General features: G+C 36.3%; 5 protein-coding genes and 1 long non-coding RNA gene across 7 annotated transcripts; 3 read left to right on the top strand and 3 right to left on the bottom strand.

The window, feature by feature from the left end:
* Positions 1 to 106,211: 106,211 nt before the first annotated feature.
* Positions 106,212 to 112,228, bottom strand: emx2 (empty spiracles homeobox 2). Its single transcript, XM_006630459.3, has 3 exons — positions 111,505 to 112,228; positions 109,377 to 109,561; positions 106,212 to 107,371 (listed from the first exon to the last, which is right to left on the bottom strand). The coding sequence occupies exons 1-3, from the start codon at positions 111,893 to 111,895 to the stop codon at positions 107,204 to 107,206; spliced, it is 744 nt and encodes a 247-aa protein (XP_006630522.1). The 5' UTR covers positions 111,896 to 112,228; the 3' UTR covers positions 106,212 to 107,203.
* Positions 112,229 to 137,680: 25,452 nt separating this feature from the next.
* On the top strand, positions 137,681 to 197,001 carry pdzd8 (PDZ domain containing 8). Its single transcript, XM_006630458.3, has 5 exons — positions 137,681 to 138,721; positions 155,072 to 155,197; positions 161,394 to 161,496; positions 190,263 to 190,425; positions 191,244 to 197,001. Exons 1-5 carry the CDS (start codon positions 137,850 to 137,852, stop codon positions 193,388 to 193,390), a joined length of 3,411 nt encoding a protein of 1,136 aa, XP_006630521.2. The 5' UTR covers positions 137,681 to 137,849; the 3' UTR covers positions 193,391 to 197,001.
* Positions 197,002 to 198,725: 1,724 nt separating this feature from the next.
* On the bottom strand, positions 198,726 to 228,368 carry slc18a2 (solute carrier family 18 member 2). Of its 2 annotated transcripts, XM_006630593.3 has the most exons (16): positions 228,273 to 228,368; positions 227,637 to 227,799; positions 217,553 to 217,907; positions 215,258 to 215,316; positions 215,060 to 215,143; positions 212,302 to 212,394; positions 211,691 to 211,780; positions 211,563 to 211,606; positions 209,438 to 209,498; positions 208,842 to 208,937; positions 207,975 to 208,053; positions 207,174 to 207,225; positions 206,085 to 206,148; positions 204,831 to 204,950; positions 203,845 to 203,978; positions 198,726 to 202,623 (listed from the first exon to the last, which is right to left on the bottom strand). In XM_006630593.3, exons 2-16 carry the CDS (start codon positions 227,767 to 227,769, stop codon positions 202,513 to 202,515), a joined length of 1,575 nt encoding a protein of 524 aa, XP_006630656.1. In that variant the 5' UTR covers positions 227,770 to 227,799; positions 228,273 to 228,368; the 3' UTR covers positions 198,726 to 202,512. The 2 variants fall into 2 exon arrangements, with proteins under 2 accessions (XP_006630656.1, XP_015202545.1); XM_015347059.2 differs by lacking the exon at positions 227,637 to 227,799 and having other exon boundaries at positions 228,273 to 228,352.
* A 5,011-nt stretch (positions 228,369 to 233,379) lies between these two features.
* On the bottom strand, positions 233,380 to 240,396 carry kcnk18 (potassium channel, subfamily K, member 18). The gene is made up of 3 exons (XM_006630592.3): positions 240,168 to 240,396; positions 239,771 to 239,917; positions 233,380 to 236,256 (listed from the first exon to the last, which is right to left on the bottom strand). The coding sequence occupies exons 1-3, from the start codon at positions 240,394 to 240,396 to the stop codon at positions 235,436 to 235,438; spliced, it is 1,197 nt and encodes a 398-aa protein (XP_006630655.2). The 3' UTR covers positions 233,380 to 235,435.
* A 145-nt stretch (positions 240,397 to 240,541) lies between these two features.
* LOC107077319 (uncharacterized) lies at positions 240,542 to 260,967 on the top strand. The gene is made up of 4 exons (XR_001478368.2): positions 240,542 to 240,632; positions 252,829 to 252,912; positions 253,707 to 253,867; positions 259,600 to 260,967. It is a non-coding gene; the product is annotated as an uncharacterized lncRNA (long non-coding RNA).
* A 10,392-nt stretch (positions 260,968 to 271,359) lies between these two features.
* On the top strand, positions 271,360 to 282,504 carry vax1 (ventral anterior homeobox 1). The gene is made up of 3 exons (XM_006630457.3): positions 271,360 to 272,557; positions 275,712 to 275,899; positions 280,019 to 282,504. Exons 1-3 carry the CDS (start codon positions 272,341 to 272,343, stop codon positions 280,541 to 280,543), a joined length of 930 nt encoding a protein of 309 aa, XP_006630520.1. The 5' UTR covers positions 271,360 to 272,340; the 3' UTR covers positions 280,544 to 282,504.
* The last annotated feature ends 5,854 nt before the right edge of the window (positions 282,505 to 288,358 follow it).

Raw genomic sequence — 288,358 nt, 5'->3', positions numbered from 1 at the left:
TAAATATAGATAGATAACTATTTTTCGCTTATTTTGTGCTGCAGTGTTTTTTTTTTAATCTTAAACCAAACACAGACAAGAAGGCCATTTGAACATGTGTTAGATAAATGTTAATCACATTAACATTTGCCGGAGTTCCGTAAATCTCCATAAATAGCATACTGAAGTTGATCCCTTTTTTTCTATTCAAAGAAAATTATAGTTGATGAATTGCTTTTGCCATGCATGTAGGCTAATGAAAGCTTGGCTCCTGGGCTTTCCTTAACAAAGGCATGCAATTTTGCCACAGTTTCCACTAAAATAGGAACCTGTTCCACTTTTAATTAATAGTTATTCCTTTTTCATTTAGAAGTGTGTGCATACTTTTAAATTGATTTTGTAGGTGAGTGCTGTAATTCATGCTCAAGGAAAAGCCATTGTATTGAGGTGGGAGGTGGGTAATGTGATCATACAGGTTATAAAGGCAGTACTGATGCAATCTGCTGTACACATAATACAGCCAAAAGCTAAACCATCTTCAAACAAAATTTGCAGGAAATAATGATAGAAGTAAAATCAATGTTTTTATTAAATACGCTGTAGACTTTCAGCACTTTTTTTCTGAATATGGTCTTCAAATAAATTTCAAAAGAAAATTCTGCTTCTTTCCTGAAACTGAACCGTGACTATCATGGAAAAGATGAACAGGCGTCACGCTGAGCGACATTTTCTCTTTCAGTGCTGTGGCACTTTTCACTATAATTTCTGTGGCAACAAGAACTCTGCAAACTTTAACGAAATTGAATGATGAGAAGTTGTCCTCTTGTTAGACCTATTATGGCTGGCAGTTTGTCGAAACATGGGGAGGAAAAGCTTTACCTTGTTGGTATAGCTGATTGAACTACTGTAGCTTACTGTATTGTACTATATACCCTTCTGTACAGTGCATCATGTTATATCCTTTGAAGCCATTTGCTGTGGTAACATTGGTTTGATTTTCATATGCTGTATAAGAACATAGGTATAAAGCTGCAGTGGGGTAAAGATGATGTGAAGGTTGCTCAGGGCTAACTGTACATTAAAGAATGAACTTTGTATATTTTCATTATATATAGTATAAAGTATAAAACTTGATATATAATCTAGGAATTGTATAAGCCACCAGATAGCTTGTGCTTCGGGTTGAATTAAAATAGCCACAACAGTCAACTTTATTTTTCTTCCAACGTCTTTTTGACAGGGTATAATTTACAAAATTAAGCCACAGGCTTTGAACTTAGTGGTACCAGTGGTAAGATAGATCATCACTAGAAGAAATTGACATTAGACAGAAAATTGACCTTATGTACCAGGAATTTGTCACATTGATGTGCTGTGAACACTAAAGTAGTTGTAATTGAGATAAAAAGTCCTGTTTGCTTTGATGAGGATATCTTTTGGGGAAACCAGGATATAAGATTTATTCACTTTTTTCAAATTCTGTGTGTTCTATTGTTTGATTTTTTTTTATAGACATGAAAAAGTAAATATTTCCAAATAACCACAATGCATAAACTGGCATTGTCAACATCTTAATGACAAAGGAGTAAAACATTAATTTAGTTAGCTGTCTTTCAGCTGAGTGCAGTATACCATTTATTCCCTTTTAGGCCAGGTCTTAATTTCTTAAAAATGAACACACGAGGATAGCCATGAATGCACATCTGCTCTCGTTGCGAACACACATGCATAATGTAAAACATTTGTATATATAGGCTTAAATGGCTCAGTGCACAAGCAAGCAAACAACAATGTCTTGCCAAATGAGCTGCTGTTTCTGTGCCCTGTCTTACCACACACATGTCTGCATCACCATGATTGTGAACTGTAGTGTAAATCTAAACTGTAATTGCATAGGCACTGTTGTCTCAGTCTTCCTCGCGTACTGCATACTATTCATGCTATAGGTCCTCCTTTTACATGTGAATATTGTTACATTATGTTATTAAGTTGATGTTACATTTTAACACCCTCATATGAAATTGTATATATAATTAGATTTTGTTTAGTTCTTGCCCTCAGGTTCTTTGCACTGAAGGCAAAGTTTGTGTATCACCCTTTAGCATTGAAGGCAGCACTTGGAGCTCTCCTGCTTTGATTCTACCACTACATAAGATCAAAAGTGACAATTTCTCCTAAATTTGTATAGTAAAACACACAGGACTGAAAAAACAATATTTCTTAAAAGAGTAAAACGGTGTAAACATGACTCTTTAGCAGAAGCTTTACAAATCTGCCCCAGGTTGTGAGGTAATTGTACTCTGGGGAGCAATTGTATCTTTGCACCTTTATGTGGATTTGTGTCAGTTCAATCATGCTTGAGTCTGAAGACACTTTGCAGATCCCCCTAACTAGAATTGCTCTCCCCAGAATAAAAGAAATGGACATCATCCTCTTCACAGGAAATGGTGCTCAGGAGCACCAAAGCTTTAATTGGAGCCAGCAGGACCTCAGAGGGCTCTTACTTTAAGATCATCTTTTTAAAAATATATTAATAAGAAAAGTTAATACATAGATCCATTGGTCAGAAAGGTTAATGGGGAAAAAAACACAAAAGCAGAGGGATAATCTACCTAAAATGTTAATTGTTTTACAAATTTGATCAAAATACGTCTAACAAAAGTTCTTATGTAAGACAATAAACTTGAACTTGGAAGAAGAAACAAACGAACAAGTGAGGACAAAGCTGATCAGAGTTCTGACGTTTAGCATTCACACGTGTCTACAGAAGCAATCCTGATTGAGGATTTTGTGTACACTGTCTCCTTCTTTATGAAACTTTATTTTATCTTCAGCCTACACCACAAATCATGCAAAGTGCAAGCCCACTTGTAAAAAAAAAAGGACATTACAACTGTTTTTTACGTAGTTTGAATAATATTTAATACTTAGTATAAAAAATGTATTGTGGAATTAAATATATTTACATTTTTGAGGCACATTTTTAAGATGTTAGAACCTGTAGGTCTTATACGGGTTATATTTTGATGCCATTTCTAGGCTGTTAATTAGAAAAATTATAAAATAGGCCAATTAGTCAAATAGGGTGACGGAGAAAATAATTAAAGAAGTGGAAATGTGCATCCATAAGGGTAACTGTTTAAGAGTGAGATCAAAAGAGCTGAGGCAAAGATTCTTGGCCAGTTCTCATTCCAATTCATTCAAAATGCTTCCTTAAATACCAATTTCTGCATCTTCCCAGAGGCCATGCTTTCCTTTAATATTTAAGGATTATCCAGTTGTTAATGAAGTATGGGGGAACATAAATACCCCAATGTGCCTCTGAGTCTGTCCGGGTGTAATATATGTACAGACTCAGCCACCACACATATGTTGAGTTTCTCAGGGCTTATGCTGTCAGTCCCTGCCATCTCCCCAGCGCACACTGTAAACTCTGGTCTCCATGGAGACAAGTGATTCCAGCTATGTTAGCTTCTTACTGTCTACAGAAGGACTCCTAGCTGCTTCAGAATATTTTAGCTAGCATTTTATAGTAATTTAAGATGCATTCACAGTGTTTATTTATCTTACAATTTACAATGATTTGTCAGTTTGGCAAGTGAAAGGCTGTGCTTCTGGATTAATGGGTGAGCAAGACTGAGTCCTGACGTCCCAGCGATTGACCTATATTCAGTAATGCAGTGCAAAATGTATTGCTATGTGATCACAACTGTCAGGTCAAAGGGGAAAGACTGAGGAGTTCATCAAAGTATCACATCTGGCTTATATTGTGCAAGCTCATTCTTCAAAAGGGAGGGTTATTGATATTTGTTTTTTTATGCATATAAAATAGGAAAATATAATCATATAAACAAAATGCATTTGTGTGAGAAGTTTATTTTAAATGTTTAACCATTCTTTTTTTAATTCCTAAACTTACACTGCATTGATTGGGCTTTTATGCTCATATTTTGGCAGCATAAGACGCAATGGGAACATAAATTATTAAATTGAGAATATTCACTCCAGCAACAGTGCATGATAGACATAAATGTCTATGGATGACTGTGGAAAATCTACAGGAAACATGATTTTCTGGAGTGTTATAAGGTTAAAGTAATTGTAATAATATTAATTACCATTAATAAAACTGCGAAAAGTGTTGTACAGTATTTTATTTCATGATTTGATTTTATATATTTTTCAAAAAACAATTTTAACTTGAAACAAACATTTTTTTAAATGTGTTTCAAGAATGTATGTATGTTGCCTTTACAAAATAAATCTTTAAAGAAAACAAAAAAAATGCACAGTTGTATGCAAAAGTTTGGGCACCCCTGGCCAAATTACATGTTTTGTTGATTTTCTAACACAACCTCTGCAGCGAACAAACTTAAACTTGACATCTTTCTGCAAATTTTAATGCACAGTTACAATTTATTTGCTGAATTTAACAGATTAAAAAAATAAATAAAAATGTGGCATGTGCAAAAATTTGGGCACCCTATCAGTCAGTACTTAGTAACACCCCCTTTGGCAGAAATCACAGCCTCCGAACATTTCTTGTAGCCAGCAAACAGTCTTTCTGTTCAGAAATATTGTTAGGCTGTTTTGCATGCACTGCGTGTTTGAGATCTACCAACAAATTTTCAATAATATTAATAAGTGTGGGGACTGTGAAGGTCATTCCAAAACCTTAATCTTTCATTTCTTGAAGTAGTCCATGGTTGATTTTGAGGTATGTTTTGGATTATTGTCTTGTTGTAATATCCACCCTCTTCTCAGCTTCAGTTTCTTCACTGCCAGAGGGACATCCAGGACTCCAGGATTTGTTGATACTTAGTAGAATCCATTCTTCCCTCTACCTGCACATTTCCTGTGCCACTGGCACACAACCCCAAAGCATAACAGATCCACCCCCATGCTTAACAGTTGGCAAGGTGTTCTTTTCTTCAAATGCTTCATCTTTTTTTCTCCAAATGTACCTTTGGTGATTGTAGCCAGAGTTCAATTTTTACTTCATCAGACCACAGCACTTGGTTCCAAAACGCCTCTGGCTTATCTAAGTCTTGTGTTGCATACTTCAGACGTTGACTTTTGTGAAGAGACCGCAGGTAGGGTTTCCTTCTGATGACTCTTCCATGCAGATCATGTTTGTGCAAGCAGTGCTGCACAGTGGACCGGTACACCACTACTCCTGTGCCAGCTAAACCTCCCTGCAGGTCCTTTGCAGTGATATGGGGGTTTTGCTTTGCATTCCTGACCGGTTTACGAGCAGTTCTATCAGATATTTTTCTTGGTTTTCCAGATCTTGTCTTGACTTCAACAGTTCCCCTTAACTTCCATTTCTTAATGACATTTTGGACAGTGGAAATTGCAGGCAGGAAGCATTTAGACATCTTTTATAGCTATCCCTTGCTTCGGAAGAGTCAGAAAATCTTTATTTTCTGATCCTCAATCAGCTGCTTAGAGGAGCCCATGGCTGTTGAGTGTAAGAACAACACCCTGAGAGATTCGAAGAGTCAGAGAATTTATCAAGCTTTGGAAATGTCATCACCCGACTTAGATTAAGGCCTAACGAGTCCTGAGACCTTACAAAAAATACCAGTAGTGGCTCAACAGGATGGGTGCCCAAACTTTTGCACATGCCACATCTACTGTTTTTTTTTCAATCTGTTAAATTTAGCAAATAAATGGTAACTGTGCATTAATATTTACCGAAATATGCCAAGTTTAAATTTGTTTGCTACAGAGGTTGTGTTAACTTCTTTTCCTTTAGAAAATCAACAATACATGTCATATGGCCAGGGGTGTCCAAACTTTTGCATAAAACTGTATATATGCACACTTATAATACCAGCATGTATAATACCAACACATATAATACCAATGTGTGTATATGATAAATGTATATATGCATTTGTGTGTACAAGTCTGCATACGTCTGAATGACAAGTACTATATATGCATATATCATTTCAGCTTATTGATAAAGGCATACTGTGAGTTTACGTCATTCTGTGAATTCTGAATCGGCATAGAAGCCTCATTTTGCAAAAAATGCCCCCTTTTTTTACGTGCTGTAGTGGAGTACACCCTGCTCTTCTGGCACAAGAACCCTTCAAAAACCCCTCTAGAATTCTGCATCTCGACTTCCTGCCACAGAAAAAATGACAAATAGGTCATCCCAAACAATTGTGGTTATGTATTTTAGGAATAGTATCAAAGAAAATATCCGAGTTCAATCCAGGCTGTTGAGCCTGCACTGTATGCCTATTCCAACTGCAGCCTTATGCCAGGGAGAAAGGAGTGAAAAAAAAAGATTGTGGCATTAAGTAAATAATTTGTATGATAATTCATTACAGTGCAGTCTTTTTCAACTTTAATTGCTCTAAATGAAGAGACATTTCACACCATTTAGATAAAAAAGAAAAAGGAGGCCAGCATAATGAAAAGAGGCCTGCCTATCTGACTTCAGAGGTTTGCTCTAAATGAAAATGTAATTGGAGGCGGAATTGTACAAGAGAAGCAGACTGCATTGCAGATCCAGGGTATCTTCAGAAAGCCGAGCAAAGCTAATGACTGAGCAATTTGGAACATTTACTCACCCCAAAGACTCTCATTAAGTCAATCACAGGCTTAACCAAGACCCACTCGCACTGACAGAGCAGTGAGCATTTATTCCGACATCAATCAGAAGGGCCTGCTTTTAAGCGATGAAATAAGCAGAAGTAATTTATTCGGGATCTTTGAGAGGATAATAGCCAATTATTTGTTTATAACACTGGTTAAATTTTCATTAGGCAGATTAATGGAATATCATGTACTGTCAACATTGGACTGAGGGGTGGTCTGTAAGAGATAAACGGACAAACAGATGATGTCTCTCTGTTGGTAAATTGGTTTCTGCTCTCCTTCCTTTTTCATATGAAAATGTAAAGGTAGACAAGGTGCTGAATTTTAAAGCAGGCCTTCCAATAGACTATGTGAGGAAAATATGAAAATAAGTCCAGGATATTCAATACTTGCAGCAAAATATGAACGAAATAAAATAATAGTAGATTGTATTATAGTTTATATGAATATGGGATTCAAGCATAATAAAAGATACAAAATAGGTTTGATTCAACAAAAATGTGTCAAAAGTAGTCATTTATGTAGGATACATCATATCTTCTTTCATTTAATCTGGTGGTTATAGTAATATGGTATCAGTAACTAAGTATAAATGGGTGGAGCTCAGATGTCAAACCTATTTTTTTGTTGTGCCATTTCTTTCACTCTGTCTTAGAAGTTAACCAGCTTTCTTTAGTTTAATTATATGATTTTCTCATTTGTATATGATTACTCAGTCTGTCTATCCCGATTATATTATGGACATCTGCAATCATAATAGATGCAATAGCAAGTATTCCAGACAATAGACGATCAAATGTGGGGAAAGATGTTGTCAGAATGCTTTTAAATTTGTTAAATTTACCGCATTAATAGCATTAAATATTGAAATCTGTCATTTACATAGCTTTGCTGTAAGTTTAGTTTTGTTCAGGTATATGTGGAGCTATTTCACACTACAAACATCACAGTTACAATGATGTTGACAGTGAATTGAAATTGTGTTCCAATTCAACTGTTTTTGAAGATTTGAACATTGATGAAGATAGCAGTTGAAAACTACTGAATAGGTGAATACAAGTAAGAAGGTAATTTAACATAATAGAATTAAATTGAAGTAATAACTTCATATGTGTGAGAAACACATGAAACAATTCCCAGGCAATGGTATCCCTTTGTCATCATTTCTAAGGTTTATTATGCCTGCACTAGGCAGAGTGACCTACCTAATACAATACTGACCTGTTTGCAGTGAATGGATTCATTCCCAGGTTTTACTATTGTTATAAAGGCATTGTTTAGTCTTCTAAATTTCCTCACACTTGAACTTACACAATCTTTATTGGTGAAAGATAAAAATGAAACCTTTGTAGGGAAATGATTGAGGACCTTACACACAGCCAAATTACCCCTTTTTCATCCAATACTGTGGTGAGTCTAAAGATTATAAAGGATAAGTTAGTTATTCAAATGAAGAGGGCTTTGCTTTACTAAAGCCAGTGTTGTCCTGTAGGTCCCTACCTTTGTGTAGTTTCCAGTTTTGGATCAGCAAAATGAAACAATATTTTTTTTTGCATTAACATCAATTTCTGAAAGTCTAGTGAACGATCGTTCCTAAAGCAAAGATGATTTATGTTTGGTACAAAACAGCAATCATTTTACCTTTACTTACTCTTGTGTTTCATTGTATGTCTAGAGATCTCATTACTTCAGCTTTGGGATTTTCATGACAAATCATGATAAAATGACAGTGATGTACAGTATGTTTTTGACTTCTAGGACACAGCATAATGAGTGCAGCTGTTAGTTGTAAAATCACTTTATACATTACATTTATGTAGAGTAAAATTGGTTAATGTGTTAATAGGTGATGGTTTTATTGTATAATCATGCTAATTACTACATTTTTTAGACAGATGATGAATATGCCATGATTAGTTATTATTACTAATAAGTAGTCATGACATTCCAGCTTAAAAGCAAAACATGATGATTTTATTCAGAAGCAAAATCTCAAAATCTAAATCAAGCATGTCAAATGATTTATGATAATTTGAGGAAAAAAGTTCAGTGTCTAGGTTGTTTTTTTTTGTGAGCATTCTAATATACAAGGCTGACGATACTTAAACTTACTGTTTGAATCTTTTCGAGTAAAAGAAATCTATAGAAGACAATCTATTGTTATTTGCTCAAAAATTGCTCAAAATGTATACCAGAAGAACACTGTATCAAAAGAACATAAAAAGTATGCTAAAAATACAGTGAATTTTAGCATCTAAAAAAATTAGCGTAATTCAACTCAAACAATTTGTACCTGTATGTCTGCCATTGTATCTTCAAAAGGCATACAGTAATGTGTCTTCAGTGCAAACATTCAATGAAAACGAAATGGTTGATTTATGTTCCTTGAATCCTGTCATGTACAAAAGCTAATGTATTTATGCCAATAGTTCTTTGCCACTAAACAAGTTCTTTAGATGAGTTTATGATTTCTGGCCTCAGCACTCAGCAGGGCAAGAGGCTCTCTGGTGCTGATGGATGGATGAATGGATTGCAATGCAGATACGCCTTACTTATTTTAGAGTACACTCAAGGCAAAGCGCTAATCTTTGAGAAGCTGACAGAAAGCCAGAGCCTGCTGCGGGACAACTGGGTGTGAGGTGGGATGGAAAGGGTACAACTGCCCTCTGCCTGGACAGAACACCAGTTCATCTCAGGGTAATGGAGACAGGAGCAATCTTGAGCAAACAGTCATACATAACCTGCAGTGTCTTGTGAAGAAAACTGGAGAACCTGGAGCAAACATAGGGAGACTGTCTCCACAGTTTAATCCAGGACACTGGGGCTATGAGGCAACAGTGACAATCACCTTGCCTCTTTTAAACTTACCAGATGATTTTAAGTCTGATTCACTTTTTCAAAACACCAAATAAAGTACAGTAGGGGTCATGATGGTTAGCGCGGCTATAGCTCTTGGCTCCTAGTGCTGAATGTTTTCTTGTTCTCACTGTGTTAAAGGGGAACTGTCTATTTCTATTTCAGGTTAGAAAGAAACAGCATTAATGAGTGCATTTCATCCACAATGAAAGTAATATGTACTGTCAATAGTAATGTGTAAAACGTTCCATTTATATAACAAAATAGACTAAATGTCCAGGTTTGTGCAGCGCCATGTTCTGCAAATCAGAATGAGGCAACAAAACCTCTGGTGACTTTTTACACTGTAAAGAAGCAAGCTTGTAAATTAAGCTCTTCTAATCCAATAGAAATATTGCTGTTTTGCTGACAGATTTTACTTACTTGTTAACTCTGCATGCAGATCACTTCGGAAACCTTCTGTGGTGAATTTGTCTGCTGCACAACCTGTACGTATTCAATTGAACATCGCATTATATCAGTTATTAGTTACACAAACTAATGAGCAGGAAGGGCTGCATCATGCCGCAGTTCATGGGACCTCTTGCTCTCGCCCGTGGTGAAACCAGTGGTGTGTAACAACGTGGTGACTTACGGTACTTTCACAAGATTTTATGCTATAATTCGATATTTGTGTTTTTGTTTCTATACTGTAAATGAATTTTGTTACCAAGATTTAATAACTGGTCTGAAAAATTGGGACTTCAGTTCCCCTTTAATCCAGGTTTTCTCCAGGTGCTCTAGTTTCCTCTCAGCTTTCAAAGACATGATGGCTGAAGGAGCTTGTGTCTCTAAGGTCTCCCTTTGTACAGGTGTGTGTTCATGTTGCCGTGTACCGGCATCTGTTTCAGGGAGCAGTCCCATCCTGCACCCTGTGCTTCTTGGGTAGGCGTATCCAAGATCATTGCCACAATCTTTTCCGGGAATAACTGGCATCCAGTGATGGATGAATGAAAAAAAAAACTACTGCATATTATCCCAACTCATGTTTTTGCATTCTGTACATGTGGTCTTAGGTTATATTTTCACCTATATAAAAAAATTAAGTGTTTTAATTATGTTCTAAATCACTTGTTAATAAGTGTTTGAGGATCTGAAATGTTTGTTAAACTTTCAGTGCGGCTGTAGTTTTTTGAAGGGGATCAGATACCGAGATCTTAAAATCTTCCAATATTTTTTTTTTAATGCTCAGTATTTGGTTAAAAAATAAGGCTTCCAAAATGTACGATTGTGATTGGAAAGCTTATATGGTTCAACTTTGATCAACCTTCTTGGTCTAGTGCAGTGCATGGCATGTCTGATAACATGCCATTAAGGATTCCTCAGTGATAGTCATCAAGATTGCAAGGAGGTTTAAATTTCGTGGATACTTTTTTTTAAATCTCACTTTCTGTTCTGTATGTGGTAGTGGTGACAAGGTCGGCGTTCTTAACTGTCTCTCCAGCAAGGTTGTTATTCATGGGCAGACTGGCAGATTTCATGGGAAAGCCTAAACTCTAGGAGCAGAGGATTGTCAATATGCAAATGGACTTTTGGTATTTCCAGTTCTTACTCCACATTTGAAACCAAATGAAGATGTGTGTCTATACCATATAGTACATGTATATATTTAATATTTTATTTTGAATACCCAAGAATAACATATGCAAATGAGACATTTTTCTATATATTTATACCATCAGTAACTGGCTTTGTGGTTAAATAAATAAAAAGCAGTCACTCATATCCAGAAAGTGCTAGGTACTTTCTTTGCCTTTACAATTGGCACAGTGTGCTAGCTGAGAGAGGGACGAGATAAAAGGGCCCTTTCACACTCCCTGCTGCAGAGCCGCTGATAAAAACCAGAGAACACTCCATGCGGTGTGCCAATCAGCACACGATGAACACACACTGGCTGACAAGGACGCTAAAAAGGTGATGACAAGGGTCCGGCGCGGGTTCGGACGTATGTGGAGATCCGTGGGCACCCCCCCCCTGCCACCACTGCAGACCGCAGACTTAATTGGATCACAGCAGAGGCAAGCTATTGAAGTGGTTCAACATATTACATCTTGTAGTTCACTGCAGTTTGCCGATCACACTCCTAGCAGAGACAGGGGCCTGTGTGCATATGTGTCAGAAAGCTCAAAGGCCGGACCAGCGTGCTGACTTGGCTCTGAATTTGCCTTCACTTTGTTGTGCCTTGTGTGTGGAAAGGGGGCCTGAGATCCCCCAAGGGACAGAGATATAATGAAGTGAAGGTAAGCAGATACAAGTCTGCTATTCAGCAAACAGGCACAGTAGGACCTGATCTCTCACTTTAAAATAATAATATGAAAGTGGAGAGCAGTAAAATGTAATCCTGATGAACTGCTTTTAAAATTACTGGGCAGCATCATGCCTCATGGTTATGAAAATTTCATTTTTAAACCTTTACAAATTTATTTTAGGGGGTTTAGCATGCTAAAACTCGAGTAATTTGTCTTTTTACCGAAACTGTATCTCAGATGCCTGACCAGATTTTAACCTGGTCTCTGTGACCACTTTAAGTTGTTAATGAATTGCATGGTACACATTGGATACCTACACAGGCACAGTAATGTTATATCAATGACGTGTTGTGTTCCTGAAAATGTCTAGATTTGCTAAAAAGGGACCTACCATAAGTGCATACATATAAAAGAGAGGTTTAGTAAGTGAATTTAAGTTCAAGCTTCAATTACCTGACTGGGAAACCTGTTCTAGTAGCCTTCATCTCTGTGTAAAGCAGCATTTACAGTTCTTTGTCCTAAATAAATTCCCTTTTAGTTTCCATTGGTGACCCTATGTCTTTATTTTGCTACTGAGTCTGAAATAGTCCCTTGAGTTGATCCCCTTTGGATTTTATATACTTGCATTAAATCTCCCAATCTCCTTTGTCCTAGACGTAGAGATTTTGGTCATTTAACATATCCTTATATGACAATCCCCTGAGACCAGGAATAATTTTGCTGAACTCTGTCTAAGTCTATAATATCCTCATTGTGGAAAAGAGACCAAAACTGAAGACAAAAAACCTAGATGATTTGCAGTTTCAAATTTAAAACACTTTGACAGTGTGAGGTCAACTTTTCTGCAATGTGTCGATTCCTTTCCTACAGAGGAAAAAATGTGTGGAAACAATGAAAGTGCTGTATGAGCACTGAATAATCTGTTAGTTAATCCCTCATCCACTGTGATGGAGAGTTCATCCCTCTTTTTTTACTGTACAGTATATGACAAGACAGGTCTTTTTTCTTCTCCAAGTCATTCTTCTTAGGAGACAAATTCATATTCTTTGTCAATAGTTGGTTGAATGCTTCAGTTTAATGACCAGTGATAATTAAACTGAAAGTAAAATGTTACGACTGCGGATAAATGTATGCAAAGCATTATTTAGTGATGGACAAACCATTTAGTTATTATGCCTAACTTCAGATGAATGTTATGTAAAATCTGTTTTTTTGTTGTTTCTTATGGGATTTTTTGCTGTCTGTTCTTTTTATGTACAGTTTAAAGCAAGAATATAATAGTTCCTAAGCATTTTTGAGAATTAAACCCATCTTCTTTTTTAGGGGGTTTAGACATGAATGCTTTTTCAGGTCCACTGTCAGAAAAACAGAATCATTCCAGTCCTTCCTGATTTGTTTACCACTCTTAGGACACAGGAGCCCCTATGTCTGTTAGGGTTGCATCTGGAATTCTTCTCAGAAGTCACACTTGGTACAGTACAATACAGTATTGACAAGTGGATTTCAAAATGCTTATTTGAATAACAGGTGTTTCCGATGAGAAATTTTTGAATTTCAGAAAAAGCATATATTCTTAGTAAGTGGGCTTGTTTGTACTTTGTCATGTTTATACACTGTTGCCCAGAGATGAGCAGTTATGTTTTAAGATTATAGAAAGTGCATTTTGAGTAAAATATTCAGAACTAGAATTGTTGGGTAATATAACATTATAACCTGTTTTTTTGTATTTTAAGGAAAGGTTGATGTAAATGTGACAAACAAGAAGAAGGTTGTTTTATACTAATCCTTTACCAAGTGCACATTTTACAAACAATGAAGGCAATAGATAACACATCTGTTGTTCTGCAGTAACATTAAAATTTTGTAATGCCACTGCAGGAAAGTACAAGTGAATTAACCAGCCATTCTAGCCATAATTGTTAACCAAGTAATAGAATTATAACTTACTTGTCTAGCCCAAAGTATTGGATTTCAACCTACAATATGATTGTTCATTACCTGCTGCATGTTCCATATTAAATCATTTATTTTGTCTATTTTACTTCAGTGCCATCTTACATGTTTTATGCAGAAAAAAATGTGCTTGGATTTTAATTGTCATAATCTACTAACCTCAGGGGCAGTTAAAAAATACAGAAGGCCCTTGAATCAAAACAATCACAGAGAAAGGGGTTATCATTCAGCAAGGTATGTATCACCCGGCCACTGCTAGGCTGCAGGTTACAAGGGCCATTTAATTAGGCCCAGTACTGCTCTCTGGTGTGAAAAGGCTCTCAAAACCTTTGATTCCCCACAGCTTCACAGCAGGAAGTTGTTGGTGATAATTGACATAGGATTTCCTTGTTAACCAGCAGCAGACTTGGTGGATTAAAGTGACAGAGATCTAGAGAAGAAAGTGAAAGGAGATAAGGAGCCAGGAAAATGGTGCTGCTTATTTTGCACTCAAGAATCACAAGGAAATAGCAATAACAAACTGGAGCGTTGCCTGCCGTGAGTGTAGCTTCCACTTATCAGACCCATTTCAGCTTGACTGATCAAAGATTGACTTCCCTTAAAATAACCTGGGTCCTAGGTTTGTACATGTATTAAGCTGTAGGTTTCTGTGAATTATCACTTTTTTTTTTTAAAGTGGGATTGCAGTTTATGTGAAGGAGTTGAAGATAATCTGTTTTTCATTTACACAATTATAAACTATCCCAGAATGAAAGCATATTTGCAAATTATATAATTTAATCCTTTGTGCCAAGTGGGTCATCACAGGCCTTGACAAAAGCATTACCATACAGTCACTGAGCTGCCGAGAACCTTTTACCTGCAATAGAGTCCTTTCCTACTGACTCCCATCATATTCTTACATTTTTCGGTTGTTGTTTTTTTACTCCACATTGGATACATTAGCTCTAGATATGTTTACCTTTGAATTCAAAGCCTCTTTAAAATTGAAGAAAACAGATCATGACATCTTTAACATGGTAGGTAACTTTTACATGTACATTTATTTAATTTTTTGAGTAGCTGTATACAGTTAGAAGGTCCAGATATTAATACTCTTATTAAGAGATTATTAAAATTCACCTGGGTCTATCTGTGAATCCGTACTTCTGCTTCATGTGTGTTTCCGCTATTGATATTTTTACAAGTAGTAATAATAGCCTTGTTAATATCACTAGTAATGAATTATTCTGATACTTATAATACTGTACTGGGATTTAATTTAACCACAGCATTTATTAAAATGGAAAAGGCAGAGAAAAACTTCAAACCAGGTTTGTAATTTCTTAAAACGTTTTCAGCTATATGCTATCTTCTCCAGCCACAATAAATTGTGTGAAATGGATCATATCATACGTGAAAATATTTTGGATTGTTGTTTTATGGGCCATGGAAGTATTTTCCGAGCCTCTGTAGTAGCATGTGTGTTAGAAATCACTGCTGTGTGATTTAAAGTTTTTTTAAAGTACTTTTTAAAGGAAAAATACTTTAATCTTAAATGATCATGGGCAAAATTCTGAATCTGTGTAAATAATAGGATTATTATTATTGATAATAAGTGTTTTTATAAGTGTTTATCTGTAAAATAAGTCTTTGTTAAAAAGAGGTCATACTGGTATTACAGTTTATGCTGGGATTAACTGGTATAGCAAAGAATGTGTTAAACGTGTTAGATATAGTACAGTATGTATTCCTTGAAACAGATTCCTTCAAAAAGCCCCTGTGTGAAGGTGAATAGGTTCCCCTATATGTGAGTTCATAACCTAGGTAAACATGAATTTCCTCAAAGAATTCTAAACTCAAAACCCTAAACACCTATTCTAAACATAGTGTATCTTTGTGTTTAATTGGATTGTCCTCTACACAAATTAAACATAACCAGTATTTAGTATATAGAGCATGGGCTACATTGTATGATTATGTATATATCCAGATGTCTGAGACAAACTTAATGACTTGTGGTACCATCTCCTCACATTTGACAAATATCTATCCACCCTATATCTTCATAACTTCCTAATTATATGCAAAATGATCTTGTTTGGTTTGAGATTTATGTTAGTTTGTTGTAATAGTATCTAAATGGTCAATTTAGTCATATCAGTTCATAAGGATACAGATTCTTGGCATGGCTGTGTGTGTTTTTTAGCTTTGTATTTCAAGATCTGGAACAATTGTAAGTAAATTTAATAGTTTGGGAAAAAAACAATACTGTTAAAGAGCCATAAATCCTTTCTTGAGTCCATTCTCTTTTATTACAAAATCATACAAATTTCACTAATAGCTCTGGGATAGGGAATGCCTATTTTAATGACATTAATATTTATGCTCTCTGTATTAAGTACATTTTCTTACTGAAATCCGTCTGTTTAAAAGAGTGATCTGGAAACTGCAGTAAAATACAGAAATGCAGCAGTGAGCGTGTGACAGATTTACTGACCCACCTGACAAGAGGCACTCCCTGAACAGAAAACCTGCCATTGCAATGAAGCAAACACTATCTGGTCAATTTCAACTGCATACTAATAACTGACATCATGAAGCCATGCATACTATCCCCTAGGTTAAAACCAGGTCCTTCGTATAAATCAGTCAAGGAATTTCTCGGTTTCTCTCCCTAGACAGTGTGCACAGCTGCATTGTGGAGGGGAGGAAAGAAGCAGTATTTCTTTGATCATCATTTGTTTTAGAAGAAAATGGCAAAGAAGAAAAAAACATGGTTTCAAAGATGCCCTCTGCGTATTTCTAAGAATCAAGATGATGTTATCAATCAGTTTTTTTAATATTTTGTTGTAGTATTTTTAACAGTACTGTAGTAGTATTGGTAGGAGGAGCAGGAGTAATACCTTTTTTCAGTATATTTCTAATAAGGTTACTTTATTTTAATTTTTAAAGTTCAATTCAGTGGAGGTGAGAGAGCACATTAGCAGATGCTTTGAGAATGTTTTTGCTTTTCTTGTTTTTGTCAGAGTTTTTACATGTACTGACGATGATGCAATTTGAAAAGACAGAAAATGGGGTCCCTCACCCTGTACCACTGTGATAATAGAGTTGGCCCTACTAGCACAAGTCATTGTATTTTCCTCACAGACACACAGAACGCTCGACTTTGCATTGACCCTGTCAGAATTTCCTGTCTTTTGTTAACAAGGAGATATAACACACCAAATACTTGGCCTGCAGTCATCAGCAATCCATGATGAAACTGAGGTTCTGGAGTCTAGGAGTAGGTTGTCAACTCAGGTTCCTGGATTCTAACACACAGCCACAACTGTTACCAAACGTGCTATCTCTGTCGGGTGTTTGAAGCATTCCTAATCATAAATAAACCCATTCTCACAAGCATACAGTACCACTGTTTAAACAAAAACAATCTAACGCAAACTATCTAATGAGAGCATGTGTGTCAGTCCAATTACTTTGTTTTGTACTGTGCATTTGAGAAAATGGATACAGGATTTGAGCATGCTGTTCAGTCTCAGGGATACCTTTTCAGTGTCTTGGGTTGGTGTTGTGCACCATGATTTGGGTTTAAGCATGAGACCTCTGAGTTAGAGGATTTAACTTTCAAAGGCTCTTATGTGGCCTAGAGAGATAGTGGTATCTTTATACGGTAGGTCACATAGGAGACTAGAATTATTTTTTGGACTCTTAAGTGTAACTCAAAAGTAATTATAAGGGGAAGACCTCTAAATTCCAGAGAACTGAGGGGAAGGATTGCAATTGCTGATGTAGTGCCCATTTAATAGTAGTAAAAGTGCCCATGAAAAGGGTGATGAAACTAAATAATAACTACATAATGTAATAACTTATATTACATGTAAAATTATGTAAATATAAATTCTACACTTTTAACTATATGCTAAGCGTTGTTGAGTTAAATTCCTCTGAAAGTGTGAGGGGTCCAAATATTGCCAAATATTTCTCATCGTAGAATCTACACCAATGCTCGACGCAAAACCTGTGGCTTCATTTATTATCCAAGACTATCCAGGTGTGCAGTTTTATGTAACACATGGGCACACACTGTTCTATACATCCCAAATCAATGCAGTGTTGATAACTAGGTTCGTTTCATTTTCATTACGCACATTCATTTGCTTGTTATTAAAAATTATAAAGGTTCACAATCTCCATTCATTTAAACATACTGTAGATTTCTACTGGTACAGGATGTTTTTTTAAGATTTAGAAATGGAGAATTTCAGAACGATTTCTAAATCACTGCTTACTGAACTTCAAATATTTTTATACCTACTGTAGAGCTGTACATGACTGAGTTAGTGCACAATGACCATTTGTAAAGCAAAAAACATCTAGAATAATTAGAAGCTCCATTACTTAACCTATCCAGTCTTCATTACATATCTTTTTTATCTGAAGAGTCCAGAAAAACAGTTAGGAAAAAGAATAAACATTGTCATACGATGGTACATAATAGAAGGATGACCGTTTAAAGTTCCCTAGTCTCCAAGTCTAGATGCCTAAGACTCACTGTCTCAACTGATGTCCACACTGAAAGGAGCTCAGCTTCTCAGCCAGTGTGGTTACAGTAGGTTATATGAGTGGGCAGAGTAGGAAGGTAGGGACCTGGTCCTAGGCTTTTGGAAAGTGAACAATTATATCACAGTTACGTCATGGGAAAGTAAGAGCAGATGAATTGGATTACTGGTAGTTTGAAGTATTTATTTGTGTCATTATGTACTGTAGTATTGATCCCTTGAGTCTTCTTACAGAGCTAAAAACAAGCGTTCTTTTTTGAGCATAACACTTTTCCACAACATAGGAGAGGCTCAAAACATGTGTTTGGCAAATAGGTTTGAGCTTTTCATCAAGCCATTTTAATGATGTCCATTGGTTTCTCTTTCCTGTCAAGATCTACAGAGGGTGAAAAAGAAGGATGGGGTCCAAGACTGCCACTTCTGTGCCTGATTTTTATGATGAATGAGATATGTTATGTTTAGCCCTTAATAGACCAAAACAAATTGAAGTAATAAGGGATTTTCCCTGCTTTACTTTTGTAGCCCCTGGCCATATTCTCTTTCTTTCCCTGCTCTCTCCCTCACACTTCCTTATAAAGGGACCTCTTGCCAATTTCTTGAAACTTTAAATGCAAACTAGAGATATGCCACTGTCTTTTTCTCAGTGGTTAACTGTGTTGGAACAATGCAGTGCAAGCATTTGTATTCACTAACAGATCTCCGAGTCTGTGGCAGTGAACATGCAAAGCCTGAATTGGAAGGCTTTGTGTCGCTCGTAGTACTCCAGAAAGACAGGGCTTGATTTGTGATATAAAGATTGTGAACAAACAACAAAAACAAAAAAAGTATATAAAACAAAGGATTGAGTCAGTATCTCAAGCTGTTGATGCTTGCTGAATATCACTTGTCTGTAATATAAAATTGAATGAAAATGCAATATCAATAGGATTTAGTTTTGTTACAAAATAGGTATTGGCGCTGTTGGCATTTAGAAAGATATTTAAAATTGGCTAAAAAGAATGGGGAGATGTAGGCTTTTGAAAATGACAATAGTGAAAAAAAACTTGGTTGATCATTGTAAGAAAGAATTACTATACAGGTAAATGCATTGTAAATTGGCTCTTAATTTTGATTTCAAGAGGAAGCATATACAAGTAAATATAACAGGTGTGACAATTAACACAGTGAGTCAGATATATCAGTTTCAGACTGTAACTTTCTTTTCACCTCAGTTTTCCTTCATCTAGGAAACCACATTGTACCGTAGAAGTTTCCAGTCAAAACAAACATTTTCATAAGTGTGACTCTGACCAATTTCTGTAATCAGCTTAATGCACATTCCAGTCCAATTCTGCTTTAGAAAAATACAGCAAACTTTCAAATATAACAAACACAACATCCTTGATGGACATGTCTTCAGGGAAATGGTGCTGACAGGAAATCATGAGCTAGCTGCTTTGGCAGTTTGGCAGCTCTGGCTCGGGCTTTATGGAGGGACTCCAGGTTTTGAGTGCTATGTGTTATTTGGAGTCATATGAGGAGGTTTACCAACTTAAAAGTGGAAAAGCGTGTTTATTATTAAAATATTAATAAAACTTGCTTTTATAAACCAATTTTTCACTACTTTCCCCAATTGTTCTTCTTTATATTCCAACGTCAACCTACTGTAGTTATTTTGAACTTATTCCATTGCATTGTTCAAGCACAATCTGTTCTTATCCTTCCTTGTGTGCTCACTGTACAGCTAGCTGACATTGTGAGGGAGAGGAAATAGGTTCTTGTTGAAATACGCACTTGTGGAAATACTCTTGTTGAGTTCCTGTTAGGACAGGTACCCAATGTTAACCTCAGAAAACATCTGTCCGACAGAAATGTTCAAATTGAAGAAGAGATGAAAAGTGGATTTTACTGTAGTTAAAGTTATAGTATAGAATGTGTTTGCCACTCCATTATTTCCGTAGGCTGCTTTTAGACATGTCGTGGCTGTGGAAAATGGCTGATGGTTTAATTAGGGTGTTATTAGTAATTATTGCTCATGACTGCACTTTTCTGTGCTTCCACCACAGCCTGTGTATGCATGAAAGGTAAGGTGATTTTCCAACTTTTTAGTCAATTAAAATGATAAATGGGCTAAGAGAAAAATCAGTTAACAAAAATGAGTTACATCTAATCTTTTTATAATGCTGTTTTATTTAGTTTCAAATTGTAAGGAATTACTTTATCAAACATATAGGTCAGCAAAATGCAGCTATATTAGAACTGTTAATGTTCTGTGCTTAAAATGTATTTTTTTTGCAAAAACTATCCAGCAATCCAAATTTTAAAAAAAATGTTTTATGAGGGAACAAATAACAGAAAATTTAATATTTGGGCAAAGCAGAACTTATCTGAGGTAACCTATGAAAATTATGTTTTAAAATGTTTAACAAGGTTTAAAATGCACAGGTTTCCAGAAACTGTGTGAAGATATGCCAGTTAATCACCAAGGTATTAATGTAGTGAGAAAGTTTATAACCAGCTGCACATTTGTATAATTTTGTTTAAGCCCAGCATCTGTTTGTGATGTTTAATGGAGTATGTCAAAACTGGGGTATTGACTTTGCGGCCCTAATTTGTGGTGTGGCAATTATTTTTAAAAAATACATGTGTTTTCTTAAATACTTTGTCTGCTTTTAGTATTATTGACACACATTGCAACAAACAGATGTGTCCTGTATATAACTGTCCCTTTAGAACACAAAATCTACAAGGAACCAGTCAAATGAACAGACATCATCTCTAAAAGGACAAGGAACTGAATGTGGATTTCTCAAACACCAGGCCTGGTCAATGTAAGCTATTAGAGGGTGAGGTTGTAAAATGTGAAAATTGATGTCCAGCTTAATGGAGAAGGAGCTTGATGATAAAGTCCTTGGTGCTTCAGCATAGTGGGCTGAGATTTAGAAGTGACCTTCCTCTAGGAGGGCAACCTCCCCACCTATGTGGCCAGGGATCATGAAAACAACAGTTACTGATAAAGAAGCAGGAAATCAGAAACATGTGGTTTTAAGAGGTCTGCAAAATGCTTATTTGTTTTTTGTAAATTAATAGCAGCTAATTGATAATTCACGGGGAGCCGTGCAAGGAATGCTGCAAATCAATGGATATCTGGGCATGTCAAGAGTGTGGCTTCGAGGCAGTGAGAGATAAGATCTCTCTGCTAACCAAGTGCAGACCACCGAACTGCTCGGTGAGAACCTGGAACACACTCCAGTACCACAGCTATCGCCTTCTTCAGCCTGCCATTGGACACTTACCTGTTAAGCAGCAGTTGGCCATAATATGGAAAGATATTAAATAAAATCTAGTGAAAACATCATTTTGAGTTTAGTTTCTCACTTCAGAGTTTTTTTTAATAAAGGAATAAATTAATGTTTTGTATGTAAGCCAGAAGCAAACAAGATACGTTAAAAACCCCAAGAGAGCAGGCTAGTCTTTCACACAATAGGTATAGCAGAGCAGGCAGCAAGCGGTTAAAGAAGTAAAGGCGCACATTGTGCAGTAAAAAAAGAGACTGATATTACTCCTTGGGGAATTGTCAATGAAGACAGTAAAGGAATTAGTTAAACTAGTATCTTCCTTACAAATACCTATTAGGAAAGGCCTGTGGGCTGAAATGCTGCTTAAATTCCTTTTTTTTCTTCTTTCCTTCAAGGGATTGTTTTGTTTTCTTTTTCTTGCTTAACTTTATTTATAACATTACAATTCTTTTTTTTTATTTCAAGCACAACTCTTCATTTTCGTTTTATCGAGGAGCGGGAGGAGGGTGATTAGAAGAGTCTCCGTTCTAGCCTAATTGGATAAAGCTGACTCAGAGCTTATTGAACAAGATGTCGCTTGTGTCTTTGCAGATAGATTACAATTGAATTTGTTTAGCAATTAAGCAGAATATACCTCAAACAGAAAATAAGAAGCATCACTTGAATAAATTGCTATTTTTCCACAGGGAATATCATTAGCAATGAACTCTTAATTATTGCATCCCCAAAGACTTGGCTGTATTTCATATTTTCAAAAAAATAGCTTTAATACATCTTTTTTTCTTCGTCTCCTTGCATGTCATGTGTCATATCTTGAAACACAAGTAATCAATTTCATGGTATTTGGAAGGGAAGTTTAACCTCTTCATTCCCAAAATACAGGCCTAAAAATCTAGTCATGCACCTAAAACAATTAGGAATATCCTTTTTTAAACTATTTTAACACTAAACTGTGCAGCAGTATATTATACTGTAGATGTGTAGCTTTAGTAATAAAGTGTGGATAATATCTACATTATGGTACATTTGTCATAACATGTTTCAGAAAATATCTTTAGGTTTAGGCTAGATAAAATACAGTAACTTACGGTATGTGTATGACCAATCCATGTAGCATAGGTGTTTCTGCGTTAAACTGTTTCCAAATTCTACACACTGTAAGGCAAAAGAAATGCAACATAACACCGTTAAAAGTTAATAGCTTCTAAAGTTAATTTAGTTAACTAAAGTTAATTTAGTTTTCAATTATCCTCAATTATTTGTCACTGATTAATATATAGGACTGAAAATAACTTTTCTAAGGAAAACTCAAAGACATTCTCTTTATCATCTCTTTATTTTAAACTTCAGTTAGTCATTTGCATTCAAAGGTAATTTCACTTTGTATATGGTTTTAAGACAGCCACTGTTTTTGGAATTCAGAACACCCAGTTTTGGTGTTCTGTGATGTTGAGCCTGAAATTATCTGTTTTAACGGGTTTAGTATTCTATTTTTGTGTTGTGAGTGTCTTTGTCTTCTCAGGAGGTCCCAGCGGACCCTGTGATGGTTCGGATGCAATGTTGCTAAAGTGAGACTTCCGGGGAGTCTTTGTAATACTGTTGATTATCTTTTTCTTTTACTTCCATCCACTCCCATGTCATTTCAGTTTTTTTAATAGGGTTGAACAGTAACGTGTTCTTAGAAATCAAATTGCTTTACTTGTTTCTGCAATATAACAAATGAAATTCATATTTTCAGGGGTATATGACGTTAACATGATTAAATATATCTATTTTAGGTAAAAATGCAACATGCTTTTGACCTTTTAATAGTAACTTGCATAGTAATGTAAAGTTCATGTCTTTTCATTACTTAGAAAACACTACTCTTTCCATACAACACAATAAACGCTATTTAATGCTTTATGTAGTGGTACAAACCACACCTGTTGAGTATTAGTAGCCTCCATATTTAAGAAGTGAAATTGTGCATTCCTTGAGTTACTCTTTTACTTTGATTTACAGAGGTCAAGCACTTTGAAGTATCATAAAGCTGTGTACAAAAGGTTATAGAGCATTTCCAAATGATGGGGGAGTATAAATGTGTCTGTATCAAAACAGATTTGCTAACTTTGTCACAGCATTTGGAATGGGTGCACAGGATTTGTCCCCTTGTTGACAATTTGTGAAAATGAAAGTGGTATTTATTGCAATAATAATGTACATATTTAATTTCTACTGCCATGTAAGCCCTTAGATTGCAGAGTTCCATTATGTAATTGGCTCTTCACATTGGTACATGAATCACAATGTCCTGTTGTAGTTTTGGTAGCCAAATAAAGCATAGCAGATCTGCGAAACACAGACATCTCCAAGCTCTGTTGTTACCCTGTCCTTTAATTTAATGAAACCATAAAAAAGTCCACTTGTTTTCCTCCACTTTGGAGCTGCAAGCAATCCTCTACCCGCCTAGATGTGCTGTCACTTTGGAAGGTCTTTTAAGTGCTATTGATTCAAGGTTTGAGAGTAAATCATTTCACATGTAAAATTCTTCTGAAGACCATTTCATAAAGAGCAGCAGGGCTGGAAGTCTAACAGCTGCAGTGTTGGTAATAATTTACTCAAGTCTTACTTGGTCTTAGGCAGGTTCCTTGTATGATTGATAGCTCAATTATACATCTGTTAATCACAGCCTTATCTCCTTGTGAAGAGAAAAGCATATTCTTCAACCTGTTTTAGGTTGTGATGCCACACATCTCAAGTAAAGAAAGATGTAGATGCTATCATAACCGAAAATGAACACGAGGAGCTTTTTCCCCACCCTGACACACACACATACATACATATACACACACTGTCCAAGTAAACCATTCTGAGAAAGGATGCCCTTCCCCCCACCATCAACCTTGCCATAACCCCGGGCTTCTGAACTCACTTGTACATTTTAGGCCCTGATAATAAACCAACATCTGCAGAACTTACAAGTGCTTTACCAGAGTTAATTGAGTAAATTGAAGCAAGCTGCGGTGCAGTGGTGATCTATGATCCCAGGTTGAGGGCCTAGAAGGGAGACAACAGATTTACTGCAAAGACAGTGGGCGGCCTTTTGTTCAGACCCTGGTTCATGGGAAGTTTGAGGTCAGGCAGGATTAAAATATTTTCAGGAACAAATGGAGTAATTTGACTGTAATATAAGGAGTGCTGTGCCAGTTTATGCCAGGGATTCAGGTGTGATTTATTTGATACTATACTCCACCTCCCCCTGCACCCCCCCCCCCCCCCCAACACGTTCCCTTTACTCTATTATTATTATTTTTGGATTTATGGTTAATGTGAATATTGTGCCTTATTAACTGGCCCTTTAGTTCTGGTTGACATAACCAGAAAGAAGGGAGCACTGCTGTGCATTATACCTAATAGGTTCATTATAAATACTAATAAATTAGAAAAAGGAGTTTCTTAACTAAAGTACTACTAGGCTATTTCCTGTTAACTCTGCTTCCTTGGGCTTGAGTGATTAGTATGTGCTCATCAGGAACCAAGTGAAAGGCTGCAGGGCTGTCGGGGGCTGGCTGTAAATGGGAGGGTTGTGGTTTGATCTCCAGTGAGATTTTTTTCTCAAGAATGAGCCAGCTGGCCAAGGTGGTCTGTGTTCTGTGATTGCAATAAATTGAGCATGGAGGGAAATCACTGGGGGCCAGAGTTAAGTGTTAAGAACTTGAGTGAAAAGGGGTGATTGACAATGATAGTGAAAAACCTGCACGCACTGCAGTATGAAAAGAGAAAAAAAAACCTCTCCAGTCAGGCCCATTAGTTTTAACTTTTAAAACTTTTTTTTAAAATTTGCATTTCAATCACTGTTGTTGAAATGGGTAAGGTAATTTTAACAGATTTTCTACCTCTACCTGTCTCCTACATTTATGTAACAGATTCAACACGTTTAAAGTTATGCTTCTTTTTTTGAAGAAAATACATTGAATGTGCCACTGTAATTTAATTGAGATGATGCTGGTTTGAGGGTTCTTGTTCTGATTTAATAGCTCATACTTGGTCAGATAAAATAGGTAGACTTTTATTTTACTGTCAAGGAGCTGAAGACTATTGTCTACTATGTCTACTGCTCAGCAATGATAGTTAAAAACTACAATACAGAATGACTGTTAGTCAAAAGCAGTAAGTATATCTATATTTAAAGCCAGACCCTAAAATCCTGCTATTAATAGACAACTAGTTCTATACCAGTAGCACAGTGTGTTGGCTTTGCAAACAGGAAGTTGTGAATTTCTAGCTCACATGGGAAATATTCAGATACTCACAATCCTTCTTTTTCCTTTAGTGTAAGGTTAAAAAGGTTTAGAAACTTTCATAATCTGAAGTTCTAATTCTTAAATAAGAGAGAGAGAGCTGCTTAATGTCTTATTGATGCCGAAAAAAACACATGAATGAACACATTTCTTATATTATTCATTTTCCAATTTAATATGTGTCTTGTGGAATTTTTTCACTTTTCCAAGATGAATTCTGAATTTTTCCCAATCATGCAGAATGTCATAGTTAAGGAGCTGCGTTGGTAAGATGCCTGGCAAAGTACATTTAAGCCTCTTCTGCTTTGTCTCTTCTCCCCTCATGCTACATCTGGACACGGAAAGTCTGTGTTGTTAGATGGTAAATCACATTCTGTGTATTTTAGAGGTGTGTCTCTAGAAAGGCAGATATTTGCGTAAAGATTTAAGAAATTAGGTTCAGGTTCAGACAGAGAATCACACTAAGGTAATGACATTTTTCAGGGAACTTTTATCTTGTATCTGAGAGAGCCAATATTTTGACAAAATTTGTGGTTATTCCCAAGTGTAGTGATATATGTTGCTATACAAAAAAAATGTTCCAGTACAACTTAACTTTTCGTTTCTCTACCATAACAAAATCATTACATTAGCCATAAGCATTTAAGGAATTTTAAAACCATGTCTGCTTAAAACAGGATCATGAAGTACAGTATCTGAACAGATATAATATTTGAAACAAATGTGTTTATAACAAAACTGTCACATAATTTGGGAGAGAAAAACACCACTATTACTTCTATCTGTGACATCAAGAAAATGTACTTCTATAAAAATAAATCAGTTCATTGTCTCATTCTCCCAACATATCACATAGTTGACAAAATAATCATTCAGATTCTGTGTCCTCAGACTACCAACCAAGAGCTAAATGTGACCAACAGGCCTGTGATCAGTATGCTATCAGTATGTCTCATGATATTGGACACCTGGGTTAAAACTTATCCTTGTAGCTGATATTCTTTGATTTCTTTACTTGCCCTTCATCCTCAAAGGAGTTAGTCTGGCACTGTAGTCCAGCAGGAGGGTGTTTCAGTTAACCTTTTGCACTGAAACATGCGGAGTTTGAAGTACTTCAAGGAGATTATGACCATTACAGTCCATTCCATTGCTACACATTGGCTACGATTACAGTTCTTAATTGAAGGAGTCCCATCTTGTGCTTCAGTTAAAAAAAACCTGACATGTAATGTTCAAATATTTTTACCTTTGTATGTGGGGTGTGGGGTATGGGAATCTGCAAATCTTTTAAGTGAATCATAGAAAAAGAAAATGAACTGCTTTTACCTATAAAGGTAATTAGTGTAGCTGCTTTCTGAAAAGAATAACCTTTTACATATTGAAGATTGCAATCCTATCTGTGAAGACCTCACTACCAACACTTAATCTCCTTTCTCAGTGCTCCCAGATACAGTATATGCAACATTATTACCAGCCTCATGTAGCCCAGAACTCAACTGAGTGCTTAAAAACACACAGTAGGTATCTTTCCCCTCAATTTATGATTTTTTGTTATGTTTTTTCATGATTCATCTTCAGTTTTCTTATCATATATATTGATGCGATTAATTCATACTTTTCTAAGACTCAGTTTATGTGATGCTACTATTCAGGTGGAGCAGGCTTTAATAAAAGAAAACTAGGAAAATTGTACTTGCTAAAATGAGTCATTCTAAAAGTAGTTTAGTGCATGTCAGTTTCAGGGTCCTGTGTTCAGACTTATGTTTGTATGTTCTCCCCCATGTTTCTATAGGTGCTTCAGTAACAGGACCAGGATTGCCATGTGCTTCAACAGGGCCTGGATGGATGAAGTTCCTCAGCACAAATTTAGAGCAGAGTAGTTATTCAGAATTAAGTTTTGTTGTGGCGTGCTCAGTTTACTGCTTGTTACAATGTCAGGATAAAAAACACAAGCTGATTGTGATAAATGTGTCACAAATATGCTGGCAAATGGTGCCTCAGATTTTTATCTCTTGGTGATATTATTAGGGAAAAGGGGAGGAGCCCATTGTATAAAGTAGGAGGTGACATCTGCAGTTCAAAGTCTGTCCAGACAATATACAAGAAACAGGCCTTCAGCTGTCATCTTTGTGGAATCTGATCAAAATTAATTCACCAACAACAAGGGCTTGTATAGTGGTGGGGGATTCACTAGATCCCAAAGATTGACTCGAGTAACAGAGTTCTCAAAAAAACAAAATGTATAAACAAAGGGGACAAAATTGAGGAAAATCATACTAAACCTGGATGTACCTGGAGTGTGTTTTAAAGCTGGTTGCTATGTAGTTAAAAAGGCTTTTAGTCAGTTCCTTTGATATTGCATGTTTTGCACTAGAAAAGCACACAGGCTGTCTGTGGTGAACCGATGCGTTAGGTATACTAATGACCCGCTAGAGTGGCTGTGAAAGATAATTAACACTACTGTGGCAAAGGGATCAATGAGAAAAAGAGATATTGCCTGCTCTTATGTTTGATATCTTCATATAAAGCAAGGTGTTTTTTTATCCCTTGCTCATAAGTTGCCTAATTCACATTTTAAAACACCTTTAATGAACACTGACTCAACATGAGGCACTTAATAAAGAATGGCCTAAACTCGTTTTCTGCTTGACAGACTACCAGCAGAGAATGTGCCCTACAAGTAAATGATTAAGAGGGAGAACCTGTGCTCAGCTGCCATTAAACACTTCAAAGATTTCCAAAGGCAGGTTAAATGAAAAGCAAATGTGTTCCATTGACTCTCAAATACTTCAAATGTTTTAGCAGGTGCAAGCAATGAAACCCTGGGTAGTGACAGAACTCTGGGCTCTGCAGAGCATGTCTGAGTGAATCATAGGAAAGATTTCACTTCCTTCATGAAAAAGAAATTATGTTAGGGAAGGACAGACACCTACATGTATAGCACAGGAGGGAATCTTTTTTTATTCCTTGTTTGATTTGATCCATTAGTTTGTGTCCCTCAAGGTCCTGCTGGATTTAAACTATTGCAGTTTTGTCTTAGGAACCACACATGGTCCAAGAGTGGAAGAAACCAAAACTGCAGTGTAATTATAATACTCATGGATCTGACCACGCCATGTGTGGCTGGATCTGGTTTGTACCTGGAGGAGAGCCCAGCTATGAAAAATAAGGCTGCATGAAATAGAACAAATGTTCCAGTAGTTGGCACTGTTTCTTCCAGAGATCTCCATTTGCCCTGGTGTGGAGACAGGGAGGTATGCCATAGCAGGTGCTATTTTCTGAATGAGACATAAAACAGAACTTTTATCCCTAACTTTAAAGAGCCTTTGGCAAACCTTGAAAAAGAGCACTGTAAACATATCTTGAATATATCTTCAAAATTAGTTTTCTGAAAAACATTCTTTGATTTTGTATCTACTGTAGCACATTGCTCTCCTTCCTTCTTCTACTTTATTATTCCAGGAAATATACACTTCTAATTGCATTTGCTGTCACTACTGGAATCTTTCCACATACAGTATACATTGATATTAGCCAGACCAAAGACCCAAAGTTCACTAACATTCACAACACCAGTGGTCACTGTTTTCCCCCTAGGGCAAGAGGTTAACCTACTTAAAACCTACATCTCCTGTAAGGCCATTTTATTCACATAAGGAAAACAAAACAAGAAATCTGGAAAATTATGTACAAGTCATTTAGTATGTAAATGTAATTGTTATTAAATATGTCTTTTTGATTATGTAATTTTAGGAGTTCTATCCTGTTTTAATAAAAGCTGATAAACTTCACGCATCATTCTTTTTTTCATGAATACAGATCAGGGTCTAATCGCCAGCTAACCCAGTCACACCAGGCAGCACTTGACCAGTATTTCACCTCCATTTGGGACTCCCAATCATAACAGAGAAAGGCCCAGCCTGCATGTGAACCTGTCATCTCCAGGGTAAATGACTTATCCTGCACATCCAGACACAGGCTGTCACTGGATAACTCAGGAGCCCACAGAGCATAAAACTTTAATTGAAGTATTGCTCTTTTACGCTAAACTTTTCCATGCTCACCTAGCTGGGAGTGAAAAGCTAGAAATATATTTCTCACTTGCTGGCGGGATGTCTCTAATTGTAGTCAAGATGTTGTACAGTACAGAATCAGGTGGTTGGACAGGATGGTGTCTGTTAGGTCTTGATCCACTTTGTTGAACAATTTAATCCACGTGATGAAAATTGTGATCGATAAGAAATGTTTGCATTGAATGTATTTGCACAGAATATTTTTCCATGTTTTCATTGGATTTTTGTACATCTCGCCTTAGTACATTTTTATTTTTCTCGCAGTTATTGTAAATCCATATCAGAGGGAAACTGCTGCAACAGAGCAGATGTCGATTAATTCCCAGTTCTCTCATGAGACATTCTTTACTACTGGTGACATTCAATTTTTGCAACCAGGTGTGCTAAGAAATGAAGTGTTGCCCTGATATTTGGGAACCCATACAGAGCAACAAAATGCTTCGCACTGCGCCAGTTATATTACAGCATCTGTAAACCGCAAGGGGCCTTTTCTATTGGTCTAGTAAATGGGAAAAGCCCGCTACTGCTTATGCTCACTGCATGCCAATGAGGTTATTACTTTGCATTCACATTTTCTGAGCTCTAGGCATCTTAAGGCATTTGAGTCCTGATAAAGGGCAGGTGTTTATAGAAAATAGCAATGAGACTCAAAGTCAAGTGGTAGATCATAAAAAGAGTATCAGTCAATTATTGGCCTATCAAAACTATTATATTCTTTACACAGCAGCGGATTTTCTGCTTTGTCAAACATGCAGCACAATACTTTAATGATCTATGTTGTCATGACATCAGTGATGAACAGTATTTGCTACAAGTCAGATGTCAAGGTTGAAAGCTGGTTTGCCACAGTTCTGAAATTATCTTCTATTTTTTAAGCTTCTATAACAACAGATTCTCCTTTTTTAGTACAGCAGCATTGAACCTATTAAGGTATGGCTGAGCATCAAAGGAAACACTACTCTGTGCATATGTTTGTAGAAAAGTACTGTATACAGTGTGTATTATGTGTCATTTTGATGAATTGATCATTCGTAACTGACTGTCATATATTCAAGCATCTCAAACTCTTGCATAAGCACAACCTAATCAGTGAGAGCCTTGATTGGACTCAGTGGATGAGGTCCTTGTTAAAAATCAAGTGAAAATCAAGAAAGACAATCACTGAAAGGAACCAAAATGCCCTATTCAACAAAACAATGCCTTTGTGTCATTAGTATGTTAGAGGCTGGTTCAATGTGAGCCCCCTTTCACACAGGTGCAGATCCTTAGCCACAGAGCCATCGCACCTTGCAGCAGCACAATGCACATCACCCTGCTGCTCTCTTGAGTGATGCCATTGATGCCCTACTTACCAGCCTTGAATCCCATTGAACTTTTTTGGGATGTACTCAGATGACATGGTGGCATCTAGGGCTCAGAGACTAGTCAACAGGCATGTGCTTGTCTGGACAGAATCCCACAAGACAGCATCTGTAGCCTGCTGCAAACCAAACGTTTTACACTTTTTGTCCTCTCGTAATAGCGTCATAAAGCACACTACTAACATCTATCAGTACAATACTGCATTGTACAGTGTATTTAAGTTGCAATTCTATATATCATTACATCCCCTTTCCTTTGAAAACCAAACTGTATATACTGTATTTTAACAAATTTTAACAAACTGAACTTACCTGAAACTACTAGCTTATACATTCATTTGGATTCTTTCATATTAGATTTTTAGTTTGTCTGACTTTTTAATTTTTCTTGTAGATCTTCTCAATACAGGAAAGCTGGTTTTATCAGAAAGGTGTGTATTTTCTCGAGATGGTAATGCAGAGGAGGTCGGGTTACAGTGGTCTTCTTCACCTGGTGGTTCTGTGAATGTCTCTTGTGTTTTAAAGAGGCTGCAGTGATTCCTTCTGAGTAAGCAATCTGGGATGCCGCACACTGTTAACATCTATCAGTACAATACTACAGTGTTTTTAAGTTGTATTGCTATATACCATAACAGCACACCCCACTGGTAACACTAATGTCCTGTGATTGTGACAGCTTACCCCATCGTAATCATCTCTGCAGATGACAGATTTTAATCAAAATAATAAATGTACTTATTTTATTTCTGTTCAATTCAATGTCATTACACCTGTTACAGTATATGGGGTGGCCAGTATACTGGCCAGTGACCAGTACACATGAAAATGTGAAGTTTACAACTACTGTATATGTAAATAGACACATCCTATTTAAATTTGTGAATAAGGCTACTAACTAAGCACCACGCTGTATCAGTTTCCTTCAGTTTTAAAGAAGCCATTTCACCTTTCATTATTTGATACCGAGAGTCCTGTATTTGGAGTAGTCATCAAATGAAAAGCAGCTATTTTATCAAAGTAAATTAATTACTAGAAATCTTTCTCTATTGTGTTTCCATTATTGGTGATGGGCAGGTTAAAAGTTACGTTACTGGCTTTAATTAATAATCTCAACAGTGAAGAGCAGTCAGCTATCTTGTGTATATTAACAAATGGGTTTTACTTGTGTTGATTTTACATGTGACAATGCTGGATAAACACACTCTGCACTGAAAAAGCTTGATTTCATATTGTAAGGCAAGGAGCAGAAAATGTGAACCCAAATTTCTGAGCAGTGAGCCACGCTAAGGACAGCTATTTCTCATTGAAATCTCATATTTCTCTACTGCAGTTATTAATGGAAATGTGTATCAGATTTCTGACTAATTTTTGATGGGTTTTCAGTTTTGTATGGCTCTGTAGAGGAAGCGACATACATTTCAGCTTAGCTCTACATTCAATAAAAATAAATGAAAGAATAATGCAGCTCTTTAAACAATTTTATCTTCTTCATGTTTGCAAAACCTATTCATAAGTTGATCTGAGTCTTATGCAGCTCTGAACTATACATATACTGTAGATCTTGAAAGTCAATTATACAATTGCTCAACAGAATTTTTTCAATTGTATTATTAATGATGGTGCCAGAAAGTAAATACATTTAGCTGAATTTGTTAAAGGTTATATTCTGAAAATACATTTGCAGTTTATTTAGCCTAAATTTTCACTTTACATGGTCTTGTTTGGCTCTAACTGTGTCCTCTTAACTGTTACAATTGGGAACTGAATAAGCTCTTCCTTTACTGTCCTGGGGTCAGCTGCTTTGGTTGCTCTTCTCCACTTGTCTCTGTCGAGCACATCTTCCTCACTCACTTCACATACCTCCATATCTTTTCTCACACAATCTATCCATCTCTTTCTAGGCCTGCCTCTTCCCCTGTTACCTTCTACCTCAAATTCCATTACCCTCTTTGTTACTTCCTCAACGTCCCTCCTCATGATATGTCCATACCACCGTAACCTCGCCTCTCGCATCTTCCCAACTACATCCACCACCCTACATTGTCTACGGATTTCTTCATTTCTGATCTTATCCTTCATTGAAATCTGCAGAATCCATCTCAACAACCTCATTTCAGTTCTTCTCATCAAGTTCTCTTCCCTCTTTCCAACTGCAAAGCATTCAGCTCCATATAGTAGTACAGGTCTAATCACAGTCTTGTACATTTTGCACTTTTAACTTTAATGTGCATTGAAGTCTCCTCCAATTACCACCATTTCATTTCCTGGGATTCTGCTAACCACTTCTTCGAGATCTTCCAAGAAGCTATCCTTTTCTTCCTGTGGTCTTCCTACCTGTGGTGTATATACAGAGATGATATTCCACAACCTGCTCTCAAAAGCCACCTGTACATTGATAATCCTGTCTGAGTGTCTAACCACCCTCACTATCTTGTCTGCTAGGTCTTTGCACACTATCACACCCACTCCATTCATTTTTGTACTCTTTCCAGCGTATATAATCTTGTATCCCTCTCCTAGGTGTCTTGAGCTGTTTCCTTTCCACTTGGTTTCTTGCACACACAAGATCTCCACTTTTCTCCTTGCCATAGTTTCAACTAATTCTCTCCCTCTCCCTGCCATGGTACCAACATTCCAACTCCCCACTCTCATTGACTTAACATTCCTTCCAGGACCCTTCACCTTGTTTCTTTTCTGTAGCCCCCACTCTACAGTTTTCCCCACAGTAGCATAATTTCCATTAGTACCCTGTTGGGACACAGCACTAATGGCGGCCGTTGTTAACCCGGGCCCCGACCGATCTGGTATGTGCTTTGTGTTCTTTGTAACCATGGTCTTGGCAAGATGGTTTGACGTCGGATGCCCTTCCTGACACAACCCTTTTAGTCGCCTCTTACGACAGGCAGGGATACCCAGGAGGTATTCTGATCCCCCTCCCGAGAGAGATTCCTTTACATTTCCTATAACTACAATATTGAACAAATCTATATGTTATGTTATATTAATATATATTTATGCCTATTCATAATATTTGAATATGGGTAGTGTTTTGTCATTTAAATAGTTATTTATGCAGTGATGGTTCAATTTTCTACATCAGCCGCCCTTTATGTGTACGCCTTTACCAAATGAAATCATCAGAATGAAATGCCTTGTATCCTCAGGCAACTAGGCCTGTGTTTACTTTAAATAATACTGGATGTAGTATTTATAATAAGAAGATGAATCTGTTTTTGATGATTATGGGATCCCAGATCCCTTTCAACCTAACTTTCCTTCATCTACCCAAGAGAGGTTTTCTAGATGAATGTCCCTGTTATGCCGTGATGTTTTCGATTCTTCATAATGTCAAGACCATCATGGGTGCTTTGCAAAGCTTTTTATAGTGGGCTGCCAGGCACCATGTACAGCTTTCAAAGTATCATTTTTAGGGGGTTGGCAGTTTCTGTAGGGTGGTAATTGTTGAATTTTACAGCCCAGCACTGACAGTATATTTTATAGCAAGCAGACAAGTAAACTATGCAGTTCTCTCCAGGAAGCAAAATAAAGGTTCATACAGTATACAATGCACAGAATGTTGTTGCAGCTGAAAAGAAAACTAGTTAAGATAAATATTTTGTACTATGGAGAGAGTGTTATCCCTTGAGTATAAGAGACATATTATAGGGTTTTTAGATATTTTAAGATTTATTAACAAATAGATACTTTGCATAATCTGACTGTTTCTTATGCATAGTCTTTTTGTGGCTATCTCTTCACTGTCCATGTGAATTCTGGAATTATTTGGAAAGGCAATGCAAACCTTTGTTCATGACAGTAAGAAAATTGTTTTAGGGAAAGATTAAAATAATGTATTTTAATCTTATATAACTGCATCCAAGAGTCTTTCTGTGGAGGATAAAGCAAACAATGAAACTGATTGCAAAGTAAAGTTGAAGCACTCTGTATTTGTCATAGCTTGGAAAGCTTCAGTGACCTTCTGTAAACTGACAGGCTGCTGTTACCTTTTATATTGACAATTGTCATTTCAGTTTCCAGAACTAGAAGTTTAGAGGTGCAGTGCATTTCAAAGGTATAAGAGCCTTCTTATGGTGTCCTATATCGTGGAATTACAAGGTGGTACTTACATTTTTTTAACTTAATATTTTATTTACAGTATACAGGTATGTCAGCACAGCCAAGCTAAAAAAACTATAAAACTGAAATATGTTGACTGCGTAAGTATTTCGTTTGATGCACCTTTGGCAGTAATCACAGCTGTGAGACTTTTTTTATGTAAGTCTCTTGTACGCTGGCTTGATGCAACTCGTGCCAGTTCATTTTGGCATATTTGTTCAAGTTCTCTCAAGTTGCTAGTTTTTTTTGGAATTGCTAATGGACAGTGGTTTTCAAGCCTTTCCACAGATCACAAATAGGATTCAAGTCAGGACTTAATTTCAGCTCAGGGATCTTTATCTGTACTTTACTCTGTCCAGTTTGACTTCAGTCTTGTCAAGCCTTGATGTCCCTGCTGAGGAGAAACATGATGCATTCTGTGTTTTGTTGACTGCTGCACATTTTCTCCCATCTCAGCCATTGAATTTATTTAACTCTTCCAAAGTTGTCGTTGGCCTCACAGTCATATTCCTCACCCATTTCCTCCTTGTCCAGCTTAGTTTGGAGTGATACACCATGCATCTTCTATTTCATGATGATTGAATTGGATTATCAGAGACTTTATGTTTGCACCTTTTTCTTATCTGTGCCTTTTGTTGACTTTATCACTGACTTGTTTTGAAAGCTTCCTACCCTTCATGGTCATGAAATCACATCATTAGAACCACTAATATTGCACGCAAACAGAGGCAACTCAACTAATTGTATGGCTCATTAAAGTAAATAATTGTGCCTACGTTATTTTTGGTTTTCCACAGTAAAGAGCTTGAATACTTGATTACTTAATGTAATCATGACTTTTCCATTTTTTGTTTTTTGCTTTGAACATGTGGAGCTGGTTGTGTACATAACAAATATTAATTTCTACTTCAAAGTGTCATGTCTGCATGTTTTAAAACAACAAAATGAGAAAACCATCCAAGGATCTGAATACTTTTGCTAGAAACTATAGCTGATTGTATAACATCTTCAGTAATTTAATGCAGTTTTGTATGTTCCTGTGATATTGTTTTTAGTATTTGATATTTAGCTTTTGGTCAATGTCATCACACTATGTCAGAAGTCCTTAATGTGTCTGAACTTTCGGGTATAGAGTTTTCTCAGTAATTCATCATTCACAAACAACTATGTATTTACTATGCTTTAGTTCACATATCCAAAGTGGTGATGATTTCAGGATGAATTAAAGCACTATCAATTGAAAAGAGAGTGTAGTGTGCAAACTATTTTTTTCAATGACAGTAGTGTTAAATATTTCAGTTCTTTAGATTGGTTGGGGATCAAAGGCAAATACCACACAGTCCTTGGTGTTTTTGCATGTAAAGGAGAGAGTGACTTCGACAATCTTACCTTTGCAGACAACCCACATTCCTTCTTGTTTTGAAAGCTTCACAACAGCTTATTAAACAAAATTGAGGGTAAGACTTTCAGTATCATAAAAAGCTTTGATAAATAAAGACAAATTGACTTTCTGAAGTATTAGCTGATAAGCAAATTTAAGCAAGTCCTAGCAGATAGTGCTAGATTTACCATGCCAGACAGGCCATAAGCACGTGAAGGAAGCAAAGGAGCATCAAGGAGAACACAACAAAGCAAAGGTAGTATTTTCTGCATTTATAGCAAACCCAGTGTGTAACGTTTTGCTGTCTTTATTGATGCTGATAAGCTACAGTTGAGTAACATTTCTTTTTGGAACCTTAAAGCAGAGCAGGCCATTTTTACAATTACAGCACTCTTATGCATTGAGATTTTTATGTAGAACATCTGTGTTTCTATAAAGCATTTGAAGGGCTGGTTTTACTCTTGAAAGACAAAAAAAAACATATATGGCCAGAAATCCCTGAGAAAATTAGACACAGTTGGTCACAATTTTCAGACTATGCTCCATAGAAGCCTAGGGCTAAATATTATGCAAAAGAGCAGTTCCACTGTAAAAGGTTGTCCTCTTCTTGGTCAGATTACGGACAAGCTGATAGAGTAAAGTGGAGAATCTGTGTCTTTTTTCCCTGCATGGGAGAAAGGGGCTTTGCTTTCTAGATTTCTGCATCTCTTCTCTATCTCTGGCACTAAATTTATCAAAGCAGTTTTGAAAGAGATAATTTGTGGCTCTTGCTCAACAAAAGTTTGTATTTAAATTTCAATCTGTCTATGAGAGAAATTTTCATTTTGCCAGGAGTGCAAAAAAAAACTTGAGACAAGATACGGAGATGAATATGACTAGTAAGTGTGAATTATGTTAATGTTAGGATTGGTGAAGTTCAGTTAAATGGAAAAGCTTTTGTGAAATGATATAAGTACAACCAAACTTAAATGCAGGAATAATAATGGTATAGTAATGGTGAGACTGCACAAGTGTTGCCAGTAACTACTGCATTACGCAAGAGAGTAAATTGAATGACCATTTCACACTTTTTAATTGGTATTTTTTTAAATGTATTATATTTTAAAATTTACAAATATAGCTATTACTTCAACTATAAGTCAGCCAAAAAGTTTTGAAAATCCTGAAAAAAATAATTAAAACTGCTCTAGGTGCATACATGTCAATCTTTGGCTAAACAGTCTTAAGGGGCCGTCTCAGAATCAGGGTATGGATCAGTGTTGCGCATCTGCAATTAACAATGAGTTCCCTGGGTCATTGTCTGCCTGTGCCAGTTGAGTCAATCTACCATACTATACTGAGTCCATCTCTGGCACTGAAGCTCCTGGCATGACAGATAAGAGGGAATCTTGCACCCTCATTACAAACACGGTGCTCTAATTACAACTTCTCAAGTGATGTTATTCTACACCTGCGAGTGACAAAGACAGCAGCTCTTCTTTAAATGTTTTAGAGTCGTGGCAGTCAGTCTGCAACATGGTACTACAGCAACATAATACCTGTGTAAATAAATTAGGCCATTTCTGTGGAGTGAGAGTTGAAAGGAACTTCCTAAAGGCTGTTGCTACTCCAGTTTGGCGAATAAACAGGCAAATAACCAATGACTAAAGAAGGAATTTAAATTTTGACTTCAACCTGCTGTTACTTTTAACTACAGCTAAAAAATCCATGTTTAAGAAGCTTCAGTGTGCTAAAATAACAATGACACAAAAACGTTTGAGAATATGTTCCAGTATTCAATTATGCTTAATATAAATAAATCAAGCAATTTCTTTTTTATGCAACTTATTTTTAAGATAAACATCATTTAAGTAAATTTCACTTTGAATATTAGCAAAATACTGCAATATTTTGATTTACATTATTTCCAGGATGTACTGTAAATTTACTAGTAAGCTTGATAAGTCAAACTCTATTGTCTACGTCTGTCAGCCAACCCAGTGTTAACTTATTTTCCTTTTGGTGAGGTCACATTTTGAAATCCCTTATTAACATCCGATTTGTTTTTTTAAAGTAACAAAGTTCCTTAGGTTTGTGCTGCTTAAAGTTCATGGACCGACAGGGTGAAATGTTTATTGATTTCTGGGATGTGAAGGGATGTTAGATAAATCCCTACGATATGAATCATGTCATTGAGGCCTGTAGTGGGAGATGTTACTCTTGATGCAAGAGAGCTGTCACATTGAAAGGCAAGGAAACACAATCAGTTAAGAGCTCTGATGATATAAATTAAACAGTAATACACTTTGGTACAAGTGACTCTTTCCCTTCACTCTATACATGAATGGAGGGGTATTTGACTAAGGATACTGTTGTTGTTCTTTCCTAATTAAACATAAGAATTAGTTTGCTTTTTAATACATGAATTCGTGGAATTCTGTCTTTGGGTCTGCATTGCTTCTATCCTGTAATTTATTCTGTTTAGAGAGGTGTACCATAACTGAAAGTTTTCAGATTAAGAGGGCAAGGTTACCTTTTTGAACTTAACTCTTTATCTGACAATGGATAATTTGTTTATGAGCAATGTGTGTTTGCCCCAATACCTTCCTACAATAATAATAAAACCAGTTTTGTGAGGCACCTTTGGATTTCATTTCAATCTGCCTTTGAATTACTTAATCTAATTATAATTTTGGGACCTGTATAATTTTTGTTTTACCCTTGAGCTATGAAATGAGTCCAAGAAAGGGGACAGAAGAAAGCAGAAAGGAATTTCAGGGATGTAAATGAATCTGCTGTCCAGCCAGCCTGTTCCACTATGAATAGCTATATTAGAGTTACTGGATGGGTAAGACCTGACACGGGTTTGCAGTGTGGTTTTCCCAGGGGTCCTGTATCTGAAACCTTTGTCTCTGTCCCATCAGATGTAAAATGAATGATGTAAAATTATCGAATAACGTACATTATTCTGAAGAATCCTCCTGTGGCTCTCCTCTCCTAAGTACCCTTTATTACAGGGATATTCTGCTTTTTTTCAAGGGCCTCTCAGATTCTATTCTCCATTCTAAAGACAATGGTTTTTAACCATGCCGATTATGATTATTCATAAATTGGAGTTCTTGAAGATAATCTGAAGGTTTCATTACTTGTTGAGTACATTTTTGTTTGTTTTAATATAAGATTAAACAATACAAATGTACATCAACTGTAATTTAATATTCATATCCTGTTGAAATCTCTGTTGTTATTACTAATTTGTTATACATTAGTAATTGTCTTTTATTAATTAACTATTATAATTAATATACAGGTATAAAATATTAACCATATTGTTGGTTTAATTGAATTAAATTATAATCGATTGTAATTTCCTTATTATTTAAGAGGAGTAGGGGTTGCTTTCTTTATCTTTCACTGTAGGTTATCTTGAATTTCAATATTACTTTTTCAGTTGATCACAGATGTACTAAAATGATCTCTGATCTCTTTATGGAAACATTATTTTTTGCTGTTTACTGTTTCGACTTGCTGTGGTACTACAGTATATTCATGTTCTTGTTCAAATCTCTAGGGCTCATACACCGCAAAAATAACAAAACAAGATGGTGTAAGCCTAGTGTATGTTTTTATTTTCATAAATTGTGAAACATCTCAAAGTTTTTTTGTACTTCGTTTGCTTTAGCAAAACATGCATCACAATGTAACATACTTATGATTTTTTATTCGCTCAGCATATTCCCTTATCCATGGAACCTCACAAAGCATACAAATATGGCATTAAGTGTTGGTGCAAAGGAAAGAATAAATATTATAAAATAAAAAAGTTTACGACTTGCACAATAAAGTGCCACACACATGCCATGCAAAACAAGAACAGCAAAGCATGTCTTACATTTGTATTGTGAATATGCACAATTCATAGATTAGTGTAATACAGTGCAAGAATTATTATGGATTCTAAGACTTTAAGTACAGTTTGGAATTAAATATACTTTAGAATTTATGTCAAAATACAGACAATGTGCATTACCGACCTTTGCAATTGTACTGATTTTATGTGATTGACAAATTCTTGAGATGAGGTGTGCTAGTTTTAGTGAGGTAGGCTGAGAGGGAGTTTATTCAGAAGGCATGTTATAAGTATGTTATCCGAAGTTATAATGCAATTTGTCTCAACTAAGAATGTACATTTATATTATGAATAGAAATTGGCGAACTAAATAATTACCAGCTCCATGTATCTCTCTGCATCAGCTATGCATAATAAACAGTGTGTTAAAGAGATGAGTAATCTTGATTCTGTGCACAGTTCTGTTCCCCCATTCCCTTCCCAATCATCAGATGGTAGGCAGCTTAGTGAACCTCTCGCTATAGGGCTGGATAATAATTGCTGTATTAATTGGTGTTGTCCAGGCTAGACAGAATATAAAAGATCCCACTGGGTCTAATAATTAATGTTTTTCTCTCACTGTAGTATCATTAATAAGGGGTTTCTTCACGAAACAAGTAGTTAGATGTTTCAGTCTCATTAGGGTATTTTTAGATAAGGTATGGGGCAACAAGAGTATTGAGAAGCTTATTATGTTTATTTAGATTCTGTAATCTGTGGTTCAAAACGATATGTCTGTATCATATTCCTCCATAGTTCTCTGCTGTCTGGGGGGATACCAACGATAAGGGCTGTTGTAAAATTGTGGATAAATTAAATTATGTCTGGTCTGATGTGGAGGAAGCTTTCACTTTTAAGGACGACTATGTGTGTTGCAGAGAAGCAGATTTGCAGATGCTGCTCTTTCCAGGGAAGGGCCTAGCAATCACATTCTGGTGCTGCAAATTTGCAGTGAACCCTTGGTTCCTTATTATTTTTGTACATTACTTGCCAAAAATGAGATTTCGGGATTAAAAACACTTTTAGAACAGTCTCAAGCTGTAAGTTGTCATAATATGTACAGGTAATTATAGACATTATATAAAACTATGTAATATACAATGTCTCCCTACATTATTACAGCTGTGTTGGACTATATTTCTGTTTGAGTAACAAAAAATTAATGTTATTTGCATAAAATATTCAGGAAGGGCCCTGTTCATTTTCTGGAATGTTTTATGTAGAATTTGAATGCTGCAGGTAAAAGCTATATATCTGTACTTTCTATGTCTTCAGACAGCCTCTTAAATAATCAGACTTGTTATCTGTTGTAGTATTTTTAAAGAAAGATGTGTTAAAGCTAAGTAATAAGAGGAAACATGGTCAAACAGTTCTTTTACTGGAACATCATGGATTGGGAATTAATACCATAAGTTGCTCTAAGTAGGTAAGCAGAGTTCTTTGAAAATGGGCAGGTAATTATGAGTAATTTCTACTCACTTTGTTAACTACCGTGAAACGGCCTTGACAGGGTTATTTGGCCATCTGGTTTAATTACAGGTGCTGCCACACTTTAGAGCTCATGTGAAGGTGTCACATATGTATGGGTGCAAATTACAGCTATCCCTTCTGAAGAAATAAGGTGGACCGTTGAAGAAGCTAAAAATGCAAATTGCTATTTTAAAGCTATTTGCAATCCACCCTAATGACATTGCCAGGCAGACTATAGTATTCGTATATGCAAGTTTTAATTTAAATAAAAGGTGTATATATGTGTCAAATTATCAATGGAAAATTAACAGCACACCATTTCTTCATAGACCATAAAAGGGGTTTGAAAAACAAATACTTTTTTGTCACATAAGTATTTGCTGTTTTTTGCAGCTTTAATGATGTGCAGTAGTTTTTGATAGCTTTTCATTTTAACATTTCTTTGAAGGGTGTTATTGAATTTTTGTGGGAAGCCAGTACACAGATACATGTCAGGAACCTATTTAAAAACAATACATACTGTAGACCACAGTTTCTTTTGCAAGAGAGTTAGTAATGCAAGAGAAGCAAAGTAGAATTTCAGTGTAAAGTTTCTCTAAAAGAACAAAGATAAATTATTTAACACACATGTTCCACTTTCCATGAAAATAGTTCTGCATATCTGGTCAAAAATGTATTTTTACATACAATGCAGTTTGTAGGAATGATGTGGACTTATCCTTCATAAAACAATTTATGTTTTTAATTTAATCCAATTTGGCAATTAACAAACATTTCAAAACTGACAAAAGCCTTTGCTATTTCTGTTCTTTCCTTCCTCCATAGGCTCTGTCTGAGTCTCTCAAGCAGAAGCAAAGATTTCTGATGCCCAGGAGGCAAATCGAACTACTGTGCTCCCAGCATGCTTTCTGCTGTGAGATACTGGCAATTAACTTAATAGGGCCCTTGAATTATAGTGGATCCGTGATTTGTGGCATGTGTTGACACACTCCTGCTGGTCTAAACAACCTTTGGCTGCTATGTAACAGGAAATATTAGTTATTTAAATTGTAAAAGTGCCACTTCACAGTGATCAGGCTACCATTATTTTATGGTTGTGTACAATTTGTAGGACAATGAACACCAATGAACCCACCAATGTAATTCAAATTCTGTTTTTTAAATAACTGCAGAATTATCAAAAAAAAATTATTGTTTGCTAAAAATAAAATATAGAAATATAGAATTGAAATCAGGGTTGTATTTTATATAATGTTTTTGTTTTAAAATAACCATTTGTGTATGTTATTCCATTTATTTTCTCTTTTTGCATTTGTTTTCTCTCTAGTTTTACTTGGAGTTCCATAGGGTACAAAACCCCTTTTTTTAATTATTATATTGATTCTAGACCTCAAATTCAACTTGTAATGTTTAGCTATGGTCCTTAAAAAGAGAACCATCTCTAAAATGCTCTATGAAATCTTATTCCTAATGCTAATGGTGGAGGTATGTGGTTTTATTTTGTTTAATTTTACCTTTTCCAATTGAAGGCAAAAGCTTTAGTTTTGTTTTTAATAACTGTATTCTTATTTCTGTTTTGTTGCTTGGGAAAAAATACAATTTGTTTCGGAGGCACTACTGAATGGTGAAGATAAGGCTACTTGATTTTCTTAAAACAAAACCTAAGGCATTAAATCAGGCAAAATACTACAGTTCCCTTGTTGTAGAAATTGAGCATGCCTGAAAATAATGGATATGCCCCTTCCTCATGCTGCCCAGAGTAGGGAAGACTGTATACTGTAAAAAACATGTTGTGGTCTTGTCATAGGTCAATTTCACTGAGGTGAGAACAAGAGAGAGACATTACTCCTACTTCACATCTTGAAGAGGGCTAGGGGACAGTAGTCTTCTCCCATGAATGCTCATTTCAGCCATTTTTCTCCAGCAGGCGCTTGTGTGAAGAAAGGCAGGCGACAAAATCCAGCCACGCTTTTTTGCATTATGGTGCCTTTTGCCATATAGCCATGATACACAAAACAATACAGAAACTAAAAAAGCATTACATATACTTGGATTCCGAATATCCCTGTTATGAGCCCCATACAACATTTGTGAGATCATCTAGACAGGGAATGAAGATACAATAATATGGTCACTGCCCACGAATTTAGACAAGCTGAAGAATGCACTTGTCTATATGCACTTCTCTCTTTGTTAGAATCCCAACCAAGGTGTTGTTCAGAAACTGATTAAAACATATCACTTTTGTTTCAAGAATTGTACAATGCAAAGCGTTATGCAACAAAATACTAGTACAAATGTTAACCAGTAAATCATAATCCACATATGTTGTATTCTATCTTAAAAAGAATATGCCTTCTTTTGGTTTTGTGAGATGCTAGAAACGTGGATGTAAGAGTCTGAATTAGGTTGTAGCATGCTGTGCATCTTAATTTAAGGATTGATCAGGAGATCCTTCTCATGCTGCAAGCAATGCTTTATGCTGCAAGTAATTCAGAACATTGAAGACAAAGTGCAGGAAATGGCTGCAACAAGAATAGGACAACCTACAACTTTCAGGCCTCAGACTTGGAATTAAAAAACAGCTTTACCGTTGTTTTTTTAACACATTTGTAACATTGTCACTTTATATTCACCTCAAACCATACAATAATAAAACACTTTTTTGCATTTATAGTATATAATACGTAGTATATAGTATATAGTATTTATATAGCCTTCCCACTGTTCAGGAAGGTATTATATATACTGTAGCAAGCATATGAAGTGTTCTGTGCTGTGAAGTCAATAGTGAATTCTTCCAGTGAAGAGATGCCTGTGTTCACTTCAACATTAAGTATATTTTGCACATTTTTTTATCCATATTAATTGCTCAGCTTTTCAATAATGCATATTTTGCTTTCTATTGCTATTTGCTTAATACCAAGGAAAATAGTTATTGTGCTATTACTGCTACTAATGGGAATGTACTGTATATGTAAAAGCATGGTGGATAAATTTCCTTAGTACAAATTTACGCTCTAAAACCAATGGGATTTTCTCATTTGAAGGGTGACATTTAAATGATCTTTAGTTTTTTTGTTAAATCTTGGTGACAGTATTGGTTGAACAATATGTTGGACAGTTCTTCCTTTCAGAAACTTTTTTTTAAATTTAAATCTAAAAACATGTCTTCTTGTTAAAAACAGTTTTATAATGAATGCTGCATTTGTGTAAAATGAAATTTGCATTTACTCGTGCAGTTAACAGACTTAGCAAGGAAATAATTGTCTTTAATTGGCCTGATAAATTACGTCCGAAACAATGACATGTTGAAACAGTCCAATTTCGTTCAAACCCTAAGCCAGATATTACATCAAAAGCCATCACTTTTTCTCTTTTACCCATTTGGAAATGCACAAGCCTTCCTGAAAGCTTTTTAAAGGTTATGATTTCCTTAGCCCGATAAAGCAGCACCTTTTAATGAAATTCTAATTAGTAATTTCATGGACTTTGTTATTAGTCATATCAGATTAGTGCACATTTTCACAGCCTCACTTTAATTAAGTACACTTACACCAAGTTTCAAATACTTTCATTTCAGAGATGAAAAATGTGTTGAAACCTTATTTAGTAAACAACAAAAGTGTTAACTTTTCATTTTTAATTAAAGAAAAACAAGAAATAGTGCCTAAATGCAAATTTAGATATCCATGTTTGGAGAAGTTTTTCAAAATCCTTTTTTTTTCTCTAAATATGGGTGAATTGTTGTTTAAGTTTTGTTTACATACACATATTTAATTAAAATGAAAAGTTGCCATATGTACATCACAGCACCAAAAGCATTTTCTATGTACAGTAAGTACCATTGTTATGACTTTTTCATAAATATGGAATTATTGTATTTGAGGGTAGGAAATGGTTATTTTGGTTAATATAGTAGTGTTTATGTCTTAAGTAAAGATTTATTTTATTTATTAACTATTAATGGACTGAAGGTTGTTACCAATAACTCATTACATTTCTATCTTCAAAATAAAAATGCTGTCCACAGTTGAAAGGTGCTGAAATAAAATCAACCAATTTACAGTTCTTTGGAAATACTTGTAAAACCTGTAAAACAATTTTGTTAAATTTAGAAACAAAGGTTCAATGTTAAAACTGCATTGCTTACCATCTTGCTTGCTTTAAATATGATATTGTTTTACGAATAATTTAGATATATTGAGTTAATTTGACTAATTGCTTATCTTAATAGGTTTAGCAGATTGCTGTATCTAAAATAGTGTCTCACATTCCAGATCCTTCCAGACATATTTTTACAAAACCATTGTTCTTTTTTCAAAGTCCATTTTGTGCCCTGTTTGATATATCGTGATATCATCAGAACAATTATACTTTAATGTAAATTAGTCATTATCCACATCACCTTCTATGCAAATGAAAACTGGTTTGACTAGTCTATAAGGGACAAGTTTTATTTCAGCCATTAGGTGTCTTTGATCTGTGAGAGGAGTTTGGATATTATTTTGGGTCAAACAAATAAATGTTTATGTTCAACATATGAAGCCCAGAACATCTAAAATATTTACATGAAGCGCTCAAAGAGAATTGTATACATTGCTAACACTCTTGGATCATTGGCACTATGCTTCTAGACTTACATCAGAGCAGTGCTATTTGTTTGATAGCAGGGGAGAGGAAAAACAAGGAGGGGAGAAACCTCCATTAATTTTTCCAGTGGTGAATGCAACAGGCAGAAGGTAGGCAGTGATTTCTTTCTGCATGTCTGGTGCATGATGGGACTGAAGCTTTGAAGGAACCACTCATCCAGAAGCTGTCCTCAGATTTAGTGATAAAAGAAATCTGTCAGCCTTGTGGATGCCTGTCAAACACGACCTCAGTTTTTCTGCAAGTTATGCAAAATAAAGAATTCCTACCCGAGCGAGGGGTGCAGAGCTCAACCGCCCTTAATTAATCGCCTGCGTTTTAATATGTCCTGTTGTTGATGTCATTCATTTGCACTGTAACATTTCTGACATTTGCAGAGAGCCTCCAGGGACCCATAGGTCTCTTAACAATGCTGTTTCTGCAGGGTTATTTGTTTTATAGTTTTTGACTGACATTCCAATAACATGGAACATATTGTAAAGTGCACAAGCCTAGCAAACAGACCCTTCTTTTTCCCCAAAAAACATGGAATCCACCTTGTCAAGTCACATGTGAACCACAATTTGGACTAATAATTACCAGACATCACCACAATGAAACATCAGTGTCTGAACTTTTTTGGGGCAAGCTGAATTTTAATGCATTTGGAAAAGGTTGGCCCAAGGCAACACTGCGGACACTGAGAGAAGGAAGGGAACATGTGGAAGTATTTTAGAAGTGATAAATGATTTGGAATCTGCTCTGTCCTCCAGAACAAAAATTAGGAGTAACAGGTGTTAAATAGGACCTGCTGGTGCATTTTAATAGAAACATCCAAATCTTGGTACCAGATGCTGACAGCTGCAGTGATGTAGTCAAATAAGCTGTTTTAAAGATGCCATGCTTCAATGCCAGGGCCTTTACTCATATTTAAAGAAATAAAAGTGCCTGGCCCCACTCAAACACCTGACTTTAACATCTTATCGTGAATTTACTTCTCTCTTTAGTTTCCCATCCAAGGTGTGCCTGCATATTTTAAAGAGCCATTGCTTGTCCAGTCTGAACTACCTTGGACTAACAGTTCCCATCTGAGTGCTGGCTATGCCCTGCAGTCCCTTGGATGTTACCTCCTGCCCAGTGCCATGACCTCCCCTCCTTTCCTCAATTTCTTTTTAAAATTGATTAGCCATCTTCAAGCTGCTGGCCCTTTGGCAGAGCTCATTAACTCAACCCCAGCCTGAAAACAGAGTCCTTGATCATGTTATAAGACACACCAGGCTAAGTCACCCAGGTTTTAATTAATGTTTCACTAAAGTCCAGATATAAATGAGAAAATTCCAAATGTGCGCAATCATAACATGTCTGTTCTGAAAAATTGTTTTAGCTTCAGATTTTGAAAATGCATTTCCCCCCAATTTATTGTGTAGGCTTTCAATTGCTAACGTTGTGATTTCAAAATCAAATATTCATACTTAGATGTGAATCAATTATATTATTCTGTGATGTGAAATGTACAGTTGGTGGGCTTCAATTTATATTTTCACTTTACTAATTTTAGTAGGCACTGGTACTTAATAGTTTTAAACATTCATTTATTGGAAGGCTTATGAATTTGACATGTTCTACTGATCCTTTTTTTAATATGTTTTTTTTATTTGCACATGTAATTAGAATGTGTAATGATTAAATATGTAAAACAATGTAAATAGATTACGCCTTTAATGTGAATTGAAAAAAAAAAACATCCAGGAGAACAAATTGTATTACGCATAAGAACACATAGAACATTCTTGATCATTTCAGGAATTGGTGCGCCTTTTGTTTTGTAGACTGTGGACCAGCTTTTTGCCACAAACATTGCAGCACTGAAATCTCATAACTAAGGAGCACTGTCACTCTGTGATGATGTGTGGATAGTAGGGTCTTTGGTTTTCAGCAATGAAATTTGAATACTGTACCTTTTAACAGACTTTGTGCAGATACCGTTTTATAGATTTAAATGAGTATTAGCAGTGGCAGACTTTGTTTTTGCCTGATTAATACAAATACACTATGCTAAGGGCAGGCATTACTCATGACCGTGTTCATTCCCATATTCATTAGTGTTGCATAACAATGACCATATTTATGGAAGCAACAATAAGAGTATCCAACATGCCTGTTTGGTGGTATCACTAGAGTTTTTCAGGTAGGCAGCTGTAATTTCCTCTAAAGAATCATGCTTTTTTTAAGGGAAATAAATGCCAAATTCTAAAAAAAACAGCTGAGCCATGCATTTGAGTTCTTTCATTGCAGCTGTCCAAATAGTTATGGGAGGGTTCTGTAGCTGTTGAGAAAGAACTAGTTAAATTACAGTACATTAATTTGTTTTCAGTTAATACATACGTGTATACATACTGTAAATAGTAGTGCTGTATTGCATTATCAGTACTTCTGGTCTATGTAATATTTTGTTGAATTAGAATAGATAAGGTAATCTGAGTAAAGTGACATCATCCTGAAACATGGCAAGGTGCCCAGAAAAATCCTAACCCCATTTCCACTTAGAGATAGGTTTACTGTTGAATTAGCATTGCCAGAAAAGATTGCAAACTGTTATTCTGATGAGGCTCCACTGATGTTAAAAGAGCAGTTTTTTATTTTTGTAAAAGGATATTGAAGTATAAAAAATAATGTTTATGCTCTGCAAAGTTCCAGGTTCCATAACTGTATTGTTTCGCCCTTCGTGCTTTATGGGAGTTTAATTGGCTATTCCATTAATAACATGGACAAACTAATTTACCAGAACCTGTCTTCTTTAAACTATGGGAACAAAGAGTAGGAGTATGGAAATCAATCTTTGCTTTGTACTGGAACTGCTGACCCGTTAATGCTTTGAAGATCGTTTCTTTCAGAAATTGTGAGGAGTTATTTAACTACAAACAGCAGCTACCTTCCCATTCCAGCTGCATAATCAAGCATAATAAGAACCTGCAAAGGTCCACTTAATGTATTTATAACACTGGAGACCACTAATCCTGTCATGACAAATGAAATCTAGGAAGAATGTGTAAGCCTGTGCATGGAGTGAGCATTTAACTCTATAACCACAGTGGCAAATACTGCCACTTCAGAAAAAAATCACATGTGCTTCATATTTCTGCTTTAACTGCAGATTCACTGCTCCATTAAAAGCTATTTGGGAATGCTGGAAATAACTAAAATGGGCTGCATTTTCTGTTGCACTTTAGGAGTTCTATGCAAAACCTGAGATTTTCATTTTTTGAGTTTTAGGCATGGTGGTTAACACAACTCACAAGGTCAGGGTCCTATATTCGAATCCCTTCTCAGATATTTGTCTGTGTGGAGTTTGTGTTCAGAATGGTCTTCACTGGGTGTTCTGTTTCCTTCCAGGGACAGCATTGACAGGCAACTCCAAATCGCCTGTTTTACCTTGGCGGTATGATAGACTGCAGTCCCATACGGGGAAAGCTCTCTAGCTCTCCTTGTTCCTGGTGATTCTGGGAGGTACTCCAGCTTATGTGACCCTCACTAAGATAAGTGGCTTTCTGATGATGGATACACATCTTAAGAATATGAACCAGAAGAGAGAGGTGCAACATCTTAAATAAATGTACATTTTCAGAATGATCATTTATGTGATATGGTTTCATTAATTTATATTTTACAGGAAGATCCTGGGATTTTGCATAGTCTAAAAGCAAATTTAATTTTGATTGAAAACATTAAGTCTGCTAGCTGGGTATACACATGGAAATAAAAACACTGACCATAATATCACCACTAGCAATCATCCCTTGTGTGTAGAAGTGTACAGTAGAATGCCTGTGATTCCAAAGGTCATTAAATTGCCTTTTCAGTTGGTAAGAATAAACAGTCAAACTAAAAACTTCCTCATTTCCACAAGTGCATTGATTTTGGAAATAGTAGACATTTTTGTTTCATATTCTAGGAAGGGCGATGTGTTTCAGTGTAATTTAAAGGTTAAAACATAAAATGCCACTGCTTATATTTATTAAAATGGTGTAAAGACAAATGCACATATCAAAATGCAATATTTCAGTGGTACTGGTAAAGAAACTTGTAAATGTTTGTCTTATTCTCATCTACTTCAAGTGCTCCTTCTCCTGTATAGATTCCTGCAGCACATCCAGAGAAACAGACTGTGAACTTATGGTAAATAGTGGCATATCAGACAGGCAATCACGCATTCATATTAAGCTTAACAATAAACATGCTTATTCTTTCATTTTTCCAACTATTGTTACATTAAGTGTACGTTATTTATTAAACTATTGGATTATATTCTGGTAATTGCATCAATGAATCTGAACAGTGATGGAAAACTGCAATTGTTTCTGTGAATGTGACAAACTTATTTTTTTATTTGTTTATAGAGTCGTGAGTGCCTTGCAAGTGTGCCTTCTCCTTTATGCCATGATCCCCTGCAATAACTTTAAAGTCTTTAAAAAATGCATTTGTGTGGGGAAAAAAGAAAGGGAGGGGTTAAAATCTTTTCATGTTTTTATTTTACTTTGTTTTGTCAAAACACATTTTTTTCCAGTTAAAGCATTAGAGCCCATTTAACAGTTCAAGCATATAATCAAATTTCAGTAATGAGTTATTAATTAAGCAGGGGCATCCATTTCTGTGCTAACAGCCTCATAAACAATTGACAGGAGATTTGTGAATTTTGACTTCCTGACACTATTAAAGAAATCAATATTAGGTTTTAGATGCATCAATTCAGCTGGTTTCCCCTATTCCTTGCCAATCAGCTGTGTGGAATACTAATGAAGGAATTAAGAACTACATATTCTGCATGTGTGCCATCAAACAGATCTTTATCTGTAGGGAGCTGCAGTCTCATTTGCATGGCAGAAGACTGTGCTTTGTAGGTACAGATTTCACAATATGTCACTCATTATGTTTTTCTCTCTCTTTACCCAGCACCCCTTAGCCCCCCTCCAAAACTATGGAATACAATAACCCAGATTTTGCCGTCCTTTTATGTAGCTTTGTTGTAGCAATAAGACTTAAAAGGTGTTTAAAATGCTAGCTTTTGTGTCAGTCATTTTAACGCTTTCCCCATCTCTTCTTAGCACTATCCTGTACCTCGTGAGATTGTTCTACCAGTCCCATCTATTCCATTTTATCTGATTTTCAAGTGCTTTTCCCCTGTTTGATAAGTATTGTATTTTACAACATAAAATAGTTTCCATTTGCTTACTCAATGTTATTGTGATTCAGTAGTGCAGTCAGTATTGCTCTAGTTTTGATGAGGCCTTGTACAAACATCTGTCCTGTGTAAGAGCAGTGGACTAAAGTCACCTCACATTCAGGGAATATGGAACATTTTTTCCTCGGATATTGAAGCTTTTTGTACACTTGTTAAGCAATCTCGCTTTGCATGAGCTCATAAACATTTATCTGACAGAAGATAGGTATCAGTAATAATTACTGGTATACCTACTATGTATTTCTATTTAGAAATACAGGTTTGCCTTGAGAGTATGCTGGGAACCAGTTTCGGCCAGACTGTTGGGTAGTTACGAAAAACCAAGAGTCAAATCAGTCAAATGATTGCTGGTTACATAAGGAAATACACTTGCCGAAGATGTTTTGAAGAAACAAGGTGGCTTATAAGCTTTGTTGCAAAGTTCTACTATAAGAAGCATTACTCCAGTTAAACCTATAATCCAGTTTGGGATGAAGTTGACTCCCTGAATAATTTTGGAGAAGCATACATGTGGATTCTTTAGGCACTGTGATTCTACACTAATTCCAAAAGAAAAACATCAGAGTCTGATGTGTCAGTTAGAGGACAGATACAGTACACCTCTTTCCTGTAAATACCTGCCCAGCAACAGAGGTCACTGTTGTACCAACATCAGGGTCCCCAAGCCAGCTCTGTCCCACCCAGTCACCAAGACGCTTAGCCAGTTTGGTTGTACCCTTGAGGCCCCATGGCCACAGATTTCGCCACAGGCAAGAATCCAATCAGTGATCTTCAGGCTGCAAGATTCATACCTCAGGCAGGAGGCATCCAGTGGCCACCAGAAAATTTACATAGCCCTGCACAATGGTAGGTATTATCAGCCTGACCATGCGTCCGTGATGAAACAGGACAATGTGTGAAATAATCCAGCTGTTTAGAGTGCAGTTTATTAATAAATACAGCCCACCACCTCATACATTGTGTTTTGCTTAGAAAGGTGTAATGAAGGCTTTCGTAATCTTAGCTGAGCAAAATTTGTCTTTTCAGAATCACAGTACAGTATCTGCTTGTAACAAAAGACCCTAACTATACTGGTCATTGTATCACTTGGTATGTATACCAAAATCTGCACTTTAATAACAAAAATGTTTTAGAATTTGTTGCCACTTTTTAGGTGCGGCTTGCTTCACATGCTCTCATTCTAAAGAATTTCTGTTCTGCAGGAGTCTGTTGTATAGGGCAGCCTGGCAAACCCTATATTATTGGTGTTTTGGCTATTTAATAATTCTCTCTTCCCCACAGACTCCATTCCCCTTTCCATATCTATAAAATTAGTAACATAAATTTCTGGCCAGGATTATGGTTCATCCTGAATGTGATCTTCAGGTCGTTCTGACAAACTGAACTGAATTTTATTACAATTAACTGGACTCAGTGCCAGGCCTGTTTTATTTGCTCAATGTTTTAGTCAACATGTATATACACAATATATTGATCTTCGCTTGATACAGAAAATGTCAGAGGTTTATTTCTTTAATTTGATCTTTTTATATACATGACACACCTGGTTATTGCTAAAGCCATCGTACTGAAATAACAGAAACTTTGAAAAAATGTCAGTTGAAGCAGAATTGGTACTTTTCTGTGCTTTCAGTTCATTCTCTAATGCTCATTCTGATGAAAAGGGCAGTTATAGTATCTCTTTTCAATAACATCATGTCTGCGCAGATCAAAGAGCAGTTTTACTGTGGGCTCTTGTTGAGAGAGAATATTCTAATACAGATCATCTCAGGAAAGCCAGAGGAAAAAATGTAACACAGGATCAAGCTTCATTAGATCTGAGGACTGACTGATCGTGGTGTGTGCATGGTGACTTGCCTCAAGGGTAAAATATAGGAAGTATGTAGGCTGGTGCTTTTTTAAAGGTAGCAGTTTAAGTCTTATTAATATATTATAAGTGACTAATTACTACAAACCTACCTATGAGAGCACCCACTCTTTGGGGAAAGAGTAATTCCTTTTGGCTATAGAACCTTCTTTCCTCTTTCTCGCAGGCTGTTTGTTGAGAGGCCTAAATGTACAGGACTGTGATTTTTCTTTTGTATTAAAGTTGAGGTCACCAAACTCATTTCACTTATGACCTTCTCTAGACATGAAGCCAGGCATCCAGAGGTGAGAAGATTGAATTAACCTGCTTTACTCCCTAGACAGGTTTTTAGTTATAGAGGCACATTGAATTTCTTAAGTGAACTGCAGGGAATGTGCTGTGTGCCATGTTACACAAAAATAATGATGAACAGAAAGTCTGAGTATTTGCTTTGGGAAGACAGACAAATGAACTTCTCTCCATAATCCACAGTAATCATACCTTTCTTTTGTTTAATGTTAATGTAGTGTAACATAATTGAACACAGTGTGTGTCATAAATATTACCCAACATTGCCTGAATCATACAGTTGCTTCAAAATGAATTTCAGTCTGAATTTCTGTTGTGTTTTTTTAAATTATCATGAATACAGGGGTTGCTTCCCATCCTTTCCACCTTCATCACAACCCCTGTGCCCTTCCTGTCCACATATTCTTTTCTGTCCTCCTTGGAAAAACTTGTATAAATAGTATTTTGCATCACATAAATAGTTAATTACCTTTAGTGACAGATTGGAGTTTTTGATAGTTTGCCGTGAAGTCATAACACAATAAAATGTAACCATTTTAATCCATAAATACAGTAATCTTTGTGTCAGACTGAGTTCCTTTGGTTCCAAACATTTTTTAGCAGTGGAAGTGAAGGTATAATAAAGGTTTCTTTATCTTTTGTTGTTTTTTTCTATAAAAATCTATTATTTTTAATATATTTTATATAGATATAAATATTTTAATATTTTAATATTTTCAAAGTTGTCTTCAAAGTGAGTTTCCTTAGAAAGGAATATATTACAAACACTAAGGTTGTCACAAATATAATGTGTAGTTCATTTTGCTTAAGTTATAATGTTTACAAAAAATTAACACTTTATTTTGATTTGAAAATATGGTCATTAAAGTGACTTATTTAGGAAACAAAAAGAGATCACAGCTCAACAACTTTCAGTGGCAAACCACACAACTATCTTTCTGGGCATGCATGCAAAACCATCTAAATATATGACTCCAGGTGGTTTTTAAGTAAAGCATTAGATAATTTAAATCCTTGGTTTTAAGTATTCTCTCAAACAAGAACCACTGCCAGTGGTTTACTTTTCCTGCTCATCAGTGCCAGAAAATGTCCATGCGCCAACAAAATATTTCCTCACATATCACAATATACAATTTGCTGTTTTAATAATATTACCAGGAATATACCTGGCTTTTCTTATATTTATTTTATTTGCTTCTTTGCAAATTTTTTGTTTAGGAGCTAGAGGGTATTCCTTTCAGTCTTATCTGGTAACACTTTATGCAGCCTACCACCTTAAGACAACGGGTTAGCTATAATGGTATCAACAAGGCCACTTTCACCTTTAGTGCAAGTAAGGGCCATGTCTGTAATAAATTGAAAAGATCTGTTCACTCCCTGAACTCTGAGTGGGTCATTTATATGCCCAGTGCTTTCTATGTAGTTCATCAATTCCCCAGTCCCTTTCTATGGATTTGATTTAATATACTCTTGGTCCCAGAGATAGGTGTACAAGCCATATTGGTAGCAGCCCTCTGTGATAAACAGCCTCTGGCATTGCAGGGATTAAGAACTGAGTCCACTGGGCTTGGTGCCACACTGGTTTATTATTCTTTCAATGACAACTTTTCTCTCAGTGTCTGGGGCTTCCTTTAAAATTGGAGTCAAAGAACATCTCACAAATATGTATAAACATAAGAGTTTATGTTCTGTCACTATACACTATGTTTTATATTCAATTTTTCAGGAATCTTCAAATGCAAATTAAGGAACAAATTGACTTGTGTTTCACCAGATTAGGAATCTTTTTGGAAAAAAGGCCCTCCTGGGTGATTTTGTTTTTTACTGGGATACTTCAGTCAGCTCTGGAACAGTCAGATTAGAGTTGCCCAACCATCCGTTGTATTAATGTTGTGCCATATTGCTAGTCATCAGGTTATTTAATTTATTGTGCTTGAATAGGTTTTCTTTATTAAAGTAAACAGCCTCTCCCATTGCTTCAGCTCTGCAGACGGTGGTGACAACTGCTGTCTAAGAATATCTTATGTCACTGTTCAGATTGAAGTGATGTAGGTGGCTGAATTGCAGTCTGTACCAAGACATTATTGGATTATAGTCATTTGTTTTTATAGTGGTAACAAAGAGCCAGTTCGGTAACAATGTGACCATTTACTCTCAACAATTTACTTAGCTTTAAATACGTATTAAACTGTTTGAAGTCATTTCAAGGTTACTTAAACAAGAAGGAATCTGCAGCGTAATAAGTCAAAATCACATTCTTATATTACTGTGTTTTTTTAAGATGTATTGCAGAAACTGATACAATACATAGATTAAATTATTCACACAATTACAAGGCCTGCCTTCTTATAGTTATACAGCTAACAATTGACACAAGTGGTGGCTGTATTAAACATTTTTTTCAGAAAGTTATATACTGCCACAGAGTTTATATCCCTGGTAAGACAATCCTGTGTACAAGACTCTCAGAGGGAAGTGTATTTCTTGTATTCCTATAAACAAGGATTTTATTTCAGCAACTCAAAGCATTCTGTAACCCAAGCATGCCAGTTGGAACATTTTTTTGGATTCTGCTGATCAAAACAAGCACATCAACACAACAGGAAAAAAGAGGTAGCATGAACTGTCTACACAAAGTGAAAAGGCCAAAATAATCTACAGAGTGATAAACAACGTAATAACAGTTTAGACTGATAGAGAATACTAAGGAAAACAGATAATTAACATGCATTTAAAAAAAATAGCACTCCATTAAATGATTTCAATTAACAACATGCATGCATTTTGACTGCTCTGAGGATTTAAGCATCTAAATTTTAGCTGCAGATATCCTGCTGTACTCACACAGTCCAAGATTAGATGAACAGTTGCCATTGCATGAATTCTTAACTTTATCTTTCTTAAAGATCAGTAACTTGCAGTCACTGAACTGCAACATTGGAAAAAGTTGAGCATCAGTAAAAGTTTGTTTCCGAAATACATTTTTCAGTGTCCTTCATGTAATTAGTTGCACATTACCATTCTGTGCCTTGAGGTCAGGATTAACACTATTTCAGAGAGTATGTCATACTGACCCAATGTTGCTAGAGATAATGTTTACCTTCACCTTGAGGAGGAATTGTCAAGAGCGCAGTACTGGTATAGTAATAGCATTTAATAATTCTTTTTCAAAATGTAAGGTATGGTGAACTAAATTTAATATATTTATGAGTGGTCATTTTACTAAATACCTCAATTAATTGATTACATTAGAATTGTAATTGTGCATGCACAATTAGTCAGTCTTTGAGCACTGAAACACCATACAGTCATTGTGTTTCTATATTATATATATATGTTAGAGAGCCTGAAGGGTTTATCTATGCCACTTTAGTCACTAGCATTATTAAAATATTATTTTTAGACATATAATTCATGCATTTATAACAATCTGTGCTTTAGAAATCCAACCCTGTCTGGTTTGATAAAAGTAAAACTGTGCTGGGAAAAGAAATCCTTACAAATTCCAGCATGATAATTCATCGTGCTATCCTGCCATGTCTTTGAGTGCAGGAGTCATTCACACACAGGTATTCTGAAATTCTGTAGTGATCAGCTTCACAGAAAGACTTGAAAATTACATATTTATAAAAGAGAAACTGTGGAACAGTACTATAAAGAAGAAGAAAACAGACAAGGGGGTTGAATCAAAGCAGAATTCAAGGTGTGGCACATCCCTCAAAAATATATTTTGTGATTGCGTGTAGCTTTCTTTGTATTCCTATTTAAAGCTTGTTTTGTATTTAATTATTGTGAAAAAGACTTTTTTCTCTTTTTTCAACCTTAGAATACATCTTACAGAATAGACCTACGGTGCGTACAAAATAACTACTTAAGTAAATTAAGATTTCTTTAAAGAATGTTTATTCTGATTAGATTCCCCCATTTGAATTGTCAATTACTTATTTGTGAAGATCCCTAAACCCTGGATATTGTTTTTCCTGGCAGTGTAGCACACCATAGCCACCAATTTTTTCTATGATCGTATCAAACAGCAGTGTCTTATTAATTGAACTTAAGCTGGTGGCATTTAGAGTTACAGGTGAAGAGTTCAATAAGAACTCAGTAAGAATAGCTCTGTAAGGCACAAAGGGTGATTATAATTGTGATTAAAATTATATCTTATACAGTAAATTCAGTGATATTCATTATTTGTTTTGTCTCTGTTAAATTAGATTTTCAGCTTTTATTCCTTAATAAGAAAACTTCATGCCTGTACTTATTCCTCCCCCTTAGAGTGCCATTTGACAAAGACAAACATAATAGCATTACAAAGCAATTTCATTGCACAAAAAAGCCTGTTCACTCAAAATGCTGCCTGCGGGTGACATTTCACCTTATAGCATTATTAAACCTGCTCGTCATGTCTCTGAGCTCTTCTTCCCATTGAACAAAACACATCTTTGATTAACAACCTTGTCACTTACAAGCTGTCGTGTTTGGACAGCATTGTGAGACTTAACACTTTTATACGTGTCTGAATGCATAAAAAAGAGAGAGAAACAAGACTATCCATTCTGTTTTAAGGCATTGCAGTATGTGCATCTACTACCCTGGCTAACCCTCCCATGACATGAACAGAACTGCAGCATAATCAACTGCTTAGCCTTTGAAATGTTTCTGAAAATCAATCACGTGTGTGGGTAGCTTGCAACAAATGTGGGAAAGCTCATCAAGGCATGTCAGTAGTGTTGCTTCAAAAGTCTGGAGGAGTCAGGAAAAGCTTTAGAAGCGTATGGCCATTGACACTGTGACCCCCTGTTAGAAACCATTTTTTGCTATTCATTACCCATTTGATTATGAGCTCCTTGGACTTGCTAAGCAAATATGAGCTTCCTGTTCAGCATCTCTGTCCTCAGATAAATGGGCATCAGTGTGAGATTACATGCAGTTTTAAGGGGAACATTTTAGCCCTTCTGTTGCATCACCTAGGAGAAAAAAACATCTGAGCATTCACAGCAGCGTCCATTAGAATAATGACTTTAAAACAGTGCATTGGTTGCTAGCTCAATTATCTTATCTATAGACCTGGCAGAAAGTGATTCAGTGCAATCCTGTTCAAAATTGAAAGTAATGTTTTGAACTGTTTTAACTCTTTGGGAATTGCAAAATAAATGTGTGACTGAAAAAACGTGAACACGCTCAGGCACTAGATCTGATTGCTATTAAAAATTAACCTTGTATTTGAAAGAAGACGATCAGGAAATGGGTACACTGAGTCTTCTGCATTGAATAATGGAAAGATATTTTCTTTCAGGGGGGCAGCAAATCCAGTGCTCCAAAAAAAAAATCATTTCCATGCTATATTACATGAATATCTTCCCAACCATGATATTCGTTTTTTCCATGCATTCTTTAGTAAATAAATTTCACTTGTATTTGTCTCAAACTATTTTAATAAGGTTTTAGAGATAAATGGGATTTTGATCTTTGATACACTGCATATCACTTTTAATTTAAGCAACAAGGATAATGCTCTTTGATTGCACTGTTTGTATAAACAAATTCCAGTTAGCACAAATCTTGGGCTAACTAATTCTATTTTAGTCTAGGAGTAAGCACTAATCCTGCACTGTGAAACCAGCTGTAATAGTAGTTGCAAATAATGCAATTTACACTATGGCTTTTCTTTTAAAATCTTATCTTTACAGTTCTCTCTCAATAGGTTTTTTTTTTTTTTAGAAAAAGGTAAGAGAGGACACCTTTCCTTCAAAATATAATATGCGTTCATTTGTAATATATTCACTAATCTAAAATTGGACAGTCATGGTAATTCCATTTCCAGCATTACACATTAGTCCCTAGGTTTCCTTCCAGGCTCACTTATTTAGTGGATTAAGCTAATTGTTCTAAAATAAAGATTGTTAATTTCTTCAGTTTTTCATGTTTAATATGTTATCTGTCATGTTGCCAGAACCTGATATAATTGTACAGTTCTATAACCTTAATGGTTCGGTGCTTGTCATAACATGGCCATGATGACCTGCTGGTGGTTTCTGGCCTGCTTCCCAAGATAGTGGTTTCAACAACAACAATTTTTCTTGTAGCCTAGCCAAGCTCCATGGATTTTCCAAATGACGGGATCCTCTTGAAATAGGATATTGGCAAAATTTGTGAGATTCTTTCCAAGGCTTGCTGTTTACCAGTGGTCATATTTTGCAGTTCTGCTCCACAACATGTTTCCTCAGTCAAGGTACTGCAGGAAATGCTCAGCGTTCTTGCCTTAAGGTCACTGCAGTGGGAAAACAAGCACAGCAGGGGGCAATTAAACCAAACACTGATATTGTGCTCAGATTGATTGTGGAGGATGAAAGGTGTGGGAGTGTAGGGTGGGATTTTGGCATGCGTCAGTGGCTGCATACACATACTGTACAGTCCCAGGTAAAGTGCAAACAGATACTCCCATACACTGGTATTTTGTTGGCTACTTAGTCAAGTAAACATTTGCACTGTTTCTTACAAATATATTCACAGAAAAGGTCTACCATTATGCTTTGTCACTTTATTGCATGTTGAAGATTGGTATATTTATAGTTGTATTATACTGTACATGCTGTAGAATGGCTGTTTGTGCAACACTATGAATGTGGCTCATAATCACCATGTGAATAACTTTTTTGAAACCTGGGTAAAAATTGGGTTGAACTGCTTCAGTTTTTCAACTGCAGTTATGAATGAAAAGGACAAGTAAGCATATATTATCTACACTGCTGCCTTTTTTCTGTCCATCAGCAAAAATGATCAGTCCTCTTTACAAGCTATTAATGTGTCTGCAGCTGCACGTTTTGGGGGAATTTCAGAAAATGATATTTCATTCAATGGTTTTCGGCCTATATAGTATTGAATATTTAGCCATGTTTCCTGCATAAATCGAATTAGTGTTTGTGTGTTTATGCTATAGGTTGGCTTACATTTTTCATTGTTTTTTTGTAGTGCAAAACACTAAATGTTTTTCTTGAATATAAAGTTTTATGATCTTGTTTTGGCTACAGGATGTATTTTACTTGTGTATAAAATATTTTGTATTGAAAGCAAATATAGCCACAAAAATTCCACACTTTAAAGATCTTGATAAAAAAATATGTTTCAGGGTCTGGCACAGGTCAAAACAGAGTAATAAGAATATGAGAGGGATTCAACAAAAATTAAATATCTTCTTTGTGAAATGTTTCAGAGGTAATATTGCTATACGTACAGTTCACGGTAGCCAGTTTGCTAATTTAAGGCTGAGAGCAGTCTCACCCAGGAAGTTCTCACACTGTCCATCTCCAGCAAGGTTTGAGAGATGGCATTATATCAGGGGAGTCTTCAACCTCTGTACTTACATCATAGGAACCATAGGGGCCAACATTACAAAAGCGTTGGGAGTGTTAGTTTAAAATGCAATTTTATTAACAAATCATTTCCCCCTCACACCATACATAAAAATAAAGCATTTATTGGCTTTTGGAACCTTTCTATTACATGGTGAAACCCCTCAGGTGCATTCACAATAAATGCCAATTCAAAAATTCAAACTTTTTTCATTTTTCAAATTAAATTTGTTTTTGCCCTTGCATTGTTTCCGCTTGACTTTCGGAAAAAGACGTTCGCTTCTCATTAAGATGAGCCACGTGAATGTCGGCCGAAGAGTCTGGCTTTACTTTAGTTCTGCTCCAGTGCTTCCTCCCCACCCACTAAGCTCATTAGAAGATTGCTTTCTGTTACTATCAGATCAGAAGCCAAATTAAGTCCAGATACTGGAGTTTGTGAGGCCTTTGTTGGGCTTGTTTTCCACATTACAAATGTAGCCATTTTGGAAATGTTTGGCTCCTGTTAGGTTACTCACTTGTTGGGAGCCGCCATCCTGCAGTTTTCAGATCAAACATCAGTTGCTTATCGTCCATTGATAAATCGTTAACAAGTTTGGGCCATGCCATGCAGAGAAGCTGCAAACTCATTATAACCCAAGTCTCTGTAGGACCTCCAACAGGCCTTTTTAAAAAGTTACCATGCCTCACATCAAAATGCAGATTGGAAATCAGAAATGTCAGAGTTTGCAATGTATACTTATTGCCTATGCTTTTAGCATTCTATGTTTTGTATAATATATTAAACATTTTTTAGGCAACAGTTACCTCTGTAGATCTATAAAAAGAATTGAGGTGCCATCAGAATTAGATCAGGCTATTCTCAGATGCTATCAATAGATTTCCTTGTTCCATGGTATATGGGTGTCACCACCGTGAGAGTGTCTGTAATCTGTAGCTTGCAGCAAGCCTAGATGATGGGTATAGTAAGGGAGTTCTTTTTTTCAGTAATTAAGCAGTCTCCCAAGGCTTGAAGCAGTGTTTTTTATAATTTTTTAAAAGTGAGTTTTTCTCAGAGTTCTTTTTATCACATTTATTAATAGAAAGTAGACACAGTTAATGGTAATTAAATTTTAATTAAACTGTTAGTAAGGTAAGTACTGAAAAGTGTACAGTCCTTTTTAGGTAGGCCTTTCAAAAACTATATCAAAAGGTTATTGAATTGCAAGGCTATTTTTCTTACCTGCCAGGATGCCTAATTGCAAATATAGTATATTTAAACAATATGATCGTTGTTGTGAATTTGACAGGATAAACTTGAAATGTCAAAAGTATGTTCTGAAATCTCAAAAGTATGTTTTTGAACTGGGTTAAGAAGTAGCATCGTTCTTTGTAATAATAAATTAAAGGAAGGTTTAGATGAATAACAGTTGATGTGTATTAGAACCTGTGATACTGGCCACTTGGAAAAACAATAAAATTGTGAGGGTGCATATTCTTGAGAAGAACTTGTCTTTTGACCATAACCATTGTAATTAACTTACAGCAGCACATACTGTACTGTACTATTGAAATTGGCACCACAAAGCACACGGCACTAAGTGACTCTGTGGTAGGCCTCAAGGTTAAATGTTAACCTAGAAAACACTGGTTCAGTACATCAGTGTCTCTAACAAGATAACTTGAGCCAAATGAACTGCTGTTATTGCCTTTTTAAACTGCAAACAACATTTCCAGTTTAATTTTAATGGTTTCGTAGGTTATTGGTTTTTACTTTAAGCAATGGCAATTATAGGTAATGCTACTTGGTATGTCAACTGTCAAAACTATCAACAGATCTTCTTTCTTCACTGGCTCCCACTGCTTCTTCTTCCTGTTGAGCCCATATAAATGCACTGAGGTTCAATCCTTGGAGTAAGCCTCCCAAATTAAGTACAAAGTCTCTCTAGCAACTCAGTAAAGTTTATTTTTGCTCTTATATTTCTGTACCTCACCACTGTCATAAGCTATTTTCTGCCTCAGTGCAAATCCTAATTGATCACACTCAATCTCAGCTTTACTTTACATGGGAAGATGACATCATTTGATACTGGTATTTTGAGCAGTTTTGCAAGCTAATGTTTTGCTGCCCATCCAAAAAAACACTGTCTAGACAAAGCATGTGTACACAGAAACACGCAGTGTATAAATGTTTAGACAGTCATTATTTTAATTAAAAAATTCTAAGGTTGACTTACCTTTAGAAAAGTGTGCTTGTCATTGTTAAATTGTGCATCTATAACTCTAAGGCCTTTGCTTTCAGCATTCCAAGTCTTGCACAAAGAGCTGTTTCTAACTTGATTCCAACTTATTGCTCACATACTTCACTGGAGGAAGTAAAAGGTACCTAGACAATAGTGTAATTCATTTCATAGAAGCAACAAAATAAGCTCTGCTGTCATTCTACCCAGTTATACACTTATGTTTAGTGAGACCTGGCAGATTACTGTTTATTTGTTTTAGGTGATTTAGACCATACTTCTTTTGGGAATAATTATAGGAATTTTGGAAGACATCTAAAAAGTATTTTGGCAAGGGTCCCCAGTGGTCCATCTTGCTAAAGCATTTTGTATTGGTCAATCATACATGCGTTGAATTATGCTTATGAAACGTTATTATGAGCACTGAATTGAAGCTGTTTATTTGCCTCTTTGTGGTGTAGTATGTCCTATTTTCAAGATGCTATGTGAAGTATTGTGTTTTTTCTGGTTCAGCTAGTTGTATTAGATGATAGTAATACTTTTGCAATTTCTAGAGTTTTAGAAGTGGTCATTGTTGATTTCACAATTTATCATTGCATATTACACTTTCATTGAGGTATTGTGTTGCCACATTGCTGTTTATAAAATATCACATATAATGCAATTAAAAAAAACAGCTTTCAGTCCTTCTCTGATCTTCGTTGTTTTGGTGAGATGTCAGCAGCAAGGCCGCAAACTGACACCAAAGTTGAATGACACCCAGCTTGTTGTGAGGTACTGAACTAGAACCAAGGTGTCCAAGAATAATTATCCAAGATCTCATTTTTATAATAGCCCAAAGAGGCCAAAATTATACACTCCCCTTTGCCTCTGTGATGATATACTCCTCTTTCAAAAGATTTTAAAGTAAAAGCTTTAAAGAAAAGGTTATTTTGAAGCTTTTAACAAATCTTGTCTGTATCTCTATGTTGGATTTAAGTAATCACAAAAACACACCAAGCAGGATGTTGTCCAAGACCTAACGAGAACAGAATTATTGAGTAACAGGAAATTAAAAAATTCTTGCAATACCAGTCCACTACTCAAACTCATTCTGTGGTATCCCAGAATGCCCCCTCTCTGAACTCAAGCCATAGGGGTTTGGTTTTTTCAACACTAATTTGGATCTTTTTTACTAAGGGTCAAGATGATTGTATGAAAGTCATATTCTTGATATTGCTTTACTCACTTTGTCCTTTTTTACACTAGTCCCCATGTTTGATTAGTTTTGTTCACTATTTTCTCTCCATTCCCCATGTCAGATTATTAATAATAGAATTTGAGATCAAACCCCTTTGAGAAAATAACGCAGTATGTTCTATATTAAATCAATATGTGTGATCGCACTGAGGAATGGACCATTAAGTTAACAGCGTAGTTATGGATTTAAACAATCTGTGTAATATTTTGTGAATACTTGGTTTACATAATAGAAATGCTGTTGTAGATTTATGTAGTCTTTTTCATGAAAATAAGTTTTAAGCACACTTTAACATAAATGCAATATAGAGTATTGTATACTTCTGAGTTCCATACCTCTGTTAAGGTGCCTTTGATAATTTAGTCATAGCAGGTTGCAGTGCTCTCTTTAGGCATTATGATTGGGATAGTTATATGTGCTTTTTGTGAGAATGAGGTTCTTCACATACTGTACATAAACACACACTCATACAAATTAATTCAAAACTAGAAGAAAAGCAAGGCCAGTTCCTTCAAAGGACATTCAAACTGTGCCAGCCCTTATACAAAATGGACATTTCTGTAGACAAGCACATTAAGAAAAACTGTATCACAACGCAGATCAGTATTAAATTGTCTTTTTGCTGCAATATATGCATTTTAGCTCGTAACGTGTTCTCCTGCCCTTTAACAGACCATAACTATTGTTATTCTAAATCTTCATTTCTCCCTCCAAAGAGGGAGACAAACACTTAATATGTTTTGTAGCCTGTTTTTAAATTTAGATTTTTCTCTGAAAAGAGTGAGACAGCCCTTTTTTTTTCTTTTCCACCACAAGGCAAGGTGAATGTGTACAAAGGGCATGAGACCCTCCCATTCTGTGTGCTGAGTCTGACACGGAGACCCCCTGCTCCTTAACTCCAAAAACCCACATTTCACAGCTCACCTTTAAAAGACTAGATTCCAGATAAACATTTTCAAATGATATTGTTGTTGCAAGCACACATGAGAAAGAGGGTGTTTAGCAAAATAAAAGAATAAACTTGTAACTGAAAATGTAACTGAATAGAGAAGCAGCATTTCTGTTCAGGGTCCATAAACAAATACTACTTATTTAAAATAATTCAGCATATGTTTATCATGTACTGTATGATAATGACGATGATAAGCCAAATGAAGTGTTTTAATGAAAATCTAAGGCTAATCAGTGCCAAGTGCCTAGCAGAAATACATTTGTGTTTTGGGTGATCGTGCTTTCTTAAATTAAATGTATATCTGTGTGTATTTAAAAAATGAAGCTGGCAGCTGAGAAAGAAAGGGAGCTTCTGTGAACGCCAGGCTCAGCAGCTGGCACTCCTGAAAGAGGCTGGCATTAGGGAGAAAGGAGATGATGCCAATCCCTGGGGAGAAAGAGGTGTTAACTTCTAATAGCTTTCTCTGCAATAGCCAAGCATCTGCAGCCCCACAAAAAGGGGGTTTTAAAAAATTAATAGAGCTGAATGTGCTTCACACTGAGGAGAAGGGCGGATTAATAAGCACATTAAGGGCAGCTTTGGATTGGAAATAATTATGGAAGCTGACAAGGAGCAGAGGTGGCATTGGTGGCTCTTTCAGGAATGCATTTTAAAAGCAGTTTAAAGAGCCTTCAGATGTTGGCATTATCTTGCGTGACCAAATTAGGGGCAAATGAGAAAAGTTTATCTGGCATTTTGGATTATTGAAAGAGCTTAGTGTTATAAATTATACAGTGTGTGGGGGGGATATGCAAAGAGAATTGTGGGTAAATCCTGTTAAAAAGAAACTTTTTGAAGGTCTTGGAAGATTAAATGGCAATTGCATTTTTTTTAAAAAAGGACAGTGAAAAACTTTGGCCTGGAGATTACAGAAGTAAGTGCTTAAAACTATCATTTGAATTTTGTTAATGAAAATAAGAGTCTTGGTTGGCAAGGCATATTCTTAAACTGCTCACTATTTTGGGGCCATTAAAGAGGAAAAGAAGGAATAATTTAATCTATGATTTTTTTCAGGTCTTAATAGCAGAGAGAGTTTTCTTAATGCACTTAATCTTTTTTTAAGTAAACTGGCAGTATTTGTTTCTGTGAGAAAAATAAACTGATGAAGCCAAAAATGTCATCTATACTTCTGTGCCGTTGAGTTTCTTTGTAGAAATTGCATGATGAGTCATAGGAAAGAAGTGCAGAAACAATGTGAAGAATGGCCATCATATGACAGGAGCTCAGTAAACGTACTGCTGATCAATCAAGAAAGACAAGCCAATGCACTGTAGTGTGTTTGAGAGAAGTTGTAAAAGGTACAGGCTGGAAGAGCTAATGCCTATTTTATAAAATGTGCTAGGGTAGTTTTGGTTTAATGCTGTGGAGTTATGGGCGTGCATAATTTTGCTCTTTGAGTTTAAAATAAAATCTTGACATTATGCGAAAAACCTGCAACCCTTTGTAGATAAAAGACTAAAAATAATTTTAGCTTGACTTTAAACGGTAAACTAACTTTGGTCCCAATAGTTAAATGCAACTCCTACTACCAGCCCACAAAATGACTGAACCCTAACATATTGTAGTTACAGCAGTTGTTGCTTAATAGCGGAAACATGTGTTACCTAAGCTTTGTAAAAAATCTAAGGTTTATTATTCCTTTTTGTAAAGACCTTGTGGAAGGGATAAGCTTCCTTTGTGACTGAGAATACACCTCAAAGATTCCAGTCTTTATGAGAGCATACTGTTTGTGTTTTACCTCTCCACCCATATAACTACATAGCCTCAAGTCCACAATACTCAAAACCAGACAGGATATTTAACACATGTACAGTAAATACTTAAATATACCTGGATTTCCAGGTTCCCTCAATCAGAAGTATTTGTCACATTTTTCATTTTGTATACCATACTATTTATCTGTGTTCTAGAACTTGGGTAGTTCTAGTGCTGCTCTTTGTAATTTTTATCATAGGCAGCAAAAAACAGTTCCTATTAATGCACTGTGCCAGATGCAGTCATTTGGAGAAGGTACTGTATGCATGGTTTATTATTTTGGAGGCTGAATTCAAAGCCAACTGTTCACTGTGACTTCCAGCAAGCACAATTGCTACATCAAGTGTGGGGGGCATAAAGTGAAATATGAGAGAAAGATACAAAAGTGCTCTTCATGTGCCATAGGATTGCCATTGCTTTTAAACTTACCATGTCTCCTAGCTGATCAAGTGAGAGAGGACGGAGTGCAGACCGGGTTTCTCTGGCAGGACTTTCCCAAGTGTCAAAGGGACACCACAGTGTCTCCTGCGACCCCTCTTCCTCGGGGTCATCTCCCCTGCCCACTCCCGCTGCCTGCAGGACTTGCCCAGAGTCAAGCCATGTGTGTGTTTGTGTACACCTATCAGATTCTCTCTTCTGCTCATACAAAGAGTGATACAGATAGAAGATAAGTTCTAAAATACGAGTGGTGGGACTTTTATTGACCTGCTCCCCACCACCTCCTCGCCCAGAGGTAAGAGGAAACTGACTGGGGCAATTCAGAACAAATTGCTGTCACCTTTTGACTTCTAGTGATTTCCCCCTTGTGTGTGTTTCTGCCTTTGTATTACTGTATTATATTTGATAAAATAACAAAAATCAAACTGCACTTAGACTGAATATTGGGAACTTCAAAACTGCTTGACAAACATTCTCATACTATACGTTTTATGATCTCATCTTCAGGTTAATGTGGAATATGTTAGTGTACTTCAATATGTTATCTCTAGAACATAACTGCAATGTTGTTATTGGTAAGAGTTTTTGTGAAAGTGACTTTCTGTGACAGATCATAGGTAGAGTGCATTGTTCATCAGATTATGGCTGGCTATTGACTGTAAACTACAGAATGGATATTAGAGTGTAGAATATTAGAGCCTAAAACTATGGGTACATTGAACTGTTGTATGAAATAAATTTATCAATCTCAATTATCTCATCTTCTGATATAAGATATAAGACATTTTTAGAAAGAACTGTTAACTCAGTATATATATAAAAAATATATATTTATATTTTGATTGACTAAAATCATGTATTATGTATTACAGATCTGAGTCACTTAACATTTTCTGACCATAATGTATTTATAATGCTTAGTATATAGTATCTATACTAAATAAATCTATACCATTACCTATAAATGTGATATGACTTTTTGTGTTCTGTGTTGTTGCATTTTCTACAACTTTGCATACTATAGAAGAGTATTTATCCATACATTATTCCAGGAGAGGAGATGAAGTTGCAGTCTTCTCTGAATTGTGCCTGTTACCCTTAATGAGCAGCCTGCTGAGATCTAACTTTAAATATGATGTACCTATGAATACAAAAACACTTATTATATGGTTATAAACCGAATAATTTATGGGAAAATAATCTCAACTTTGCTTAATGTTCTTTGGAAAGCATAATTAGTAAAAATATGTTATTAGTATTCTTAAATAAATTCTTTTTCAACAAATTGAACAAGATATTTGTCTTTATTAGCAGAGCAGAAATGTGCTGTTATTGCTTTTAGCTTCAGTAAATTAACTTAGATTGGGGAAGCAGGCCAGTGCCTTGTGTTTAAGGCATTAAGCTCAGTATCAAATATCCTAAGACACTTTCTTAAGAGTTTAGCTGGAAAACTTTTAAGCAATTTTAAAATAAACATAAAGAAGCAATCCTTCTTGTGATTAGTCTGCCTCTGAGACTCACACAAATTGTTTAATTTCTATTATCAAAGTAAACAAATGAGGGCTGAGATAAATTGAAAGAAAATTATCGCTAACTTAGTTTATGAATTATAAATGTTTTATGTGAAAGTTACATGGAGAGAGGGGTAAGGGTTTCTCAGTTTCATTGGAGAGCTTTTTGAATTGATGGGGTTTTGTGCACACCTATCATAACTCATCCGTTCGTTATTAGGGACGTCACTGCGATCTTACAGGAGGAATGAGGCAACCTAATCATGGTTGACAGGGCATGTCAGCATGAGGTTGTGATCTTAGTGTGTGCCCATTAACCAATTGGATTTTAATGAGCTATAGCTGTGAAAAAGGCATGCTGGCTTCAGGTTTTTAATGAGGTGATGGTGATTCTCTATGACACACGTTGTAATGGCGATTTTCAGTTGCCTAATGATGCTGCTAATCCCTACAGCGACAGCACTGTTGAAGCAATTTGCACGTACTTACAGAGTGTGGTGAAATATCCCGGAAACACCTCTTGTTAACTAGAGCTGCCTCACGTGCCAGTTCGTCCAGACCGTTCTTGGACTCTACAGGATGATCTGAAACTGAAATAATCCAATTTCTGGATGAACACAAACTGAAGGTTTAATTATTCCATTTTTCAATAACAGGTCTACTGTGGTTAAAATATAAGGTTCAGCCAGAGAGCTAATTTAACAAAGAGATCTCGTTATGTCACGATCGCAGTTTCTTCTGATCAGAGTTTCAATCTTACTTTCACTGCTGAAATCAACTCTGTTATAATACAATTGTAATAATGCATTGAACAATTCTAACAGGAGCACCTATCTTTCAAAATGCATTTATTGGTTCTACAATTTCAGTCGTGTTATTCTCTGCTACACGTTAAATGCAGAGTATAGACCATGAACTGATTCACGTCTTGATTTTGCCCCTAGCAGATCACTGAAATACTTTACCCACACCCTTTTTTGCTTGTCCGCCAGCATGCTTGTTTAATATAACATTGTGTTCAGTCTCCCAGTTTGAAATATACAGTAATTGTTTAAATCTGCCATGATAAAGATGCTTGTTGATGTCTTATCTTAATCCTTATTTCCCATCCTGCTTCTTTTTGTTCATTCACTACCTCCATTGTGTTATTTAATGCACTTAGTCTACCCTTTATTCCTGTGTGTAGCCCTAGTATTCATCTTAACAATCCCATCCACTTAACACGTAAAACAGTTGCTTCCTTCTTGTTGCTTTTTCATTTATTTTGAATCTGTGTTTAGTGACGTAACCTTCTTATCCTCCATTCACTGTTGTCTGAGTTCAGCTGCATGGTTTGTGCTCTTATTCACTGGCCAAACCTCACCTCTATATTTTATACCTCACACCTAGGTTCCTAAATCTCTGTTGTTTCCTATAGCAGTTTAGATAGTTCTTTGAATTTAGAGACCTGTGTGTTCAGTAGACCTTATGAGCTGGAATGCCAAAAGGAAAATGGTGTTTCTTACCTACCAAGCCATGACACATCTCTTATGACTTTCAGCAGCTTCACAGCTATAAAACATATGTCAAAACCAATTTCACTGCACTCCATAACTGTTATTTAACTCTACTTTTCATGGCACTGCTATACATTAACCTCATTACGTGCCATCTTGAAGACACAAAGTTAAATAAAACAGTATATGAGGTTTGAAGTGTACAATATTATCAAGCTGAATCCCTGTGTTTAACAAGTCATGTGTCTTATATTTTGTTGATAATATTTACATAGCTGCTGTAACTACTAGAGTAAACTACTAGAAACATTTTTAATATCCTTTAAGATTACTTACTAAATTAGGATTTCCTGGTTCTGTAGCACACATATGGAAAAGGATTTTGAAACAGAAATAAATGTAGGCATGTGAATCTTAACCACTCTCCACAAAATGTTCCATGGTTTGATTTAGTTGAACCCAGTAGAATGTCATCACATCTCAGGCAGTCCACTTAACATACTCTGAATATTTACCTTACTGGATGTTTTTCTTACAATTGAGACGAACTGTGGATGGGAAAATTAGTAACATTAATGAAATGCAGTGCTACAGTATCTCTTTATATAGTTTACAATTATGAAATTTCTTAACTTGCTTTTGTATACTAAATGATCAAATGATAAACATGGAATATCTATTCAGATTAAATGAAAATTTGTTTTCTGTACTTCCCCTATAATTTCTGGGATGGGAGTTAACCTAGTTAGGGTGTCTTTGAAGGGTTGGGGGAAATTCTAGCACTCAGCTAAAACCCTGCAAATGAGAATCAAAGTCTAGAATCACACCCAATACCCAGACGCTTTAAGGCAGTATGTCACTGTGGACACAATACCTACCTTTAAATAAAAAAATAGCTCATGATAACTCTTTGTTCCTGTACAGTAGTACATTTTCCTATGTTAAAAACCTTTTTTATCAAAAAAGAATCATGTTATGCATTCTTGCTAGAGTTGTAAAATGTAGAAACTAGTATTTGTGATAAGGTCTTCTCACCAAAGGCAGTGTGTTCGCATTGCATTTAAAAACAAATGCAGAGCAAAATGTTCCAAGTTTTTCTGAGCAGAACTGTCACTGTTTAAAATTGACAAAATCTATTTCTTGTGACCAGTAAACACAAACGTTTCTATTTTCAGGTTGTTAAAATAATTCAGTCAGCATATGTTTAATATGAACACTAATGTTTTTTTTTTTTCGTAAGACCACCAACCATTACAATGCCCTGTTGTTATGATCTTAGAGGTAACTGATTAATAAGTCACTTAAATAATCGACTGTAATACTGGCTAAATTTGAACACAGAATTCGGCTGGATTTTATCCCTACTGGATAGCATGGAAAATTGTACTCATTTGCAGACCTGGGGGGAAAAACTTTGTACTGTATCATGAAGCCTACGCTGCCAATCAGTCTGATACAGCTTCTCCTGCACTACTGTGCTCAGGAGATAGGCAGTGTCATATATAAATGACGTGTGCTTCAGAAAGAAGTGTTGTATCACCTGACTGTATACTTTCTGAATTGGAGATCTGCAAGCTGTGGGGACAAGTTAATTTAATGCAGAATGTTTATCTGCTGCCTTTTTAAAATAAAAAACCTCATAATGACACTTCTATTTTGTTTTCATGACAGCAGGCACTTAAATATTGCATGCATATTGGGAGGTAACAAATCAGACACCATGAACCAAAAAGGAGAGTGAAATGTAATGAAGTTTTCATTAGTAGCTAATTCTTGCCATCCACAAGTTTCTTTCAACCCAAGTTTTTAATCCCTCTCTCCAGGACCCAGAAACAGATGTGCTGTGTTTCAAGAGTGGTCTATACTGCCAGCTGCAGCAGGATTTGCGCACAAACCAGTGTAGCTGGGGTGAGATGAAAGCAAAAAACAGACAGATCCTGTTCACCCTGACATCTTTATTGGGAATTTGCAAGCTTAGACTGAAGTCAGCTATGGAAGCTCTTCATCATCTGTCTGTGAAGGGTGACCTTTGACAGCATTAAGCTGTTAAACAATTGTTCCCTCTCTCTGTTATTAGAGCAAGTGTGCACATTGTCTTTGTAAGGTTCTTAGGAATGCTTTTCTGGGGTTTGATCTATAAAAATAAAAATGCATTGCTGTTCCCAGTGGACTAAATCTTCATCGATATTTAGAGCTGTATTAAGGCACTGACTTTGCTGGCCTAGAGAGTCAACTGCTCTCTCTGTCTCTTAGGCTGTTTCAGGACAGATAACATCTAAAACTTTTTTGTAAGTAAAAATACATTTTCTTAGCCATAAGGCAGTGAAACTTGCTTAGATAAACAGACTGAAGATAGATGGGTGCGTGGATTTGGGTGGAAGCTGTCATTTTTTGCTTATTTTATTTGTATTTATTTTTCTACTTGTTTGGGGATGGAATGTAAAAAAACATATCAAATAAACATTTGTTTGTTACCAAAATTGGAAATACATTTGAAAATGTAGATTAGAAAAGTAGTAGTTTTAAAACTAGATGAATTCATGTTTGTTTTTCAGGAATGCACTGACTTATGGTCCTCTGTGTACTACATTTCAGCATGTGACTAGAATACACTTAATTGTGTGAAATGCTTTTCTGCTCATTTTACACTCTGACATACCTTCACGTGATACTTTTTTATATATTTTCCTGTGTGTAGTTAGAAAAGGGCTTCTTCTTTATTTCGCTGCTCTTTTCAAGTCACATGCTGTGCAGCACTTTGGCTGCTGTTACTAACACCTTTTAGCTTCAAGGTCAGTTTTGAGGTGTCAAGGTTTACACCTTGCAAACTTTCAGGGATCAGGAAATTTGTTCTATTTTACTTTCATGCATCTCGTGACTTAAGACCTTTATGATTGGCTCTTCATGCCTAGGTGAAAATGAGTTATTAAAAATGGAAAAGGGGCCTTTCTCACAGGGTGCAATTTCCATTAAGTCAAAATACTGTTTGTGATTGGTGTACCTGACACTCTGCTCGAGCTTTTCTTGATCAGTTCTCTTTAAAGTTAAAATGGATTTTTCTTGTGAGTCTTCATCAGGGACGCACTGGTTAAAAGATTTATTTATAATAGATTTATAAAAAGGTCATTTACTTTGTAATGACCAAAGAGATGTTTACAAATAGCCCATATATGAAATGCATTTACTATCTTGGCTAATAACTGTTCATGGTTAAACATTGAAAGAACAATTCAAGCAATACAGAGATTGCAGATGCAAAAAATTAAAATGTGACATTTTCCAATTTTACAACATTCATAGAAATATCATATTACTTTGCACTGCTTTGACAACACTGTCAAAAAAATCATATGCAGGCTCTATAAATGACAGAGGTTTGTGAATCCTTATTCAATTGCAGTCTTTTGTGGCTGGCATAACATCTTAGTAGAAGCTGCAAACAGCATTATAAAATTCATATATGTCTCCAAGTATTATTCCAAAAGACAAAGCAGGTACATAGATGTTCATAAAAGTAGACCTACATAATATTTTGATGTACATAATGTAAATTTAGAGTTGTGGCTAGTGTGACATTTTGGATTAGGGTTAGATAATGGGTTAAGATTAGAGTTTAGGTTAACATCATATGAATATTTTTATGGCTTTTATGTCTTTTGAGGAAAATAATTGTTAAGTATTCTGAATCTTATTATGGTGTCATACTGCATGTAACCTAATATGCTGGCTGCATAAGACCAAAATCAAATAAAGCATTATTGGTTTGAGCTCATCCACGGAGTGCTTTAAAAACTGTGCTTGAACACTCTCGTGACACATACCTTATAATGCTGAATTTATATATCGAATAGGGTATCAAGGCAGCACAGAGGCACAGTGGTTAGTATTGCTGCCTCTCAGCGCTAAATCTCTGGGTTCAATTCCAGACCTGGGGTGCTTTCTGTGTTCAGTTTGTATGTTCTCCTCATGTTTGTGTGAGTTTCCTCCTGCAGTCCAAAAACATACTGGTAGGTTATTGGCTTCTAGAAAAATTAGCCCTAGTGCGAGTGTGTGTGTGTATATCTGTGTTTGTGTCCATTGCGCTGCGAAGCACTGGCGTCCCTTCTAGTTGTGCATCGCTGTCCTTGTGCCCGTTGCTTGCTGGGAAAGGCTCCGGCTCCCCCACAACCCTGTAATGGAAGAAGCAGTGAGGAAATGGATGGTTGGAAATATGATATCAATAAGATAATAAGTAGGAACTAAGTAAGACATTAAACTGGGAATAAGTTAGGCATATATAATTTGTACAAGATTTTCAACTCTCATAACTTTAAAAAAGAAAAAAATAGAAATGCATTTAGAAAGGAGGTTCACATAATATCTACAGTATATACTGATGCACAAACAATTGCAGCACTTGGATATAATGGATTTCATTAAATAGTTTGTACATAATATTCATCTCCTCATAAGCCTAATAAGGACCCCGTAGGGCTGAAACATGCTGCCTCATTTCCTATGTGCAATTTCTTTTTTGGAACTTTTACTCCAAAAGGGATTACCGGTCAAGCAAGTAATATTCATTTTAAAAAGCTTGTTGTATTGTGACCTGTTGGATGGATTTTCTGATGTTTGAAAGAAGTATGTCAAACAGAATCATAACAAAAATGCAAAAAATCAGACAGCAGTTTTCAGTTTGAAAGATAACACACTGTCGAAAAGAAAATATTATTAGTTATGCATTTGACTTCTCTGGGCATTAACACACTCCAGGAAGCATTAAGGCACAGACCTCTGATTAAACTGCGGTGTCATGTTCCTGTGAAGCAATAGACAGCTGATTGATCACAGTAGCAAATTTGTCACACAACTATTTTATTGGAGTTTGATCAGTAGAAAAACCAGGGAACAGCAGAATCTTGGCATGGTGTTCCTGCACATGTTGGAGTAGTGTGATTCTATCAGTTGCACAGTCCTACTAGAAGATCAAACATGATTAGCATGAACAATGCAAGAGTCGGCATATCTGATGTCTCCAGATAGCTAGTCTTATGTCGAGTCTGTCAAGGGCACTGCTGTATATATTTGTGAGTAAAGCCACTCTCTCTGCAGTTACCTTAGATGGCCTCTGGCCCACAGAAAATGGTAGTTGAACGTTGCAGTCATTGTACACACGCACCAGTTATTTCTTGTTATTTCTGGAATTTCTCATGCTGTAGCCACCACATTCAGAGAAATATATACAATGATTCTGATGGATGTGATGGACCTGGACTAGTGTGGTGAATCTCTGCCTACTAGATGTTCTTCCAGACCAGACCAATCTTCTTTGCTGGTTTCTGTGGACAAGCCTGCTGATTGTTAAACCAGGATGTCTCATTCTCAGCCAGCTTCTCTCACAGGCAAGTCACCTGGAGTGACCCTGTGGTATCTTTCACTGTTTATTTGTAAATTAAAATTTTTTCATTGGAATGAAAGCTCTTTTCCCTTTTTTTTCCGTTTGTTCAGTGTTGCAGTTTTAACAACACTGAAATACTATATAACTTAAAAATTATGAAATTATACCATTTGATGTGGTCTTTATATTTTCTTGTCCCGTGGAAGAATACTATGCACACAACCAACAAACCTTTCTGTTTATAATTTAATATCTCAAAAACATTGCAATAATAAGCTTATTGTGTTGTCAGTTTATTACACTTACCAGCTTATATTGTGAAATGGTCAGGATACTGAATGTAAAAACAAATATCTCAGATTGGCTGAGTGTACCATGTTGTCCCTCTTATCAATGAGAGATGGGCTCGAGAGGATACTCACTCTTAAGAAAGTTTAACTTTCATCACCAACACACAGGTGTGAGTGATCTTTCATTCCTCTCCAGTGCCTTTCACTGCTATCTCGGAGTTTGATCAAGCGTGAATGTTCAGCCTCAGGTTGAGATTAACTCCCATTTGACAGACCAAAGGCGTCCCCTAACCCCTCCTTATCCCAACACACTCACACTTTCCACCCCATCTCACTGATCTACAACAGCAAGGAAAATCAGGGCAGGTTAGAAGATCTTAAGTCACTACTAAACATCACTGAGGATGACAGATCAGTATGTGTGGCCATTGTCCTTTCTCCTCTATGTGCCTCTGGCCAAGATAGGAAACTCTCCTAACATGTTAGAAAAAACATTCCAGTGATTGCTTGATGAATTTGTGTTAATGGACTGTATTAACAGTCATTGATTTCGTGTAAGCGAGAAACCTAGTACTAAGAAAGAAATGTGGTGGTTATATTATTTTCTGAAAGTCATTTCTTCCAATATGAGAGAGTTTTGCCCAAAGCTAGACAGAAAGGCATGCACTTTCCAGAGCGAGAACTGCTCTTTGTTGTCTTATGTTTGTAAAATGATTATTCATGTAATCCTTATAAGCCATTGCTAAATGAATTGGAATAATTATATGTTGTAACCCTTGCCTCAAAGATGGACTTGCAGATGACCTAGACAGTAGTCACATTTCTGCTTTTTTTTAACAATTCCTCAAGTAAAAAATGTCTGTACAAAATTGGTGTGGGTTAGGTATACCAGGTAAGCTCTATCTGAATCTTCAACATTTTACAGTGTAAGGCCTATTCTTTATACTATGTTTTTAGTTTAATTGTCTCATGATATATATTTATATCTATATTTGACAATATCTTAAAATCCTAAGACCTTTTCATATTTCACATTCATATTTCATATACAATCATTTGTATAATTTAACTGCTGTAGTTTTCTATTGGTCATTCTGTTCACTATCCAAATTCCCTACATTGTGGCTTTGTGCTTCTGGCAATCAAAGTTGGAAAAATAACTCTGTTTCCAATTTCTGGAAAGTGCACCACAAGGAGAGATACAAGTAGTTTGCTTCACAGGGAAGTTTTCGAAATAATCATTTCAGTGACTTATTTGGTGATGCAAAATGGTGGTCCTATGGAAAAACAAACTGCTGAAATAGTGATGGCTTCCCTTTTTTCTGTAAATATACATTTTACCTACAGTAATATATCTGTAACTTTACCAGCAGACAGCATTTCTGCACATACTGTATATCTTCTGTTAGAAGATAATTACAATTCATCAACTTTAACTTCTATAAAGATGAATATAAAAATAACACAGGTTTATTGTATGCATTTGTTTGTCATGACATAAAAAAGACTTCCTTTCCTGGAGGAGTAATTTATAAAATACCATCATCTTTGAAGAAGCTTTGTTTACACAGTAATTCCAATCAGCACTTAATGGCTTAAATTGCCTTGTTACGTGAAAACCAGATGCATTTTGAATTGCACAGGTGAATTGTCATGTAGATTGAACTTTTATTACTGCCCATAGGCATTCTTTTGCTTCAGATATGATCCTTGGGCTTAAAGCCGTAGGTTTTAAAATTCCACAGGGTCAGTCTAGTACTGAGTTATTACACAGTGCATGCTCATTTTAAACAAGACCATCCTGCCTGTTGTTAAAAGGTTTTGTGGATGCTGTAAACAAAGACACTAATGTTGGATAACCGTTCATTTTCAGTGAGGAGCTTGGAGCCACAATGACCATTCTCAATTGCTTAATTATCTCTCTAATATGTATTAGCGCAGACTATTCTCTCAGGGATAATTATGTATCTTGTGTATGTACGCTTAATGAGGTTAAACTTAGTCTTTACACATAATAATGGAGTCTTGGTTCACTTGGTTGTTAAAAAAGGTGTCCACCTGAGGTATACTTCAGCTTAGCACTTACGAAATACCCTGAGGTAAAGCAACTGTTTTTTTTTTCTTTTCATATTATACATCTCTGTAACAAACAAAAAACATTAAGCCTTATATTCCCATAATTTTAGAAGTAATAACTGTTTACTAGAAAGGAAAACAGTTTTATTTTTATGTGTGAAGTCTTGCATAAATATAAGATACAGTATTTTACATGGTACTAAATATTAGTGTTTACAGAGTACCATAAATTCATTTTGTTCAAGAATATTTGAATCCTTTTCTACACATCTTAATGCCACACTGCTAGTCCCCATGTTAGGCCTGTTGCCTATAGCAGAATTTTAGACTTAATTTCCTAAATAAAGTAACTTTAACAGTTCTACTGAAGGGCTTCAAGATGTGTACGGTTTATGGTGTACTGCTTTGTGTAGTTATGCATCATGTTAACAAAAGGTGTCACTTCTTTTTATTAAATTTACTGTATAATATATTTTTTATCTTGAGTATTATTTTCATTAATTATGACAACAAAAGGTTGGACCATTACAAAATAATGATCACAGATCCTTGTTGAATTTTCACATACTTTAAAAATGTATCATTCCTCACTCATCATTACACATAAACCAGAAATATCACATAAATGCCCTTCCTCAGAGATCTGCTGCTTTTGAGACCCAGCTCTACTATACTGTCTCAGCTCAGAGGTAGGTGTTTATCTTGTGATGTTCAGTCTGTTCCAAATAAGTATGCAGTCACTGTTTAAGTACAATATTTGTGAAACCATTTATTACCAGAAGAGCAGGTAAAGGAGTGCATGCTTGGCACTGTGTTAATCTATTTCCACTATAATGCCAGTGTATTTGATTTTAGACATTTATGTAGGATGTATTGTTCTTCAGCATTACAACTGAAATAGTTGTGCTACTGTAATATAATACAGCTGCAGGTATTGACTATTCACTACCAAATGCCTTGCTGTTCCTGGTATAATTCATAAAACCATTGATTATGAAATATCAACAAAATGTTATTTTGGGAAATATGAAATGAATAGTACTTCCCAGGAATACAAAACACTATGAAGCCACAGCCTACATTTTGCACTATCAGGAGAGTGAAATGAGAGAGGAACATTTTTATAAAACACATAAATGTTACCTGAGCTCTGACTCTTTTTTTTTACTGACACTTACCAGTGAGCATTCACAGAAGAAGGGTTTAATGAGGGCTATTGAGAAAAGCTGCAATTTATTCTGAAAAGTTACAGTGTTGTATCTAATGATCATATAGCCCAGCCCTCCACCCCCCTACCACCTTATCCCCAAGCCCACTTCTGAAGTTTTACGTGAGGGCTGGGAATGGAAGCCTCCTTATCTGTGACTGAAGGGATTTATTAGTGAGAAAAAGATAATTGCTACCCGTAGGCCACAAAGGACTGATTTACAACCACTAATATTTAGGATTCCATGAGCTGCTCTTCAGCCTCATTATTTTCAACCCCGCCTGCAGCAATAGAGCAAACCAAGTGGTCATTGTGGACATTAAGGAAAGAGGGTTCTGTAGATGTCAGCTGTTGCATTTTACATGCTTCCTATTAGCAATGAGCTGACTGAAAGTAATTCATGTTTAGCTATTCTCATTTTAAGCCTGTTACAATGTTAACCCACGTCTGAAAGCTTAAAGTTATCACCCAAAGTACTGTCTGCCATGCACATGTGTAGCAGTTTATAAACAAAGGAGATTATATTGGCAGATAAAAAAAGTGATCCATATAGCATTATAAGACTAATACAAACTGTTCAACAAGTCTTGGTATTGCAAAGGGTAGGGTAGTGTAAAGTGTCTCAGGGTAAATGATAATATGGGACATATTTTTTTATTAGAAATTAAAGAAAATGGTTTTTAAATTAATATTTCACTCAAATGTTTACCAAGTAGGAAATTGATAACATGCCACAGAGTGAGGAAAAAACACATATCTGCAGTATAGTTAATAATATTAGCATAGAAGAGGCAGAAGTGTTACAGGTACTAGAAACACTGAAGATAATTCTGACAGGGACTGATGGAATTGTACCAGTTGAACAAGGAAGAGATTTTAATATCCAGAGGCCACTAACAAAACTCTTCTAACAGTCTCTCAAGATAGGGATAGTACCCACTGTCTGTAAAATAGCTCATGTTCAATGCTTTCTTGTGTAAAAAAAGGACAAAACCTCATCAAGAAATTATAGACCAGTAAGTCTTACTTCACTTACTCACACAGATATGGAAATTGTAATTAGAACTAAACTACTGGAAAATCTGTATTAAGATTCTAGGAGGTAGTCATCTTAGATTTAGGAAAGGAGCAGTAGGTCTTGCTTTACTAACTCGGTCAAATTGATTTGAACAAGCAACAGCAGTAATGGAGTGAAAGACGTTCCTCATAAAAATGAATACAATTGAATTGATCTCTTTATCCAAGTGTTTAAAATCCTCAAAAGCATTGACAAAATTAATTTAAATTCTTAAATTCAATTCTTCGGGATATCGTCATTGGTAAACATTCTTATGTTCTTTTAAACACTGCGTGACTTTCAGTTTGTATTCTCATGAAACTTTGTCTCTTACAGGACTTAATGCATTTAAACTTCTGAAATATGGGAAGAGGTCCTTGTGAGACTAATATATAACTGTTTAATAAAAGAATAATGTGTTGAATTTGGGACATCTAGTTATGTCCATTCAAAACATTGTTCACAAATTGTGACCTAAAACTCCCAAGATAAAAATCCCTGGATTTATCATTTATTTTTCTGGCATGATTTATTTGGACACTTTGTTCCTCATTCACATGACCATCTTTAAAAAAAAATTTGGGCTTTCAGAGTAATATTAGTGAGGGATAATCTGAGATAAATATGTTTAATTGAGGGCAACTGAACTTCCCTTATCTGTTATAAAAGGAAGGAATCTTAGGTAAAATGTGATAATTAGGATGAATAAACCTTCATTATTAACCCTGAATTGCACAATATCCGTGCCTCAGTTCATTATACCGAGTGCAGAAATAATAAGAGACTACCCTCTCTTGCATGGACACAGTACCAACATTATACTAGTCTGGACTGTGTTTAATAATTTACATTTTACATGCATCTGTTCAGTATTTCATATTTATCATATATATCATAGTGCAGCCTTCACAGTTCTCATGTCAGTTATGAAGTATAACTAAAAGTTGATTACGTTTGTAAATCAAGGTGTACTTCAGTATTCTCATTATTTTCTGATACAAATAAGTTATGACTTTTAATATTATATGTATAAATTGAGCATCTGTCAAAACTAGTTATATTTCTATGTGCATGATGTTCATATTTACTCATACACCAGCAATCATGATTTGCTGATCATCATTTTGGCTTTAATAACCTTGAGAAGGCACTTCCTGTAGCCTTTTAAAAGGTTCTTAATTTCCTCACAAGGGATATTCAACCCCTCCCCCATTTGCAACCTGTCCAGCCCCATCTTCCTAAGCTAATCGTAGCGCTAAAAACTTTAATAGTGCTTCATCCAACCACTTCATGTGGTCTCTCTTGAGTTGGTAGTCTGTGAGTTGCTGTTTATCTGATTAAATTATTTTTTATGATGCCATTGAACTTTGACACTAGACACCGGGTTCTTGAGGTTAACATAATATAGGAGTATTAGAAGCGTTATATCCAGATGATGCCAGAAGTTCTCAATTGTTGCACATGAATGTGTGTTAGCCTCTTGCCTTGAACATCTTAGTGATCTCTACCACAGTCAATACTGTGATGCCGTGTGAATTTTTTATAATTGTCATGAGAATTTTTAAGGTTAATACTTCAACCTTGACCTACAATTTAGTTGATTTATTAGTTTTGTGTTTTTTATTTTGTTGTTCTTAAGAACCAGCCTAGACAGTGAAAGATGGGCTTTAGTGACCCTCAAAGTTTAAAATTATTATTTAAGGTTAACTTTAAGGTTCCAGGACACCTTTTGTGCTAGGAAAAAGGTATTCTGTAAAATAATGTATTGGCATTTAAGAGTACTTATCTCATACATATATCAAGAGATCGATATATTACCATAGCCTTCATTCCTCATTCATTAATGTCTCCTTCTGTGGCACAGTGGTTAGCATTGTTGCAACGCTGGGGCCCTGGGTTGATTCCTGGGGTGCTGTCTGCGTGGAGCTTGTATATTCTCCTCATGTTCACTTAGGTTTCATCCAGCTGCTCTAGTTTCTTTCCATAGTCCAAAGGCATGCTGGTAAGTTATTTGACGTCTTTAAAAATTGGCTCTGGTGAGGGTGTGTTTGTGTCTGTGTGTGCCCTGTGATCGACTGGCATCACGTCCAGGGCGCATCTGGTGGCTCTGGCTTCCCCTACAACCCTGTACTCGATAATCAGATTAGAAAGTGAATGGATGGCTTATAAATTAACTTTACCTCCTCATGGAAATAGCAATTAAAGTCCTAAATGGACACATGAGCACAATATGTCGAGCCTCTTTTGGTAAATGATGTTCTGTGTGGTTATCTGGCTTTTTATGTAGGCCTACATGTATAATCAATGTCATTTGTTCAGGACAGTGATCATTAGTCTATTAACCAAAAGTGGATGAACATCTCTAGGAATCATAGAAAGCATTAATCTTTCAGTGAAAGAATGTGCTGAGCATGTCACCAAAATATATAAAGTGAAGTATCTCCTCATCTCTCCCATTAAAGACATACAGGTTGAGAGAGCCTTAAAGTGTCTCTCTGGGGGTAAATAAAGTACTTTGAATTGAATTGAATAATGGTCGAGAAACCAAGAAATACAGTATATTGATCATCATATAAATCACCTTTAGAGTTAGATGTTTACAATGGCAATTATTATTGCATTAGTAATGCTTTCCCTTTGAAATATACAGTGACAATAATAATAATTAAACCAATAAAAAGCATTGTGTACTGATCTGTTTGATGATAATGGCAAGCCTGAGGTATTTGTAGTTATTGGTTGTTTCTAACTCTTGATCATAAAAAAATCTCCTAAGAAGAGACAATATCTAGGGATTAAAACCATGTACATTAAACGACTGTAGGGTGTACATGAACACTCTTTGTTTTTAGCGACCTGTTAAATATGTGTTGTACATCAATAAACTCTTGCACTGTTCAAATGCATCTCAAACATCCAAGTACAGTGCAGGAACTGTAGTAAGAATGATCCCTCAAAACATGTGGAGACATAATAAACAATCTAAACATAATCAAGGGGAGGCTGGAATGCTGAAGAAGCATCATCAATGATACAAATAGCACCATCTATATAAAACAGACCATGGAGCAACTGACAGTGGGCTTAAGGTTCCCCTCCACCAGCTTGTCCACTTCCTTCTTTACCTTCTCTTTGCTTTGCTGCAGTCAATTAGAAAGGGCATGATCTCTGCTGGCATACATGACCTCTAACCTCTCTGGTTTGAAGCCCTTTCAGCATGAGAGGTGCTCTCTACTAATTGCCCATCAGTCTGACAGTATCACCTTAATTATGTTTAATTAGCTTTTGTCTCTTCTTTATGGGAGTAGGAGCTCAGCATGGGAAAATTGGTCACTGCTTTAGAACCCTTTTCCACTTCTGACAAATTATTTTAGACTACAGTCTGCAATCGCATTAAACACTTGGCTGGATTCAGGTATCTTTTAAACAGTTGGCTGCAGGATGTTCTTTATTGGTATGAAGGAAAATTGTGCTCACTCCATGTAGTCTACTACAGTTCTTTGCCAACAAAGGTTATCCTATAATTAACCGATAATTCCATTGTAGTGTGTTTAACAGTGTTGATATGATGGACAACTGGAAATGCTGCTGTATTAATTTGAATGCTTTATATATGTTTCACAAAGTCTTTTGGTCTCTTCATTCTATAGTCTGTGCCTTTTTACAGGCAATGTATATAGGCTGCTATTTTTTATGTGAGTGGATTGAGACAGTTCTTAGAAATAGCAGATTCAAAAATGTAATTCAAAATGTAATTATTTTTTAACTTCATTGGCATTTCTTACTTAACTTATTTTGGTTGTCATTTGCCAAATCACATATGGTTGTACAGTATATTGGCATGTCTTGTATAAACAGAATTTAAAATTTAACACCTCCAAAGAAATGATGGGACTTGGATTCTGTTAATGATTCCCTAACTACTTGCTGCATATAATCAGTTAATAAAAACCACATAATGACCTCTGACTTGCAGTTACAGTTCTTATGGCTAATACCCCTTACATTCATAATAAAAATGTCTCATTTTCTTGTTTTCAGATCAAGTCATTTGCTTACTTTCTCACATCCTTTTCTGAAATGCATACTGTTGTCTAGACACTGGGTGCATACACTTCAGATAATTTCACTTGCCAATCCAGAAGGAACATACTGTACTGTGTCTGCATTAGCAGAAAGTAACAAGGCAAAATGTTTAGATCAAATTCCCGAGTATGACTGTCAAAAAATATACAGGTGACATAGAACCTAGAAATGAGAGAGAGGTATTTTTTTTATTTTTTTTGCTTAGGGGTAGGGGTTGTTAATATGACTTTTCATGTATGAAAGCATATTTTTATAGAAATGGAATTGGCACAAGAGAGTTTTTCCAAGGTATGTTTGCATCTTCAAAATGTGAAACATTAGAACAGTTTCATAAATTATTATGTCTTTTATAATTTAACAAGATTTCTGGCTTTCAGTTGTTCATTGTTTAAGTAGTTAAGTTCAGAACAGGCACAGCATAACCAGTTTCATACAGCAGGAGCCCTGCAACAATCCAGAGCACTCAAAGTCCACTGTCACACTCCATAAATACGAAGTGTACCAAGACATTTTAACCCAACATGATTGTTTTTATTTCAAGTTAATGAGTCAAGCATCCATTAAAAAGAAACTTCTTTTATTCTGAGAACTGAAAGTATATATTTTCTTTGCTTTGTGGATTTTTTTCATTTTCAAAATATCATTCCTGAAAGTAAAATTGACTGTTTTCTGACACTGATTAGGGAAAGTACTTGTTGCAAACAAACACAAGGGCCTAGATTCACGTTTCTCTCTGTGATAAGATCATGTCACACATCTTATTTATTTCCCCAGGAAGATTGAAGTGTTAAAGTTTCAAACCTTTGCTAAAAGAGAAACTATTATCACACACAAGCATTAAAAGGTCACCTATCACTTTCACAACGTTGTCAGCAGTAGTTGTTCTATTATATCTCTGCTCTTTTCAAGAAAAAGAAAAGGACATTATATGGTGGCGTGCAAAAGGGAATATATTATTTGGATTACAATTGCTGAACATTGTGTGGTTAAATTGACAAATTTAAAGGTGAGACACAAGTCAAAAGTCACCACTGGCTTAAGTACTAGATAATATCTGTCTATATGGAGACGTATCTCTTGAAAATTGCCTAGTTCTAAGGAAAGAAAATGCCTACTGAAGCCAGAGTCAAGCAGATGTTTCTCAGCCTTAATGGTTATACCCATCCAAATAAAAGTCAGCTTGAACTTCCCTAAGACTTATACAGTTTCACCCTTCAACACCAGCAGCGAAAAGGGAATTGGAAAAATGAAAAAAGCCAGATCTATCAAAGAGGAATCAAATACTCTGTCAGAGTGCCCTCTAAACACTTCACAACACAAACACTCCCAACAGACTGCAAAGGTCAATAGAGTAGGCTTGGAAAAAACAAGATGTTAAAGAGGTTAATTAATAAATGTGATAAAGAGAATGGAAAATGGAAATAATTTGGTTACATAGGTAGAAGGATGGATCACCGAGGCTATAATGAAACAGATCCTAAGAAGAATGAGAAGACCAACATCAAGGTCTTTGAAAGATGGGAACATGAGAAAGACATTGGCAGGAGCCATTCAGATGTAAAGAGCTATAGGCTCACAAACAATAGGCTCTGGTAAGGCCTTCATTCAGCACTGAGGTCATGATGAAGATGATGTGTCTCTACAAACCCCATTTCCTGGAATTCAGGCATTTTTTTAAGGTAAAGGTTTTCACTTTGGAAAAAATATTTTTAGAATCAACCCTAAGACTTCATTACTTTAATGTACTTACTAAATTACATTGGAAGAGCCACTAAGTTTTTCAATACTAATGTTGTAAGATCTTTTTTCCTTTCCACATTTCTTATACTTTGTTTTGGAGACACATGTTTTAAATATCTTGAAAAATTCAACTTAAAAGGCTCGGAACCCAGAAAAGGGTTCCAAAGAGTAGGCCTGCCACTGCATTCCTTGAGTTAATATTGAAAACGTCAAGAATATTTAGAAATGTTGAATGAATGTATGAATAGCTCTAATAAATAAGAAATGACTGTAAGAGACATATCTTCTCCTCACTTGGCTATAGAGGGATTTGGATTGAATCATTTCTCGTGGAACGTGGGGCTCCATTGTTTTGAGTGTTGTGGTCTCTTACAACTATATTACCCCCACTGACAATGATTTGGCTCATTGGGAATTAAATTCAGAAATAAGAGCATTATTTCAGATAGTTCAAGTTTGTAACAGATTAACTGTAAATCAGTTTATACGCATGCATTTTTAACCAATGGGGTTGGCTTTCTTTTGTATGTAGTCTTTTACTAAAAAAAGAATGAAAGGATAGTATAAATTAGCCTCCACATTGAAACTACCCTTTTTGTCAAGAGGTGTGCAACCAGGCTTGGCATGAGTCTGTGTCATGAATGTACTTTCTGTTTTTGGCTTTCTCAAAACACACTTCATAGTTTTTTCAAACTTTATTTTTGCATAAAAGGATATAAAAAGTAGAAGAATGTTTTTTTTTAAGTACACTGTTAGTAGTTTGTACTGTTGTAGACTGTTTATGTCTACAAAACCTGATCATCAAAAAAAATGTTCTGCTTATACCTGCAACGTATTCAGAAATGTGTTATCAGAAAAAGTATAGATTTTTTTACAGAAGGAGCATTCACAATCTATGTCCTTACAACATTGGGGGGGGTGTTTTCTTGATGTACTGAGTCCGCAGAAGAAGGGCAACAAGTGCTGAAGTGAGGCCCGCAAGACTTGAACAGTACAACAACGTTTGCCGTCAATCACTGCAAGTGGAATTCTGTAACGACGAGACACCCCTTGTCCAAGTCTTGTTCACATCTTGGTATGAATCATGAATGACCAGTTAATCACAAGTATGACAAAAATATTTAAATTATATCCACAACTGACATATGATGAGCTTCTTTTCATACGCAATGTATGAAGCAGAAGAAATGTGGTCCATCTTGCTAATTCAGTCTTCGGTAGGTTTTTCTGGGTAGATCAAAAACATTCCTTGAAAGAGCTCAATGAATAGGATTCAGTAAACGGCTTGGTAGTTTGTTCCACACCTCAACTATGTGAAAGATGTTCGAAAATAATTCTGCTGCCACTTAATTTTATTTGTATCCCATGGTCCTAATTTCTGAGCAGAGCATAGTGTAATGGTTTGGATTAACATATTTAATTCCTGTCACTGTTTTGAATACCTCAATAATATCTTTCCAAGGTCTTAAGAGCATTAAGCTAAAAGCTTTGCGTTCATTTCAGTGTTATGTTTGGGTTCTTTTTAAATATTCAAATATTGTAAGACTGTACAGTAATAAGGTACACTGTTTTTTTTTTAGCTTGGAACCACTGATATTGGCAGTTAAAATGAAAATGTTTTCAGAAAATTGAAAATCACAGAGAGTCACAGTCACTAGGTGGAAGAACCAACAGATTATTTATGAATACAGGATGTCTTTTTAACTCAAGCACAGAAGATCAATCTGAAATTAAAATTGTTACTGATAAGATGTGTCATGGTTGATCTACTGTAGTGGAATTTATTAAAAAACAGATAATATATAAATATGTGGAATTTTCACATGGTGATTTATTATTTTATTGATTTATTTTACTACATAGGTGATCTGAATATTTTGTGTACTTGAAAAGTCATATACAACGTTTTAATTTGAGACTAAATGCCTATTTAAAAAGCAACCATTGCCTATCAGTGACTGTTTCCTTTTTAGAATTCCCTAAACCAAAGCAGCCTGCAGGAACTGCATGCCTGTCTTTACCATGTGTTTACAAATTGATTCATTGTCTTATTAGACTTAATATTGTTAAATAAATCCAGTGTGGCCACAATGAACCAGTACTGTAATATTTTCCTATACTGATGTGCAAAAGAAACAGCACTTAGGACTATTTAATTACATATACCATACATCAACTAAAATCACTCAAAATATGAACAAGGGCACAGATCATAGAATTGTGATAGGTGAGTTAGAATTGTGAATATCTATGAATGACAAACCTACAAAGTTAGCATTAGAAATGAGTTACTGTACCCGAGTATTAACACAGTCCTGGCAGAGTCCTGATCAGGCTCTGGAAACTGATGTTCCACAGTCTTCCTGTGCAGCTGCAGCCCAGTGGAGTTGGTTGAATGGCCATGGTGGTCTTTTCTTCAAGGCATTGGCAAGTTGGTCCCAAGATACTCTATTGAGCTTTGGTCAGGAAAAATGCTGAACACAGCAAGACCTTGGCATCGTCTTCTTGCTATTATAATCCTAGCACTCTGTCATTTTTCATTTTACTGCAGGAAAATGAACAGCTCGGATTGTCTTGCAGAAACAGTTTAACTGTGGGCTCAAGAGCATTGTCAGTGTATTGCAGAGAAACAAGGCTGGCCTCACTTTTCACCAGAGGGATTCTTGGGTTAAAGGAGACATTTCCATTGTCCCACTGGTTCACTATAACAATGCAACAATCAGCATAGCATTGGCCACAAAATCTTCTCATCTGTTTTCTGTTAGGTCTATAAATGGCAAAATGGCATTAACCAATGAAAGTATCACTTCACTACTCTTTTTGCTGCCATCTTAGGTTTACTACGGCCCACAACAATCAATTGAGTTTCACTGATTTCTCAAAAGATTTTATTTTATGTTCTTCTATTAATAATTCAGGATGTTGCCCAATTTGACTTGCTTACATGTTTTGTAATCATTTTGCTTACATTTTGTTATGTAATCATTTTGACATGATTTCATGTTTCATAAAGAAAAATTATGTTTTATTACACTTAATTAATATTTGCTTGATATTTTCATTAGCAAGAATAACTATGAATCAGCAAAAAAAGCCTGCAGCGTGGTTTCAGCAACCCCATGTTCATGTTTTTCTGTGTATGTGCATTTAAAAGTGCACATTTTGGTACTTATATTGTACTGGTAGAGAGATTGGTAATTGAATTGGAACCATTTAAATGTCTAGAATGGGGGGTTTTCAACCTTTTGCATTGGATCTCTCACAATAAGGACCCCACATTTAAATATTAAACCAAACTGAAGCCTATAATTTCTGGTTTCTCTGGAGATCTCCTGGACACTGTCAGTGTCACCGGTCTACTTTTAGTTTGTTTTTAACACCCTTTTTGAAATGTGTATCAGCAGTTTTCCAGTCAGAGTGAAAGTACCTGTGTTGAGGGTATGAGAAGTATTTTTTTTCACATTGTACTGGAAGTAATGAACTTTAATAGCACCTAAAAAGTGCTATTTCTTTTAATTGAAATGCTCTTCACTTAACAATGCTTGATAGTGCTGTATAGCTTTTCACTTATACTCAAAATTGTATTTATTCCTGTAAATTTAAAGTTTGTGGATTGTGCTTACCACAGCATAACAGATTTTTACTCACGTGAGACCCCAGTTACCACAGATGTTAAACCGAGCAGTGAGTACCTCTTAAATTATCATGAGCACATTTTCAGAGCCATGACATGTTGAAGCTTTACACAAGCTCAATGGCAGTGTGTTTTCATTTATCTCTGAGCTAGCTCTTTGCACAAATACCTTTAGCAAAAATTATTTTGTTAAGAGTAAAATACCTACTTTTGAGTGCTGTGTACCGAAAAGGGTCATGCTATGTTTGATTGTATGCCTTGGTCTGTTACATACCATACTTAAAAAACATTTTAATAATAAATAGCTTTTGTGTTTGCATCGAAGTCCCATTTTGGTGTCAAAATTGTGTTTTTTTTTGAGGTTATAATAATATATACTTCCATCTTAGAGTTAAGTGAATGTTTTAATTGACTGATAGTATTTTAATGTACTGAGCATCAGATCAATGTCACTGTCAATGTAAGATTTAGAAGGTTTTGGTGTCATTGTGCTTAATATGTCATTGCTGTCTGCTCTAACCATAATAATAATTATAATTACTTACACTTACAGTACATAGCGCTTTTCTGGAATCTCCACTCAAAGCACTTTACAGGTAATGGGGACTCTCCTCCACCACCACCAATGTGCAGCCCCACATGATACACCTCCTGTGACCTTGACTGTTGCATGACCAACCATTAATGAGAGAGGCGATTGGGCACCGGAGATGAGGTGTATAACCCATTGAATATCAAACCAGGTTAAAAAGAGTCATCAAGGCAACAATGCCCACATACCTTCATTGTTGTTGAGGCTGGGCTTAGTCAGTAATTTCTTACCTGGTATGATGTTATAGCCAAACATAGTCTGTTATTGGATGATAGGCTGTGATGTGGCACACCATAAGTCACAACACGTCACCATGATTGATCAATGGTCAGTACGTATAGTTCTCTCCAGTAGTGTCTCGAACTCCACTCCTCTTGTGGTGGTTGATAGCAACCTAACTGCAGGACACTGCATTGATTCAGTCCTGTGACCCTGCCTTCTGCGGTTCCTACAGGGTTATCCTGACATGACAACATTCCAGCAAGACCAGGAACATCCTCATCCTTCTCATGTACAGTAGTTACTTCCTTGCAAAAAGGTGATAGTGATGTTGTGGGTTCCCTACTCAACAGACATATGCCCTATTGAACATTTCTGGGATGAACTGGGACTATGTCTAACATCTAGGGCTCAGATACCAGTAAACAGAAACGTTCTTGTTCCATCTCAAGTAGAGGAATAGGATAAAATCCTACGAGACAACACCTGCACCCTGATGTAAAGCATGTATCGCATATTGCTGCTTGTATTAATTCACGTAGTGTCCACACACATTACTGTCCTGTGTCTTTCACAGTAGATCCCCTGTGGATGATAAATGTTACGTAGGGTATTTAATTGACCTATTTCATGCTTGTTCAATAATATATAAGTATGCTGGCTAAAAAAAGATCCAGATTAATAACTTTGTGGATTAGTTTCCTTTTTTAAAATTTTTTAACAAGTATTTTTCTTTAAGTTCTTCTAGTCTGGAAATTTTAAAATGGTGCCATTCTCAAAGAATCCTCTAATCTGACATTAGCGGATCATCTGTTGAAATTGTATCATAATGTTCCTATCATAAGCTACTGCATACTCATGCAATACAAAACTTAGTATTTGTAAATGATACATTAACTTTTCCATAACATACTTAGGATGTAATGATGCTAGCCAAAACTAAATACTACAAGAAGTGGGAACTATAACAATCTTATTGAATGGGATATATTTAGTACAGAGGTTGTTTATTTAATTTGGGGAATGAATTAAGGATTTTAAAAATGGTCTTGCCTCTGTGGTATTTTATCAGGTGTACAGCTCAGCCATCTGTTGCACATTAGTGCTTTGAAAGAAATGTCAGTGAAGACGTACTTTGTATGAAGTGTTTCTCTATTTAGTATTGTTTAAATGAAGGGAAGGCCATTTGTTTTGTGGAGGTGGAGGGCACCAGGTGGAGCTGTGCATTATATGAAAAACAGTATTAGAGTTGATGTGGGGCCTCCATGTAAGAGTGTGTGTGAGTGTGTGTATGCCCTGCAGTGGCCTGATGTCTTGTCCAGAATGTAGTCCTGCCTTGCAACTGTGCCAACCAGGTTAGGCACCAGATCACTATGACCCTTTAAAGATTAAGCTGTTACTGAAAATGGATTGATGGATTTAATGTTTTCATGCCCTTGGAAAGCCAAGATAGATTCAGTGTTTTAATAGGTACTATAATCAACCAGATTACATTTCGCTGAAAAGTACTCTTTCATACTTTGCTGCCAAGATGTTAAAGATGCAGTAAACCAGAAAAGTGGTTTTGTGAAACAAACATATTGCACTAAAAACAAATGCAATATGAATGCTTAATGGTAAAACACTGCAGTTTTTTCTTGAGTTTTTCTAGTCTTCCTATTTTGCATTCTTCATCTTCAATTGACATTTGTTAGATAAATGTGTGAAAATGAAATCCCCACCCTTGTCCTTTGCCGTTCGTGTGAATAAAGAACTCTCTGCATCTGAAATAAACACAGCGAACGCTCCTTAAACACAGGAGCACTCCTTAAACACTCCTTAAATGCTTCCAAGCTTAAATGTTTTCAGTGCCTCACACTGAATTCAAATGGTAGCTACAAATATTTGGAATGCAATTAATTTTAAATTGTGATCTGAAAGTGAACAGTTGTGGAGGAAAAAAAAATCCAGCAAGACAGCTAGGAAATAAAACATAAATACACAATCCTACAAATACAAAGACTTACATGCTTTATGTAATTTTCCTTAAGTTGTTAATAAATACATTTTGTCGCAGAAACCATTTGAGGAATAAAATGGTTATTTTTATTTTTCTAAACTTGTGATAGTTGTCAACCTTAATTTATTTTCACAGAATGCTGAAAACACACTTTCAAGAACACTCACACAGATATTAAATTCTTCTACATGTATTAGTCCATTTATAATATCTTGCTTCTATACTTAGAATATTAGAATATTAGTACATTAATATTGTATGTTAACATTTTAAGCCATAAGCTAAAGTTTTGGTTTTATTAAATAGTTGCTGATCTGCTTTACTAATTCTAGTTTGCCATTCACACAGAGACCTTCAGGATTTTAGCCAAATTATATTTGCAACTTAAATTACAAAATTAAGCAGGCTTAAGGTTGTTTGGTTACTGATCACCAAAGAAACTTGTGAAAACAAATAAGCATCCAGGCAGTATATTATTCCTTTTATAATTTTTCACTATTCTTAAGTAACCAGGTTGTGAAATACTGACATTGTCTTTTTTAAAATAAACCTTCCATAACAACATTTTAGTTATAAATGTCATGTTATTTTTTGTACTTTGTGCTTTTACTTGCAGTAAATACTAATACATACTTTGAATTCAGATGTGTCTCCAAAACTAAAACAAGTTGACATACTTTGAAGAAAGGTTTGAAGGAAAGCCTTCTCTGAAAGAACGGTTTGAACAGCTGTACAAAGGTCTTCCACTTCACTTTCGCACAGAAATCTGTGCACTTTTGGTGCCTTTCCATTTCTTGACATACTGCCATTCGCCCCTTAATTCACAACTACGGTCGCTCTAGCTGGATTTGGTATCATAAAAACAAAGCAATAATAACAGAAATGTCCCGTTTTGTGTATTGTAATGAATGTCTGAAATGATTTTGTAATCGTTTTTAATAGGAGCTGCTTATCACCAACATGGTTTTTATAGTGGAATATCTGGAGTACGATATCGCAGTGAACTATGCAAAACTGGAAATCTTTAAAAATATTTTTTTTTTTGTAATTTGTACTGTGCAGGTATTGATCCGATAACTACTAACAAAACTGATACGTGACGTATCTTATTTTGAATATTGATAATAAAAAGATGCATTATTCTTTCTGGAAAGACAATCCCAACACTACTGTAACTCTGCCAATACAAATAAGCTACGCTTCCTTTATGGAAAAACGGCGTAACCTGTATACTGTATATACTTCTGTTTCCCTGGTAAAAGTAACTCCCACAGTGAACGGTAGACCTGCTTCAATACAGATTCATATTTCATTCCAAATCTTGTTGAGGGATATTCAGCCCAAATTAGGAGCCGCATTAAAATTAAATGAAATATTTTCTAATAAAGTTATTATTTATTCAACTAAAGGAATTTTAAAGGAGGAATTTTAAAATTGTAATTTGCCAATCTGCTGTCTCATTATGATATTGTGACCGTTTTGGATGCGTACTGTAGGTATATGCTTTGTCCAAACTGCTTTATTACAGTCTTATAGAGATTAGAATGTAAGATAAATTAGTTGGATATACCTTGTTTTCTACTTCAACATTAAGGTTAAGGATCTGAGCAAGCGTGCGAACATATATGATGTAGTAGGTCAGATAATGTTTTAATTTGGAGATGAGAGCTTTACAGAAAAAGTAGGCAAATGCATATACGAATTGTGTCAATGTCGACATCTTCCTATATACAGTTACTTGTGTGTTGTTTTCTTCTGCTACTTTTACATAATTTGAGTTGTACAGCTGAAATACATAAAGTCTATATCTTATAGTGTTCATTGGTATCTTTCCGTTATAACAGGCTGAATAGCACTCTGTTAAACAGAGTACATAACTGTGGTTGTACAACATTACTTTTTGGTTCATCATTTCTGAAGTGAAAGAATGTTGCTACAAACCACAGGCCACTGAGGCTGGTAAAAGTAAGTCACTTTTCACATTCACAGCTCTCATTAAATATGTGTGTTTACATCGGGATTTCCTGTAATAAACACCTTTGCAGTCCGACCTCCGGGGAAATGTGCTATGACATTCCTCCATATAAAATATTTAGGCAAATGGCCCGCATCACTGGGCAGCGAACTAAGCACTCAACGTTTCAGAGATGTATTCGGATTTTGGCACAGTTATTAATATGTAAAGCATTTACCGAGGCAACAAAGCCGACTAATTTAATACAGATGCGGTGTAATGTCCCTATTGCAGTCCTATAAAAAAATAACATCGGCTGAATGGGCGAAATACAGCACTCTTTGCTCGGTTGTTATTTTATGAGAACGCAGATACATGTCTGTGTACACTGAATAATGAATACATATAACCGATTCTGTAAAGGTAATTAAAGTACTGCCTTGACCTGTCTCTTGATTATTCATTAAAATATAATGACATTTGACCGTTTCTTGTTAAAGAACAATATTATTAAATATTTTTTTCAATGGAGGAAATCTCAACTTGGGGTTTACACATGGTACAAAACCTGTAACCATTTCCTTTTTCTGAGTATATATCCATTCTTCGTAATAGGGAAGATTAACACAAAGAGTTTTGAGTTTTAGCCCTTAAGAGTGATTAAATAAAATGTAGACATGTGATTATAGTCTTGAGTTCATGCTTCAGTTCTAACACAAGAGTGACATAATACATTTATTTTTAAAATTTTAGTTCATAGCCTTATATTCCATGAGGTCTTTTAAAATTTGGATCTGCTATCCGGGTTAAACACAATTTGAACGCTTTATGTGAAAGACTGTTAGAGAACCTCCAGAAGTTATTAAAGTCTTGGCAACTGTCCAATTGAACAACTTCAAAAGATTACTTATTTAAAAACAAAAAAAGATTGAAATTACACAAGCAAAACATCGTTAATCTTTCTGAAATCACCTTAGTCAGGATTTCGTTACATTTAAGTGTTGCTACAATTAAATTATGAAAATGTATTCTTTGTAATCTCTAAAAACATCTCTATTAACCATTATATCGTATATCTTATGTCAAACTATGACAGAGTTGCAATACATTCAGTCATTGAATGGTTTGGGAAGGGATAAATGTAATTTCAGTTAATACTTTACAGCCTATTAAAAACGTTATTTACATATATATGAGTAAAACCAATAACGCGTACTCGTTAATCTGCTAAACATTCCTGACGCTGTATATTTTGATCGTAACTCTGTGCCATACAAGAACTTCATTACAGACAGCATGTTAAGCAGATACAATGCCCTGCTCAGAAGCAGATACTTGCTATTCAGCTGTACCTAATATGAACTATAACCTACGAACAAAAACATCAATACTATTAATAATAGACCTTTCGTGAAATTTAGTGTAGTTGCAAAATGTTTCAAATTGTTAAATAAACCATAATTGTTATTTTAATGCGTTCTTTGAATGAGGTAACGTGAATATGAATTGAAGTGCACATACAGGACTTGCTGAAACTAGACGTACATTAACGTTGTTAGACTTCTGTGCCTTCAAACATCATCATAATGTGCAACAAATCATTTCATTGTTTTATTGTTGTATCTCCTATTGAGCTGCAGGCGCACTCTCCTGAGTACAGCTCTTCCTGTTGTAGTCAAAACAGGCAGAGGTCAATAGACGTGTCAATTTGCAGGTGCTAAAAGCGTTTGTCTTTTACCTGTGCCTGGAGTAGGCGTGAGCGATCCCAACGTCAGAAGCACACTAGCGCTTCTGTCTCCATAATTGGAATACGCCGCACTTATTTATGGTAGTGATTTTAAATGTTCTACCAAAGAATACACAATGATATTCCCTGCTAACGTGAAGTTCTACATTACATTTTGAAAGGAAACAGTTTAAAAAGGATACGGAATTGTTGTTGCCATCCCATATAAATCTAGTTCTCAAGATGTGAAGATATGCATGTGTGTCTAAGACCAGCAATTACACAAAACACTAAGGTCTACTTGTATAGTTATATTGTTTCCTCGCTTTATGGCTGCTGCTGTTTCATATAACCACTTTGTAGAAGAACTTTAAAAGAAGACAGTATTTAGTAAGCCAAGCGTATGCAAGGGTATTTGAAGTACAGTAATTAAACATATGCTAGAAGAAAGATTTTATTGCGAACAAAACTGCCCCCACTACTATAAACCACTGATTTGAAGGGATTCGTTTTAATACAGTAATTAACTAGGTCACGTGTGTTGTTTTAACATGCCACGTCACACACATTAAACAAATATGTAGGATCATGTCTATCCCCTTTTATTTCTCTTGAAATCCATCAAATTGCGCTGTTTCATTTTAAGAAGCTTCTGTCATAAAATCATTAAGCAAAATACTCTAGAAAGGTATCAATGTTCCGTCCTTCAGTTTGCACTGACGCAGTAACCCTGCCGCCCCTTAGCCAAAGTCTGTCCTAGTATGACAATTGTTGCTGTTATAAGCCGAAGCAGTTGGAGTAAACAACTACAAACTGAATTGAAATGCAGGGTTGCCAATCGGTTTGTGACGTGTTTGATTGTATGTCATCCTATTAAGGAAAACTGCGGGGGCGCAAAGGCCTGTTTAAGGTTAGGCAATGTCACGTTCACGTTTCATGCCCGAATGATACTAAAACTACCTGTGTTTCTTTCTGCCCGTGATTTAGGTATTTTTTAGTTTCCTCTTTTTCGCAGAGACTGACTTCTAAACGCTTTCTTTTTTAATTAGGCTTTTCAAATGCTTATTTTAATTAATTCTATTCTCGTCATAAGTCTGATTTACGGCTGTTTTCCATTCCGTTTTCATTTCCTAACAGACACCATCAATCATAAGATTGCAAGGTTTCAGAAATCACACCTTGCACCATTTGATCTGTTTTACATTACTTGACGCTAGTTATCTTACTTCATAAACATAATTATCTTGCTATGTAAAATACTGTACTTCATATGTCAAAAACAGCTGTTAGTTTGGTGGCCTACTGTCCATCTCTTTTCTGAGAGACACCTTAATCTTACACTGACTGAATCATCTTTTTTATAAACCTTAGACATACGGGACGGTTTAACACGAATATACAACAGAAAATTGGCTGCATTAGACCTCTGACCGTATAATGTTTCCTGCCTACTGACCTTTATCAGGTGTCGTCATCAGATGTCTTTATTATATGTAGGTTGCTCACAGTTCTGATTTCGTGAGATTTGTTTTATGATGTTTCGCAAAGAACGTCATGAAAAAAAAACAGTACGTGTCTATAACTTTTCCCATTAACTAAAATATACATTTACAAGCCAACTGTAAAATCTACTGGGCATTTTTCATAAAGCAACGTTGTGAAAAGGTGTAAATATTGTCCACTATCAAACAAACATTTTTGTTACGTTTGTTACAGTACATCTTTTGTCATATTTTAATTAAAAAACGTGAACTGTACAGAGGTGAAAATATCCTAAAATTAAATCTATTTAAACACGGGACGCTTTTATGCTTTAAGTGATGATATTTTCAACTGATTTATCATCATTATTAATAACAAATGTTTTCCAATGACAGTGCTGACCTTAATGGTTCGACTTCAATCAAGATTGCAACTTATTCTGAATGTAAGATTATCAGTTACGGCTGGTCACAGAGAAGTACGTCACTGCTTGTCAGAAAACTCTGTCGAGTGTCCACTTGCAGTTCCGTCATCCGATCCATAATTTACACTCGGGCAAAACCATAAGACCTCTAACCCTTCTTAGGCACTCTCTACATACTGTATGTACCTTTGGCGAGCCTTCATTGATGTTACATAGGGAAGAAGGAAGTAGTCGATTCAATAGAGGGGAAAAAAGTATTTCATATTAAATAAGTACAATCTATTTTATAGACCTATCAGTATAAACTTGAATTCAGAGTTATTATTATAACTTCCACAAAATTCATCGCGGTGTCATTTAATGAGCGTTCGCCTTTTCTCCGCTTAAAGGAGTCACAAGGCGCTGAGTTGAACAAAGCAATTTCAGCCCTGTGTATAATAATTCATCCGTAAAGCTTTGATCCTAGATATTAGGTTAGGGATTCGGAGTTTATAATTAGTGGGAAAATGATATGAATGTTTCATAATTCATTATAGTACGAAATAATTTCGAATTATGACGACGATGATGATGATGTTGATAAAGATTCATGCACTTCCAAGTTATGTCTATTAGCGCTATTCAGTATGCCAAAATATGTCTTAAACTAATAGAAATTAGATTAAACTATTAGTCATGTGTTTATGTATCGATCTCACCAAGGCATATAAAATTAAGATCCACGATTTCCAAGACGCTTTGTCTGTAGCCGCCCGGTAACTAACCTCCAGATTCGGCCTAGTGTTTCAAGGCCGCTTTGAGCGCAGGATTTTTGGATTGGACAGCGGATTAAGTGCGAATCGCAATTACCAAATGATATAATGTATCAAACCTAATTATCTTGAATTTTAGGATTTCTTCAAGACGTAGAAGCAGACATTCAATTTAGGCAGTTTGGACTTCAGATTAATCGTTTATTTTTTTAACTAACATATTTCTTTGACTACGTACGCATAAAATGTGGATTTATTGCTTTCTTAAGAAAGAGTGAATGGAGTATTTTCCTAATAAGTTTTTTTTTCCAGATTGAACTACTAGAAGGCATTGCCTTGTATCTCTGAAGTTTTATGGCCTCGTGTCCTCGTTTAAGCTTGTGCTGAGATAACTACAGTAAGAATGCATGCAATAAAATTAATATTTTCTGTTGCATAACAGTGAAAAATAAAAGAAGCACATTCAGCATGTAACGTAAATGAAACAACATATGGAATATGTTTTAACATTAGACAATGAATATAGTTAACGGTAGACTGTATTACTACCAAGCTGTGAAAAACATACAAAACACATTTTTAGCCATTAAAAAGAACAGTAGTCCTAAAGTAGGTTGTTTTTTTTCTTATTCATTGTATTTAACAATGCTACATGTGATAAATGTGAAGGGAACGGGTAGGTGATTAAATACATTTCCGTTCCCCGGACTCTTTAATATGAAAGACAGAGCCTGTTTTGCCCAGAATTCCAGCGTAATTCATAGTGCTGAAGCCTGTAAAGCAGAGGGCATAACATCACTCGCTTGAAAAATGTCTGCTTGCTAATGCAAAATCTCATAAATAACTAATTAATCCGCATTATTATTATTATTATTATTATTATTATTATTATTATTATTATTATTATTATTATACATCCATTATCACCGCAGGTTTATTACTTTACGCAGTTCAAAGGATATGGTATTTGGTAAATGTCGGTTTAAAAGCAGCCAAACCAATTGTCAGAGGAAAATACAAAGGGTGACTTACAAAAAAAAAGCTCTCAACTACCTTGAGTGCAAGGGTCCAATCATAAAACGAAAGGGGAGGGGGGGGGGGATTTCTGCATTAATTAGTAAAAAAGGTTATGGTCTTTAATTATTCAACTATATGCGCTTATAACCCCCAACAGTCTAGACCAGTAGTCTCCCTGTTTCGCATTTCACATCTTTGAATCGCGCGTATCGTTTACTTCAATAAATTCAGCAACACTGACATGCTTTAATCAAGCGTTTCTTTTAAAATATTGAACATTATATTATATGTATTACTAAGCTGCAGGTCTGAGTACGGTAATAATAAATGTTGCCATTTTACTTCAGACATGCCTATCATTATCAGAGCAATTCTTGCCTCTGCCCGGGCAAAGAATGTACCAAATTAACTGTAGTGTAGGCTATTTGGTGTGAATAAGCTGTCCTGTTTGGAATTCCACATAACACTATAGTTAGATAGTTAACTACCAAAGCAAATTTCAAAGTCATGCTTTTTAAGTATTTTTTTTTAATCTGGTAAAACAATGATAGACTCTGTAGTCCCTTTCTAAAGTAAAGGTTGCAAAGAAAAGCATCAGCAATTTGCCACATTTAATAATAATTTGTTATACTGTATATAAAATACTACCATTAAATATATCTTCATTTTATTGGTCAGCTACCCGTTATGATCTATTTGATTAGAAAAACAAACACATAAATAAGGTCTTCTCGAGAATAACTGTCTCATTGAATATTTTGGGGGGTTTCAAAAAGGCTTCCCCTTCGTAAATAATACACAAAGTGAGAAACTCAATCCAAGATACTAGAATGTTTAATTCATCATTATGCGAGCTAATTGGAGGGTGATTATATGGTAATTGCTCATTAGCGGTGTATATTTATCGCTGTACCTTATGTCAAGGCCATGGGAATTGTGTAGAGTTTGTTCTCTCATTTCAAGGATCAGTTTCAGAAGCAATTGGTGAAACGGGCTAGATCAAGTTTTTTTCTTGACGTCAGGTTCCGCCAGCAGGACCGGAGATCTAAGCTATAAATATTAGCTCAAAAAGCGTGGACTGGGTGGGAGCCGGTAGTCTACGTGCTGTGGGGGTGATGTAGAGGATGCCGTTAGCGCTGTGTATTGGAGAAAGGGAAACGTTTGGGCACGCTCTAAGATCAAAGACTTAAGGAAGCAGTCGTGAAAGACAAGAAAGAAAACTTTCAGGAAGAGGAGAACTAGGAGAAAATGATGTTTTGTTCTCGCTTAGGTTACTGACCCTAATAACATTCTGTAATGGTTATCTAATAAACACGGATATTGTTGTCAGTGGTATGTACAGTATATTTCTCTATCCGCAAGAGGTCTACATCCGAAATATTACATGGCTTTCATTACAGAATATTTGAATCGCAGGATCAATTAATCTTCTTAGATATAATCTTAATATAAGATTATATATATATATTATATGAAGGGGTATTTAACAAAAGACAAAAATATGAAATTAGGGGAAATGTCTTGTTATGCGCTTTCAAATACCATGTTGCTGATTTTTTAAACCGGCGCTAATGTTTTACTTTCAACTTTGTAAAAGTTCGGGTTGTCTTAGTGAATACTTGAAGGGTTTAAACATTGAAATCTCAGATATTAATTTATCCTTCTCAATAAAGATACTAGAGATTTCTCCCACCTGGTCAGATTCGAAATGTTCAAATTAGCTTTTGTTTGTAGTGTTCAGAACGACACGCCTCACTTTTGTGGTTATTTCAAAGAGAACAATTAACGGAGAGGCTAGACGATTAATAGTTTCCCAGTCTGTAAGCGTGACAGAGTTAAACCGTTTTAGCTATTAAGAATGTCCCGCCAGGACAAGGTATCGCGCAGAGCAGGGTTAGATCTCGGGTCACTGGGTTCTCAATACGCCCATTTCCAACGCACAGCGGGATTGTTTGGAGAAGTCAATCAATTGATAGATGAGGTCTAAGTCATTACTAAACTCTGATAAAGTAAGTAAAGGGTATAGGAAATGAGAGGGCACTGGTACATTCAGCTTACCTATCTACAGAAAATCGATCTATGAAAACGATCTGACAGAGACGCTTTACACGGGTCCAGGTTTTCTTCTAATTCCCTGGTCCACGTTTGTGCGGCAGAATTCCGAAGACTTCGCATCAACTTGCTGAACCGTAAATTCATTCCAACTGCTTTCTGTGGATTATAAATACGCTTTCATATTCAGGTACATCATCACGTATTTCAAACAGATTGCAACGAATCCGTTCTCTGTAACTAAAACCTAGTTTCAAACAGCAACCACTCATAAACATTTGTGTTCGTACTGGGAACAGTGGAATCAACAAATATCACAACAATGTGTTTTGTTAACAAATGTCTATTTTGGGACAGAAGTATTAAAAATATGTTGTATCATATTGTTGTTCAAACAATTGTTCTTGTTTGGCAGTATATTGCGTTATTTAAACAACAATGTGCACTGTTGCTTTTTGAATACTGCACGAATGCAGCAACAACAGTTTTACAGAAGAGTAGAAGTTTTGAAAAACGTTGCCTAGGTTTCTACCACGGATAAGCGTATAAGGAACCCCGCAATAAAAGTGCAACTATACACACGATTCTTGTTCGATTTTTTTTTTGGGGGGGTGCGATATGGGTAAACGGATTGTGAATCTTTGCTACTACATTGCCTTATAACAGAGATAACACATGTCAAAATCAATGTGTCAGTTTATCTGAAATATAGTTTTATAGCTTATAATTTAATTTTGAAAGTACCGGAGTACTCTTGGACATGGGTAGCAGACAGGACTCACGCACTGTACACTGCGCAGCGAGCTGTAAGTCCCGTTGTGTTACTTTTAGCATTGAAATATCAAAGGAATTAAAATACAGATTTTTTGTTACTACTACGTGTCAAATAGTCATATCAAACGCAAAATAGATTGAAAGCAATTAATCAGCCCAGAAATATGCTACTAAATGTTTTGCTTTCAAAGTACCCAAGGAGAATTTAGGTAGGCAAATAAAATAAAAACTGTTCAATGGAGGGTGTGGTGTACAGTCACACAGAACATCACACTAGAATATTTCAGTTGAAGACAAAGAAAAATATGCCTTTTATTGTTGTAGCCAATTAAATACATAAGATGCAAAACAGGATATAGACGCATCCAAATGAAGAAGAAAAAAATTAATAAACTAAACGAAACGCTAATGAGGGGGCTGTCCCGTCTATTGAGGAAGAGAGAGGGGAGAAAGTGCGCCAAATTTGTTTGCAGTGGATCAAGGCTCGCCGCCTTTGCTGCACTTTCTTTATCTTAATTCCAACTTGAAAAGATATAATTATCTAGTTTGAACAGAGCCGCTATCAAATCCTTCTTTAGGCAGAGAAGGGAAAAGCTAGAGTGGATTGCAGCGCTCTGAGCTGCTTGGTGTAGCCCGAGATAGGAGTAATGAAGTTGTGGAGTCCTGAGATACAAAGGGCATTAACCTCATTAGCATGAAACCTTTTCTTCTAACTATTGTGGGACCCTTTCAGCCTCCTAATCCCCCTATTTCAAAGCTGGGTTTGTAATAAAGCTTTTAGGGGGTTTTCAAAGCTAATGGTATTCTCTGAAGATTTTTATTGCCGTTATAGCGCACAGACCGCTTTAAAATTTCCCTCATGGTTGTATGTTTAGCTCATGTACGAAAGAAAAACCAAAAGCAAAGAAAAAAGCATCTTAATAAAATTGAAAAACAATACTTTGCTACTGAAAAAATATTTAAGTTGGATTTGATTTGGTATCTTTAGGTAACGTTCAACTGAGGGAATATTATAACCATGGCACTTATTTTTTTACAATAATGTAAATATGTATACACACGTGTACAATTTGCATGTATAGTCTGCACAGAGACTGCCACATGCTTGATAGCTGTTGTACTGTTGACTGTGCTCTAAACGCAAATGCTTAGAGCACTTTGCTCCTTTGCATGCTTTGTCTTTTGCAGGAAAAACGTCAAAAAACAGAAATTGTAGTTTCATCGAATTTCGACGTTAGATAATAGGCTGCTGTAAATACCAGTTGTTAGGTTTCCTTTGTTTCAGTGTTCTTTTGCGTCTGGGGTATAAGTATTATTACGTGGTGCGTGATTTATTCCCTAGTATCTTTTAAGGTATACTTGCAAGATAGAAGTTATATACTTTATAAGAAACGAAATCGTTGTGAAGTTCGTGGCTTGGATCAGTGCAGTCAACGTGGATTGTAAGTATTACAGCAACTTCCCCAAAATAGGGAATGTCCTCCCTATTTTTATTAAGATGAGTACTTTTTGAACCTGTGCACCATGTTGCTAGTGTGTGTGTCTGGATTGCGCATTGTGTTTTCAACTCGTCAGAGACCTCCTCCTGCGCTATGTGTAGGATGCTTTAATAAATTTTAAATAGTTAAATTGTTAACTAGGGGAAGAATGCATGTTTTGTTTATAACGCAACACTTTGCATTTGACAGTGAAATACAAGTATGATGGCGAATTCATTCTGTTCTATGAATCTAATTGATTCGCGATTACATTTTTAAAAAAATCTATTTACAAATAATGTTAAAATGTTAAATTGAAGAACCAGCGCGTGCATGCATATCCCAATCAACGCAGTCAAATACACGACTTCAAACAAAGCTTCTATTTTTGCTGCACATTGTAACCTTCCCTTATCACATCGTAAGGGGTAGTCAGATTGTCCTAAATTATGTCCAACCAAGCCCCCCTGGATCCATGGATTAAGAGATTAAAGCGAACCACTGGGCAATGCATCCCCTTTCCCCCTCATATTACTCGTATGATAATTGCCTAAACTGATTTGCACTTTCACAAAAGCTCGCAGGACTCTTTGTAGCTTGAACAGAGCAGACGTTGCTCCTCTATCAATGGAAATAAAACTGATTAATGCCGTCTATCAGGATAAGAAGCAAATGAAGCATGAAAAAACAACCACTTGCCCCAGAAAACGGAGCTTTTTATACTCGAGAACTGGTAACAGCATTCTTGAAACGTTACATTTTTTACCATTTCTGTTTAACCGCCATTTATTTTCACTCTGATGTATAATCCCTGCGTTGAAAAAAGCACACAAATATCTCAAAATAATCTGATGATAAACTCCATTGCCGCGAGAAAACTACTTTAATCCACATTTACTTATAATTAACTGCACTAATGGCTATTATCAAATAACATGGAGGATAAAAGGGAATAAATGCAGTCGTGTCTGCGCTACCTAAATTGTAGATTCAAAAAATAGAAAGAATCAGTGGATATCTGTTCATTTCTGAAGCTTTCCTCAAATGCCCACAGGAATTATTCCGAATTGCATGTAATATTTGCTTTTCTAAAAGAAATGTTAAACATAAAGCCTTGTCTCTCGATCAACTTCATTCTAAAAAAATAAAAAAATAAACCTCTAATCTGGAATAAAAAATCCATAATCTTACTCTGAGCAGCATATTGATAAAACTTTATTGACAAAATATTGACAATGACATACTTCTTGGAAGTATACTTTGTGTTAAAATTGTAGCAAACTTAACACAAAACACAAAAATATTTACATTCTGGTAAAAGAGGACTTAACAGAAACATCGTTAACTTTTAGTACCTCTATACATGGAATACGCTCAGTGCTTGAGATCTTGCTGCCCGTATGGCCGTCAAAAATTACATTTAGTCCTTCGTGGCAACTTATAGAGGGGCAAATCCTGCCAAGAACAATGTCGCACCAAGGTTACGGAGACATGGTAAAGCTTTAGGTTAAAGGGGAATGTCCTGAATACTTTAATTTATAGGACTCGATTTCTGGTGTATTATAGTAAACTTTCAAAAAGTTTTATTTTAAAAAACACTATAACGCAGCACTGCTACTTCATATTGCTTTCACAATCACTTTGACACGAGAAGTAATTCATAGACTGCACACTGTTGTAAAAAAGGAAGAAGCACACATAACGTCTCTTTTGAACATAAAATTAAATTTTAAAACAACCTCCTTTAAAAAAGAAATTAAAAAAAATCTTTCGGCTACCATGCAATTCAAGTTTAGTTTACAAAAACAGGTGTGAGTTTTGGTTTCTGTGTGAAGCGTTCATCTTTAGTTTAGAATAAAAAAAATCTCAGAAGTGCAAATGTCCGATGTGAACTGGAGTTTTGTAGGTGGTGTTTGGTGGTGGTATGGGGGGCTTGGTGTTTAAGTGGACTGCGTAAAATGTAATACCTGTCAATCATCTCGCCTTGGTGCTTTGAATTTGATTGACAGTTCCATGCCAGGGTTCTGCCAGCAGTGCCACAGTTTGGACCTCTCTCACCCTCAGCTGCCGTTTCCCAAAGAATAGTATTTTTGATGGTAGTCTTTACCCTTTAATTCTGCAACACAGCACTCTTGCTCGTGTTATCCTTCACGCCGCTGTCCCCAGGTTCTGATAACCAGTCTTTAATCGTCCGAAGTGACGTCAATTTCCTCGGGGCTCGACTGCTTGGTCGCAAGCCTCCACCGATTGATGTGATGGGTCCCCTTCTTTTTCTGTTGGGAATCTGAGCCTTCCTCTTCCAATTTCTGTCGTTTAAATTTCGTTCTTCTGTTCTGAAACCACACTTTTACCTGATGAGAGAGGAAAAAAACAACAACACATTGACATTTCAGTGTGAACTGTATCGGTGTTAAGGACATTGAAAAAGGCTAAATTAATCTAAAGTGTTCGGGTGCAACGCTTGTCCACGACTGCAGATTGAGAATGCTATTAGCGTACCGTGAAAAGCACTGCGAATGTTTTGTATTTGTGTTTAATAGCAGGATATTTATTACTTAGCTCCCCTCCCCTAACATACAAAAACACAGACACGTGTGTTGGAGAGGGCGCTGGTTGTGAAACTGCGTGATCGATTTTGTCTCGTTTACTAACATTAGCACATTCGCTTCTGAGCTTTAAAACTATTGTTCACCATTGCTTCCTCTCTCTAGAAGACCGTTTTCCCATTTGAGAAGTCAATGATACTTATCACAAAATGGTGGATTAGTTTTCAGAAAAAAAACACTGGAGTTAAAGCATCTAGAATACGAAAGCAATAAACAGAAACACAAACAGCTCAAACGAAACGTTTGTTTCTGGTTCACCTGTACTAACTCCACAGAGACCACCACGTATAATCTGTCCATTGTAATGTACTCAGCGAGTGCATTAAATACATAACCTTACTTCTGTGTCAGGTAGTGGGCTCACCTGATCTACCTTTAGCAGGTTGAATTCCAAATTAAGGTTGTATCCTTTTGATGATTAAAACCCATTACGTTCCACGTTATATATCAAATGTAAATAGAAACGCACGCGCCAGGGCAATTAAAATCGGCAATATTTTATATTTTGTACCACAAGTAAGAATACTTTAAAGGATGTTAAAATCTTATAGGTTGTCCAAAGAAAGTACAAAATAAAAAGGGTTTGGCATATTTCTTATTGGAATTCGCTTATCTAATTTTAAAACATTATTCATATTATACAAAAGTCTGTGATCTGAGAGGCTGGTCTAGAATAAAGGTACGTTTAATTTGCTTTCACACTCCTAATTGAAGGGGATGCCAGTTCATTTCTCTAGACTGATTTCCAAAAGGACCTCGTTTGTAAAAGAGCTAGGGCTGACACTGGGACAAAAGACCCCGACCGGTCTACAACCAACCAGCACAAAGACCACCTTAAATACAGCTCGCCGGGGGGAAATTAATTCCGACCGCTCCCTGCTTTAAAATATCTCCTAGAAAACCGACACAACCTTTTTTTGCCTCAAAGACCCTTTCAAAAACAATGACATCAAAACCAGGTTTGCCCCAAAAAAGGGGGTTACAACATAATCCCGTGCAAAATAAAATAAAAAACAACAGAAAGATCATACGAGAGAGAAGATTACAGACGGGTCACTCATCAATAGAAACTTCTGTCTCTGACATGTAAAAACTCATAAAAATATGAATCAACTGACCCGGATCTCTCTATCTTTGTCTGATTAGGGACTGACAATTTCACTCAACGAATAACGAAATATTTAATAATACTAATAACAATAATAATAATAATAACGTGATCAAGGACATATTTAATAGGTTGTGTATTAAAGTTTTGTTTTCTAAAATCTAGATTTTATGTTATAGTTACACAAAATATAAATATTTTTTATTTTTCCTTTAAATCGAATCGCAACATTAGCTTTTTAATTAAAATTTAAAAATTATATTTTGTGCATTCTAGATCGGCACTGAAATTTCGAATTTAAACTCGACTGCGCAGAAGAGACGAGGTCTCTTTGCGGCAATTCCGCGGCCTGTCCACAGCTTTTCAATGAAGTAATCTTTCAACAGCCTAAATCTGTAGAGTGCATCATACAAAGAAAACAAACCAAAAACCATCAAGAAATTGGTTGTGTACACTTGCAATATCTACTATTCTAATATTGTGAATCAGGTCTTCTTTAAGGTATTCTGTAAAAGCCGCGAGACAATTTTCTCTTTCGACTTAATCAACATTTGTGTATCAAAAACATTTTAGTATACCGTTAGGGAGGGTATACCTGTATATATACGTTTCGTTTTTGCGCTCCGCGAAATATTTTCTTACCTGAGTTTCTGTGAGACTAAGGCTGTGTGCAAGTTGTTTTCTTTCTGCACCGACAACATAGTGATTTTTTTCAAAAGCGTGCTCCAGCCGCAGTAGCTGAGAAGGAGAGAACGCTGTCCGAATCCGTTTGGGTTTTCTGGCCAGTGCATTATGTAAAAGGAAGCTTTCCGGGCTTGTTTCGTTCCCTGTGTAGCAACAAGAAAGATAGCAATTAGGTTTCCTTTTCTTTCAGACTGACAACATTCAATTCCACTTTTAAGTGATAGCCTGTGATTACACTGTCTTTGACTTACAGCCTCTTTTATTTCCCGATTCACAAAACAAAGACTAAAATCGACTGCATTAAGAAATGCGCGCACACGTATGCACACAAAAGGTTAATTAAAAATAACCAGCTTTTTCCCCTTGGTAAACGTCACCACCGCCGCAGTTCTTATATATATTATTTTCCGCTAATCAACGGTGGTATTTCATATCCAATCGATGAAATGTTGTTTTTGATCGGTAGAACCCTGCATTTGGAAAATGTGAATTTTAATAATTGGACTTAAAACATTTAAAATTAAAATTATCTGTGTACATTTGTTCATTTTTTTTAAGTTGTTAGTCTAAATATACATTTAGCCACTCAACGTGCCAGCGACTTGTGTTCATACATAATATGGCATATATATATATCTTTGGAGTGACAGCTGAGGTGCGCTTACCTTCATTAACAGTGCCAAACTGAACTCAAAAGCGCACAACGAATTTACAAGGTTGGTCTGTACCTTTTACTTTCACCAAGGGAGTTTGCTACAAATACGTATAGAAGTAAAACGAAGGGTTGGTCTCGTTTTGAACACGCATACCCGTTTATAAAAATAATAGAACATTTCAAAGATGTCTGCAAGGGCCGTAGTAAATTTATACAAGTAACACAAGGTTTGCATTATTATTGGTGCTATTATGACAGTGATGGTACTGGTGTAGATGAGTAGGTTCTGAAATATTTTAGACTTAAGCTCAGGTGTGCTTTACAATTCAAGTGTCAGCGTTAACTTAAATAGTTTTGTTACACTTTACTTCAAAGTGTTAAATTGATGTATTTCATAAGATAATATTTGACATCCGATTAGCCTGAACGCATGAACTTCAAAAAAGCAAGAGTAAGCGCAAAGAATGTTATAACTGTGCAGATCTAACGTTTCATTATTAAACTAATTATTATTACTTTTGAATTACAATAAAGACTACAATTTCAGTCGGAAGGGAAAAAAACGCTACCCAAAAAAACTGAAACACTTATAAGAATATTAACATCTAGTTAAAAACACCACTTGTATTAATAATATTTGCATGGATCATTCTGAGCTTTTAATTAAAAGTAAATCGAATCTATTTTAAATGGAACAGAAATGTAAACTTTCGTTTTATAGATTTTCTATTACCATTGTCGTCTTGTAGATGATCTTCAAACGAATAATGTTTCTACTTTACAAACCAAAAACATAGTATATACATCAATACGATTACAGGAAATTCAAAGGGATATTTTCTTTTAAATATTTGAGAATATCTGCGGCCTTTCTGTTCGAGGTTCTTTCATATATAATAAAACCGACTTCAAATAAATTTAAATCCTAAAATAGAGTCTAGATGAAAATGGGAGTTAAACCCACTACTTAATGTATGCGGCCCTACTAACAGTACATGCCACAAGATGTATTTCGCAATAAAGACACAGAACCTTACACTTCCCCACACTAATGAACTTAATAAGTTAAAATGAACTTGGAATCTAAAGTTTAGGACTACCTACAATACAATTTTCCCCAGATCACATTCCTTGTCCTTTCTTAAAAATATAATTAGCACTTAAAATAACCAGAAAAAAACACAATAGTTTTTAGTATTTTTTTTCTCGACTTTCAAAAAAGGCCTGGTGAAAATGTTTTCATGAAATGTTAATTATATATGTACAACGTAAATTAAGACTTCTTTTGGCCTAAAATATAATTTCTTTTAATGTTTGAAGTTTAAATCTTTCATGGCACGCGTTCAAACACAGTCATATCACATTCTTGTCCACATATACTTGATACGTTAAAGCTATATTGAAAAGATAACAGAATAAACACAGTCCTACCTTGAAATCTATGCCCCAGATATCTATATCTATGTATTAGCCACGGATAGAAAGTTGAGGGGTCCCTTTGCTGACTGGCAAAAAGTGGGTGAGGGCTGTGAGAGGAAGAAAGGGGGTGAGCAGCCAGAGCGTGCGGAGGGGGCACGGGATGAACCGGGACTGCGGAGTTTGGAGGATGTGAAACCGCCTCAGCGAACACCAAGTCCGGATTAGAGTAGACGCCCCTGCCGCTGGAATGGAAGCCGTTCAAAAACGGGTTCATCTGGGTTGAATTTGCATAGCTGAGGGCTGCTGGTCTGATGGGCTCCTCGGATCTCGAAGCCGGCAGTGGATTATCCTTCGCTACCAACGATTCTATCGTAAAACACCTCTTCGGTGTTGGTTGAAACATGGTTTACCAGTCTAAAGATCCCCCAGCGCAAGTCTCAAAAACAGGCAATCTCGTTAAAAATACTCCACGCAAGATGAAAGTTTCTGCTGTGATTAAGTAAGGAAAGCAACAGAAAGCAGGTAGAAGGGTAAAAGTCTTCAGAAAGGTGGTCGACTAGTCCACAGACAATCCATGGATGTGATCAGTTCTTCTCCAGTTGTGCAAACGATTTGTTAGTTCATGAGCCTAATTAGTGCTGGAATCACATAAACAGCTTCCTCTGAAGCCTGTAATGGCTTGATGATTGGTCGCTATTACTCGCCTTAAGGTTGAGGGAAGACTCTTGACTAAGTGCGTCAAAAGGAACACTGAGCACGGAGAGGCGGATTCAAGGAAAACGGAATGGATTCGTTCAGAACCAGACCTACAGCAATTTACATACACGGCAGAGCCAGTAGAAAACCAGGAGCGATTTCATCAAGTTTAAGTGCATATACATTAATGAGGGTATGCTATAATCCAGTTTCTATTTTTAATCTTTTAAAGGTAAAGGTTTAAATGAGCGATCATTTAAGAAGAGGATGCTTATATGGATTTAAAAATGTACATGATGCTCCAAAAGGTATTTTATGTCTTATGAAAACAGCTGGTCAAAAGAAAAGGAAGGTAGATTTATATTTACTTAAGGAACTTGTTATGCTTGGCATTTCTTGGGGTTTGTATATCACATAGCACAGCGTGTTATCATTTTTACAGTTGTTTTGCGCGTTGTCTAACTTGTTTCAGCCTTTTTAATTTTTATTTTTATTTTGAGACGAACCCCGGTACCGCTTATTCTGATGTTTTAATACCACTTTGTTTCCAATTTTTTTTCTCTCTCCGCGTTTTCTAGTTCTCCGACCGTTTTGGGATTAATTTGGGGGTGAAGACTCCTGTGTTTCTATTGGCCGGAGCGCTGGGAAGAGGCTGATTAGATCCACACAGTGTTTGCTGCTGTTTGTTTGTTGGTAGTTAAGAATCTATTATCCATTCATCAGTCACTCAATTTTACTAAATAACATTGCGTATACGTGTAGCACTTGAAGGTATTTTCTGCCTTTATAATTCTAAAATAAAGTTTGCCTATTGGCAGAGTAACTGTCTATAACTGTACACAATTCACAGGAGGTGTCGTTGTGTGGGTATGAACATACATGTATATGATGTTTACGTAGAGACGTGAATAATGAAATGCACATTATCACACCCTTTAAGATTATGTTAGCTTTTAAGTTATTGTGTTTCACGACATAACTGTCCACTCAGGGACAGAGTATCAGAGCTCGGAATTTTCTATAAAGGACTTATTGTTCAAAATCTCCCATATTAAAAGCAACACGAAATGATATTGAATCATATACGTAATGTCACCCATAAGGCAAGAGACATGAACGCAATTTAATTTTGTAATTTTGAACACTATTTTGGAAAAATTAGTTTAGGAAATGAAAGGTAATGGACACGGATACGTTTTCAGTACCTATGGTTGAGACATTAGAGCAATGAAGCAGATCTTTTTAAAAGCAAATCCACCGGAATTGAGTTGCTACATAAACCTTGGGATATTGTGAGACGTGCTAAAATGCCCAGTTAATACCATGTGTTTTGAGGAGAGAAAAAGTTAGCGACATGTTAAATTCAATATGTGGTCATTGGACATTAGATATTCTCGACTGAACGTCACTGCGTAATGAAGGTCTGGTGCAATGCTTAGAATTCAGATTCAGTTTTTAAATTATTGGGCCTGTGACTCCAATTATAATGTTTAATTCAAAAACGGTCTCTGCTGAGCCGTCCACACAATACATTACCCGGATACACCTACATAGTAAGTCGTTTGGAGACTAACCCTCGTGCAACTATACCAGTAACTTTACGTTTCAAACATTGTTTTGGAATAAAAAATAAAACAAGTCATTTTCATGAAATATGTCATTTAAAATTCTTAACTTTAGTACAGTCAATTCGGACAATAACCGTGATTAGAAAAAACACATTTGCTTTAGATAGGTTGCGGAAAACGTTTGTTCGAAAACTATTTCCATACCAAAAGCAATGGGTTACTATTAGCCCTATAAAAATCAAAGATTCAAATATTATTTTTCTGATTTGCATGTATTCAGTTTTTAAATGGTAGCTGTAGAAGCAAACGTATTTTTGATACAATACAGTAAATGCGTGTATGTTGATATTTGTTAATCTATCACCACCACAAATACTACTACTACTAATAATATTAATAATTATTACAGCAAACTCCAATATAATATTTAACACGGTTAACACACTGGGAAAGGCTTGTCTACACTCACCTGGAAACTGAGCTGTGTGGTAAATATGCGAATCCGGTACTGTTTCCAATACCAATTTACCCTGGAAACTACACAGTCTCGGAATACTGTACAAACAGGATCGAGACCATGAAAACTAATTAAAATTAGAGGTCTGCAAAGGACAGGAATTAGCAGTTATTGGGGAACAATTAGTCACTTAAATACACAATTCATTGCATTATATTAGCTTTAAATTATCATAAATAGATTTCAGTGTGTTGTGAAAAAATGGTAATTCACGCGTCCTGTTGTAACCTTTGCTAAAGTGCAAAAACTGTCACAGTTTACTGAGCAGGTGGCGTGTTCTTGAATAATGAAAACCGGTTAACTATTTATAAAGCGAGAACATACGTGACTAAAGTTTAACCACCGCTTAAACTAAATCACGCTTTTGCGTAAACGTACTAAGATGTTACCTGAAACAACTCGCCCGCATACAGTTTATTTAAACATTTTATATAACTTTATCAGAAAACTAGGTTTTGCTCTGTATATTTCATTTTAGACTATTTTAATGCATATAGATGATAACACAGAAACTAAACATTTTTATATTCGAAGACGGGAAAAAATAAAACATAAAAACATCAGTCTTTACACACTAAAACTTTGAACGGGTTATGGAGAAATAAGCCTAGTCGCCAAAATGAAATTAATTTAAAAGAACTTCGCTTTTTGGAGTTCTGGGAGTTACTACCCCTACACCAACCTAGCTTTTACGGAATGGCACATAAACCTCAATTTTTATTTACATTTGTCTGCTTGTTTCATTTAACGAGTATTTCTAGGTACAGTAATTAATTGCCAAGGAGAAGAAAGAAATATTTGTAAAATTAGTACCGTTGTGAAATTTGTTGTTGGTGAAGATGATCATGATGAAAATTATGAAACTTTTCATTTTAAACAAAGTAAAAAGAATCGGGTTTGTCATTTTGTTACTCGTGTTACTCGTGTTTGGTTGTTGAAAATGTTTCTATATTTTTAGCAACTAAAATATCTTGTCTTATAAAACTACATCTTTGATGCTTTTAAGATAGATTTATTAGAATAATCATGACCCCTTACTTAACATCGATTATATTGACTAATACTGTATATCTACAGAATTGTAGTGATAGTAGAAGATATATAGACTGTTGCAAAAGGTACAGACAAGTCTTTTTCTGTATTGCTTATTGACTGTGCGTTGTGCTATCTTTTCTGTTAAAAGGGAAATAACACCGCATATGGTTTATTGAAATAAGATTAATGAATCCGTGTATTTAAAAATAACATATCTGAATTATCATAAAAATAATAATAATATGTAAAACGAGCACAGGCCTGAAGGATAGAAACAGTAAGAAGTACTTGCTATTTGGGCAGAATTAAATTTTGACAACTACAGTATACTAGCGCCCTCATGTGGACACCTAACTAAAGTGACGGATTGTGTTTATTATTATTAAGACAAGTGACCACAATTATGCTCTCTCTTTGCAAAATAATAGTGCACTGAAGAGCGGAGACAGCTCTTTTAGAATTTATCATGTCAAAATACTTGCGTTTTACATTCCACTGATGTATAAGTCAATTTAAAATAGTTGTGTGTTTTTAATCTTTGTATACTGTACGTGAATTGATTTAACTTGACTCAAAAACCGCCAAACAAGAAACATAGGCCTAAAATACGTCGCTTACGCTAAAAATGCATATAACACTGGAAAAAAACACGTTTTGAGTTAAATGCACGTAGGAAATGTTGACATAATTCTGGGTTAAACAACGTTAAACCCCCACGTGATGCTTTTGAAAAATAAAGTGCTGTCCTCTTTTGAATGTAATTCAGTAGAAATGTTCTTGTTGAATCATCTGTGAAATGTGGTTGCATATTTAAATTTCTGTTTTAACAACATATCACTTATAATCGATAAAACTAATCGGTGTCTATCTATAATCTACAATCTATATACAGCCTATATATACAGTAGTCCCTATATAGTCTATAGTTAGATTTTTAAAAGCAGTTATTAAAATTATACCAGTATAAAGTTTTGTGAGGGTGTTGCACGTGGTTCATAACTCTATGAGGTGATGAGCGCAATGAAACTTGGGATTCGTAAGGAACCCTTATGTCTGGAGTATAACAGAGATCATCTAATGTTTTAAAAATGTAAGGAAGTTGTGTACCACTTAAAAATAAAGTGCCACAAAAATTAACAGATGTTGCAAATATATACCCGAGTACATTTTTGTAATGCATAATAATTTTATTTAATAATAACAAAGCTTAGCTTTCTTTTTTCTGACTGTACTGTAAGACAACCGATGCTCTGCAGATCCTAAATTTTAACACAGCAAATCTTCTATAGGGCAGCATTTAGAATTTAGCATATATATTTGCATGTAATTGTCCTTAACTTTTCTGTGTAGGTTCTATAAATTAATTTAATAATTTCGGTATTGGAGAGATTATTATGTTTCCAAACTGATGGAACGCAACTCATTCAGTCTTTCTGGTCTGCTGCCTTAGCTGCTACATCGTAGGCTGTTAATTTACAGCAATAAACATAACACAACATAACCCAGAACAAAACTTTTCAGCTGTCCTTCAAGAAGAGTGGCGTTTGTTTCAACAAACATAAATGACCAGTGGGAAAGAAAGATATGTAAGGTCATGTATAATTTATATGCAGCCTTATAATTAGTCAATTACGAAATTTACAAGAGACACGTTTAACTGTTTATTGGTTTTACATATCCTGGGGTAAAACAGCGTTCTCGGCATAAAGTACAGTTTGGTGTACTTCTTGGAAATCTGCGCGCTATCACACAATGAGTATCGTACAAGTGTGAGTTTTTAATTTTTCAGTATAAGAACTGCGTTTTGGTGTGTGTACTGTATATATGTACAGTATATGGATGTTACTATAGCTTCGTGTTTTTAGGTTTTCACGTCGTTTGAGATAGATGGAGATAGACAAGTTGGTTTGAGACGTTTACCCTGTTGGAGTGAGCAGATGAGATAACAGCCAAAATTGAATACATAAAGAAGATGAAGATCTTAAACTGTTGTTTGCGAAACCGTAGTGTTCTACTGCCTTGGAACACACGTCTGTACTACTTAGGCCAGTGTGCGTTTTTGCAGTAGTTATTTCCTTACAGTAGGTATTAGATTCGGGAGCTGCATTAGATTACAAATTGCCAGGAAATAAGTACAATTCAGTTCCACTATGAAAAGTAAAAAACGCACTGTGTTTCACACCTGATAGCTCAGCTGCTAAAACTCTTTTATCTTAACAGTCATCGGGTTGTTAACCTACTTGTTCCTGTTTTAAAATAGGCTACTTTTTTCCATTATCGGACAGCTACTTACTCCTGATGAGAGTGTTATCTGGTAATCCGGAGCCTATCGTAAAGCACAAAACGGGATTACAGTTTGAATAGGATACCAGTCCACCGCTGGGCACAGAAAACCGAAAAGACCACTGAGAGAACATGCAAACACCATGCAGAAGACGCCCCGGACAGTTCAGTCTCAGGATGCATGAGTTGAGAAGAGATCATTTAATCTTGAGAACATTTTTGAAACATATTCACATTTCTAACTTTACTTTTCAGGCTACTTTAAACTCTTTGCTGCGATAATTTCGTATAGAGTTAAAGCAAATTCAGTGTCTTATAAAAACTTCAGGTTTAATATTTTAAGCAAGAGGAAAAGGAAATAAATTCTACATTTGTATGGAATTATATAAGTAACTTAAGCCTTTCTTTTTAAAATGTAAGAACAAAGATGGAGGCAATAAAATCATGTCAAGACTGTAGAGTTTTATTATTACCAAAGAAACACTGTACAGTATAAACATGAAAAAGCTAAAAGCTAAGCACAGCGTTACCCGTTTGGTCTTCTGTGATTGCATCGATCTGATGTAAATGATCGACATTACTTCAATAGATAAAGTAATCAAATGTATATCGTTATCTCCATTACTACAACATAGAGTAAGTGTCTTAAGAATCTTTATAGATCTATTATATCTAAATGTAAACAGAAGGTGAACTGCAGACAGACGCGGCGCTGTTCGCAGATGTTGCTATAATTTTATATGCCTCATATATATGAGAGAAATATAACAAGCAGTAAGGGCTTTCCAACAGATACACATGCCTTCGAATTCATTTTGACAAATGGAAAATTACTTCTATGGCTGTTAAGGATGATTTACTTTATAGCGCAGGATACGTAACAGCTAAAATAAATCTTCAACTGCTAAAATGAACTTGGCGTTTTGTTAACATATTGCGTAGTGCGTAATACGAAAATGTACTGTTTCGCCTTTTTAAAACGAAGACAGTACAATTTTACACAATGGTACAGGTTTAGTTTTATATAGTACCTTATCACGCGAAAGTGTTCTCAGATAACTGTACATGATAAAAAAAAACGTTTATGAAAAAAATAAATTTCGGTTATATGATACACCAAAGCAAAATCGCAAAATGCTTTCAGTTTAAAGTTGTAAGAATCCTACTAAGAATCCTAGCAGACTAAGTTTCAACTGAATCACGTCCAGTAGATACCCTGGATCAACCAACAAATCTGTATTTTATCACACTTTCAAAACAGTCGATAGCACACAAAATATCTCCTGCAAATACGAATAAATTGTAATGATAAAATGCATCAAGGTGTAAATCATGTAACAATATTATGTAAAATAAATAAATGTCACACATTTTAGGAAGATGCTTTGTGGCCAAACCACTGCGGTATTGGTCTATAAATATAACAAATAAACCATAATAATATGCGATAAAATGTGTAATATAAAGATATTGTTTGTCCCGTCTCTTGATCCTTGTCTATTTTTTCTAATCAGTTTAGTATAGTCATGTAACATCAGTCACAGATTCTGTCACAGCTACTGTACCATATCTTTGTGGAATGATTTGTAAAAACCCATCTTCTTTAGTACTGTATTTCAAACACAACGCATGTGTGATGTGCAGTCACAGCCATTAAACTCGGAACAGTACTTGGACCACTCCAGTTCCTTTTGCTCAAGAGTTGCCTTTGAGTGAGAACACCAGCTTGCCTTTCTGCTGTGATCTGATCGATTGAACTTAAAAATTGGTACACATTTGTTTTAAGAGTAACTTCAAACATGTTAGAGTGGATGATTTTGCTTAATTTCGTGTCCCATAACTGGTTTTATTAACTCTGATATTTAGGGCGGACGTTTTGTAGCTCCATGTCATCTTTCAATATGCTAGTAATGTTAGGAATATATTGTTTATTGAGGACATACATATTTTAGAGAATGATAAAAAATATATATTATAGTCATAAGGCCTGTTATCATGTATTCGAGGCACAATAACAGAAATGGAAATCATAAACACTTTTCTTAAAAGTGATTCATGTGCCCTCCTTTTTTTTACCGCCTCTGCTATACTACAGCACTTTAAGAAGATTGTGCATGTTTCTTTAAAAAAAAAAACACAGGAGACTTTTCAGTTGTTCTACAGAAAAGTGTCTGATAATATCGTTACTAAATCTAAAAATGAAACTTACAAATGTTAACGGGAGCACAGGGAGACTCAAAGTAGTTTCTTCAGTTTGGAGCGGTAATGATAGTATACAGTGCTCATTCATAACACCCAATTGTAATAAGAGCAGAAGACCTTGTAGTAACAAGTAGTTAATAGACTTTGTAGCATTTGCCTGGTTCAGACTAGACACATTTTTGACTCCCTTCCTCCCTCTCTCCCTTTGGACACTTGCGAACTGGAGGAGGTAAGAAACCTCTTGTAAGCACAAAACCACCATCAGCACTGAAGATGCATTTGATTTAGTCGCTAGTTCAGTTCTTTTGCATTATAAAAGCAATGCACCAAGTGCTTTCTGTCCTATAGGAATTCAGACAGTTCAGAATTATCTACCGAGGTTGTGTGTACTAAAGTACTAGGCTTTCAAGTTGCTGTCCGCTATACCAAGTCAAGGATTAACCTTGAATGGTCTGAAACAATATTGAATACTTAGAAAAAAAGACAGCCCATTTCACATGCAAGGAGGTAAAATGTGATTACATTTCGAATAAGAACATAAGGTGTCTGTGTATTAAACATGCCAAGTTTAATTTTCATTTTTTGCACGCACATGTCGGCTGAATCTGTGCAAAGCTCGGTGAGCACCTGTTAAAAGAAACCCCTGCTGAGACAATTTATCTCCACCATGAGGAAAATAACTGAATAATATACTAATATTAATACTAATACTAAAAATTGTAATAAGTTGTGTAAAGAATAGCCCTATAACATTACACGGGATTAACTCACAACAGTCACTCGTGGTATTTTAATTGTTTCAATGAAGGAGGAGAGGCACAGTAAACTCTCTCATGTTTTCGTTGTGCGAAACATACTTTATAATTGTTCTCCGAAACTTAAGAATGGGACTCATGTGAAAGGACCAGGAAGATCCAGTTTCTTAGCGATCCTCTGGAGGATTAGGTCGTATTAAAAACATAAAATGTTTTTTTTCCTGAAGTGTTTTATGACAAATAGGTGCCAGTTTGCTAATTTCTGAACGGTGTAACTTTCAAATCATATGTGAAGAACGACTTTAACACGCACAGCATCAATAAATAACAGGTCTATGAACTGTAGCCCAGTGCATTTTAACTTCCATTTATGTTTTTCTCTTAAAAAACTAATTGTTTTACCTTGAACCTCTCAGGAGTATAGGCCATTATCTGAGACTCATAGTATATTGCTCATGTTCATGTTGAGATATAGTGCTATAACAGTTGAGCACTAAAGGGTATCACAAAAAGAACAATATTTCAACTATAAAATACATTCAAAGATTGATTTTCTCCATTTTTAATATTGCCATTTGTATGAAAGGGTAATGCTTGGATTCCATGCAAATTATTACACAATACTTTTGCTATTGCAATGTTAAACTAATGAATTCATTCAATCGTAAAGCGAATGTATCCATGATTATGCTGTTGTATGTCCGTTGTGTTTCTTTGGAGTTCAGAAGAAAGATCGGACGTTTTCATATACCAGACATGGTTTTAAAGCATTCCACTGATAACGACACATAATATGGCAGAAGAATAAGAAGTCTCCTTTTATTAGACCATTTATTTCCATTAAAACGCATTTTTAACAATATAATATTACTTATTTATCAATTGTTATGCGCTCTTTTGTGTCTGATAACCTTCATTCATTCTAAAAGATGTTAGATCTATCGTATAGATCTACCTAACGTTTACGTAGAAACGACCATTGCAATCCCAATGATGGGGTCAGCCCTATAACTGGAATACAGCGCCAATTGGAGGTACAGGTAGACATTTTGAAAAGAATAATGATCCGACTATTTACTAGACTTTTAATCTAAAATATTATATCATATATTATACTATATTATATTATGTTGTGTTCAGTTTCTGAAAAATAATTTGCCAGTTAATCCGCTTCTACATTAGCACAACAGAAACCAATAGTGATGTTGACATTAACGATAACAGCGCAGTATCAGTAGCCTAGTAACAGTCTTTTAATTTGACTATTTCTATCTCAATTATGTTTTCTTTTTTAATAAATCTATATCCTTTGTCACTTCCTTCACAAATTCCGAAATCTTGTTGCTTTACGATATAATGTTATGAATAATCCATACACCACAAATAGAATTAAGGGATAAAGTATTATTGTGATTGTTAATACTAATTTCAACAAAATAATAGATTTCTGATTGAAATAGTCATATTCACGCAGGCATAATATCTGTTACTTTTCAAAGGTTTGAACATATTTTTTCTTTGTAACTGTCTTGAGTATTATTTAATAGGGTATCTCACATCACATATACTGTATTATATAAAATAATTGCATTATAAAATAAAGTTCTTAAACAGTTTAAAGTTTGTTTAATAAGTAAGGTGCTTACGACACGTATTAGCCACAATTGAGGGTTTAATGAGGAATTGAAGTAAAGCAATAAAGTTTGCTAGATAAATTCATCTTTAAAAGTACGTACGGATTCCCGTTGAAACGGCAAAGAAGTATGCCAACTGTACCACTAAGTGGAATCAAAGTTTTGTATTGATTTATCATTCCATGTTTATGATATATGCAGTCTATAAAATCTAGGTAGACGTTAACTGATCTTTAAAATTATATATTGCCTATAATTGTATGGAAAACAGGAGGATTGTATTTTATTCAGCTCTACTTTTCGGACACTCGCAACACACGAATCGTTCCTCTCTGAACTGGTTTCAAAGATTAGCAGTTAGTATAACTCCTAATGTTACTTAAGAAAGAAAGGTAAGAAAGTCTAGGAGTACATTCTACATCTGCTTATCTTAAATGCCATTGGAGTTCAGATCAAATCCCTAACTCTTTTATATAGTCTTATTCTTTTTGATTCACAAAGACACGTTTTCTAACTTTGTGACTAAGTTTTGGTCTCTGATGTCTCGAAATATACTTTCTAATTTCCGAGTTAATTTCAGAGTTTAAGGTACTGTCTTATCTTGCCTATTTGACCTTTATTGCGTCGTGATACTAAGATATACAAATAAATACAATCATTCATTAAGACATACAAGCACACAGATATCCTTATACAACATGCAGCACAAGTCTGACATTTGTTACAATTTAGCAGCTTCGCCTTCCACCTGGTGATATTACAGCAGTTAAAAAGCATGACTGTGTAATAATATATTTAAACACACATGAATGTTTGCACCCCTAAAAGAAACATGTGGTTTCAATAACGAAAGTGTTATGGCAAGCACGTGTTACCTTTTCGGTGACCTCGCTTGTCTTACTCATTTCTTTCAAAGAATGTTTGGGTCGACTAGGAATTTATTACCGTCATAGAAAATGGAAATCAATGAAACGTCGGAGCTTTGGGGTTCACGAAGCGGTGTATTAGTCTGTTTTACAGTAAAATGGAGTACATGTAACAATTTAAGTAACACATTTTGAGTAACACATTTTGAATCCATCTGAGATCTCTAAATATTGGAACCCTGGCGGAGCCGCCGCAGTATGGCTTGCGTTTCTTCTTAATTCAATTGAAGGCACGTGGCAGAATAAAGATGTTACTCTTTGGTTATGGTAGTAAAGAAGCATATGGATCGTTTATCTCAAATTCTTTATAAAATCCCGCCACACAGTATTTTTACAGAATTTCCAATAGTTCCAATCAATAAAGCCTTATCTAGTTGGCGAAGAAATGTTAGAGTGCCTCTGCAAGCCTATTCCAAACCTAGACTTGAATATCAGTTCTACAATGTGTAAATTATATTTTGGATTTAGAATGGCTTTTAAGGTTAACTGTCAATGAACGGTTGGGTATGACTATTTTGTTTCTCCAAAAATGATAATCTATTCTCATTGTACAGCGGGCATCACTACACCTGCTTTATTTCCTTGTCAGCTGTAAATTGGACTTGTGCTCGTGTGACTTTCTTTTGGAACCAAACCGACACAGATGCAGTTGTTTATCGTTCCATGTTAATAAAAAATTGTACATTTCTTGAACTTTCACTCTTCCCTTAAGTACTAAAAACTTAGCCTTCTTAGAGCAACACATCACCCATTGACAACAGCAAATTATTACAAAAGTATACGGTGGCACTTTATACTATATTGTACATACAGTAGTTTAGACAATGAGCTTATAGGCTTAAACAATTTCCAGATAATATCGATCAATATGATAAACGTAATCACAACAGAGAACACGTATTAGTAGTTTATAGCCTAGTTATTTCCATTGGCTGGCTGTACAGTATATAGGAGGTTGAGTGTATGGAGTCGAGAGTAAATACTTATTGTGCCACCAGAGCGGCATTCAGTTTTGCTTTGAGGCTTATAATTCCTATTTTGAGGTTATTTTATAGCAAAAAAAGTTATTTGTTTGCTTTTTACAATCGGAATCAAATTGCAATTTTAGCTTTCCTGTAACTCTATTTCTCAAAACTTTCATCATACAATAACTCGAACCTCACTCTATTGTCGCTATTGTCTGTTGTATCTAAACTTCTATTGAACTCCGGCGTCACCTTCAGTGTTTAAATATTCGTGTTTTTTAGAATGCGGTGCAGAATGTTTTGGGGCTGCAGGGTAGTTGGATCAATAAGGCGAATTGCGCCTCGTCTTATTTCTCTCCTTTGAAAGCAGCGAACACTTCACTCGCTCAAAAGCTTTCCGGCAATACTGATCGGTGCGCTTCAGTTAAGTGCTCACAGTTCCCCTTCAGTTAAATCTTCAGTTAAGTACTTACAGTGGCGCACTGCTTCATGAGAGTACAGCGCGGGTTAAAGGCGCTTACACCTGCCCTTACCCATACACTGGGAGAGACGCTTGTCGTGTTGATTGCACCTCACTGAGAACTTCATGTTCTGTTTAATTGTCCTTTTTTGTTAAGTCATTGATATTTCGAATGATCTATCCGCGCAAGTAAATTAGTTTTCAAACGTTACTGCTAGCAAAATGAAATGGAGAAAAGGTGGCTTGGTCTGTGCCTTCTAACCCTATTAGTACAACGTTATGGCTCAACATACATTTATCCTGCACGTTTTCTCATTCTGCTTTAAGGAAATCTTTACAGGAGCAGTTTCTGACACGTTGTCAAGAATTCAAAGAGGATAAACCAGACGAAAAACACTTCTTTATAATAAAAATGTTGAATATGTATGATAAGCCAATACGGGTTCTATTTTAACCGGTTTATTTTGCTGATAGCTGATGTTCATAGCTACGCATCTTGTTAAACTACATAATGTGCCAAGCCGCCTCTTGACTTCCAATGTGGAAAAGCTGCCCAATGACAACTGCAGCAAAACCACATGCTTCTGAAACAGTTGCATTTGTTTAAAACTCTCTTTCTTTTAAACAGTTTTTTTTCTGTTCAGTTTCAGATATTAACATTTTACTTAGATCGATGGCGCCTGTTTGGCTCTCTTCTACAATTTAAAAGTCTCCATACTTTGGTGAGTTGATATTGTGTCCCTCAAACTCTTGGATGGAGATTCTGAGGTTCATTAATATTCCTGATATCTGTTTTACACAATCATAGATGTTTCGGAACAATTTCTTTTTCGTCACTTGTCTCTGTGCTTCTTTTATGTATAGTAATTATTAACATCTGTTTTCTGTCCCACTGCTTCAAGTTTTTTTCTTTTCCTTTTTCTCCCAAAAAGTCGTTCAGCCCGCAGCCCAAGCAGCACAATGGGGCCAGCTGTTTAATTTCGCCCTGAGCGAGCACTTCCTGCGCTGCGTATTTTATCTTCTCTCCTGTGTCCAATTTAGGGCTGTGTTGGGCCACAGCCATTCAAAGTTCCAGTTAAAAACACTTCTTCGGTGATCGCAAGAATATTTGAATACCCTATTAACTATAACTGCAGTTCTAAGTGTAGTTCTATAATGATGTGTATAAAATTTAACCTGCCGTTAATTGTAGCCTGGATTTAAGATGTTAGATCTGCCCCGTCTCATCCACACAGTATTCGACGAAGAAGTTCTAAGTCTTAGTAGAAGCACCTGGCAAAGTAAATCAGATACGTGTTTATGTTATATATAAACTTATATAATGACTGAATACGTATGTTATTTATGTTATTTGGTGATTTCTATCACGTGTTTATTAGTGAACATGATTTTAAAACGCTTGCAGATTATCAAAAGGATAAACGTTTCTTGAATTATGTTCTTTATATTGCGTGTATTCATAAACAGAATGTGATTAAATATTTCGGAATAACAAAGTTTCTCCTAAACACCCATAGATTAAACTCGATAATTAAAGACGTCCTGATGAGTTTGAATCATTACGTCCACCATCTATCATATAAGACAAATGAGAAGAAGTTTCATGATGTACTTTTATTAATTTAAACGTTTATATTGGGACATTCTCTGCGACATTTTCAAGTAAGCCCGTTGAGTTTTGCAAGGAACTATGTTAGGTTAATTCAGAAAAACACATCTTCCGCGCCTCCCCCAGTAAGATTATCATATTGCGGCGCCTACAACATAACCCTTAGCTGTGTTACTCTCTGACGATCAAACGTTTTAAGCACAGTTTAAGACCTTTCTTATAAAGAACTACAATTGATTAGATGTTGTTTTCAATACGGATGGTTTGTACTTGAGTTTTCCACTGTTACAACGATATGACGAGATAATATTACAAGATAATTTGATTTAATTAATAGTATTTGCATATATTTTGTTTACACAATTTCAGATATATTATTTTTAATATCCACAATTCAAAATGTCACAAATCTTAACGCCAAGTCACCTGTGATTAACAACATATTATTTAGTCGTACCGAAGAGGTGCGCAAAAACTAATCAAACTGATCCGGGTCATTGCCCTCGATTAAATAAATCGATTAGATAGAATCGATTAAATAAAGCAAATCGATCCACAGTGCGTAGAAATTGTACTTTAATTGCAAGTATTGAACTTAATTATGTAAAGATACAATTTGTAAATTACATAACAAATTAGGTAAATACTTTTGAAGTGTTTTGATATTTTTTCTTATGTGAAAGAATAAATAACTTTTTCTTCCAGCCACCAACCCTATTCGTGGTAAGACGGATATCTGCATACTTTCCATTATAACAATATTAGCATTGAGTGGGACCTACCTCAGTCTGGCCAATACATGGGGAACTGATGGGAATTATGAAGTAAATGGTCTACTTTGAAATTCAAAATCCAGAATTCTGATGATCTTAGTGCTGTGTTACACAGTTAATTGCGCACAGACCATCAATGGCTGTAACTATTAATTGGCTTTCATATGCGACGAAACACCTTTGCAGTAGAAGCAAGTGCTCGCAGAATTTCCATTTGTCTTTTGAAAAGGTCAAACAAAGTTTACATTTGATGACCTAAGATGTAAGAGATAGACTTTACAAAGCGAAACGTATTCAGATCGATGGGACTAATCCAGTTTAAGAGTTCATAACCTTCAGCGTGGGAATTGAGAAAGCAAACTATCTGACTTCATGGGAGCCCTACCTCAGGCTATTCAAAAAACCTTTAACCAGTAAACTAAGTGGATTTTCCCTTTTAAACATGGTCGACAATAGCAAGGGCATTCCAAAAGGCTCAAGTGAATTAGACTGTAGGAAGCTGCCGAGAGACCGTTATTTAAATTTACTTTTCATGCGTATCAGAAATGGATTTGAAGTGACAAAAAACTTGAGGCTTATCTTAACATAATTATCACTTTGAGGACTAAGTAAGTGCAGGTATATGAAGTGTCACCAAGCCTTATTTTGACAGACAAGATGCTTTTTTAAAGAGATTAGGCATTTATCTGTAACATAATCTGAGCTGCAAACCTGCACAATACTTCTGTTCCGTTTTTTTTCTGTTGAAAAGAAAAGTAATCCTACCGACGTATATCACTATTTTGGGGGTCTTTGCAGCTCTAAGAGTATAGTGATTTGAAGCAGACGGTTGTATGCAAGATGAGGAAGACCTTAACTTGTTTGTTCTAATATTGTTGTTAATCTGCTTTTAAACACTCTTATTTTAAGAGAATCACCTTGGTTCCAAGAAAATCAGAGGTTCAGTAAAGACTTTCTAGAAACTGGGTCGAAAACAACACTTCAATTTGCCCAGCAAAACTTGACAATTGAAACTTCTAGTCAGCATCTCAGTTTATTTTAAAATAGGCCTGCCGTTGTTGCTACAGAAGATGACTTGATGTGGTGTGTTGACTTTAGGACCAGAGAGGATGGATAAATCATGACCCCTAAGAGCTAAGCGCTAGGAAATGCCCCGACCTTCTAATAGCCCATAGAATAAAGCAAATATTGCATGATTTATATACCTCCATAAAGTATTAATTGAAGTGGGAAAAAAAAACTATTAGTCGTACAATATTTAACTTTTAAATGAAGTCTTCCAACTACGCATATTATGTAAACTTTCTAGTTACCTGAATGTAGCAGTAAGTATATTCGTTTAATAAGACTCGCGTCTCTTTAAGTCTCTGTTGTCCCTTTAAATAACATGCTTTGGTTTCGTAAAAGTGGCGACACGACACGATATCCAGCTCCAAAAAAACACTAAAGTCTGTTGAAAAGAGAAGGTAACTCTCGGTATCGGCTTGCGATAGGATAGTTCGGAATCATAAAAGTTTAGTGTAACTTCTATGCACAATGAAATAGAAAATATATAAATCCGAACGACAGTCAAAACTGTGAGTATCGAAGTTAAAGGCAAGTCAGCAATCCAAGTATTTCTTTTCAACTGTAAATTCAGTAAGTCTTTAATTTAAGATTGTTAATAAAAACATTACATGTCACAAAAATGACAGATCAATTATTCGGAAAAAAATATTGTGTAAGAATTCTCGGGAAGATATCTTTTGAAACATAAGTCTGTTTTTGCAGATCTGTTTTATAATGGGTCCCCTGTGAATATCTAAGGAAGTTACTGTACCTTAATCAGGTTACCTGAGCACTTGGGAGATGCAGAAAGGCGCCGAAAAGATAAGCACCGGGGAGCTCCTTGCAGTATTAATAGGCTTATAAATAATGAAGGGCTTTTTGGTGCTATATGGAAATATGTAATAATTTGTTTATAATTTGTAATAGAAATTGCTTTTAGCAGAACATGAAACCATAAAATACAATATACAAACGTAACCAAATTGTGAATTTTATATTCTTAATCTATTCTGTTTTTTTTAACGAAGCTCGAAGTTGTAAATACAGCATCATTCCAGGAAATCTACAATATTGACATCGCTTTGTACTTCTTTGTAAACAAGCTATTCCTTTTAGGCTTTCTTCTTTCAGCTAGTAGCATCTCTCATTTATTTCTCTTTTATTTTTCATTCAAATTTATAATAGAAATTAGAATTCTGCCTCAAACATAACATGGTGTATATCTCCATCTTGTGGGCACTTGTTGAAATACACTTAACAGAGAAGGTACAATAATAATCTCCTGGACAGTGTAATGTGAGGATCTGTCCAAGAGATAACTATTGTACCTTCTCTGTTAAGTATACTATAGTCCAAGCCAGCTCCAATTTACCGAGCTATAGTTTTGTAAAACCAGTGTACTAAGCTGGCTGTGCATATATGAATATATCATTATCAAATTGTTAATATTCCACAATCAAATGCCACTTTACCACCATGAGGACTGATTGAATTTATGTTAAATGTTATTTCTTGTCTAAAAAGTGTTGTCAGTATTGAAACTCAAAATAGTTTTTAGACAGTGCTAAACTGTAAAATAGGGTTTCAGCTCTTTGGGTTAGAGTTATAAAAAACAAATCTTTGAGTTAAGATAGTGTCACAATTGTGTTATAACTATTTAAATTATCAGATTTGGACCTAATGTGAGTTTCCTGCTTTTACTCGCGATATTAAATCTGCTCTAAATAAAAAGTCCTCAAAAGTATATGCGAATCATTGTTAAAAAATGAATAATACTTTAATGAAATGAGTCTAAAATTGAGCTGAAGTAATCAAAATGTTAATATTGTATAGTTCAAATGTTTTGTGAACCCCTTGATTTTGGATTACATTTTCCAGGTTGTTAAGTAATATTTCTTTAAGAGGTATTTTCTGTTGAGATGGTGTTTGAATTGAGCTAGCGTTAGGGTTAGGAAAACCATAAAACATGAAGTTTAACCAGTATTAAATTTGTGTTTCAGATGCTTAAATTAAGAAGGAGTGATGTTTGTAGCTTGCTTGAAAGTGTGCCTTAGACCCCACTTGAGGTTCTTGCTGTTATTAGATATGATACTAAATTTATTCTAAAATTAAGCCCTCAAAATACTTACAGCGTAAGACGAAATGTAATCTCTGTTAAAGCCTAAATATTTACTTTGATGGAGATCTGACTACTAGTATCTCCAAAATATTCCTAAAACTCTGCAAATGATGTATAAACCCATAACCTTATTACACTTTTACCATTGTGTTTAAACATATTATACTAATTATGCCATATATTTATATATTATAATTAGTTATGCATCACAATAAATGTATACACATAATCGACTTGGAATGATACATCCAAGTCCAATAAAACTTTGTGCTCCATTGAAACTCACTTTAGACCTTTTGGGCTGAGTTCATTTAAAGAAAAATTTGTGTTTGTAAGTAACTGCACAATTAAAAAAATGTACATGTGGTTTTGTTATGACAAGATATGTGCATCCTATGGAATGGAACTGCATTCTTATCCAAACAATTCTTATTTAAAATATGATCCGATGGTAATGATGAATGCTGTATAGATACTGTAGCACAAACTAGAAAAGTAGAAAACCTTGTAAACCTATCAGGCTTACAAGAAAAAGTGTCACTACAGATAACAACCAACCCTGTAGGGTCTGTACTAAGTTGTTAAGATCTGGACAATGTAATATTAATGAGGCAGGGTTCCAAGCACAGCTCACCATTCAAATCTAATCTACTTCTGGTGTCTGCGTTTTGGTGGTGTTTAATTTGTATAAATTAGTTTTAAATTATTGTGTAGTTTAGACAATTGTGTAGTTTAGACAATCAGTGTCCTTTTCAATAGACAAGTGATAGGTCTAGTTAATAACTTTAATAATAATCTTTTAATATTTCATTAATTCATAAATCAGCTCCCCTGCGTATAACATTCTCATTCTGATTTGAACTTTATTCAAGTGCTGCCCCTCTGCCAACATAATAACTACAGAGGAGTTCATTTTAAGCCATGTTTTTTGTAGAACAGCTGACATTTGTCAGGAAATGGTGAGAGATTCTGAAACTCAAGCTCAATTTGCTGATATGAAAGTGCAATTTAATAAAATTTGAGATAACGCCTTTCAGCACTAGAAGTCACACATCATGGACAATAAATCACCTTAACACAGCCTGTGAAAATACTTTTCCTCCCTTTTATATATTATCTTGTGGGCTGCAGGCTTTTGTGCACCATAGCCTCTACATTTCTTCATACACTTGATGAACTGTAACTAAAAGTACATTTAACAAAGAAAAAGCAGGTATACATCATTTTTAAAAACATTTATGAATTAAAAAGTGTTCCTGGACTGAATCCAGAGCAACTACGCTTTTTGTAAAATAGTGATACAAATTTACAGTATTCTAAATGGTGTCATAACAGAACACTGCGCCGGTTTAACAAAATTCCCCTGGATTATATTATTTTCTTAATTACATAACCTAACATTGTGTGTGTCTGTTTATCAGTTGCCTACATTGTTGATATAATGAAATTGATGTGTCAGCATAACCACCTAAGTCTTGTTAAGTGGAAATCCATGTTACAAATGAAGAAGAATGGTGGTTCTAATATAGATCCCTGTTGTACTAATTAATCTTCTCAGTTGGAGCGTCAACCCATTATATAGTAAGTTTTACATTCACATTCATTAACCAGAAATGAGATGCTATTCAAACGCCATTGACAAAACTCTCCTAATGGTAGCTCAAGACAGATTAGGTACCCATGGGCTGGAATCTTGCCAATGTGGGACCTACAATACATTTAAGGTTATGGTAATAATTATTTGAACTAAACTAGAAGATCACATATATGGAAATAAGATCCGAGAGAATAACCAGCTTGAACTTTTAGAAAAGGTATGTCTTGGCTGACCGACCTGTTACAGTTCTTTGAACAAGCAAGAATAGTAATGGATACACACAGAGCATATGATATGATGTGTTTAGATTTTCTGAAAGCTTTTGATAAAATCACTCATAAAAGATTAATTCCGTAATAATTCTAATAAGTTAACACTCTCAATGCAGCTTGTGAAATTCAAAAAGATTAAGATAAAAGTTAAGACTAAGAAAACACCCATCAGACAATGTTTAATGTAGACAAGTGCAGGGTTTTGCAAGCAGGTAGTAAAAATGGGAAATATAAATATAAAAATGGGAAACACTGAGCTAGAAGAGGCTACCTATCGAAATACTTATGAAAATACTTAAGCTGAAACATTATTTACATCTTCTAGACAATGTTGGGGAAGAAATAAAAAAAGAAAATAAAACGTTATATGGTAAAAAAACATAGAATTTAAATCAAAGTATGCTGCATTAAAATTGTATAATACACCAGTAAGGCTCCATTTAGAATATTGTGTGTTCTATGATATTGGTGCTTTGGATTCAGTCCCAAGAACAGGAACCAGACAGGTTGAAACAGCCGAACCCTTTTAGTTATTAACAGTAAAGAGTATGAGGTGACCTGACACAAGTACTCAACATTTTAAGGGATTTGACAAAATCATCCCAGCAGACTTCTTCAAAATGACCAGTGAAACATGAACCAGAGGACAGATGGAAACTATGTGGCCATGCACCTATAACTGAGAACACAGGGGATGTCCTTACACACAATTTTGTGGTAGCACAGTATAAGCTATCCAGCCATGCTGTTGAAGCCGATACCCTGGCTTCCTTCAGAAACAAAGGGCTGAGATCCTTGGATCAATTACTGTAGTGACTAACTAAAAACATGATTCAGATGTGCCAAATGCTCTCTGCTTGTTCATTATCATTATTATATTCTTAGTAACTAGTGTACGAGGATGAGGACATCCTCAGAAATATGTGTTTGTCAGCCAATCTGGTTCTTACTTGCTTTCCAAGCCCAAAGCACTTGCATGAAAACTGGAGCATTGCAGGTAAGACATAAAATTCTTTCACTTGACTTTGCGTACCTGGCAAGCCAAAGGATTCCCTTTTACGTGAGTAACTGTCAAATGCAAGCCCAGCTAACCTATGTTGTACTGAAAAAAAAAAGATATTTCAAATGGGTCCTTGATATAACCACCTGGGAACTCAAGTTTCAAATTTCATTTGATTCGTTGTTATTACTTTACTAATCATTCATTAACATATCATACAGTGGCATATAACTTATATAAAGAGGTCACAAAATCAAACAACTACTTTGTGTCTTCACTGTAGGAAGGATGTATATTTCAGAGCCTCAGCTGGAACATGCACAATTTCCCCCAAGCTGTGTTAATAAAATAGCATATTGGCATCAGTACAACGAGGCAGTTTTGTATGATACAACACTGGAAATGAAAGAGTCCCCAGGAGCTTAATAATTTCTGATAGTCTTTCCACTCCAAGGTACATATACAACTAAAAAGAATATAATAGACGTTTGTAATACTTGTGTTCCCCCCTTCTTATACAGTAAGTGCTATTTATCCCACGCTCCATACATGCCAAGCACATACCTTTCCTTTTCTGCATAGACTTCATTTCAACAGACTGGTGAGACTGAATGAGTATAATCTTTATGTTCTATGATATGTAAATTTACAAATCAACATATGTGTGTCACACCCTGATGCCTGTTCTGTTGTTGTGTCCCTCAGTAGAAATAAGAGATTTTCTGCTTATGAATGGATGGACATTATGTGGGCTTGCCTACCTCACTACATACCATTATGGTAATAGCTAGCCCAATCCATTATGGTATTAGCTATTAGCATTATTAGGTATCGGCATGGTCTGTGTCATCGTATGGGAAATCCAGTCACCTTTGTTACACCACATCAGTGCCTGTTCCTCGGGGAATTATGAATTAATGAGGCATGTGCAATCTTTCCACATTAATCAATTCACCAGGTTGGAAGCATTACCTCCCCACATGTGGCTCTTAAGCAAATGGCTTTCTTGAAACACTGGAGCCTGCTGGTGTTGGACTTTTCCATCGTGTGATCCTAAAGTCTAAGTGTATTTGGCTCTGAAGGAAAAGGCCTTTTCTAAATGCTGTTTTTGAGGTAGGTCCCCATGTTCTTGAAACAAGATTGAAAGGCACCAGGTATTGTGTGAATGGTCCACCAGCCACCTCACATGGAGTGTTTTAATGCCTTGGAAGCTCCGCTGTGTGTATTTCAAGGCAGATAATTGTTTTCTCTGCACTTTCACTGAGATGAACAGAAAAAATGTTCATAACCTTACGTCCTCCAGATGTGGGACCACCATCCTTGAAGCAGACACTGCTCTAGGCATGATGGCATTTATTCATTATGCAATTTCACATACCGGGATTTGCCTGAGCTTTGATATTGGGAACAGCATTGGTAATAGCCATTGCTCCCAGCAGCCTGAGAATTTTGAGTGTCTAACTCTGTGCATTCTGGTATAAGGGTAGGTGTTAACCAGGTTTTCATTATTCCTGGAATGAGGTATACTGTACATTCATTTAACAAGACAAGAACAGAAACAGTATGGTTGGTTGATTTTACATCCCACTGTTAAACAGAATTAAAATTTAAAATACGACTGCTTTTGAGCGATTAAAAGACAGAATTATTGGTGCCTTGTTTGTTTTTTCTTGGAGATCAATGTAAGTCATGTTGGTGAATGCAGAAGTTAAATGGTGAAGTTAAATGTAAGTGAATGCAGGAGAAAGTAAGAGACAGCTTTTGGAGTAAAGTGCACAAGGGTGAAACTAACAGTTCAGAGTAACCTTTTTAGGATTCCTAGGTGTCAGCAGTGATCTGTGTCTGTACCAGCAGTTCTGAAACCCCATGAATGGAACAAGGAGCCTAAGAAAGTTTATTCTGACAGCACCATAGGGAAATCAGCTTGGTTAATTAGATGGATGTGACAGCACAGGAGAGGGAGAAATCCTGGTTCTAGACCTCACGCTGTAATATTGTTACAAAGAAGTACACCTGAAGATTCTGATATGAAATAACTGCTATTGCACAAAGCCTGAGGTTTGTTTTTATATTCGTAGATACGCTTCTGTGGACACCTACTGTATGAGAGGGCTTCTTTAAATACAGAATGAAAAGAATGGCCTGTTTTTCAGCATTATCATCTCAAAGACAGAAATAATCATAGCAGTGTTAAAAGGTGTGGAGACCACTGGGTTCGGTACTGAATGGAGCACGCCGACACAGCTCTAGAGTGCGTTGGTAACACATTTATTGACCACATGCTTGTACAGGGTTACACGCAAGGACATTGCACGGACAGTCTTACACAACGTTCTCACACAAGAGGGAAAAGGGGAAAGCGGCCTCGTCACAGCCCCCGCCCCCTAATATACCGTCCGGTCCCACTGGTCCCACCCCTCAGGCAATGTTCCTAGCCCGCCTTGCGCGCTCATGGGTAAAAAGTCCTGCGTGGGCCCTACAGTATTTTTAAATTATTTGATTTTTCCATCTTTAAAGCAGTTTATTCCTCGTTAGGTCATGATCAGGTACCCAATGAGACTACACCCTGGACAGAACACCATTCCTGTGTAGAATATATTTAACATAATTAAACTGTTTTCTATACTATTTCTCTAGGTTCTCTTCAGCAGATGCTTGAAATGTTGCAGTTGATTCAGTATAAAGTCACCACAGAATGTTTTTTGGACAAAACACATTGCACTTCAATAGAAGTATGGCCCTTTCCTGTCTAACCAAATAATTAACAAATTACATCTTGACAAGTACAATGATAGGCTGAAGAGGACATCTTGTAGGTATAGAAAGGCTTAGCCTACAGTGTGAATGAGAATGTTTGCTGCTTAAGTCACTTAGCAGCCCCTTCAAAACTTTTTAATAATGGAACCCAAGTCTTTTATTACAAATTCTGTATCTGAAGACAGAACTGTACAACATGTAATTATCATTGTGTGATCATTATAGTTATTATTCAAACAGTATGTGGAAACTTTATGAATGTTTTAGTTATTACTTTTATTTCATACAAAGTTTGTGATTTTACTTTATGTACTTGGTTTTGTGATTCGGTAGAGTTAAGGCATCATAAATGAACAAATCTCTAAAGCACCCCTGGAGATATGCATTGGCTTGGTTGACAATCTTTGACACTGCATATTTTAGTTATAGTACAACAGTTTTGTTTAAAAGGATATATCTGCCTGAAGATACAAACAGCAAATAAGTTGAGAATGTCATGTGGTGTTCTGTGTAAAAGAATCCAAAGATACCACCAGAATGTGTGACCAAGCTAAATATTTTTTAAAAGCCTCCTTTAGCCTATACTTTACAAAGAGTATCACTGTTGAAATATAACTGGGTGGTTAGAGCAGCAGATTGTTGACTGCTGAATGCTGTGCAGTGACTCTCCTGGTTTTCGATTTGACTCTACCCACCAGTGAACAAAGACTTGAAAGCTAAAGTTGTTTATATTTTATATAACATAGCTATAGCTAAAATATTACTCTGTTAGAAGAGATCCCTCTAGATCTGTGACCCAAAACTAGACACAGCTTGTTTTCTGCATTAACAGTGAAAGGACTCTGCAGGATAATAAAAATAATTATTCCCTGGACAGTGTACTGGAATGGCAGTTTCAATAGCATTTGGCATTTCTGCTTTATAGTCTTTCATACTATTTCCCTTTGAATCATTTTAAGTGCATTGTAACATTTCGTTTTTGGTCAATAACATGGTAGAGGTGTAGCATGGCAAAGTATGAAATTTGCATACAGCAGGCTCTTCATCCACACATTAACGTCCATTCAGTTTACACAGTGGTGTGACTAAAATGATGTGAGCAGCCTTTATTTTTTTAGTAATGTGTTGTTCTTTACCTAGTAAAAATTCTGCTAATTCCCTCCGTATTATGAATGTCAGAAAAAATAAGATGTTCTTAATTTCACTGATGTGCTGTGATTGTTTTTTTCATAAACCCCAGAAGTGTCTTTGATTGGGGTTAACATTTGTGATAACACCCTTAGAGTGCTGAAACATACTGTAAGTGTACCATAAGCAGTTATGAAGTCAAATATAAGAAAACCTAATTAACATTTTTGCTCCAGTTGGAAGCACTGGTAAATAAAACACAATTGAATGCCACACAACAGCAATGGAAACACAACGTTAGTTGTGAAGCCAAAGCATTTTAACAAATTACCTTTAAAACAAAACCAGATCAGTACAATTAAAGAACAACCTCTGCTTGCACAGATGGAAGGCTTACTTTTATCTTCCCTTAACATGTTATTTCAAACTCTCATGGCAGACAATGCTAAATGATCTACAACAACCAATGTTAGAAAAATGAGATTTTGAAACCGCACACTTAATAAAAACCCTCCCATGGCTCTCTTGCTCATTTTACATTGCTAGCAGCATAACTGTCCAATATTCTTCTCTCTACAGTAGACGTTTTTTTCTGAAAATATTAAACAAAACTTTAGTTTCCTTGCTGCCAAGGTTTTTACAGGAAACTACAAGCAGCCTCCAATTGGAACCCCACACCTCTTGTAAATAACTCGATGTGTCACCCAATACAGTGATAAATAAAATCCTACTGCTGAGGAACAGATTGTGACTGTGCAAATCCGTACTTGACTGAGCTCCACAGCTCGGGGTCATGCACTCTACAGCAGAAATCGTCACTACGCACGGCTCTTTTGTGGTGACGCGAGGCACGTCGGCCCAATCAGTGAAGGAGTCTGCATTCCCAGGAAAGGAGCAGATGATATGGCAGCTTTGTGAGCGTCCAGGTGGAACTTGCTTTCTTTAAACACGGCAGTTCGGGGATCATGGAGGCGTTTTAAATACGAACACAGCAACAAGGCGAGCTAGGTTAAGATGATTTACTTAATATTTATTTCGGCTTTTTTGGGGGCAATTGCTACTTTGCTGTTACAGTTCTTGTTATTGTACCGGAGAAGCCCCGAACCCACAGCTAGGACAGTGCAATATGTCAAAACAGTGCCCGATCCCGCATTGAAGGATTACTTTATTAACAAACATGCCGAATCTGGGCCGCAGCAGCCAGAAAACGCGGCATCCAAACAACAAGACGGCATTGCTCTTTCCAGGCAGCAGGAAGGAGCGCTTCCCAGCAGTAGTCCCAAACAGCCGCCGCGGCAGCAGAACGATTCTGCCCACACTTCCAAACCCGAGACTTGCAATTTCCTCAATGCAATATTTTTATTCCTGTTCAGAGAGCTACGAGACACCCCTTTGGTTAGACACTGGGTCACCAAAAAGATCAAGGTAGAGTTCGAGGAACTGCTCCTGACCAAGACAGCAGGGCGGCTGTTAGAGGGACTCAGTCTTCGGGACATTTCTTTGGGCAATTCGTTGCCCGTCTTCAAGACAGCGAAACTTATGAAGCCCGTGTCTTGCAATGACGATGGCATGCCGGAGGAGCTTAATTTCGAGGTGGATCTGGAATATAACGGCGGGTTCCACCTGGCTATCGACGTAGACCTTGTCTTTGGAAAATCCGCCTACCTGTTCGTCAAGATGACCCGGGTGGTCGGGCGGCTGAGGCTGCAGTTCACCCGCTTGCCCTTCACCCACTGGTCGTTCTCGTTCCTCGAAGACCCGCTGATAGATTTCGAGGTGAAGTCGCAGTTCGAAGGCAGACCGCTGCCCCAGCTCACCTCCATCATTGTGAACCAGCTGAAGCGAGTCATCAAAAAGAAGCACACTTTACCAAATTATAAAATCAGGTAAACGTGCCCCTTTGCTTCCTACCGTAGGGGGGGTTGTCAGCTGTCTCTTTCGTCAGTCCCTTTAGCCTTACTGGGATTTCTTTGGTGTTTTATTTGCCAGCACAGTGACAGTTTTAAGAATTGATGTTGCAGCAAAGATGCTGTCGGTAATGCACGCCAACGGTGTGGTTATTTTGCACTTGGGTGTACAGCTCGGTAAAGAGCGATTAATTGTTTTTTAGAAGCATCGTAAAACGTCTGAATTTCTAATGTAGTGTAACAGATTTTTACTTATGCATATGATTTTATTCGCACCTATATCTATCAATCTCTTAATATAAACAGTGCAGTATTTTATATAGCTATGGAGAATGTTTTAATCTCTACATAGGCGATGACACATACTGCGGCTGTTCATAGCTCAGTAGTATTTGTCACTTTAATGCAGCTAGGCTAAAAATTCGATTCTTTTTTTGTACTGCATCATAATCGTCCGGCCTTTTAAGAAATATATGGGAACAGAACAGAGACAAATCTAAACTTTTAAGGGCCTGAAACTGGAACGGAAAACCTGCCCAGCCCCCAAAACCTCAAGCTGCCAGTCTTTCTTGGTTTAAAAGGGAGTGTAGTTGTCCGAATATTCAATTTAAGAATAAAGCACGCATGCGGTGCGAACTTTCTTTTGTCAGTTCAATGGACAAAACGTGCTTAAGTGGCTCTTGCCGCAGGATTAAAGGAATGGTCGGAATCGGAGCACCTGTTGTCTTTACATGTAAGATTTCAGGTGATTGCTTTGTGGAAACCCCTGAGTGGAGGAACAGAACATGACTTCTTGCCTTTTACTATTTACAGTCTCCTACAAACAAAGGAGTGTCGAAGTAGGTTTGCAAATTCTCAGGGCTTAAGAAAAGAAATCTTTCAGAAAACCTGTTTTCAAGTTTTATTTTTTAAAAGGTACATGGAATTGTAAGAGTGTTGTTCTTTACATCTTGCTCTAGAGGAAGGTAACCAACTTTAGTGTTTTTGCCTTACTGTACTGAAGTAAGATAGCTTCAGTTATCAGAAAGGTGAGGGTTCGTTTTAAAGTTTTGATACTGTTGGCTAGTGGTACTGCCAAATAAACTCTTGTTGCTGCTGAGGTGATTTTGTGCTTACATGCAACTGTAAGAATAACTTGGGAGCATCACAGTCATGAATCATCAGTTAATCAAAATGACACAAACAGCATACGGTATGATTGATATCTAATACCTTACATTTTATTTTTCTAAAAACATACATGCATACATTGATGTTCCTGTGATAAGCAATTTGTATATACTGAATATAATCTAACAGAGATCCATGGAGAGGCAGTAAATCATTTGTGTATGACTGTGATGTGGACAAAATATGTTTTTGAGTAAAACTTTTATTTTCTTTGGACTCCTGTAATGTCTTGGAGGCTAGCCAGACATCCGTTGGCCCCAGAGGGAAAACCCCTGGTTTAAGACAGATTTTAGAACGTTTGTCACCAGACTAGCTTATTTTAGGATTTTTTTAACATTTTTTTTCACACTTACTTAACTGATGCAGATTGTTACTTAGCGGGGAAACAACAATTATGCTTCTGTTGAATGACAGCTTATTCCATTTACTGGTTGCAGACCCTAATACAACTTCTAATGTGAATAATGTAATGTGGAAATTCTAATGTGCGGAATGTAATATATACTGCAAATTTTCCCACATACAGTACATACTGTAGATATTCCAAATGTAACAAGGTTTTCCAACACTCTGGAAACGTTTTGCAGTATGAAGGTATTGATAAATAGTTCAGTATATGAAGTGTCTTGAGTGTGATCTTTTAGTTATTGATAAAAAGGCTTTAGGTTTTCTTATGTTTAAATGTGTATGTAGCTTAAGTATATTTTAAGACGCATATTTCGTATTGTGCCTTTCATCTTTCCTTTTTGGTAGCTGTTGAAAGTTTTGAGAAGTTGCATTTCAGAGATGTCTAGATCCTTCTGATAAGTAGAACCACAGGAAATTCATGACTTTGCACAACATGGTGTTTTAGTAATAGCTTATCTTAGAATACCAATTAAAAATGAAAACATGTAGTTGAATATGTTAGTTATTTGAAACCAGGCCTTTGACATGATGTGTGTATAAAATGAACTAATGTTTAGTTTTCTTTATCTCTGGTAAAGGTCTCTTCTGCTTTTGTCAGATAGTGATATGTCAAACCAGTTTTTTAGAGGCAAACTGCTTAAATGAAGAAAGAGAAACTATCACTATATTACTGAAAACCAGTCCCTTGACCAGATCAATTTGATCAGGGGATATACCAGTAATACAAAGACCATTCCAGCTTCCTTGGGCACATTGGTCAACAAAATATACATTTTAGGTTACTTAACTCCTCTTTGTCTTGTATTTTGAGTTCCTACCCCTCTCCAGTGATATGTTTGTCATAAAGTACTTTGTTTTAGAATGCCTTCTGTAGTGTAATCTGTATAAGAAAAGCAAGATTGGATATATTGTAGGTACTTCTGGGGACTAGACTATATTCTAGAATTAGATTCTGGCATACTGTGCATAGCAGCATTTTTTCCCCAAATGGAAAGTAGTTTATGAATATGATTAGAGCTTCTGGTCTGTCTTGTCTTTTATTTGATCATGGTGGTGAAGTGTGCTCCTCCACATGTCTAGCGTGGTGTCTTGATATTTACCTTCTGCTCTGTAAATGTAACTATCTCTTATTGTCAAACGTGCACGTGGCATCATTTGCTGTACAGCAGCAATTTGATTAAACTTCCTAGAAACCTGCTGTTCATCAAATACCCTGAAGTCAGTCAGAACATTATGGCAGCGTAGGACTTCACAGAAGAGGTAAAGCAGAATGGTTTCCTTGTATGCTGACTAGTACAGTTAGCATAAGAAAAACTTCTTGTGCCCTACATGTAGTACAGAAGAAGTGACACAGGTGTTCCAACTGCACCATTGGCCTGTGCTGTTGACATGTTCAGCAGGAAAAGTTCCCTGGTTGTCAGTCAAACTTTGTCTCGGAGGCATAAGCAAAAAAAAAAAAGTTTGCATTCCACATAAGCAGTGAATGAAATTCTTAGAACTTTTTCCACATTCACTTTGTCAAATTGTGACACTTTAATTACGTTGCTCATGGGAGAGCAGCTGGGATGTATTGAAGTGAAAAGGTTGTTTAGTTATGTGAATCACATTCATGGCATTTCCATACATGGTGGTTAGATGTAATTAATGTGTTGTGTCAATGGGCTGTTGTATCAACCTTGCTGTTAATCACAAGGAGCCATTAATGCAATGAATGCCTTTACATTGCCAGAGGTAAAATTGTGATAAGATGAAGTCAGATAGTTTGGAATGTTGTGAGCTGTCAGCAATGTCCTTGACAAAGGTGCTGTATTGTTGAGAGATTGAGCACAGAACACATAAGTATTTACACGCCTAAGATGTGTGTTCTTAAAACAGACAGGTAAGACTCGATTTGTAATTAAGAGAGCTGGCAGTTACCTGCTGCACTATATGCATTATTTGTACCACTGTGTTTGTTACAATTACAACACATACTGTACATCTGTGGACATAGTGGATACCTTGGTAATTCATTTCTAATTTTAATTTTAATTTAATAACTACTGTAAGTTTGTTAAAGTTTCTGTGAAGTGTGTTTTTCTATTAAGGGATTTATGTACACAATAATTCAAGAATTGTAATTGCTTTGGATCTGAAGAAGGCTACACAGCTGAAATGTGTTTCTTTTCTTCTCTTTTCAGCATGGATTAATTCAGTGACAACTGACACTGCATTCTTACTTGAGTAGGGGAGTGTAATAAAATACAATTCACTTTAACCTTGCTGCACCTGGAAACTGATTGCATGCATGGTCTAAAGTGGTTTGTAGTAGTATTTAGTATTCAAGATAAAGCTACGGTATAGAACTCTATAGAATACTAGTGTTTAATGTGAAGTGTGTTGTCTTTGGATTCTGTTATGAGATTAAAATGTTTTTGGTAGCTTTCTAGTTTTGGCTATAAATGCCTTCAGATTGGTTGAGTCTCTGGACTTTAGATCCCACTGGAATGTTTGTAACCATTTCAGCTCAGGTGTTTATGGTATCACATTTTGCCACTCTTGTTATAACTATATTTAGTGCTGTTACATATATTTTTTTAAACAATTAAAGAAAGTGATTCTTTACTTTTATTTCACTACGTCGGCTACTGTTTATTTTGCAGTTTGTTCAGAATCTTAAGTAGGAGCTATGTTTAACTGGTTTGATACCTAAAATATGGTAGTAATGGGAGTTTTTTGTTTCACTTTTACAGGGTTACTGTAGCATTAGTACAAAAACTATTAGGTAAATCATTAGGTAACAAAAGTGCTCTCTTAAAAAATGTTACCTGTTAATAATGCAAAACAGGCCTTGAATAATGGAAGAGGAGGATTGGAGGTACAGTGGTGCTGTACTGTGTAGTTTGGTGGCATCACAACCTGTACAATGAAACTAGGGAGGCAAGGATTCTTTTCTTTAAAATACAAGATGAATATTACTTTTGAAGTCACTGCAGTTTCAGTGATGAATGTCAGCCCTGAAAGTGCACATGTGGACTGAGGTGGAGAGTTAATGGTTCTTAGTATGGCTCAGAGGTTGTCTGGTCCGAACATAACTGGGCTCCTGCCTGCCATATGTAGAAAACATGAAAAACACAAAGCCTTCTGCATGGACTTTGTGGAAACCACCATTATCTTTGGAACAGTCATACAAAGGTTTAGACAGGGCCAGACAGAATGTTCTTGTGGTCTCAGATCTGCTGACCTTAAAGAACATGTAGAAAAAAAGAATGATGTGCTCTTGGTTGTATCTTGCATGTTTGCCTTTAAGGGCATGATACTGTATGTGGTTAATTTGAGTCGTGAAGCCTTTATGCACAGCATTAAAAAATACATTATTGTTGTTTTACAAGCACAGTACTACCTTTCACATTGCCTGTCAACTCTTAAAGCTTATCTTCAAAAGTCATATTTACTGGAATAGGTTTTATCCTTTATGATAACAACCTTTCTTATGCCAAGCAGAGTAAATATTTTAGATTTGAGTTATCAGTAGTGCAGGCTTCTATTTTCACTCAGCACATTTCAATATTTCCTGGAAGCCCTTCTGAATCTTGCATTTCTTCCACAAGTCCTGCTTGAAAACTGCTGAAATTCCATAATTCTTTGTGAATACTATGGGTTTAACTCATGCAGCCAATAATATTTGAATATTTTTTGTAGTCTACAGAAAGGCTGGGTAGATGGCATAGTCACCTCCATAGCACTTGACAGTTTTCATCCAAAATACAAAGCTGCATCCCATAAACTAGTGTTCCCACATCCAAAGAGATGGTCCATACAGCTGGACTGTACTCACTGGTTAGGCAGTCTGTCATTTTCTTCCATGGGTTCGATGGAGAGATGTTTGGACTGGGCTCATGGCAGGCAAGCAATACTTATCACATTACACAAATCGGAGTTATGTGTATTCAGGTGCTATTTGTACAAAAACTCTGTTGATCTGGGCCTTATAAAGCAAGTGAACTGTTGTTCCCTGGCCTTCAGCTGAACCTTTTGCAGGCCTGTAGATTCTAAAGTGTCATTACAGCGTGATATTTTTTTGTTTCTGAACAGTGAAACCTGATTGATTCTGAAGGATGAAATAAACTGGCTACTAACCTTAACAGAATTAGAAAATCGCTGTCTGTTCTAAAAAAAATTCAAACTTAAAACTGGTCCCTAAATTGGTTTATTATTGTCTGTGTCTGTCTTTCTCAAGCCTTGTATAGAGTTATTTACCTGCTGTTATGGTCAGTGAATGATTATTAGATGCAGTGTGTTTGCCAGAAGCACCAATCTACATTTTGTTTGTTTCCTAAAATAGGTTTTAATCCTGGATGTTTTTTGCAGTAAGCTGTTTCTGGTGTACAAATTGTAGTTGAGAACATAAATACATAGATGAATTATCCCCACAGCTGTTGGTTCTTAAGACCCTTAAGTGGATGAAAAGGTGTTTCAATTATTAACATGCAAATTGTTATACATACTGTATATAGAGTTTCTAGATCTCATCTAAAAGTTATATGTTCAGACAAAAACAAAAATTGAAGGTATTTTATAAAAGCAGCACACCCCAAATCATTTTCAGACAATGATGAATATAACCGTAGCACAGATGGAAGTGTCTCACTAAGTTAGATAATGTAATTTAAATTAGACACATTCATTTTCTGCTTTTTTCCTAATCAAACTATGATCAACGGATGTTTTTACTGAGTTACTTTGGGAACCATTAGCTGTTTTATTGAAGAGTACAGTGCTTTATTTTATTATACAGATTCTTCATTTGCATAGCACAGCCTCACAGTGTGAGCTATGGAGAACTGCAGCCCTCACAGGGGCCTGAACTGTTCTAACAGGCCTGATGTTTCTGTGAGATATTAAAACAAAATCCTGTCCACTCTTTGAACATTTAAAAGTCACATTGTATTTCCTGGCAGATTGCTTGTATTAAATTCAGTATTGTATCTACCTTCCAAAACATGTTATTGAAATGCAGGGAGCTGAAAGTTCTGAACCGAGGGCTGTTTCCTTGCACACAGACACCTCTCCTTCTCTGGTTCGAGGTTATACTGTAGGCATAACATGTCACTGAAATTGTTGCCACACTCCACCTTTAGTGCTGTACTGATACTGGATGATGTTGGGTTTTATAGTGAAGTGCTTTGCAATGCAACTTATCTCCTGGAGTGCTGCCCTCACCCAACCAGTCAAACCTACTTGCTTGCTTTAGTGCAGGAGTTTAATACTTTCAGACACCAGACATCTTCTGTAATGTAGTCAGATGTAACTAACTGCAAATTCTGCCCTGTACTCTTCTAAACTGCTTCTTCCAAGCAGCTTGTGGTAATTTACTGTATGATGTCTATACTGGTGCACTTTGGAAACCACTGAAAGAATGCATTATGAGAAAGCTATCTCAAGAAAATAAACAACTTAGTTTGCTGTAGCTTAGTTTTTGTCCTCACTCATAGGTTTTTGGTCTTCTACAGGCAAAGTGCTTTCCTTCTGAGGTTGCTCATGCTACTGGTTAAGTTTCTTTGAGATATACTGCAAATGGACTTGAGCACATAATATTCTTTTCCTGCCTTGCTGACCAGGCTAGATCGTATCTAGTAGTTCAGGTGGGTAGCTGCGTCAGCATGCATAGGCTGCAAAGGTAGAAGTAATAGGTTTATTCCATGCTAAAAAGAGAAGAAAGTAAACACAACGTTTCGGCTATGGAGTCTTCTTCGGGTGTGAAGAAGGCTCCACAGCCAAAACGTTGTTTACTTTCTTCTCTTTTTAGCATGGAATAAACCTATTACTTGTTTCTTTAGATTGTATCTAGTCTTACACGAGATTGGTGATCCTGTGGGGCAGGGCTATATGCAATCATGTATCATGTCATATTTATCTAACTTCCTCAGGAGCCTGGTATTTATCTCAGTTTTATCTTAAACATCTGGAAGTAGTTCGAGGCAAGATGAAAGGTGTTTGAAGATAGTGACAGTCGGAAAGAAAAATGCACTAGTAATTTGGATTTTGGCGATGTTTTAATGTTTTTTTCCTCAGCACTTGAAGACTACTGAACCTTTGTGAAGTGCATTTATGTGGGCTTACAAGCAACATGAATGTAATTGTAAGACAAACAAATGTGTGTCACAGTTCAATCAAGGAGAAGCTTGTACTTAATGTATTTTTAATGGGAGTCAGTGGATGAAGCCAGCGAATTACTGAAAGCGATAGGCTTCATTTGTGCTTTGTTTTATGGAATGGATGAGTAGGGAGTTTGTCATTGCCTGCATTTTATAGTAGTGGACCACGTTAGTTCTTATTCTTCCTTTCTCTTTAAGGTGCAAGTCCTTTAGAGTTAACTTTGTGCTTTGCTCATCATGTTGACTTATGCTTTATAGTGAAAGGATTTAATTAAAAGTTTTCCAGACGACAAAAGCTGTAGTAGGCTTATAATTATCTCAAGGAACAAGTTTATTCCATGCTGAGAAGAGAAGAAAGAAAACACAATGTTTCGGCCATGGAGCCTTCTTCAGGTGTGAGAAAGACAGGGCAGTAGGCAAAGGTAATGTAGCGGGGGAACAAAAGCTGGTAGAGAGGAGGAGCGAGGGGTGGGAGCAGGGGACAGAAAGAGAGGCCAATCAAGAAGTGTGAAGTCAGGATAAGTGAAGAGAAGTGTGAAATGAAACTGAAAATGAAGAGAGAGAATTTAGAAGAAAAGTAGTCTGTCGTTAAGAGAAGGGGGGAGGTGTGATCCTAGCTGCAGGATAATTTTGGTTTCTGTAGTCTTTCTGATGTATGAGTTCAGCAAACTTTCTCTTTGAGAACACAGATGGAGAGATTGGAGTGGTCGTGGCCGTCAGAGGTGAAATGAGAAACAGTGGGCTTGGAGAGATCTTTAATCTTCACAGCCCTGATGTGTTCTCTGAAGCGATCTCCGAGTCTCCTTCCTGCTTCTCCAATGTAGATGGCTGGGCATTTCCTGCAAGAGATACAGTAAATAAGGTTGCTGGAGGTACAAGATGCCATCTGGGTGATCCGGAATTGTCCTGAGGGGCCTGCCTTGAATGAGTGTGGTGTTAGATGTGTACTTGCAGGTGATACAGCGAGCTCTGTTGCAAGGGAAAGTGCTTGGTGTGGATGGTTGCTGAGGGTGGTCAAGGGAGCTGTGAACAAGAAGGTTGCGCAGATTAGGTGGTCGGCAATATGAGATGATGGGGCGGTCAGAAAAGAGGGCCCCAATGAGGAGGGATCATCCTGTAGGATGGAAAAGTTGTCGTTAATAGTCCTGGGGATATTAATTATAATCCTGGGGATTATAATGATCTCAGACTGCTTGTACACACAGATCAGATATGGCAAGCCACATTCTCCTACATGTGATACTTAAACACTGCCATACTTATACAAAAAGATCTAATTATCTAGTGCCTATACTGAGTTGTATTGTGCAAACGTTAATTTCAGGCAGCCTATATTTGCTGACATTGGATTGGCTAGATAGAGGGCTTTTTGGGTGGATTTCACACTTGGGAATGGTGTGTCTAGAATAACAAGTTTTTGCTATGAGACTATAAAGAAAGAGAACCAACTGAGAACAGGGGGACAAATGGCCTCTTGTTCATGGCTGTTCTAATGTTCATCCGATGATTAACTACTTGAGAAGTGCTCCTCACACATAATATTATAATTGTTGCTAATAATAATTGCATTTTTACAGTGGATTTCATTCAGCAGATCTTAAAGTTCTTTGCAGCTAGTCAGAGACCCAGTTCCTTCACCACTGAATTGCAGCATCCATCTGTGTTACTCACATCCAAATTCCTGCTACAGAAAAGATTGGGCAGAGAAGTGAGAACCTTACATCACCAGCTGAATTAAGGCAGAAATCTCAGTTTAACATGTCACATTTTGTTGCTGCCACACAACATTGTCTCCTGTCACTGTAATGGGGCATTAGTTTGAAAATTGAAGTACTTAGGGAAGAGTACCCCGTAGCGGTCCACCAACACCCCTTATAGCTACAATGTTGTTTTTCTTAGTTTCCTGGTCTTAATGCTGACAAGGCCCAGTTTCGCCTAGCTTCTTCAAGCCAAGATGAAAGGTCTGATCCAAAAACTTGTTCATTTTTCTAGAAATGCTAGAAATGTTTAGAATATCGTTTAAAGTGTCAGGTTGTTGGCTCAATGACGTCTTTGCTTGTGTTTGAGGTCAGCATGGTCTGGTGTCCTGAACCTAAGTGCACATACTGGCAAGCAGCAGCCAACTGTATCCCTTTCAAAGTATATTTTCATTTCCCTCAGTCAGTGCTGACTCTTCGCTCTGGTTTGCTGGAAAAGCCTCAAAGAATTTTTTGCCCTGCAGCGAAAAACACTACCATGAGAAAATGGGCTACAGTAGCCCATTTAGCCCGTGGCATAGTGGGAATGCGTATTCGATGTGACTTAGGATGAGCAGACTTTCATAACTGTTGTGTTCTGAAAACCAAATGGGGAAAGGGCTGCCCTCCAACAATTTAGTTTGAGGCATTTTATTGCCAGACACTGGTGGTGTTGGGGAAAATGCATCTGGGTGTTTGGGGCATACAGACTTAAAAATGGATCGTTTTTCTTTAAGAAAAATCTTTTTCAACCTTTGGCCTGGCAGAGGTCACCGTAAAAGTGAAGTCTGCTGCCTTAACTGCAATAGTTATCTTCTGCAACCTGTACATGTAAAAAGGTTCCGAGTGCAATTTGAATTGTATGAAAATGCGTTTAGAATAGTAAAAGGGCAGGACTTAACCACATGAACCATGTATTAATTTATTGCTATGGCTGTGTTTTGAAAGCTCGGGAGATGGCATCTGAACAGGTTGTTGATTTCCATGTACTCGGAGTGTGCAGAAGAAACAGTGCTCGTTTGGTTCATGATTGTGCACCCCTACTGGCTTGGTGAGATTTAAATAAAATTGTCATAAGAAACAGGACAGCCCACTGTCAAGTCTCTCTAAAATAATGTTATGATAAGGACCTCAAAGAAATTGTGCAGACGCAATATTGCCTAGTGCTATAAGAGAGCAGTTTCAGTCCAAGCATTTCTTTTTTCTCAGTAGTTTTGAAGCTCTCTGGGAGTGCCTGTCTAGAAACTGTGCAGGGTGGCTTTTACTGAGAGAAGAAATGTGCTTTTTGGAAAAATAGAGAAGGAAACAGGAAAAGCCTCATATTGCATAAGACACAAGACACAAGAAATGTATCAACTCCATTATGCTTTTACAACACCAGCTCTCTATGCACCCCAGAATTGAAGATTCTTCTGATTTTATTGAACGAGGAAAACTGTGTGCTTGTTACTGTTCTGAGCAGTAGTGTACCACCTCGAGATGCCTTGAGCTTAAGCCAGTGTGTAAATGACGCAATAGAGTGGGTAAAGTCTCTGTCCTCGGCAGAGCAAGATGAAACATACTGTGAAACCGCACAGTGGAATGTTGTCACAGAACAGCCAGATCATTGTCAGCAGGTGTCCCAGCCACCAATCAGAAAATTCAGCCTCTTGACTCGAAAAGCTCCATTTGCCAGCCCAGTACCAGTTGCTCTGTCATGGACTGGGACTTGGAAGACAAAGGCAAGAAAAACTGTTAATGATCACGTTGATTGCACTTTGAATGTCCAATGAGCTGTTGATGACTTCAGCCAAAGTGGTTAGCTTTTAAGTCATATGGAAAGCAAAACTAATTGAAAGCCAGGTCACTGTGGTCACTTTGTCAGGGGAAGTATGCTGGGAGAGGCAGATGGTTTCAGACCCCAAGAGGTCCAGTAGTGCTGAGATGGCAGAACATCATGCCTCTAGCTTATGCTATAATTCTGTCGTAGTTGTTGTTGAAATGACTTGGAAGCCATGGATCTGGTTATGGACAACTAAGATAAAACGTGAAGCCCCTGGGCATCTGTCGCACAGCAGTGGCATTGAGAATGTTCCACAGCACATCTTTTAGCACCCAGACGACATGACCTGTAATATCTGCCTCAGTGATGTTTAGCAGCCTATGAGAAGCCAGTCCCTCACTGATACTGTATCCTTAGCGCGGAAGAGATGTCTCACTCATTTGCTTCCACTGGAATTAAAGGACATTAGTCATCTAAACTAGGTATTATGAGTACATGCCATATGAGTTAGCAAAGAGAAGCGTAGTTGAGTGGGGCAGCACTCAGTTTCTAACCTTTAAATTTCAGCAGAATACCACACAAGCTTCAAACCGAATCTAAGGCCATCTGTGGTGTCATGACTGTAACGGTGCAATGCAAAGTGGCCCTCCATATCTCCTCTCCCTAGTTGTTGGTAAAGCTACATTTTGTGGATTTTTGTTGGTGTTCATCCAACCCAAGACAACCTAAATATCAGTTTTGGGATTTGCCAACATCAAGCTTTTATACAAATTGCACTAATGCTCAGGAAAAAAAACCATATAAAATATGCTTAGATTTAAAGGCTGCTTATGCAAATGTAGTAAAACCTTAAACTGTCAAGAAACTAGTATGGGCAAATTTAAGAACCAGTAATACCTGAAATGTATTCAACTACTTCTCAATAAGAAACTTATTAAATCCCTGTCATTCCTTGGACATTAATTCAACAGTTAATCAAACACACTTAGTTTTAGTTTCTTCATAGCCATTTCAGTAACACTTCAGGATAGATTTCATATTTAAGTACATGTCAAATGCATCTACGTACTGTAGCTCCATCCATCATTTCGCTTGGTCATGAAGTGACTCGGGAGTTCTGTTTCTGAATAGGTGGTCCGTTAACTTTTTAAACATTTTGTTCTGGAATTAGTGACAGTAGTGCTTTGTAAATTAAACATATTTTGGTTTATTATGCATCATTTCATATAGATTGATAATATTAAGTATGTACGTTAAGTATTAAGTACATTGTAGATTTTTAAAAATTGGTTTAATAAGGCTCTAATGCTGGTTCTTCTGGTACATTGCTTTTCAAAGCTTACAGCAACTGGCTCTTTGAGTTACACCTTCAGTGTCTTTTTACCCAACAGATGTCATTGCTAAATTATGGTATCATGCACCTATTTCTGAAATATAATGCCTGCTGTTTGTTTAAAAAACATTGTAATGATTTTAAGATCAGCTGGTAGATGTTCTGACTGGATTTGGTATTACTAAATACATTTAGTACAGGAATTTACAAATCATGTGTTTCTTTACTTATTATTATTACTTTATTGGCCATAAACAATTTCTTGTATTAGGAATCTGTCTTTTCACATACCCCAGCTTGCTGAGGTACATCCATGAAATGTATGTCGCATTGAGTAAGCTTTCTAGGCAAATAACATTTCTTCTGTTTGGGTAAGGAGAGTTGGTATGCATACCGAATAGGTTGCTTTTCATTTTCTGGGTTCAAATAATTAAATTAGAAATTTCTTTTAAGAGTTTATTAATGTGATTATTTCTAATTTTTAAATATGCCTAGTTTAGAAGTAAATGAGTAGAACCCTGAAGGTAAAGCTATTCATTAAATATGTGGGTGTTTCAGAAAAATAATATAAGGCTCCCTTATTCTTTAAAAAATGTTATTGTGTTTTGCTATTAATAATTAACCCTGCGTATTGCTGTAAAGATGACTGCTTGCCAGAAGATTGATTTCAGTATTTATGCAATGCTAATGTATTCCCAGTGAATCAGACACAAGTCAGGATTTTCCATTCAAACTCGAAGAATTCGATTCTCAGGGGAAACGTAAAGATGCTTCTATCCCCGAGTTTTCTGAGACGTTTTACACAGGGAGAAGATCATTTCATGTATAAGCAGAAGTACTTACCTTACAGCCTAAGCCAGCAGGTATATCACTCTGCAACTCACAACTGGCAACCTACTGTAGCTCCGCAGGTGTGAGGCTGACCAATACCTGACAGACCTCCTGGGATAGCTAAGGTTGCTGCTGGAAGAGGTGTTAGTGGGACAAGTAGGAGCACTCATTCTGCGATCTGTGTGGCTGCTAATGCCTGATTATAGTAATGGGGACAGTATAGTGTAAAAAGATGCCATTCTTTGGATGAGATGTAAAACCGAGGTCCTGACTCTCTGTGGTCATTAAAAATCCCAGGACGTTTCTCAAAAAGAGTAGGGATGTTACTATGGCATCCGGACCAAATTTACCCCTGTCCTTTACCAATCATTGCCCCCTAATAATCCCCATCTATGAATTGGTGTCATCACTTTGTTCTTCTCCCCGCTGATAGCCGTTCTGGCGCACTTTGGCAACAGTCGCATCATCCAGCCAGGTGCTGCACATTGGTGGTGGAGGGGAGTCCACATTATCTGTAAAATGCTTTGAGTGCAGTGTCCAGAAAGTGTTATACTGTATAAGTGGGTTATAAGTGGTAAGGAATTAATAATAGCAATGATGATGATGATTATTATTAGAGCCTAAACACTTAATTTATCAGCTGGCCTTTTGTGACTGTGAAGGTTGCCTCCAACATGCCTTTCAGTTGGGGGGAAAAATCCTGACATGAATTGGATGAAATGCTTAAGCTTGAAATGCCTTTTTCTAGCACTGTTTGTAAAGTTTTTTGTGGTCTGTAAAGTCTTAAGCCATAGTCCATACTCTCTGGACAGTGATTTAATGCAGGGTGAAGTCATGCAGGAAGAGCTCAGAAAATGCAGCACAGCCTGGAATTTCCTCTAAGAGCTTTACAGCTTTACACCAGCATCTCTGTTGTATTTATAGAAGCCTGCTCCTCCTCGTTTGTACTGAAGGACTCGGCAGGTTACAGCAATACTAATGCTGACACGTAAGTGCCTGGGATGTAGATGTAAGATAGCCTAGCAATGCTAGTGTTAGGTATCCCTTCACTGACAGATCTGCAGTGCTTAAGAGAGAGAGATCTGTAGTGTAACCTGCTGTACCGAGGTCTGATGTCTTAATTTCTTAATCCTCACAAGAACAGTTGAGCAATATTGAAGTTTCCCATCTACAGTGAAAATGCAGTCCAGTGTATTTTTTTCTAATGAAGTGTAATCTTGCTGTCTTTTTTGTGTAATTCCTTAATTTATGTGTTCTCTTGTAAAACATCATGTTAGTGAAACCCTCACTGTGATGCCTACTTTTATAAAACATATTTTAAAGGTTTTTGCTATGTAGGCTGAATTGCCCAGCCAGTGTAGAAAGGCCACTTGATACCGTTTTATTAGTCTTTCAAGCTCTTCCTCTTTCTGTCCAGTGTGTTCACAGCTTACTTGTGCTCTTGTGATACAGACCAATGTCCTGTAAGGGAAAAAAAAAACAGGAACCTTTCTTTCCCAATGACCAGAGCTACACTTGAACTGAGGTGAAAAGACACGAAAGGATACTAAATTGTTTTTAGATTGCACTTAAAGTAAATATTTAGGATGATTGTTTCCTTTTTTCTCTTACAATAATTACAGACAGTGATCTGAAGAGATGTATCCATAACATTAGGACACTTGATTTAACATTTGTAGTAAAATGCCACAGAAAGGCAGTAGTGCAGTGGTTCATTTATAGCTAGAAATCACATGAGAAGGAAGTGGCCAGCCATGAAGCTTTCAGCACCATTCTTCTGTCACTTAGACACTCTTTTTAAAGGCTTGCATTATTAATATGTCTGGGTCTAGCTTGCAAGTCTAAGGATTAAAAATAGACACTGAAAATCAACATTGTTATTTACTGTTATATTTTTCAACCAGTAAAATTTCAGAGTGGTCTGATTTTTTATGAATAAAGCATTTAAACTTTATGTGTAAATATCTGTTTTAACCATTTTTCTTATCAACATGAATGGATTTAATTCTTTATTTAGGGTTTAAAGAAGATATTCAAGTGTTTTTAAATGTCATTTTCATTTTATTTGCCTAAAGCAACTGTTCTCTAACCACACCCACACAGGTAAAATATGTCTATATCGATCATAGCAAAAGTTGTCTTTACCCACTGCAGGTCTCAAGTAAATCAGTGTTTTTACCAGTTGTTTTTTTCCAAGGGTTAAACCAGCGCTAAAGAAATGCAATTTATGGCATTTCATGTGCTCTTGTATTTTAATACGTTCTTCATCTGAAAATGTATTTCTAAGGTAAATATGGTAGCTCTTCCACATTCCAACATGTTGTTTTGATCAGCGATGTAGTCACTGTAGAAGATTGCTAATTTAAATGCTAATTGAAAACCTAATAATGAAAACTGGAAAAATTATTGTTCTATGCACTCCTAAATAAAATTGAAGACTGTAAGTTATTTAGTTTTGTAGTTCCCTGGTGTTGTTAATATTATGTCACACTAAAGCATTTAATCCTTTAAGACCTAAAGAATTAGAGATATTGGACAGGATTAATTGCCATGATCTCTAACAGACAAAGGAAGCAAGCAGAGGACAATATCAGTTTGAAGCCCTTACCTTCATTTTTTAATACATTCAGCTGTGAATATACCTGTACTGCTGTAGAATAATACATTCTGAAAGCAGGATGATTTGAAGCTTTCCTTTTCTTAAAGCCACTTGACCCAATGCCAGGCTTCTTAAGTAAGCTAAAGTCTCAGCACTTAGGAATTTTACAATTTTCCTGTGTGCATCTCTCTACAAGGAGCACAGATCACATCATTTACTGTATACCCCCACAGAAGTTGAGGGGTTCTGTAGACTGAACAATATGTGTAGTTAAAAAAACAGCAAAGAAAAATCTTTTTTTTTGTGGTGGGAGACAGCCTCATTAACTGATCATTTTGGTCTTCTCTTCCCAGATACAAACCGTTTTTCCCTTTTCAAGTGCAGCCGTTGCTGGGACAGACCTCTGACCTGGACATTTCTGTTCAGGACTCGCGGCTGGTCGAGGGGAGACTCAGAGTCATGCTGGTTGAATGCGGCAGGTAGGTCAATTGACAAGTGCTTTCATTTGACAAAGATTCAGGTTTGTTCACTCAACTAGGCCCTGTAGTGTAGAAAAGGGAACCGGAAAGGGGTTTCTCTGTGAAAACAGACTAAAACCGTTAGAATTTTTCTATGTATGAAAAAGCTTTCAAACTTACAAAACTATATGTGAAGTGAATTAGAATTATTTCAGTGGTTTATTACAAATAATATGTGGGTAGAAATAATTTGGTTAGTTTCTTCTAGAGTGTTTCAAAGCAGAAAGCACTTTATGTGGGTGTTCAGTTTAGAATAGCACAAACAGTAGTCCTTATAATTCAAGTAAACATTAACACTTGTCTCCCCGAGTTAATTTGTAAGGTTGTGCTGAATATCTGTCCATGTTCGTGTTTTGTGCTATAAGCTTTTTATGTGGCATGTGCTTGCCAAAGATTCCCACATTGTGCTTTCTTACACGATAGCATTCACTGGCTGCATGACATTGCTGTGGCTGTTTGCTGCAAAAAGTGTGGGTTATACGATTAACTGCAGAACATTCAACACAGCAGCAGATCCATTTAACGAAGGCTGCATTAGCAGAGCACTGATAGTGCTTGATACATAAAAGAAATATACAGTATTTTTTGTCAGTGACTGCATTTGAACAGATGAAGGTTCTTCTCCTTTTGTGCAAGATTTGCTTCCTAATTTGTCCAATATGAAGTGCTTGAAGAATAGATGGCCACTACTCAGATGTGGTCTACAGCATTATTGAAACTTGCATAGTGCTTTGACTAAAACAAGTACATTCATTGTTCACGAAACTCAAAACCTGAACTTAGAGCTGTCTTCTGTACTGAGGGACTGCTAAATGACTTCTATCTAATCTTAAATTAGATCTGAATAAACTACTATTCAATAAAAAACAAAATTTCAGGGAAATAGTTTAATCAGAGGCGCTAATGGCTGCTGTTTTTTGTTGTGTTTTTAAATTGATGAATTACTGTCCATTAAACCGTTATATCTCCCAGCAAAACCTTCTTTTGTAGTAAACCGGGCTTATTACTTGTGGTCTTCAGACAGCCAGATAAAATTAAAAGGCTGGAAGCTGCAACTGTATTGATTAGTAGTTAGAGACTTGCACAGTACTAGCCAGATCTGTGTCAGATACCAGACTTTGCTTAACTCCGATTAAACAAATAATTTGTTTTGCGTTTATTTTAATCAACTTCAAAAATCTGCAGAACCTGAACATTCCTCTTTGTTGTGAAACTTGTCATCTTTTCTTCAAGCAGAAATGGCTGAAATCGATAGAATTAATGTTGGATGTCATTTAAAATAACGAGACTGAGGCCTTGTGCTTTTGTTGTCGGAAAACGCTCCATTGGAGCATATCTTAGGCCATAATTGAGTAACAAACAATCGACTTTTTCTTTCTCTTGATTCCTACATGGAGCCACAGGCCATAATTTAGCCATTCAGTTCCTATCAAAACAATCCCAAGTAACCTAATCTAATTGATACAATGCAGGTCACGGTTAGGAGGAGCTCATGAAAAGGGCCATTGTGGCTTTTGTCCGAGCAAAGTATCCTTTTCCCTAAGTATCTCTTCTGCCCTTCACTCAGTTTTATAAAATTTTAAAGACCCCAGCTGTACATCGCCATTGCTTAGCTACCTTTGTATGACAAGTTGAGGGTTTAGCATCACTGTGTTTTCACTAAGGCAAAGGCTATACTTTAGTAAATTCAGCAAGTACCATATATTAATAATAAATTGCACTCGTCTATTATTTCTTAGTGCAGTACAGTGCATATCATGCAAACAGATACTCATATCTTAATCAGAATTGAGAAAGGGGATAGGTGATCACTTCATATTGCTATAATATTCAGCATTTGTAGGGAAACTATAGTAATAATATTGGGCAAAGTAAAGAATTGATCTGTTGGCATGCTTTTAAAGACTGAAAGACCTGTCAAGAGTTTCTTGCACATGGTATTTCAGGTATAATTTACTTCCAGTTGTATATTGGATTCTTTAAACATTTTTAAACACCTGTAATTTTAAACATGAGACTGCAGAATCTAGGTGGATACTGGCTAGAGGCCTTCTCCCAAAGAGCCATCTCAGAGCTACTGTATCAATTCAATAACTCACTGGTAGTCAGTGTACTAGTGTTATATGTGTTAGTTTTATAGTCTTATAAAGAATCCCTAGCTTGAGACTTATTGGAGCTGCATTTTACAAGTTGGAAGGCATCTCATTTTAGCACAGGAAAGGCCAACAAGCAATACATTTTCTCAAATCAAGTTGTGATGTTATAAATTCACCTATCTATATCTTTACATCCCTTAAGACAAGTGCAATGTTTTGTATTTTCTATTCATGTTCTCTAAAGGTAGCATATAGACAAACCTTAAGAGCACCAGTGATGGAACCTCAAGGACCACCAAGCTGCATGGTGCCTTATGAAGAAGTCCAGTCACCCATTGCAACAAATTGGCCCCAATTTCAAAGACAGGAAACAAACCAACTCAAAACTTTAGGAAAACAGCTAATGTTTCAAAACAATATTCCAATGCCTCTATCTGTAAAGACTGTTTATCAGTCTTCCTTGTATTACTATGACAGTTTTGTAATGATACATTGTTTTCTGTTTCTCTCCATTTTACTGTAAGTATCCCTAATTAAGTCAACTAACCACACTTGTAATCTAGACCTTAATATTGTATGTTGGATCTTAGATTGTTTGACCAACAGGACACAAAGAGTGAGGATAAATATATTTTTTTTAAATCAAACCAGTTTGTCCATTCACTGGGTTTAGCCAGGGCTGTTTGCCCTATTCCCCAGCCTGGGCTAAGAAAGAATTAGACAGGAATAAAACAAAAGGTATTAAGGGTATTGGGCGTCAACCAGTTGGTTTGGTTTTCTTTGTGAAATATATGAAAATCTGTAGTTCACGTCTCTACGTGACTTTGAACTGTGTTGGTGCTCCTCTTCATTGAGCTGAGATTAACCTTTCAAGGAACCCAAGCTCTTGTGCTAGGTACACACTCTGATCCGAAATCATCACTTTTGTCTTTTTACCAAAATGAGCTGTACATGCATGCCAGCTGAACTGTGATCTGAATTGTCCTCACAAAATAAACTAGCTGTAGAAGCCCATTAAATAATTGTCCACTTAAGCTGTGCAGAGCTGAGTACTCATTTTTATCTAGCCACGATACCAACATTACCATGAATATGTTGTACCTCAGAGGCCCAAAACTGAAGGTCTCTGTGGAAAGTCCACCTGTCTGAGAGGTCTTCTGTCCCTCTTGCCCTCTTCCCTCAGAAGTGATTTACAGGAGGTGTGTAACACTACAAAAAGATCAACCTGAGAATTTATGCATAATACAGAAAATGCTTAATTGGAATGAATTTTATTAGAAATACTGAAAATAAAATTATAATCAGTAGGAGCTTGTCAATTATAACAATTTTAAGTTCACAATTTTCCCACGGTTCCACCTTTTAACTTTATTTATAGCTGTCTCCACTAGATGGAGACATTGCTTTGAAGGCCTGCGTGTTGTGCAGCACTTTCGGGGTTGTGAAGCACAAGTTGTCCGTTTCTTTCCATTCTAGAGGAAATAATGTTACTGTCTTTGACACCGTCAGGAAAGATATGATGAGAGGGCACAAACTAGAGGAGCAGGTTTATATAATTCACTTGATTGTGTTACGATGTTAGGGCAGACTTTTTCATCCTGACCCACCTGTATCAATTAAAGTGGTATTTACATATCCAAAAGAAGCAAGTGACACTCTTATGTTTCACTCTTTACCTTTCAAAAATATAACAGTATGGATTGTGAAGTACAAATACAAGTCTGCTTTGCTTTACACGACATGGAGACAACTTTTAGATATTTCCTACAGAGGGGAAACGTCATCTGCCTAAAAAAATAAAACCGAAAGAGTTGGTTGTACATATTGAAATGAATAAATACTTCAGATTTAGATAGTTAAATCTCACGGTTCAGTTGCCTGATTGATGCCTTTTAGCTAGCAGCTCCTGTATGTATCCTGGACCTCAAGTGGAAGGGAAACCAGAAAAGCCAGCATGTCCGGGTGTGCTCCTCTGCCACATATTGAAGATGAAGGACAGGACAAATTCTGTTGCATAGCTTCATATGTACTCAATTGTTTAGTCAAAAGCATTGTTTAATAAAATGTATGTCGACGTGAAAATTTGAAAATGAAGTTAAAATCATCAAGGAAATGCATTGCACTTGCCCTTTGATCCAAGTTGATTAATTTCATTTGAATTTCTGTGTATTTTAGTTTGTGTTCCCAAGTAAAGACAGCTTCTTCGTTACTTCCATATATCTTCCAGCAGAGGGTAGCAATGGCACATTAAAGCTGTGAAAAAGCTCCATGCTGGTCTTTTTGTGCACATTATCTTTAATATGTAGCCTGAGAAATATTTACAGCGGGCAGTGTTTAAGAAAGGAATGTCAAATAACACTTCTTTTATGTCGAGGAGTACGTTTTGTAGTTTGCTTTTCAAGATGTAACATAAATTAAGCCTACAAAGAAAAGATCCTAAAAATGTTACACTCCATGTAATCATCAGGAATTCAAGCCAGGGCAGCCAAGTTATGCTCTATACAAAATCTTATGTACTATAAGAAGTACAGTACTTGTGCATGTGTGTCTTTTAAAATGTGGAAAATGACTTAATGTTTTCGAATTTGGTCATCTTAATGTTTGCTTTCCTTTGATTACATATTTCTGTCCCAAATTCAAATACTGTATATAAGATCAGGCTTTGCCACCCTGCTCTTCCTAGTCCCTCAATTGTGCCTCGTCATTGCCCTCGATCGTTCTAATTCACTCTCGGCATTTGCAGTGTTAAGGAGCTGGCTGGAGTGGATGACGAGTGCAGGATGTTTAAGATCATGAAAAAAAAATAGATAATTGATGTACTCCTCACACTGCTTGTGCATGCACTTTCATATTTTATACTTGAACTCTCTTATACAAGTACATTTACAGCTGACATTATTCAAACAAATGTCTACAGCAACCTAAAGCTCATGAGGGGCTTCATACATTTTCATCATATCACTTACATTTGAGGATAGGACTCTTAAAAACCATCACTTGCACAAAATTGTCAATCTTTTCAACACTTCAGCGAGAGTACGACAGCTATTGACCTCCACAGCTTCTGAGCTACAATTCCTTCGTGGTCATTATTCCACTCCATAACAGACGAGATCTATAGTGGTTTTTATCCCTTTAGTAGAGGTTTGTTCCAATGTGCATGCCAACTATACACCGATATGTATTCATGTACATTGTACAAGATCATCTAGATCATTAATATGGGTTTTCAGTCTATTTTTAACTGTTATATTTTTGTACATGCTCCTTATTATTGTAATTGTGCAAATATGAAATGTTTGTTTTGGTGCTACTGTTAGAAATGGGTCTCTCAGGAGCAGTCTGGTTTTAGAAAACATGATGGGGCTTACAAAACATTTTTCCAGTTTTCATAACATAGCATTGTCATTATAACATTATTTATTATTTTTCCATATAAAATTCAAACTGGCAAGAACGTTTTTTCTCATGCCTGCTTAGCAGTACTGGATATAATAACCAAGATTTTTTTCTATGTTAATGCAATAAATAAATATGTGAAATACTATTGCAAACTATCACCTCATGTTCTGCAGTTCTTGCATTGTCCTTGTTTTGCTTCCAGAACAACATTTTATTTTATAATGTATTTTGGTTATTTTATTCTTTTGGAATAAATGCTAAAAAGTATAAAGAAGAAACATTTCAGCTGTCGAACATTATTCAGGTTTGGGAATCTCATCTATGCTCAAGGATATGAAACTTCTGAACTATGTTTTTTCCAGCTGTTTTGAATGATATGTTGTCTTGTCTGAATGTGTCAGTAGCTTTGATAATAGTAATATTTTAATTTGTTGTTTTCCCTTCTATGCCTGTAACTGTTGAAAAGTAGTTCTGTACTTTTCTCACCTTTTCGTATGGGACAAGATACATGTAATCTTGATAGCGATTTGGTAATTGAATGTGCATTTGATCCAATACTAATGAAGCTGTTTGTTTTCATAGTCTGAATGAAGCACACTCTGGACAGTCTTGCTTTCCCTGGCAGACAGTAACGATGTCTCTTTTTTTCCATCTTGAAGGCTGTTCATCTTGGGGTCGTATGATCGAGAGACGTATGTCCACTGTACTTTGGAGCTGAGCAGCAGTGAGTGGAAAGAGAAAGCGCGGAGCTCCATCAAGACAGTAAGTCATTCAAAGCGCTAACATTGGAGAGATTTCATTTTGCCGGGCCTGTTCTGGGAAGCTGTTTCAGAGCTCATTTACAGTACAGAAACAGAGAAGTCTGTCCTTCACAAGGACTTTCACGGTTATGCCTTCCCTGTTGGTTATTTTTCCAACTACTGCACACTAGCACACTTTTTTTATGATAGCCGGGACTTTTTGCTGACAAAACCTTTTTTTATCCTGAGGCCCAAATTAATAATCTTTACGCAGAATAAAAAGGTTATATAAAAACAGATGTTGGAATCTGAGAATTGTGAAGAGTGAGGCTTAGGTGAGTTTTTCTTCGCCCTAAATGAATACTCCTTGAATAATTGCTTGTGTTGCCCAGAAGCCACAAAATCCTGGTTTGAGAATGAAGTGCTTGTATTTTTAACATAAAGATTTAAAAATGAACTTATGTAAAACTACTGTTTTTAGGTTAGAATTGCAGCCTATCCTCACTATTAAGGGAAGAGAAGTGTCTGGTATTGTGTTATGTCCATTAAATTATATTTCGAGCCTCAAAACACACGCTCGCTTAAGAGACAAGATTGTCAGATGTAAACAGAGCTGTTCTGGAATGGCAAGGGACTTGTTCATTATGTCTTTGTTGGACCCTCATTCTCCATGACCCAAAACTACAGGTGTCGATCTGTGTAAGCAGTCAGCAAGTGCACGCAGTAATGCTGAGGTCCTTTCCTTGCTGATTTCACATCCATGCTTGTATGCTTCCTGGGAGGCAATGCCAGAAGAGACCAGTCTTGTTAGCATTGTACAGTGGGTATAATGTGATGCCTTCATCTTGGATTAATGTGTTTGGTTTCTTACAAAACTGTTCTATCTCTTCAGTGGGAGCACTCAAAGCTTCGCAAACCTGTGAAATATTCTATAAATTCTAAAAATTGTATTCACAAGACTGTGACGTTTACAAAATAGCTAAAGCTGTCCATCACTGCATTTCAAATTCACTTTCATGTGTTAGGCCAGTATATTGGCAGCAGATTGCTGTTCAACACCACATGTTTCATTTGTGGACAAAATCCCCCTTTACCAGTTTTTGTCCGTTAAAGTGAGTTAACTGTATTTTGCATTATCACTACAAAGTTTCAAAAGCCAATGAATTTTGACATTAAGTGCAGTTTGTGAATGGGGAGTTGTTTGATTTTTTTTTTGTAATGGTTTATGACCTATTGCATATGTCGCTATTTTTGTAGTAGATTTTGTAGAAGCTTTTCAGGTGCATTTTTTTTACGGAAAATTAGCTTAATAAAATCTGTAGTTTTAATTAGGTGATTCATACAATAATGGTGATTTTGAAAGGATTTAGTTGACACAGGAGTTTAACTTTTAGCATAAATTTAATAGCTTACCAGTTATAGGATACCTGTCCAGTATTAAGTTGCTAGGCTGTCTAGTCTTTGACCATCTATGCTGCATCAGACTTAATGACCTTAAGAAGAATTAGTGACTAGTAACTATTATGTACTAAAATATAAGGTTTAATTACTTTCTGCTTGAGATTTTCGATATTGTGAGATCTTAATGCTCTTCTCTGTCCACTTAAAGCTTGAGCCAGTCAAGTGACATTTGATTGTTTCAGATGCAATGAAGTGCTAATTGCTTCAAAGATAATTCAATACAATGGCAAGATCACCTACAGGAAAAGGATTAGGCTTCTTAAGCCCACAGGGTGGCAGTGTTATGAAGGATATGCCGTGGGTTTGTGTGTGAAAGGGGTTAGAAAGCAAAACGGTGGTAAGTCTCAGATTTAAAGAAAAATAAAGTACTTTTCATGTTATGACTCTTGTTTCCCATCAGTCCTGTACACTAACCACTCTAACCAGTTTTCAAAATTATTATAAATATGGTCATTTATGGCATAGGAATACGGGTTCTCAGAGCTCTCAGACAAAAACAAAAAGGTTAATTATGATAGCCATAAGGAAATAGGAATGCTTTTGACCATTTTATCAGATTTTCTGCACTTTTAAAAAGTAACATAGCCTTTCCTCTTTCCATAAGTACATTTGGTTTCATTCATTTGACAAAATTATCTAAGAGTATCCAGGCCTGAACTAATCCTTGTAAGATTTTTTTTTTCTGCTGTTAAACCCACTAGTGGATGGTATCATACCCAAAGTAGGATAATAGTACCTTTTACATCTGTGATTGAAAAGGAGCAACCACGTGCTCACTGGCACAGACAGTAGTCACATCTAAATGCACATTAGGCACACATGCCTAAAGGTTCTCTGCCACAGGGCACTCCCACAAATGTGCATAGAGAGGTACCAAAATGCACCTTGAAGTGCTCTTCATGTGGAACTGTCAATATGGTCCTGCACACATTTAACATGCAAGTTTAAAATATAATAAATGGTGTATTGAGGTTTTAGAAGCAAGTTTTGTCCCAGCCTACCATCCAGTTTGTGTAGTTTGCAGTATTCCCTGTAAAGGTAACAGGGAAGGGACTGATTTTAGACCAGAAGAGTGGGGGGGAGGAAAAGCTTTTTACTGTGGATCATCAAATACATAAAATACAAATATCCTGTAAAAGATGCAAGGAGCACAGGACTATAGATTAACTTTACAAGAATCCAATTAAAACCTTCTTAAATGTTCTTAATGACTCTGCTCCTGGGGATATTTGATCAAGATCTTCCAAACCAAAGCATGAATAAACACTTATTAATACGCATAATACAAAAAATTGAGCTAGTTGAGGCTTGTATAAGTTAAACTAGTGTCTAAGTAAACCTTTGTCATACAATACTTGAACTTAAAATTGAACAAGACCACGAAAGTTCAAAGTCTTAAAAGAGCCATGTAATTACAATAGTTTTGTAATGATAAAAAGGGTCTTTGGATATAGTATTAGTATTAGCTTGGTATATGTAAAACTCCAGATGTTTATAATTCGCAGTTCACAGTTTTTTTCCAGCAATGTATATGTTTGTTTTTAATATCTTAATATCTTGCTTAAACAAGGATATTTTCTTTTCTATATGTTTGTCCAGATATCAAATTGGATGATGTTATTTGGTTCTGGTTTGACAAAAGAGATTATTTTGCTTTTATTCCAGAGTGGCATTCTCCTCTTAAAGTAGTTTCTTAAAAATGATTATGATGTTGCACGTTTTTTACCTTTTTTATTAAAAAAATAAATGCTCATTTTATTGAAATATGTAAGCAGTACACATATTGTTTATGGGCTATGTGGTAAAATACTTTTTTATGAGGGACTGATTTGGCTCTGGTACATTTATTTTACAGATATGAGAAGCGAACGTGATTTGTTAAATAGAAAAAAACACTGTGATGAATCAGAGAGTGAAAAAGGGCTCACAGACACACATTAGGCAGCATTCTAAATTCAGAACATATGGCTTTTCTTCATTGCTTGCCGGTTAAAGAAATTAATGCCCAAATCTTGCATGTGTCGGGCGCCAACAGACTTAAATATTGATGGATGTGGAAAGTTCCCTCTACGTGTATCATTTGCTTGTTGTCAGTAGGTGAGTGGAAAGTTGAACTGTTAAAAATATAGAAACAGTTTTAAATTTTTTAGTTTTTAGATTAGTTTCTGTATTCTATATTACTGTTAATTTCATGAAGAGAGGTCCTTCTTGTGATATTCTTTAAGTTTATACAGTATAAAACTCCATATTATTAATTGAGTTTAAGCTATACTTGCATACAGTAGGTTATGAGAATATAACAAATATGAGGCCAGGTATTTTTAACATCCAGTAATGTTTTATAAAAGCATTTTTACCAACTTCATATATAAAATCAAATAAAACACACGCGTAAGATGAACAGTCCAGTATGAAACATTTCTTTAAAGTTAAATTGTTTTTCTACTCAGTAATACCTCTTACAAAATAAATCATATTTAATCCGAAACAAGCTTCATTATTCCTTGAAAACTGCTCGTGAGGTGAAAATTTGGATAATGGAAACTAAGTACCCATTACTTCTCATATTATAATATCTTATTGGTTTTAGAACTCAAGTGTTCCCTCGGAAACCCAAACTTCACCTTAACACCGAACAGAACACTAAATATGAAAACAGTAACATTCCATGTTAATTATTCAAGTAACATGTTTAAAGTCATTAACCAATGCATAAACCAAAGGTAGGAAATCTAGAAAACTCCTGCTCATTTATAGTACAGTAGTTACATCCTTAGGGAAAAAAAAACGTTTGGTATTATCCTGTACTATATGCACTGAAGACATGCAAACATTATAAAAAAGTTAAAATGCAATAAAAATGAAAAAGAAAATGAGAAAATGTGAGAAGAGAAGTCTTTCGAGGGTAAAAATGTGTTAGTTAAATATAAAACAGGTAGGAATTACCTCACAGCATGTCTCGTATAAAAGAAAACTTGTACAGTATAGCGAGGGATCAATTTTATATTTGTATGGTGGGATGAAAATTCAATTCTTACACATTACCACCTGTTTGTGATCAAACCTTATCTGGTTATTTGTTGTTGGAGATACTGCTTAAGATAAAGACCAATTTTATCCCATTTGTTATCCCATTTAAGTGCCGGTTACTTTTTATTTTTAATTGTGCGGTTAATTTTCACACATTTCTACTTTTATAGGATTGATCAGAATGTAGTATGCTTTCTGTTGAGATCATTAGGATAATTTATGAGCATCTGTTACACTCATAGGTAATATGAGCATAATTTACTGTGCAAATGACCACTTTTATCAGAAGGCCAAGCATACATTTTTCTATTTGAAATATACTGTATAACTGATAGATTTCATAATTTGCCTGTTTGACTAGTGATCACTGCTCTTCAATTCTGTGGATATAGATTGTAGATATGGACAACTCAAAAAATGTTGCATCAAGGAATTTATTATCTGATTTTTATAATAATAATAAGTGGTGTATAATTCACCCTTTAGAAGTATAACTCTTAAATATTAAGTTGAAGAGAATGCTGAGATGGTAAAGAAAAAAAAAAACTAAGTCAGACAGTAAGAAGTATACTGTGTCACCACAAGCATTGCACAGTATCAGTAAGTGACAGACAGACAAGCCATTTTAGACATAAAAGCCTGGAAGTGAAATGCCAGTATGTAGGGTGTTTGATCCACTCTGAGAAGCTTTCCTACATCTTCAGCTACTGTAAGTAGAACTATAAAATAAAGGGTTAAAATTCCACAGTCTTGCTTATATTAGTATTCAGATGCAGCTTTCATCCAAATGGGTCCCTGCTGGCATTTGGGATCTGTTTTATCAGCAGCCTTTTTAAGCTAAAATCGCAGCAGGAGTCAAGCAGGAGGATTAAAGCAGATACCATTTTGAAAAGGTCACTCTGCTTTTTTTCTCTGCTACACTGAAAGCATGATCTGTTCTCGCAGAAAAAGGATCAATAAGCAGTTTGTTCTCTGAAATCAAGTCTTTATTTATCGCATGTAGTTTTAGCTCTTGCTATGCATTTAAAAAAAATATTTGTCAGTTATACCAGATATATACATTTAAGCAACAGATTTCCATTTACTATGGATATTGGGTTTGAAGAAATCAAATGATTCAATAGCTCTAAGGTTAAGGGTATACTCTTGGCTGACTAATACTGCATGAGATTCCACCACACAAAGCTTTCTTTGCAAAGGCAAATTAGTTTGCTCAGCAAGCAATAATAAACTACCCAGCATATCCTGCAGATGTGCCCACTGCTGTTCTGACCTGAAGAGATCACAGTGTTGGATGTGTAGATGGAGGTCGATGGAGTGAGAGAGCAGAGAGCATTTTGGATAACTCTAAAATACTTTTACAGTTCCTCTGGGACCACCTGAATAATGTGTTGTGTGTACATTGAGATCACCAGGGTTTTGTTTCCTTATTGGTGTTAACAGAAGCCCAAGCGAGTAAGAGCTGAAGCAGTTTGGTTGGCTTTTTGTTTCCCTCGTCAACAAGAAGGCTTTTCAAAGCGCTGTATATCCCAGCATAGAGGTACGGTGCACAGAGCAACAGAAGGCTCACTTTTGTCACTTAAACACATGCACTCACTAAAACCTATAGCACTGAACTATGTACGTAAAAAGCAAATTTCACTCCTCCATCACTGTGTCATTTCAATTGTGTTTTTTTTGTGAAGGCCATTCAGGAAAACTAGATGTCTAACCAGAAACTAGATGTGTAAGTCCACCCTGGACATACAGCATGTAAGGTTTGTTTTGGGGAAAATAAAACAGTGGGATATTTTTAGACCTTTTCCATTACAGCAGTGGAGTGGAGTTCTTTATTACCGGATATTTAGTCTATCATCTGGTTTGTTCTGTGAGGCGTGTTTGCACATCTGCCTGAGTGATTCCACTGTTTGTGGCGAAGTAATTTTTCTTGACAGTGGAAGGGCATTGAGTCAAGTTTCCATGGAGTTTTGGGATAGTATTTGTTGATATAATACATTGTATGATAGCCTATACTTTTCTTATGAGATAAGATTAGTATACTGTGGCAATTCTTCCCTGTTATCTTCCCAAGTGAACAATTCTACAGACATTAGTAAAAAAAAACACAGAATCATTTAGGCAGAGCAGGGTTTCACACAGATACCGGTTTGTTGCAGTGAAGTCGATTGCTGCAAAAGAGCCTTGCTCATCCTCCTGTTTACAGAATAAAATGGTGTCTTTGATTTGTTCCGATGGAATGAACACTTCAGAAATTTGATTATCTATTGTGTGAACCTTAACGTTCCTGCATGTGAAGAAATGTGAAAGCTTGTTTTCAAATGATAAGTCAGAATATTTACCACATGAATATGAAACGTTTTCTCAACACATATATGCACACATCTATGTATTTTATTATTGCATCTGCCTTATATATATATATGTATATGCACTGCGTACATACTGTATGCATTATATATTATATATTAGTGTATATGCATATGTTAGTGGGACCAGTAGGGGGCGCTCACCCCACGATCTGCGTGCGTCCTTCCACCTCAGTATAGTTGTGGGGACACTATACTGTAAAAAAACAACATCCTTCCACTAAAACATAAAGTCTAGGTCCTGACTCTTCTCGGTCATTAAAAATCTCAGGGCGTTTCTCAAAAAGAGTAGGGATGTAACCCTGGTGTTCTGGCCAAGTTTCCCCTTGGCCTTTACCAATCATGGCCTTGTAATAATCCATATCTATGAATTGGCTTCATCACTCTGTTCTCCCCACTAATAGCTGATAGATGATGATCACACTGGTGCACCTTGGCTTCCGTCACATCATCCAGGTGGGGCTACATTCCCCATTACCTGTAAGGCGCTTTGACTGGAGTGTTCAGAAGAATGCTATATAGTGTAAGGATCATTGTCATGTGATGGAGTTTAGGTTCTGTCTAGTCTTAGCTGTCCAGGTGCAGTAATGTTGGAGTAGTGGTTTGCTTATTAATTGGTGAAAATTGTTTCAGAGGAATTAATGTCTTTAAAATGTAGATATTAAAATATACAGGCTTTATATGATAAATTATTAAAATTACTTTATTAAAAGAAACTTTAGTCCATCCTGTAAGCTTTCTGCTGCCTTTTGTGGCCAACTGTGGTTCCTTCGTCAAGCATGTCAAGGGTTAAAACTTTCTTTTTAAATGGGCTCATACTTGTGTATTGAGTATCTCCTTGAGGTAACCTGCATGAGCTGGCATTGCATCACCGCGTGGATGAGGAAGATGCTCTGAGCTATAAGGTACCTGCCAGGAAAGACATCTTTATTCAGCAGGAAGAGGCCACCATTCCGCTGTGTCAAACAGTGTTAGCATTCCCCGCTCACTTTCCACCCTAAACAGTAAAGACTGAAACCTTTCATACGTAATCATGACCATGCTTAGAGATGACTTACTTTTTTGATCTATCTCACAATAGACTTCATTCAGTAAGAAGTCTGTTAAATAACTGATTTTTAAAATCATGTCGTCACTATTAAAAGCTAATAAAGTGCAAATATACACTTTCTTAATCTTAAAGTGGGCTACAGAAAATATTTCTTAATCAAAGATGACTCAAAAAAACAAAACGATTAGACAAAAGAAATACCAATTTGCTGGGCTACAAGAATGTGCCTAATAATTTCTTATGTAGTGCAAACATGTTTACCAAAAATAAGATGAATATGTTATCCGGGAAAACTTTTTTTTATTTAGTCATGGTCAGCTAGCCTTAATTGCCTTTGGTATTGACTTTCAAATGCACTTTAAGTGAATGCTCCCCAGTACTTATGGTCACTTGAAATTATTGGGTTGAACTCAGAGTTTTTTTTCGAATTTGTTCAAACGTATGTGCCGAATCTCCCAAACAAAAGGAACCATTTATTGAGCTTTTATTCATCATGATCTCTTGAAGGCAAAAACCAAAGGCTGGACTGTAAAAGCAGAAATGGACTAAGTTAAATATACAAGTATGAACTCTATGCTTTTCAGTTCAACATTAATAATTAATGTTATTAGCAAAACGGATAAAAACCGCACAAATTCAGAGGGAATGGATGGTGTGCGAGTTGTTTGATGTTCCGAATGTGTTCCAGTGAGTGTTTGCGTACCCGTCCTTTGATTTAATGTGCGCTGTGTAATCAAGCTGCTGCTAAAAGGTCATGAATAGAAAGGCTCTTCTCCCACTCTTCCTGGTCCCAGCGATTTCACCACGCAGCCTCCTTCAGTTGCTCTTTTGTCACTGGGCACTAGGATGTAAGGGTTTCTATCACTCCGAATTGACTCAAAGTGGGGCTCCCCTAAAAATAGATTGGTAAACACTTACAGGGAATCATTTATAGATGTATATCTCCTTAGTCATCATTGCAACAGCAAGTGCTGTATAACAGCATCTAGAAAAGGGCTCTGTTGGAGAAGAAGGAAACATTGTTTAATTACAATTATAATGTGGAGCAATACAACATTTTTTATGTACTTTCAAAGGGCTGTATTAAACACGGATCTAGAAACATTGTTAGCTAGGCTGATGCTTTGTGGTAAAAACTGTTGTAGGAAACGTCACCTTTTCTGTTTAGATGCCTGCAGATGACGCTGTCCACGATGTCCCCGAGTGTAGAATTGAAATGTAAAAAAGTGGAGGCCGTACACACAAAAAAGAATTCTAGAAGATTTAGGTCTATTCTTGTCTTGTCTATTCTCTGTTTAGCCCATACTCTCTGCTAGAAAATAAATATTTGATCAGACACACTGTCTCTTACACCAACTGCACAACTGAAAAGCAAGGAACATTATACTAACATCATGTATTCCCTCTGGATGCACATGAATTACAAATATCCCTTTTAAAATGAATGAATTACAGTTTGTTTTTTGGAGTATCAATATTGGTTCGTTACTAATTCCACCCACCCTTAAAAGTTGAATTACTCCAAGAAGGATGACCTGTAAAACTGCTGGGAAAGATTGCCATTTCCTATTTCAAAACAATTTCTTTGCAGATGAGTCATTTCCAAAGCTGTTGCTTTTGCTTGAGGTGGGGTCAGATAATGGGTCACGTAGATTTTGTTTAGCAGTGACATGAAGCCGACGCATTAAGTATAGAAGGTCCTGTTCATGACGATAATCTTTAAATTTGAAATCAATATTTGGTGAGAACACATAGACAATTCCATTGATTGTCTCGCTGTGCATGACACTGTGTGATGGCTACAATTCCAACATTCTCCCATTTTATAGAAATGCTTTGAAGATGCTGCCACCTGATTACTTATTAAAATTCAGCTACTAGCTTCTTTTTGATTTTATTGGCCAAATTGTTTTGTTCAGTACATATACCAGTAGTGACTAGGAGGCACTGAAATCACAGAAAATGCCCCCAGGGATCCACCTGCTTATTTGTACTTATTAGGCTTCATCCTCCACAGATTCAACATTTTGTGTTTTTATCCAAATCTTAAATACAATAAAAAACAAACAATTTGCACACTTAAAATGTACTTCCCTTGCTTCAGTAGTAAAGTTTTCCTGAGCAGGACCTTGCGTGTTTGATATATCTTTGAGTGTGCAAAGGTTTTTGGTGTACAATAAAATGACGCAGTGTCTTCAGTGTTGGTTTTGGTGTTGATTATGAGGCCTGGGAGTTATACAAAAGGTGCTCAGGGCAAAAATAAAAAAATCTTGCCAAATGTAACTTGGGTAATTCTACTTAATTTGGGAAGAAGAAAACACGCAAAAGAAACAGGTATTTTTTTAACCACCAGTGGAAGCCAGTCTAGATTACTGTGATTTGCTTCAGCTGCTTGCAAATCAGAGGTCCTTAGGCCATGCTATGCATACTGTACTTTCTTAAAGTCATGTTGATGTGGGCAGAGTGGGGATGTCACAGCAATGCTTAATGTCTTAACCTCTGTGGTGACAGGGCACAAAGTTACCAGAATAAGATAACCTGCCTTATCCATTGCTGGCTGTGTTTACGGAAGTGTTTATATGTTTTGGTGAGTAGATTTCACCTTTGGCACTTGTAATTTTGTAGGGGGTGGATAACACGGCTTGATCACTAAAAATAAACTGGTGAGAATCATAACTAACATAAATATGCTTACCAACCTTGTAAGTCTTTTGCATTTGCGACTTTGAGATGTGACTATACACACGGTTTATTCTGTTGGAGAAAATTAGATGTTTGATAAAAAAGGTCAAAAAGAGAGCTGCTGGCTCAGACATCACTGTGTTTGGTATCTGTTTGAGCAGGGTAATTAAAATCTAATACAGAATCTGGAATGTGCCTGGTGATATCTGTGGCAGTCTTCTGCCTCAGTCTTATTGAGGACTTGGCTGTCAGGAAAGCTGGGGATCGAAGTCTGCTTTGAGATGCAGCTCATCTTGGTTAAAGGCATGTCCATTGAGGCTAGGGTGCACCTGAGTCCCAAACAGGCCTGAGCAGGAAAGCTACTTACATCATACTGGAGGACTTTCAGCAGTTCCAGGTGGAATTAGCCTCATGTAGAGTCTAGATGAAATGTCTCTGGTTGGGATTACATTTAAAATGATGACTGATTCAAGCAATAGGAGAAAATGAAAAGGAAAAAAGAAAATAAAAACTGCTTGGTGTGTGGGGGGAAATGTGCCCTTGCAGAGCAATAGTGTAATTTGTAAAAATTGGAAGTACTGCACATGCTGTATAGTTAAACTAAAACCAAAGTACAAGGCACTGTGTTTCAAATAAACATTATAAGTAGCTAGGAGTAAAAAATACACATTTATTACATAAAAAGGAGAACTCAATGGTATTTACTATAGATTAGAAACAAAATAGACTTTTATTGACATTTATTAAAAATTATATTGAAAAGCCTTTTGGGAAAATGACACCTATGGTAAAGGAGCACAAGAAATACAAAGCTCTGCGCTCAAAAGGTTTATGATTGCTTTCTGCTAACTGTGATGGTTTTTTATATGTAAGTGTTATATTGTACACTTGCATAGTGCTAGGACACATGAGGAACAGTGACACAAAGTGCTTTCTAGAGAAGGTATAATTATTTCTGTACTTTACCACAAGCGATTGGGACATTTCATGTTTTATTAGTGTCACACTCGCATTCGTTGGGTTCTCTAGATCTTTTTGCTTTGAGACAGATAAATTGCAAATCACTAGGCCTTTACAGCAGTAGAAATGTGAGCATCTTTGGTTTTAAAGATTTACGAAGTTTAGCACTTTGTTCCAGTTTCAGGGGAGATAAACTAAGGTAGAACATTTGATAGAACCAAATTTCAAGAAACAAAATTATAATGAATTCCATGTCAGATGTTTCTCTCTGGACAATTTTAGAAGTTTGGCATTTTAGTTTATTTTCCATGAAATAATCATTACCATTAACACAGGCTATGTTTTTAAGCTGACTACTAATAAGTGTCAATGTGCTTCAGGGCCTATTAGTTCTAGTTCTCCTCATTACAAGCCAGCTCACCAGCTGACTGTATCCCATGGTTTGCCTTATATTTTTCTGTGTTCAGCCTTGGGTAAAATTGTCATACCATTTCTAGGGTGTACTTAAACTTCTAAAATTAAAAAAAAAAGACCTGACTTGAAAAATATAATTACTGTGTGATTGACAAGGTGGGGGTTTTGGGTTAAGGAAGAAGAGATGGTGGATAACTGGACATGGAATGAAAAATAGAAGAAAACTTTGAGCCGTGTGCTCTTTTATGAATTTAAATACCAACATGATAAGAAAAGATGCTGTTTTTGAGTACTTCCATGTTAAAAAAAAATGGGCATTTGAGGGTTGATAGGAAATGGTTTCTTTCCTTTATGGTGTTTTTTTTCTTTAAAAAAAGCAATACAGAACTGGGCTTAGATGCAAATCAGGGCTAATTCTTGAGGATGAATAACAATGAAAAAGCAATAAAGGGCTGAGTGTTATTTCGGAGGAATAAAGAACTCTGTCTGTGTGCAAGTGCGAATTAGAAAGGACGAGAGCACCTTTTTATTCACCGTGTCTCCATAACAACATCTTTGTCTGCTGTTTTGTACCATTCCATGTCACAAGCAATTGCCAGCACAAAATTTAAATGACTGTAGATGGAGCCTGAAAGCATAAATTTAGACTTCAATTGGATTTCTTTTATTTATTTTAAAGATGAAAAACATGTGCAGCGCAAAGAATATGTCTGTCATTTGAGGTGCAATCAGATCATTACTCTGTCTTCTATCTTAGAATAGTATGAATCTCTGTACGCTGAACAAAATTATTTTAAAAAAATATTGTGTTTACTGAAGCCTCCCCCCAAAAAATATGTAAATAGGTTTAGGGCTTTGCTATTGTGAAATGGAGTAATCGAAATTTAAACAACCCTTGTTTCTTTGTACAGTATGTAATAGTAGCGTTTCTATCAATACTGAAATGTATGACCATATTGCAAGATGATTAAATAGTGATATTTGTATTGTTCAAAGTGTAGGGAATTGAAGATACTGTATCTGGGACAGGCAGCCACCTCTTCAAGTCACAGCTGAAGTGTTTTCAGTTTCATCAGTGAGCAATCACTGCCACAAATGTTTTTACCTTCCTCTGAAACTTAGTTTTATTTGTATCCATTACGGAAATGCAGATGAGATCTTAATATCAAGCCACAATATGCACTGTGACGTGCTGGAGCTGTCCACTGCTTCAGCACTGTCATTTCTTCGCTACGACCTTCATTAAGTCTGAATTCTTAGAGATTTCCTCTGTTGATTGGAATAAAAAATTTTACGTGTTGGTATAACCTGGTATGAATCCCACAGCGGGTGGGGCCAGTGTCTAACTGACAGTTGTGGGATCCCCAACAAGACATTATATGAAACAACTTGGTGCATAGCCATCAGAAAAGCAAATAGATGTTGAATTTGTGGAAAATTGTTTGAATAGGAAAGTAGAACACAGAGCATTTTACCATCAAATGACATAATTGACAATACTATATGCAGTTTTTGAATTAAAGGACACTTTTAGGAAAAGTGTTTGTGAAATACTACTGTATAAATTAACATGAATTTTTGTGTACTAATTTAAATTCATAGTTATTTAAGAAATATTTTAGTATTTGGATCATGCAGTTGTTATTAAAAAGGTTGCTCACATAGGGACAGGACAGAGTATATGGTAGATTGATAGCTGTAAGGAGCCAGAAATCAGTTCCTTACTCTGTTTCTTTGCCCCCTTACAAATCCATTTTTTTCAGCAGGTAAAATGATCTATCAGCTGTTGGCCAAGTAGAAAAATACTGGTATTCGTTTTTTATATTAAGATATATCTAAATAAAATAATAATTTAAATGATTTTTTTAAATATGTATTTAAAAAATGGTTTGGCATGCAAAAGGAATGTGAAATTATTATTAAAAGAATTTTAAACAGCTGGAATGTTTTCAGCTTTTTATTAATATAACATTGGCATATTTTCATTTTCAAACTTTGCTACGTTTCTAAAACTCAGTGTGTAGACAGTTTTAACCAGACCAAAATAAATGAGAAATTATGTTCAGCCTGTTTGCAATGTGACAGAAAGGAAAAGGGTAGGGTGTTTTTATTTTGAATTGTAAAATTGTAAAAGTTTCAAAGGAGTTGCTGATAAGGTAACTGTGCATTTACCAAGATGTGTTTTTCTGCAGCAAAATCCTTGTACACCCAAACTATGCTCTACATGAAAACCAATGGCCTGCTAATTTTTAAAAGGCTATCATTGGGGACTTTATGCCTAGGCAAACCATTTTAATTTGACTAATTATCTTAAAGGCCAGGACATCTCAACTTTATCAAAGAGTTTATCAACCTGGACAGTAACAATATGAAAGCTTTGCCTCTAGCTGGCCATCTCCATGTTCCCAGTAATTGGAAGTGGCAGTGTATTGCTGTCTCATTGCCTTCCAGCGACTTGTACCCTATAACCATACACAAATCGATCTGACATTTGGTATTAGATGAAATTACCAAGCAGCCATTGGCTAGGACACTTTTCACTGTGGAGGAGACGCGTCCACTCGCGTGCGCCATCCATCGTGCAGGTGTTCTGAGACGACGAAGGAAGAGCTGAAGCGACGTCAGGAAAGCCACCTTGGGTGCCGTCAATCCGCAATGACTGCGGTGTTTTGGGGAGTCTCCCTCGTTAGACAGAGGTCTTGGGAAACCGTTTATAATAATAATACTCTTTATTTTTATTTTGTTCATTATGAGAAAAACGTATCAAGCTTCTCTACTTTGGAGTACTAAGCTAAGCTGCCAACTAAGACATACAGTATCTAAATAGCAACGCACTCCATGCTGTAATAATGAGACTGTATGTTCTGAGACTTGGCTTCAGAATTGCAGGCAGGGTTCCAATCATTTACGGTTTTAAATAGAATATTCCACAGTCTTGGAGAAGAGGAGCAAAAGGCACAACACTGAATATTTGAGTTGATGAGCAGCAGTCCAGCAATTGTAGATTGTATGAAAGAGTGTGGATCAGTGGAGCTAAGCTCTTCTGAAGTGAACATCTGACCATCCAATCAAGTCTTGCAGGGTATCCGGCAAACCATAGGCGCCTCTTTTTATCAAAAAGACTGTTAATCTTCCAGCAGAATAGTTAAATTGCTTTTTTTTCTAATGAACTCATGCCGTTTAGTTATGTTTAATACACATCTTGAAAAAGCAGTGTTTATTTTCTTATGAAATTGTATGTACTGCAAATATGTAAGCATGTGTATTTGTATGATGCGTATTTCACGGTGCAGTGGGGTTCTCACAATTGTTATTGTGAATTATTTAGAATACTCTGTCCTTTGTACATGCAGCTGCAGTGTGGACAGCCTTAAGTTAATAGCACTGGACCAGGGACCAGCGAAAACAAAAATCTGAAGATCTGATCTTCTGCTCATGTTTAGGCCAGAATTTCTGAATATTTTTGTAAAGAGAAAGTTCGCACCCCTTCGCACATGGCAGTGTGCTTTTGAAGTAGCAACAGTACTGGGAATGACTTGTTAAATATCTGCCTCGCAGTTCTGTCTGAGGTTAGAGGATCCTCTGGTCCAAGTGTACAGGCTAGCCACATCTTTTGTTAACTCTGTCATCCCATCACAAAGCCATGCACTATAGTATTTATTTATAAGCAGTAATATGGAGAAGTGGTTGGGTCTTTGGACTTCTAACTAGAAGATAGTGGTTTCAAATTATGGGTAGCACTGCTGTTTTACCTTTGAGCAAGGCACTTTCCTCAGACTGCTGCAGTAATAATGCCCAGCTGTGAAAATGGATACAAATGTGGCGCTCACTCTGGAGAAAAACATCAGCCAAATAATATATATTTCTGCATTGGTACCTGTCCTGCGTGTGGTTATTGTTGCACTCCACTTGCAGCTGTTCGCTCTGTGCAGTCGCTGTTTTCAACAGTAGTTAGTGCCGCTTGATTGTGTGACTAACTTGTGGGAGTAGGAGCAGCACAATGGACTATTTGCACTTCTAAAACTTTGGTGGTGTTAAAGCCTACGGTATGCAAATTGTTGTGTTTCTGAGCATTCCCATGTTACTGTAGCAACAGGTATATATATTAGCTGCTTTGCCATCCACACAATGGGCCTGAAGGTGTTCAGTCAACACACTCGGGCCTGAAGCAGGAAACTCAAAGCTCAATCAGCCATGTGTGTCAACCTTTGATGTCACTTGGCATGTTTACTTACTCTCTTAGCATCTGCAGTATGGGTAATTTATTTCTCACAGAGCCAGTCTTGTCAGGCAGCAGTCTTTTCAATTACAGAGCACAATTTGATGTCTCTTTGTGGATCGGTTTCAAAGGCAAAATGTTAGTTTAGTAGAGCATACATGGCAAAAAGAAACAATAAAACAATGTCTTTGTCAGGGAGAAACACTGGCAGCCATTTTCATTTGCAATGTGCTAGTCAGTGTTTGAACATGGTATCTGGGCTTTCTCAGAAGCTACACTACTGATAAAAGGTTCCATATCGCTGTAAGGCAGTTCAGGATGTTGATATTCACAGCCTGTGCCATACTTTTGGAAAATCCGTAAAAAAGGCCTTACATATGAAGGATACATTTTTAACAAGGCAATATTCTCTTTTGCGGATTGATTAAGGCTTTGTACTTTAAATCTTGGCTAACTCTTGCAAAATTATAACATATACACCAGAATCACATCTTTAAATTTTCAAGTTTTTAAAGTTTCATGTCAGGCAATGCAAAAGAATTCTTTATTAAAAATTAAGAAATGCTTGCCTGAGGAAATGGATTTTTAGATACATTTTGAATCAAGAGACAATGTAGCTTGTACAGTTTCAGGCAGTGCTACATGTATCTTTGTATGACATGCATGCTGTCTAGTAATTAAAAATATAACCAATACATGTTGGCATCTTTTATCACTTGTAGTGTCTTTAGCCATGTTGTTTAAGGATGCTCCTTAAATTATTTTTAAACATATTTGGAACTTGCATTAATACTGTAGGTTGGTTTGTGCAAATCAGTAAAAAAAATGTCAACCTTTAAACAAGTCCTCTACCTGATGAGAATTATAAATCTGATAATTGTACTCAACAAAACAATTAAAGTGCTTTCTTGTCATCTATTCTTGGTGAGTAGTATACCTATAGGCAAAACTGTTTGCATGCTAAAAGGATTCACTAACACAGGAGCAGAAATTGTAGAAATGATTAAGATTACCCAGAAGCCAGCCATTTTAGCAATCAACATCATGCCATTGCTACACTAAGATTTTATGGATTGAGAAAGTTATTATTCCGCCTCAGTGGTTAATTACGAATGTCTGATAGTGGGTCAAGCAGTGTAAATGGATGGTTTGACGATTCAGTTCTTTGATGAAGGTCTCTGGACTAAAGGCCAGCTGCCTTGTCTCACTATAATAAAAGTGTTTAATTGTTTCAGCATGTGAATATTATAAATTAGTAACAATCATTGCTTTTTGAATGTATTATAACAAACAATTCTGTCAAACAACATAATCTAATAAAAGTGATATAACTAAGAATAATTGAAAATGAAAATAAGAATAATTATCAATGTGCTTTTCTTTTCTTTATTGTATGATTTGTTTTGGCATATTACTGTCTAATAATGCTCCCACGCATTACATTTTTTGGGAAAAAATCTCATGCAAAGAAAAGTATTCCAATTGAAGTCTAAAGAAAGGTTGATGTGTTTTGTGGTTGGAGGTGCGTACTGTAGCACTTAGACATTCTGAAATTTCATGGATCAGTCTACTGCATTAGTATGCCTAAGATAAAAAAAAATAAGGCTGCTACTGGTAATATCACACATCAGAAACATACTGTATATTGATTTAAGCAAAGCATTTTGCTTTCCCACACCTTGAAGTGGGGAAAAATGGTTAATTAGATTAGTAGTAGAAGCTTCTTAAAGTGTTGCAAATGTTGCATCTGTTGTCTTAAGGAGTGCTGTATACAATCATTGTGTCTCTGAATCCTTGTGTAGCCTGTCTGATGCTGGATATTGTTTGCAGTCTGTGTTTTTCTATGGTTTTTGTCTGGATTGTCAACCTTCATTTGGCCAATATGGGAAACTGGAAATCTCATATAATATGGCATGCATGCTTTAATTCAGTTTAATTCTTCTTGTAGTATTAGTTACTCAAACAGCAGTTGAACCTTATTCATCTTTGTATCATTTGATCATTACCATCCATTTTATAGCCAAAACTGTATGGGGATATTTCAAAATCCTCCAGGCAAGAACTTTTACTTTTATTTTACAGTTCATTTTAATGAATATGTTCCATGACATTTGTAGATTTATATATTTGCATGTTTAATTGGTCCAATACAGTTTTGTGGTACCCAGCAGACAACAGGCACAAGGCGACATACGGTACATACGTACAATATGTGTGAAATGCTCCGTGTCCTTTCTTGGTGACACTTAGAACTGAAAAGCTCTGACACAAACTTGTTATTCCACCACTTTGACAACTTGCTGTGTTTTTGCTTGTGAATTAGGGATGGGAAATGTTGGAAAAACACAGTGGAGGGGAGATAATCCAATCAATACCTTGAATATTCTCCTCCGCTCTGGGGAGCCGAGGCGCAGTGCGCTTTAATGGAGAGGGAGAGGCTGTCTGCGGGTACTGATCTATTGAATGAAAGCGACATGAACGCAGATCATAAATTGTGGTCCTGGGGAGAACCACACGAACTAACAAAGAGCGTCTGTTTACCTGCCCCTGACATTATTGGCTCTCATAAATGCGATGCGCCTGCCACCCTCCACGTCCTCAGCGTCCCTGCTCAGTCTCTGTAATTGCTCTTTAGTCAGTTTTCTCTTAGCAATTCGCCATAATTGCCGCTCAATTTTGCTTTTTGCAGATGTCACAGATAATCCGTCTTCCCCTGCGTCTCACAGACAATAGCCACACGTGTGGCCCCATTAAAGTTTTGTGCAAGATGCAGATTTCCGGAGCTGTTTTCTTGCTCTACTCAGCTGGGGCTTTATAATAAGGTTGGCAGTGGGAAGATTTTTGAACCCACTTGCTAAAATTAAACCCTTTCCCTCCGCACTTATTTTTCCAAGGAAATCTTACTCTTTTTTTTAATGGGAAAGAGGAAGCAGGAGCAAGCTTGTCTTGAGTGGAAACAGAAGAGGTCCGAGATTTGCCCAGCAAGTCGCTGGCCACTTTCTTTCTGTCAGGATGTTTTGGATGACTCTTGTGGGGTTCTGCAGGAATAGCAAATCACTGCAACACGGAGAGGGGAAGTCCAATCTCCAGCAGTTTATCCATTTCCTGTGGGAAGTTTTGTTATGTGGCTTAGCTTTCTGGGTAACTCTTGGGCATTATTTAAGTACAATAATAGTAGAATATCCAGGGATCCTGAGCCTATCCCAGCAAATAGCAGGTGCAAAACAGGGTGCACCCTGGATGGGATGCCAATCCATTGCAGGGCAGACACACAGACACCTAGTGCCACTTCTCCCATAAGCCAGAAAACCGACCAGTATGTGTTTGGATGGTGGGAGGAAACTGGAACACCCAGAGGAAACCCACGTGCAGCAGGGAGAACATGCAACACAGATAGCAGCCCGAGTCTGGAATTGAACCCAAGGCCCCAGCTTTGCGAGGCAACAGTGCTTACCACTGTGCCACTGTGCTGCCCATGTGTAGAATATAATGCCTAAAATCAGATACTAGCTGTGTGCATAGCAGGTGCAAAATATGATTTTATTGCTTATGTACAGTACCTCAACAAATTTTACCGAAAGGACAAAAAAACGTATACACGATGGTTTGATTTAACAGTGCAATTATTTTGTTTTAGGCATTAGTGTATTGTGAAAAGTAAAGTTCAATGGGATTTTTCTTTTATATAACTGGGTATAAAAAATCACAGTTGATGATATTCCACAAGTACAGCTGCATGTTAAAAAGTATTTGTTGAAGGAAAACGGTTCTTTTTCACCTAGTGTAAACATTCCACAAATCTGACATTCTGCCATAATCGCTTCCAACATCCTTTGTGCTCAAGCCATCAGCTTGCTCCCAGTATTGTATATCCGCCGTGACCTGTAAATGCCTTGCACTTTATTTTGTCACTCGTGCGGATGATCCCCAGAGTGTGTGCGACTTCTCTACATTACTGAGATTGCTCCCTGGAATTGAGGTTTGTGGCAGCATAGCCACATCTGAATTCCCACCCAGACCTGGTATCTGATCAAGGGCTCAGGCAAGGAGCTGTGTTACAAAATGCTTGTTAAAAGCAGAAGCCCAGATGAAAGTAATGATTAGATCATGGTGTTTCTGCTTGTCAGCCTGGCACAGAGGATATTGCTTCACATAATTGTGGCCATTTCGAATGGCCCTGTGTTCTTCATCAGAGGTCATAATTGCTGCTTAATTGTCTTGTTATATCCCTATATGTTTGTGCTACTCCTTAAATGGTGTTTATTCTGTGTATATGCTTGTTTCATAAGAGGGGGCTATGAGGTTGGGTTCTCCTGTTAAAATTTTCATTGTGAATTCTTTGCTTACCAAAACAAAATGTCAGGTGTCAACGAACTGGCTCAGTTGTAGGTCTTTTCTGATGAGTTTTCCTCAGATGAAAAGATTTAAAATTAATTTACATACAAGAGGTGGTAAGTTACTGCAGTTACTGCAGTTACATATAATTGGTGCTGTTTAACTTGTATAAAACAAATTCAGTTCGTATGTTGAAAGGGATTTTGATCAAATGAAAAGAAATCTTGTTTAATCATGTACTGCTTTTCAATATAGAGATATTTGTGTACATATTTTGTTGCAACCTGAGATGGACATTATCTGTACTCCTCAGTATCAACTAAAACTGGGAAAAGAAGGCATTCGTTGGCTTCTGCAGTGTGCGATCTTTTAAAAAATGCCAAGAAACTGTATATGTTAGCACCAGTGTACTGGGAAATTAAAAAACCAAAGGATCTGCTATTTACAATAGCAAGCTGTTGCTGACAATTGGTAGGCTGGTTTATTTGTGAAGTTGCAAAATGCATTCCAGCATGTTAACGTATACAGAGTCTACCAGCAGACACTGGATGTAAGGTACACCCTTGATGGGATGCCAGCCCATCATATGGCAGACAGATGTACACACAGGGGCAATTTGGAGACCCTAGCTAACCTAGCTAGCATGACTTTGGAAGACAGGAGGACTTTAAAAAGATGGACACTGCTCTCCTTAATTAAGCACATAACAAATATCACAAATGAGAAGAGACTATTCAGCCCATTAAGCTTATTTGGCAGTGAGTACTTACAGTAATTGATCCAAGAATCACATGCCGCCATTTCTTGAAGGAAGCCAGAGTATAAGCTTGTTACATACTCCCACATCCCTTTTACTCATGACTTTGGAAGACAGGAGGACTTTAAAAAGATGGACACTACTCTCCTTAATTAAGCACATAACAAATATCACAAATGAGAAGAGACTATCCCTTTGAGTAAATAACTGCCTCCTGTTCTCTGTGTTAAAAGCACATCAATGTAGTTTCCACTTGTTTTCTCTGGTTTTTGTTTCACTGTTCATTCATGATTAATCAGCTGGGATGACTTTGTCAGTGCCTTAGAGGATTTTGAATACTTCTTTCGGCTCCCTACATAATTATTCCTGTTTGAGATTAAAAAGTTTCAGTTCCTTCAGCCTGTCAGGGAAGGACATTCCCTTAAGCCCTGGAATGTTTTCTGGACTGATTCCAGACCAGTAATATCTTTTCTAACAAGGGGACCAAAATAGTACGTAATATTCTAAATGAGGTCTTACTAATTCTTACTCAGTCTTTTCCATTAGTAGCCTCTTCTTAAGTGTTTCCCATTTTTGTATTTATAGTTTCTTCCAAAACATCGTCTGCCTGGTCTTTGCCCTGTCTTGAATTTTACTTAAATCTTTTTGGATTTCAGTTAGTTTAGAAGTCAGCTTCTAAACCTGCAAACTTTACCAGAATCTTAATCACGGATATAAATTAAGAAACCGTGATCCCAGTAAAAATTCACCTCATTCTGAGTATTCACCCCATATCTATATTGTTTTCTATTAGTCAGTTCTCAATACACAGAGGTACCAAAATAAGTAGTTCATTGTATCATATATCCTTTGTATATATGCATTAGTGATGTTGCTTGTTTAAAAAAAATCAAATACGTTTCTTGGGCCAGACCTACCTCTTCTAATGTTGAATGTTCCCCAAGCTCTTATTGCCATTTATGATCCTCTAATTTAGTTTTAATAACTTTTTCCATACTCTTGCATGTAATAGAAGTCAGACTTATTGATCTATAATTATCTGGTTCAGTCGTCTCACCCATCTTCTGGATGGGCACTACATTAGTGCATACCTGGACCGTCAGTGTAAATCTATGGCATTAGCCTGTAGAACAGAAAGGATGTTGTCATTTTCCTAAAAATATAGAAGAAAGTCTGGTATGATACCAGCACCCATTTTGCCTCATCCATCCTGTTGGATAAATTTAATTAATTTAGAGACACTTCAATTATTGCAGCATTGCATGAAAAATTATATTTTATGATTTTTAAAAATGAATGCATAAGTGACTAAAATGTGAATTGAATTATTTTTTTCTAAAGCTGAAAACACTAAATGTAGGTGAATAAGCCAATTATAGGCATGCATTTGAGCAAAACCGGAAAGGACGTCCATTCTGTCTTAATCTTCATAATCCATTATACTGTGAAAGTTTTTTTTTCTTTTTTAGAATGCAAGATGACACATCAAAATTGTCATTGCATTTCATGTACAGTAAACCTTCAATTAGTCAGTCAAGCTCATTGAGATTTTTATATAAAAGATTTAGCAGTACAACATGAAACTCCCCCCTCAAAAAAACAAAAATAGATCTATACATATAAATGATAGGTGTCCTGGTATCATATGAAATGAAAATTGTATCTACTTCTATTCCATAACAATACTGACATTCAGGCTTGCTTTCCCAGTTCCATCATTTTGTTTAGATTTAAAAAGAAATGTAACTATCTTTGTAAAACTCGTTTGCTTATTGCCAGGCTCTTTTTAAAATAGTTTAATTTTCTTCTTGGGCAGCCATTTCTCATTTCAGAATGTAGCTCAGTCATTTTAAAAATGTGAATTCAGTCAGTCCATGTTTTCAGATTTGTTCAGTTTGGTCTGACCCTTGTTCTCTTGAGTGGTGACAATTCTAGGTAGTAACATGATGGATATGTAGACTCACTGGCACAGCAAGGTCAGAGTGTAATTCCCCATTGGAGTGACGGCAAATATTTTCTATTTAATAAAGATTTCAGCAACCCTGAGGTTATTCCCCTCTCCAGTGAGACAGGCAAAGGCAGTAGCACAGATTTTAGCCCACGTTTCAGGTGATCCAGTTTTGAATGTGGATTGTACAGTATCATTAGCCAGCTGTGAGCAGGGGGTCTCAAGTTGGGGGCTTGTAATGCCGCGCTCTGCTGGTTTGCTTGCTGCAGCATGATTGTGGGGAGAGCTGCCTTTGCCCTCACTCCGTCTTTCTGCAGGGTGAGGAAGAAGCAGTCGGCTCAGATTGTGCCCTTTTCGCAGCACACTCGCTTATTGATTTCATCCCTCCTGCGCTGCCAACAGGGCTGCACCAGTGAGCTGATTGCAAATGGGTGGGAACTGAGAACTGGTATCTTCATAGTTGTCTGATCGAATGTATTTCATTGTACGAGTAACGTTGGGGTGATGTAGCATAGTGGGTCGTGGTTCTGCACTCTTGACCTACTGGTCATAGGTTCAAGTCCCAGCTACAGCTGTTGCTGTTGTACGCTTGAGAAAGGTATTTTACCCCCATTCCAGTCCACCCAGCTGGAAAAATGGGGACCGTTGTAAACCCCGAGAGGGACCAGTGTCCCATTCAGTGGGGGAGAGTTATGTGAACTCACTCTTAACACTGCATAATCCAGCATAAATTCTGGCCTGATGAGTCACTATTGTAAGATGTTACTTTGTCTTCATCTGAATGGTACTTAACAGTACCAGAATAATATAAACTGATGTGCCAATGGCACAGAGCTATATACCAAAAAGATTGTGAAGGATTTTTGAAGGATGTTGAAGGTATTCTTTTGCTGTTTTTAGACAGCTTATACTTTTTTTTTGCTAGTGTGGTAATTTTATTTTAAAAATCTCACTCACTTGTGCTGGTTTTTATAAAATGTTATTTTCAGAATATTCTTCGGTCGTAGCCATTCTGCCCCTCGCTTCAGTCAGCTGTAATGTTTTTTTTTTGCTTTTGAGTTTTGCAAATAGTGTGGTGCCTTGCTTTCTTGGACCCATAAGAACCAATTAAATATTTCTAGACTCTTGATGCTGTCACCTGGAAATGTGTGAAAAATTAGTCTTGTTTAAAATTATTTATATCCGTATCATTATTATTAATTATGTCTGTATCGAAATAAATGTCATGTCTCTTTTCAATATTTTTCAGTATTCACAATCCAAATGCATTTTCAGCACATACCTATCAATCACAATGACAGCTTGCTCATTAAATGGAATACATTGTACTTTCCGAACTTCCCAGTGTTTGTCCTCCGGGTATATTTTGCTCTCTCGTTTTTCTTTGTGCTTTTTGGACAGATACGTCTGTAGATGATCAGTACAGTATCAGGCCAGTGCTGCATCTGGCCTTCTTAGTGTCCAGGAAGTATTGTGCACAGCTGAGTTTAAGTGCTGCCTACAGCACCAGACAAATCAAGTGAGACAGCTTGCCACTTTGCATAGCTCTGCTACTTTTTCATTTGCCATTTAATAGAATCACAACATTGCCCTCTACAAGAATTTTAGATACAAATGACATTAGCTGTATCATTACAATTATTAATCTCTTTGGTGCCTCACCTTTTGTCCCTAGGCGTCTTCTGTACCAACATCACACTGAAGTACATATAAAATTATACAGTAGCTTTGGTGTCATTTCTTAAGCAACATTAGAAACTAGCTACAGTACATACAGTATCATATTATCCTATTGATCAGTTTACCCAGATTTTGTTTTCAGAAAAGGTCTGTTAGTGGTTATAGTGTTTTAATAGACTTGAATTTTGTTTTTGTGTGTCTGTGGTTTCCATTTTGAAGTATGTTTTCCATTTTGTCGCTTTGTTTTATGTCCTTTGAACTGTAAAATACAGCTGTCAATCCAATCTTTGTTCTTTAAGCTTCTTTCATTGCAAAAGATCAGATTTTTTTCTGATGCTCCATATGTACTGCTTTGTTTTTTTTGCCATTGATAATATAGCAAAGAATACAATATACTACATAAACGTTGTATACTTTTTAACATTAGGAAAAAGGGAGAAAATAAAAAGTGTCTCCAACTCTGTGCTTGTAATCTAAAATTATCCCATTTGATACAGATATTTGTGTGAAAGATAAAACTGAAGTAAGAATGTCTGATTCTGCTGCAGCCATGTTTAAGTGTCATCCCATCCTCAGTTTCCTGAAGTGTATTGGTCTTTCACAATGGATGGCAGATACATTTGTTTTGTTTTGAATATCTTTGGATAATAGACAAAACCACAATCCATAACTACGTCACACCCCAAAGATGTTTAATTTTTTATTTTATGAAAATTTAACTCAAAGTTTACAGACATTTGTTTAAATACAAAATTCACTTTGCTTCTAAATTTCAAGCTGTTTCTTCAGCAGTTAGAAGACTGTTTTTATACCGTTCTTCATTGTTCATAATCATGAAGAAAGCATTGATAGGAAGGCTAGCTTTGCCATCATTACGGCATGCATAGGTATCTCTGTTGGAATTTTAGGTATTTTGACAGAAGATGTATAGCTGACAACAAGGTGAAAAAATGGCTTCTTGGCTTTTATTTTCCAATCCAAGGTATTTTTTTATACACTTGTTTAGTAATTAGTCCCACACAGTCTCCAACACTCAAATGTCATTAATAACTTCAGTGCTTCAATGCAGACACTGATGTTGTATTGTGATAAGCTGTTGAGAAGAGAGGTGACAAATCTGAGGCCAGGTGTACAGTTGGAAATGTCATCCTAATCTTCAGTTCAGTACCCAGGACTGAAACCGTGACTAAGACAGCTGGCAACACAGTGACAGTCACCATGATGGTATCATTACCTCTAATTACAGGCATCTTCTCACTTAGTAATTAACATGCATTTCATTGTCATCCAGACCTTGGATAAGTCATTATTTTTCTCTCCTCTAAAGAGTTCTGCAAATCTCTTTCCCATTGTATTGACAGCTGAAATCATCACTGATACATAGATGGACAGATAATATAAATGCTACAAAACACCGAACACACAGTGGAGTAAATGCAAAAAATCATTTGTGTTTTTTGTCTTTATCTTGTGCATGATTCACAGGCAGTATTTCAAAATGGAACATATACTGTACATGGACGTACTGGGGAAAATAAAATGATGCTATTTTTGGGGAATGTTTGACCGTAATATAATAGGGATCTGTTTGTATTTAATAAATAATTCTTACACTTCTATAGCAATCCACTCAAAGCACTTTATAGGTAATGGGGATTCCCTTCCACCACCGATGTGTGGCCCATACTGGGATGATGCAACAGCAGCCATAGTGTGCCAGTACGCTCACCACACATCAGCTATTAGTGGGGAGAAGAACAAAGCGATGAAGCCAATTCATAAATGAGCATTATTAAGAGGCCACAATTGATAAAGGCCAGGCAGAAATTTGGCCAGGACGCCAGGGTTACACCCCTACCCTTTTCAAGAAATGTTCTGGGATTTTTAATGACCACAGAGAGTCAGGACCTCGGTTTTTCATCTCATCTGAAGTACGGCGCCTGTTTACAGTATAGTGTCCCCGTCACTATACTGGGGCATTAGGACCCACATAGGGTGAGTGCCCCCTGCTGGCCCCACTAACACCTCTTCTAGCAGCAACCTAAGTTTTACCTAGGAGGTCTCCCATCCAGGTACTGGCCAGGCTCGCACCTGCTGGGCTTCAGTGCCAGTTGTGAGTTCCAGGGTGATTTAGCTGTTGGGTAATTATTGTTTACTTAGTATTTTAGTTATTAGTATTACTACAGACAAGATGGAAGGGAGGTGTGTTGTGTTGGCACTGCTTTCTCATAGAGCGGAGATTGATTCCTACCTTGGATGCCTGTCTGTGTGCAGTTTGTGGATCCTCCATTTTCGTCCCACTGTCTGGTCACGGGCAGAGGTGTTTAACTGCTATAAGAAGTCCCAGGTTCCCTGGAAGGGAGCTGGTCACTCCATCTCTGCTCTGGCAAGAGTGGCTTCATTCTCTGTTTCTAGTAGAATGTGAAATCAAGGTCTGTGATGTGAATAGGAGAGCTGGTTTACACCAGCATTAATTAATTTACTGTTGTTTAATGTTAATGTTTCCTAATGCTGTTTAGTCAGTGTTTGTACCCAACTCTTTTCTGTAACATTTCAGAAGGATTTTTTTATAATACTTGTCTGTATGCCCCTGTTACACAGGAAAGGCAACATCTTTGTGCTGAAGGGTTTGAATTATTTTCACTCTCAGGCCTATTGCTATGTTAAATAAAAGAAGTGTTAACATTGGACAAGAAAATGAATAGGAAGTAAACTTTAAAATCTGTACGTTGAAGATAGTGTTGGAGGGGTCAGGGGATGGTATGGTGCTAATGGGAGTTCATTTTATTAAGAAAAATCACATTTATGTTAAAAAGTGCCCTCAAATAGTTTAAATTGTCTGTATCTGGATCTGTCTGTATCCCCACAGGTAACTACGGCCATCTCCATATGGCTAGACTAATACCGACTGGCCCATACCTGCTGCTTTTGTTCCACATGAGAATTTACATATTTTTGTTTACAAATGGAATGTTTTCAGCTACTTAAATCCAAAATCCAAAATGTTTAATAATTGAAAACAAAGACTTCAAATTAATCCAATAATTAGTTCATTAAGGGTCCATCTTTGTAACTCAGACCTTCAAATGGAAGGTAAACGAGTATCACAAGCCTCTATGGTCAGCATTGCAAACAACAGATGTATAGAAGAAACAGTTCTGACTGTACTGATTGTATTGTATTTTATTGTTGTATTATTGTATCATTTCGTTACACTGTTGCTGTGTTGACTGTGTTAAGCTGCTGTTGCTCTTCAATTTCCCTCATGGGATCAATAAAGTATCTATCTCTATCTAAGTGGGAAAAGATTTCCTGGAGTCTTTCTGGAAAGTATACATTGTTTTGGAATGGCTAATGTAAAGAGGGGCAGCACAGTGGTGCACTGTTAACATTGCTGGAGCCCTGGGTTCAGTTCCTGTGGTGCTGTCTGATCTGCATGTTTGTATGTTCTCCCCGTGTTTATGTGCTCCAGTTTCATCCCACAGTCCAATAATGTACTAATTAATTGACCTTGTTTTGAGTGCATACATGCATGTCTGTATCTGTGTTTGTCTGCCCTGTGATGGACTTAGGTCTTAGGTTGTGTCCATGTGCTTCCTGTATATTCCGCTTCGTTTTCCTTCTTGTCCAGCATCTATGGCTGCTCATTGTTGGCAGTAACAGCAGCAAGGGGTGACTGTGATTGAATCCGGGCAGAGGCACGGGGGAAACCTGTTGACGTTCTGAAACACTGCAGTACGGCGTCCAATTGTTTTCTAACACCGCTCTAATTATATAAGGAAGTGTCAAAGAGTTGTGGGAGAAAGGTTGTTTCACCCATCTACAGGAATGAGGGATGGAGACAAAGGAGAACAGCCCCAGTGAGGTCTGTGTTTTGTCTTTCAGGCGGAGCTGGTCAAGGGCAGCTCTCAGAGTGTGGGCCTGACCTTCAGACAGGTTCCGGCCAACGAGGGCGATGCTGTTCACGTCAGTATTGAGACTGTTGTCCCCAGCTCCCCGGCTGCGCTGGCTGACCTGCAGAAAGGAGACCGCCTAATTGCTATCGGAGGTCAGTACGCATCACAATTTGCTGTTCAATCCATCCAAGTATCCGAATCACATTTAGGCTTTGTTGAGACAGGGAGATGAGTTTGGAGTGGGAGTTTTTTTTTTCCCCAGAGAAAAGAACAGAGGGTTCCAAAATCAATGTCTTATGAACACTAAAAGATGCAGAGAAAGTTTTCTATATACCTTAATACATATAAAGGCACACTTCAGTTTTTAATGTAAAGTGTGTTTGACATATTATTGAAATGTGTTGCTTTAAAGTCATTGATTGTTGTTCAAAAGCAGCTGCTGCTTGGAAAAATCTATTTTTTCAGCTGTAATTTGGACAGAAAATATAGGTGATTTTTATTAGTAATCACATCCGATATTTACAGAAGGAACAGTGTGATCTTCCTTCCTGTTCTATTAAGCAAACAGAAGAGAAATTCATTACATTCTTCTCTGACCTTTATAGATTAGGGAAAATGAACTTGTCAGCTTTTGAGGAAGAAATGGAAAATTACAGATTTCCATATCTTGTGCTATTTGGCCATAGGGAAGTGTAAATGCAGTGCAGGAAAAGGGAATGACAGGAACACCCAACCAACATGGACTGGAAAAAAATGTTTTTTTGTTTTTTTGTGTAGGGTGTTAAACCTACAGAAAGCCAAAACACTTTACAAATTAAAAAATACACCTTTAGATCAAATTATTTTGTAAGTATTAATAATGTTTACAAATAATTGAATGCAACTAATATCACATTAAATTAAGGTTCTTGAAGATATACGCTACTGAGCAATGTGTACACTTGCTGACTCCCTCTCTGTTTGCTGACAGGTGTTAAAGTGACTTCTTCAGTTCAAGTGTCGAAGCTCCTGAAGCAGGCAGGAGACAAGGTGATCGTGTTATACGAGAGGCCTCTGCGTCACCAGATGCCACCAGTAGGAGTGCTGCAAGAGGGGTTCAGCCAGTTCGAGGAACCTAGCTATCTGTCCCAGCCTGTGTATGAAGAGGACCCGGCCACTATTACAACTCTGGATCCCGCCGATAGCAAAGATGTGGACTCTGAATTTGAGGAGCTTGTTTGTGATATAAAATCCACAAACACTGAGGCTAAGGAAGAATCTCTGCTCACCGTAAACCAAAGCCCCAAGAGGACAGTGGTCAATCTTGCTACTAAACCACTGGGCACAATATCACCCATCCTTAACCGCAAGCTAAACTTGGCCAGCCTTCAGTCTCCTCTGAAACCACAGCCAAAGGAGGTGAGTAAGCCTCCCCTCTCAAAAAGCTCTGAGGTGTCTGAAGCACCACAACTGCAGAGTAAGCCTCCACAGACAGTCCCAAACAGACCCCCAGTTCCTCCTAGACCTCACATAAAGTTAACCTTAGCTTCAGAAACACAGTGCCTACTGGATTCAGGGGATGCCCCCCAGGAGAAGCCAGAGAGGCCACCACCACCTTTAAGCAATGGGGACAAACCTGCAGAGAAACAGGGAGGCAAACCAGCAGAGCAGAGTGAAGAACTGGGTTTGTCCAATTTAAACAAACAGGACTTGACCAAAGACAAGGTCTGCGAGAGCTCCTGCAGTACAAAGGACAGTGTGGAAGACAACACAGTGTGGGAGTCCTCAGAAGCCACATATCGGAAGCAGATAGCAAGATGGAACAAGGCCTCCTCTGTATTTGAGGTGGAGAGTCACCATAAGTACCTTAACATAGCAGTTTGGTGCAAAGACCCTTTTAAAATTGGCAGCCTCCTTTGCTTAGGACATGTCAGTCTGAAACTTGAACACATTGCTTTGGAATGTCTGTCCACATCGTCTATGGAATTTCAAACCACTTTCAGGTTAAACGCACCGGAACCAAAAGCAAATGTGAGTAGAACTGCTCTCCGAAATCTCAGCACCCATAAGGGATTTAACGAGAAACTGTGCTATGGCGACATCACCTTAAACTTCAGCTACCTGAGTGAAGGAGAATCGGAGCACTCAAGTGGCCTAGTGGAAAGGGAAGGGGAATGCGGTGTTCAGGAGGAGGAGCTCCTGCTTCCTAAGGAGGAAGTCGGCCTCTCTGCTATGCAGAATTCAGAGGTGAAGCACAACTTTCAAGATACACAGTTCCAAAACCCCACATGGTGCGACTACTGCAAGAAAAAAGTATGGACCAAAGCCGCTTCCCAGTGTATGATCTGTACCTATGTGTGCCATAAGAAATGCCAGGAGAAGTGTCTCAGTGAGCATCCCTTCTGTATTCCAGCTGACAGGAGGGTGGACTTGGAGGCAAAATCAACCATGAACAGAGCCACAGGATTAACTAGACATATCATCAACACCAGTTCCCGTTTGCTTAATTTACGACAGGTCCCCAAGGCACGTCTGACTGAGCAGGGAGGAGACATGGTGGAGCCCTCCCCTAAACACACTCCAAACACCTCAGACAATGAGAGCAGCGACACTGAGACCTACATGGGAGGTAGCCCCTCTAAGCGGCCTGTCACCTCGGGGAATAAGCTGGTCCGAAAGGAAGGAGGCCTTGACGACAGTGTCTTCATTGCCGTCAAGGAAATCGGCCGGGACCTATACCGCGGATTGCCTACTGACGAACGCTCCCAGAAGCTGGAATTCATGCTGGATAAGCTCCAGCACGAGATCGACCAGGAGCTGGAGCACAACAACTCCCTGGTGAATGAGGAGAAGGAGACGTCAGATGCTCGAAAAAAGGCGTTGATAGCCACTGCCTTGTCTAAGTCTGGGGAGAGACTACAGGCGCTCACTCTGCTTATGATTCATTACAGAGCAGGCATTGAGGATCTGGAGTCAATTGAAAGCACCTCCCCATCTGAGCAGCAGGTCAAGACCAAAGGTACTGAGGACACAATGGTGAATGCAGAAGTCTTTGAAAATGAGATGTGCAGCCCTGTGGAAGCTCAGATGCTAGATGATATTACAGAAGAACAGATCTGTGCCGAAGCTATGCCCTGAGGACCCTTTCAATAAGCGCTAGAGGCTTGTAACTTACATCTGACTTTCTAATTTAATCCTGTTTCAACCTCTAACAAGATAAGTTGAAGATTTCTCAGTGCAGCTGGTCAATGAACATTTTCTAGGGGGCTGTATAGATCTCCATTCCTTTGTTAATGGAATACTGAAGGATCTTCAGGTTTTGTTAAACACAAAAAAAAAACAGAGAAAAAGGAAAATTTCCGTAATAGACAGTTTTTCTTTATTGTTCAAAGAGGAAAGGTTCAGCACTCTCCAAAAGTCCTGGCACAGCTCAGCAAACCTATCTAATATATAACTTTAGTTTTCATACCTATGGACACCTCATACATACCCATGGAGAATGCTCTGCCCTGCAAGGCATATGACAGAAGCATAAAGCCAGCCGGGAACAACCTGTATTTGGCATCAGGAGAGAAAGGATGTCATTCACGTTGTTCTCTTGGGGATTGATCAAAATGAAATTCCCAAATGCATCTGTTCTGAATAGACTTTGATTTTAACATTCCTCCAGGTGTGATGACTGTACACTTAGACAACAGAGGGGCACAAAGAGTGAATTTTTTATGTTAATTGTTTAGTTTAAAATGTTTTTTTTTTTTAATTCCTGGGAAATGTCAATTTAATGGTCGGAGTAAATCGGTTTGTTGCACTTTATTTATACAAGAGCATAAAGGCTGGAATCCTATCCTTTTAGTAACACAGGGTCTCTTTGATTTTAGCTAAAAACATGACTCAGGGGACAGCAGATTCTCATCTAAAAGGCACTATGGGAAACATACACTCCACACTTACTCAATATGCTCAATTATTCAGCAGTGACAGTAGTTTAAATTCTCCAGAACTCTTAAAAAAGGATGGACTTTTACATCCTGTCTTTCACTGAAATTTCTTCATTAAACTGAAATCAGAATCTTAAATGTGTCACAGGATAATTGGTTTCCCTACTGCAGTCCCCATTTATTTAGCTGGTAAGTTACAAGCCTCGTGTCCCAGACACCAGAAGGCTTAGACCTTTAAAAATAATAAAATGATCATTGTTCTCAATGTACATTCATTCTCTTTGTTTAAGCAGGGTATTTTAAACTCATGCGGTTGCATCTGTAAATGACAGTGAGGTCTTTTTATGGCAATGCTTTTGAATTTAATTCTCTAACTAATCAGGAGGTTGTAAGTTGGTTTTTTTTTTCTGAAATCTGTTTCTGGGCAGTTTGGCAATGACCAATGTTGTACTGTGAGAGCACTGCATAAGCAAAATACTGGAAAGAAACAAAACCTGTTTTGAGACCTGGATTGGAAAGACTATTATGTTTTTGTCTAAATTTTACCAATGAAGCAGAAATACTGGCTTAAATAATTGTCGGTTACTGTTATTTAGTCAAAATATGTATATCTTGTTCTCGCTTTAGTGATTGCTTTTGTTGTAAGAGGATACTTTTTTAACTTTGGGGGCTAAGATGGGAAGCACGAATGCTAGACAGTTTTAATTTTCATTTTAAAGAAATAAAGCAAAAAGCCTTGTATCTGCTGCTTTTCCCCAGTAGGACAGTAGATATACATGCATGTTGTATATTCACCGTTTAAGGGTGACATACTTAAGATAAGATTTGGCATAAATTTGATATTTTTCATTGTTGTTGCACATAAAGTATCTCACCATTTAGTTTGACATGTTCAGTGCTTGTCATTTCCCTGAGCTGATTTATGCTGATTTCTTAGTTCTGTGTCAAGCTTCCCCTCTCTTATCTCACATACTTTGTTGTACCTACAGTAAAAAGTAGAGGTGGTGAAGTGAAGGTTTAGGGTTTTGCTGCTGTGCAAATACTGTATATGCTGCTGTGAAAATAGAAGCTGTTTTTAGATATGTATTTAGACACGGCTCAGTTCTTGACTGAGGCGTATTTTTCACTTGAAGACCATAGCGACACTGGACCCTTTATTATGTAAAAAAGAAAAAAAAGCGCAGATGTACAGCGTTGTTCCATGGTCTTACCTGACATTTAACCATATTTAAATGTTGTACTGAAGGATACTCTTGGCGGGCGCTTGAGAAAGAGTCCAGTCAACATGAATTTGGTCTGGGAGATCATTGCTATTGAACAGACAAAAACAGACACAAAAAAGGTTAGAGAGTATTCGGGATATGCAATCAGAAGCATTGGCACAACTAATCTGAAACTATTTTGAATAAATTGCCAATAATAAGTATAAGTAATCTACTTGTAACTCCACAAATATTTTAATATTTTTCTTCAGTTGTTTCAGCAAACATTTTAAGACATGATGCACAGTGGTGTTGGGGAATGGGGAGCAGCCACAAGTCTGTTCATAAAATGGTACAATATTGAAATGAAATTAAGCTGTACAATAAAGATAATGACACCATTTCAAAATGCCAGGTATAAAAATATAACAAATACAAAGACATCGGTATCTCAGTGAAATTATCAACTAGAAGGTTCGTGTTTATACAACAAGAATGAATGTACTGTGGAAAAATGTTGACCGTTCTACTCTTACTGGGGACTTAGAAATATTTCTGTATATACAATATGTGTATTTACAGTACATGCATATATACTGTATACTGTATATATATACATGCATATTGTATAAATCTGTGTATTAAGTCACTGGTGTACAGTTATTCAGGGTTCTTGGAAAATAGTTTCATTTTGTTTGGGGAAGATGTACAGTAAATAAGGGGCAATTGAGCAGAGGAGTGATCGTTAACACTTATCCTTTGAAAAATGTGCTCATATACCATTGCAATGATTGCCAATGTACAGTATATACACAGTGCAATACAAGAAAACAATATCAGCTACAAAGAAAGCATTGGAGGCACTTCAGATAAAATTGGGGCAGGTGCTGAATTATTGTGAAAGCATACAGTATTACCAGAATTCAGAGAAGCAGAGCTGTTCATAGAAAATTGAGGGATAGTGGAATACATTTCTTTAATGCACTTTGAAAGCCAAAGCCTGTATTTGGAAATCACTGAACTAGAATTATTTTTTACTTCATCAGATTTCTGTTTACAGCTTTGTTGTCTTTTATGTCTGGATTCACTGTAGAAGTAGATAATTTAAGGAAGCCAGGATAAGAGAACACAACGGAAAATAGAAGGAAATTGAAATAAAAGCTGCAGTACATTTCATTTCCTGTAGATACACGGCTACTAATTTACTGTATACAAATGTTATATATTCAGATTTTGTGCAATATTTTTGTAGGAAAGACAGGTAAGGATGATGAAAGAGTGGATCTAGTCTGTGATCCCTCCTCCCACTGACGGCCACCCTTGCTTTCTTTAACTGGCTCTCTGTAATTGTAAAATGGACAAGTGACTTGAACCTGCAAAGAATGATTTATTTCCCTCTTACGCTGCTATGAGATCCCACATACTGTACCCTGCTCAGATCCACTGTTTTTTCGTATTCTTATCTCATTACAATGATATATTAACATTGTCTAGCATTACTGTCTGCAGTTGAGCATTTTGCAAGAAAGATGTTAGGTAATAACATAGATCATGTAATCATGCATTACTGTACATAGCTGAAATAAACATTTATCTCACCTGAAAACAAGCTGAAGTCCTTGATTTGTGTCACATTCTCCATTTCCTCAGTCGGGATTTTGGGCTGACATTTGAAGAGTGAAAAGTATCTTTCTTCATCAGTTTTGATGCTTAACCTTTTCACTTAGTACTACAGAAAAAGCATTGCTATGGTAACATCCCAGATAGGTATTATAGGGCCTCTGTTATTAAATTGCATACATTTGCAGTGTAATTTCTCTATTTTGACAAAAATAAAAGTACTGGTAAGTGATATTTTTCTAAGAAAAAATCTAGCACTAGAAGAAAGCAAAGCTTTTTCATGTTAATTGAACAGCAACTTTTTAGATTATTAATGTGTCAGTATTTTATTTTTTTTATTTTCTTTCAGGAATTGTCAGTTATATCTTGCCAGTGTTACAGTAAGCTCGGAGTATAATACACATCCCTGGTAGGTAACAAAAATGTTACTAGTTGCTACTAGTTATTTTAAAGGGACATCTATTATTTAAACATCTGGCAAGTAATTACAACCTAATACTTAGATGGACATGAAGATTAGTATGTGGCTGTTTTTATTTTCTGTCTCAACATGTTCCTTTCATGTCCCTTAAATTCACACATTTCAGTACCCTTGCTTTCTTGAATTTGAATGGTTCAAATAGAGAGTTAATATTTTTAATATTATGTTCATTTGCCTACTTTCTTATTTCTAAATAAAAAATAAAATTAGAAATCCAGAAGAAACCTAGGTGATACTGTACATCTAAAATCAGTAGTTGAAAATGGATTAAGACCTGTTAAATATTTTTATAAACATATTACAGTACATATCATCAGCTTTAAACTGCAGTGTGTCTTCACAAAATGGCCTACTGCAAACTATGGCTGATTTCTACTACAGATTTATACAGGCAAAAAGCTGCTCATTCCAGGTAACACTTGAGCCTGTCCTGTAGGCACAGAGCACAAAGGGGCCCTGAACTCCAATCCCTTGCAGTCCGCTCACACTCTCAATGTAGAGACGCCAGTTACCCTGGTCAGTATTTTCTAGGAAGCTGGAGGAAACCAGAGTGCTCGCTGAAAACCCAGATGGCCCAAGTCTAGAATCGGACCCAGGACCCAATAGCTGGAAAGCAGCAGTACTAACTGCCTTGCGTCCCCTTTTTTGTAGCATCTGGTACCAGATCATGTTAATTTGAAAGTGCTGGTTACTTAGGGACCTGAATGTTGCAGTGCTTACTTTATTTTGTGCTTGTGTAACTTTGAGGGGACTTTCTGAATGGGAGCTGGGTATTTACTTTTAGGACCAGCTCACTGAAGTGAATTACCAAAACCTATTTAAATTATCCTAGAAGAAATTTGGAAATGGAAAACAAATTGGTATTTTGCATTGGAGTTATTTTCTACTCGTAAATCACCCCCAGTTCTGTAAACTGCTCACAGATCTTGGGTCCTGGGATGGAGTCAGGGGCACCTTCTGTGTGCAGTTTATGTTCTCCCAGTGTTTGTGTGGACTTTCTGCAGGTTCCCCGGATGGTTTGTCCCACCTCCAAATGTAGGTTTGTTCAGTATTCTAGGCTAATCCACACTTTGTGTGCTATGGGCAAGAATGAATTACAGAAACTGAATAGTTTAAAGAAATGTTAAGCCTCTTGCTTCAGTATTTTCTTAAAACAAATGCTATATATTTAAGAACACTTAGTGGTTAAAATAAATTAATAGGGATTTATTTCACACAATGAACTGAGGCAATGACTCGGAAAACATTTATTGGGTTGCCCTATAAAGAACAAACATTTAGTACACAATTACACCTGAAGAACAAGGCCACTGTTTGATTTTTTAAACCTTTACTGATGTGGTTTGTACAGGTTAGTTTTATTTTCAACTACACTAAACACACCATGGGCTGACAAGTTGAGAGAAGGCACATATATATGTTTTTTTTCTTATATACAAAAAATCATTGACTAAAAATATATATATGAACACTTTCCACAAGATATAATCACTCTAAGTAATGTTTTTTTGTTTAAATCCATTGTGTTTAGTGCAAATAAGAACATAACAGCTTCGGCAAGAATAATATAGTTATGCGGCCACAGTGGAACATCTCACATTGTTCTGTGTAAATGTAGTATTACAACTTTAAAAAATGTACGCCTTATTGTACTGTCATTTTCTCATGTCTAAACTGAGCCCGGTCAAGATCATGTCTGAAGAGGAAAGGTAGTACAAGAATACAGTACAGACATCAAAGGGAAAGACTGTTGGCACTGAACTTTTACTTTGAACTATCTAAACACAGAAGTCGTCAAGAATGAAAACAGGTGTGATATTTCCATGCAGACACCCAGGACTCTTGTTCAACGAGTATCAGTACTGAGGTTTAATGGAGCTGCTTTACACATTCCTGTCGTAACAGCCAGAACACCCTCAAGAATCCCTGATACAGCAGAGCTCTTGACGTTTTTCTCATGGACCACTGTGTTCTACAGTATATCAGTGGTTCTCTGTCCACTTAGGGACCCCTGTGTCTACTGGTTTTCATTCCAGCTAGGCCATTAATCTCTGCTCGTCACTGGTGCCTCTGACTGATCGTGCTTGTTTGGTCATTTTTTTCTGCACTCAGACCTTGGTTTCAAAAACACCCTTTAGTACAGTATGTTTGAACAACTGAACTTTACAGAACCTTTATGCAGTTTCTCTTCTACTGTAAATAAAGAATCTGCTCCTTCATTTCTGACTAAAAATACTCCAGTTTTTGGTGGCCAGTTTATGATGAGCAAGTGTGAATATTTTTCCTTGTTTCTGAGTTGTCAACTGTCTTTCCAAAGTCTAAAATTGACCCCAAACTGAAATACTTCCTTAAACTAACAAAGACTTCTATTTAAAATAGTAATCGCATCACTCCTTGTTAAACCAGTATCTGTATATTTGCCAAATTCATTGAATGCTGTTAAATACTATCAAATGTTCAATATCAAATGTTCTATCAAAGCAAATGTTCTTACACAGGTCTGTAATTTTGACTACAGAGATAAGGCGAAGGTGGACTGTAAGAGCTAAGGGTAGATGACACTAAAACTTCAATATAAGGCAAACTTGAGTTTGAGCTAAGACACATGACGTGTTGCAATGAATGCTAAAAAGGTAACATAAAAGTTCACACACTCAAACAAAAAAGATTGTCCATTCACAGCTGTTCTGATAGTGATGTGTCTAACTTGGGTTAAAAATGTCAGTTGTCATATCCACATTCTTTGCATTTAGTAATAAAAGAGTATTTTAATTTAAATGGGTAAAGATATCAGCTTTATGAAAAACAAAATGTCTTTCCTATGTTTGTTGAAAGGATTAGGCAGGTCGTTCATCATTCTGATTTGTACAATAAATGTAACGGGGATCTTTTGTTGATCCTGTATTTCATACAGATTTCCACGTTTCTCATTTAAAAAAAACTTGATTATAAATGTTACAGAATTGCATACTTTTAACAGCTTTGCTTGCATCAATGCTACAAAACTGCTATTGTCTTTCATGTTTTACAAATCAGCAATCAATTACTGGATGAACAGTAAACCCTGGCGGCTTTTAAAGGAATATTTTGATTTAGCAAACATAGTTTACAGCCAGCAAAGCATATTTAAAATGTTCTTTAAATGGTTAAGTTTATTAATGCCAAATATGACTTCCCCAAATAGGAGGGTATTTCTTTAACAGTTTTAACAAGAGTATTCTTAGGTTTATAATGCAGAATTTCTAAGCACTAAAAGAACATGAACAAACAAGTTGTGAAAATTAATTACTGAAGGGTGTGTTAAAAAATGTAACCAGAACTGTTACCATTTCTGGTTTAATCAATCATATATAATACTTTAGCATTTTAACATAGTTTCACTGAAGTTCGACAGAGTTAACAGTTGTGTAGAGTGCATTCCCTGAGCCTATGTAAAAGTTTTTTTTGTGTGAAGTTATTCAAGGTTACAATACTCTTTGAGTCTATGTTTAGTTTAGTGTTAGAGCTTATGACAATTGTGTATGTAGCATTAAAAGAAATGATAGTCCTTCCTCTGTGTAGTGTGCTAGCCAATTGCAGGGTATCCCTACACAACACTTTCACCTGTTTAATACTCTTCCCAAAGATATTACAGTAAACTCCCTCTTTTTTGTATGCAATCCAAGATGACCATAAACACCTTGTTAATGGCCATTTTAAAATCAGATCTTGTCACAAAGGACACTTAAGGACAGAATTTTAAAATTGTCATTAAATTGAAAGATATTACACTAATCCCTCATTAAATGAGCATGTACTCACTTAAACAAGCAATACACATGCATATCTAATTTTCTTACTCGAGTAATACAAGCTCAAAGATTGCATCTCATTCTTACAGTACATTTTTTTTCTTCTCTCAGCTGTTGTTGTTTTCTTGTTGTAACTATATTAAGAGACTTTATGGGTTTTATACTAGCTATTGTGTAGAATATTTTTCTATCGATCTGTTTGAAAAAGTAATCTTCCTTTTCAAACAGATATATCTGGCTTTATATTAGGAAAAGCTACTTACCATTTATATCATTTTTTGTCACTACAAAAAAACTCAACATATTCAAATATTTGCAAAAAAAAAAACATTTCTGAACAATTTATTTCCGATTCTCTGTGGTGAAAATAAGCAGCAACAATTTTACAAGGGTGTAATATTGCGCTTATGCTAATCTTCTTCATAGAAGTCATTTGAAAGAAGCATATTCTATAAATGCCTGAAACATACATCCATGAGTCAAGTCAAGAGGACAAGATACTTTTAAAGCCCCTTTTACTCCACTGTGACTGGTTAATTTATCTTTATATAATCTTTGTATATTTACATGTATGAAGCTTAGCCTTTTTCAAAGAGACAGCCATGACCTACATTTAATATGTGCTTGCCAGGAGCAGGCACAAATGGAAATATCTGGTAGTTTGATCTCTTACAATCATACAAGGCCTGAAGCGGGCATCTGTGCAGAAGGCTGATATTTAAACCACAGGGTGCTGAAATGCAGCAAATCTAGACAAACCCACTTTGTAGTTTATTTAAATAGGAAAGGATCAGTACCTAAATATTAGTTGTAAATGTGAGCATGCAGCACTGGATTTTAAGCCCAAAGACACACCACTCATAGCAGAAACTTTTGTTTATAATTATATAATTATTATTATAAATTTCTAAATAACATGTATAGTATTCAACACAAGCCTGATATTTTTGTATTTAAAACTCTCAACAAATTACAAACTTTGCTTGCAGAAAGTATAACCTCCACTGATCTTTGTTTCCATTTAGGTTGGGCTAAAGGCCAGTTAGATTGTTTTAAAAACCGGGTTGTGATGATGGGGCAACAAGAACAGCTTTGGTTTGCTTCAGTGATGCAATAATGGTACATTTAAAACATACTTTCTTAACAGGATGATTACATGGAAACATTGCTTTTCTTATAAAACAAAATAGATATTCTCAAGGGTCACATACATGTCTGGCATCTGTTGTTACTCATCACTTTCTGACTCTTCCTCTTCACCCATCTGGTAGTGCTGCATGCTGTCCTGGGTCGTGTACATTCGGGTTTTCACAGGACAGTTGTGATCCATCAGAATAGCCTGGGCAAAAAGCATTGAATGCAATTAATTAGGTTATCTGGTACTCTCTTGTAACAAATGGTTCAGAGTTACAAAATACTCCCATTTCTCCTCCCTAGTAGCTCAGTGAATGCACAGAATGGGTCCCAGTGCAGTGATAATAATAATAATTGCTTACACTTTTTTCTTTTTTCTGGACACTTTACTCAAACCTTTACAGGTAATGGGTACTCCCCTCCACCACCACCAATGTGCAGCCCCTCCTGGATGATGTGATGGCAGCCATAGTGCACCAGAACGCTCACCTTGGCCAGGATGCCGGGGTTACACCCCTACTCTTTTCGAGAAACACCCTGGGATTTTTAATGACCACAGAGAGTCAGGACCTCAGTTTTAAGTCTCATCCGAAGGACAGCGCCTGTTTACAGTATAGTGTCCCCGTCACTATACTGCGGCATTAGGACCCACAGAGACCACATGGTGGGCACCCCCTACTGGCCCACTAACACCCCTTCCAGCAGCAACAATAGCTTTCTCCTATCCAGGTCAGACTCACACCTGAGTTTCAGTGGGTTGCCAGTAGTGAGTTGCAGGGTGACATGGATGCTGACAAGGACTATCGACCTGCTGCTGCTCTGGACTAGAAAAAGTCTAGGTGGGGAACATGTACATTATGTAATTTCAACATAAAATGAAACAAACTATTACTTCTGTGTACAAACTAGACTTAAAAGGAATCTTGTAACAAATCTACAATTAGGGTTTGAAAGCTAAAAATCAAGCCAGGGTATCTATCCCCTATTTTTCTGTGTGTTTTACTGTATTTCTGCTTTCCTTCAGCCAAAAATGCAAGATAACATCTAAGACCTGCACTGTTCTTCAATACAACGTCCTTTGCTTCACTTACAATAGCAAAGAAAAACCGGCCACACAGAGCAAAAATAAGCCAGACAACTTTTACTTGTCCCTTTGCAGCCTACGCATGCTGATGCAGCTACCTACTTGAACTTCTAGGATACTCTATCTTGACTAGGCCCATCCAGCACTGGATTGGTGCTTTACATAATTGCGTTTAGCCAGTTGTGTGCCATCAGTTTGCAAAACCTTGTGACAGCTGGGGTTTAACATATGCCAGCAACCGAGTTCTTCACCTTCCTAAAAGCCTGTGGTCTGTGACAGAATCCTACGGTGCCAGCCGTATTAAGGTCCTGCTGATGTCAACCAAACAGACTCAGTTCTTACCATCTTCTCCTCTTTGGCTGGCGGACTCCTCAGAAAGAAGCAGAGGGGTGCAAAGAGAATGTCCACAATGCCTATGATGGTCATCAGCCAAGGAAATCCGATACTTTTAGCAATGGCACCTCCCGCTGAGGGACCTTGACAGCATCAACGGAAACATGAGGAAAAGCCCCTCAAATTAAAGGTCAAGCAAGAAGCCACTGCAAGCAAGGACACTGTGATGTAAGTACATGACATTGATTGTTTGGGGGGTTAAATGGTAGTACGACATTACTTCCTATTTTTAGCACTTAAAATGTACAATATCAATTTACTGTTTTATGTTACAAAGAAAAACCTATAGCATGCCCAGTTAAAGATGATTATTTTGCTCCCTTTCCTCCACAGTTTTGTTGATTATCACAATGACACAATCCATTCCAAGTAAAGCTTTAGCACATTTTGTACATATATGTACATATTGTACATTATCCATTATATTGTATTTATAGAGCATCAGATCCTTTGCATTCACTTCATTCACCGGTTATCACATTTACTCTACCTAAACTTGTCAAAAATATCTGTTCAAATGGCATTATGAATGCAATTGCTAGTGCATTGTTATGAGAAATTGTGGCCTATGAGTTTTGTGTTATTATTGCTATGATGTTTTTTTCCCTTGGAAATTAATTGGGAAAAAATATCATCACAAAATAATACATTACAACAATTGCAAAGTGGCAAGATTTTTTCATACCCTGTAGAGCTGCCAGACTTTTACTGCCATTCCAGTTAGCTTCTCACGAGGGTATAAAGGAACATTTGCCAGCATTTTTTTGGTTTGGTCAAGGTATACCTGTGAAGTGTGGTTATACTCAGTAGTCATGAACTCAAAATTTTCCAAAACATAATATCCTGCAAAAACGTAAGATAAATAGCTTTTCTCTTGACATCAAAGTTAATGAAAAGCTTTTTAAATGTTATCCGAAACCAAAGAATTGACTTACCTAAAGCAAATCCCATGCAGAAGGCCACATCTGCTATTGCGTACACACTCCCATAGACAGAAACATGGCGGAGGTCAACGAGGTAACCCATTATTGGCATCATGGAAGAATCAACCATCCCTGTTGAGAGGCAAAGATACACAGAAATGTATCTCCTTATATTACACAATTGGTGGAGGTCTGTTATTCATTGGTGTGGCAGCAGGAAAGCGTAGTTGCCCAACAGCTCCAGGTTGCTGGGTTCAGTTCTGACATCAGGAGTTTGGCAGGAATTCACATATTCTATTTGGAGCCTTCATGGAGCAGGAAAGATTTTGGCATTCTCTTCTTTTTAGGCAAGTTTGATTTTTCAGTGCAATTCTGTCCACTAACTAGTACATTCGGTGGTAGTGATTGCTTGAGTTACATGGTAGGTTTTCTAAGTTCTTTTCTGCCATCAGACCTTTTGTGCCGATGTCAATGCGTAACATTTACAGTATGTCTTCGTCATGAGTAAATGGGCAGGAGTGCTATACAATGTTTTCCTGTTCTCTAACACTTTATTTAAGGGGTAATCAGGAGGCAAGTATTAATACTTTAATGCCTAAACACAGCTTGTTTAGTGCTAGTTCATGACTAATACATAATGCATGACACTATCTTGAAACGTGTTTATGACTGACAACAGTTAATAAGTACTTAGCTAAGTATTATACAAGGTCTGTCCATCATTTGTTACTGTTATTCATGAAGGCTTGACTTACAAATTACTCCTTAAAAAGATTTTTCATTTGAAAATTTGAGAAACTATTACAAGAAAACATATATCAGAAGCAAATTACCCCTATACCACAGCTGAGTTGTTTCATAGAGGTGCATCAATCTTTATGCGTTTTGAGATACAGGTACAGTATGTGAATACAATTGTTGCAAAACAGCACATTGTACCGATTTTCATTTAGTGAGTATGTGTCAATTTTTAAAAGCCTTGAATGCTAATGATTTTAACATAATTCTTAAGATACTATTATAAAAGCCTATTCCGAAATATGAAAGTGAGTTTAGTAAATATCTTTTGGAACATTAAAGAGAAAATTAGATACAGATGAAGATGCACAATAAGGTACATGGAGCTGTCCTAAAACGAATTGTGAATTTCAAGATGATGTGAGCCTAAGCTGTAACAGATTTTATGATATAGGGAAGCATGCAATTAGTGAGTTTTCATGCCTCTCAACTTTAGAATAATAGAACAGTCAAGGATAGCTTACTCACCAATTGCAAAACCAACTCCAAAATTAGGTACAATCAATCCATAAATGTTTTTGGCAAACGGTACCTGGATAATACAAAAAGGGCCACATATAATTAAGGAACATAAATGATGGAAAACTAACCTTTTTGTCAGCTACATTGTAATCAACTCCTACTGATAGTTTTGAATGAACCTAGTGTAGGCAATATAAGTAATAGTTCAAAAGTCCACAGTTGCGTCCTTAACAACTTTGGAACACAAAACCAAAATTTCTGACTTAACTGAGGGATTTTTGTGTGAAAACAACTCTTTTACATTAAATGTGCATTTACCACGGCAAGTATCTCAAATGAAAAGACTATATCAGGCTACTCAATAATTTAAATGAATTCAAGTATTCAATAATAATGCCAATAGAAACTGCAGTATATTTTTATTTTAATAATTAGAACCTCTAACAATGTCAAGTACTGTACCTTCCACGTTGTATACAGTGTACTGAGTGATTTAGATTTGATTTGACAAATTGTGCATCACTCCTTTGGCATTGCTGTTAACTCAAAGAGGGCAATGTGGAAGAGATGGAAGTGAAACATCACTGAATCCTGTTACAGGGAGTTTGTCCCAGTGCTTGAGCACACTGCTCAAAGAATTAATTAAATCAAAAGCAAATAAGGAGAACATCATTTAGTCTGTGAAGTAGAGCTCCTTCTTGGAGGTGTGTAACTGCACATCATTTACACCTTTACATGATTTGTTTTGAGTTAAATAATGGCTCTAAACTGGTCTGTCATACACAGGACCTTGTTAAGTGTTCTGATATTTCAATAGTTTGGAATTGCTGGACTATATCCTGTCACACAGTTTGTTCAATATTACAGTATGTCATTTGTTATATCATCATGAAGGCACTATTGTTTTTAGCTCTTTAATATACAAAACAAAAAGCAAATATTGTACCCTCTCCAGTCTAGTTACTCCATATATGCATCCTTCCACCTTCCAGATCTGGGTAATCCATAATTCAGGGGCCACAATTCAAACATTCTGAAGTGTTTATCTGAAGGAAGTGCAGGTTTCAGAACAGATACAGTATGCAGAATACTTACACATAAGATACTTATCCCCACAAGTAGCATTCCAATGAGAGAACACAGCCATCTGTGAGGGAGTTAAGAGTTGGTAAGTAACTACCAGAGACAAAGTGATGGACCAGAATTGTTATTGCACTGTTCACTCTTTAGAATATTGCTTTTCAAAGATTAAAACAGACCTGGCTCAAGATGTGGCCAGGGGTCCATTTTTTTAAGGATAATATACTTTATTATTTAGGATGAAGGCACAAAGTAATCACTGTCTGCAAAAATATAGTCAGAAGTACTTGACATAATATTATTGTTTTGCTCTACACTTTTTCACACCTGTTATGCAGTACCTAAATATGCCATCAGAGTAAGTAAAATGCTAACAAGCACTCAGGTGAAGAATATAAAAAATACACAGATTGACAAAATATATAAGGATGGATTGGACAAAATGAAACTCAACAAAAAATGTTTACCACTGTATATTATGAAGTGTCTTAGAATAGGGCAAACGGTGGACACACCATCACTCATTGTTAATTCCTCCAATTATACAAAAAGTGCCATAATTGCTCTTGTCACACCTTAGTTGGTATTGAAAGAGAATTAGAAAGAACCAAGCTGGAGCTTGTGCAGTTTCACAGCACAACAATAAAAATTAGCAAACAGGCCAATGTCCCTGCGAGTCCCCAGGCAGTCAGTGCCTATGACTTCATTACAGAGGTTCTGCAAATTTCCTGACAAAATAAGAGAGAAAGTGTGCTTTGCTGGTACAGAAATTGAAAGGGATGGTGAGGAGATGATAAAAAGTGCAATTTCCCATACCTGCCCATTTTGTGCGCAAGTATACCAAAGATGTTGGTTCCAATAAGATAGGAGATGCTAGCTGGTAGGAAAGCGACGCCTGTCACAAAATAATAGTGAGATAACAGGAAATATGTTATCAGAGTCTCAATCCACAGTCTGTTATGAAAGGAAGCAGTGCTCCCAGAGAAGTATTGATAATGGTTCCTTAGACAATGCGCACCATACTCTGCTAAGAATGGCACTCTCATTTCCTGCTTCTTCTAGATCCACTATCTGCCTCTAATGAGCTGCACACCATCCACCTTTATAATCCATGAATCTCTGTATGTTCATGGAACCCATGGATTCTAGGACTATTACATTAGAAATATATACAGTATATACCATTTACAGTATATTAGAGCATAATTATAAAATGTGATAAAGTATTTAGATTTTTCAAATGATATAGTTTCAAATGACAGTCTTTTAAGTTGCATTTTGGAATTCAGTGTCTATTGTTCATCATTAGCTGAAGTTTCATTATTACTGTATAATCAATTCCTTGGTTTCTAATAAAATCGAGGCCCCGCAAAGGATGAAATCAGAATTTCAACCAACCTTTCAAATTTCAAATGTCAAATGACATTTTCAGTTTAACAGACTCTTTTTGGTCTGAAAATTTGAAGATGGGTGATTTTGAGGCTCTGATTTCTTCCAATCCATAGACATAAATACTGGTTTCTAACAAAGACATCAAAATAAGGTGGATACAGGTATAAGACATTTGTCTAAACATTTTTATTAACCTTGATAGCATTTAAGGAATACTCCACAAAAGCCCCTTGGCAAAGGAACCCTACACCTTCAAGGATTAATCATGCCAAGTGTGATGGAATAAAATACCTAGCTGCCACTTCCTTGAGCACATCGTCTCCATCATCCAAATTGGTAACGCAGGCTCCAGCATAGCAATGGCCATATTTGCAAAACAGATGGACCCTAGGAATAATGTAATTGATAAGTGTTAAGCCTTTTATTTCACCCTCTTTCACCAATCTCCACTGTTGTCTAAAACATGAAACGGCCTTTTTCCGACATAATACCCTCTATTAGCTCAACCTCAACAAACAGGCTGATAATTGATGTGGTGGGAGGACTCACTGGCACAGATGTGTTTCAGCACTTTAATGGTAACAAAATCTATTCTGATGGTGAAAGCCCAATTAAAATCCAGTTTGCTTCTTTTTTTCAAATTTGGGCTATTCCTTTCACGTTGAAGGGCTAGACCTGTTTCTGTGCTTTGTGATGGAGAATTCAGCAAATTAAGATATTTTCTTTGATTTTGTTTTTTTATTTAATTTTTTTTAAATACCATGCCACATTTGAAATAAATTAGAGTCACAATGTGAAGGGTTAGTCATTGTGTCAGAATCTATGACCAGTTTTTTTTTTTGTCCTGCTCATCAGCCCTGCTCCAATGTTGTGGTTGGCAGTCTTACCTGCAGCAATCAGAATGTAGGGATCCTTCAAGAGTTTCAGTAGCGGGGTCCCCTTCTGACTCTGTAAAACAGCAACAAAAAAGAAAAGAAAGGGAAGCGAAAGAAGAACCATATTCACTACAATGAAATATGGTAGCTGAAGGTTCTGTTGCTTACAGATCTAGTTTCATGAAGATGGACAACTAATCCTTGTGATGGAAGGGTGTTCCTTCAAATAAATGTTTGTATTAATAATAATAATAATAATAATAATAATAATAATAATAATAATAATAATTGCTTACACTTATATAGCGCTTTTCTGGGCACTCCACTCAAAGCACTTTACAGGTGATGGGGACTCCCCTCCACCACCACCTATGTGCAGCCCCACCTGGATGATGCGACGGCAGCCATAGTGCGCCAGAACGCCCACCACACATCAGCTATCAGTGGGGAGGAGAGCAGAGTAATGAAGCCAATTCATAGAGGGGGATTATTAGGAGGCCATGATTGGTAAGGGCCAATGGGAATTTTGGCCAGGACAAAGTAGGGGTGTAATTTGGCCATTACACCCCTACTCTTTTCGAGAAACCCTGGGATATTTAATGACCACAGAGAGTCAGGATCTCGGTTTTATGTCTCATCCAAAGGACGGATTAAACTTGAAAAAACTCGATAAGTTTTGAACAATTGGAGAGATGCTCCTGCAAGGAGGCAAGCTGAATTAATAAATGTTCATCAGCATTTTTGAAGAAAATAAAACAATGGGTGGAAAGCAAGTTGCCACAGATTGTTCAGAGCAAAGAGGTAGGCTGTTAGTTGGATGATGATCCATAGCACCTGTTTGACTGGGGTGATGTGCACATACTGTAGATGCTGTGTTTTTTTATTCTTTATGTCAAACAAGGGCTTCAATTTCATCTGGCTGTTAGATGCTTTTGCTCAGACCACAAGCAGAGATGCACAACACAAGCTGACAAAAGGGAACGTATGACTAACAAGATTGCTGCTTTTAATTATAGCCATTATCTTTGGAAGTGTTGATGTTTGGTGTTAAATATCAAGAATGTACATGATAGTTTAGAATTGAAATTCTCCAACAAAAAGACACATTCTATTGGTTTGCATCTAGTGAAGGTGAACACAAAACCGTAAATATCAGAAATTATTATTTTTTTCCAGTACCTCTGATTACTTAACCCTTGCTAGACCTTCTCGCCTGGTGAACTCAGAACATGATTATTAATTACCGCTATCCAATTCTGCACAGATTTTGTTAGCAATTTTCATCTTGCTTCAACAGGCAGAAAAGGTTGGATAGCTACTGAAGAGCTGTGCCTAATTAATGAGGAATTGTTCATGTAGTGTTTCTGCTACAATGCAGCAGCATCTCTGCACTGATTTCTAAATGCAGTCGTGAGATCTGGTATTTGTGTGCTAAAAGATCCTACAGTTTTCTTTCCAATTAAACTCTTCATTGCTCAATTAAATTGACTTAGACTGTTTTTTTTAGAAAAAAACAGTGCATTTTCAATTTAACACTTATTTTCCAGTAGTAGGTAAATCTGACCAAGTATATCAAGTATTTCTCCGGTATATTATGGTCTTTTCACATTTGCATTGTAATTAAAAAGTATTTTTAACATCAGTACAGTTTTATTTCTTATGATTTACCATGGAAATTTCAGAATTTACACTGATATACAATAGAGCACAACAAGTGCAAATAAAAATAAAAATAATTTAAGATTTGTGCAGAATAATGAATGCCGATTTTGGTCATTAGCAGTATTCCGTAGCTTTAAATAAGTAAGAACAAGTGACGGCTCGTTCCAATTAACATTTAAAAAAAAACATCACCTGTGCAGAAGAATATTTATCTCGCAGAGCAGAATAGAGAGGATGAGGCGGCATTGATGTACTGTATAAATCTTTAACCTTTAACTTTATATTGTATAAACTGAAAATGTGACAATGATTGGATGATATTTTGTGTGAAACACAAATGTCTCATTTAGTGACGTTAAAAAAAGGCATTTTAAAAAAAAAAGATAGTTGTACTTTTACATCCAATGAATTTGGGTTGGGTGAATTAAAGAAGGAGGTACGATTTTCTTTCTGATATCATTGAAGTGGCACTTACTTCTGGCTCTGCTTTGGAGGGCTGGAGAACAAAAAGCTGGAGAGCTGTGAAGGGAGGGTGAAAAAAATAAGGTTGACTCAGGGAAAAAAGAGAGCACATCTGTGTATGTGAACTGTTATTAAACTAACCTCCATCTAGCAAAGTCAGTACAGCTAAGATCAGGAAAGGTGCAGTCTTCCCCACAAACTCATACATCACACTGCCAAATGGAGGGCCAACTAAGAGAAAAAACAGAACAGCAATGTTTTTGGTACTCTCCATCAGTATTGAACATTTCTTTGATTTATCTACACAGCCATTTGCAGTTTTGGTTTCATTAGGCAAACTGAACACATACATCAGTAGAAATGTTTAGTTTTATACATCTAATCTCTGTGAGTTGAAGTTAAGCTTTGCCATATCTTTAATAAACCAACTCCCAGTGAGAAAAAGCCTGCAGCTAAACTGACCATTACAGTTGGCCATCATGACCTTCTTGGATATATGGTAATTAAAGTTATTAGCAGAAAAGGGATTCAGATGTGTCCTTTCAAGTGGGTTGTGCCAAGACTTTAGGTCATGTTTGTATCACACAGAAAGTAATATATAGTACAAAGTTATTTTCAGAAGGGAATACTAGGTCTGAAAAAGGATAGTTTTGCTTTTTTATCCTCAGTCTTTTATAATTGATGACATATGCTTCACATTCTCTTTAGTTTCTGAACATGATTGTGAAGGTGTATTAGAGCATTGTACCAACCTAGCACTCCCATGGCCAAACCTCCTAGTGCAATCCCCATGGCATTGCCTCGCTCTTCATCATCAGTGTAGACACTAGCAAGCATCCCCATTCCTCAAAACAAAGAATGCAATTCAACCCATTTTAAATCTGCCATCATTCAGCCAGCATTGCAGCCAGCACCAGAGTGTCAGACACTGAAATTTGGTATGGCTGCAGAGCAAGAAGCGGCGCATGTTGTAATTTAGTGTGCCATATAGATATTTTTAAAATATTCTGCTGCTTAAATGAGCACTGTGCATCATGATTATCATTGTGTGTTTTTTCTCTTTTTGTTTCTGTTCTTCAATTATTTTGATTAGTTCAGTCTAAGCCTTTTATATGACTTTAAAGTGACTGCCAATCAGTATACTGGTGAGTGAAGCTTATCAAGAATAATTTAGTGAACTTGAATACAACTCTTTAGATCACTGGTTCTCAAACTGTGGTCCGCGGGCTGACCTAATCATCTTTCTTAAAGCAAGTCTACGCTGTTTAAGTCAGAGGAAAGAATATTGTAGCGTCCGCTACGAAGGGGCTCCCCCTAGGAGCACTGTTAAAAACTGCAAGCTGTAAATAGTGGGAGGAGTGTGTTGGTTCTAGGTATCGGGGTTTCACCAACTGTTAAGGGGACTGTGCGGGTCAGTCATGGGGCGAGCACCAGCCTAGTTGTAGGCTTGGCTGGCTTGAGGGTCTGCTGAAAGGGCAAAGTTTCCAATCATTCTCCTTGGCTGTACCCTTCTGTTGCCTTTGTGTTTTAATGAAGCTTGAATTACGCCGGATCACCTCACCTCTTCATTCTCCCCATCAGCGCCTATCGCTTCAGTGTTTTAGTTTTATGCACCACGAATGAAATTATGTCACACATTACAAACGAGCCAGTTTGGCGACGACGTCCTTGCCGCCGTGCAGCAGTCTGTTGTCGTTAGTGATGCACGAAAACCCCGCACCCGCCCGACCCGATTTAAAATAATAGTGAATAGTGAAGTACTGACCCGAAGCCGGTCCGAACCCGCTCAATATTTAAAACAAAATTCGAACATACATTTGATCAACATTTATAGAAACAGCATATCCAGATTCCTTGTTTTAAACAGACTTAAGTAGCCTCGTCTTGTGACTGTCATTTTTGTAAAGTGCTTCACAAATGATGCAGATAACGTAACATGTGCTTTTTTCTTCTGTTGTGCTGACTAGCTCGCCAAACTTCTCCCACCTGGCTCTTTTTTCCCCTCCTTCTTCCTTATTTTTATCTCACCGTTCTGGAGTTGTGTCCTGATCTGCTCTAACGAGGTTGCGATTGTTTGTTTTTCTTTGTAATACACTGTTGTCTCTTAGCTTACGTTTTCTACCACTTTGCCTTGTGATACAACCAATTGGGGCTTAAATATGGTACAACGTCAGTTTTAAGAATTAAAATCACTTTAATTTAATATACAAATGATCGGTTTTTGCTTTTGGTCATATATCAACCCACATCCGCCCAACCTGATCTAAATTTCTTTCTGAACCCGAGTCAAACCGCCCATCACTGGTTGTCGTAATTGCGTGGTTACGCTGTTTACGTTTTGATGTTAGTGTGGTTCGACCGTTGCTCTTACTATTGTTCATACCGTTTTGTTCTTACTTTTGAATATCTAGCTTTTAGTTTGAAAGTTTAAAGTGTAATGTAAAGGAGCAGTCAAAGCCGAAGGGTTATTATGGATCACTGGCTCAAATCTGGGACTTTGAAACGCAAATATAGCGAGGATAGTGACAGCGCAAGGGCGAGTAAGCGCAGGACAGAAGTGAAAATGCGGTTGAGGTAATTTGTGAATCATACCAGCCGTGCTGTAATTCTAATTCCAACAGTTTGATAAATGTGATGTGCAAGGAAGCAGAAGGTGTGCTTGATGTGATGTCTTCGTGTGTTTCCGGACATGAAACTCAAGTTGTACAGCTTGGATCCAGATATCAACTTCTCTGATTGCTCAACAAAAGCAGCTCCATTCTTCACATTACAGTTAACATTTTAAGTAATAAAAACATTTGCAAAACATGCAGCTTTGTTTGTAAAAATGTTAGTACTTTTCATAAAATTAAATTCAGTATTAGTTATTTTTAGTACATTAGTAAGTGAAGATTTTTACAGGGTAAGAATTGGATGTAGGCATAGCTGGTCCATCGCATCTATGACGGTGTAAGTGGTCCACGGACCATAGAACTTTGATAATCACTGTTTTAGATTATATAGAATTTTGTTCCCTTAAACTTGCATAATGTGGAGATAACAATGCAAATATAAATGGAAGTGGAAATATAGCATTAGTATATTTAGTATATTAGTATATAGCATTAGTCATTCTGATCCTGGTAGTAATTATTAGCAGTTATACTAGTCTTCACTCCTTTATTTTTTCTTCTGAAGTGAATGTTCGAAGTGGCAACTGTTTTTTTTTTTGTGTATACAGTACCTGCTGTTAAATAATTAGCTATATTGAAGCTCGCCTTTCAGGTCCATTTTCTGTTCCAAGAACTACAAAAACCCAATATGCATTGATAATTCAATTTTATTCTAATAGTTCTTGTGTATTCAAGGTGTTCTGCATTGGTGCTTTAAAGACAGTTTGTATTGTATTGTAGCATTTTATAACAACCTTATGTACCCTTTATTACTTTCTCATAGTTGAACGCCTTCAAAAATTTTATTTTGTTCTATATGGGTGCTTTATAATTGGAGTTGCAGTGAGAAATGACTCACCAGCAACAGAAGAACAAGAAGATCCAATTCCTTGTAGAGATCTTGCCAAAAACAGCAAGGTGTAGCTCTTTGAGAAAGCAAACACTAGATAACAACAATATAAAAAAAGATTGATTATTAATAAAGTGATTATTAAAGCATATCAACCTAGGCAAAATTTGTTAATCATCTAAACAGGAAACGGTAGGGGTAACTTACTGATAGTGGAAATGAACATGATGCAGAACCCAGCAAACATTGGAATCTGATATCCTATTCTGCAAGGAAACCACAAAAGAGATGCCTTCAAATGACATTCAGTTTGAACTTACTAAAAGGACAGAGTACTTCAAATAAACATCTGATTACCCACAGGACGTCAGTAATGCTGAATCTTGCTGCAAATGACATGAAGGTTAGACATACTTTTCCTTAATTTTGTTGAAGTAACTCCTGATGAGCTGTTTGTTTTAGACTACTGTTTTCTCATATGCAGCCAGTTTTGATTCATGAGACTACAGAGTATTCACGTCACTCCAAATCTACAGTAGTTCCTCTAATCTCTAAAGTAATGCAGCGGCGAGTTCTGTTCCCCCCACCTACATGTTTCAAATTAGAGAGTTGGTTATAAACACAAACACAGACGCAATGGAACAAGTAATGCTCCAGTGCATGATGCAATGGCTTTTACCAATAAGGAAAGGCAATTACTTATAGGAAAAGGAAGATCACAACAGACAAACATGCCATTCCATCCTTTACCAAACAGCTTGTTTTTTGCAGGGTTGCAGACTTGGGTCCTTCACTGCAGGGAACAGGATTGGGAGACACCATATAACCTAGCCAGTACACGTTTGGACGGTGGGAACATCCAGTCCAAGCCACTACAGACACAGGGAAGAAAATGCAAACTCCACACCTTACATATCCCAGTCTGGAATCAAACCTGTGGCCTAAGAGCTATAGGACAGCAGCACTCTCTCCTGTACCACATCATGGTGCCTCTGTCATTGTTCAATGCCAGTTAGAGTCAAAATTTAGTCATTAATACAATTCTGCATTTTGAAAAAGCATTTTCATTAAATCCTATGATTTAAAGTGACTTTTTAAAAGCCACATTGTGATTCGTGAATGTTTTTCCATTTTTGTATTTACATGCTAGCATTCCTGTGCAATTTCTGCTGAAACAATGAATTTTCCGAGGTTCTTCAGATCCACTATAACAGAACAGAATGTATTCATCATTATCCAATTCCTTATGTTCTCTTTAGCTTTGAGGAGAGCTATACTTGCTTTATGCAAAGGCTTCAAGAGGTGAATTGCCTGTTCTTTAGTGTGTGAGTATGTGAGGCTGTTGCTGTCACGATCATCATCCCTCTTCTAAAGGGCGCTCCGACCGTTTTGTGTTAAGTTCACTATCCCGCTCACCGCTCCCCTTGTTCCGTTCTTGTTTTAAACCTGGTGCTCCAGAACCTTGGGGCTCTGCGTTGGAAGACAGAGGCCCTCCTACAGTAGCTTCAAGTTGCCCTACGTCTGTGGTCTGAGGGCATTGGCTTCCGATCGGCTTTCCGACCCAGCTGAGTCCGGGTCCTGGCCTCGTCACTCCGTTTTTAATTTCCTTGTTCCTTGTCCCTGTTCCTGTTTTTAATCGTTCTGTCTTGGATGGATTCTCTGGTTTTGGATTTTGGACTGCGCCCCGGATATTCTATATTGGACTGCTTTTGGACTTGTTTGCCTGTGTTCCCCTCCTTGCACCTGGATTCACTGTCGGCACCCCCCCCTGTTCACCATCCCTTCCATTCCTGACTGTCTTTTCCCATTAGCCCTTTTACAGTCACTTCCGGACTATACCGTCTGCACAGGGTCCTAAACTATGCATCCTGACAGTTGCCTTAACTGTACATTCTTTAGGTTCCAAAAAAACGTATTACATTAAAAACATAGTAATTTATAATACATTGAAAACAGCATTACCATAGGATACACACCTTAATACATACTGTTATAACAAACAGAACATGATTCCTGATCATCACATTGTGTTGATGCACTGATGATTTAGAAATATGCAGGTGAGCTTGCAAATACCAAAGAAGGATTTAATATAGCGAACTGTAATGGGAAAAATAATTACTTTTATTGTAGGGTAACAGTTTGCCCTTTAAGCTATATAATAAACACAGATCTTTTTAACAGCATCAAATAGCACACCATTCATATCATACAACATAATGGACATCTCTAGTTATCAGTTCGAGCTCTCCATTGAATTAACAAGCAAAGGTGCCATACTGTACTTTTAAGTGTTAAAATCCCATAGATACTAGTAAAATGTATTGTAATGCAGAAGCTACAATTACCACAATTGTGACAATCCATAATAATCTATTATTGAGCTACATACCTATTGGCAATAGTAGTCATGACACAAAAAAGCATAAAGTTACCCATATCTTTAATCTATACAGTTTTCATATTACAAATAAGGCCAAAGACTGTTTTCAAGTCACCTACCTGTTTGTAAGTGGTCCAATGAAGGGATTAGTCATCAGCTGCACTGTGGCTTTGGAGGCAAAAAGCAAACCAACTTGCACATTTTCATTGAGAAGATCCTTGTCTTTTTTGGGGCAGTCAGACTCTGGCTTTGTGGTGTTGCCACCTAGGCTTTCAGTTGTGGGGTATGTATAAGCCCCTGGCCTTTGTGTGGTTACTTCAGAGCCATTCTCAGTCAACCTTGTGGAGTTGTCATAGTAGGAGAAGATAGTGTGAAAGTTACTTGGGGCTCCTGGGGTCAGAGGAGAAGCAGTCTGGTTCCTTACAGGGGGGGCTTTGTGTTCCGTAGTATAAATGTAGCTTGGAATTATGGGCACTGCCAACAGAGGACAACAAAAGAGGCAATGTCAGTTCAATGCTGGTCAGCATCACCATGTTAAAGTACATTATGACAGAAAATTTGAATAGATATTTTGTAGAAGATTGCAGCTTCATCATATATTTAAGTAACTGGATAATAAATCGCATTAATACGAATAATAACTTTTGAAGTACTGTATACATATAAAGCTAGACATATGTAAAATTTGAATTGTTTAACTTAATACTGCATGTATGAATGTTTAAAGTCATAGTCACTGTGATATAAGTTATTTAAAAATAGGCAAAAAGAGTGCCTAATGCATTGTCTCTGATATACTAGTACAGTATGTATTTCTCCAAAATATTGTTTTCCCTGGTGAGACTACTTTATGTTGTCATTTATTATTCATATGGTTTATATTTCCCATATCAACTATGAAAAAAATAAAAGAGGTTAATTTAATAGGTTTAATAGGTTAATAATAGATAAATTTACACTATTCCAAACACTTAGTCTTGAGTAGTATTTCCGTAAACAAATTTATAGGTGGTAAAATGTTATATTTTCTTGTTTATAAACTTTTCTTGCCTGCTTATTATTATCATCGCTTTGTTTAGCAGTACATTTTAGAGCCCACCTGCACACCTCACGTATAACCCAATCAACCTGCACACCCAAGATATACAGTCATATATCAGACCCACACTCCTGACATATAATACACCAGACCTGCATACCCAATTTATAATGCACAAACCTGTACAACCCATGAATAGTACATCAGACCCGGACACATAACATTTTTAACAACCACTATAAAAATAAATCCCCAATAAAACAGGAAAAGAATAAGGTGGAAAGAATATAAATCACTGGAGAAAAAAACACAGGGTAAGTGAGAATGATTAAGAGCATCCAGATGAAGGGATATTATATTAAAACTTTCCTACTTCTCTCAACGATTGAGTAATTTCTGTTAAGAACATATGATACAGAGCTTTGAGTGAAGTGTCCAGAAATGTGCTATATAAGTGAAAAGAAAGTATTATTATTATTATTATTATTATTATTATTATTATTATTATTATTATTATAATTATTACAGAGAGAGATGAACATGTGTTAAAAGTAAAACAGAGTTTCCTAATAGAACTGCAGTCTCTTTTAAAACATGTTCAAATATTTAGCTAGAATCTGATCTTTATGGTTGGTTTGAACAAGGTCCTCATGCCTGGCATGCTTCTTCTCTTTTCTCCCTGTCTCTTCCATGTGTTTTCTCCTCCCTCTTCTCTCTTTTCTTTGCCTACCTGTCTTTTATTGTGTGTCTCTGGGCTGTTAATGACATACCAAGAACTTAAATAACTAAGGTAAACCAGAAGATGCCGCTTCATCTATTATTATCATAACATTCACACTCCCTACTGATCAGCGAATACCTCCTCTGCCGGCTATCATTTCTGTTCATTTTTGTATTTTATGACTTTTATGACCATTGTAACACCCATAACAGTATTTTAAATTAATCATCACATAATAAATAAAGAGGCTTGCATGCTTTTATGAAGTTCTATACTTGGTTTCTGTTTGGAGTGTGGTGTTGGACAAGCATAGTACATGATATATTTTCTATATTCTCTAGTTTAGTTTCTACTAGATGGAAGATAAGTGAAGTTTTACAACACAGAAAATACAGCTTACTATCTTCATGATTTCATCAAATTGATATTTTTAGCCTGAAGCAGGGTTTACCTATTTCCTTGCTGTGCATCTGCAATAAATTCTTTCTCTTCAATTAAATCCGGCCATATGAAACAAATTGTTCTGTATCCTAGTAACATTTTACATTAGAAAAGAAAAATCAATCATTAACATCTGAAAAAGACTTATTTGAATGGGAATCTTTCTATAATAATTTCAAGTCCATTTGGACCAATCCACGTAATATTTTTATCTTTTGCATTCATTCATCATGTAAGAAAAACCTTTGAGTAATCCACTTCCAACAAATATTTAAATACCAAAATAAAAGCACACATACTACGACTTTATTCTCAATGTATTTATCAGTTTAGGAGTTTAAGTAGGGCTTGTTATTATTGCAGCTGTAGATGTAAAACGTAAGAACAGTTTCAAACAACATGAGGCCATATGTTCCATCCGTTTGGTAGTTATCAGCTAACTGATCCAGTGATCACATTCAGTTGTTTCTTGAAAGAAGCCAGGGTATCTGCTTCAACAACATGGCTGGGTAGTGTGTTCTGTACTCCCACAACCCATTGCATAAAAAGTGCATCCTGGTCTCAGTTTTAAAAGTACTTCATTATAGTTTCTACTGGAAACCTTTTTTTTCACATTTCAATGTTTATTCAAATTCTAATTTAAATTCTGATTAAAGCATATTAGGTGGTATATAAATATACAATACATTTGGCAAATGTATTAGACATATACAGTACTCTATTTGTCTGCATAACCATGCTGACTGTTTTTTAGAGCAAAATAATAGTGATGTGATTGCTGAGCATTCTGTTAATTCTAATCCTAACATAATGTTCCTCATTTAGGTAAGTCTCATACAATTTCAAGGAGCAGTTCAACAATATCTTTTTGTATGATTGTGGCATCATGTGTTGATGATGTTACTGTACATTAATCATATCGGCATTGCAGAGAGAGAAACCAAGGTCAGGCTGCTCATGGTCAGGTTATAATGTGGGGAGACTGACTGCCTTTATTACACCCTGGGTAAACAGTGTTGAGTAGCTAGTCAAAATGAATGTGCATGACTTTGAGAGGAGAGAGGAAACCAGAATGCTGACAAAAAACATGTAAACACAGTTATCACATACAGTATATACTGACACTGAAGATCAGAATCAAACCCAGAACCCTAGAGCTATGAGGCAGCAGCACTAACCACCATGCTATACTTTTACAGTGATGGTATAAAGATATGTGTACTGCCAACTATATTCTGGGGATATATGTGTAACCTGACCAAAACACTTATCACAAAAGTGCCTGATATTGCAGTGTGACACATGCCTTTGGTTTTTGCATTTGTTTTATATTTTGAATCTCGAGATTGGAAAACAAGTTTCCACAACTGCTGCATTTCCAGACAGGAATGTTCTTAATGGAAATATCTTAAATAGATACTACAATTATAATTTGTACAGTTTTATTTAATATTTTATTGAATACCTACTCTTTTCCACAAGACATTGTGAAGTACTTCATTATTTTGAATATAAATCTAATGCTCAAATATAGTATATAATATAGAAATCCTAAGCAAAGTGCTTGTTTCTACATTAAGCATGGATACCATTTAGCAAACCCAAACTACCACTGAGCAGTAAGGTACTTCAAGCTCTTTAGGACACTGTGCTGCAATTATATAAGACATCTAAAGTCTCTGAGTCAGGGGCATGAAAAGGTTTAGTTGTTAATAAAATGATTTTCTCAGTTAATACTTTCCCCTCCTATAACCACTCTTAATCTTATTAGCTGTAGACCAAACTGTAGTTTCAGGCAGTTTCAGTTTGCTCAAGGCTTGAGTTTTTAGCTCTGTTTAGCTTTAGTGTGCCAAAGAAATAACAACATTGATGTTACTTCTATACCTTTGCACTTTTTACCTATTTTTATTGATAAGCAAAATTTAATTTGAAGACTGTAATATCAACCTGCAGCAAGAAATGTACAAAAATGTAAAAAATCCCATTCTGTTTACACCCACGGAGAGAGAACTCTGGGAAGCGAATACTCAAATGTTTATTACTCTCTGTGAAAGTCCAACTGGATATAATCTCTTCAACATGTGACAACTAATCGCTCTACTATTCATTCTTTCTGTGGGCCTAGCCATAGGAAATTTACTGTACTTCTTGGAATTTAAGATGCTTAGAAATATTATTTGCACAACTTTTGCAAGTTTTGTCTTAATGAAAATTACCGTCACTTGAGAGAACTATACTCTTCTTGATCAACACACACCTAATCTGAGGCTCCAGAACAGAGCTTTCTGTTTTTTTAATAATACCACTTGCATGAATTCCTACATCAACATAGTGATAACAACCTAGAGAAAAAGAGAACAGCTTGAAAACCATGCTTCTAAAAACATTTTTATGTGAGTCTGAGGTATTAAGAAAAGATAGTGTGCATGTATTACTTCCCATAATAATGAAAGTTAAACACCGCAGCTAAACTTCCACAATAACACAATCCAAAGTAATAATAATGCGGAAAAAGTCATTAAACTGAAAATATGATGCCTGAAATATTGAAGTAGTTATGATTTTTTAAATGAAAATATTAGATTTTGTCCAGCCTTTGCATTTATCAAAGCTTTCTTAAGCTGGAATTGTAGCTGTTTAAAAATGTAAAAATATGAAATGAAATGGTTAAAAACAAATTTTTATCGGTCCAATGAAAAAAGAATTATGGTCAGAATGAAAACGAAAAAATGCAACAAATGCATATTCTAAGCAACAGAATTTGTTGAACTTTAGTGTTTATTAATTTATTTAACAAAGCACAGAAGTCAAACTTAAGAACTGAAGTTAGAACAACCCATTGTTTCTAAAGGGGATACAGTTTTAAATCCACAAGTTTACAGTTATGAACTTGATCCAGGCTTGTCATTAGCCGTGAACGAACTAGTTAGCCCTGAGGTGATTGAGTTGCCTGTCCGGATCCCAGATAACATCAATGAGGCAGTACAGGAGGAAATGAGAAGTCAATGCTACTTCTGCCGGCCAGGATATATGGGAAAATGAGATAGAGGCTATTGGAAGAACATATTTTTCATACATCATTAAGCTGATGAGAAAAACTAGTATATCTGCTTTGTAACTGGATTTTGTGTAATGTGATTATACTATTACTTAATTTATATTTATATTTCTTTTAACATTCACACTAATAATAATGTTAACTTTCTTGAAAATCATTTAAAAGCATTTTAAAATAAAGGCATTAGCATGATAATTTGTTCTGTTCTGTGTGATAAGGTCGGATTTAAAAAAGACTTCAGCCTATCATGACTGCCTTTACAGTAGAACATACAAAGGGACATCCAAGTTACATTTTGTCAGCTATATACATGCTGTAACCAAAATATTTTACAACATATGAATACTGTACAACATTTCAGTTTGAGGTCATCCTTATCAAAGGTATATCTTTACACACTCAATATAAGAAAAACTAAAGTTTCAAAATCTCACAAGGTTGTACCTACTGTCTGGTTTATAGGCAACATGTACAGTAGTTGAAAATTAAGCTTTCTTTCAGTTTTTGCACCCATTTAATATATTCTAAAAACCAGAGGTTTTGCACCAACAATCATGTTTTTGTTTCACGATTGTTAGGATGGCACCAGTGTTATCGTACTGTCGAAAACAAATCTAATATGCACAAACCATAAGCAGTTTCTGCACTGGCTTGAAGAGCTTTAAATGCTGTGCTTGTCCACGTGAAAACAGACACTCCTCTGACCTGCTCGTCATTGACCACATCACAGGCCATACTGGACGTGCAGTGTCTATTGGAGGAGAGAGCACTGCATGCCTGCAAGCACCCGGGAGACCACAGGGATCACTTTATGGTTGGGAGCTGAGAGTCCTGGCCAACCGGTACCACCCTACCCTACCCTGAGGTGAACAGATCATTTTACTGGCAAGACATACAGTACATGCAAAGATACAGAACCCTGGCACTTTCAATAGTGTCAGCAGGAATCTGCCAGCTGCAGTGCACGTTTCAATCGGGGCCACCTGGAGTTAAATTTGAGATCACTTGCTGTGAGTTTCTCGCCCAGTAAAATGGCAATTTCAAGCTCTTAATCAAAAAACAAAAAATAAAGGTAATAGAAGGAACTGTTCACCTTAAAATTAAAGGTTTTATTTTGTATTATGATGTTTAACCCTTTATATAAAGATAACTTTTAAATCCATGAATTAACATTCAACATAAACTACAAGAATGAATTGAATACTGTAAATAATTTATAAATCCCAAAACAACGGCCCTGTCAAAAGAGAGTTGTTTCTAAACATGAATAATTAAAAACTACACAACCTCCTCATGGGTAAACATGACCAGGTTTATTGGTTGCTTTATTTATCAAAGCTGTAGGCACTATTCACAGCAGCCTGGTAAAATGATGATACTCAAGTGTACACAAGCAGTGGTTTGTAATATTGTCCAACCACTCTAATGTCTCAATGAGCATGTGGCTCCTGCTGTTTTCCTCTAAGATGGGATTTAAATGTAACCAAAAAATACTTTAGAAATTATTGTTGTTGAATAGCAGTGGACTGCAAACCTAATAAGCTCCCTCCCCAAAGGGTGTCAGTTTCACACCGTGCTTATGCCACAGACTACAAGATGATATGCAGGATGACAACAATTAGGCAATAAAAGCTCCAGTGCCAAAAGGTTGGGTCTGGTATCTAAATATTGTCTAAAATGTTGTTTTAACCTTTGACAGTGAGCCTCACCTCATTAAGATGCTCCAGGGGACGTCCTGATAAGCTGACTTGAACTGAAGCAGAAAAAGAACTAGAACACGGAGGTGTACAATATTACTGAGGCTTCAGTTAATTAGAGGAGAAGCAAAATGTAAAAAAGTAATTAATTTGTGGCAAAACCAAGATGGTAACAGAAATGTATAGTACTTAAACCCCCCTTAAAAGATCTGGTTTAATAAGGTTTAAAACATTGCATTATAATTATAATGGACAAACTGCAATGTATTCCAGCTATCAAAAGTACCATAGAAATCATTAGCACGTTTAAAGCATACTGTGTCACCAAGGGATCTCTTGAGGAACTCTTGGGCACACATGACATTGCATAGCTCTCAGTATTCTAAGACTTCTACCCAAGAAATTTTTAACGATGCTCCTGCAGGAGCATTTGGAGTATAAGGTATTTTTCTCAGAACTGTTATGCACCTTAGTTGTTAATGTGGTACTGAGCATACTGCTGTGCATGTTTCCTTAATTATGAAAACTTTCTGGTTGACACAGGTGAGCCTCTTTAAGAAGCCAGTATTGGAAGAATTGATTTCAGGCCTCAGTGTAGTTTAAGAATTGAGAGATCAGATTAGTTGATTTTAATGGAATCCCAAGATGTTACTGGGTTTAGGAATTCAGCTGTGAACTGGCTGCCTATACAAAGGAGTCAAACCACAGTTCTGATGCTGGGAACTTGTTAGGCGCTTCACTTTAGGAGAGATGCAGATCTAGAAATGACAAGGAAATAGACAAGCAAATACCCAAGGCTGTCCATTCCATGTCCACTGGAAATCATCCTCAATCCTTAACAACTGGAAATAACCCAGCAGCTTCTGAACACAAAGACTAACTGAAGATTCCTTGAAAGATTTCACTGCAATTCTCAAATTCATTTTGGTCAATTGCGCCTTTATCATCTACTCTGAGATGTAAGTTTTGCTATTTGATTTTCTATTTAATAAGCTGGAGAATACTGGCACCTTCTCAAAAATTACAACAAAGTTATCAATAATAACTAGTGACCATATTCACTGGATATCGCATACTGTACATGTTCAAACTATTTTATCAGCTTTTTAAGGCTGTTATGTACTGTTCTGAATATGTCTTCAGTGCAATGCCTTTTTTACCAATTATTTCTGTTTTAAAGGTCCAATCATAATTTATACAGTAGTCTGTAATTCTTTTACAGCATATCCTAATATATATATTATATCTAAGTAGAATAAATGATAGTTATTATGCAACTAAAATGCATTGCAATTAATGTGGCATAAAACCAAATCTCACTAAAGAGATAATTAACACTGCTTAATAAAAGTAATCATTCAGTCAATTCATCCTCTACCAGGCAGCCACCATTCCTTGTATAAGGGTCACAGAAATCCAGTGTTTCTCCTGCAAACTCTAAGGTAGAACTATACCATGGAAAGAGCTCCCGTTCATCACCAGGCATGAACACACAACTTTATAGGCACCAATTATCCTAGCTAGCATGTCCTGGAAACTCGACATGAATGAGATCCAAAAGTCATTTAGCACGCCACTGTACTGTCTCTTCCAGATAAGGTGAATATTGTATATACTGTACAATGGGATGTATACTTTTTTTTCATTTAATCAATTAATATTGGGCAAAACAAATAATTTAGACCAGATTCTGTTCCTTATTCAGTGCAATTTAACACAAATACAGAAGTCTGGTCTCTCACACATACTACCAACAGAGTCCTTTATATTCATTTAATATTTATTTCCACTTGTTATACAGAGATGCACAAAGAATCTGCCAGTACATGAAGCTTGCACATGGACAGATCTACGGGTGTTTTCCCCCATAACGGTTAACCCGTGCCTCTCTATAGCCTAAATTAAATGCAAAATAACACGTTTATCTTTATAATTCAGTCTGAAAGTCTTAAATGCAATTCTTCACAATTGACACGACACATTTCCACGTAGGAAACTATTGAAATGCAAAAAGATATAAACAGATATAAACCAAAAATGTATTGGGAACTTATCGTAATACTTGTCAGAAATGCAGGATGCCGTTTAAAAACACAATTAAAGGAATACCATTCAGCGTGAGTAGTGTAAAAGCCACTGGGATCACTGAGCTACCCTGGCGAATGTAGCGGTGTAAACTCAAAGCAGAAACAATAAGAGGACAATAGAACTATAATTAATTCTAAGCGCATAAAATGTATCTAACACTTAACAAATAGACTTTATTGTTTTATCGTTATGTACTGGTTCACGGTTACTTGCAACAGGTGTGGTTTCAATGCAGGGAAAACAAGAAAGCATGTCGTTCGATATTTATTTAACCTTTGTATTGGCTTCTTCAACCCCGAACCGTCTCGGTAACGTTCAAGGAACGGCAAAACTCAAACTTCGTGGTAGATGCAAAGTCATAGGCATACTTCTAGAGCAAACCTGTTAAAATGTTGAAAACTAAGAATGCTTCCACAGAATTGCATAAAAACGCTAAAAGGGATGGCGTTAACTTTCATGCAAACAAAATAGTTACAATGCTATTTCTACTGATCTTTACTTACAGTATTACTGCTTGGAACACAAAGCATGTAAAACTGGTGAATAGAAAGGCTAGGTTACAGGTATCAGAATGCTAGAAAATTCATCTCAGCGCATATGATCTGTTATTGTTATTTTCTCATATTTAATGGAGAAAAAAACACTTCTCCACAATGCTTATTTGTAGTCCTGAGAAATCTGAAAAATCCTTGCTGCTAGATTCAGTTTATTCATTAAACGTTTAAATACAATTTCAAAGAACCCCACTTTTGTAACATTGAATCGCCCGTCACATAGTAAACTATGCACGAAGTAATTAACGCACGTCTACGGCAGTGAAGGATATACACACGGTAGACTTTAATTGTATTCTCTTGAACGTGAGATGTTATGGTGCACAGATCAGATGAAACCGGTACTCAGACCGGGAAGAAAATACTGTTGTAGTAATTCACTTTTACGCCGGTTTTGTAATGGTTTTGTACTCAACGGTTTTCTCCATCCATCCAAAACCTAATTCTTTTATAATCCCCACCTTTTACAGATGGAACTGATTTTTACCATTTAGTCGAAACTCCCCCAGATCATTTTCCCGAATGGCACCATCTGTCAAAGAGGCGTGAAAGTTTATTTTCCCTCAGTAAACTAGGGATAAACAGTTTTGACAAGCCGTACATACCGACTACGGTGAGTAGCATGTTATCCAGAAGCAAAGCAATGAAAACGATCAGAAGAATTAGCTTCCTGGACTGCCTCCCTTCCCTCAAGCATCTAAAAAGACTGAACTCCCGTAGCGTTTCAAATCCACCCATCTTGTACAGTCCGCTAAGGAGATATTCACTCTGCAACCAAAAAGCATTCGTTAGGTTCACTCCGCTCACAGCTCATTCTAAAAGAACCAAGCAAGGCAGCCAGACAGTTTAAGACCATCGTAGGCAACCGAAAGTGATTATTTGCAAAAGGCAGTCTTGTATAATAAAATAGAAATAAAGCAGCAGAACATTCTTAAGATGTGTTTCAAAGGTTACTTTAAAGCTTTATATTTACAGAAATATTACAGATGGAGTTTTGTATAATCGTTTTTCACGATCGTTTCGTTTAATTATGAATGTAAAAGTCATGTAGTTGATTTTTTGTGTCTGTTTGTGCTCCTATTTTTTACGTGATTTTTTTCTTAAGACAAATAAAAAACATGTAGTCCGTAAATGTAAGTAGTTATTTAACAAAGCGATTATACTTCTGGAACAAATAAAAAATCAATATCAGCAAAGCCACTTGGATGCTATTTGTGTAAATGCAATGTAAAGCATCTTACCTTGAATACAATCCGTGAACATTTAAAAGTCACTTTTGGTTCTCATTGCTTCTCCAGAGGCAATAAAAAGAAAGAAATATTGTAACTGGGGAGGTGTAGTTACTTGTCTAGGCTCTGACGTCATAGCACCCTTATCATTCATGACAATGATCAGCATTGCCTGCTACCGCAGGAGCTGCATTGAAGTGTGAAGCGCAGAGATCACAGAGGCGGCTCCAGAAATAATTATTAAGGGGGCTTAGCGTTTGAGGAGTGGAACCAAGGTGAAAATCTGGGGTTAATGTGCTCCGATGTTTGCTTAGGTACTATAACAGTCGTCATCTCTGAAAGGCACTAATGCAGCAGATCCTGTATACAGAGCGCCTAAATGTTTTTTTTTGGATGAGAACGTTAATCAATACATGCTAAATCTGGTCGCACAATATTACTACTAGGACTAAAAAAAACATCTTGAAAAGTGAGTGTATAAATTATTAACCCAAAATTAAAACCAAAACATTTCTTGGTTTTTTTTAGAAACTATTTGGATGTGATTTGGTCATCATTCCATGTAGAAAACGTATAAATTGTGGACATTACGAAAACAACACTAAATAAAGTGGACTGAACAGTAACATATAATTAAGCTCTAGGTAAAACCCTGGGTATTATGCATCAAATACATTGTTTTGATCAGTTTTCAACATATTGAAACCGATAACCTGACTTTTAAAGGCAATATCCTGGCCTATTTCAAGAAATCTTTAAATGATAATAATAATAATAATAATTCCTTACAGTTATATAGCGCTTTTCTGGACACTCCACTCAAAGCACTTTACAGGTAATGGGGACTCTCCTCCACCACCACCAATGTGCAGAATCCACCTGGATGATGTGATGGCAGCCATAGTGCACCAGTATGCTCACCACACATCAGCTATTAGTGGGGAGGAAAGCAGAGTAATGAAGCCAATTTATAGATGGGGACTATTAGGAGACCATGATAGGTAAAGGCCAATGGGAAATGTGGACAGGACGCAGTTCTGTTCTTCAGAAATGCACATTTCTTCAAGTGAAACCCACAGTTTAGTCAGCTTTGAGCATTAAAAAAATCTCATTGTAAAACTGGTCACATAACAACCAACAACACCTGAAACAGGCTGAAATGGTGAAAATATTTTTTTCAAGGAAACCAATAATATCTCATGTAAAACATGAGATAAAAGTTTGTGTGCATGGCAGGATATTATAAAGTCAATATAATTTTCCTCCAGTCTTCCTCCATCCATACACTGACACAATCTGAAGAAAAGATCTGTCTTTGTCCCCTTTCATGCTCTTGCAATGATCCCGTTGATGCTCTGTGAAATGTGCAGTCCTTATTATACAAGCATAAGCATTCAAAGTCAGACATTGTAAGCTGGCTCTAAATCTCTTTGGCATGAGTATACTCCATGGTCAAGTTATACAATAGGTGTGGTGTAATTGTGTCTCCCATATTTCTGTTGTATGCTACAGTACGTTTCCTTGGTCCTAGAATAATGATGTGATTTTACTAAAATCAGGTTGTAGTTCTGTAATAAACAAGGTGGGCTGAACAAACATCATGTCTGTCATATTTTGTTTTATGTAGAAACTGACAGACCACATTTGTGGCCTACTGTGTACCTGCATCATCCTCTGTGCCACATATGAAAGGCTGTTGATCCAATTACTCAAGGCTGGGTTTTTGCAGCAGTGTAGGTCAGTCATTTGTAAAGCTTTGAGCTTTTTGACTAACAACATATCAAGTTCAGTGGCCTATTCTTTAATCCCGTTTTAATCTTTATTAATTAGCATTACAATATGTCACAATACTTTATTTAGCATGAGACCTACTTTAGTTCTGTCTTTCCTTTTCTTATGTTTTGCTACTTACGGTCAGATTGTCATGTGCTTCAGGACTGCACTTGCTGTGGAGCCCTTTCAGTGTAGTTCAGCTGTATAATTAAAGCTGGTTTATCTATTCTATTTACTCCATAAAACTAATAGGTGATGAAATGAGAATTTTATTGTTTTATTAGTGCTCAAGGAAATATTGTGAATTGAAAAAATGAAATATAAGAAAATACTCAGATGTCACACAATAGTTAAAAAAATACAGTTTGATAGCTTTCTTGTGAGGACAGGTCAGTTCAATGACAGACAGATAGATCATTTTTTTCATTTAATGCATTGTAATATCACCACAAGTACTAACAACTAATCCCTTTCATATTTGTTGTGTAGAAATTCGAGCGTCACATCTGAAAATACTAGCAAGAAAATCTAGAAGAATTTTATCGATGCTAATCTTAGTGGTTTTGGCAGATGAGAAGAGATGCTGTGGTAGAAAAGACTGTGGTCTTCTATATGTCTACAGTTTGCAGATGAACAACAAATGTCACAGAAAAATAGTTGACCTTTGATCATTTCAAAGCTCTCACTGCAGACTTACTGTGTACACTTGCTACCTGTGGGCTACACAGTCTGGTAATGGACAAAGAAACTATTGTAACAGAGTGCTGTGATGCAGATTCTGTAATGGGCAAGTCTGATGTACAGTACAGTACTACCGACATGCTGGTCCACAGATATCATGCCTTTCATTGAGAGATGCCTTGTCATAGCCTACGTAGTGAAGGAGGTCAAAGTGTAGAGATTAATTTTCATGGACTGTTAGCATTTATCAGCCAGCTTTCAATATGTGAAACATTTGAATCATTGCAACAGACAAGAACTGTAGGTGACTTTCCATGCCTTCCAGAAACAAGATGGGCTTGTGAGTGGAGAATTGTTTCAGCAGCCAAGCAAAATTTTTAGTGTATGCTAGTGTATGCTTGGACAAAACTGCCGTTCAGAAAATTGAAGGTTTCTAATAGAAGTGTTTATAGCTAATGGTATTGCTAGTTTGTGTGAGTTTGAATTTCTTTTGTGTATCAGTAAAATGCTCAGCAACGTCTTGCAGTATGCTCTGCTTTATCCTGCACATGATACCAAGCAAGAGATTAGTCAAAAAAGATGAGAAGTTTAAATGTTTATGGAAACTTTGGTCAGACATGGCTGATTTGTATGATGACTGCATTTCTTTAGAACTTCCTGCAAAGAAAACAGAAGAGACAAGATCTAGCAGAGTTTGTGTTCTCTGAGTTACAAAAATTCTGAGAGCCACAAACTTTCCAAATCTTTTAAATTCACCTTAGCTAACATTTCCATTACTAAGAGTTTTAGTTTCGAAGCCTACTTTACTGCATTAAAGAAAGTAAAATCATTTAAGAGCTACAGTGTTGCAATGAAGAATTTCAAGCTCGATATCTATTTTGTCCAGTGCAAAATGTTAAACTCAAGAAATGTGTTATTCTTAATTTTTCTTATCATTAATTTCTCTAGCAATTTGAAATTTTGACATTTGATTATTTGAAATTTGTGAAATTCAAATATTAAAACTGACATTTCATGCTCTTTTTTACTCCTGGTGTTGATATAATGTGGTGCAAGTCAGCACACGTTAAGCATATTGAGCTCCTCTCTTCATTATTTATTGAAGCTGCTCCTGGTATTGGTGAATAATTTCTAAATAACTGAGATGAATGAAAAGCAAAAGAGAATTGAATAGGATAAACTAGTTCACTGTTATTTATGGAAATATGCTTATTTTTCCCATCTTGTGGATATACCTCCCTCATGTGGTTGATGTCATAACTACAGTTGCATTGCCACAGCTTTTCAAAATATAACACTACTGTATAGAATCACAGTACATAAGCTTTGTAGTTGCCCTCCCTCCTAACATTTTAAGTTTTTGAAAAGGTGAGAAAGCAAAGTATGAAATAATTGCTATTTTGTTTTCGAGAAATCAGCTGTAACCTACATTAATCAAATATACTGTATGTGCTGTCACTTTAGTGTTTGCCCACAGGAAACACAGCAGGTGAGGTCCCAGAACCTGATCAGCACTGTGCTGCACAGTCAGGATGCCATCAGTCAATACAAGTTGAGTTCTGTAGCATCTAGACACACCTACTTAGACCTCCTCATTGATCACTGACAGTGTATTTACCTTGCCAGGTTACAAATTGCTTGCTGTGAACAAACCAGATAGAGAGTGATGGTCCTCTTACTTACAGTAGTTCTACCTCCAGCATACTGAAGGTACAAGGGCATTGTTTTCTTAATAAGTGGTACATATTGATTCATTTCTGTATTAATCACCAGGCTTGACTTCCAGTGGGTTAAATTACCTCTTCAAATGTGCCCAGTCAGCCATCTCAGTAATGAGCCAATATCTGTTACTCATGTAACAGTCAGTCACAATGAATGATCAAGCAATCAAAATGACATGACAAACTTATCTTAAAAATCAGAATCATAAATAAAAATTCTTAATATAGCCAGATACGTAACAGAGTGCTAGGTTTCTTCTGGTGCTCACTACAGTATACATACCGGCACCCATCAACAATTCTAAAGAATTTCATAGGTGGATCTGAGACTGATGCCATAGTTGGAGGAAGGAGGGTTTTGATTGATGACATGATTGATACATATTTCTTGCATTAAGTATTCTTTTGATTATCATACATCTGTACTTTCCTTTGCATGAAGCCAACTTCATCTTCAGTGAATTGGCAATGTGTGAAGGTTATAATAGTTACATGTAAAAATATATATATTGCTTTTCACCATAAACGATCTCAAAGCTCTTTAGATATAAGAGGAGACCCATTCAATCCATCTCTGAAGTCGAGCACCCATCATCTGGGTAACACACAGTATCCATTATGCACCAGCATTCATACACAGGACAACATACTGTATCTACTACAGAAGTGATAAATATAGAAATTCCCAGCAGGAGATTTCTTAAGCATAATTTATGTATACATTTTGGAATGGCATTATTTCTCTGGGTACCTTGTTTTCTGGTGATGTGCTCTTCAGGTCTTGGTGGCAGCAAATACTACTAAAAATTTAAAATTAACTTTAAATTTGCACAGCTTTGTCCCACACAGTTTGCCCACCTTAACACGTTCACTCATGACGTGAATGAAGTGTTTTAATTGGTGCCCCATGATACAGCAAGAAGAAGCAATGAGACACAACAGAACAGCAGTGAAATGTGCATTTATTCTGCTTTATAAGGACAAGCAAAGAGAACAAAACTGTTATAAGGGTATCACCTTGACGTAATTTCAACTGCAATGCAGACCTGTTCGTGGACATTACAGATCTTCAATCTCTGCATAGAAGGAGAAGAATTCACTTACAGTATGTTGTTTAATTAAAGTGTGAGTTCCACTCCTAAGGGTTTAGTGATAAGATGTAATGTGTAAAACTGGGAATCGTTCTGTGTAACAACTAGAATGCTGTTATATCCGTATTTCTCTAAAGCTCTTCAGTGCCTTATAACCATTGTACTATTTATCATAATTACATGCACTTTATGTTTCTCTAATGATCTCTTTACTTAACATGACAAAAAATATATATAAACACATTTCTGTATCCGGATCTGAACAATCGGAAATTATATAGATTTTGTGTATCTTAGATTTGAAAGTATCTTGACTTGTGTTCTTTACCTTTGGTTAGTCATGTATTTTCCCCTTGATTTTTGTTCAATCAAGTTGATTGCTGTTGTACAGTATATCTAAGTGAATGAAACTGCACCTTAAATATTAATGCAGAATAGATGCCTGCAATTGAAAGTAAACGGGCATCATATTGTAATGAATGAAATCAAACTCCTAGCAATCAGGTGCTTAATATTTTATCTTAGCAAATCTTTCAATAGTTAGGAAATTTAAAAGAGTAATGTTATATGGAATCAACTGTATTTTTATACTGTACACTGTATTTTTAAGCCATCAAAAAGGCCATAAGTTAAAGGTCTTGATTAACCTGTGCTACACTAGACAGCATAAAACTGGAGGTAATTAACAGTAAATAAATGAATAAATCTGGCGCATGGTTTTAACAAGATCAAATACTGTTATTCAACTTTTTTTTTCCTGCTGGATTTTGATTATTTCCACATTATTGATCAACACAGCAGCTTTGTAGAACTTCTTTTCAAACACCTCTCTCATTTTTTCATTGTTTTATCAGAGATCTATTCCCGGATTATAAATATTATATTATATGAGACTATATTATTATATATTCTTGATTCTGACGAACAAACCAGTTTTATTGAAAAACAACTATAATCAATAATGAAACCTCATCAAAACTGAAATGAGAACATCTTTAGCAAAGCATCATTAATCATTTGCTGGAGAGGCAAATGGTTGAAAAGGATACTTTGTGTGTTTGGTAAATATTATACAGCATGGGATTGCTTTCAAGCTGTGACTGGATGCAATCCTCTTGTCATTTATCTACTACCAACCAAATATAATTATGTGTAACCTTTTGGATGTTCTTGAAGATAACTGAGATGATCATGAGCATTGAGATGCTAATCTTGCCAGAAAGATACAGTAGGGCCACTTGAATGAAGTTTTGTTGCACTTAAGGGCCTAGAAGGTTTGAAATACTAAGATGGGCTAACCTCCCTGTGTTATAGTAACCCCAACATAGCAAACCAACACAGCAACCTGTGAATAAGATCTGCTCTCTCCTCAGAGGGGTCAGCATCTACTGGTTAGTTTCATCAAGGGTTAAGAAGATTTGGATTAGCAATCAGATCAGACTCATTGATCTTCGCTGCTCTTTATCTCAAGTCATGGTGAAGTGTGTACTTTTAGAGTCTTTCTGAAAAGAACAATGAAACCCGCCATTTACTTCATTTTCCGAAAAATCCCCACGCCCTCACTTCGGCTTTTGCTAGCCTTCATTTACCAAGATGAATCTGGATTATTGTTTGTTAGAAAGATAGATATATATATATAGAGTATATTTCCCTAGAGGTGAAATAAAGAAAAACTCAAAAACAAACAGGTTTGTTCTTTAACAGACAATACCTTTACAGGTAAAAGCACAGCACTGGTGAACTCCCCTGAGTTATATTACGTTTGTAAGCATTTTGCCAAATTATTCATGCAATGAGGTGATAAATCCACCTGTATTCCTATTGTGGACTCATTTTTAATTACATATTCACGTTTTTTATTGCTACAAAACTAGCAATAGGCCTCCACATGGATTTCCTAGCAACTGTCTCAAACCCTTTCACCTTCCTTCATCTCTTCATACTTCTCCACCATCCCACCACTAATGCACCTAATAAACCTGCGGTGACAGCTGATGATTCGGAACTGGCCTAGCTTGAAGGCCATAGACATGATGGCCATTCCTATGATGATGAAGAGTGATGTAAGAAGGAAAAACTTGGGATGATTGGGCACTATGTCGCCGAAGCCAATGGTGGTCAAGGTGATGAAGCAGAAGTAGAAGGCATCGAATGTATTCCAGTCTGTCTCCCAAAGTGGCAGAGTGAGGGCCCCAAGGAGGATGTAGGCAAAAACTACCACCAAGATGACAGCCATAGGCACATTAAGCTTGTCCAGCTCCTCACCTATCCCAGAGAAATCCCATATGGAGAACCCTTTGGGAGAGGCCATCTGGTTGAGCTCAGGACAGGAACAGCTGCGCTTCAGAGGACCAAAGGAGAATTTTTCTTTGGCTATGATTTTGTCAAAGATCTCAGCATAACGCAGTTGCACAGACTTGCGTGTCACTGAGGACTGTGTACGAAGCACATGCTTTATATCCATGGGTTCCCTGATGACCACATCTTTGCTGAAGTTGTAAGTCCGGGAGGCAGACTCCTCCTTGGACTTCCTGTCACATTTGCCCAAGCTTGTGAGGCAAGAAGGGAACCTGCACATCTTGTGTATGCGGTGGTATGTCTTGGAAAGTAGGATAGCCAGTATGTCACCCACATCTGTGATGACAAGAAGCATGAGGGGAATGCCTATCATGGCATAGAGGATACAGAACACTCTTCCTATCAGGGTGACTGGATAGATTTCCCCATAACCTGGAACAACACAAAACAACAGTTATCCTTTTCAAACATGGTTTAAAGAAATTAATTTAATTAATTAAGCTCTTATCTCTTATAGTGAGGGGCAGTGCTTTATTGTGCATTACGTTTGACAGCAACAGAAAAAGTTTGAAAGATTTAGATCTTTAGTAAATCTCAGAAGTTATAAATGCTTTGTTGCCTCCGGATTTAAAAAAAGAACATTATCTCAAATTATCTGACAGAGTATTTACAAAATGTCAAGATGTAATGCAGAAGTATAACAATGCACAAAAGAAAGAAATGTTCAGGGGAATAGCTGCGTCAGCATGCGTAGGCTGTGTCACGCCCGACATCCCTCCCTAGAGGGCGCTCCACTGCTCTCATTATTGTTCGTGTGATTTAGCTCTCCAGGTGTACCCTTTTAGCGTTATTATTTAAAGACCAGCTCCTCCAGTCCTCGGGGCTCATCACTAGGGAAAGCTGTTGCGAGGCCCGCCTAGCACCAGGAAACCCTACGTCCGTCTCCTGAGGGCATAGGCCTCATCCCTGACACCTCCCGCTTCCTGAGCCCGGGGTCTGGAGGATCTCGACCCGTCACCCTTGGACCTCCATGTTCCGTTTGTCTGTGTGCTCCCCCCTCCCGGGGATTTTAACTTTGTCGCGTTCCAGGATGGATTTCCAGTTTATGGACTTTCGGACCGTGCTTTGACCTGCTCTTGGACCCGTTTGGATTTGGATGCCGTTTTGTCTTCCCCGTACACTGTCTCACGGACTGTCACTATTATTTTGTGCACTATTAAACCCCTGTGTGTTCCTTTTTACCACGCCTCCTGTTTTCTCCAGCTCTTACCGCATCGCATAGGGTCTTCTACAAGATCGGACACGGATTCCAGTCCGTGTCTGTTACAGGCTGCAAAGGAACAAGTAATAGGTTTATTCCGTGCTGAAAAATTTCCGTTCTTCAGGTGTCAAAGAAGAAGGCTCCACAGCCGAAACATTGTTTTCTTTCTTCTTTTTGTCAGCGTGGAATAAACCTATTGTTCCTTTGCAAAGAAAGAAAAAGTACAGTTTGAGAACTCGGATACTTATGTTGCAGGCAACAGTGACACCTACTGGTGATAACTGGTGTTTCTGCCTAGCGTTCAATTATCATCATTTTTATTCACATTATATGAAATATAGACGGAAATTAAGGTAAGATAGATAAAAGTGTAATAATTTGCGGCTTTATTGTAAGCCGACAATGTGTGTGCTAGTTAACTCTCAGTGCGTTGGTCTTGGCAATGCAGCCATAAAGTTGATTTATTCCGCTGGGGGTTACTTTATGAATGCCAAATTGTCAAGGTAAAAGGGAACACTGTGTTGTCTCAGCCGTGAATGGCAGCTAGACTCAGTAAAACAATCACAACTGATTTAGAGCTATGAAAAGAGAAAATGGTTATTGCTGTGTTTTTGCTAAAATATTTACTGTAAAAGATGGGTACTACAATGCTGTGATTTTGGTTTCCTATAAACAGGCAAACATTTTTCCATTACATTTACTTGCAGAGTACTAAAAGTTAATTAAAGGTAAATAAGAATTTTACAACTACTTATTTTCTGATTTGCCAAACTAAACTATTACCAGAGCATTATTCCAAACTCAATAGGCATAATTTTTTTTATTAATTCATCTATTGCAGCAATTAAGAAGAAAGTCATGTTCACTCATTCTCTGTAAAAAAAAAAATAAAAATGGGAAGCCATATTTATGAAGCTCATAATGTATGTCTTGTGGTTAAGAGCAAGGTTTGGATTGAGACTGTTAATCGTCATTACGGAAAGGCAAACTGCATTACCATTTTAAAACGTTGTTGTTTGCCATTTGTGGTTTTCCTGTTTGGGACAAAATGCAATTAGCCTGCTGTTTCTGATCCTGGTATCATATATCAGTTGTGAGCACACTTCCTAATCCATTAGGATACAGCTATCATTACTTCATTTTTCCAGGGAAATAAAACAAAACCTCACATTTAAGGGGCACTTATGGTATGCACAGAAAGACTTTAATACAACACGGAGCATTTTAAATTGTGCAAGCGTAATATACAGACACAAATTGTTTTTCTTCTTACACTTTGTAATTATAGGTGTTTTTATTCTCATAAAGAGAATTGGAAGATCTCCTGAATGGCTCCTCTATTAAATGATTCTATCTGGAATGCAGGATGAGTACTATAGTTTGGAGAGGGCAGGCTTCAATCCAAGACGGGTTTTACACTTTGTGGTGCAGTAGCTCCAGGGGCTACTGCCCAATTGCTTGGGTCATGGCAGGGCAGAGCTGATTTCAGACTGATTGCTTACCACCAGTCGTCCATTCTCTGCTATAAAGACCTTACAAAACTGGGTGTTAGCAAAAAGCATTGCTGCACAGGCAGGGTTAGCACAAAGCCTGAAAAGACTTCACATCATACACTGAGGAATTAAAATAATTCAATCCCCTTAACTGTAAAAAAAGAATCTGTAAGAGCTTTGATTAAGGTATTTAATGGAACTGAAAACATTTACCTAGGCTTCTGCTCTGTCTAAAACACTGCTTTATTTCATTACTTGAATGACAAATGTGTTTTATCATTGTTTTTCCACATCAGTTTTCTACTGTTGTGCATGTTTTGAACAGTCAGGCAGCATCTGTTAATTAGAGCTGTGTCCTAGGAAAAAAAATTCTGATGTGGTTAAATGTGCCACATGTTTTTTTTTTTTCCATCCAGCTACAGTACATGTGGTGCTCCCTAATCCAGTGTTTTGTCCCTATGAAAAGCTTTATTTTTTAATAGGAGCCATAGACAACATTGTTAGTCTTACATAAGGAACGAATGGATTGTATAGCCAGTGATATTGACAAAGGATAATCCATCTATAATACTATAAAATCCACCAGATTGTGGAATCACCTGATCATGTTTGGGTTATTTAAAGGAAATAGATACCATAGTCCCAAATTATTCTACCCATACTGGGAGTTGTTGTAAGACTATACTTAGGTTGCTTTAATCATTGAGTTCTCATATACTGTATACTGTAGTATTGTTCAAGAAATACATTTGTCTATAAGTAATCTATGCCGTTTGAACATCGTTGGATTTCATCGTTTAAAATCTTAAAAACTATAATTAGTAACTTTATTTTTAATTTCTCGTTTGCTCATCCCATAAAATTAAATAATAATAATATAGCTTGTTCTACTAGTTCTACAAACCCGTTACTAGTTACATTCAGACAGGTACTGTACTTAGCCTGCCTAATTATAACGCAAAACTTTACTATATCTTAATTTAAATGACAGTACCAATAAACCCACGCTTTGTTCCATGGGTTTCTATGACAATTGTATGTACTTTGATTCATTCAATGCAGCCCCTTAAACTAATTTAGATTCTAATTTAAATAATGCAGAATATGGTAAAGCAGACATTTAACGAGAATGCAAAATTCAAAAATTACCTTGCATGTTTTTTACTGCCCTCACAAGAATTAAGAGACTTACCTACTGTTGTGAATACTGTACAGCAAAAAAACAAAGCGCCAGAGAAAGTCCATCTGTCCGGCCGCTGAAACCAGACCGCCTTAAAATCTTGTAAAATCGTCTTTCCCAAGTCGGTCACCAAATGTTGCGGAGAATCGGATGCACTTACTAAAAGACAATTTCAAACAATTTTCAATTTCAACAAATCGAAATGACATTTTTCTAACTGTTATAATTGTTAAATCATTACAAAACAAAACCTATGCGTTGTCTGTTGCCGTTACTGCTAGCAGGAATAGTAAGAACTGTTCATTTATAAAACGCGCTCTAAAAACAGAAAATGAGTTAGAATGAGTGACCACTTTAACTGAACATAATGTTTTAGCGCAATAGATCCAGTAAAGAAAGAAATAAGTACCCGTGGAATTCTTAACTTTGTCCACTAGTTTGTACAAAAAACTCTGAAACTCATCGTTAGTTGAATTTGTTACAGTGTTGCCTTCTATGTGTTTAAATAACAAAGCGCCAAAAGCGGCGTATCCCACTAGTGAGAAGATAAGGCACAAGTGCGGAAATACGGTCCATAACATCTGAGAGCATTTGCATGTCACCCTCGAGGTTCGCCCTTCTTCAGGTTCAACAGACATCTTAACAGCGTCCAGCTAAGCTTCTAATGCAAGATGGAGCGCAGTACCCGTCTTGCCATTTCAGCCTGTGAAAGAATTGGATTAAAGGGCTGCAGATCTGCTGGGATGATGGTGGACCACACCATGCTTCCGCTGTAAAAAGCACTGACTTGCGGTTCCCTGAGGAGTAAGAACATTTGACTCACGCCAATCATCTCCTTAGTCTCCGCGCACACACAAACCGTGGAGCGCTAATGGTAAGTTGCTTTTGAAATTGTATTGATTGATTTGATTTAATACGGATGTGTCAGTCATACGAATTTCTGAGGAGAGAGCAATGCTTATCCGAACATTATACATTTGAGTTTTCGTCAGCTGTTTGTGAGCACCAGCAGAAGAGCATAGTTAAAGTTTTAAGATGTATCAGTTTCAACTCCTAAAAAAGTGAGATGTACCCGCTCTTATGATAACCTTTACTCGAAAAAAGAAATACACAGCTGTCGTCGCTTCCCTTTACAACTGCAAATGTATTTGCATTTTTTGCTTTCTAAAATTAGTGCCGAGACAAATGTCATGAGACAAAGGAGATTTTAAGACGAGCACCTGTCCCTCTCAGCAGTGTTGCATTTGAAAACAACAGCTGGTTGATACTCAGTACATTTGTAACCACTACAGTATAAACGAGTATTCTCTAGATAAGAGAATGTCTTTTAAAAATCCGTTACTTAATTTATTCTTTTTTGAGACGTAGTCACTTTTATTTCAAACGGTTTATCTATGTATGTACATTGCAGATTTTAATTTTACACGGATGAAAGTGGAATGGAACCCAAAGACACAAATTCACAGAAATTTCAAGTTTTCATTTGGTTGATTTTCTTCTTAGTTTTTCTATAGTCAGCTGCTAACTGCAAACCTGACTCCATGATTACACTGTAATGTGTAAACACGTCTCCACTGAGATAAGTATTTCACATCACATAACTGTTAGCTGTGTTGCCTTCTAGAATGAAATAATATTAGGAGCACATCCATAAGCAAACAGCGACACTGCGGGAACATGTTATAGTTGAGAGACAGACAGTGTAACCTAATCGCTGTAACCCTGGTACAGCTCCAGAGATTCTATATTATTTTTTATTAATTTGGCTAATGTCTTTATCCAACTTAGTTTACTGTAAATGCAAAAAAAATACATAGCTGCATACTGTTTTACAAAGATGCCCATCCATCCATTTCCCAACTGCATTATCTAATACTCTACATGGTCACGGGGAAGCCAAAGCATATCCCAGCAAGCAACAGGTGCAAGGCAGGATACACTCTGGGTGGGCCAGTCCAATGGTGGACACACACAAACACACTCACAACTTTCCTAGAAGCTAGTTAACCTACCAGTCTTTGTACAGTGAAAAGAAACCTGAGCACCCAAACGAAACCCATGCAGACAAACAAACTCCAAGCAGACAGCATCCCATGAATTGAGCCCAGGGTCCCAGCACTGTGAGGCAGCAATGCTAACCACTGCGCCACTGTGCCATCCCAAAACACAAATATATTTGCTTTATATTTTACGTATAGGTGAAGGGGTAATAACAGGGACCTACAGCTGTACTTTTAAGGAGAACTGAGACTATGAAGGCCTAGTTGTAAACTAGATTGCTTACTTAAGTAAATTGTTGTTGTTTACTTACAATGCAGTGACAACATAGTGTGTACCACATTTTAGCCATTTATTTTGTTTCCCTTTTTCATTCTTACAAAAGGATCAATTTTCTAATACGGCCTTAATGGTGACACTGGTTGTAGATTATCATACAGTAGAACCGTGCTCCTCATTTTCCGGATAGAAGACAAGTTAGTTTTAACCTGGCTTGTTTATGTAGTAGTTTACATATTATTATTGTGACAATTATTTAACCATTGAGGGAGTTGCACATTTATTTACCTCTTTAAAATACTAACAGAATCAATTAACACACACAGAAACCTACCTTTTGCAATTATAGAGGTTTCTAAATAGTTCTGTAATTGCACTATTTATAACAATGTACTGTACATGCTGTAACAGAATGCAGGGCTTTCATCAATTCTTAATGCACTGTATCAGCTTCCAGAAACACAAATCTATGAAAGGCAGGGCATAAAAAGATGTCATTATTAGATCCCATTAAAAAAAAATCAATGTGAGAACAACATCAAGAAAATTAACTTCTCATCGCTAATTCAAGATTCACTTCAAAGCAATTCTTCCCTCACATAAAGAAAGCTGGTAAATTGACCATAAAAGTACAGTCTGCTAAGCAGCATGCTGTTTAAGTATAATACAGAGAATCAAAGGTTAATATGTGTTATAAAGATTTTTTTACATAAAGATTAGTAATTGTGATGCACTGTGTTTGTTTGAATTTGTCTGATCACTTTTGAACATTAGAGCAAAGGGTTGAGGTTTCAACGGTACTGTATGTGCTGCCTGCCTAAACTGTGAAGATTCTTCCACGGGGAGTTTGACATGGTGTTTGCATATTAAATAAACAAAATCTTTCAAGTGCTGTGGAGTCAGAGCCACAACGGAACGTATGACTCAGTGCTTAGTAGGTTCAAACTAAATGAAGCTGAAAACTTCGTTGCAGCACTGCTCCCCATGCCAGTTATGGGCTTTCATATTCAGCTCTTTAATCTGGCACAGGGCCACACCTCTGCTCAAGCTTTCAGGCCATGACTGATGAAATATAGGAGTACAGAGCTGTAGCTGTGACGGACCTCATTTTCAGTGGCTCCTGGCTCCTTATCTCCATCTGAAATAGTCACATTTTCTCAGAAACAATAACTTGCTGGAACCCAGAAACACCCTTTGTTGAAAGGAACCTGTTCTGGAGTTATGCTACTCATTATGTCAATATTTCCATTTTCCTTATTTCCCAGATAAGCAGTGTCTGCTGGCTCACGTTCTAAACATGTTGTAGGCTGTACTATGTGGTGGTTGTAGATGGTTATGCAGCTGTGTCAGCTATGTGTCATACAATAAGTGATTGCCAAACCCGTGCTTTGTGTTTGAAATATAGCTTTGTCTTTCTTAATCATGTAGCATCATGTACTTCTAGAGTTGCTTTGCGTTGTTGGTCGTAAACTGTGCTATTGGGTCACCATGACTATTGCTGGTGACTATCAGGAACTAATCTTTGATGATTATTCATGATTTTAGCTCACTTGGATTAATTAAGGATAGCTGGACACAGAACTTGGTATTGTTTTTCCAAGAGGCCCCACTGCCAACAATATTGGTTAAAAGGCAGATAAGTGGATAAAGTATAAAGTATAAAGAAAAGTGTTCTGCAAAGTACATCATGACGAGTCTGAGGTCAATATTGTCCATACCAGCAAGAATGGGGCTGTAAATTCTAGATAATCTTAATGCAAATTATTCTAAGTATCACATCTTACAGTAAGAGCACCTGTAAAGAGTGCAGATCAAACCTTGCAATCTACAAAATGCTTGTCTGAATCTAGGTTAGGTCATTGGCTGACTATAACTTGAATTTAACTACTCATCTGGTCAAGAAGCAGTGGGGTGGGAATGGCTTGAGTCAGCCAGGCTATCCTGGGATTCCCAAGCAATTCTCTTATCTCCGAATTCCAGCTCTAATGTTGAGAGTATCTTGTCTGCTTCTGTCAATACAAATGGGTAGACCTGGATAAATCTACTGTACACTGCCTTTAAGGGAAGGTGTAGTTGATTCAAATGTATTTCAGACAAACTGGCTCTACAGCTCTAAAAGCAAATAATTTAATGTTGAGTTGAAGTTCAAACCTTAAGTGTAAAATCTGAGAGAGTACTATGTAAAGGTTTTGTTATCTGGTTTCTTTGTTTTCTTCTTTTGTTAAATGTACACATCATATATGGTACCCATTCTTTAACATACACATACTGTAAGATTGAGATGGTTTACATTAAATATGACAGTTAAATAAAGCTTGTATTTATCACATGTGGTAAGGTGACACAAGTAATGTATGATGTCTATAATATAATAATAATAAACTTTTTTTATAGTGCCTTTTTAAAGGTGGCTTCTCAAAGTGCTTTATAGAATGAGAACAACAATAAATAAAAGCAATACACAAGATAAAACACAATTACAATATACAGAGGAGACCGTGAATGGTAGTACTAGGAAAAGCAGAGGGGTGAAGAATGGAACCAGTTAAGTAAAGGCTCTTCTAAAGAAGAAGGTTTTGAGTCTGGATTTGAAGGAGTTTAGAGAAGGTGACTCTCTGATATCCTTGGGGAGAGAGTTCCAGAGCTTGGGGGCATAACAGGAGAGGGCCCTGTCACCCATACAATGTAGATTGGCTTGGGGGACAGAAAGGAGACCAGAATCAGAAGAGCGAAGGTTGCAAGGTAGGGAGTAAGGCGATAATAGTTCAGACAGGTACTGAGGTGCCAAGCCAAACAGAGCCTTATAGGTGAGCATAAGGATTTTAAAGTCCACACAGAATTTGACAGGAAGCCAGTGCAAGGACTCCAGGACAGGAGTAATGTGATCACTTGCACCAGACCTGGTCAGGATTCTGGCTGCTGAATTTTGGACATACTGCAGTTTGTTCAAAGTAGATTTAGATACCCCTGCAAGTAGAGCATTACAGTAGTCAATTTGAGAGAACACAGATGTGTTGATCAGCTTTTCAGCCACAGTTAGTGATAGCATAGGGTATAGTCTAGGGATATTTCTGAGGTGAAAAAATATGTTTTGACAATATGCCGCACATGTGGGTCGAATGTTAAGCCAGAATTGAATATCACCCCAAGGTGTTTCAATTTAGACTGAAGCTCAAGTACAGAACCATGTACAGATAGGGTTACAGGATTGGCTTTACAGAGTTGATGGGGGATGCCAATAAGCATGACTTCAGTCTTGACACAGTTAAGATTAAGGAAATTTTATGTAATCCAAGTGTTTTTTTCAGAGATGCAATTAGATAGAACAGAGAGAGGTATTGTTACGACCCCAAGTGTCTAGGGGTAAAGGGGTGTAACATTTAGGATAATTCTTTTGGAAGCAGGGGGGTTTTGGTGAGGGACTAGGAAGCATGTTAAGGGTAAGGAACTAGAGTGGTGCCAAAGAAAAGAAAATAACAAACAAAATGGAGCTGGCTAGGACAGTGAGGGAAAGCTAATCTGACTACAAAAGAAAACCCGAAACACATGGTCTTCGGCGTCCTCAACACCCTAGCTAACCTGCACTGACTACCAAAAACCATACAAGACAAATGGCACTCACCCGTACTAAACTAGTGTACTAATACAAAATCAACTAAGTGTGTAAAGTGTACCCAACAACCTAAACTAACCTTATATACAAAAGTTCACACAAAAACACAAGTGAACCAGGAATACAAATAAGGGAAAACAAGAGTAATCAACAGGAGCAGGTACAAAAGAACACAAAAGTTGAACATGTAACACTGGGGCAAGGTAATGACAAAACAAGGATGAACACACAAACAAACGAAAGTACAAAGAAACTAGCGTAAAACCAACAAAACAACAAAGCCGAAGCTATACGAAAATACACACACACAAAGCAAAACAAACCAACAAACGAAGCAGAAGCAATAACCAGAAGCGAAGCGATAACCAAAACCAAACGGGACCAAAGTCAAATGAAAGGCCTCTCCTTGCTGAAAACCTCAATGTTATATAGTGAATAAAATGTGTTCTGATTGGCTGAGAGTTAATTGATGATGACGTCATACTGAAAGTGTAGTGTAATGGTGGGCCAATGGGGAAGGGAGAACAATCAAGGGTCAGCAGTGTGGACATAACAGAAAAAACACACACAGAACACACATTGGGACGTAACAGTATGGATGTATATTTGAGTATCATCAGCCTAGAAATGATAGCTAAGGCCATGTGATCTTAAAAGCTGACCAGATGGAAACATGTAAATGCTGAAGAGCAAGGGGCCCAGTATTGAGCCCTGAGGAACAGCAGACTTAACAAGACCAACTCAGACCTATACCCATTAAGAGAGACAAAGTGACAGCGATCAGTGAGGTAAGACTTGAACCATTTGAGAGCAGTGTCAGAAACTCCAAACACAGTCTCAAGATGAGAAAGTAATATATATATATAATATAAGTTCAGGTGGGTAGCTGCGTCAGCATGCGAAGGCTGCAAAGGAACAAGTAATAGGTTTATTCCATGCTGAAAAAAAGAAGAAAGAGAACACAACGTTTCGGCCGTGGAGCCTTCTTCAGGTGTGACGTATATATGTATATATGTGTTATATATAATATAATATATTATATTATATATTATAGAATAATAATACATATAATATATAATATGAAATAAGGTCCTGCCTGGAACAGGTCAAGTTCTTAAGTTTACATTGAATGATCAGCTATTGAGCACTGGAGGAGCATGCAGCCACAGAAAACAACCTTACTACTAGGACCTACTGTGGGAGATCATTTTTTTTATGTCTGGCTGGCCTCTCTGTAAATAATCTGCCGATGCATTTGGAATGTGCTGAATTGTTTGGATTCACCCTGGGTACACCTCTTTTATCAGTTGTTGTCCCGGTATGTCTCCAGTTAAACAAAACCTTGGGAAGCATGAATGAGTTAGGGTTGGGGTTCCCTCTGCTTTAAAACTTAGCATTGAATTTAAATGAAACGGGATCAAGTCTGGAATTTTAAACATGTGGTCATAGACTTGACTATCAGGTAATCTATTAATTAACAAAATACATCTGTAGCAGATCTCGCACATGAATAAGACATTTTTCTCCACTTAACCTTTGTGTGCTGCTATTTATTAGATATCCACCTCATACAATTCTGTGACATTTTGGAGACTGACATTTGAGATGCTATCTTTACAAATTTACCAAAAGTCCTTGACTGTTTTATAGATTAACAGATAAAGAAATAGATGAACAGTGAATGTACACATTTAGCTGTTATTTTATAGATACAGTATATGAATGGTGAGAAAGTTTATGATCTTGCTAATCTATATATTTATCAATTTTTAAAAAATCATCCATTTCAGATATACTCAAAGTAATGAATTGAAAATGCAACATGTTAAATGTTGCACTTGGCTTATTTAACCTGGAAAATCACTTTTTCTTTGAGTTCCAAGCATAGATCTCTCAGCTTCATGTCTTTTTTTGGGGGTTAGTGAATATGAACTTCATTATTATTATTTATTGTATTTGTTATGGTAGTTTATAATAAAAATAGTTTAATTGTATTTATGAATACGCAGTTGAAAATCAAAAAAGAAAACAGCAGTTCAAAATAAATGAAATATCCACATCATTTCTTTGTTGACAGTAATGAGTGTTTCTCAAACTGTGAGCCAAATTACAGAGTGCCAAGAATTACTGCATTATCACTCGGTTCTTGAGTATAAAATATGATTCTGTGCAATAGCTGAAGTTGTCCTTAGAATTCCTGCCAAATAATCCATAACTCCAAATATTTAGTCTAAAAACATCCTGCATTACTGATGAAAATTGGTAAACATGCCTCTTTAGAATTACTGTAACTTTTTAGAATATAACTAGTTATACTGTAACTGTGACTCCTAAAGTATAGTACCTAAGATAAATCCTCTTATCCATCAACATAAAGGAAAATTTGATTCAAATTTGATAGAATTTCATTTAAGAATATAATATCAGAATATTTCAAACATATTTTATAAAAAAATATGGATTATTCTTGTGTTTTGGAATCTTTTTATATCTGTATAAAGTTCCCCTGTACATTCAGTCTTTGAAATACCCAGACCTTGTGCATACTAGACCCAAACTTGCTTGTCTCAATGAGGGCCATAGCAAGGAGTCTAGTAGCTGCAGTAGAACACTGTCATAGTATGATCTCCACATTCAGTCATGATTTATCTGACTTTTTAAATGCAAATCTCATGCTTCTATTTTTAATATGGTTTTAACTGTTTATTATCCTTGAATTTTGTGTACACAAAGAGGAAAAAATGTTTTGAACAGCAGTTCTTGCAATTAACCATATTATGAGTGAGTATAGCAGAGGCTTATGAGTGTAGTCCCTTCTATGGCTGAAAGGGCTTAGATTCATACACCTTTTCCATGGATTTAAAAAAAACATGGGTAACGTTTGAGTCTCTGCTCAAATAATCTGAGATTTTAAATCACTCCAAAGTTTCTGTCTTAGTCTGAATTACTAACATATTTTAGTCTGCAATAAATCAATTCAAAGTGGTAATAGTACCCATCAAAAAGAAAATAATTTCCGATTAAATATTTATTAAACTACTTAAATAGTTTCATAAAGGAGAAAGAGGCATAACAGCAGTATAAAGAAAAGTGTTCTGCAAAGTACATCATGACGAGTCTGAGGTAAGTCCTTCAACAACACAGAAAATATGGTCCACACCAGCAAGAATGGGGCTGTAAATTCTAGATAATCTTAATGCAAATTATTCTAAGGCCTATAAAACTTAAAAGCTTTCAACTCATTTTAAACTTTCCAAACCATGAACAAAAGTTCAAGCATAAATCAGAATCCAAACTTAAATCAGAATCCAGATACTGTGAACCAATGACCAGCAGACATTGCTAGCTATGGGTCTATCATAAAGCAGATCCCAAGGTCTTTAGTTTCCCCTGGACAATAATTTACAGTAATGAAAAATGTAAAAATGTTATTAACAAAATTGACACTTCAATACCCGGAGACTACGGGAATTGCAAATATACTTGATGATATTCACTATGACACCACCACATGACCTTTGTCAAAATGGAGAAAAGCATAAAGACACTTCTCAACTATATTGTGCGCTTTAAATCGTAGGAGATTCGCTTTGCATTTGAACCTTATAGATTTATAAAGATTATAAAGACTTATAGTGACTTTAGCCTTGTGTCATAGCCCACTGGATTACATTCCAGAATAGTATGTCAGCTGGGCTTCAACAAGTTCACAAATATTGTGGATACAATTGCTGTAAAAGAGTCACTTAATATGTTGAGTCAGAAATTGGAGATGACTGTGTCTGCCTTCTTTCAAGTTTGACATAGTTTTGACGTTATAAGATAGAAAGATACAGTATGAGCTGAGAAAATTGCCTTTTTGAAGTACAAAGATTATTGTATAGCTGTAGGGAAAGAGCAGTCATTAATTAATTACTCGTGTGAGAAAGAATGGAGAACTATAAAAAGTCAGAAAGTATGTGATCTTGGGTTTCAAAACATTAGCTGCAAAATTACTGAATATGTGCATCATCTTCTTATATGCCCTGAGAAACATAGCTTACTTGTGCTTCTGAAACATTGCTTTCTGTTGCTGTCTTCTGCATTTATTCCAAATGTATTTTAAAATATTTAGGGTTGAAGGCAGTGCTACTGAGCAGCAATTTCTCCAGTTGAAGTCTGGATGGTCAAAGCCAATTGAGCTGTCTTTGAAACAGTTGCAGTAAGGCCAATGATGTCATGACATGAAATGAAACAACCCTAAATTGGGGTACATTTTGCCAGCAGCCATATCACCCTGCAACTCACAACTGCCTGGTCAGTACCTGGATGGGAGACCTCCTGGGAAAAACTAAGGTTGCTGCCGGAAGAGGTGTTAGTGGGGCCAGCAGGGGGCACTCACCCTGTGGTCCTAATGTGGGTCCTAATGCCCCAGTATAGTGACGGGGACACTATACTGTAAACAGGTGCCGTCCATCGGATGAGATGTAAAACCGAGGTCCTGACTCTCTGTGGTCATTAAAAATCCCAGGGCGTTTCTTGAAAAGAGTAGGGGTGTAACCCCGGCGTCCTGGCCAAATTTCCCATTGGCCTTTACCAATCATGGCCTCCTAATAATCCCCATCTTTGAATTGGCTTCATTACTCTGGTCTCCTCCCCACTGATAGCTGATGTGTGGTGAGCGTTCTGGCGCACTATGGCTGCCATCGCATCATCCAGGTGGGGCTGCACATTGGTGGTGGCGGTGGAGGGGATCCCCATTACCTGTAAAATGCTTTGAGTGGAGTGTCCAGAAAAGCGCTATATAAGTGTAAGCAATTATTATTATTATTATAACAGTGTGGATCTCACTCCTATACTGTTATAATGGTCAGCTGGTCAAGTGGTGACCTGCTGTTATAAGGAAATGTTTGCATAGGTTTTGCACATTGACTTTGTATACAATTGTCACCTAATGTTAATCCCATCACTGAGAGCCATCTGCAATAAAAAAAGACATTTTCTCCCAGCAAGCATCTTAGTGTTTATAGGCAGCATGAAAAGAAATATGTGCTTTCAATTTAGATTTCAATAACACATCTGTCTCCTCGAATAGAAACTGGAGTGTAGCAATCTTAGGCAGTGGAGCTCAGCCTTGAATTGGAAAATCCTATTTATTGCAAAGGAACAGTAAGGTCAGAGAACAAACAAGTAAGTATCGGTGTATGGGAGGGGGAATGGGATGGATATGGGAAAATTTGTCAGACAAAAATGTTGTAGATGACCCAGAAGTGGATCATGCCACCAAGAGTTAGTTGGAATTTTGTCTTTTGCATTTGGTCGCAGATGGATTCCTTGATGCAGCACAACTACATTTCACTAAATCAAGATTTATAACAGTCCAGTGGGGAGGGATAAAGGCATTACAAAATCTTCACAACTGTAAGACTCAGATAGGGGTTTCCCTTTTCAAGGTTTCTAAGGTGGTGGATGCAACATAATAGATGTATGTGTTGATGACTATAGGGACTGGCTTTCCCAGCTGCTAAACTTCGGTACCAACACAGAAAGTAATATATACAAGCAATCGATATCAGAGCTCATGTCACCTGAGCAATTTCTTACAATATCCTTTATGAAGACATTTTCTCTGTGCATTTTACAATTGCATACATTACTTAAATTATGGTAATAATGCTTACAAAATACCCATCTAATGAAGATGACCAGAGCCAATGCTAAAATACCATACTTTGTCTCTTTTTTTTAAATAAGAATTGGAATAAGAATAATTGCTTACACTTATATAGTGCTTTTCTGGACACTCCACTTAAAGTGCTTTACAGGTATTGGGGACTCCCCTTCACCACCACCAATGTGTAGCACCCACTTGGCAGATATAGTGCTCCAGAACGCTCACCACACATCAGCTATCAGTATTAAGGAGAACCGAGTGATGAAGTCAATTTACAGATGGGGATTATTAGGAGGCCATGACTGGTAAAGGCCAATGGGAAATTTGGTCAGGACGCAGGGGTTACACTCCTATTCTTTTCGAGAAATGCCCTGGGATTTTTAATGACCACAGAGTCAGAACCTTGGTTTTCCGTCTCATCCGAAGCACGGATGAATAATAATAAATAAATTGCCTACATAACCACTCTAGATTAGAAACCAGGGGTCATAAGATGCAAAATATAGGGTCCTAAGGACTCAGAAGAAGGACTCAAATTGCATTGTTTTCATTTCTTATGTCAGAAAGATGTTAAATATGAAGGTTAGAAAAACCTCTTGGTTAGCTCTATCTTTAGGTTTTAAAGGCTTTAATTTAACAGAACAACCAGTTCTCACTGATTTTTAGATAGCTGAGTTCAATGATCACTGACTGTAAAATGTTCTTTTATACCACCATCTGGACCGTTACACTAAACCAAGGCTATGCTTTTATTCCTTTTAACTGTTCATGCTTAGCAACCTGTTTTCATTTGTCTCAGAATGCAAACATTCATCAGAAAAAAACCATTACCCTTTCTGACTTGTTCAAAACAAATTCTGTTGGAGAAGCACTTGTAGTAATGATTTAAATATCTGGCCTAGTTGTGTATTGTTTTAATATTCTTTCATATATTTTTTGTATTAAATTCTTTAAAGTTGTACATTTCTAACTGTCTCTGAGACAGTAGAATAAGTATTCTGCAAAAATGCTTTCCCTATTTAAAGGGGAGTATAAGGATTTTCAACCCATGTTTGGGGTTTTAGCAAAAAACATGTAGTTTTCATAGTCATAGTTTGTATTTCTCACTTTAATGAGAAGTTATTGCCCTTTTCATGTGGAGGTCCATTTTGTCCTACATGTGATTCCAAATGGGCTACCATTTCATTCCTGTGCTTAATCTGAAGCAGTGCCTGTGTCAGAAAATCACTGACAAAGACTATTGAAGATAAAGGATCATCCCGTGTAGTGTTTGTGGTACTCTTAGACTACACCACATCTGAGTTCTTAACCTTTTCGATACCATGCAAGTGTCTTCCTCATTATGGTGCTCTGACTTAATAGAGCACTTTTGGTACTTGGACGTTTCAGTGAAAGTGCTTCTAATAAACCAGGGAGCTTTATTGTGCTTTGGCAGCTGTTCTAATCATTAGGCTCAGACGTTATTGCAGATTGTTTTCTGTGGTAGGCATTTCGTTTATGCTCTTATGTTTTTTTTTTTTCTACCAGTGCTAATGGAGATCCAGGCCATTATCTGTCTTGACTGTGAGTTTGTGGCTAGTGTGCCTCATCATGCAGATGAAAGATGGGAAGGTATGTGCTAAGGATTCTTAAAAAAATAATGATCCATCATCTTGACTTAGTTTCACAATTTCAGGGTGATTCCCTGAATCACCTACAGTATGTGGGTGATATTTTAAAAACAATTTGCAAATCAACTCAGAACCCACTGAAATCTTGGAGCTCTCATAATGATGACATACGCAGCAGTTACTTTGCCAGCACATTATTACAGTTTCACTTGAGTTGAGATATTCATATATATTTAGGTTGCTTTCCTTACTTGTTTTCTTTTTTTTTAATCAGAAATGAAAAACAATAGTCCATGTTAATTTTTAATAGGTAAAGTTGCATAGCAGGAAGATTTCACCTTGGGAACAGCAGCTCAGCTGTGATGTCTACTTTGCATCCATTGTCATAAAGTTTTGTAATAAGGTATCTGGGCTGAGCCATTATAAGCTCATGAAATATGTTCTATGAAGCTTCTGCTACTGGACAGCAACATGTTTTATCTCAAATAACAGTGCAAAAAGATATCACTAAACAACAGGACTTTGCACAGAAAGCCAGTGTTGTGTGCCAAGTTTCCAAGCCATGTTATGGATATTGATCGAAAAAAAACAAAAGCTCTCTATATAAAGTAAAAATAAGGAACAAGGTGCTTAAAAAGCCAGTTCTTATGAAGGGTTTAAGACCATATTAAAATACTTCACATTCCTAAAATAAAAGGAGAAAATATAATTTAACAATATGTTGTCAATTTTTTTCTTTAACGTTTAGGATTATTAGAAAAACAAGGTTTTTTTTTCTTTTTTCCCTCTTTTCAGGCACAGTCAGGGGACCCACTTTGTTTCACCTTGTTATACCCAGGTTTGCAACTGGCATTTGTCACACAATGCAAATCAGCACTGCAGCCCTGCTCTGACCGCCGGGGAGAGCAGAAGGCCACAACACAGCTCTCCTCCAGGGCGTACTGTACACAGTCAGGGTGAGTTCATGAGCTTCTTGTGCTGTAATTCCAGAGCACAAACGGCAGAATTCAAGTGTGAAGTGGAGAATGGACACTAATTCCCCTGTCCTGTGTATTATGACAATGTTCCATAGGTGCCTGTCAAGTAAACACTAATAAACAGCAGGCATGGGATTCCCTGCAGCCTTGTCCAAAAATAAATCCCTACAGAGCTCTGCCATCATGGGGATCTTTATCCACTGGTGAGCCTCAATTCCTGAATTCAATTACTGTCCTCTATAGTATACATGATCATCCTCTTAGGCAACGATTATTCTAGCTAAGACATTAGGGAACCCCTAACAATTTTGTTACCTTTTTAAGAGCACCAGTCCTATCAGTTGTGTATCATGAGTGAAGGGGGTATACAAAACCAAAGTATTTCAAAGTTCACTTCAAGACGAACGTTTTGGTTTACATATTGTTGGAATCACAAACCACACTGAAGAAATCGACAGAGTAATCTCAAGACAGTGGATAAAGAGACCATATACTGTATACAGTTTTGATTACAAATCAGTTGATTAATTGGTGAAATATTACAGTAGTACCAAAGTGACTACTGAAAAGCTGTTTTTATACAAATGTTTCTAATAATTTCCTTTCAAGGGGCTTTTTTTTTTTGCTTCATAAGTCTTTCTTAACTGCTGGGTGTATGTGTATCTTCCCAAGTAAGTGCATAGAAATACAGTATATTGCTTCCAGGGATATTGACCTTCTACATAAATTGTAAACATATTCCTGGGACTTGTACCTATGGTACATATTGATTAAATGCAAGCCACAAAGGCAGTGTCTTAAGGTTTTAATGTACTGTACTTCTTTCTACTTTGTCAATATTAAAGCTTCTGGGTTATGTTTAGTGTAGCTGTTACATGCAGAAGTACCATTTCAGACAGATGCATGCTGGAGCTGGGTGGTCATTAAGAGGGGCGCTAGTGATGAAATTGCACAGGAGCCTCTTTGCTGACGTAATGACTTCTGAACCCTGTTTGGTGGGAGTTGGTTTCCATACTGTTCTTTCCACTAGTCTTTTCCATACCACCCACGTGTGCTGTTTGCCAGAGAAATATCTGTTGATATTTAGAGCCTTCGCATTAAGGTCAGTTGTGTTTAAAGTGTTATATATTGATCATTTATAGTAAGCAAAAGAATCAGTGTAATGTTTTTTATATTAGTTTCACAGAGGAATTACAACGAAACAGCCACATTCTTCCTTCGTGTGAGAGCTTTAAGTTCTTCACTGATGCATATTATTGACATTTTGCAGGCAGGAGAGGAGAATGAAAACCTGTTTAAGGATCATGGATGCTGCAAATAGTTTTGGTATATTTAAATAATATGGACTGTAAATTACACTTACTATAGTGTACAGCTGGATAACAAGTGAAGTGATCTGAGTTATGATTGGTTGCCATGGAAGGCTGTGAGAAAGATGGACTAGCTACAGCATTAAAACACCTGTTCAGTCCCCTTGGGTGTTGTACTCTGTTTGCTGACCCACAATTGCCATCCTCCTAGAGGTTTGGGATGTTCCTAAGGGGGGTTTGCCTGAGTTCAGTGGAATTCCTGCTCATAGGCAGGATCACCGCGGTCAGTGACAGTTCATCGGTAATAGGGTGAAATCCACCAGAAACACTTTAAAAGCCATCACTTTCTCTCTCAGATATCCCACTGCCTTTACACATCGAATCTGTCAATGCTTAACTCTCAAACTTGGGCCCTGAAGTAGACTGTTCCAAGCTGTTAAGGCCTGGAGAGCAGAAGCAAGAAATGGAAAAACACAAAATCTGATAGAGTACCCAAGCAGTTTGTAGGTAAAATTAGGTTTAAATCACAACATCAGCTTAGCAAACAGGTAATTAATAAGTCCCTATTTTATATCTTTTGAAGTAATAGAGTCTGTTGTAAGGGCAACAACTTGCAGTACAGTTACAATTATTAATCATTAAATGTATGGGCTAAGCTCAGTATAAGAAAACCAGAGGTGAGCTTCAAGGTATTCAGTATTGAGAGTTTAATTGTATACAGCTTCTGGCAACACTCTACACTGACCCCATGTCTTTGCTCTCAGTACTATGAAACCTAAAAAGTGGCCTTCAAAATCACAGCTTTTGTGAATAAACTAGTATAAGGTGCCCTTAAGCTTTTAGACTTTTTTCATGAAAATAAGCAGCAGGAATATATATTCTTTTATTCAGAATGCTTGCAATGTAATTTGAAAATGTGAGTAAACTAGGTGCAGTAAGAATGGCTTTGATTTTATAGCCTAATGAGGTCTGTTTTCTGCTGCCTATGAAGTATTTGCTTTAGGGACATTTCTCACTTGGGAAAGTGCCAGCGGTAGAGTTAACACAGCTGTTCTCTGAAATGGTAACATGGGATTTAATATCCACTCACAAAGGGAGCCTATCTTGTTGTAAGAGAGGAAAGCAAATGGGAAAATGTACTGCTTGAACTACCAACATTTATGCATATGCATTTATGCAAGAACTGACGCTCAAAGGGGTGGTCATGCTTCACAAGTTTTACACATTACCCCTTTCTCTGAGGTACGTAAAGGCACTGCAGAAATTTTAAAATATGTATATTTTGTTACATTAGAAGGAAACTCTTAAGCAGAGGTATAGTACTTTCATTTCTAGATTATCCACTAGGTATAAATGAGACTGCAAATGTAGAAGAGTTACAGCAGGCTTCTGTTAGGAAAATGTCCATCTTGGAATTCAGTAGTCAGTTACCACAACTTATTTGAACAGGTACTGATTGGAAGGTTCGGGGTTTTTCTATTTTATTATTTTCAAAACATCATCTAACACTACGTAGTTTCCAACTAATACTACAACACTACAGTAAGTGCTGTATATTCCCCATATCTGCTTCCAGATATTCATCTGAATTTCTTGTCATAAGAAAACCTTTCCTTCATTTATGAGTGGGAGTTCCAGAAGAGAAAGAGCCAGTAAATGTAGAATCAAATTTGAGTTAAGATAAACAAAACTGAGTCTGAAAAATCTACTTAAAAACCACATAAACGTAACTCCTGCTTGCAGCACTGGGGCCCTGGGTTCAGTCTGTGAGATTGTGTGTCCTGCCTTGTGCCTGTTGCTTGCCAGGATGGGCTCTGGCTCCCCTGCGACCCAGCATTGGATAAAGCGGTTAGAAAATGGGTGGATGGATTAACTTGTATTAATCTGGCAGTAATTTACAGGAAGAGGGTGGAAGTCTAAACAAAAGATTGTTCAGTCCGTTCAAGGAAATCAGAGGAAGAGAGGAAAGCACTCAAGGTAAAAGGAAAACCAAACACTGACCAAGGCGGTCAGGTTTTTCTTCAGCCTGAACACTTTTTAACGCTGCTTTTCCTGAGGGGAGAGTGGAGGACCTCAAGTCTACATTAGCCGAAAAGGTCCTTTCAAGTTCATTTATTCCAATCTGGTGAAAAACAGCTTGCCAGCTTCCCGAAGCCAGCAGTGATCCTAAAGCCTCAATTAAAACAATTAAAAAGGGGACCTGTCCCAAAAAGGACCTCTCCCACCTGGCTCTGATTCTGTGTTGTCCCATAGCGAGCCCTGGTAGTGCTGGGAGCAGACTCCTCCAAGTATGAAATTGCCTCGACCCCCCCATCTGGAAAGAGAGCATTCAGAGTAGCCATGCATTCTCAACCTACATGTTTTTAACAGGTGGAATGAAACTGGAGAGTCAAACACAAACCCATACAAACACAAAAATAATATGAAAGCTCAAAAGATCCTGGCCTCCCAACCCGATCTCAGTATCCTGGAGTTGAGAGGCAGTATCGCTAACCATCTTGCCACCATACTGCCCTATAATATTTCCACATGCTCTCTTGCTCTGTTAAGTGTATACTGCTGGTGAACTCTATGGCAACATGGTCAGAATACAGAATGTTGTATCTAATTCACTTCAGGGGCTCCTGCCTGTGTGGCATTTGTCCACCCCAGGTTTATGGTGTTATTTCCAGGTAATCAAGGTTTCTCCCAGTGCCCCAAAGATAGGATGGCATCTTGACATTGTCTCTTTCTCTTTTGCCTTTGTTAAGGCTTTGTACAGGGGGAGAGAAGTCATACAGGATTGTCTCAGTCCCACGTTGTACCCTATGCTCCCAGGATTGGCTCTGTCTTGTCAGGACCCTCATCGTGATAAGAGGATTAAGATAATAGATGAATCCTGCTAAGGCAGTCACAGAGGCAACTCAAACTCTCAACTTTGAAATACAATGAGCTTACAAAGTTGGTTAGCTTATTCAGTTCACTTCTCAGAACGCTGCAAGGTTGATCAAAGAAATTTGTTGAACAGATAACACTATAATGCAGATGAATATATATGCAGATAACAATATAATGAACACACATCATGTGTCAGTGGCAGTAGCCACCATATATTTTAGTGTTGCATGGTGATTAGTTTTAATCGTTGTGGCATTTGAATAGATTAACACTGCTAGTGTTATTTTGCTACTGCTGAATGAATGATTTTGTCAATAACTAGGTTCTAAGTACTGAGGAGATCCATTCCAATGCTCCTTGCTGGAACCCTGAGAATGAAGTCTTTACAGAAAATAATTGAATCAATATGCTCTTTGAATATTCCTGATCTAAAAAAAATGAATGGAAAACTTATCATATTCATTGAAAAATGTCTGTTACATCTGCATAGCATCAAATTAGCGATTGTCAATACACATTGTGCAAATATATTTAGCTCAGTCATACATCAAACGATTCAAATTGTAATTCCTGTTGAAGAATAACCTCTACTTGACTCCAAGAATGAGCTAATTCATGGGGTCATGAATGTCCATTAGTGCCCCCCATAAAAGCTCTAGGTATCGATTACTAATTGTTACAATTAGGCTGGTAACAGTAAATGCTCAAAGTGCAAAGCGTGCTTTTTGCTTCACAGAAATTGAGTTTGTGAATTGGAAAACTGTGTTTCATAGCCCTGGCTAGAAGACCTTTCTGGCTGGTCCCAGCTATTGCTAAGGCTTTGGTAATGTGTTCTTCAGTGTCTGTGTGTGGAGAAGTGAGAGTAGGGCTGTTACAGCAGTAAGCCCGAGGACGCTTCTCTCACACAGGCCACACGATTCAATGGAGTGTTAATTCCCTCCTGTCCAATAGTATTTTATTCCATTCACACTTCACAAATAACACACACTCTGCTAACACAGCAAATGCCATTCAGAGGTCCGGACATCTGTCCAGAGTCTCTTGACGTCCCGTATGTGCTCAGCACAAACCTTTTATTATGGTGATTGCGAATATCCTATTCAGTCTGTGGCATGTTCTGCTGTGGATATCAGGTCATAAGTTCATGCCATTAATTTCAGTGAAGAGTTTAAATGTTCAAACCTTTTAAAGTGCTTAACTAATGTCTTAATTCACTAATTTTCACATACCAGGCATACGTTTTTGTTGATGTTAAACTGTTAATGTTTAACTTGATGTTAAACTGTAACTAGTTATAGTTTCCTAGAGTTTGCCACAGTGTTATTAATTTTCTTCTGTTTAGAAAGTAGAATTCCCAAATAACAATTTCTCTATTCCTTTGAAAATAGTGGACCTCAACTTTTAATTACCTTGTCAAGTATTTTCTTAACTGAATTGATATTATTTACTATGTCTGAAATAAAAATTGATCGAAACCCTATAAAGCCTGTCCTTGAGTATAAGAAATACTGTATTTCTCTACAGTATTCCTGGATTGCAGTGGGAGTTCAGATGGATCACAAGGTGAATCCTCCTGAAAGGCAGTGTAGAGCTTCCTGCATTTCAAAAGACAAGCACCTCTGAGAGGTGGGTGAGTCAAAGGAGTGTGTCTTTATTATGCCCTTACTCCACCCATATAGTGCAGGGACCATGGCTGTATACAGACACCTCAAACTCCGATACATTGCTCGAGTCTAAAATACTTACAGTACATATTCCTCAAGAGATTAATATAAAATCAAAAATAACTTATTATTATACATTTGCCATTAAAGTATAAAACATAAATAAAATCTTCATTGCAATTAATATCAAAATAACCAAAAAACATTAATATAATTATGACAATAATGCTCATATGGTAAATACATGAGAGTTTCTGAATTATTAAGATTGATATGTAAATGATATATATGAAATAAAGGCTAATGATTACCCACCAGTCCATTTTCAAAATGATGATGATGATTATTATGATGATGATGTGCTGAGTACATGAGGAATGAGTAAGTCCAGTTATCAGAGTTGCAGGTGTTATAGTTTAATTTTACCTAACGTTCAAAAGTATTTTTCAAATGTTTCATTCACATTGAGATACCAGTTGTAGTGGAGCAGGGCAAAATGAATGGATTCACAGTAATATTTTATATATTTCCCAACAGATGGGACAAATCATATCCTAACTGGTATTTGCAGATCCAAAAACAATAGTGTTACACTCACAATTCACTCTCCAATTATGACTTTAAACCATTGTCTGATAACTCTGCTCCCAGCATATCATACAAAATTAAGAGTCATATTTGTCTGCATCAGCCTGGTGTCAAATTAGTGTCGTATTGTGTTCAAATGACAAGGTTCAGGCAAAATGTTCTGATCCAAGGGACAGGTGCTGTTTGTCTCATTGCATCACCATATGTAAGCCATTCACAGCTGGTCTGGTATGACAGGTCTCCGTTGTGTTTCTTACTGTATTTTCACTCCACTTTTTTATTCAGAGAATTTAAAGCAAGAAACATTTTTTTCTGTACAAATTAGATTTATACCCTTATGCAGATTAAGTGCTTTACTATACTGCTGAAAATCTATATGACAAGTTATCATTTTAATAATTTTATAATTAACCTGACTATATTCAAATCTGCAGTTAAGTTTGTTTTGCAGAAACAAAACAAAAGATTTGCCATAGGATGACAGTCTTCACATGGCTTTAACTTACTCAGATATACAACACTTAATCAAAAAAATGAGAGGGCTTTAAACACCTGAAAGAAACTTTGCCTTTTCTTATCCCAAAACTTTAACTTTTTCTCATATTATTGTATGGTCATGTCTTTCATAGTATTTGTTCCATATCTGACTACTATCTAAAGTGATATCCTGTAGCATATCTATATTTTTATTTATAAATATAGTAGTTTCAAATAGAATACCTTTTATAGTACTGTTTTTTTTTTGTTTGGCTTTAAACACTAAAAGCACATTCACATTCTTTTTGTTAACATGAGTTCAATGTCTGTTTATGATTGTCAATTAACTTTCGTCATTCATTGTTAAACTAACAAATAGGGTTTTATTGAACTGTAGTTGTTTGATTGCATTGGATCAATTTTGTCATGACTAGCATAATAACATTTTCAATATGTACTATATATTTCATGTTGTAATGTGATGATTGGAATTCCAATAAGTAAAAATGTATTTAAAGAACACAGATTTGTAGCCACAGTACATTTTTGTACCTATTTTTCTCTAATAACATGTTTATACAGTGCCTTGCAAAAGTATTCAGACCCTGTCTCAGCCAGATCTTTTAAAGTGATTGTTGGCCTCTCAGTGGCTTCCCTCACAACTCCCCTTCTTACTCAGGCTGGGTTTTGAGAAATGGCCTGTTCTAGGCACTGTCTAGTGCTGGGGGGTGTGATGCAGCTTCCACTTCTTGATTGTTGAGCCAACACTGCCCACTAGAATATCCAACCACAATTATATCCTCCTTAGGCCTATTTCTTTCACCTGTGTAAACTTTAGAGCTACCAGATCACGGGGTCCGAATGCTTATGCAAGCAGGATATTTCAGCTTTTAACTTTCTTTAAGATATCTGGTGACAAATCATTTTGTCTTTAAAATTTTTCTGTTTGAGCATGTGAGCTTGCAATAAAAATACGGATTGGAAAAAGGATATGTAAATATCATTTGTAACCCAGGGACATTTGAAAACTTTTAAAGTGGCTGAATACTTTTACAATGCACTGCTATGAGACAACAGTCACATTGTCAGCAGAGGTGCATTAATAAAATGTATTACAAAGTTCACATGAAAGTTAAATTAAAATATTCTTGAAGGAAAGACACAAGAACGTCTGTGCTTGTCCTGCATTTTTTTATATCACTTGTCCTTTCATCTTGTACTTATAGTTCTAAAGTTTAAGTGTTTCTAGTTGTACTGTTATAGTGGGCGTAGTCTGTTGAAAAAAAAACTTAATTAAGAGATTGTTTTTTGGTCATTTAGCAGTGCAGATTAATGAACCATTAAGTTTCATTGTGACAGAAAATGCTGTATTGATAGAAAAACTTGGGTGGCTGACACCCACAAGATGGAGCTAGTACACTGTATATAAGTAGGTCTGTACCTCCGTTCATACTTTCTGTCTCTGTGTGCTCCATTTCTACTCCCTGTCTTCTGCTGCCTTAAACTATAAACCATTTTATTCATTTTAACTGCTCTGGGTCTAGCTAACATTCCCGACTCTTTACCCCATCAGAATAATCATATAGGCTTGAACATAGCTTCAAAATAACACGGACATAAATCAGTGTCTTAATTTATTGAATTTTTACAAAAGGATAAAAATTAAAATCCTTGTTGACCAATTCCATACAGCAAATATGGTTTTGCATTAATATAGAAACAGCATTTATTAAAAATCTCAGGACTTCGAAATTGGTGGAAAGTGTTCAGAAATAAAATATTAAATAATGAAAATGTGCAGATTTGTGGGCTTTACAGAACGTTTTTTACATGATTTTCCTAATGAAAAATCCTCTAAGGAAACCAGATCTGATAGTATTTCATTTGCTTTATATGATGTGTGTTAAGAGAAATATAGCAGAAAGCGCTTCATTGTGGAAGATCTTAATCTGACTTTGCTCCTTCCATAAAATAAATGTTCAGAATATAGTTGAATTTTAGAAGAACCTACAGTATATGTTTTTGACTCAGAGAATTAACAGAAATAACTAATGTTGAAACCTAGGAAATGCCGTCCCTTTGTTGAATAACATTTATCCACATTTAATCTAGTTTATACATGAGATTTTCAGTCAGGTGGTACAGATTTGTAAAATTGGGTTTATGCGCAATTATGGGTAGCTAATATACCGACCAACAACAATACATTTATCAGAAACATGCATTAAATATAAACCTTAAATTCAAGAAAACAGACATTTTGGTGTTTTTTACCTCTCAGAATTAACAAATGAATCTTCAAGTAATTTTGAAACGTAATTTTGTCTTTTTTACAAACTACAAGCATTTTATCAAACATATACTCAATTCAATATGTATATTTTAAATAATAGCTAAGTTACCTGATTCTGTGAGAATGTTCATTTATAAAAGAAATAATAAAATACATCTAGCTATCTACAAATACCAATTTCATGAACAACGAATGTAATGTTATTTGGAACATACAGAATGTTTTTCTGAGGATAACCAGTCATATTTTATGAATGGAAACCACAAAGTCTGATGTAGTCTTTGTACGAACAGAATGAATTTTTAACTTCAAGTTTTTTTTTTCATTTTCAGTAAGGTGGGTATGCTTTCTGGACATAACTGTGCATCTTCCACTGCAAAGTAATAATTTTATTTCATTTTAAACCTTTCACAACCATGTCAAAGTGTACAAGGGTGCAATAAAGAAAGCAGTGTTGAAGTGGGAGTAGTCCTCCTATGCTATGTATTTAAAACATTTCCTTTTTTATAAAGTAGAGTGGTTAACACTTCTCTGACTATATCAGAACATACGTTTTTTTTTATTTATAGCTATGAGTTATACCAGGCACAGGTTTTGTAGAATCAGGTATCAAGACTTTATCTGTAACTCTGAACACAAAAAACAGAATCTAGTTTCCTTAATGACTTTGTCATTCCTGTCACCTTATTCTCACTTAAATAAGAATGTTACAAAAATGTTACAGGAGAAACTTGAATTTTATGTAAGTTTAAAATAAAAAAATAAAAAATAAAAATCAGTAACTGATTAAGTGGTTCATTTATTTTTTTATGTCCAATGATACGAGCAATGTTAAAGATTCTGTGTGTTGATTTATATGCCATAATAATATTTTTTTGATTAACAGATGGCATTCTTTGTTAAAATTGTAATGCATTTGTATTTTTATATAAAACATGCTTCACAAAACATAACTGATTGATTTACACCACCTTATGGTTTCTCTTCTCCCTCATAGATTGCCTAAGTTGGGTGTTTATATACCTGGTAAACATTTCAAATGTTAGAACTATAAAAAAATGAATAAACAAACCGATGTGCTTGTTTGAAGTTCATTAGCTGTAGAAATTCTGTCCTTATCAAAAATTGTTCTGCTGTACTTCCTTGACATGGCCATGGTATTGCTTCTGTTTAAAAAGAACATTCCAGGCCTCGGTAAAACCAAGCAGCGCTCTCCACTTATTCCATTTCCCAGCTTGTAAGCTACAAACAGCATTGTTTCGGTTTTATGTTTGGAACAGAATAAGTGTTCGGATTTTGTTTTTGGAGATGCATCAAACTCCATTTTATCCCCGTGAAGAAAGAAACAATCATAAATTAAGAAAATACTGCAACTTACCAATGGAAAACAATTATCCTCGTTGATCATGCTGTTATAGATCATCTGCTGTGGCTGTTATGTTGCAATGTCTGCAACAAACAGTATAGAGGATCCTTCAAAGATGGCTGGAGAAGAACCAGTGGTAGATAGCCCTTAATATCAAAATTGATGCGCTCAAATTCTGTTTCTGCTGAAATGTATTGTCCTGAACAATCAAACGCATCGTATCGGTTTTAATACGTAAAGAGAATCGGTGTATTGCTGCCAGATTGATATCCTGGTCAAACTTTCATTTTAGAGGTAAGAATTCTGGGGGAATTTTTGCAGGAGAAACGCACGATGGTTTAGTTCAATGTTAAGTCCCACCCACTTCATCTTCTAAAATCGGTTTTATCTTTGGGTTTTTAATAGACAGACCTCAAAGCCTATTTAACTTGGTGAACCCTCAAATTGAATTGAAGGATATTCTCATAATCTGAGTTTTGCCATTTTCTTTTGTTTATTGTTCATGCTCTGCACTGTCATTCCCATGGCTTGTCACAGGAAGTGTTGAGCCTACAGTATGTGTCATTGAAATTTCTCATGAGCCAAAGATGGGTAGCTAAAGAGAACTAAGCACATTAGAAAGAGTTTGTCAGAATTCAGTCCAGTGTTTGCTTGGTTTGTAAAACTCGTGTCTAAATAAAGATGCTAACTAATCACATATTTGCTTTTAAAGCTTTTAAATGTGTATTTCATTTTAAAGTATGCATTGCATTCTCCTATAATACAGTATGTAGACTTTGGGAACCTGAAGTAAAAAGTACCAGATTGGTGTTCTGCTGATATGTTTCATTACAAAAGGCTTAGTAGCATTTAATTTTTTTAAATAGAAAATGGCTTAGATATATACATAATTAATAAGTAATGGCTAGATAGGTGAAAGTAGAGATGGCGACTTTTACTCATTGTTTCTATGTACACATAAATGTTCTTAGATATAAACATAAACCAAGTGATCAGCCTCAAGCTTTGAAACTAGGATAGTTATACATTACGCAAAGTTTTTTTGACAATGCTGACAAACTCAAACATGTATATTGATTGCATTTTGAAAAAAAGATGTCTGAAAACCTGAAAACAGAAAAGAATGAGACACTAAGAATGGGATTTAGATCAGCAGAGCTGTTTTGTTTCAAACTGAAGCTTTTCTGTCGAGTTAACCTTATCATAATTGCATCGCATGAGGTTCATCCTGCTGTGAGTTGTACCGATTATGAACCTACAGTTGTGACACAGCCATTATGAAGAGACCAGTGCCATATATTTCAAACGTGTACCCTTTTCATGTTTTCTTCTGTGCCTCTTTAGTTCTGTGTAAAGTAAGTACCCTGGAAAGAAAATCCTAAAAAAGAGACCACATTTTAGTACTGTGTTTGTTTTCACCCCTAATACTGTATCTAGTTAGTTTTTACAATTACAAATCTCGCCATTTATAGAAAAATATCATTGATAAGAAATCTTCACAGATTTTGGAAGATTTCTGTAATGTATTACTGGAAGATGAAAATGATGCTGATGATCACATTTTGACCATAATTGTAAGAGCCATTTTACTTGCACATTTCTCCATCGTGTTTGACTGAGTTTCTGAGGTTCAGTTAAATGTATTTTGAGTAGGGCTATGAACAGGTACATTGTGAATTCAAGTCATTAACTAGCCATTGTAAGTGAATAGATGCAGTATTTGCCGAGAAATGGAAATCAATGAGTAGATTTAGGTCACCTAAACACTGACAATTTGTAGGTCCTGAATGAGTTAAGTGAACGTTACTGAAAAGTTTGACCATTTCATAGTATACAGAGGTTCTTATTGTTAGACCATTGTAGAGATCACTGTAGTCTCAGCCATTATAGTGTTATTTCTATAGTGTGATAACAGTTTTACTGTCAGTATTCTCTTGGAATTATGTTTTGGTGATGTGCCAAGGTAGAATACACAATTAGTCTCCTGATGGTAAATGAATTGCACTGGAAGAGCTAAAAGGCTTTGTGAGGACCTGCCAAAAAACATTTAAATAATAAACACAATGATGTAATTCTAGTAGAATAATTTGTATGTAATGTTTCATTTACCAGAAGATTATTTTCAAGATGCAAATTTCCTTAAAACATTGTAAAAGTTCATGTTACAATGAAAACAATGTCAGTGTGTCTGTTTTAAAGCATAAATATTGTTGTTTTACAGATTTTCTAAAAATGTATTAGAACAAAATGAATATAGTTCATGTTTAAAACCTTATTACTGTTAGTAAGCTTTTTATTTTTGGTTTACTTGCTCCTTTTACATAGGTTATACACTGTGGTCTTTAGTGACAGATTCAGGCTGCAAATCCGATCAGCAATGAGCTCTCACTTTCTGTACCCGCTGATACTAATTCGCAAAGTAAACATTCAGTGTTGAGTGTGTTTCTTGGAACTTCTGTTTATTAACTCCTGAGTAACTATTTTGTTTTTTTATATATCTTTATTTTATGCATTCCTCAGTGGTTGTATTTCAATATTAAAATATTGTTTTTACTAGTTGTTTAAGGACATTTACAAAATCTTGCTTTTGTTCATTTTTTGTCTTCTAAAGATGTTTTTTTATAGCTGTCAAATCATTGGACTACTAATATGATAGTAAGATGTAGTTACCAAAATAGGAAACATTAACCAAAACCCCAGCAGTTGTCATGGAAGGTCATTAATAATCTTTTTATTTGACTCAGGATATATTCCAGAGCATTTACAGCACCTGACAAAGGTGAACTCCACCCAGGATATAGGCAGTGACACACCAGTCAACTTACAATTGAAAGTGATGCAATGCTTTGTCCACCTCTGTCTCTGTTCATTATGGCAATGAAAGCCACTTATTGCTCTCAAGGGTGGCAGGAACCCAGAGCTCTGTGCCCAGAGGGTGTACACACAAAAAATTCAGAGACACCAATTCACCTAGTCAGCATGTGTCTGAAAGGTGGAGAAAACTGGAGAGAACGAGCAAGCTCCACCCAGTCTAGAATTGAACCTGGGACTGCCCTGTCTCATTACAAACATTCATCCATCCAGAACAGTTCAATTCTGTCTTACTAAAACAAAACCTGTGTTAGATAGATAAATACTTTATTAATCCCGTAGGGAAATTGATGAATTTCGATTTAGTTAGGCCAATATACCTGGTGTCAGAGAACATGTACAGTGCTAATGGAGAAATGGGCTGAAATATACTTTGTTTCTTTTGGAGTTGCAATCATCAATAGGCAATTATTATACAAATCATGGGAAGGAGGGAGTTATCAGTTCTGTTACACAGTAAAAGCAGATTTCAGACACATTTACACAACTCACGTTTTATTGTATGCTATTCATCTTTCTCAGACAAAATTCACTCAGTGTTGGATGAAATTGGAAAGTTTTAACTATACCGTAAGAGCTTAGTCGCAGCAGAATAGAGAAAAACCCACTTCTGCTAGAATATTCAAGTTAAATATATAGAAAAAAGTGTAATTACATTATGTGTTGGAATGTTTGAGGATTGTCTGATCAGAACTTTTTATTATCTTCTTTTAAACTACACTCTACTGCAATACCATTAATATAAATATATTGTATGATATACAACTTTTTGGGGTCATAATAGAACATGTACGTTCTATGGTATGTAGAGGTTGTACTGTTATATTGCTGTTGGATTTAACAGTAGTCCTGGTATTTTGTGCTATTAGAAGTGAAGGTTTCTCAATCGCTGTTTTAGATTCGCATTTCACAAATTTCTCTACCATTTTTCTCAGGGAGACTAATTACAAAGCAGTGCTAAAAATACTTCTCGATGTACAACAGCAGATCATTATTTGTACAGTCTATTACAATAACGTTTTTTCAGCTCTACTTAAATTAACTTTACTTATAATCTAGCTTTATGAAAGCATGTTTGAATAGTGCACATAGGTACTGAAGTGGAACTACAGAAGGGAACTGGAATATTTGAAATAATAAATAAAGTAATATTATAGAAAATTGTTTTTGGATGTGAATTTTAAACACAATATGTGCAGTCATCCAGGTGGATGCTGCACATTGGTGGTGGTGGAGGGAAGTCCCCATTACCTGTAAAGAGCTTAGAGTGGAATGTCCAGAAAAGCGTAACCAATTATTATTATTATTATTATCAAGCAATTATTAGTTCTTTTTTAACCAGGATGTTTGAATGCATAGTGGGATGAAAGCTCAGGTTTCTTAGGCTGGGATAATCAAGTATAGATTTGCTTTCTTAATTAGATCACACACACTTTAAATGTCATAATATTGTTTCATATTTGCAATGCAGCGTCTCCCAAGTGTTCTCATTTCTAATAAGATGATAAATTATCACCTAATACTTTTGTGGGTAAGACATAAGTCCTTTTATGAACTTCCAATGTTACATTATGTTAAACTATTTAACAATTCAAAGTGCTAAGCCTGGAAAATTCACTGAGCTGGATCTGGATCACTTTAAAAACATCTTGCACTGCTCAATGTGTTTCACATACCCACAAACCCAGCTAATGTTACAAAAGAAAAGTTCCACAACCAAGTTTCTTAATGCAGTGCTTTTTGCTAACAACTATACTATTTCTTGGTGTTTTTCTGTAAAAAGTCTTGTAGCGGTTAAAATGTCACTTATACGCTTTTAAAATGGTCAAAATAAGTAAATTTGTGGGCTTTTAGAGAGCACAATCAAGCCATTTTGACACCGCATCTCAACTTTGTCTGATTTTTTTTAAAGATTGCATTGTTGCAAGTGGTGGCAGGAAATTACGAACTTCAATTGCCTGAAAACACCAAAGTAAAGCTTAATTGACAGTCTGTGACGTGGCGAGTTAATATGTTTGCTTTGTACGTTACACAGCATTCGTGTGAGTTCTCTTGGCATTCTGTGACAGATGAGATGCAGAGCGATCAGACACAATGGGTCTCCTGCCGCTATAAACAAGCACTTATGAGAAAAGTGCTTAGAAGAAGTCTAAAATTCTCAAACAAGGAAAAACAGGGCTTACAGTTTGCTTAGCTGCATTTTGATGAACACCCTTTCCTCCATTTTCTCAACAAGAGAAAGAGCATTGTGTGAAGAAGTAATATCAGCCATAATAAACACAAAACTGTTTTGAAAATGTTATTGAAGCCTCAGTTAAGTTAAGTATGTTTTACACAGTAATATGAGTGTCACATTAGGTAAGAGTTACATCATGCAGTATGCATGTCAATCAAATCTCGGCTACTTAGACAATGCATTGGGAACTGGGGATGATAAGTAGGCTTTATCTGTCAGCTGACAAGAAGATCTTCCATCAGTCGCTTTAACCTACATCCTACTTGTGCGTGTTTATATTTATAATAGTTGTCAATTTAATTATTTTAAAGCAGTAATTCAGCTTTGCAGAATGTCTTTGTGTATCTTTTTATGATTCTACAATTATTTAAATTCACACTTTTAAAGAAGTTTTAAGATTAGCTTCAATAAATTGCAGTTGTAGCAGAAGGAAACCAAAAGAAAAATACATTTTCTATTTATACACATTAGAAAGTTATTTAGATATGCATGCTGTCCATTTTTCTTGTTGATTGATACTTTTTCATCTGTGTACTGTTCCTCCACTCATAGAAAAACATGATATTTCATGTGAATGAGAAGAAACATGCATTCTTTTACACTTCACAATATAAAATTAAGAGAAAAAGATTAAGAAAATTAAGAAAAAGAAACTGAAAACTTGTCTGCTTTTGACTTTAACCTTTAATTTTTGTAAATTTAATCAAATTTTAAACTTGTCTAACTTTTATTCTGTGCCCTTTTATAAAGTTCTCTTAATGTTTTCAAAACTCAGAATATCAGCGGAAAGTGTCAGAATTTATTCATTTAAATTTTCGAGTTGAAACTGAAATACTTTCATGTAACAAATGATTGTGGTATTATGGAACAGAAGCCCTTTTTTCTGTTACTTTTTGTCTATAACTTAGTTGCTTCTTTAAATGGAATCGTGTAAAGTTTAAGAAGAACAGTCTTTTTTTGTTAGATTCCCAAAGCTTGTGTCTAATAATAATAATTTTTGGTTTAAAAAAAACTAACTATAAATATGCAGGTACAAATCATACCTCAAAATAAAAACTGTTGATAAGAGGTTACTGTTCTATTTTACCTTTGCTTCAAGTGTTGCAGTTTCATTCAAGTAAAACAAGAAATAATGGCCGCAATGAGCACTCTGTATCAACTGAGAGAACCATGCTCACTCATTTGCCAGATATCAGTTTTAAAGCACTTTCCAAACTTTGTGCAATTTTAACATCGTATTTTTTTACAATCAGAATGAGTACAGTATTATTTTATTAATTTCACACATTGTACAACTAAAAGAAAGCCGTGTGTTGTATTTTCAGGCCTTCTCCCCAATTACCCTTTAAGGTGGAACTTGGTAGTACTGTTTGAAAGCAGCAGTCTGATTAGGCAGTTCTTTTTTCCCCTCCAGTCCGACAGCCGGCCCCAAACACTTTGTGTGAATAAGGTTAGTGCAACATGTGGCCTTTAAACCCACCCAGCAACCACTGCCTGACAGCCACACTCAGAGAATTGTTTGTTAATAGTCCAATTAGATAATTGCCATCTTTCACTCCTTTTCCTCCACATTTCCCATAAAGGAATGAATAAGGAGAGCAGCGTGAAGAGGGCTTCTGCCCTGCAAGGTGACAAGAAGGGCTGGAGCATGTTCCTTGCACAAGGCCGTTTGCTTGAATTGAATCATTGTAGCCTAATCAATGGTCTTATTGGATTACTGGTCACTGCTGTTCCCGAAGATATTGTTGCGCTGACAATGAAATAACTAAGGGTGGGTGGGTTGGGAGGGGGGGCACCTTTTCTCTCTTTTTTGTATTTTGTAGATCTTTAGTTAAGATTTTCCGCACTGCCTGTTTCTTGCGGATATATATGAAAAGAAGGCTTGCTTTTAATTACCAGATCCTCAGGGTGGCTCAGAGGGCTGCTGTAGAGAAGCAGGAGCAGGAACAGCTCAGGAAAACTTTAACATGGCTGATACTGCTGGAGCTGTTTTGTGAATCGCAGGAGGCTTTCACTACTGCATATCCATCTAAAGGGGGTCCCGTGTTTTTGTCTCTTCTTCTATCTTCTCTCGTGCTCTCGCCCTCCTGATAATGCACCATACTGGAGTGCTCTCAGGTACGCGGCACTGATTTGGCGACGGACACAGTAAGGCGATTAAAGTTTGTGAAACAGCAATGAATAACTTAAGAAAGTTGAAATTGGCTGGTAATGTGTCTGGGATTGTAGGATGAAGTGTCTTGGAAGTTTTCTGGAAGTCTTACTCGGTGATTGTGTCTTGCAGGCTGCAACCAAGACCAATCATTTCACTTTATTCTCCGGCTAAATTCTGCCTGACTGGGGACGGAGCGCACAAACCCTCCATTAAGACCTGATATATTATCCAAACAATTTAGTGTATTCATGAGGTAACGCAAATGTGGAGGCTGCAAAATTACCGTAATCAATTGAAACAGCAAGCGTGCGTCCGTCTGTGTGTCTGATTATTTGGAGATCACCTAACAACTAGATGTGTATGTAATAAGGCAGGGGCATTAAATCACTGTTGAGTTGTACTGGTAAGTCTATGATCATTGGGCAAGTGAGGCTGGACAACCATAATAGGGCTGCCAAACGGATGAAGCAAACATCTCCCCTTGCATTAGGTAGTCGACTTTGTACCTAAGAGGTGCTGTTTTAAAAAAAAGAAAGAAACACGAGGACAATATAACGTGCAATATTCCCCATTATATCTTTTTTTCCAAACAACGCGTACGAGGGGCAAAGCAGCATGGATGTCAGATACAATCAAGATACCGAGACTGGAATCGTGCTGAAGAACGGACTTAAGGAAGCGAAAGAGAGCAAGGATTCTCAAGGAAATCTTTCCAAATCATTTTTGAAGGATCAGCAGGAGACCTTCTCAGCTTCTGGGACATCAGAAAACTGTGAAAAAAACAGAGCTAACTCGGCAGACCCAGACTACTGCAGGAGAATCCTAGTCAGAGGTGAGAGGCTCTCCTAACTGCTTCCGAGAATACTACAGCACGGTTTTTCTGTTTTTTGTTCCTCTTTGAAATGTACTTTGAAGACTTTCCTTTGTAATACTACAAATTCCATGTCTGTGTAAAAATATGAATTTTAGCATACTCAGATCATTAAAATACTTGCTCACGTAGTATTTAACATGGAAATAAATGAGCATATAATACCGAGTTTTTTTACTATGAAGCTAAATTCTCGTTATCTTTTAAAGTTCTCAGCTTTTTTAAATTTGAAGTTTCAGATTTCTTATAGAGCTTATATAAAACATTAATAATATACGAGTAAAACTTATTTGTAGTGTCCTGTTCTCTTTTCTTCCAGGGTATTTTATGGATTACATAGATGCTGTAATTTTTGTGAACCACAAATTCATTAAAAGATAGCTCTTTGATTTTAGTTTAGATATAAGTAGAAAATAAAGGGTGTTTAATGGAGTTTCTCAAACGAAGCTCACTTTGAGTGCTGTTTTAGACTGCCAGGAGGCTTCTGATGTAATGTGTTAACATTTAAAGCAACAGTCTTACAATAATCATTCTCTATTGTTGTGTAATATTCTATAATTAGAGCGCACAGTATAGTAGAGCAAAGGAGGCATAAAATAAAAAAGGTAAATGTGCCATGTCAAAAAGAATACAATCGTACTGTTAAGAGCAGAACAAATTCCGTGTAGTTTTCCAATAGTAGCCCTAAGAAATCTAATTTTATTCTAGATCTGGAAAGGATATGCAAATCTCTGATTTCCAGAACAAATCAACACATCAAGAAACGTGTAATTAATTATATATATATTTGTTTTTCTTTTTGTGTTAACTGAACTTACCTTCTTGAAATGCATTCATTCATGATAATTTCCTTAATTAAAGACAGTATCTCAAATTAACCCTTATTGTTCAATAGATAAGCAAGACTTTTTGGAAATAAGATTAATACCTTTTTTTTTAAGAAATGTTTTCACATTGACATAGTAGAAGAGAAATAGGAGAATAGTTGAGCTTTGAAAGGAGGTACAATTTTTTCTTTTATAAAATAAATTATTATTGAAATCTCTGAAATTATTGAAATTAAATTCTTTAATGCAGAGGGTTGTCTATGTATCGAAAATATTGACATTACTATTTGGAATTCTTGCACATAAATACAACTGGGTTTGCTTAAATGGGAATATAACTAAAGTCACAAGAGTACAAGTTTTATTAGAAGTTCAAATATTTTAATACAAGCATTTTTAAAAGTATTTTTAATACTACTTTAGTGTACTGTTCAGACTTTCATGTTGTGTAATGCTTTTTAAAATAAATGAGTACACAGATCTTAAACAGAAGTAATGGTCTGGGCATTGACAGTCATAAAATATGCCAGGTAACCTTCTGATGGCTTTGCTATCTTGCTTCAAGAATGATAGTGAGGTAAATAAACATGCTTGGTTTATATAGTGTGCTTACATACTTAATTTACTATGGCCATTAGAAAGAGGCGATCACATGATAAAAAGCAGATTAACTAGGTTCCTTGCTCAGCATTTCTAGAATTTTGTATGGCTAGTTTCAATTGTTTGTCACGTCAATAAATAATACATTAATGGCATTTTTATGTAACAATTAATTAAAGATTTCATTTTTCTTTCCCTTTTGTTTAAAAAGGGAAGTCTTGTGAAGTTTTTTTGTCCTTAAGACAAAGTAATACAGAATAGACACAGTTATACATTGAATGAATGAAAATGTCATATTTGCACTGCACATTTTGAAATTTTATGTCTCTTTATTGTTAATTGTAAAAATGTAATCATTGCAACAAATATTGAGCGAAGTGTAAAATAGCTACAAAGTTCTTCGAGAATATTATTAATGTGATGTGCTTCTAGAAGTAATTTTTTGCACAGAAGAAACTTGAGAAATATTCATAAAACCTTTTTGCAGTCAAAATTAAGGATCATCCACTTATTCATATTAAATAAAAAAGTACTACAGAATGTTTTTCTTTGAAGGTAGAAAAATCGAGTGATTATTTTATTCATTTTAGTGTCATTAATATTTAATTTTCACACTTTATTAATCAATCACCTTATATAAATGATAAATAGCACTTAAAGGTATTTCACACTTGGTTGTTTATTACTTTTATTAAATATTTAATAAAAGCCTGTATTGCAACCTTCTGAAAGATACTTTGCAATGTAATCAAATTGGCATAAATCTTTAATTTATATTTAATTATTTTTGTGTTATATATACTGTAGATGTGTGCACACTTTTAAAAAAAAGTTTGACTTCCACTTCAGACTGTGTCTTTGTAGTCTGAAGTACATAGCTGAAAGCTGTTTATTTAATCCATCACTATACTGATTCTTCTCCAAGGCATTAAAATGGAACTTTCAGCAAATATTGCTGAAGGTCTTTATGGAATCTGTGTAAAATACAATAAATTATTATATCTTCGTTAATCCTTTCTACCTGAAGAGGGCAGAAGCTTAGGCATTGTTCTTTTTTTACCAAAAATACAGTGGTATTCTATTTCATCTGATTTTTTAAGAAGTAACAGTTATTTACAGTATGTTAATTAAATTATTTTCTAAGTGTAGAGATGCATAGAGGTGACAAGAAATTACACCACAATTTTTCCACATTTGTTAGTGGTCCAGGGGAATATAAAAGGTGTCATTCCAAAATGCAGTGTCGTATGTGTTTCATTTGAAAGCCTGGATTTATGGCCGTGGCCAGCTTTCCACAAACTGTGGATACTCAAATAAAATAATCAACAAGAATTCAACAAAGACTCAACAAATCTGTTCATCTCCTTTGCAAAGTACAATAATCCATTCTGGCTTTGACTACCTAAAGCAATACGTCTATCATTTGTTGAATTGTGATGTCATGTATCATTTATTTCCCCAAAATCAGAAATTCTGTTGCAAAAAAGAATCCTCCAAACATTTCTATTATTACATTTTCTGGTGAGAAGTGGCTGTGGCCTCGCACATAAAATGACTAGCTGTGCTGTTTATTTTGAGGAAACTATTGTGGTCCCCAAATAACATTTTGAGTTCACTCTTAAAATGACACCCCAGTAAGGGCTCCACGCCTGACAGGCACACTGATCCTTACTGCCCTTCTTTTCTAGATGCCAAAGGGTCCATCAGAGAGATCATTTTGCCAAAGGGTCTGGACTTAGACCGGCCCAAACGCACCAGAACGTCTTTCACTGCCGAGCAGCTGTATAGGCTGGAAATGGAGTTCCAGCGGTGTCAGTACGTTGTTGGACGGGAGCGCACTGAGCTGGCCCGGCAGCTCAATCTCTCTGAAACTCAGGTAACGATCGGCATTCTTCACTTTATTTCATAATAACATGGGGACAAAGGAAAAAAAAAGAGCTCCTCTCAGAATGAACTGTCTATGATATTCTTTCCAAGCCACTCTCTTGAATGTAAGGAATTCCCCATGTTTTTTTTTGTCCTTGTCGTGTTAGGATTAATCCAATATGGGCAAATTTAATCAAAACACTAGAGAAGAACAATACATTTGTGAAACGCTGACAAATTACCCCAACGGTTAATCCGAAGAATTCAAGGTTTGAGTATCTGTGAAGGCAGGAGTGCTTAACAAAAGTGCTGACGCCCAAGATGCATTTTTATAAATTTTCTGAGCGAAAATATTTTGAGAGAATTAGAAACATGAGCTGCATGTCTGATGCTGAAATTGGCAGTTTCAATCAATTGTAATGCAAGGGAAGGTTCGCAGGAATTACTTCATTTCAGCCTTCCAAGGTTTGCTTATTGGTTCCTGCATTTGTTTGAGTATTTTTTTTCTGATTTTTCTCATCTCAGTTTTTAGAATGCGCCATTGTATTCTTGTCACAACGATTGCTGTCTACAGAGCAGGAAGACAATCGATGTAGGATGCCATTGCTGCTGTATTATCAGCTGTCTTCCCTCCTTTTAAAAACTGACTGACGGGGTTCGATTATGTTTCGGTGAAATACCAGCATTTAAAATGGCTACAATTATTAAAATACGTGTTTTTAAATTCAAAACGCACAAAATGTGCCTTTTCAGTACCATATGTATTTGGTCTATATCAATGTATTTATGGAATATCTCTAACCTTATACTGTAAGCGGCGATTGTTTTCTCTAACATTCACATTCTGGGTGTGTACCCTATGAATATTTAGAAAAGGCACGAACAATTAGTGACCTATTTCTTTAATAGGAGAATGCAAGATATTATTACCGTCATATGCAGATTATTTGTATATATATTTAAATGATCACCTAAACCATAATAATAATAAAAATAATAATAAAATAATAAAAATATTATTTTCCAAATCATAGAATTTTTAAATGTTATAAAGTGCTCCTAGCATTGCTCTCACATTATGAGCTGCCAGCTGCAATTCTTAGCTTTAGGGTAGAAATCTCTAGCCAAAATGAAAAAGTTGATATACAGTAGCATGGATGCATTATTCAGTTGAATAAAGGTCAATCTATGTCTGTTGTACTATACCACATTTCCAGCAGTGATAGTGCCTCTTCATTCATCCTAATTCTTTGCTGTGTGTTATCAGTGAGTACAACCTTTCTTCACTTCTTGGGAAGCTGCTCCATCTTTGCGACATTATGATCACATGCCGTTAACGGTCCCATTTATATTTTTATTAGTTTACTTTACTGTGTTCCCCCTTTCATTCTTACACGGATGTTGCTTTCATTGTGTGCACATAAATTTGGCCTTCTGAATGTGATGTCACTATGGGACATTTATTAATGTTTAAATTTTATGGTGATGTTGGAAAGGCAAAACTAAATACAAATTGAAAGGGTTTAAAGCTCATCTAAATTTCTAACTGAAATCCAGTGAAGTGCTTCAGACAATACAGTCCTTTTATGAAAACAAGGTCTTCAGCTATCAGAATAATGTGAGGATTTCACTTTTAGGAGTTTTGATTCTTTTATAGTTAACCCCTTGCTAAATATCTGTAGATGAACCACCATCATTTCAAATACCAGATTATGCATTCTTCAACAACAAATAATTTAAGACAGAAGGTAATATCTGTAATTTTTCCCCAAAACTGCTATGTGCACTGTTTTGGTAAAAATAAATGCACTCTTCATTGTTGAATTCTAGAAATAATCCACTCAAAACTGAAATGAAGTGGCTGCAAAGTGCAGTAATTTAGTTTATTTCCAAGGAAATCACATTTCTCTCCTGCAGGGAGAAAATAGCACAATGAGATTTTGTGTAGAAACTTTGTTAACTCAACCATTTATTGTTTTTCTTAAGATATTTTGCATTTTTAGATCACTGAAGCGCTGTTTAGCCACACACAGATCTATTTCAAAAATTATTTTTTAATAGAAAATAATATATCAACAGTCTATTAAGAATAAATGTTTATGATGTTTAGGAAATTATCTACACTTAGTTAAACACAAGATGAACTGAAAATTCAACAGATATATGTGCAGCATTGAGTATTCCTCTTAAAATCTGAGTGGTATAAATAAAGAAATGCATAAATGCAGATAAATACATTTTAAAAGTGTATTTACAAAAGATGTCTTCAAAGATGTGCTGCAAAACAATGATCACTTTCGATTTGTTCTGCTTGTTTATAGATAGCTTGGGAAAGGGCAACAACTTGCGGAAACAACTTGCAACAACTTCATTGTAGTGCTCACAAAAGATGTCATTAGAAACTCAATTTATGTTTACAGAAGAAGAAATGTAAATAGCGAGCCTTGTCAATGGATTAATTTATTGGATTATGGTTTATGTAAATGTGATTGAGCTATGCAGCCAGGTAGCATAACGGTGCTTGATTATTATTGTGCTTCATCTACTCACATTATTTGCAGATTGAAAACAATCAGGTTTGATTGTGTAAAGAGGGACATGTGGTGTAACACATAAAATTAATCTGTGGACCATTTACAACTGTTGAAAGAGAAACAGGTTGAAATGGAAAAATAAACAAATTTAAGTATTTCAGTTTTTGTTTCTTATTAATTTAGATTTAAATTCATTTATACATTGATGTCTGCATAATTACAGGTGGATTTGGAAGTGACTGTATTAAGATGTTGTTTGGTGTTTTTTTTACGTTATAGTGTGAAGCCTTTGTTTTAGTGTTCTCTATTTCTTAAATCCAGCCATTCACTACATGAGAGTTTTTTTTTCATATATTGTTTACCAATTGTTTTAAAATAATAATTAAAATACCTATTCAAATGTTCAAAATGAAACAGAAAAGTTGATTTAATTTAACTGAAAAAAAATGCATTACTGTATACAGTATATAGTTCAAATAAATGACTTACTAGCTGAGTTAAACTTGTAATTTTCAGAACAAGGATCCATTTGTAAATATATTAAAGCACAGTTTTTTTATTTTTATGGAACTTTAAATGTCTTTTTCTCTGAATGACTGATTTTCTTAGATATACATTTGTATGTTTTTATACTTTGAAGTAAATATAATTTAAACAATAAAATAATAATAAAGACTGATGCCAGTTTAAATGTAATTACATTTTGTTTCTGGAAACATGTAACTTTCAGGAGGAATAAATGGTTGTTAAGGGATGTAAAATATTTTTGTACAAAAAAATATGGAAGTATTATTGGAATGCCTTATTTTAAAAGATTCATTTAGTATTTTATGTGTTTATCAAACTGTTTGTTTTCTTACTTAAGCTGGCATGTATTTTGTTTTGCTGTCTTTAGATAAAGTGTGTGGACTTTCAATAACACTAACATTCTGCACAGCTGTGACTTTCAAAGAGGAGCTGTTCAGTCCCGAATTGCTAAATTTCAGTTCTGTACAACCAAGTCTTGATTTTACAATTCTGTGCAAAACAAAGTATTGTTGCGAATACTTTGTTTTCTTGGAATTGATATAAAAATAATACCTTTGTTACTAAAATGTGAGATGGGAGATGTCCCAAAAAGTTTAGATGACCTACTGTACAATAAGTATTCTTTTCTTTAACTTTCCAGAATCTTTGAATGGCTTTACTGTTACTTTACTGTGTTGGCTTTTGCCAGTATTTTATGAAGAAAACCTCCTCCTTCTGATGGTTGAACATTTCAGCTTACGGTTCATTTCTGTGTCTTTTTGTACTGGGCCGTGTGTAGAGTGACCAGTGAAAGCACGTGCTCGTCTGGGCTGATCAAAGCCTTATCCACCAGAAAGCTGCTTCACGCGTACCCTGCGCAGCAGAGACAGAAAAAAAATCTCAATGATGAAAGAAAAAACACAGGTCTCCTTGCACAGCTGTGTTTTTAACTTTTCTTTACAAGAAGGCATGTGAGAGATCGGGGGAGTGGGGAGAGGAGGGTACCGGGAGGAGAGAGTGTCGTGTTATTTATGTTTCACAAAGTGTATTTAAAGATGTTTTTTTTTTTCCTGTTTGCTTTGATAAAGGTAAAGGTTTGGTTCCAAAACCGGAGAACAAAGCAGAAGAAGGACCAGGGCAAGGACTCCGAATTGAGGTCTGTGGTCTCTGAGACAGCCGCCACATGCAGTGTGCTGAGATTACTGGAGCAGGGGCGCCTTCTTACTCCTCCAGGCATACCTGGACTCCTGCCTCACTGCACTAGCTCAACGCTGGGGTCTGCACTTAGAGGCCCTACTATGGGCATTGCCAACAATGGTACCAGCACCACTGGCTCAGGGACAGCAGGCAGCTCACCTTTGCCAGCGGTGACCACCTCAGGGGCTGCAACTGGGCTGCAAGGCTCCCAGCCCACCCATGGGCTCTTCAGCTTCCCCATGCCATCTCTCCTGGGGTCAGTGGCTACCCGGATTTCCTCCAATCCCCTCTCTATGGCCAGCTCCCTGGCAGGAAACTTACAGGAACTGTCAGCCAGGTACCTGAGCTCTTCTGCTTTCGAACCCTACTCCCGAACCAACAGTAAGGAAACGATGGACAAAAAAGTGCTGGAATGATCTTTTACTGCTGTTTGTTCTTTGCCTATTCCTCCTCTGTTCCTTGTTGTCGTTGTCCTTGCTATTGACAAACTCAGCTGCACACAAATGCCTCTCGGAAGAAGGCACACTCGCGTTTATCCTGAAAATGAACACGAGTTTTCAGAATTCGGCGCTCCAAAGCAAAATTTACTCTGCTGTTTTCTGCAAGTATGGAAAAGGTCACATCTAGTAAGACAAGGAGTAGGTATATTTCTATTCTATTCACACTTTTTGAAAATTATGCATAGTTTTTAAAAGCAGATCAAATTTTGCATTGAAGCTTTGAAAATCATCATTATAGTGTTTTGTTTTCACACCATAATGGTATGCTGCTGATAAAGTAACACTATGTGCTGAACATTTGAGTGGCAAGGCTTGCATCTTTAACAAGAGTTTTTTTTAAAGAAAATGTACACCACAAATGAATCTGGGAGTAGCAGGTTGTCAGGCATGAGTGCTTGTAAAATAATCGCACTGGTCTACAGGGTACAGTCATGAACTCTGCTCAGAAATTCAAGTTCTTGTGTGAACTTACAACGAAAGGGCACTAGGGCTCCTTTTCAGGGGCTGACATCTGAGATTAGTAAACCTATGAGAATTCGTTCAGGCTTGTTATAAAACGGCTTGTTCCACTGAAAAGCATTTTTTTTTCTTAAAGCTTTTTTTTTTCCAGGGTAGAAGGGTAGACACTACATGGAGCAATTGCAATTCCAGATGAGCAGGCTTCATCTAATCTGAGCAGGATAATATAAAAGTACAGTCATTATGTTGTTGCTTTTTTCAATGAAAACAAATTATCTACAAATTTAAAAAGATAATATAATCATGCTAGTAAAAATCATTAGGTAGTTGTTCATGGTTTTGTGATGGATCTCCCGATATAACTTTTAAAGTCTAAATTATGTGACATTTTACCTCTGAAGATGCAGTGTTTCATGTTTATGTCTTTGGTTTATAAATTAGCAGTATAGTTCTCATTGTCATGTAGAAGTAGCATTTTAAAAACTTGAAAAATCCCCTTTAACACTTAAAAGCACGAGGAGAGTGGGAAATTGACAAGTATTCAAAATTTACATCTATTTTACTTCTGCAAGCTGCTCACCAGTTTGATATCCTAAACATACTCACTTGACTTTTGTATAATCCTTCTATAATATGTAAATCGTAAACTGGACCAGATAGACAGAAGGATGAGAGTGGTACAATTAAATGATTGTTGTATAAAGTGAAAGAAAAGTTGTAAGAAGAAACTTGCTATTTTATTGTAAATTATTCACGTTTGTAATTAATAGATTATTAGTATATTGGGGAAATAATGAAGGAATGAATGTAAAAGGTGAATCATTAATCAAATGAAGCTCTTGGTGCTGTCTGTGTTAAATATATTGAACATTGTGATAATGTGGTGCGAGTCTGAATATATATATTATATATACCTAAAACAAACAGGTGTGTTTTTGTGTGTGTGTTTAACATCAAGCCAGTCACACTCCAGGAGACGTGTGAAACGGCGGAGGAATGCTATTGCACTGTTTTCAATTGTACTCGTAACATAACTAAGACAAATAACAGTTCTGATACATTCTCTCAAAAATCAACCAGTATAAAACATATTTTCTGAAAGTCATACAAGCAAATGATCCTCTGTCATTTTCTATGGAGCTTTTATTCAATAGGATGTTTCAGATAAAGATGATGATGCTTGGTAAAGGGAAAAATAATGAATAAAATACACAATTCTAACAGTATCAGATGGTAAAAAAAAGCTGAAAGTATTGTGAAGTAAAGGGAAACACAATGTTATTGTTGTATGGTATTATTGTGAGAGCAGGCTTAAAAATTGCATTGCTAGAGAGGCTTGTTACTTCTCTAAATGCGTTGTAAAGTAGAAGACTAAAACTTAATTTACTGAATAATAAATTAATCAGTGATGACAGAAAACATAAAAACTCTATAAATAATATTTTCCACAAATAAAAACATATATTAAGAACAGTCATAAGATGTATTACCTGAAACAATGAGATATAGGTAAGCTAAACAGGTCACATAAATTGATAGTACAGTATGTCAACTTTTGGTCCTTATCACTCGGTGGTACTTTGGGAATTAAAGTATTTGACACACCCAGCCTACTGCACCACTGCATTCTTAAACTAGTATGTATATATAATGTTAATTATACCGTATAAAATTCAATAAAATCATCTGACATCCATGCTTATTCATTGACAATATTTTATATACGTTACAGTAACATTTCAATAGCACTTTTGTTTTTATACTAAAAAAATAACTGTGCCATTATCACTACTTTGAAATTAGCTTGGCACCTTTTTGTCTTACAATGTGCCACAAGTGCATTGTTAAAATATTTTACCTTCAGTTTGATAATTCTGGACTTATAAAAAAAAATCTACAGTACTTTTAACCTTATGCATTTAGACAACAATTTTCTTTTTCTCTGGAAAAAATATATTTTCTTATTATTGTCCTACCTGTGTTGATAATATTGTTGCATAATGTAGGGATCATATATGATACTTTAAGGAAGATGTAGGTTAAAACAATTAAATAATGATAAATGCACATTTACACAATTTAATTATTTATTTAAATACAACTTTTAAAAATACACAAACCAAAAATGACTGGGTTTTATTTTACACTTCAAGTATAAATGTACATTTACCTTGTCTTAAATTCTTTGATAAGAACTGTTATCAATTTTTTATTCAGTCTTTTGAAAAAAAGTATCTGTCTGGGATTGTGCATTTTGTTGGTGTTCAGTATTTTGTTGCAAGAATTCTATGTATAAAATACGGTATATGTAAGTCAAAAACTACAAAGAAATGTGTGATTACTGTTCTATAGAAGTGGATAAAATAGACATATAACCTTACTCCTGCAGTCATACTCCACAGCTCAATGAAACACAAAATCACACAGCAAAACGGGAAGTGGCAATCCTCACAAAATCATTTTCAAAGAGGAGAACTTTGGTGTGGGATTTTGAAATCAATGTTCAAAAGGTGAGAAATTGAATTTTATTGAAAATGTGTTTTTGTGGGGACTTCAAATGTTTTCATTTAGGGTGTGTTCCTGTTATGTGATAAAGAAGAAGAAAAACATCAGAGATTGTCTGAGTCATCCTTTCTCAAATTTCAGGAGTAGATGGGCTTAGTAGTAAGGCGATCACCTGTGTAAGAGTTTCCTCTGTTATTAAAACTATGGCAATGGAACATGAAAACTTACAGCACCACAGCAGAGGACATCTTGCACAGCATGCCAAAGCTTTGCCGTCTCTGTCTTGAAAAACACTTGGAGCTTTTCAATTGTTATATTTTCTATGGCGCAAGGAATCCCACTAGGGGCGATGAAAAGAAATGTGTTTAGTTGTCCTTACTGGAAAAAAAAAACACTTGTGCAAGGAACGAACCATTTCTGTAAAGCAGTTGTACTGGTCACGAAGCTAGGAAAAGTACTTACTGCAAGAAAAACGATTTCTGGACATATTCATATATTTTTCTTAAAATTAAATTTTTATTATTTTCACAAAAGCGTGGTGCGAATGGAAATAGTAAAACCCTCTTGAGTTTGAGAATTTTTCCCTTCTCCATGGTCGTGTTTTTTACAAAATGAGAAACGAACGGAGAGTGTTGTACTGGTGTGAAAGTTTGATGATATAGACTTGGCTTTGATTAATTCATCTAGTGTTTGTTTCTTGAATTCTAGAAAAAAAATATCAGAACTATTGGGTGGATAGCTAATATGTTCATTTGTTTTATTCATTAAACTTATTCATAAAGATATCGATCAGGTAAGTTGTGTATATTAGAATTTAAGCAACATATATTTCAAGATTTGAGACCACAATTCATCACTCTGTCAAAACAATTAGGGTTACTAATTTTGACAAAATAAAGCTCGTTTTAAAACATAGTCCTTTATATAAATACAGCCCAAAATATTGTGTGTTTGTTCAAACTTTGAAGTTAACACTTAAGAGATTAATTTATTTGTGCCTCTTGATTTTAACATAATAGAGCTTTCTTTATCGACTACATCTACCATTTGTTATTATATTTGAAAAACTAAGACAATAATATCCACCCACTATCAGGGAGCTGGCTTTTCCCTGTCAAGGGCCATGGTACCTGGGAAGCAGAGGGCACAAGGCAGAACTATACCCTGGCCAGGATGCCAGTGTGTTGTAGGGCACACACAATCACACAGGAAAAATTTAAAGTCAAGAAAATAACACATATGAAAATATTAAGTATTGGAAACAGCAAAGGAAAGTACTGGAAACAACAACAGAAATCATTTCAATCAGACCTGAGAACATCTGTTGCATTTATTTTCCTTCTTGCTTGTTTCCAGGAAGGGAAACTACCACTGCATCATGTGCGAAAGTCTGTTGTAAAATGTCAAGATCTCAACCAGTTTTACATATTTGCACTTCCCTGATTTGTTTGTGCTCTTTCTTGTTTTGGGCTAAATTGATTTGTTTCCATTATGCACTACATTTGCAATTAACTTTGAGAAGTATTTTCAAAAGCTGTTTTAATGGAAGCTATTCTTCATACCAAATAATTACGGGAGGGGAAAACCAAGAGAAAATAAGGCAGAAGACTCGTAATAGACCATTGTAAGAACATGAATCTACAGATGAAACTCACCTCTAAATGTTAGCTGAAGATGTTAGTGCTTTTTTGAATCATGTTTATAATGGAACTTTTAAATATACATTTTTAAAAAGAGACTTAATGGTCAGGCTTTTGACATTCTCCTCATTATAATTCTCCACATTGATTAACACTTGCAATACAAGTGTTGAGATATTCTTGTCAAATAAGTATCTTGATAAGGTTTAGTTGAACTAAATAAAAGCACGAAAATAAATTATTTACTACAAAAATTCATGTGTAAATAATGCAGTTTACCTAAAATTGCACATTGTTCCTTGGGACTTTGATTCCATTTTGGTTTTCTTGCATTCTGTACAATTTCAAGTCTCACACAGCTAATATTACCCTGTTTCCGAGACCCCTGAACAATAACCTGCAGATCTGCTGGCTTTTAGATGTAAAGCTTGGCCAAACAGAAGACTTGCATAACGTGACACAACAATTCATAACCATACCTAATCATCAGTCCTTTTCTGGAACTGGTTTGTACATTGAAGAATATTAATGGGCTTTGTTAATGTGAAGATATTTCCCTGTTAAGTGTACCAGCAGAGCTGCATTAGACTCAGAATGAATAACGTATGGTTCTTTTAACCCTTTAAGACTAATGTTTGCATTAAAATTTTGATCCATCCTCCAACTGCAAACAAGGTATTTCTTTATGCACATTTCCACTGGTGATTCGATGGAATCTTTTGGAAAAAATGGCTGCTACCAGGTACTGGGTGTGTAATTTCTAATCCACTGACTAGTAGATGGGTCATTTTTTAACGTTCCAATATTTACTCTGTCTATTGTGCATTTTACTATGACACTGATTCTAAGTACAGAATGTCAATGTATCTTCTGCTGCTGAGTGCCAACAAAAATGGTGATGGTGTGTTTCAAGATGTTATAATGAATAGCTGTTAGTAAAAATAAACACTTGCCAGTACATTTTGCATACCACTATTAAAGAGAAACTAAAGCTTTTTATTCTTTTTTTTAAATCAAAATGTAAAATTAAGTTAATACCCTTTGCGGACAGCTGTGAATTATCTTTGCACACAATGATTCAAGACCAAACCATTGGTTTTACCACAAAGCTCTCTCACATGGCTTATGGATTCATAGAAACTAATTAAAAATAAGGGCGTCTTCAAAAATGTCTTCTATCAACTCTCCCCAGCAGGTGTTAAAATGACTTGTAGATTCTGTATTTCATATCCATCTGCATTTCAGAGGGAAAAAAATAACTCTGTGTGTTTATAGCTGACAGTAAAATATAAAATTGAAACAAAAGGCAGATATTTTTACACCAAGGGTTTCCCTTCTCCTGCTGGTGAGAACTCTTCAGTTGAATTAATTTGCTATTTTTGCATGGAGTCTGAAACATTTGGATTGACTCTCTAGGGAGAAGATAACAGGCTCTGCTGGCTGCCTAACTGTGGCAGGACTGGGCACTCAAGCCTGTAGTGCATTTTTGCTGCTGCGATTAAATTGGAGAGCTAATATGTAAGGGGTTCAAAACCATTTCTAGTCCATCACTCCATTGCTATTGTACTAAATGTTCTGTACTGTGTGAGACAGGATAGCTGGAACTGAAGAGAGAAAACAGCAATAAGCTGCTTTTTAACACACAATTTGTCCATTTGTAGCATTTTACCTGTCAATCAACCTAATTGATAATGCACTCCATAGGAAGTGAATGCCTTCCGTGGTTTAGATTTGGCTTCACTGTCCTAAGGTCTCTTTCTAGTTGTCATTTATCTCTAGGCCAGCCAAGGTCATAAAAATGACTGCAGTGTAATTGTGGGAATAAAATGACTATGGTCTGGGCATGGAATTGTGATTGTGTCAATACCCTTTGCTGATGAATATTAACAGGACCCCTGGCAATACTACGATGGATAAATAGAAGGGTAAGGAAATGTGTAAAGACACTATTGTTAGTGTCATTAGTATAAGCACTATTGGTATTGTCATTAGTAATAGTTGAAAACAACATACTAGTATGAAATCTCTCATATGTTATCTGCAAATATTAATATCTTTCTGGGTTATAGTGAACAAGCAGTTGCAATGAATTATGGGAATGTGAATATTCCATTTTTTGTAGCAATTATTTATGGCAGCTTCACAATGCCATTGTCAAAAGAAGCTTCTTATACTGCTTTTTTGCCCATAGTAAGTCAAAGTTAGTAGCCATGGAAAGATGTTAATCGATGATTGGGCTCACCAGTGTAGTATATATTAAACTATAAGGTTTAAATTGGCTCTTGTGTAAACATTAAATATGTGCTCCACTTCTTGCAATATTGTTAAATTTGGAAACAACAGCTATTATTTCTGAAACAGTATAGCAGTAGTGCTACTGTGAAAATGCAAGTGGTGCCCCCCCCCCAAAGTAAGTGTGTTAACTGTTATATTTTTGCAAGGATTTGCTCAAGACAACCCACAGTTCAATACAATTTATATCCAGGTCATGACAAAGCTGTGATTCCTTGACCTGTCTATCAAAACATAATTATTTTCTGAAAATTCCCTCTTTTCTCTCAAGCAGATTAATATTCATGCTATGCATTACTTGAACCCATTTCAGTAGGGAAAGCCTTAATATGTTGAACTCCAGAGATCTTAATGGAGTCTATTAAAGGTCAAATTGTGGTACTGGTAAGGCAGTAAGGGACTGAACAACTGACAATGGAAAATATGAAGTAATGCTTCATTCATGATCTTAAAATTATCAAATAATTATTTCTCCTACTCTTAAAAATATCAATTTTTGACAATCCCTTCAGTACCCTTTTGGAATCACCATTTGCCATTCAGCCAGACTCACCACTGAAAATATGTCTTAAAAATATGTCTTTAAGAACTAGCTGGAGGTCTTTACCCACAGATTCTTTTACATGTCATGCCAAGCCAAGGACTCTCCTGCTGACACTTGACCATTTTTTACTTCAGCACTGGAGACTCCAAAAAAAACAAAAAGCCAGTCGTGTTATAAGGGTTTAAACCTTTGGTCTTATTGTTCTAAAAATCCTCCTGAACATCAAGGAGTTTAGGGGACAAACAAATGGCCAGATTGTATACACAGCCTGTAGAAAAGTGTATGAAAGTT

The sequence above is a fragment of the Lepisosteus oculatus genome, chromosome 4 (genome assembly GCF_040954835.1).
Source record: "Lepisosteus oculatus isolate fLepOcu1 chromosome 4, fLepOcu1.hap2, whole genome shotgun sequence".
NCBI classification, from domain to species: domain Eukaryota; kingdom Metazoa; phylum Chordata; class Actinopteri; order Semionotiformes; family Lepisosteidae; genus Lepisosteus; species Lepisosteus oculatus.
This window is presented reverse-complemented; position numbering and strand designations above follow the sequence as displayed.

What these genes read in the sequence shown, in the direction of transcription:
- emx2 (XM_006630459.3), bottom strand. Translation starts at nt 111,895, where the DNA reads ATGTTTCAACCAACACCGAAGAGGTGTTTTACGATAGAATCGTTGGTA. An exon ending in TCTGGGGCATAGATTTCAAG is followed by an intron (nt 109,562 to 111,504) that starts GTAGGACTGTGT and finishes GTTGCTACACAG; the next exon opens with GGAACGAAACAAGCCCGGAA. An exon ending in TTAGTCTCACAGAAACTCAG is followed by an intron (nt 107,372 to 109,376) that starts GTAAGAAAATAT and finishes CTCTCTCATCAG; the next exon opens with GTAAAAGTGTGGTTTCAGAA.
- pdzd8 (XM_006630458.3), top strand. Translation starts at nt 137,850, where the DNA reads ATGATTTACTTAATATTTATTTCGGCTTTTTTGGGGGCAATTGCTACT. An exon ending in CGCGGAGCTCCATCAAGACA is followed by an intron (nt 161,497 to 190,262) that starts GTAAGTCATTCA and finishes TTTGTCTTTCAG; the next exon opens with GCGGAGCTGGTCAAGGGCAG. An exon ending in CCGCCTAATTGCTATCGGAG is followed by an intron (nt 190,426 to 191,243) that starts GTCAGTACGCAT and finishes GTTTGCTGACAG; the next exon opens with GTGTTAAAGTGACTTCTTCA.
- slc18a2 (XM_006630593.3), bottom strand. Translation starts at nt 227,769, where the DNA reads ATGGGTGGATTTGAAACGCTACGGGAGTTCAGTCTTTTTAGATGCTTG. An exon ending in ATTGGACCACTTACAAACAG is followed by an intron (nt 215,317 to 217,552) that starts GTAGGTGACTTG and finishes GTTTCCTTGCAG; the next exon opens with AATAGGATATCAGATTCCAA. An exon ending in TGGAGTTGGTTTTGCAATTG is followed by an intron (nt 204,951 to 206,084) that starts GTGAGTAAGCTA and finishes GCCTCTCAACAG; the next exon opens with GGATGGTTGATTCTTCCATG.
- kcnk18 (XM_006630592.3), bottom strand. Translation starts at nt 240,396, where the DNA reads ATGTCTGTTGAACCTGAAGAAGGGCGAACCTCGAGGGTGACATGCAAA. An exon ending in CAAAGTTAAGAATTCCACGG is followed by an intron (nt 239,918 to 240,167) that starts GTACTTATTTCT and finishes ATTGTCTTTTAG; the next exon opens with TAAGTGCATCCGATTCTCCG. An exon ending in TACAGTATTCACAACAGTAG is followed by an intron (nt 236,257 to 239,770) that starts GTAAGTCTCTTA and finishes GTGTTGTTCCAG; the next exon opens with GTTATGGGGAAATCTATCCA.
- vax1 (XM_006630457.3), top strand. Translation starts at nt 272,341, where the DNA reads ATGGATGTCAGATACAATCAAGATACCGAGACTGGAATCGTGCTGAAG. An exon ending in CAGGAGAATCCTAGTCAGAG is followed by an intron (nt 272,558 to 275,711) that starts GTGAGAGGCTCT and finishes CTTCTTTTCTAG; the next exon opens with ATGCCAAAGGGTCCATCAGA. An exon ending in TCAATCTCTCTGAAACTCAG is followed by an intron (nt 275,900 to 280,018) that starts GTAACGATCGGC and finishes GCTTTGATAAAG; the next exon opens with GTAAAGGTTTGGTTCCAAAA.